We start from the raw sequence: 209,805 nt of genomic DNA on the forward strand, positions 1-209,805 counted from the left end.
CCTCCTCTCCTCTTTCATCCTCCCCTCTTTTTAGCGGTTTTTAACTTTCTCTCTCAAAGCTTTCCTCTTTCCCTCATCCCTTCTCTTAAACTTTCCTTTCCCTCCCCTTTTCTTTCTTTCTCCTCCCCTTCCTCCAGCCCCCGCTCCCGGCCCTGCCCCTTTCTCGGGTCCCCGACCCACCGCCCTCCTCCCCTTTTTTCAGCCTCTTCCTTCCTTCCTTCCATCCCTACTCCTCTCCTTCTCTACCCCCGGACTCTCTCAGGTCCTTCGAGCTCCTCTTCCCTTCTCCTTTCTCCAGTCTCTCTCCTCTTTAAGCCCCTCTGCAATCCTACTAACCCTTCCCAGCCCTGCTTCAGTCCCTCCCATTTCTCAGACCTCAGTCCCTCCTCTCCCTGAGTCCCGCCCCTCCTCCGCATAGGTCTCCCGCAGCCCCTCTCCTCGCATAGGTCTGTCCTTCCTTCAGCCACACCCCCATACTTTTTTCTTCCCTTAGTCCCGCTCCCTCTAAGCCCCGCCCCTCTCCTCCAGGGCTGGGCACGCAGTCCCCGCGGCTGCCTGCCGCTGCCCCGGGTCTCCTCCTTGTGCGGCCCCAAAGTTCCGGCCTTGGTGCTGAGAGGGAAGGTTTAGATCGACGGACGCGGTGGCAGGCGATGGGCGCGGGGTGAGTCTAGAGAAGGCGAGTGGAGAGCTAGGAGCAGGACCGCTGGGGTCCACGGTGTCTGGAGAGGCGCGCGCGGTGGGGGAAATGTGGCTTCAGGGTCCGGGCTCCCCTTATTCCGGGGGGCCTCCACTTTGCTCGGGTTCCTGTCTCGTTTTCTCCCACGTTCGAGGCTCGCTGGGGCCCCACAACTTTTGGGCCTCGGCCTGCCCCACCCCCCAGGGCCAACGGCTGCTCCCTTCCCAAATCTATTCCCTCCGCCCGTACCTCAATTTGGGGGGAAGGGAGGCCGGAGCCTCGGTTGGGTCGTGAAGGGAGGCTCCGAGGGTCGGCTCGCGACCCTTCTGGGGGGCCAGAGACTTCCCACCCCCACCCTAAGCCCCCTGCCTCGAGACTACCCTCCTCAAACTGCCTTGAGCGCATTCAAAAGGGATTCCCTTCCCCACCCTCCCCGCCCCCATCCGGAGAGAAAAGAAGTTAAGGAGCCTTGAATTCCCACCCTAACTGACCTGAAAGCCTCAAGCCTTTTACTAATTCTAAATGCAAGTAACCATTCACCCTTCTATCTGCTAGCTTTTATGAAGACTCTGCTTTGTGTCAGACACTGAAAAGACAAAAAAGTCTGTCAACTCTTTTGTTTAGCGCCTGGTTGTGTGAAGCATCCTAAGGAAGTTTATAAAAGACCTGTGCCTCCCCTCCTGGAGTTTACGTTCTATGAGCATTCTATTGAAGCTCAGTTGTGTGTTACATTGTACTGTTGGCCAAGTGACCTCATTTGACCACTTCGACCGGGTGAGGTGACTGCAAGTAAACTATCATCTCCTTTCTTCTGTTGAGAAAAAACCAATGTAAGAGAGGTTGTGTGACTTACTTGCCTTAGACCAAAATATCATTATCTTAAATGTGAATAATGGTAGATGATTAACAGTCAAATTTTGGAGGCGGATGTTAATAATCTGCATTTTAACATTTCTCCACTTAAGTCTAGATAATCAGCAAAACTTTATCAAGAAATCTCTGAGCTGTGAAAAAACTGAAATAAGGAAATTTTAATTCTGCTAAACCAGTTTGCTCCAGTATACAACTGGCTCTCTTTAGAAACATTTAAAAAGTGCTTTACATATTTCATTTAAGGCTCACAAAGGTCTTGTAAGATAGATAGGGCAGGTATTACTATTCCCTCTCTGTCTCTGTCTCTCTGACTCTCCCTGTGCCTCTCTCCTCCCAACAGATAACAAAGGTTCAGAAAAAGTAAAAGGCAGTGTTATGGTGGTGGAGTGTTTTAATCCTGTATCTGCTCCTTCCTAACAGTAGCAATTCTGGACAAGACCAAGTGTCAGTTTCCTCATCCCCACAATGATCATGTCTCCCTGGATGTAAAATTCTAAATCCTAAGTCACAGGTAGGGAGTGACAGACCTACTATTTGAACTCAACTCTTCTGACTCCATCTGTAGTTCATTCAGTCATAATACATTACCTCTCTTGCAACTTTAATACTACTATAAATGTTGTTCTTAGAGTTGCCTTGAGATTAAATGTTATACCACTTTCAATTTAGTATTGAAGATAAGAAATTTTAGATTAAGCTAAACTCTTCTTTTTTCCCTTCAGAAGTAGATAATCATACTCCTCTTGTTTTTGTTCACTTAAGCTCCTTTTGGGCAGCCTAAATTGTGTTTTGGTTTTCAGTTCTTTGTATTGATTCTAACAGGTCTTCAGCTAATATAATTTTTCTATTCAGCATTGGCCATAGATTTGCTGTATGACCTTTGACAGATCAGTTAATCTTGTTGAAACTTAGTTTTCTCTTCCGTGAAAAGAAAAGGGTTGAAATTCTAAAGTTCTTTCCAATTTTAAATCTTTCAAGTTTTTGTTTGCACCTGTATAATAGGTTAAGTACAGAACCATTTCTTTTGTCAGAGGAAACTAGAGCTAGATTCCAGTAAAGTAGAAAGAATACTGGATTTGAGATCAGAGGATCTAGATTGAAATTCCATCTCTGGCTCATGTTCAGTCTTTTCATGACGTCATTTGGAGTTTTTTTGGCAGAGACACTGCGTTGGTTGCCTTTTCCTCCTCCTGAGCCGCCTCATTTTACAGATGAGAAAACTGAGGCAAAGAAGGTTAAATGACTTTTCCAGTGTTATCCAGATAGGAAATATCTGAGACTAGACTCCTGATTCTAAGCCCAGCAATCTATTCACTGGGCCACCCAATTGCCCTTATGCCTCTTACTACGTTGGGCCATAATGTATTCTCTCTCAGCTTCAGTTTCTTCACTCTATAATATTAGGGGATTGGATTAGGTGATCTCTTAAATCCCTTTCAGCTCTAAATCTATGGTCTTATATTACTCTTCTGATGGTGGTTTCCTAGATCTCTGTAATGTCCAGGCTAGCTGTCTGGAGGTCCTTCGGACAGGCCTTGGTCTTTAGGTGGAGAAGTGACAAAGGCAGGACAGCCACCATGAGGCTGGTCAAAGATAGAATGTTTCTCTTCCACTTCTTATTAGCCCTTATATACTTTATTGTAATTACATCATTACAGCATACCAATTATGTATGAACTAGAGAACCATTACATCACCATACTAAGTACTAAATATGTATGTGAACTAGAGAACCATTATCTCATCAATTCCACTGAGTTAACGCCTTTGTTTCAAGTATACTTGTTCAGAGTTCTGGCTCTCTACAGATCTATAACGGTAACAATTTCATTTATAAAATAACCAACACATTTAAGTTTTACAAAATGCTTTAAATATACTTACTTGTTCCTCACAACAAACCTATGAGTTAGAGGATTATTATGCCCATTTTACAGATGAAGAAGTAGAGCCTAAGAGAAGGTAAGTAACTTGCTCAGTTTGACAGTTATGAGATATGTGAGGCAGGATTTGATTTTTTTCTTGACATCAAGCCCTGCACACTATTCATTGTGCTTCATAAGGATTCAAAGTTTACAAAGTGCTTGCTTGCAGTATATCTCATTTATATTGACTTTTGTCAAAATAGTCTTCATGTAGGATAAAACAATCTAGAAAAAAATAAAATCAACTCATATTGGATGAATTGAGGAAAGAAACTCTTAACATTTAAGAAGGTAGGCTTTCCTCACTCAGAAGTATACCTCTTTATTAATAGTCATAATAAAGATGGAAGAAAGAATTCATGGGATTATGGAGCAGGGTTTTGTAAAAGTAGGAGTCTGGCTTGGTATGGTAGCTAAGCATAATCTTTCTTGTCTTCTTTTCCTCAACTCCAAATTCCAGTAAAACTTTCTTTCACTAACACAATTGTCTTCCAAGTGATATTGATTGGATTGAAACAATTGATACTAATAATGTTGAATGTCCAAGATTCTTAAACTTAAACTGATGTTTTCAAAAGGGAGGTTTTAAAACTTGTGAATTTCCAATTGGTAAATTATTTGTGACTTTTTTTTTAAACAAAGAGATTTTTGTGTTCCTTGCATAGTTTTTGTGTTCCCTTTTTTACATCCCCAAAACTAATGATCCAGAGAGTATTAAGGTGGAAGTTTGCATATAATTCATCCTTCCTCACTCAGATATATAATCCTGCATCAGATAGGACTCAGTAACAACAAAAAGCATCTTAGGGAGAAAGAATGAGTGGTTGTAACTAGAAAAGAACCAGAAATAATAGTATCATGCATTAGGGTCTAGTTCTGCCTTTAATTCAGATCTAAGACCTCACCCTTCTTAATAGAAGTTTCCTCTTTAAAATAAGGAGGTTGAACTAGAAGATTTCTAAGATCTCTTCCAGCTCAAATATTTTATGATTCTGCGATATTTGGATGGGAGTGATAGATTTTTTTCTGTTGGCTTCCCTCCTACCAGGGTAAATCCTGTGTTATTGTCCAGCAGAAATTATGTCTAATTCTAAAATTGAAGATAGTTTCCTCAAAGCTGTTGTGTTGTTAATGGACATTCAGGGCTAGTTAGAAGTTGTAGTCTGGGCAGTTATTCTCCTTCTAAGAATTCCTTGGAAACCTATGAAGGAAATCTCATCTGGGGATTTCTGGCTCTAACGTTGAGTTACAGCTTTTGTTTATTAATCATCCTCCCTCCATGACACCTGATAGAAACATTTTGCTTCTATCACTACTCCACAGATATCCAAAGAATACATACATAACATGCAGAGAAGTTTATATTTATTGCTTAGGGTCAGTTATCTGCTGTCATCCAGAGGAATGATAGTAGACCCTAAATAAAGCTGGTCCCTTAGAAATTTTACAGTTATTTGTGTGATTATTAGTATCAAATATTAATACATAATAGATATTGTTGACTACTTATGTGTAAATGAATATATATTGCTGCTTGAATGCTGCCCACTAGAATACCTCCAGCCTTTCTTCCTTTCCTCTCCCTTTACTCAGCCCTCTTTATCAACTGGAGCATGACTCCAGAGTCATTCCCTTTATCTTACATTCCTACTACTGTAGATTTATTTTCTTCTCACTAATGTAGAGTTCAGCTCTTCACCCTTGCTACCTTTGCAAATTCCACCTATCACTCCTGCTCTCTAGACTCAAATAAAACAGTCTTTAATTTCTCTTCTGTGTACCTTTTAGATCCTTGAAGAGAGGGTATAGGGCTTCCAAAATGCTCATTCTTTTCTTGGTTTGCCAATAGATTGTCCCTAGATTGTCTCCTATTGTCCCACTAACCATCCCCAACTTAAGTCTAAACACCTTTTCTTAGCTAACACTCTTATATTATTTCCCCTTATTGTGATATAAGCTTTTTAAGAGTAGGCACTATCTCATTTTAATATTTGTATCTCCAGTTTAACACAGTATTTACTTGTTCCTCACAACAAACCTATGAGTTAGAGGATTATTATGCCCATTTTACAGATGAAGAAGTAGAGCCTAAGAGAAGGTAAGTAACTTGCTCAGTTTGACAGTTATGAGATATGTGAGGCAGGATTTGATTTTTTTCTTGACATCAAGCCCTGCACACTATTCATTGTGCTTCATAAGGATTCAAAGGATTCAAATACCTTTAGCAAGTTCTTCATTTCAGAGGGAAAAATCCCTGTTTAATTTATTTCTTCCTTATATGGCATGATCTTAACCATCCTGCTTGACTTTCTGAGTATATTCTCTGTTTCTTTGCCAATTTTTACACTGCCCTTTCCTATGTGAGCCCTTTAGTTATCTGCAAGCATTTCTCTACCATGCCATCTTATAGCATTGTCCAAATATACTTTAAAATATATAAAATCTAATACAAACGAAAGGTATCAGAATATGTGTATGTGTGTGTGTGTGTGAGAGTGTGTGTGTGTGTGTGTGTGTGTGTGTGTGTTTATAAATTTATCACAGACAGACAAGATGGACTTCTGTGTTTGGATCCCCAGGTTAAGAGAGTTAGTTTGGTATGGGAAGCCAAGAAGGCCAGAAAGTATGTGAAACCAATTAATGTTTTAAAGAAACAAAATTGTCTTATTGTATCAGCCTTGTCAGGTAGTGAAGAATAACCATCACCCTGCTCCAAAGACATTGGAGGGAAATTCTTATACCTGATTTAACTTTGAATATTTTTGATATCTTTTTCAGTATTGAAGAACCCAGCAAATGAATCAACTTTCAAAAACTAGATTTCGTTAGTAAATAAGAATGGGTGGCAGGGGTGTCTACCTCTCTACATATTCCTGATACTTCTTTAGAAAACAGTATGTGTTCAAAAGGGTTTTTTGTGTTGCTGTAAGAACCTAATTATGTTTTTAATTGTTCTTATTCGTGAACTTAGGGATTGTATCTTGATTGTTGGGGGCCACATGTATAACTTAAGAATTAATAAAAACAGCATAAGAGTTTGCCTTATTTTTGTTTATTCCTGAATACTTGTTAGCATATCCACATGAGATGTTTGCTGCTCTTTTTAAAATGAGAAATTCTAGCAGGTTTATGGCAAAAGAACTAAATGAACATGAAACTAGATCTCATCACATTTTCTTCTGAACCCTTTTAATGGATCTATGTATGTTTTTGCATTGTTTTCAATATATGTATACCACTTTTTGTTCTGATTTTCTTTTTACTTAACGTTTCTTATATGTGCACATTTTCATATATCAAAAGAATCTACATTGTTGACATTTAATAGCTACATAGTGTTGTGTGGCCCAATTATACTATAGTTTGCTTAGCCTCTGTTCTGGGGGTTTGCATCGTTTCCAGTTTTTTTATAAGTACAAAACTTGTGCTTGCTTTTTAACAGAAACATTACTCAAGATCAACTCATGATTTAAAATTATTTCATTGTACTTTTTTTTCCCCCTGAGGCAATTGAGGGTAAGTGACTTGACCAGGGTCAGACAGCTAAGATGTGTTAAGTAGACACTTAAGGTCAAATTTGAAATCAGGTCTCCTGACTTCAGGGCTGGTGGTCTATCCACTGCGCCACCTAGCTAACCCCTCATTGTACATTTTGTAGTGATTCTATCATTAACTTACATCAGTATTTTCCAAAGTGGAGTCTTTAGAACTGTTATGATCTACTTAATATGACTAGTAATTTTGGGAGAAAAATTGAATGTAAGTTATATTTTCTTCTTGAAAATGTTAAATGTGCAGTATTTACTACATGGAGCTCTTTTGGGAAGATATGAGAGTAAACCTAATTTCCCAATTTTCTTTACCTTAAAATTCCATGTGTCCAGATCTTCTAAACAAGGGATTAGCAATAAGCAATATTTCCCTCTCCGGTGATAGTTTGTCAACCTCACACCTAATGATCATTTATTATTTTTGGCAATATATTTCAAACCCAGGAGTGATCTATGGTCAAAATCATTTTAGAAGTGCTTCCTTGATTTTTTTTTTAAATTTTCTTTTTATCTTTCATTTATCTTCCAATTCTCAGTTTATCCTTTTCTCACAATCCTAGAATATAGGGTTTCCTTTTTTTCCCTTTTGTCTCTGGTAGAAAATAGCCTATTTTTCTAAATGCAAACAGAATACTTTTTTTTTTTTCTTGCAGCATTTTCTCATTTATAGCGGTGTGTGCAATTGCCTCTTGGAAATACAGATATTTTCATCATGCCGACGGTAGTGGTGATGGATGTGTCACTCTCTATGACTCGACCTGTCTCTATCGAGGGATCAGAAGAATATCAGCGAAAACACCTAGCAGCCCATGGTTTGACTATGTTATTTGAGCACATGGCCACCAATTATAAGCTTGAGTTTACAGCCTTGGTGGTTTTTTCTTCACTTTGGGAGTTAATGGTCCCTTTTACAAGAGATTATAACACTCTTCAGGTAAAATTAATCAGCATGCATTGATTAAGTACTTAACTATCAGACATTTTGCTAAGCACTAGTAAAGTTAGAAATAGAATATTTTCTATACCAAACATATTGAATTCACAAGCATTGAAATATTTTACGGTATATCTGCAATTGCAAGACTAATAATCCTTAATATTAAAGAATAACTATGCAGGAGGTATCTACAAATAGTGGTAGAATAGAATCTTCTGATAGATCTTAAAACTAAAAGATTGAGTTCTCTGTACCACAATTCTTCTCAATAATTTTGACAGAATCCCCAGAGAGAAAAATGTAAAAAAGTAGCCACTTCTTTCTGTATTGAACTCACAATCAAATAGTCCCTTCTTTTCAAATCCCAAGTGAGATATTCTTTTTTAGGGATTTAGAAATTCTAGGAATCATTGGCTATATTTTTTTAAAATTCCAAGTTTAATGTTCGTTATTTTGGCCTAATTATAGTTTATAATCATAAGGATGTAAACTTGAATAGGCTATTCAAAATCCCACCAAGTAAAAGGAATGAATAAAGGAAAAGTTTTAAAAATTCTTTTTATTAGTAATAGTACTCAAAATAGTATCTCATATATGTGAGTTTACACACATATATGTACACATGTGTGTATTGTAGTTTTAAGGTTCACTAAGTTCCTTATATACAATAGATCTTTACAACAATCCTATGAGGGAGGTAGTCTCCTTATCTTCATTTTATAGATGTAGAAGGTGAGATTAAGTAATTTACTCAGTGAGGCAGGATGGGAACCTGGATCTTTCTGACTTCATAATCCACTGCACTATATCTAAAAAAGTTTTAAACTTCTCACAATTTATTTTAGAGGATAATTTAATATTTGAATTAGTTGGATATTAGGAATATAGTATTTCTTATGTAAATATTAACATCTTGAACAATTCTTGCTGTTTTTATTGAACTAGTTAATGCAGTGAAGAGTAATGAGTAATTCTTTTATTCTGTCAGGAAGCACTGAGTAATATGGATGATTATGATAAAACATGCTTAGAGTCTGCATTACTTGGTGTTTGCAATATTGTTCAACAGGAATGGGGTGGCTCAATTCCTTGCCAGGTAAAAATTCCTTTTCTTTTCACTGAATTTAAAATATTAATCAATGAAACATCTGATAAAAAATAGGTTTTATAATTTATATAAACTTTGCTATATAGAGAAAAATTTGTTATATAATTTCTTTTTTATAGTCTTTGTTACATGATATCTGTAACTTTACTTAACAAGCTTATTATTGGTATCTGGATTTAAAGAAAGCACTAAGTTGTATATTTAAATGCAGCAAAGTTATGTATGTAATGGAAACTGTACTCTTTGCTATTTTAAATTTAGTACTATTTTATATAGAATAAAAAAATATGCTCCAGTGAAATTTTAATATCACTTCCTTAGGGTGAAATGTTAGTAGCATGCTTGAAATGCTAGACTGTAACACCACACAAAACATGCCTTACTAAATAGGAGTAGAAGAGAACCTCAAACCAGTTATTTACCTACACTTGGATATGGAATTGAAATGATAATTTAACCGGCTGGTTTCCCTTAAAAACTTTCCACTTTAAAATAAGATAGAAATAGCAAAGAGGTCTTCTAGAATCCAGCTTCTTATTCAACTGTGGGTCATAATCCTATCTGGGGTCTAGTAACTGAATGTGGGAATTGCAAAATTGTGATTTATTTTCAGTAAATATTTGATTTATATATCTCTTTGTGTACCTATATTCCTGGAGTCACATAAAAATTTCTCTGGAGAAAAGAGGTTGCTGATGAAAAAAATTTAAGAAGCCCTGTTTTAAGATGCCTCTGGAAGTAGATAAGTTGAAAATTAACAGTCAAAGCTATATATATAATTGTGGAAAACTAGAAATAGCCTTAATGTCCAACAATAGAATGATCAGATAAATTGTGTAACATTAATATAATGGAATACTATAATGAAATGAAGACTAACAATTGAGAAGACTACAAAAAAATCTGGAAAGACCTTTTTGAAATAATACAAAATGAAAAAAGCAGAACCAAAAGAATGAAAAACATGTAAATGAGGACTACATATATGAAGAAAAGTGAATGTTACAAAAATCATATTGATAAATGGAAACAGTTATTAAAATTTAGTTGGTTTTATTTATGCTAATATTCAATTTTTAATAAAATTTAATTTTTTAAAGTAACAGTTGATAGCCAGGAAGACAAAAAAAATTAGATTTGTTCTATTTGTATCCAAAATGGTAGGCTCACAGATCCTATGAAGTATATTGTTCAAAGGTATTATGCTGGCCTCTTAATAATACAAATACAATCTTTTGAGAGACATTAGCTATATGTTTAAATAGGTTATGTTGGAATTGTTTCAGTTATATACTATAGCTTCTTATTTTTATTCCTTTTATTGATTTTGGCTTTGCTATCAAAAGCTGATTGTCTTTAAATATAGTTGATTCAGAAATGATAGTCACATTATTGGGTTATTAATTTCCTTTTTATTAGAATATCATCAGTTTTACTTTTGATGAGGCTACTTAGTACTTGACATGTTGAGCACCTACTGATTTTCTTAGTGAAGGTTTTCATGTTTCATAGGTTTGAGGCCTCTGTATAGTTTACAAGCCTTTTTATTTCTCATTTTTTAGCCCTGAGCCATATTTTCCAACATATGCTTTACTCTCCTCTCCTATGGGGTCTTAGTAAATTCTTTCTTAAACTTCTCTACCTCTTCATCACCTGCAACAGATCTGAGTTAGTATACAAGCTGCATTTTCTTTGTGATAGTCTGAAAATGTTTGCTATAAGCATCGCAGTACCTTGCAATACCAGATGAGGAAATGTTCTATTGAATGATCTTTCCTGTTGTGTTTAGATACATGATAAAAGTAGTTGAACCGATGCTTTTATTTGTCTCTATAGTGAGAAACCGAACTTCTTTTTTCCTTAGCTGCACTTACTTTGTTTTATGTTTCCATTTATAGCAGAAATGTCAAAATCAAAATGATTCAGTTCTTCTTATAATTAGTGTGTATTTAGAGTTCCAACACTCATGTTTATAGATGGTAATTAAACCATTATTCTTATCACTCTGTGCCCCTTTTTTTAAGTTTAGTCTTGCAGAAATGGAACCTCATAGATTGAAGACCATTTTGTATTTTTTTGTGTTTCATGAATAAAGATTTCATCACTGTGTGGTCAGTTTACTGGTAATAAATAATTATTTTGGTCCTCAGAAAGTCAAGAGTATTACCAGTTTGCTCATAGTAATTCCAGTGTAGTAAAAACATGGCAGAGTTCACAGGCCCCTGACTTAGCCTTGGAGACCCCTAGAGTCACCTCCTCCACAGTAGAATAGTACTTTGTGGGGATTGCATACCAGGAACTTCATAAATAGTTGTTGAATTGTATTGAAATAATTCTAGGATTGCTTTATGAATCTTTTAGTAATTCAGACTCAAAACAATTTTGTTGTTTAGTAAGAAGATCAGTATACCAATGGCAGTTCTTATTAATAATAATGCATTTTGCATCAACTGTTACTAGACTAGTTTGGTTTAACGTGAGATGTAGGTTATCAAGATTTTAGACAGCTATAATATGTCTTTGTTATCTGAATGTAGCACACCCTTCCCATTTTGACATCATATATAATGTTTCATTATCCTATAGCATCTGGCAGAGCTGTGTAAAGGATGAAACTTAAAACATTTGGTGCTACTTGGAAGATGTAATTACCTTCTAGTAAATTGACTGTCCCCTTGACATATTGCCCTTTCAGATGTCCTCCCCTCCTTAGAAGTTGTTCTTTCTTCGAAGTAGCATATGCCATTTTGTTGTCATTACAAGTTGTTAATAAGCAAATAAGTAATCTTGTACTGATGGTCCATTGTTACCAAATATCCAGTTAGGGAAGACTGAAAGCAAGTATGCTGTATGCAAATAGAGAATACATTACAAAAGTGTGCTATAATTTCACAATACTTAGAAAATCATGAAAAAATTAATAATTTTTGCAATTCTGCCCCCTCTTCACATTTGAGTACATTAATATCTGCAGCTAAAGCTGGATGCATTTGCAAAGTTTTTGTATTAAAAGTGTAAGAAAATATTTTTATGGAGTTTATAGTTTGGATGTATTCATTTTAGGGCAGAGATTGCCAACCTTTCAGTAGAAGTATGTCAAGGGTCTGACCCTTATTCTTCTTGTATGATCTGAGTGGAAAGGTATGACTGCTTTAGAATGAAGAAGGTGAGCTGATTTTCATGCTGACAATCCCTAAATCAAGAGATAAGAGTTTAGTTTTCAAAATGTAACAAAGAAATTAAAAGGTCAGGAGGTATTGAGTTTTAAAATATTTAGAAGATTTTAATTGCTAAAGCAGCTAAGAAAAATTAAAACATTGTCAAGTCTTTTTGTTTAAGTATATATTTCTTAAATTATAAATCTTTCCCATCTTTTGTAAATAGGTTGTTCTAGTAACCGATGGATGCCTAGGCATTGGGAGAGGTTCGCTGCGCCACTCACTAGCTTCTCACACTCAACGAAGCGACAGTAATAGATTTCCTCTGCCTTTCCCTTTTCCATCTAAGTTATACATCATGTGCATGGCAAATTTGGAAGAGGTAAATTCTTCTACCTTAACACTGAATTGGAACTAGTAACTATTATTTCATGGACTCCTAAATACGCTTTAAAATTCTATATTGTTGCTATGTTACCATGAGAATATAGGCTGTTTCTCACAGGAAAAGTTTAGATGATGAATGGTTGTGATGTTCTCTTTCACAGGAAAATGTCTTTACTGCTAAATAGTATTTCAATTCTTTGCCTAAAGAAATACTGAAAGAAGTAGACTTTGAATCGTAGTTTGAGAAATGTTGTCCTCGTATATGTTTCATTAATAAACATTTCTCAGTTTTTGCATTTACTTGAAGAAGTCATTTAATATTTAAACAGTAACAAACCAGAGGTTGTTTTAAAAAATATTTTGAAATTATTGGAGGGCAAATAATGAATAAAAACCAGTTGTTCACCTGAGAGAGTGAAATAGTTATAGTTTCATTTTATGAAATTACTTTCCTATTTTCCTTCAATCAATACTGTTAGATATTTTTTTTCTTGTTTGTCATAAAATAGTTTGGTTTCCATTATCTATTTTATCATGGCTTTGACCTGAGTGAGCTAATATTTATTTGGCGCTTTCTGCATTTTTTAAGAGAAATTTTCCTGCTTTGTAGCTCCAGAGCTCAGATTCCCTAGATTGTCTTGAACAACTCATAGACTTAAACAATGGTGAAGGACAGATTTTTACCATTGATGGTCCTTTGTGCTTGAAGAATGTACAGTCTATGTTTGGGTGAGTCTATGTTTTGAATATAACAACTTTCTTATAATCTGTCATTATAATTTTGTATTTAGAACCATCTATATTGTTATTTTGAATTATTCCATTATATTTCCCCATGTCCATTTTAAAGATGTAATGATGAGTATAACTGATATTTTTTAAATACAAATGAAATGGTAAAGTCTGTGGTTATCTCTCCACAATAATTCATCACTTTCAAAGATGAATTTGCTCTTGGGCTTTTAAAAAATAAATTCCTATATTAAAAATGTCATGTTTCATTTTTACAAATCAATTGATTAGATTTGTTGTGGAATTATCTTAAAGGAATACATCTTTATATCTTTAATTAGTATTTTCAATTACTTTTCAAAATTACACTAGCATTTAATAATGAATCATCATGTTTTAGGAAACTGATAGACCTGGCATATACACCTTTCCATGCTGTTCTCAAATGTGGTCACTTAACATCTGATGTGCAAGTCTTCCCTAGACCAGAACCTTTTATTATAGATGAAGAAATTGATCCTATTCCTAAAGTAATAAATACAGGTAATTTTAAAAAATGTATTTCTGTATTATTTTTCTCTCCTCTTTTCTACTGAGCTTCTCCTCCCTTTTCTAGCCTATTTCTTTGCTCCAGGTGTGACACATAACATACAATAACATACTGATCACACACAGTGTTGTTATCAGAAATTGCTTTGGACAAGAAGTTTCAATGTCTGGCACCAGTTTGGAAATTTTTATGTCAAGAATACAGATTAATTTCATAGGGAAAAGAACATGGGTCTTGAAGTCAAAGGAGCCCTCACTTTGCCAGCCCAGTTGCTACTATTAAGAGCACACAAGTATTAAAATGTGACAGACTTCACCTTTTTTGGATCTCAATGTTCTCATTGTTAAACGAGGTTGGGCTAGAAGATTTCTAAGGGTTTTTCCAGCTTTAAGTCAAAAAAACCAGGCCTAAACTCAAGAACATCTGAGTTCAAGTCCAGTTCTAGACACTTACTACCTGTGTGTTCCTGGGCAAATAATTTAATCTCTATTTGTTTCAGTTTGCTCATCTGTAAAATTGGGAAAATAATAATACCTATTCTCCCAGGGTTGTTGTGAGAACCAAATAAGATAATATTTGTAAAGGCACAATGTGTGGCATAGATAAATGCTATATAAATGTTAACTATTTTTGTTATCGTTCTTATTCTTAGTGCCCACAATTGAAAGCCATGTTCAGAGACACTTGCCTAAATGCTGTGAAATCTTTAGGATTGGCGTCATTATTGAATCTTAGTGGTGAGCTATAGAATTTCAATATAACAATCATTGCCATAGGTAAGGTAAAGTGTTAAAAGTCACTATACAGGCTTCAGTTCTGATCCTTCCACCCCTGAGCTTTTCAGTTCATTTTTATGGATCTTGGTTTTTTTTTCTGTGACCCTGAGGGGTTTGAATGAATGAGATATCACAGAAATTGTTCTAGCTATAAAATATATTAGAAGCTGTTGTTCTGCTGCCAGTACCATGGCTAAGTGAAAATGATGTGTTGAATTATATTGTAAACTTTAATTGAAAAATATAAAATGAAAATAATAATAGTTCACATTTGACATGTAATATTTGCAAAGTGCTTTATATTCACTATTTCATTTGAACCTTACTACAATCTTATAAAGGGTGGTGCTCTTATTATCATTTTACAGATGAGGAAACTAAGGCTTATGAATGCTGAAATGTTGTACCTCTGCTTACAAAGTAAATGATTGAGATGGTATCCAAAACAAGGGCTTCTGACTCCATGTCCTGCACACTATCAGCTGTCTCATGATCTCTCAAAGGAACAATGACAAAAGTAGGAAGAGGAAATGCCATTTAGCCTTTGAATATGAAATTAGCTGAAGTGAAACCTGTGTCAAGTTGAGTTTAAGAGTTTGAGGAAATTAATTTATTTTTGGATTTTCTGGTTTGTTTTTTTCTGATAGTCTTTTCTGGTGATAGAATCCTGGCCAGAATTAGCTATAGCTATAGTTGATATTTCAAGTCCTATTTATTGGGTTGCTTTCTTCATGGTACATTACATTATAAGTTACTTGTTAGGTTGATGATGCATTTCCTCCAAGTGTCTTCATTTTTTTATTCCTTCAAAATCTCGTTGATGCATCAGAAATATGTCTTTAGTTTTTAACAGCAAGATTTTGATTTTCATTTAATTTTTCAGTAAATTCAAAGAATTATTTCAGTGTGTATACAGTGTAACTACAAAATAGTTAAAAAAAAATCTAAAACACTATTCATTCATAAAGTAAAAAGAAAAATTTTTAAACTTTAGCCATTCATAAGCCATTTTATCAACTTTTGGTTTTAACCTTAGTTTAGGATTCAAGTTATTGCTTCATTTAAGAATCCATTCTCCTCCCCTTTAAAAAACTAAATAAATAAACTGCCATCTTCCTCAAAGAAGGCTGATCAGATCTGCTTTGAAGCTGTTTGAACTCTCTTTAGGGATCTTCAATCGGGATATTCCTTGAATTTATGTCTGCAGTTATGAACTCCACTCCATATATTTTTATAGAGAATTTTATCTTCATCTGTGTAATGTTACTTGAATTCATTAGAAGAAAGATATAACTGTTTTCATTTCTTGAGAAGTTTTGTTAATTAAGAAGATACTGTAAAAAAAAAAAACAGGAATTTTTAATAACTTTTCCATCTATCTCATCACACTTGAATTCAGCTGAAAAATTATATTACTGAAATTTCCATTTTTATGTTTAAATAAAATAGGACAGATGCTTAGAACCTGCCTATCATATGAATTAAAATTATGTTGAATCTTTACTTGCAGATCTGGAAATAGTGGGTTTTATAGACATAGCTGATATTTCAAGCCCCCCAGTTTTGTCTCGGCATCTGGTTCTACCCATTGCTCTTAACAAAGGTGAGTTCTCCTTTTAACTTTGGGGCATGTATGTCATAATCCAAATGTGTTTCATATGGTCCATGAACTTAAAGAGGGGTATTTACTTAATAGGATTGTGAAGGAGAAATTGTTGCACTGGGTCTTTAAAAAAAGCAAAACTAAAAATCAGAAAAACAGTGTATCATCATTCAATCATTCTAAGATTCCTTAGGATCCAAGATATTATATGAATTGCTATGAGGCATTCAAGGGTCCTGAATCTCAAGAAGCTTTCTCTGTTTAAATGAAGATTAAAACATAATTGAAAAACTCAAGCATTCTATAACTTCCATTGTCTACCACATACATATTATGACTCCCTCTGGCTTGAATGGCTAAGTGGACTTTGGGAGTGTCTGTGATCAAAATATTCCTTATTCAGCCTATTGATGAGCTTCCCAAGTTTATCTGGGCTGGACCTCAGGCAATATATAATCACTAGCCTTTATCCAGGGTCGTTCCAGCTTGGTGCCAGATCTGCCTGAACTTGTATTCTGTTGTCATAGCCTTCAAAAACCTAGGGTCATCTGTATGGCACACTGAGACTGCAGAGTAGAATTTTTCTTTGTTGGTTCCTCTCCTTTTTAAGGATCCTTTTGAAAACTCAGTTTTACATTTTTTAGGTTTTGCATAGTGGTGTTTACTTATATTTAAATTGATTAATTTCAACATAAAAAAATCATGACTTTTCATTCTCTTTGACTTTCCATTAGGATTCTTTGTCTATTCATTTACATTCAGATTTCCTCTTAAGTACTCATAGTCATGATTAGTTTGTGTGCTTGGTTCTGCATTTTTGTTTATGTATCATTTTAGAAAGGTTTTCAATTTCTTTGCATTCCTCATATATTCCTGAATATTAATTACATTATGGTATTCCATACATTTTAATAACAATTTATGTTATCATTTTCCTCTTGTTGGTCACTTAGTTTATTCCAGTTTTTTGCAACTACATGTAACAGAAAGCTCTTTTATTGAAAAAAAATTCTTTTGGTATAATATTGTGTATTTGGTGTATTCCATAATTGGAATTAGCACATTTTTGTAACTTTTATTCATCTTGCCAAATTGCTCTCCAGAAAGATTACACAAATGTATAATTGCATGACAAAATCATTTTCCTCTAATTTTTTAAGGAATTTGTATTTGAACTTTGTCTGACCAATTTCCCTCTTTGTTTTTGCATAGAAGGTGATGAGGTAGGTACAGGCATCACTGATGATAATGAAGATGAAAATTCAGCTAATCAGATTGCTGGTAAAATACCCAACTTTTGTGTCCTGCTCCATGGCAGCCTCAAAGTAGAAGGAATGGTAGCCATTGTTCAGTTAGGGTAAGCATCTGTAGGGTCTATCTTTTTTTTTTTTTAAGGGCCTATCTAAAGGTTATTCTTGTCTTAGAAATTCTGATTCAGAAGGAGATGCTTCTCAGAATTGAAGGAAATATGGTTTATTCTAGGTATTATGTATTTATATGTTCAGTGTACATGGATATATATACACATGTATTTATACATACATGCATATGCTTATTATATATACACACATATTAGTGACAAGTTCTCATTCTAAAAGAATCTTAAGAATAGGGGAAAATATTTCTATATAGATATGTATTATATATATATATGTCTATTGATATATATACACACATTGTTAAAATATATAGCATATAGATATACATTTATAGTTTTTATATATATATATATATAGGCATATCTCTTGTTATATGTATAATGTATAGATGAGAGTTAGAAGACAATCAGAATGCTCTAACTCTAGGCCTCTTCTAGAAATAGCTCTGCATACAGGAAACATTTTTGCAGACTGAGGATTTTATATCAATGTTGTAATTGACTTTTTAGACAAAAAAAATGAATATAGACTTGTTAATTTGAGGTTTGGGGTAAACAAGTTTGAGATTGGATTGGTTAGCTTTGATGTTCCTCTGGTCTTGGCTCTTTTTCACACAGTCCTGAGTGGCATGGAATGCTATACTCTCAAGCTGACAGCAAGAAGAAATCAAATCTCATGATGTCTCTCTTTGAACCTGGTCCAGAACCTCTCCCTTGGTTGGGGAAAATGGCACAACTGGGGCCAATTTCAGGTACAACTTTTATAAGGTCCTACTTAGTCCTCTGCTTTTTTTCTCTTATTTTGAAGTTCTCTAGTTACCATATCCATTCCTTAAGGAAGACTGTGAACTCCCTCTTGTTCACTGTATTTTTGAATGTGGAATAAGCCATTCATATTTATTTTAGTAAGATATAGAAAAGCTAACTTAAAAAAAAAAAAAGTAAAAGTTCATTTTTGAACTTAACCCATTAATGAGATATTCAAAACTCCACTAATTTTGTAAAATAAAGATTCACAAAATCTCAAAATGACAAATTATTGCAAAGTAAAGAGTTACAAAATTTTTAAGTTTACAAAAAATCCTTTGGAGTATGTGAATTCAAGGGTTTTGAAGTAGAATTTCCTATCTCCAAATTTCTCTCCATTTATTTCAGTAATTTATTTAGCATATGATGTTTCCTTAACATGCTAATAGGTGTTTGGGGGATATAGAAGAAACATAATTACCATATGTACCCTTACTGAGCTTATAGTGTCATTGGATAGACAAGGTATACAGTCTTAGTCTAATATATTGTTGTCTTTCTGGCTTTGGGGAAAAGAAACCACTTGACATCCTCACCGTAAAGAGTGAATCATTAAATGGAGGTAGCCAAAGGATACACAGGTATTCAAATGGTATTAGACATGTTATGTTCCATGTCCCAGGATTAACAATGTTGGCATGCACAGCAGGTTTCTCTGAACAAAAGGGGCTTGCGTTATTTGAAGTAACAAATTCAGTGACCCTAATCCCCTTTGTTGTCTACTTCTATAGTCTTATGAGAAGAAGTGTTCATGATAACAACCATCAAGTTACTCCTTATTTCAGTGCTAATTTGTTAGCCTCTCGGCTTTACCATTGCCATATTTACCCCATTTTACAGCAGTAAATGGCATGTAAAGGAATCTAGTACAGTGAGGGGAAGTTGGCTACATACACATACATACATACACAGAGGCATTATTTAAGACAGAGAATCTGAGTTTATTATATCATCCATTATGTGGAAAATTAATTCTTAGACTTTTTGGATTGGCATAGTTTCCAATTAAATTTGCTCTCAACTTATCAGAAAAACCTGCAATCTTTAAGTCCCGTTACACAGACCACATAAAAAAAACATTAAGACAGCATAAGACAGTAAATAATCAAGTACCAAAATATATACTGTTGGCATTAAGTACTATATGAGAATGAGAGTGATATAGGTGGAATCTGATCTCCCTAGAAAAGAATGTTTATATTGGCCAGAAATTAAAATTGGGTTGCATAGTTAGCATGAGTATAAATGGAAAGCATTGAGTTGAGATTTTAGAAGGCCATGAATGGGGGGTAAAGAACTTGCCTTGTACCCCTAAGTTGTAATTAATAAAATACTTGGACCAGGAGACAGGTGTCCTTTAATAATATTTCCATTTATGCAAATAGTGGCTCTAAGAGTCTTTAGGGGCAATGTTTGAAAATGCCACAAGATGGAGATATTTCTCCATTTAAGTCTTTCTTCCTCTGCTTGTCTTTTTGTCATTTTCTTTATATCTCTTGCTCATTTCTGTAGTTATATGTTCCTTATTCTTAAGTTCTAAAAGAAAATGAGTACAGTGGATTTCTAATTCTTTCTTAAAACAAAGTGGACAATGTCTTTTTTGCTTATGTGAACCTCACTTTATTTTTCCTTTGGGTCAGTGACCTAAGATAGTAGTCTTCCATAAAAAAGATTCCTGAGCCCTGTCACAGTTAATGAAAAAAACTATTGGAATTTTTTTATAGAAAACTGACCTAATAGAAGATTGTGAGTACTTTAGTTATAATTTAAACTTAATTTTTCTAACCTTTTTTTGTTGTTGTTGTTAGATTATATATACTGATTAGAAATTTAACTTCATATTTGGAGCAATGAATTTGAACTAAGCTTGTTAGAGAGCATTATTTTTAGAAAGCTTCATTTTCTTTAAGATGCTAAAGAAAATCCTTATGGTGAAGATGATAACAAGAGTCCTTTCCCCTTGCAACCTAAAAACAAGCGCAGCTATGCCCAGAATGTGACTGTGTGGATTAAGCCAAGTGGTTTACAGGTAAATCATTCTCTTTGCTTTGTCATTGATGATTGGAGCTGTGATTCAGAAGTTCCCATATTTTGGGATGTGTGGTGATAGAGCTACTGTTCAAACATCTGTAATTTTTGCCCACTGCAGCACATTTTCTTTGTTTCTCCAAAATAAGCAAAATCAGGAGAGGCATTTGGGCTATAGGATCCAGAAGAGAATTTTTGCTCATCCTGTGACTTCTCCTTCTCTTCTTTCTTTTAAAATTTTCCCTTCTGGTCTAGTCAGCTCCCAGCCATATACCCATGAGTCTCCTTTGAAAGAAGGCGAGTGAACTCATGAAAGGGAAATATGTACAGAACTTTTGAAATTTCAGAAATGTGACTGTAATCATCAAACCAAAAAGAAAACCACAGCTATACTTATCACAGATGTACTTGGATAATTTTAGACTTTTAAAAAGTTTTATGTGTTTCTTTTTTATGAGATGTTTTTAGATTGACCTGCCTCCCAAGAGTATGTGTGAGTGCTTCATGTTCATTTATAAAGCCCCTAGAGAAAAAAGAACTATTTTAAAAAAAAAAAAAGATTTTTTAATTTAAAAAATTTTTAAATAAAAATAGAAATAAAATCAATGAGGAATCTCACACTGAAAGATCTATTAAGTTTAATTCTTTTAATTAATTTGTACATTTAGAAATATTTCTCATTCTTTTCCACTCCTCCTCTCCCTACCTGATTAATAACAAGTTTTTCCCTTCTTTAATAGACAGATGTTCAAAAGATTTTAAGAAATGCAAGAAAACTGCCTGAAAAAACACAAACATTCTATAAGGTGAGAATGATGGGATCAGGTACTTTGGGTTAGATTACGTGAACAAGGTCCTGCTGGACATGATTGGTTGATAATAAGCTATTTTAAGACAGTTGGATACCTAGTTTATCCTTCTGCCTTTAGATAGGAATTCTTGTCAATAGGATGAGATACTTCTAAATGTTTGTGAACTCATATCAGATTTGAATCTTAGAGGACTGTAACTCAAAACTTTTTATTTTCTGAATTATATTATCCAGGTTTATTTATTGTTTTTAGGTCATGCTTGAATGTATTTGAAATTGTTACTTCTATCATATCTTAAAAGATTCAAGGAGCCATAAGAGAAAAACAAAAGAATAGTAATATTGTTAATAAGGTATCATATGACTTTTATTTATTTTTTTTTAATTTTATTTTATTTAATAATAACTTTGTATTGACAGAATCCATGCCAGGATAATTTTTACACGACATTATCCCTTGCAATCACTTATGTTTCGTTTTTTCCCCTCCCTCCCTCCCTCCTCCCCCCGCCCCAAGATGGCAAGCAGTCCTATATATGTTAAATATGTTGCAGTATATCCTAGATACAATACATATTTGCAGAACCGAACAGTTCTCCCGCTGCACAGGGAGAATTGGATTCAGAAGGTAAAAATAACTCGGGAAGAAAATCAAAAATGCAAATAGTTCACATTCATTTCCCAGTATTCCTTCTTTGGGTGTAGCTGTTTCTGTCCATCATTTCTCCAAAGAAACTCAGTTAAGTCTCTTTGTCAGAGAAATCCACTTCCATCAGAATACATCCTCATACAATATCGTCGAAGTGTATAATGATCTCCTGGTTCTGCTCATCTCACTTAGCATCAGTCCATGTAGGTCTCTCCAAGCCTCTCTGTATTCATCCTGCTGGTCATTCCTTACAGAGCAATAATATTCCATAACATTCATATACCACAATTTACCCAGCCATTCTCCAATTGATGGGCATCCATTCATTTTCCAGTTTCTAGCCACTACAAACAGGGCTGCTACAAACATTTTGTCACATACAGGTCCCCTTCCCTTTTTTAGTATCTCTTTGGGGTATAAGCCCAATAGAAACACTGCTGGATCAAAGGGTATGCACAGTTTGATAACTTTTTGGGCATAATTCCAGATCGCTCTCCAGAATGGCTGGATTCGTTCACAACTCCACCAACAATGCATCAGTGTCCCCGTTTTCCCGCATCCCCTCCAACATTCATCATTATTTTTTCCTGTCATCTTAGCCAATCTGACAGGTGTGTAGTGATATCTCAGAGTTGTCTTAATTTGCATTTCTCTGATCAATAGTGATTTGGAACACTCTTTCATGTGAGTGGTAATAGTTTCAATTTCTTCATCTGAAAATTGTCTGTTCATATCCTTTGACCATTTATCAATTGGAGAATGGCTTGATTTTTTATAAATTTGAGTCAGTTCTCTATATATTTTGGAAATGAGGCCTTTATCAGAACCTTTAATTGTAAAGATGTTTTCCCAGTTTGTTACTTCCCTACTAATCTTGTTTGCATTTGTTCTGTTTGTACAAAGGCTTTTTAATTTGATATAATCAAAATTTTCTATTTTGTGATTGGTAATGGTCTCTAGTTCATCTTTGGTCACAAATTTCTTTCTCCTCCACAAGTCTGAGAGATAAACTATCCTATGTTCCTCTAATTTATTTATAATCTCGTTCTTTATTATCATATGACTTTTAAAAGTGGAGAAATATATTTCATAAATAGTAAATAAGGTTGCAATTGTTTGAATACCATCCACATGGAAGTTAAATTTTAGTTTCTTACAAAATTAATTCAGGTAGAAATATTTCTTTACGAAACTGTTGTTAATTATTTGCAGGTACAAAACAAATTTAGAAATTGGAATTCCATAATGTAGTTGGAGAGATAATTTAAACTTCTAAAACTTGGATATTTGTGGTCTTTGCTCTATTTTTGAAAATCCTAAAGAACTTTCTTTTTAAAAAAAATTTTTCAGTAGTATTTTATTTTTCCAAAAACATGTAAAAATAGTTTCCAGCATTCATTTTTGTAAAACTTTTGTGTTCTAAATTTTTTTATCCTCCCTCACCTCTCTCCTCTCCCCAAGACAGCAAGCAATCTGATATAAGTTAAATATGTGCAATCCTTTTTAACATATTTCTATATTTTTTATGTTATGCAAGAAAAATCAGACCAAAAAAGGAGGGGGGGGGGCGGAACCATAAAAGCAAAAAACAAACAAAAAGGTGAGAATACTGTGCTTCAATTCATAATTGGTTTCCATCTTCTCTTTGGACATGATGGCATTTTCTATCCCAAGTCTATTGGAATTGCCTTCAATTAGCTCAAAACTTAAAAAAAAAAAATTATTGATACCTTTTTTTATGCTAGTCATTTCCCAGCAGAGTCCTCCTTGTAACAAAGAAAAACAATTAAGCAAAACTGAGCAACACAGTAACCATTAATGATGGGTATATGCAATATTGTGCATCTGTAGCCCCCCACCTTTTCACCTGATATTTCATCATTAGTTATTGAATTTGATCCAAATTCACATGTTTAGTATTGTATTCATTTATATCATAGTCATTGTGAATTGATCCAGGTTGTTTTCTTTATATCACTCCACATAAGTCTTACACTTTTCTATGAATTCCTCATATTTGTTGTCTTATTGCCTATTTTGTTAAATTTCTGTCACTGTTTGTTCAGCCAGCCTCCTTTCCCCACTCTCATTGAAACCCCAAACTTTTTAACAGTTTTACCAGAATTACTTCACAAAACTACTTGTGAAAAATAAGTATTTGTAAATTTAAAAATAAATTTATAAATTAATAAATAAAAATTTATAAAATATTTATAATTTATAAATTATAAAACACCTAGAGATAGCGTTAGGGTCATTAGAAATAGTAAAGATCCAAAGAATGAAATTTTAATGGCCTGTGATTCCCTTGTCATTCCAGAATAAGTGAAATTCATTTAAAGAGCATCACAGAATAGCCTATTGATGCCATGTTTAAATAGATATGGTTCCCTAATTATGATCTCTTGATTTCAGAACATAATCCACGTTTTCTGCCTGAGAGTACTCTGGCTGTGCCATGCCTCTCATTAGCAAAGCTTTAATATCTTTGTGCACTCTCAGCTTTGGCTCAGAATTTCCAAATGTGTCACAGTCTGATGGATAGCATAACTGGAATTGATTTTATTTTCATCAGATATTGTATTCATATCACTATTAGGCTTTTTACACTCACCAGCATGTACACAACAAATAAAAAAAAATACTGGCAAATGCATTCTAAAACTTTTGAAAATAGATTTCTTCTGAGTACAGATGGACCTTTAAATACTAGCTGTTCTTGTTTTCTCAGGCCTCTTTTGCTGGCTTATCATCTATATAACACATGAAACCATGGTCCTCTGGTCCCTCTTCTCTCTCTGTACTCCCCTTTAGTAATCTCAGTCAGGTTAAATGTTCATTTTTGTGCAGATGATTCTCAGAGATCAGTTTATCTAGTCCTAATTTCTCCCTTGAGCAGTATCTCTATATCTCTAGTTGCCTATGAAGACATTTCAAGCTGGATATCCTAGAGACATCTTAAACTCAACATGTTAAAAAAAAAAATTACCACTTTTCTTCCCAAAGTGATAACTATTTCTTTAAAAATTAAGTGTGATTCTCCTATGCCTCTAATGCATTCCCATCTCATCTCTACCTCATGGAATTCTAGTCTTCCTTCAAGGCTCAATTCAAGAACCACTTACCTGAAGATTTTCTTGATTTCCCAAACTGCTAGAATTCTGCCTCCCAAACTACCTTGCAGCTCACTACTTTGTTATTCTCTTCATATTTATTCTGTAGGTGCACATATGTATTTATGTCTCCAGCATATAACACATAGTTGGTGTTTAATAAATATTTTTTTTCTTTTAATGAAATGACTCATTCCAAAATATTTTATTTGTGTTTTGTTTCAGGAGCTGAACCGTTTACGGAAGGCTGCCCTGGCATTTGGCTTCCTGGATCTCTTGAAAGGAGTAGCTGACATGCTAGAAAGGGAGTGCACCCTTCTCCCTGACACAGCCCACCCTGATGCTGCATTCCAATTATCCCATGCTGCCAGGCAACTCAAATTGGCCAGTACTGGTACCTCCGATTATGCAGCCTATGATCACAATATTACCCCACTTCAGACAGACTTTTCTGGAAGCAGTACTGAAAGAATGTGAAATTGGCTTGTTTGGGAAACATTTCCTTTAAAAAGAGAGAGATTTTCAAAGTGGGGAGTCAGGAGATGAAAACCTTTCTACATTAGGTTGGAATCATTAAGCTGAGTCTAAAGAATCTCCAAAAAAATTCTTAGAAGTAGTTAACTTCTTAGCTTCCATGTTGGAGAGAAGTTGAGTGTCAAAGGCCCTGGTTTCTGAAGGACAGTTTCTGCTATGCAAATTTCCTAGGCAGCTTTGGCTGGGAGTGGAGCTCCCTCTATCCATGAGCAAGTGTATGAAAACTCATCAGTAGGAGCTCTCCCTTCTCTGATCTCCAAAAAGGTGTTTACTCTCCTGCTTTAAAAGCCAACCAGCAAAAGACAAGTTTTCTTTTAACATCTGCACTTGGAATGAACAATTCAGGCAACTAAGAGATTGCCCTTGTTAGAACTTAAGCAAAATGGGGATACTGATGATACTGTATTTTAAGATGCAGTTTTAAACAATGACCAAATATCTAATACATATAAAATTGATTGGGGCTTTTTTTTTTTAAGTTTTAAGGTAAATGAACAATAAAATGCTTGATTTTACAAAATGGCTTCACTTGGAGATTAACATTTCAGATTTTATTTGTTTTCCAACCTATTAACTGATCAGTATTTAAATCAATCTGCAGGTTTTTAAGAGTTTGCTGAAATAGCACAGGTTTACAGCATGTCCCCTGAGTTCCACTTTGGGTTAAACTGCTGGAGCAAAGGATTATTACCTTCTACACTATCTTATAGGCCAAAGCTCAGTCAAAATCAAGTTCTGGCAAAAAAAAAAAAAAATCTAAGGAATAAGTATGTAATTTTTAAGATAAAACTGAATTGAGAATGAGATATGCATTCTAGTCCCAGGTATATCACAAACTAGCTAGAACCAAGCAGAAATTCCCATCCTTCTGCACCTCAGCCAATCTACAAAATCGAGAGGATTGGACTTAAGGGTTCATGACCTTGTCATGGCTCACCTCTCACAATAATACCTTTAAATGCATAAAATAAAATGTGTAGTAGGAGAAAAAAGGGAACTTTTTTGAAGTTTTCAAAACAAAAATCTTTTAAACCACAATTTAAACCAAAAAGGAACTTTTAGACTAGATGATCTCTATAGTCTTCCAGCTATTCCAAAAACTGCCATTCAGAGCCTCTGAAATTGTAGACAAGCAACATTTCCCATGTTTGGCTGTCTTTTATAGCTTCCTATGGAAGGGATATTGTGCCCAATATGAGAGGACGTGTTAGATGAAAAAGTTTCATGAAAATAAAAGAGTGAGTCCACCTGAATCTGCCACAGAAGTATTCCAAACTGAGGTAAAATCTGATAGTCCTACCTTCAAGATTTTGAATAAAGCACCACAAAAATCTAAGGTTTTGATTGTAAATGTTTTAATAGAAATCCACCATCTTTTGCCTCCTCAGAGACAATATAATAAGATCCATGACAATCACAAAGAATACAAGTTTTTTTCCTTGAGAGTGCAGGCCACTTGACTGCAAAGCTGAAATTCCTGATTTCATAAGAACTCAAGTTGAAAGAACATGTCAGGAGTCAGTATGAACAAGTTGTGTTGATGAGAAGTTGCAGGCATGCAAAACATTGTCCTACCAAAGAATAAATTAAAAGAGGGGAAAATGCCTTCCTTATGCTAATTAGGTATTTGATATCAAGCCAAGATTTCTTTTTCCTAGGCTCACAGCTCCTGTAACTAGAAAGGATAACTCATTGTGTGAGCCCCAGCAAGAACAATGGCTTATGTTCCAGGATAGAGATGAAGGATCTATTTATGCCTTGAATGCTTTACTTCAAATGTTTTTTCTAACAGACTTTATACATGGCATACTCAAAATGCAGTGGGGAGAAACCCTATTAATCTTTAAAACAAGTGATCTTTTTTCTTTCAAATTACTTCTACCCCTGCTAGGATGTTTCCTTCCAGAATCTCTTAGTGACACCAGCTAGCAGACTGCCAAATTCCCAGCTTTGTTTTCCCAATTATGTCACAATGGTAAGTGAAAAAGTCAGTTTAAACTACTAGAATGAAGGCAGCTATGGTCCTCCAAAAATGCTTTTCCCACTATTCTTTTACAAATAGACAACTGATGGACTCTGTGCACTGAGCATAGATAACCCAATATCTTATGTTTGTGCACTGCCTTAAGTTTACTTTGTTCATCCTAGTGACGTGAATTTTAAGAATTATTTAACTTCAGCAGAAGTTTGGGAAAAAGAAAAAACCAAAAGAGGGTTACTTGCAATTAAGCCACTAGAGAAAAGACAGCAAATGGTTCTAGATTTGATTTTCTGTCATTCTCTTGAACTTTTTACTGTCTATCCAATGCCTAATCAAAAGTATAGCAGAGGGTGGCCCACCAGCAAGAAGAGGTAAGACAGTTCAGTAAAGGTTCTAAGACCACAGAGTCTATCCCCAATATGGCTCAGATAAAAGTATATCAGTGGCTGGGCCTAAACTGATCAAAAGATTGACCTTGTGGTAACTCAACAAAAAAAACCTAGGATACTCATGCTTTTTTTGGTCTCAGAGCCCCATCTCTATAGCTTTAGTTACCTGTAAGAGAGAGCACCGTCTTGCTTTTCCTTACAAGCCATTGTTGAAAGTGAGAAATCTCAACTAAGAAAATGTACAGCCCAAGGTTCTGCCTTGAAGTACTCAGTAGTTGGCTGGCTGATAGAAGCAGAGATTGGGGCAAATCCTCCTGCTATCACTAACTACACAGTATAGGCAGGAATTATGTACTGTTCTAAGGATGGTGAAAGTTAGGAGTCAAGGTTAGTTGGCTGAACATGAGGGTTACCGGTCATGCATGTTCTGTAGTGAAGTGGTATAATACGTAGAGGAATGTTACCTGGGGCTGTGGAATCACTGAGAATTAAAATTATTAAACTTTAGAAAAAGCCTTTGTATTGGCATAATGATAAAACCATTAAGAACTGCAGATTATGATTAATCTGGTAAGCCATTTGTTGCTCAGTTTAGTTGGTTTTTCTCTTTTTGGGTCCATAGCGCCGCCTTCGTTGTTTATAAAGGTGACGGAAATTTACAAACAGTCCTAAAATGTAAGTAAGCAAAAATTAGAACTCAGAACATCGTTATTAATGTAATTATAACCAGAGTAATTCTGGAAGGTAAAACTAAAGTATAACTCTTGGCTTCTAGCACAATGCTTCCCATATCTGTCCCTGAGAAAGGCTTGTTGAATGAAAGCCATTACTCTACACAAATGGTTTTCAAAGAATGAGTAAAAAATGGGGTTATTTTTCACACACACACACAAAAATTATGTTACTATGTAGTAGGTCTATTGTTATTTTTAATGAATTAGTAAATATTCTTCAAATTGTAATTACTAATTAAAATATCAATACAGCCAAGAACTCTTTAGGATTCTCAATAATGTTTTAAGAATGTAAAAGTGTTGTGGGACCAAAACATTTGAGAACCATTGTTTTAGGCCACTTTTGTGAGGAAAAGAGAATCGTGAGAGTGTCTATATAAAAGGGAAAGACAGAAAAGAAACTGCATTTTGGGTAAATATATAAATTTGCTTGTTGGACTTGTCTCTTACCCACAGAAGACCTGAGAGGCTCACCAAGAGAAAAAGGTATGAACACCCCTGGTAACATCTTTGCTGGCTACCCAGGACACTTTTGCTTCTTGGTTATTTTTTGGACAATGAGTAACACAACACATATGCTAATTTTGTATTAGTGGAATACTGCTGCAATTACTCCAGGTAAAGAGAATATCCTGAACAAGATTATTTAAGAAGCAGTGATCCTTGAAATAGATGTGAAACACAAAATGGGACCCCAGGAAGTGGGCAATTCTGAGCAAATTAGGGAGCGCGAATTTCAGCTCAGATAAGAATTTTTTCCAGCTAGATGGCTTTCTGCAAGTTTTTTTCCCCCTTCTAATCACTGTAGCACTCAGAAAAAAAAAAGTTTATGAAGACAGGCCTGGTAAATGAACGCAGTTCTGATGATGGTTCATCTGCAAAGCCAATACTTACCTAAAAATATTATTATAAGATAGATTTGGAGAAAGAATGAAAATTTGACTGTGATGTTCAGCGGATATGGCAACGTAAAACTGAACTTCCCCGTCTCACTGAATAATGGAATAGACTGGATGACTGAGACAGCTGAAAACAAAAGGTAACTCTTGTCAGAGGCAAAACTAATCTGATGACATAAACATCTATTTTACCCTGAAAATTCTGATTTTACATTTGTTCAAAATATCCTTTCAAGAGATTTACCTTTCTTCCTTTTTCTAAATCTCAAGTTATTAATACACATTTCAGTGGCCTACAAAATAATTTTCTATAGCTGAGCCACCCCTAATGAGTAATAGATGTCCTACGTCTGGAACTAATGGGACTCATCACCTGTGATATAAAGATTTCCAACTTCTACTTTCTACATCTGGTGCTAGGCAAAGAGCCTTCCTAAGAGAAAGTGAAGTGTTTTTATAAAATGATATCACTCTGCAACCAGACACAAATAGACTTCATACATTTCAATATACTTTTGCATTCATTTCATTTAATTTTTTCAACAGATAAACAAAGATTATGCCGAACTGAAGATGAAAAAACTGAGCCTAGGAGCTTAAAAGTCTCCAAGCTAGTTCAAGGCAGACAGGTTTTCTGACAACTAAGAACAGTGCCATATCAATGCTGCCAACTCTGTGGGTAAGCCACTAAACAAAATCAAGTCAGCAAAAGAATAACTACAGTCATTTATAAATGAGCCAGTTTCCCCAGATTATATTTTCAGTTTACTTTGAGGCTTTTTGGCCCTAACAACTTATACTGCCATCATGCAGTTATTTCTGATTGATCACAAAAACAAAATGCCCAATTATAATTTCCATTAATTTTCATTTTTTTCTCCAACAGCTTCCATACCTGATAGTGCCTTCATACTAGCCAATCACCATGTCCAAATGGAACGTAATTTTACCTGAGGATCTAGTTTTAATTCTGAGAAAATTAATTAGCTATATGATGTTGAGCACATCATTTTCATCTCAACTTTTTCACATCTCAAAAATGAATTGTACTTAACTGGGCTCATGTATAATTAGTAAAGAAAACCCAAAATTCCTAAAAAAAAAAAAAAAATACCTTCTGCCAAACATCCCAGAGGATAGCAAGGAATCCAGATGGAGTATCGGATCCATGTGAGTAATTTCCAATCTATGTCAATGCAGGCAAGCATGTAGAATGGATATCTGTTGCAAACAAGAAACTATATATTTTTCAAAAGGCTACTTTATAAAGTCTCAAGAGGCTCACTGTCCCTTTAAAAAGAATAGTCATGCAATCCCAAAAGATTAATGATCAAGCATATTATCTGCCTTTAGAGAAAGATCTGATACTTTTTAAATACAGATTGAAGCATGCTATTTTTCACCCTTATTTTTTCTTTTATTCAAGTCTTCTACAAAATGACTAATCCAGAAATATTTTATGTAATTGCACATGTATAAGCTATATGTGATTGGATACCATTTTAGGGAAAGGGAAGGGGAGAGAGGATGGAATTTGGAACTCAAAACTTGAAATAAAAAAAAATTTTTTTAACATATAGTCATGTCCAAAGACTCAGTTTCAATTGATAAATGATGGACAGAAGCAGCTACACCCAAAGAAAGAACACTGGGAAATGAATGAACTGTTTACATTTTTGTTTTTCTTCCCGGGTTATTTTTACCTTCTGAATCCAATTCTCCCTGTGCAACAAGAGAACTGCTCGGTTCTGCAAATATATATTGTATCTAGGATATACTGCAACATATCTAACATATATAGGACTGCTTGCCATCTAGGGGAGGAGGTGGAAGGAGGGAGGGGAAAAATCGGAACAGAAGCGAGTGCAAGGGATAATGTTGTAAAAAAATTACCCTGGCATGGATTCTGTCAATATAAAGTTATTATAAAATAAAAGAAAATATTAAAAAAAAAAAGAAAATATTTTTTAAAAAAATTTTTAAAAATAAATAAATAAATAAATAATATATAAATAAAGTATAGTCATGTCTCAATCATACACACCCATGGATGATTATCTATGGCATGATTTTTACCCCAGTTAAGATCATTTTCCAACATGTTTTTGGGCCACCTCTCCCAAATTTCAAGAGATAAAAAAATTTATTTCTCACTAGTCCAAACTTTAAAAAAAAGAGTAAATCTGCTTTCTCTTACCCCAACTTGATACTGAGGATGTTATCTCTATTAATCACTGAATCTTAAGAACTAGAAGGGTCCTTAGAAATTCACTTTAACTTCTCATCATATAAAGAACCTCTTCAACATCTAGATGGGAATTCTAATCTCATAAATATGTATAATGATTGGAGGGAGGAAGCACAATTCTACATCATTCATAAGTCAGCCCATTTTATTTTTGGATAGGTCTTTTTGGAAGGTCTTCAAGATTAAACCAAGTTCAAACTACTTTAGTTCTTCTACAGCTTTACTGATTAAATCTGATCTTCCTTACTCCTCCCATTCCACTAACAAGTGGATGTTTCACTTTTTCTAGGCTAATTAATCATACTTGAGTTTAACCATTTATGACTCCTTTTGAGTCCCCTTTCATATCCTGTACTTATTTTTTAGTATCCCTCTTAAAATCTGAATACAATAGTCTATACTATATTTATGTTTGGCTGAAAGAGTAGCACTAATATTACCTCCCTTGTTTCAGATGCTATATTGTTACCACTAGCCTTAAGTTTCCTCTGTTGGCTACATCTCACAATGGACTTAAAATTTGATTTGTATTTGTCCACTAGTCCTTTGAAACATAAACTATTATACTATCAAGTCTCCTATATGCGATGATTTTGAGAGAATTTTTGAACCTAAGTACAATATATAGTTTTATTATTATATTACTAAGTTTTACCTCGTCTGGTCCCATCATTCCATTCTTAAATCTTAATTCTGATTTTGTCAACATATTTGCTATATCACCCAGCTTTATATTATCTCTATATGTTTTTAACTTTGCTTTCTCTGACTAATCAAGTAGTGGGTAAAAATATCCAAAAGGCAAGTGATGAGGACAGAGGCTTGTAGAATAACAGTACATACTTTTATGATTTTTCTCTCCATTCACATGGGTCATTATGAATAATTTTATCAAATGCCCTGTTGAAATTCAAACATCCTATATATAACTCTAGCATTTCTTCAATCTAACAGTCTAGTCTAGTACTAACATGTAGTGTGAAACTAGCCTCTCGTGGGCATGGCAAATAAAAGCCAATAATGCATTGTTTGTGTTGTAATTCAGTGAAAAGGAAAAAAGGGAGGTGATGGCAAGGGAGAAAAGGAGAAAGGGAATTTAAGAGAAAAAGTGTATAGGCTAGAAAGAATGTGACTGACCCGCGTAAGAGATTTCACCTAGCCTTGGTTAAGTATAAATCCAACATAGCTCACTGCCACCTACAAACAGAACACACTGATATGGAATCATCACCTCTGACATTTCTGACCATTACCCAAAGAAGACTACAATTACCATCAGCTTCTCTTAAGATACCCTTCCTGGCTATCCCCACAGTAATTCAGCTTCTTGACTCCAGATCCTATCAATCTAATTGGAATTCAAGTGCACTTTTTTGGGAGACATTTATTTTCTTTTTTAGGCTTTCATCCTATTTTTATGGATGCCTTTAATTTTTATTACCCCATTCCTTTCCTTACACAGAATTCACCATTCCCATCTCTGTCAAGGTTTCCTTAGAACAACAGGAATAAAAGAGAAAGGAAATGAGTTCAGGAGAATCAATCATCATCATCATTATCATATATATAGTACTTATAATATATATAATACTTACTGTCTGCTAGACACTGTACTTAGTGCTTTACTGTTATCTCATTGCTCTAGTCTGGCAAGATTCCGCATCCATAGTTTCCCATCCTCTTGCAATAAATAGAGGGAGATGCATTTTCAACCACAAAGTTGTTTTCTCCCCATATGGGTATTTATACCCCAAAACAGATTGTATTAAATCTGCCACTGTTTTCACAAGGTATAAGCATGCAAGTGGTGGGGCCACCTGAGATCACTGGCCTAAGCAAAATGAGAATGGAGTGGGAAGCAGGGAAAAAAGTCATGTGTTAATCATTCATTCGTGCATTCAACAGATACTGGTTATGTATTGATAGGCTTCATCTCTTAGAAGCTTCACAAAGAACAGCAGGGTGAAGGATGGGTTTGTGGACAGAATTTTAAAAAGAAGTTTGTTCCTTTCTGCATTTAGAATCCAACATACCTGAATATCTCTATTGTACTCCACAGATAAAATATAAAGAAAACCACAGCTTTGCTTTGCATTTCTTCCAAGCTGCCGATGATGACAAATAAAATGATATTTCTGCCAAAGAACTGTCAAAGAAAAATCAAGTTAAAAAAACAAACACCTGAACAAGCAGAATTCCTCCTTTTCCCCACCTCCATCAAGACCACATAATGGTAGTTTCTATAGCAACAATATAACTCCAGTGGTTAAAAGCATCTGAATGAACTTGAGATTATGAATCTGACTTGTAACTCCCACACCAGAAGTTCAAGTATCTAACTAAGGTAACCTATTGTGATAGAAAGACAACCTTGTTTCTAAACCCACCACCAAAAGAGATTCTCCTGCTGGTTGCACTACTACTTATGTATCACCATCCCCAATTAAATTAAGATACTGACTTCTCCCCTTTCTCAAAAATGATCGTGTAGAAAGTACCTGTCTAGCTTTATCCAATCTGCCCTTCGGTCACAGTACCAACTTTTCATGGTACATCTGGCCCCATTGTCCCCGAGTATGAACAACTTCCTTCAATATCACTATAAAAGTTTTGCCTTAAAAAAATACTGTCCTTCAAAAATGAAGCATCACATCCTATTTATAGTGTTATGGAATACACCAATAATGATTCAGACTTTAAGGCTTACAATGTACTTTCCTCACAAATAAGTTGCCTAATACAAATAAATATAATTCCCCTTTCTGTGGAAAAGACAGTGGGTATGGTTCTAATCCAGTGTTATCTAAAACACAGACTTGACCACCATTTGACCTTGGGGCTAAATAGACAGTACATATAAGAAGTGCAAAAGGATGCAGAACAAGCACAACCTTGTCCATAGCTGCCCCTGCAGAAATGGTATTTATAGTCTTTGCATTCAGGTAGCCAGGAAAAAAAGCAAAATTAATGGCCAGAGGTTGCACATCTCTTGAAGTGTGTGTGTGTGTGTGTGTGTGTGTGTGTGTGTGTGTGTGTGTGCATATAAGTATGGCAAAAGGAACTGCAAATCTTGAGGGTAGTTGAATTCCAAAAGAAAAAGAAAATATTTTTGTTAAGGTGGAATTAAAATGGGGAAACTTCAAACATCTGCTCATCATGTTCATCTAGGGATAGAAAAACAATGAATGTTATTATTTCTAATGAAGTATTTTTGTACATGCTTTTTGCCTTAAGGAGAAATAACTGAAAAAATGGCCTAGTTTTTGGCTCCATAAACAGAATGTCCAGAAAGTCTCTGTAATTTTAAGCTATTGGTTAAAACCTAAAACTGCACTAAATCTTTTGGCATACGCTGTACTAACCCTCCCTTGAAGCCAGAAGTAACCTGACTTCTCAGACACCAAGTCAAGGGAACTCAAGCTCTGACAGATTATACCAGTTCAGAAAGACTGTGAGCATGGGCCTAGGGACCGGTTGTCATCCAAGGAGCTTAACTAACCCTATTCAGTTCTTTAGATGGAGAACAGATGAAATTTTTAAGTCGAGCAACTTATTAAATCATCTATTTGCTAAAGTATACAGGCATCAAATAGATATAGAATCAGACAGATTAAAAACCACAACAACTCTTCTCTAATTTACAGGAGCAAGTTGTCAGTCACAGAACACACTCACGATGGCAAAACTCTATTTTGGAAAATTCCCCAGATATGATTATCTCCATGCTTAGGTAGAACTAACTCTACCCATCTGTAAACAGAAAATTATTTGCAAACAGTGCCCTTTACAGTGAATTCCTTTTCCTACAACTCTTTATCCCACCTGTACACTACCTGGATTAAAGTAGGAATCACTGGTGACCGAGTGACTCTAAGTAAGGCATTGATGATCTCAACAACCGCCAGCATCTGGCAGAAATACATCATGTCAGCCATAGTATGAAATGTGTCGTAGAAAGAATCTGTAAGAAACAAATATCCATTAATAGAAAACTAATCTCAAAAGAATACATTCCCTCTATGGAGAGCTTAAGCAGAAGAATATAAAATTCAAGAAACTCAGATTCAAATACATTCCCAAGACATACCCTCATGGCAGCCCCCCAAAAGTTCATGCAATTTTTGTCTCCATTCTAGCACAATGTCCAATATGAGGGAAGTAACAGTCCCATAGCATCCTGCCGTAGTCAGACTACATCTAGAGTACTATATTTAGCTTTGAGAAAGACTGACTAACTATCCAGAGCAACCAGGGGAATGAAGGAATTTGAAAACATTTCCTGTGAATCAGATGAAGAAACTGGAGATTTTAAAAATATATCACATCAATCATGGAAGTAGAGCAGAGAAGACTTAGGGAGAACATGATCTTGAGCTTCATGTATTTGAAAGATTGCTATGTGGAAGAGGGATTAAGGCTTGTTTTGCTTGGGCTCACAGGGTATAATAACAAAAGAATAATAATGCACTGTTAGAGGAACTATGTTCCTGCCATTCTGAAAAACAATTTGGAATTATGCCCTAAAAGTTATTAAACTCCACACCCTCTGATCCAGCAATACCACTACACAACAGACTTAAAAAAAAAAGAAAATGATATATGAATAAAAGGTAGCAGTTTTGTTTACAATAGCAAAGAAATGAAAATTCAAGTGGTATTCATAAATTGTGATATGACTAAAGTTATGATGACATTGACATAAACTCCCCTTGATCTTTGAGGAAGAAGGGTAGGAAAGGCCCTCTGTGTCCCCTTTAATCTTTGGAGGAAGGGTAGTCCTGGGTCTCAAACCCTCCCAGCCTCTGGGAGAGGCTCTACCCTCTTGTTCATAGGGAAAACCTCCAGATAGTAATCTATTCAATTGAAGATCTTGGCCAGGGGCATAATCACCACCTTCTATTGAAAGGTCCCCAACTCTGGGCCAAAAGAATTCTATAAAAAGCTGTGCACCCAGACCTTTGCAAATAATCCTAACAGGATTTTGCCTGCTGATGAAGATATTTTCTCTTCTCAGTGTAATAAACCCATTTTTTGCCACTAACCTCACGCCTGTATTCCCTAGGGTTTGCAAATTCTTTCTCAAGGCCTGCAATCCATTGCTATTAGGGGATCTCTCAACTCTTATTTCTCATATCTCAACAATATGTACACCAATGTGATAGAACACGATTGTGCAGAAATGATAAAAACCCTGGGAAAATATATATGAACTGAAGCAATGTGAAGTGTGCAGAAGCAGAACAATCCACACAGTGATAAAGATAATCTATTATAAAAGAGATAAACTCTGTTCAAAACAATGAGTTCCAAAGACTCATGATGACACATGCCACCTACCTCCAGAAAAAAACCAACAAACTCAAGAGGGCTGGTGTAAGTATTTTTCCTTGCGTTTTTTTCTTAAATGGATAATGTGGAAATTTGTTTTGCATGACTCTATGTATTCGTAAGAGATTTTGCTTTTCTTGCCTTCTCACTGAGTGGGTGAAGAAAGAAGTAAAAGGAGATCTGATACCTCTCCTCCCCAAAAAAAGAATAAAAAAGCCTCTGTTCTTTAAAAAAAATAAATGAAATAAGAAATAAAAGTGTTTAAGCACTCTGATCATTTTAATGACAAACTTAATGAGTTCCAAAGACCTCAAGATAAATAGACTACCCATTTCCTGAGACAAAGGTGATAGTCTCAGAATGCAAACTGAGACATAAATTTTTGAACATGTCCAATAAGGTAATTTTTTTGTCTGACTATGTTTGTAACAAGGATTTTGTTTCTCAAGTGAGGGGAAGAAAGTAGGGAGGAAGGAAAGAGCATGTATTTTTATTTGAAAAATAAAATGTAATTAAAAAGAAAAATAATTAGCACGTTTCAGATTTCAGCTTAATATAAGGAATTACTTTCTAACAAATGGTGCTGCTAATACACTAGGCAGATTCAGGGGGTAGTGACTGCCACTTCAGTAAAGATCTTCAAACAGAGGATGAATGTCAAAGTCAGTTATCAAGAATGTTGTAGAAGGAATTCCTATTTAGATATAAGATGAGTTAGATGTCCTGAGGTCCCAATTCTGACATACTATGATACTTGCCACTAAAACAGACACACAAAGGAAGGCCCACACTGCCCAGTCATAAATATATTTGATTTAAACTTTATGAAACAAGAGGTAATACTTTGGGGTAGCTTAGGCCCTGGGTATCATAAATTTCAGGGGGCTTTCTCTAGCATCTAAGTCTTTTTTTTTTAATTTTATAATAACTTTTTATTGACAGAATCCATGCCAGGGTAATTTTTTTTTTACAACATTATCCCTTGCATTCGCTTCTGTTCCGATCCCCCCCCCCCCCCAAGATGGCAAGCAGTCCTATATATGTTAAATATGTGGCAGTATATCCTAGATACAATATATGTTTGCAGAACTGAACAGTTCTCTTGTTGCACAGGGAGAATTGGATTCAGAAGGTAAAAATAACCCAGGAAAAAAAACAAAAATGCAAATAGTTCATATTCATTTCCCAGTGTTCTTTCTTTGGATGTAGCTGCTTCTGACCACCATTTATCAATTGAAACTGAGTTAGGTCTCTTTGTCAAAGAAATCCACTTCCATCAGAGTACATCCTCATACAGTATTGTTGTTGAATCTCCTGGTTCTGCTCATTTCACTTAGCATCAGTTCATGTAAGTCTCTCCAAGCCTCTCTGTATTCATCCTGCTGGTCATTTCTTACAGAACATTAATATTCCATAACATTCATATACCACAATTTACCCAGCCATTCTCCAATTGATGGGCATCCTTTCAATTTCCAGTTTCTAGCCACTACAAACAGGGCTGCCACAAACATTTTAGCATATACAGGTCCCTTTCCCTTCTTTAGTATTTCTTTGGGATATAAGCGCAGAAGTAACACTGCTGGATCAAAGGGTATGCACAATTTGATAACTTTTTGGGCATAATTCCAGATTGCTCTCCAGAATGGTTGGATTTGTTCACAACTCCACCAATAATGCATTATTGTCCCAGTTTTCCCGCATCCCCTCCAATATTCATCATTATTTTTTCCTATCATCTTAGCCAATCTGATAGGTATGTAGTGGTATCTCAGAGTTGTCTTAATTTGCATTTCTCTGATCAATAATAATTTGGAACACTCTTTCATATGAGTGGTAATAGTTTCAATTTCATCATCTGAAAATTGTCTGTTCATATCCTTTGACCATTTATCAATTGGAGAATGGCTTGATTTCTTATAAATTTGAGTCAGTTCTCTATATTTTTTGGAAATGAGGCCTTTATCAGAACCTTTAACTGTGAAGATAGCATCTAAGTCTTTACTCTCTCCTAAAGCAGCTGAGAAACTTAAGGAAAATGGGTGGGAAAGAAGGAAGACAAAGCATGGAAGATCAAAATTTAAGAGCCATGAATCCAATTGAATATTTACATATATTTACTTGGGACAAACAAGGGATTCTATATGGTCTTGGCTTCTAAGCTTCTTAATGGTATCATGGGAAGATAAACTAAATGGGTCTGCAAAGTACTAAAGAACTTAACTTGGGAATTGTTCACACCATAGCAAGAAAGCTTAACTATTGCCACGATAAAGATTTATAGCATGGCATAAACTATATTAAGAGATGGATAAAGCACAGTGCTTAAAGGTTTTCAAAATGGCTGCAGCTCCACAGTAGGCCAGGGGGCTTTTAAGCCAACTAGCTGTCACTGGCCTGGTGGCACCTGGCCCTGTAATTGCAATCAATCCAAGAATCAGTCCAATATTCTAGTAAGCCTGGAGTCCAGAAGTAAAAAAGGAACACCAGTTGAAACTCTTATCAGTTTAGACATGAAAGCACCTCGTATTACATCATTACATGGGCAGTCTTTTTTTTGTTGTTGCAATCATAGTTTTCTGATGCCAGGTGACTGATATCAGCAAGTGACTGATACACATTCATACATCCATACACACACACACATATACATAAAATATATAGATATAGATGTAAATATATTTTTTCAAATCCCTAACTTTGGGGATTTGAAAATCAATCTGTTCATTGCATTCACTATGAGAAAACTAAATGATTTAATTACTCAAGACAAACTGGTAACAGAAATAGTTTCTGAAATAAAATGTAAACGATATTTTGAGGATCTGTCTTATCACAGATCTAGTAGACCTAAAATTATAACCCTGCAATGATCTTATCTGTCCCCTATAGTACAGGATATGCACCCTGAGTAACCAATATAATCCCTATGTTGCTTTCCTAACCCAGAACTATGTTAACTGGCTGAATAAGCAAAAGCGAAAGGAGCTTCAAATGCCTTCTGAAACTAAAACAAAAGAAATATGAGTTTCTCAGGAGATTTAAAGAAATTGCAGTATTCAGAAATGGATAATCACCAGTCCCCAGCCAATGAATTTGTTGATAACAGATATAAAGGCAAATTATTCCAGGAGACTGAGCTTAGAGTCAAGTGGTTCATAATGTAGAAATCTACACCAGGTCAGGATAGATTTCCATTTATACAGATTCATGGGCCACAACTTAATAGCCTGATATATATTCATATAGGGATGGGAGATCAAAAATATGGATCAGATCTTTGGAAGGATCTCCATGAAGGAAGTTATCAATTTATGTGTCCTATGTTAATACCCAACAAAAATGACTTCTCATCTATGAAGGGCATTAACAATAAGGATGACAAAATTCCTTGATCCCATAAGAGAAACAAATGTAGCAGGCTTCCTAGAACTACTAAACCTTGCATGATACCCTTAAACAGAAAGAACTTCAGGGGAAGTTGGAGAATATTCCTGGAGAAGGTAACATGAGATGCCATTTACCAAATCTGACTTTTCACTATGAAAACCAATTGTTTTATCTGTAACACAGAAAATCTTCTTGAAACCCCAGGTGTAATTGTAATTTAAGATGAAGACATAGAATATTATTAAGGCAGTCTAGGCTTGGGACCTCATGTTCATGTAAAAGGAGGGTAAAAAAACTTGGTATGCTTGTTGAAGGAATATGGTAAAATCTACAGGCCTTTTGTATGGCAATGAGGCTCACCTAAGTATGAAAAAACTGGGGAGAGGTATTATTTGTATTGTGTGTTCTATGCATAATTATAATTTATCATGTACGCAACTAAAAGACAGAGAAGGAAGAAGGCTTTTTGCTATTACAGATAAATAGCATCCCATGATAGGAGGATAAAACAGAAAAATCACAAGTTCCTATTGTGTTCTAGGAGCTTTGCTAAGCAACAGAAATAGAAAAATAAAAGGGTTTCTGACCTCTAGTATCTCACCTTCAAGTGGAAGGATACAAGATGTCATAGGTATTTATAGAATATATAAAAAAACAAATATACTAACAACCGAGGCAAATGGGAAAGGCTTCTGAAAGAAGGGATATTTGAACAAGCCTTGAAGGAAACAAAATGTTCCAAGGAGCAAAGACCAAGAGGGAGACCATTCTAAACATGGCGGCCAGCCCCATGTAGAAGATGGAAGGTAGTATATGAGGAAGGTCAAGTGGACCAGTGTGGTTAAAGTGTGAAAACCATAAGGGAATAAAGTGTAACGAGCTTAGAGCCAAGTGGTGAAAGACTTTCAACATCCTTCACAGGAATCAGTATTTTATCCTAGAAGCAATGAGGAATCATTGAAGCTATTTAATCAAGTAAATACATGGTCAGAACTTATTCCAGGAATATTAATTTGAGAGCTGTGTAGAGGATGGAATAGAGGTAAGAAAACAAATGTAGAAAAATCACTCAGGAAATACAGGCAGTAGTCTAAGTGAGAAGTTATGAATTACTACATTAGTAAGTGGTGGTGAAAGCAGAGCAAAGAGAATGGATGTGATGCAAAATACATGATTTTGCCACTGATTAAAAACAGGAGGATGGAAGGACAAATCAGTTTCAACTTGTTGAGTTTGAGGTGACCACAGAGCATCCAGATGGGGCTGGAGCCAACAGGAATACACACTGCCAAGAAGCAAGATCCAGGTCTAAATTCATATTATGTAATCCCTCTAAGCAAATTATAGCAATGCAATTCTTTTACACCTCCCTAACCAAGGAATTAATTTTCTTACTTCTTGTATTCCCTTCCCTCATATATTCTTCACTTCGGTGACATGCCTCCAGGCTGTTATAGGAACAAAAGACACTCTCTCATTTCTGGCATTTTCTCTGACTGCCCTCCATACCTGCAATGCTCTCCCTCCTCAGTTCGGCCTCCTGGCTTTCTTTAAGTCTCAGCTAAAGCCCACCTTCTACAAGAAGCTGTTTTAAGCATAGGGGAGGATCTGGGCATGCTTATAAAAATAGGCAGGGAAGGGGTCAATGGATGAGAAGAGTCTGAAAACTAAAGAAAGAAAGGAAATGATTAAAAGGCTAAGCTTCAGGAGGAAATGGCAGGATATTAAGAATAAGGATACAAGTAGAAGTTTGGGGTTAAGATGGAAAAAGGCCACTTTGTCCTCTGAGACCCCAATAAAGAGTAGAAATAATGCTGGGGCAATCTGAAGCATAGATCTGGGGAGGAAAGGGAGTTCTAGAAAGATGGTCTCAATTTTTTTCTGTAAAGTATAAGTTAAAATTCCTTTGATGAAAGGGAGTGAAAAAGCAATAGAGGAAGAAGTGGCTTGAGAAGAGGTTTGGAATACTACTGTGATAAGTATATCATAGTTTTTGTCTATGCCCAAAGTAATTAAATTTTGCTAAAGTAGTAAGTTTATGAGCTGGATGAAATATTTAGGATTGACAAGTATGTTGCACTTATAATTTAATATCTTTATGGTATTCTTTGATGTGTATAAGAAATGGAATGTTCTGGGTGAGCTAAATGAGTTTGAAATTTAATCAGTACTTAACATGCATATATCCCTTTGTAGTAGTACTGGGAAAATACAAATATTCAATTTGGCCAATGAGGAAATTCCACAAAGTCATTTCCTCTTCCCCAGACTACCCTAACTGATCTGGGCCTATTACCAGATATTCACTCAGCTGATTTTGTATTACCCTATATGTCAACAAACAGATAAAGCAAAAATTGTGATAGGACTAGTTGGATGCTATCCTTGCCTCCATAAGGTCCAAAGGTCTGAGCTTCTCAGTGAAATCATTCAGCCAAAGCTCAGTAGGAAGGTAGGAATAGTACAGGGAAAGGGAGCTGGTGCTTGAGAAAGAACTGGACATGGAACTGTTTACTTGCCTTTTCCTAAGATAAACAGCCGCACTGTCATGTTGACAAAGATCCAGGAGAATCCTAAAAACTGAACCAAATTATACATAAACAGGTATCCTCTTTTCAGGTTGGCGAAAGCTGAAAATCAAAATAGAAAATGCAGTTAGCTACAAAGAATGATTTCCATGGCAGGTAGCAGGTTTTCAGGGACTAAATGCTTGACTTTGTTCTTTCTTCCCCAAAGCCTGAAGCTCAGATAGGCAAATCCCTTCCACTGAGACCTGTGTCAGCATAGCACTCTAGTTTCTCTCTCAGAGAACAATGAACAAGCATGTTGCACTCCAGTCACCACACTCCCCTTCACATCTCTGAGAGGCAAATGGGTAGGTACAAATGAAATGTACAACATCTAGTGATCTTGCCATCTATAGAAAACCTTACTTTATCAATGGAAAAAGGGAAGATGGATATGAATATGCTCAAATCTCTCCTATAATCCACTGTTAACTTTAATACATTAAAGCTGTACAGGCCAGCTGTGTCAGAGAGAAGGTAAGACCAGGAAAGAAAATAAGACTGGGGCCAAGTGTGAGGAAAGAGGTGGGAGCAGTGCCAACAGAGAGAGTGTGGGACTTAGAAGAGAGTCAGGGCAGAAACTGAGCAGGGGCTAAATAGTTTTCAATGAGAAATCATGAGTTCTGGGTTTTGCTATTGCAAATGCATTCCCAGGCTGAAATAACCTTCAAAGATGTCCAATCAAAAGGCTTAGCTTACACTCAATCAAATTCTATAAATGATGAATCAAAAACAGGACCAGGATAGGAGGACACCAAATGCTAGGCTTCTATCACATGTGATTCATTTAAATTTCAATGTGTTCATTTTTTCTTTGTCTCTAACAATCCTTGCCTGCCTCTGCACCAATGAAGAAGCAGAAATCTAAGATCTTTCATTTCTTTTTTGGGAAGCAAGGTACTTTCAAATTCCTTCCATATTAGAAAAGTAAAAACAGAGTATTTACAAATGCTATTGAAAAGTGAGTATATTGTTTAAAATAAAATCCAAGATGGTTCTCAAAGAGTTGAAAATGACAGGAAATATAAATGGTATTCCAAAAAAAGATGTTAAATGGACCATCTAGAAATGCCTACTGAGCAGAGGGGATTAAAGTAACTGGCAATGACTCCAAATATGCACTTCCACCAGTCCTAATATTCCTTAAGCACTCTCTCAGCAAGATAACACTAAATTAGATAGACAATGGATCAAACATAGTATAGCAATATCTATCCTTTCTATATACCCTGTCTAATTTGCAATATTTCTGACCTAATATGTAACCAATCTGCAACCATACCACATCATTTAACTGCTTTGACCACCTCCTAGTATCCTAGCAGATAAAACCTCAATAGTCTCAAAATGTGAAGGATGAGAACTTTGATTTAAGAATACTTCCCATACATACTCTCTGACACACATGTAATCAATAACACTCCCCCAACACACACCCATATATATCCTCACACACAAACATTCATAATCCCTCCCATGTAGCTATCTATATAGATGTAGATATATAGATACAGATAGATACATCCACACCCACACCCACACCCAAATACCTCATTTCAAGAAGAGGGAAGTTTTGGAATCAGGGAAAATCGTCCATTTTCATAAATTCATATCCACCCACCCTACCACTGCTTTCATGTCCAATTTCTGTTCACTTCACTGATGATAACTATAGTTAACACTTGAAACGGTAACAGTAACAACAACTAACTTACAGTCATTTGGAACTCTGGACTCCATCCTGATTTTGTTTATCCGTTCTTCTTCCTAGAATTAAAAAAGAAGTTTCCCCAAAAGCAATGAGGAACACTGTTCAGACATAGACTGATGCCCCAATATTAGCTAATTGTTCTAGTTTCCCCAAAGGTCTCTCCTTTCAAGCATGGTCCTCGCATTACTGACCATTGTTAAATATCCATATCTGGGACCAAATTTCACATACCAGAAAATCTCACCCTTGCTCACTGGCCTTGCTAGTTACTCTCAGAGCACCAAGTTTCCACTTTGGGACTCTAACACGTTTTTCACTGGATAGTTGACCTTTGTTTTAGAAAGAGCCTTTATGAGTTATTTTATATATATATATGTATATATATATATACACACACACATATCTGCCTCTCAATAGCAGAATCATAACTAAGCAATTCTAGACAGATTCAAAGAATGAGTGAACAGGGGTGGAGGAGGAAGACAGAGCAAGTATTTGTGGCAATTTTTGAAGATTTGCAAACTTATCTGAAAACTTTTTAAGGAGCTAAATATTGAATATTTCTGTCCTAGCCAGCATTTCCCCCAATAATGTTAAATTAGAGAAGGTGCTGAGCAAAGACAAGCTGTATGAACTCAACCATCACCCAACTTCTTGGACTCTTATTATTATGTCCTTGCAACTAATCTCCAGATCATCACTGACCTTGGCTTTGAGTTCCATTTCTGCATCAGACTCATCCAGCCAGCGATCAAAATCAGGGGCCAAAAAGAGGGGGCGTTTTTCTTGTTTGGTAAGTCTCTCCCACCAATGATTCTCTTTCTTCTGAACTGTGATGTTCACTTGTCTTTGAGTCAGTTTATGAGTCAGCTAGGAAATACAAGAAAACAAAATTAGGTCTATCTCCCCTTTTCCTCCTCTTCTACCCTCTCCTACAAATATATCAAACCCTAGTAACTTTGTGGAAAAAACATTTCATTAGCTGCTGACAAAGATGCCAGACTCTAACAGTAAACAGGTTGTTTACTCAAAAGGAATTGCTACACCTTGATATAGTTGTCTTAGTTCCAATCTAAGTTCAGATAAGTTCAGACCTGAATCTAAATCCTGCCTTTTATCTGTGACAAAGGGCAAATCATTTAAGAGAGAGAGAGAGAGAGAGGAAGAGAGAAAGAGAGAGAGAAAGAGAGAGAGAGAGAGAAAGAAAGAAAGAAAGAGAGAGAGAGAAAGAGAAAAAAAGAAAGAAAGAAAATGGCTATCAACTTGGTACTTGAAGGTCACAGGCTTTCACAAGAAAACTAGTTATTTTCTCCAATCCCACTGTGGGTGGTCTGGATGAGAAAATGGATAATAGAAGGAAATGCTGTTATTGCCTGCCTGGACTGAGGGAAAACACCTACTAGCATAGGAAGGGCTCCCAGATCCTTTCCAGGTCACAATTATCACAGAAATAAAGAGATCAGAGTACTCCCCCACACTCTTAAGGAAAATTCCATCATTGGATAGACTGGCTCTGTCATATGTAAAATAAGTGGGGTAGGACTATAGAAATTCCATGTTTCCTCCTTATTCTAGCCTTCAGAGGCTCCTTGTGGCCTGAGTTCTACCCAATCTATAATATGTCTGTCTTTTCTGAAAGAGCTGTAAAAACCATACAAGCTATGCCCAATCATGCTGAACTCCACTAAGAAATGTTCACTAGTGATAGGGAACCCATTTATCTGGAAATGCTGGTATCAAGACCAGCATTTGATCCATCTAGGAGCAGCCCCATTTAATAGGATCTGATACAGTTTTTCTTTCCACTGGGGCTCTTCCCAACATTTTCCCAACCAGCTTCATAGTTCTTAAAGTGTGTTACAAATAACACCAGCTCCATCCTCCTCCACACAGCCTACCCAGGGGCCTCTTCTATGCCATCACCTTCATGGCTCTTCTCAGATGCTTTCACAAGAATAACTGAGCCTTTAATGGAATGGAAAGGATGAGCTCACTTCCCTGAAGCTGGGGGTGTATGTAACTCAGTCACATTTAAGGCAACTAAATTAAAGCATCTGTGGGATTTTCCCTTCCATCCCACTCCCACCCCATCCAGCATTACTGAGGAAACGTGAGGAACAGAAGCCCTTGCCTCCATTCTCTGAGTGAGTTCTGCTTTTCTCATGTCAGCTTTTCTCACTATCTCTGTGGAAGAGGTATAAAAAGGGTTCTTCTCTGTGAACAATTTCCTGAAAGCTCTCCTCTCTCTTCTAGTACTTCTGTATGCTGTCCATGTGAGTCATGTGGTCTAGAACCAGAAAATGTTAGAGCTAGAAGAGAGGTTGGAGATTATGCAGCTCGACTTCCTGTGAGAAGAAATGACATTCAGAGAGGTACCTTACCCAAGGTCATGGTGTCATGGCACAGCCAGAACCAGAATCCAGTTCGCCAGGACTCCCACCCATACCTGAAGCTTTACAGCACCTACCTCACTGCTCTTTCCACTTATATCACTCAGTCACTTTCTGCATATATAAGTGCCCTATTCTTATTGCCAGTGAAAACTATTTAATCTTGATTACACTGAAGGCAAAGATCCTATTGCAATATTGTAGGCATGGAGTGTGAAAGACCTAAACTAGGAAGGTAATCACAAGAAATTAAAGGAGAAGAAATATGTGAATAACAAAGCCAATACCAATGAGCTCCATTTCCCAGCTATTAAATCAAAGTATAACACAAGTGACTTAGGAACTGGCTCAGCAGAATGTGGTTTTTGAGGTCTTTTCATCTTCATATTCCCATTCCTAACACAGTGGCTTTAACAATGTCAGCACTTAAATATCACTAGATATAACCAACATGAACAAAAGCTCTTGGGGAAGAGAGAAGGTTCTCAATAATTTTTAAGAGTGTAAAGGCATAGGGCATTGAGGCAGCACAGTGGATAGAGCACTGATCCTGGAGTTAAGAGGATCCAAGTTCAATTAGTCACTTAATCTCAAATGCTTCTCCCCCCCCCCCCCAAAAAAAAAAGAGAGAGAGAGAATAGAGGTATCCCTAAAATTTTAAAAACTACTGGTTTACATTTGGTATTGGCTAATAAATAGATTACTTGATCAGTGGAAAAGATTAGATTCACAAGACAGAGTAGTCAACTATAGCAATCTAGTGTTTGACAAACCCAAAGATCCTAACTTTTGAGATAAGAATTCATTATTTGATAAAAACTGCTGGGATAATTGGAAATTAGTATGGCAGAAATTAGGCATGGACCCACACTTAACACCATATACCAAGATAACATCAAAATGGGTCCATGACCTAGGCATAAAGAACGAGATTATAAATAAATTAGAGGAACATAGGATAGTTTATCTCTCAGACTTGTGGAGGAGAAAGAAATTTGAGACCAAAGATGAACTAGAGACCATTACTGATCACAAAATAGAAAATTTTGATTACATCAAATTAAAAAGCCTTTGTACAAACAAAACTAATGCAAACAAGATTAGAAGGGAAGCAACAAACTGGGAAACCATCTTCACAGTTAAAGGTTCTGATAAAGGCCTCATTTCCAAAATATATAGAGAACTGACTCAAATTTATAAGAAATCAAGCCATTCTCCAATTGATAAATGGTCAAAGAATATGAACAGACAATTTTCAGATGATGAAATTGAAACTATTACCACTCATATGAAAGTGTTCCAAATCACTATTGATCAGAGAAATGCAAATTAAGACAACTCTGAGATACCACTACACACCTGTCAGATTGGCTAAGATGACAGGAAAAAATAATGATGAATGTTGGAGAGGATGCGGGAAAATTGGGACAATGATGTATTGTTGGTGGAGTTGTGAATGAATCCAACCATTCTGGAGAGCAGTTTGGAACTATGCTCAAAAAGTTATCAAGCTGTGCATACCCTTTGATCCAGCAGTGTTACTTCTGGGCTTATATCCCAAAGAAATACTAAAGAAGAGAAAGGGACCTGCATGTGCCAAAATGTTTGTGGCAGCCCTGTTTGTAGTGGCAAGAAACTAGAAATTGAATGGATGCCCATCAATTGGAGAATGGCTGGGTAAATTGTGGTATATGAATGTTATGGAATATTATTGTTCTGTAAGAAATGACCAGCAGGATGAATACAGAGAGGCTTGGAGAGACTTACATGAACTGATGCTGAGTGAAATGAGCAGAACCAGGAGATCATTATACACTTCGACAACGATAAAGTATGAGGACATATTTTGATGGAAGTGGATTTCTTTGACAAAGAGACCTAACTGAGTTTCAATTGATAAATGACAGACAAAAGCAGCTACACCCAAAGAAAGAACACTGGGAAACGAATGTGAACTATCTACATTTTTGTTTTTCTTCCCAGGTTATTTATACCTTCTGAATCCAATTCTCCCTATGCAACAAGAGAACTGTTCGGTTCTGCAAACATATATTGTATCTAGGATATACTGCAACATATCCAACATATAAAGGACTGCTTGCCATCTAGGGGAGGGGGTGGAGGGAGGGAGGGGAAAAAAATTGGAACAGAAACGAGTGCAAAGGATAATGTTGTAAAAAAAAAAAAAAAATTACCCTGGCATGGATTCTGTCAATATAAAGTAATTATTAAATAAAAATTTAAAAAAAAAACATATCTAACATATACTGCTTGCCATCTAGGGGAGGGGGTGGAGGGAGGGAGGGGAAAAATCGGAACAGAAGCAAGTGCAAGGGATAATGTTGTAAAAAAAATTACCCTGGCATGGATTCTGTCAATATAAAGTTATTATAAAATAAAATATATATATATATATATATATAAAAAGTAAATGTTGAAAAAAAAAAACTACTGGTTTAAAGCAAAGGCATCAAGGGCCTTGCATCCCTATTACATCTCCTTAATGGTACTTTGTAGGCCAAAGTGCAGGTAATCTCAAATTAGATGAAAATGAATCTGTGTTCTCTAAAATTCAGCTATTTATTTCTAGACTTTTGTTTTGGGGGATGGGGGATTATTGCTCATCCCTTAGTTTCCATCTCAAAAAGCAACAGAGCACAAGCTCTCACAGGTCTTCCTAGACGTCTAAAAGTATGAGCCTGGTAACCAATCATGTGTCTACTGGGAAATAGCTCATCTAGCCATAGTGGGGAAGGAAGATTTATTTCCAGGAACCTGACTATCAGGTGATTTCTTGGCCAGAGTAGCTCAAAGAGTATCACCTATCTCCATGGTACAGCATCTAAGACACTGGAATCTTGGATCTTCAAAATTATTAAAACACTGAAGAAGAGAATGCTAAAGAGGCAAGTAAATTCTTCCAAGTTTTCATTTTGCTTCTTTTCAATCATGAGACCAAGAATATTTTTTTAAAAGAAGAAAACCTATACCTGAGGCTTTACAGGTTCTAAGAATTCCAGATGAAATTCATATACGTTGTCTCCTTTGGCACCATGGCCATGAGCTGCAAAGGAAAAACAGAGGTCAGCATGGACATGGGCAAAGCAAGTCTATCCCTATATCAGTTCAGCAGAGATCTTTCATAGCTCTCTCTATGTATAAGCCAAACCAAAGTGAATAGACCAAATATACAAATTTGTTCATAGGAACAATCGTTAGACATGGTAATTTAGCTTAACAAGAAGTCTTTTTATTTCTATATGCACTTTGTAGTTAGATAAAATTGTCTGTGGTTAGTGCACAGTGAGGGTGGGAATGGCAGACATGAAGGAAAAACAAAAGACACCACATAGGTATATATTTAACTTTCAAATTTCTTCTTGTTCCTGATCCACAGTGGATAGCAACTGGGTTACATTTTTTTGTTATCTTGTTTATGAGGTTATAAAAGGAAAACTGACAAAACACATGGAAATTATGATTCTCAGCTCCAAAAACTCCCCTCTGGGGAGAGAGGGTGAGGGTCAAATAAAAGAAAATGGATTGAAGGAACAACTACCTCCTTTTAGAACATGGAACTGAACCAAATGGCAAAGAGAGGAAGTAAGACATAGTGAATGGGTTCTTAAACCTTTTTTGTGTCATGGCCCATTTCAGCAATCTAGAAAACCAATGATTTTCTTAGAATAATGTTTTTAAATGCACAAAATAAAATATAAAAGATTATAAAAGAAATCAATTATATTGAAACAGTTATTAAGTTTTTTTAATCTCTCTGGGACTCAGTTTCCTCATCTATAAAAGGAGAGAGTTGGACTAGCTGTTCTCTAAGGTCCTTTCTAACTAAATCCTATGATCTTAAACTGAGGAAAAATAAAATCTTATTGAATCCCACTTCTACTTCAGCCTAAGACAGAAAAATAAGTAAAAGGAAAGATGGGGAAAGAGTTTCTGAGTTAATCCATGAAAAAGACACCAAGTTATCCCTCTTTGATTCTATATTCTACTACACTCTGTTCTTCCCCTCCCACAAGTGTACAAGTCAAGGTGTCCAAAGCACAATGACTACTGGATACACTGGTTTCCGACTTTCTTGAATTTATTTTTTCCTTTTTCTTTACAAATCCGTGGTGATACTATTTCTTGACACTATAATAACCAACCTTTCAAATCCAGATTACTTAAGAAAATAAACCCCAATTTTCTGGCCAATAAACTTCATACTACATTTCTATCCCAAAGGCAAAGTTATTTGCGTAAAATTAATGGAATTTTTTTTTCCTTTTTTAATATTTGAATTATTAGAGAAATTTTAAGTCTTAATGATACCTTATTTTCTTAGACTAGTCACTTCTAGATTTCTCTTTACTTCTACTCATGGCCCATTAAGCAAAACAAGATGACTCAGTCAGTGCTACTGAGAAAAGATGCAGTTTCTGAACCTGAGGCATATTTCAGGCAGTATTATTTCATTCACTATCATTGTCCTCCCTCTAATGGTCCCCAAATCTTACATTCAAGAACATTTTTCTTGGAGAAGATCCTTACCCTGGTCTGAACCAGGTGAAGTTCAAGTACATTGACCTTTTAGAAAACCTCATAAGACCTGCCCTTATTTATAAAGAAGCTCAATGGCTGTTGAAGAAAACAAGCAGAATCAAATGAAACAAATTTTGTACTTTCCAAACTCATTCATTTTCTTGAAGTCCAATGGCATCAGAAGATAAGCAATAGTAAAGGAATAAATCAAGGCAATGAAAAGAAAATAAAACTGCCATCACATTTCACAGTGAGTAGAGGAATCTTTATATATGGATACTAACCTTTGAAATGAAGGACATTTTCAGTGATGCTGATGTCAGGATGCTGTGGAAGGAGATCAAGAACATGAACAGGAATTGGAGCTCTAATGGTAGGAAAAAAATTAAATTAAATAGGTATTTAATTTCTACCCTCAAACTTGGGGCTCTGTTTTTCCCCCTTCATGCTCTGAGTAAAAAACTTGGTAATCTATTCATACCAAGACACAAGGGTTCTGTATATTTATTTGTTGTCTACCTTCAATGACAAGTTTTCAATTCAATAAAGCTCTACTGAACAATTCCTATGTTTAAGGAACTGTTCTTGGCAGTAAGAGGAATATATACATGAATAAAGACCACTGTGTACCATAAGTTTACAATAGAGGAGATAACACACAGACACCAAAAATACTGAGAGCTCTGAAAAGGGAAAGATCACAGAGAGCAGTGAGCACTAGGAAAGTTATCACAGAAGAGACATTTGACCTGAGACTTGAAAGGGGAGCAGGATTCTAACACAGTGACAGCAAGGTTGAGGGCATTATAGGCAGGGAATACTTTTGACAAAAAATGCATAAAAAATGCATATATGGGATCTCTGGCTTTGAGGAGCCCTGACTCAAGTTTCAGATAGAAAGGCTTTTTTAATTCAATGACTAAATTACTAAAGAGGAAAGTTTTCAGTCTGGAAGAGATGAGGGGGAAAGCTCAGCTAGAATGTCTCAAATATCTACTGTCTATTTTCAAGTCCTTCTAGCAGCTGGGCCCTAAGTAGGACTGCTTACAACTAATGTCAGAAGAAGAACTCCTCCACCTCCATCCCCACCCACCCCCACCCCTACTCTACAGTCATTAGGCAAGAGGCAACATGTCTCTAAGGAGTCATCACTGCCTCCTTGATCAGTTCTTTCAAGCAGCCTCAGCAAGCTCTACTTCATCTCACATCTCTGAGAAAAATCAGATAAAGGAGGAGGAGGTATTCTGAAGGACTGGGCTGTGAAAGCTAACTGGGCAAAATGCCAGAAACCAGGAGGCATGTTGGATAGCAAAGGGAAAAGCTCTTTAAGAACAGAAACTGTCCTAAGTAAAAAAGATGAGAATTGTTAAATTTCATGTTTCATCTCTTTATGTCTGATTCTCCTCAGGACTGCTTTCTAACCAATTCAGAGAATGATGCTAAACCATTTCCCTCCTATATGGCTGTGAAATAAAACAGTATGAGTAACAAAATTCTATTCCTTTTAGGCTGGCTTCTGGTACCATTGTCTGGCAAAGCCTTGACTGCCCACCCAAAGTGTGGGCCTAGGAGCACAGCAAGGACCTTAGGCAGGCTATTTCCAAATATTAACTTGGCAGAAAGGAGCAGGTTCTGCCCTAAGCTTCAACAAGTTTTATGAATTCTCAAGTTTAATCTTTGCTGCAAGGGAAGAAGAACTTAAGTATGGGATCATTCATTTAGAGCTGGAAAAGATCTCTAAGGTTATCTCATGGAAACTTCTCCCTTCCCTGGGCGGAAGGGGGAGAACTAAGGCCCAAGGAAATAGAAAAAGTGACCTCCCAAGCCATGCAGGTAGTACAGAAGTTCATCTCCTCCAAATCCAAGTACTATCAAAGTCTATGGGCCTCATGCATTTAGAAATACTATTATCAGAAGCAAATTCTAAACTGAGCATGACATACCAAGTACCTAAGGGTAGAACCAGGGAGGTGGACAGCACTGTCTCGGAAGAATGAAGCTTAAAAGAGTCAAGGACATGCAGGTAATGAACCAGAATAGGCATAACAGGAATCATCTCTGATAAGATAGTTTATGACCTAAAACACTCATATTTCAACCTTCATATACCTAAGTGCAACTAGGAATAAGTTTAGCTCCCCTCTCTCTAACAATCCCTTTCCATAGGTCTCATTTGTGACCAGACGGACAGATCACTAGGATCTATGTGTGGGTGGAAGAGGTAAAAGGTACAGATGACACTGTTAACCTGTCACTTGGGAAATCAAACCCTCAACTTTGGGCATTCCAATCAACTTGACCTAAGCCATTTACCCATCTTCAGACTAGATTTTACCTTGACAATAACCTTCAAGTTCTACAGTGCTATAGCAAGTGTTTGGGAAATTTTTTATGTTATATAAATGGAAACAATCAATATTTTGTTTTTGGTCTGGATCTGTGAGTAAGAAACTCCAGATATGTAAATCCCTTCCACTGAGGCAAACCAGTGAATCATCTGTAATTTATATTCTTAAGAGAATTACCTGGGGCACCAAAGGGTTAAGTAGTAACTTGCCTAAAATCACAAAGCCAGGATAGATTATAGGCAGTATTTGAACCAAGATTCTTCATGACTCTAATGTCAATCCTGTATCTGCCACACCATGCTGCCTTTCAGTAACAACAATCATAATTTAAAATTATTAACTTACACTTAAAATGTTTTAAGGTTTGTAAAAACACTCTCCATTAATATTCATGAGATTAGCATTTTTACCCATTTATAGATATGGAAACTGATGATGAGTAAATGACATGCCCAGGGTCAGATAACTAATAAGCCTTAGAATCTAATCCATGTTTCTTGACTCTACATGCATCAGTTCTTCCCCTTAAGTCACATGCTATTTGTATCCTTTGATCAGGAATTTTAAAAAATATGAATAGTTCTAACTGCCAGCTCTGTGACCTTTGACAGTTACTTCACTCTTATCAGTAAATAGTGGGGATTGAATTTAGTGCCACCCTAATGCTAATACTTTCGGTTATTCCCAAATTCAACAAACTCGTCCATTCCAATGCTAGGAGTCATTCTGCCTTCCTTAAGAATCAATCAAGTTATTACTTCATCTGCTCACCCTTCTGTGTTAGGCCCATGAAGAACTATCTAGTTAATTGAATAAATAAATACAAAATAAAATACAAAGTAATTATGGGGGAACATTAATAACTTAGGGAAGTGAGGAAAGGCCTCATATAGCACCTGAGCTGAGCTCTTACAGGGAGATAAGACTTCTGAGAAATGGAAGGAAGTATATGAGAGCATTCCAGCATGGAGTACAGCTTGAAACCCTGGAGTCAACCTTTTGACTCCACCCATTTTTCACATGTAATCAGGTTCTATCTCCACAGCCTTCCCTTAACTGGAACCTGCTTTCCATTCCCATTGCTACTACCTAATCTGGGCTCTCATCTTACAAGAGCAGTGAAAGCTTCACAAATGGTTCCTTAGTCTTTGGCTTCTGTCCACCCTAGCAGTTTAATCTTTCTTATAATGCACTAATAGGAGCAGATCAAATCCTGAACATATCGTGGTAAAATTAGAACTGGATTTTAAGAAGACCTGAATTTGAATCCCAGCTTTGCTACTTCCTACGTGAGCTTAAGCCCACTGTGATTTTTCTGTATATCAGTTCCCTCATTTTATCCTGCAAAATAGGGGAATTGAACTAGATGATTTTTAAAGTCTTCAGGCCCTAGAATCTATGACCTCTAGAATGGTTTCTACTCAGAAATTATCAAAGGTTTCCTACTATTTTCTAAATAAAGCCCAAATTCCTTATATTGGCATTTAAAATTATCTTCTAACTTTAACTTATCTTTTTCAGACAAACTGGGGGGTTTACAATTTCTTGAAAAGATCCTACACTTCCCTAAACCTGCACTTATGCTTTTCTTTATGTTCTAATAAAATGACAGATTAATTAATACCTGCTAGCCAAAATCCTGTCCGTTATTCATGACTAATTTTAAATGCCACCTCTTCCAAAAAGGACCTTCTCTTAAATTCTCTTGATGCCTAATGTGACCTTTTGCTCTTCACATTTCTGATGGCACTTTATTTTGTACCTCTCTTCAATCCTTATCACTTTCTACTTTGGAATATTTATTTGCATATACCTGTTATATCCCTTGGGAAGTTGTAAACGCCTCCAGGGGAGTGATCAAGTCTTACTCATTTTCACTTACACTACAGTATTTAATATGCCCTAGTTAAACCTTTATTAAATGTATTGATTGCCAAGTTAGAGAAACAGATTTAAACATGGGAGAGAATGTTTCAGAATATAAAATCTAGTTCTGGATAGGTCAAAGAACTATTAGGTCTCCTCTATCCTGTGACCTCCTTAGGGTGAACCCTGGGCCTGGGATGAAGTGAAATTGATTTTGCAGGATAGCATGAGGATAAATGTTGTATTATAAGATAGTTAGGATAAGCCCTCCCCCACGCTCAAGTGCAACCCACCTATCCAGCTTTTCACTCCCAACAGCATGCAATCCCTAGTTCTGAATCACCAGAACAGGTCGGAAAACGAGAATTCTTCTAGTGGATTTTGAAATACATGATACCCAACTCCTAACTACCAGCGAGCCCTGCCTAGAGGAGGCTCTTCTTGAGGTGAGAGAGCAGTAACTTCCAGCATATCCTGTGGCCTACCTTTGGTCCCGCCGTACAAACCTTCCTCCAAAGTCGCTTGGTAAATTATACAACAGATCCAGTGGAAGGGCAAGATGCCTCAAGTCAAGGCTGGCACTCAGCAATGAGCTCATGAATGGAGACCATGTGCACTTGTCGGAACACTGAGCCACCGTCGCTGGCAGTGGTCTGGTCCGGACCCCAGCGGGGCTCCGCCTGTCACGTATTTCTAGGTGCACGGGTGGGGTGGACTAGAAGGAAGGTGAGGGAGGCCCGGAGCCTGCCCGCACCGCGGAGGTGCACGCGGGGACGCACGGCCATACGGACACACACGCACCCCCACTATCCCGCGAGCGTCACGCACATTTACCACAAAGACGAAAGTCCCCCACAAGTTCGGGGCCCCGGAAAGCTTAAAAAAGGGGGGCGGGCTGTCCCCACGTTGGGGCCGAGAGGTCGGGTGGGCCCTGCCGGGCCGCTTTACCTGCACGTCGCTCAGCTCCACGCGCAGATACACTTCGCGATGCCTCTGGGCCCAGTAGACATGCGGGGTTAGCACCTGGTTCTGCATGGCCGCTGCCGGGCTTCCCGGGTGCTGGGGAGGAGCGGGCGGGGTGTCTAGTCCTCCGCAGCAGCTCGAGAGCCACCCGTGCCAAAGCCGGAGGAACTGGCAGCGACGCTCGGTGTGCGCGCGCCGCCGCGCCGGGACCCAGAGCCTCGGGTCCGCCCCCTTCTCTCGGCGCTCTGCGCCTGCGCACCGGAACGGGCATGGGGGGCCATCGGGGGAGCAGCTTGTGCGCGCTCCCTGCGACGAGGAGGCGGAACGCACCCCGTAGCTTCTGTCTGTGGAAGGCATGCACTGAGAGGATGGTGTTGCGGACTTCGATGACCGCCTATCTGGAGCTGTTGCCCAGAGTGGCTGGGGGCGGATACAGGGGGTGCTTCGCCGGGAGGGGAAGGAGGGGCAGATAGCCCCTTTAGAAATCTCTTTCTGGCGTCCCTTTCACTGGTTTTTAGGAGCCGGCCGGCAAAGAGCGGGACAGATGGACTTAAAAAAATTGACTGGGCTCACTTTCAACCTGGAAGCAAGAGATGAAACTTGGACTGGCTATCAACAGGCATAATTGCTGTCACTCCTCTCAAGTCTGGGAGGCACCCAATTTCAGATTTTTATTCCTTTCACTTTCCTAGATCACTCCTTTGCACCTGTCACAGCCTACCTATCTTGTAATATACTTCTCTATCCTATACCTTCCCATTGGAGTGTAAGCTCTAAGTCTAAGTCTAAGTCTAAGTCTCAGTTTTGTGTTATTCCCAGGCCCAAATACAGTGTCATGCCTCTAGGAAACATTTTAAGAATGCTTGTTGAATTGCATTGCATTTGTTATACCTCCTATTCTTCCCCTGCAGGTCATCCCTTAAGGTTCATCTTAACCAAAATCAAAACAACAAAATTGTAGAGTGATTTACTAGACCAGAACTTTTCATAAGAATAGCCCCAGAAAGGATAGTTTTCCTTTCTGTAACTGGAAATATTATCAGACTTTTGACAATAGTTAGCCCAAATACCTATCTTGTTCCTCTGGAAAATATGTCCCCTCCTTAACTTCCCTGTCACTATCAAGGATATCACTATCCTCCTAATCATCTAGGCCTAAAACCTCAATGTCATTCCCTCCATCATACCTCCCAACTCATCCCCACCTTGATATTTCTACCAAGGATAACAATAATAGGAAGAGGAAAGTATTAGATTTGGAGTCTGTCGTCCCCACCTTGATATTTCTACCAAGGATAACAATAATAGGAAGAGGAAAGTATTAGATTTGGAGTCTGTTGTTAAAATCCCACCTATAAAAAAAAATCCTACTGTGTGACCATAACCTCAATACAGTACCTCTGTAAAGCCTTTCATATGATATATATTTAACATTTGGATTGTAGCAGGTAGTCCACTGTGGGGAGGTTGGGGATGGATAGATTTAACATTTCTCCTTGTTTCCATGGTTCCTCAAGATTCCATTCAAAGCCTCCTTTCTGCAGAAAAGTCATTCAAGTTGCATTAATTGTGTCAAATTACCTTCTATCTAACTTGTATGACTTGTGTAAACCTAGCTGGATATTGCCTCAATATCTCTTCCATTATACTGTGAACTCCTTGGGGACAACAGGAGTGAACTTTGTTTTTCTTTGTATTTTTGATGCTTCACATAATGCCTGACACACAGCAAAATTCTTAATATGTTTGCTAATCTACCAACTACCACTTCCTGTGGAATTTTGACTAATTACTTAAGCTTATTGGACCAGTTTCCTTATCCATAAAATTAAGGAGTTGGTATACCCAAAGGGTTATAAAGCTGTTCATACCCGTTGGTCCAACAATGTCATTATTAAGTTTGTATCCCAAAGAGATAATAAAAAATGGAAAAGAACCCACTTGTACAAAAAATATTTATAGCAGCTCTTTTTTCGGTGGCAAAAAAATGGAAATTGAGGGGATGCCCATCAATTTGGGAATGGCTAAACAAACTGTGGTATATGAATGTAAATGGAATATTATTGTGCTATAAGAAATGATGAGTAGGCATTTTTCAGAAAAATCTAGACTTACATGAACTGATGCTGAATGAAGTAAGCATAACTAGAACATTGTATACAGTAATAGCAACATGGTACGATGAATGACTTTGATAGACTTAGCTCTTCTCAGCAATACAATAATCTAAGACAATTCCAAATACCTCATGATGGAAAAATGCCATCCACATCCAAAGAAAGAACTATGGAATCTGAATGCCAATTGAAGCATACTATTTTCATTTTATTTTTGTTTTTTTCATTCTGATAAATTTTCTCTTTTGTCCTGATTCTTCTGTCACAACATGATGAATATGGGAATATTTTAATATGATTGTACATGCATAACCTATATCAGATTGCTTGCCATTTTATGAAGGGAGAGGAAGAGGGAGAAAGAAAAAAAATCAAAACTCAAAATCTCATTAAAACAATTATTGAACATTTATCCTTACATGTAATTGGCAAAAAATACTATTACATGGAAAAAATAAATTACATGCAAAGGCAATAAATAAATAAAATCAAAAATGGGATTACATAACCTGTGAGGGCCCTTCCAACTCTAGATTTATGATTCTGTGAAAATAACCAAAGCTGAATCAGGTAAATTAAGCTAAGCTTCTAGTAGGTGACTTTCTTCTTTGGGGAAAACAATTCAGTTTCTTTTCCTCACTAATTTCAATTCCTTCTAATATTTTTGCAAAGTGTTACCTTCCAATCCTGTACTTGTACCCATCATGTGTGCATGTTATAGTTATCAACAAGCATTTATTAACTGCTTATTATATATTACTATTCTGAGGATACAAAAACTAAAAAGAATGCATGTATTTTTATTTTAATGTATAAACATGTAAATATTCACATATCATACACATATTTATACAGTATATATAAAGGTATATGTCTATATTACATCCTTATTTGTCATATGTGTGTGTGTTTATATATTAAATATGTAAATTTTCATATATACAGTATATAGATATAGAAATCAATCAAATTGAAGGGTAGGACATTTAAAAACAAGTTAGAAGGATACCTGGTGAAAGATTTACTAGAAGACTAAAAATTTAAATATACGCCTTTTATTGCTGATATCAGTAGTGTATCTGATGATTCTGCTGATGTTGTTTGGGTGCTAGTCAGATCAGAGGACAAGGCTGAAAATAGTAATGTACTATTTGTTATATGGAAGATTGTATCTGAAAATGTAAACTGCGTAGTACAAATAAATCCCACACATTGAAAAACACACACACTGTACTGTGTTAAATATCTTCCTCTACCAAAAAACATGATTACATTAGATTGGCTTGTACTGTCATTCACAGTCTTTTTTTAATCTTAGGAGTATATTTACAGAACAAGGTAAAAAAACATGATCTTCTAGATGATAAATGATTAAATTAATATTCTAAGATCATAGTGTACCTTCCAGCACAGCCACCTGTGCAGCAAACAACCCAACAAAATCTGAAGTTTCTTGTGGTCAAGGACAGTATTTGCATCAGAAATGGTTAGAATGTTAAAAATACTGAATGAATGGCTTGATGAATGAAGAAAGGAAAAGTCAGGGACCCAGGAATATTGTATATGAGACAAAATTAGACAGTCCAATTTGGAAGTATTAAACAGAATCTACAAGTAAGATTAAGGGTTTCATAAAGCTAATAGTCACATCAAGATGTAAATCAAAAGTACTATTTTTGTGTCTTGCCTTTCCGGATAATTTCAAATCATTCTTACCCACAATGGTTTTTTCTCTTAATACCTTGGGGTCTCACCCCAGCCTTTTCCTCCTCATTTCTGCTTTGGTTTCCTTTGTTTCTTTTTAGTTTTAGCTAAAGTCTAACATTCTGCAAGAAGTCTTTCTCAAGCCTTCTTAATGGTAGTGCCCTTCCTCTGAGAATACTACCTTTCACTTACTTGCTCCATATTTTGTTTGTATAAGATTGTTTGCATATTATTATATTGCATGAATATAAGGTGTAAAACTGGAGGCCCATCTGTATAGAGATGATAGCTGAACTTATAGGAGCTAATGAGATTACAAAAAGAAAGAAATTAAGTGGAAAGAGCCCCAATGTACGCTCCAAAATGAGTGAGAATATTGGGAGTACATAATGACTTTATAAGGATGAACTTTATAAGGATCTGTCAGATAAAAATTGGAAGACAGCTTAGAAGTACCCACAGAAAAGAGAATTCACAGAATAAAGAGAATGGTTAATGGTATCAAATACCATCAAAAGATCAAGGACTTAAAAAAAAAAAAAAAGATTTAGCAATAAAGGGATCATTGGTAACCTTATAGATAGCAGTTTCAGTCCAGTAATGGGAATGTAAATCAGATTGTAAGGTGCTGAATAGTAGCAGAAGAGAAAGTGGAGACAAAGAGCATAGACAGTTTTATGTGAAGAGTGTGGCTAGGAAAAGGAGAAATACAAGATGATAATGGAAGGGATAGCAGAAGTGAGTTAAGGTTTCTAAGAATGAAAGCTGAACCTATTTGAGGAGGGCTGACTTTTTTCTATCTTGTTATTATACTTTTTACAAAGCTGTAATCTGTATCTATCATTCCAAGTTTTTTTTTTTATTGCATTACTTTGTAATAAGTTTTGATATTGTCCATAAACATACTGTCTCAATGGCAACAATACACTGTTTCATTTTCCTACCAGTCAGTTGTCATTTTCCAACTATTGGTTGTTTTTAACTCCCTCATAGTGTCACTCTTTTTCTAGTTAGGAATTAATTTTCATTAACATAGCCAGACTTTTATAGTTTCCTGTGTGACAAAGACATAGATAATGTAAAGGACCTTCCAGAGGCAAAGGGTTTAATATAAATACTATAAAATGTTGATACCCACAAAGGGTATCAAGTCAGACTAGAACAGTGAAATGAGAGCTATGTTAGGACTCATGAGATCAAATCCTGATTCCTGGCTCTACCATTATTTAACTGTGTGACCCAAGGGAAAATCACTTAATATTCCTGGCCATCAAGTTTCTAATCTGTCAAATGGGGATAATAACCCCCTATATATCATTATTAGCAATCTGCACACTATACATGACAATATTTTATATTTATGTATGAATTCAAGGTTTACAAATCATTTTATATAATAGCATATTGTCTTTCCCCAACTTTCACTTTCTCCTAATCTTTATTTTCTTTTCAGGTTTTTCCTCTGACCTCACTTTTTAATAAAATGACTTCCTAGAGACAGTGACTTTTATTTTGTCGTAGTATTCCCATGGTTGTAGGCACTTTTAAAATGCTTGGACTATTTCCTTCAAAAAAAAAAAAAAAGAATAAGAAGAAAGGAAGGAAAATGAATGATGGTTGATTGCCTGATTTCTCCTCAGATTCTGTCCTGCCCTTCTGGTATCCTCTTCATACGGGGGTGGGGGGTGGGGGGGGGAAATCTCCCCCCAACCTAACAGCTGCTGAGCAGCGCAAAGGGGTTCTCTCCTCCCGCCGCCCGAGGGCGCTGTCGCTCTGGGCCGCACCGGGCCGGGGCCACGGGTGCCCTTCTTGGCCCGGCAGCCGCGGCAGTGTCTGCGGCGAGGCCGGCGGCGGGCGGGTCCGCGAGGAACCGGAAGTGCGGGAGCCGCCACCGCCGGGAGCCGCGTTCGCCAGTGTCGCTCTCCCGTCTGCCGGCAGCTGAGGAGCCGCTGGGCGTCGAGACAGTCGCCGCAGCCGGGACTGAAGTCTAGGGAGGGCGGGGCGCGGCATGAAGCGGCGGCGGCCCCGTCTGTAGGGCACGTCGGGACCGGCCGGCCGGGCGGGGCTGAGGGGAAGGTGCAGTATCCGCCCCCACCCTCCAACTCCCGCGGGCTCGGGACGGGGCGCCGCGGCCGGGGGCCTAGAGCCCTCTACGCCTCCTCCCGAGCCCCTTCCCTGTCCCCGGCCCCTGCCCTTCCACGCTCCCTCACCCAGGTCAGCTCCCTGCCTTCCTTCCCTCGCACCAGCCTCTCCCTCCGTCCGCCCCTTGATAACCTCTTACTCCGGAACGCTAACAGTCGCTCCCCCATTAACGTCCAGTCCCCTCCCCCAACCTCTCTTCGGTCACTCCTCTTCCCCAGCTTGCCCCTTCCTGTCCCACCTCCTACCCAATGAGAGCGCTGCATCTGTCCGCCTAGGCTGCTCCATCCGAAGGCTCTTGGGGCCAATGGGGGAGGGGAGAACACCCCCTCATTTTCTCCCGCTCCTCGATTTCCTGGGCTGGTTTCCTGGTCAGATCCCTGCCGCGTCCACCTATTCCTTTCCACCTCCTCCCGTAGGCCTCTGTCTTGCATCCTCAGGGGAGTTCGAGATGGGGCTTGCTGTTGGTTGCCCCTTTAAAGATATCAGTTTGATGGCCCATTTCCTAACAACTGAAGGAATTGAGACAACAAAGACTTTGTTTTCTATAAACTGTATGTCACCTTTGTGTTAGAGCTGTCATGACATTTTTAAGATCTTTGCCGGCCCCAGGATTACTTATTAACCTTGCATCTTTTTCTACCTCCCTTGTAGCTTCCTAGTTAGCCTCAGGTATCCTGGCATTGAATGCATGTTAAATGCATGGACACATTTAAAATAATAGTTCTTACGTTTACTTCTCTCACCACCCCCAGAGTTTCAACACCAATCTTGATAAATGACTTTTCATAACAAGTAACTTTAAATGTATGTAGTTTAGAAATCAGGAAAGAAGCAGAGGAGTTCTTAACCTGGTAGCATATTCCCTGCTCTCTATTAAACTCAACCCCTAAAACATGTCACATTTCCCATGTCTAGCAATACTTAAAGCTTTCTGGTGCTTCTTTCTTTAATCATAGCCCACAAAACAGGGCCGCCTTATTGATTAGCTTGATAAACCTAATCCCTTTTTAATTAATTGAATCATTTATCCAAAAAAAGGAAAGGGAGACAAAGAGAAATAAGATGATCTTGTGGCAGTCTTTTTCAATAGAAGATAAGTAATATGTAACAGAATCATGATGCTGTCTTATTTTTGTACATTTTTTCAAGAGTTCATGAATATCAATAAAAGTACTTTAAAATTGTAATATACACATATAAGGCACTTACATTACCTTTGTATAAATAGAATGCCATTTAACTAGATTGTGAAATAGACATTTTATTTATTAAGAAAAGGAACAACTGCAGACTCTTACTGCATCCTGATGGATAACAATTCTAGGAATAACACTAGGAGAGGAGAAGAGTGATTTACATAAGGAATCTTCATACTGCTGGATTGTAAAACAAATATCATTACCATATTTACATACTTTAAACTACTTGTATTCAGTGACCAGCACTCATAGGTGAAGGGAGAAAACATCCTGGTGAGCAGAGAGTAATAAGATTAAGAGGGATCTGTATGCAGAGACATCTCTTGGAAAAAAAAACTTTTTGAATGTGAAAATAAGAAGAGATAAAATTAGGTCCTTAAATGGTAAAGTAGGTGATTAGTGGCAGTATGAATAGCTCCACAAACTTTAGTGTTGACTTTAACATTTTAAAAACTGTTGCTAACTTAAGGCAATCTAGGAAATAATGGAAATATGTTAGAGAATTTATTTTAAAAATAAGATAATAGAGCTCGACAATTTCATTTGGGCAGAAGAAATATTAATAAGTCAGAAAATGGGAGCAAAGCTGATAACATTAGAAATGGTCAGACAGCCATGAGAATTAACTAGCTGTGTAGTTGTGGACAAGTCAATTAACATCAAAGCCTTAGTTTTCTCTGTGAAATATACTACTTACCTCACAGAGATATGAGGAAAGTGCTTTGTAAATCTTAATAAATGTGATATAATAGAGGCTGCATGGTTAGAGAACTGATTGAGAAACCAGGAAAATTCAGGTTCCAGTTTTACCTCTGACATACTTGACAGTGTGACCTTGGTCAAGCACTCTCAGTCCTCTAGGCAATTCTTTTAAGTTTAGGGAATGGCCTGATCTGTAATAGCTGAAGGAGTTTGCTCATCCAGAAGTTCCTACCTCTGGAATTACCACTCTGGGACCTATGCCTTTTATAGAGCTGGCACAGTACAAATACATTTACTTTTTTGTATCTTATTCCTATATTTTCATATCATTGCTTAGAGAATGAACTTCCATGTTGTTAGGTTTGATTTTAGGCTTTAGCTAAAACTAAGAAGCACGATTTTAAGGGATAAATTGTTGCTTGTATTCTATTCCACTTAGAACTGAACTGAAGTTGTTAACAATTCATAGAAAGTAGGCCACCCCCATTAGATGGGTAAGCCACTATTATAATACACTGCTGTGTATTCCTATGTATTCAGTAAGTATTAATTGAATTAAATGACATGAATTCCCTGCTGAGTTGCTTTGGATTTTAATTTGGATCTAGAAGTGAGTACTTAGTTGCTGTACTATTTTTGAGTACATGTTGTATAACTTAAAACAGAGTTTCTAATCGGTTTCTCTTGGCATTCATTGAAGTATCATTATATTATTTCTTTGTAGCATGTGGGAAGACACAGTGTCCTAGTAGCAAGAGATTTTTAGACCCAATTTAGGTGCTATGCAGGTCTGGCCTTATGGGTAGAAATACACTGCACTTTATAAACCACTTTTTGTGGCAATTCTTCACCATAAGTTTATGATAATTTGCAAAACTGATCATTCCACATTTAAATCTTTTATTAATTGCACTCTGGTGGTAGAGTATAACTATGTGATATGTATTCATTTACATTTATGGATTCAAAACCCCCAAATCCAAATACCTATCAACCAAGTGACAATAGCTTTGTATGTAGAGTTGTTTATATAGTTTCTTTTTATGGCAACTATTATCAGTGAGTACTAATTGTTCATGATAAATTCTTTTTTCTGTAAATTTTTCTGCTATTAACTTTACAATTTTAATTTAGGATTAAATATTGGAATTGATAACATTAGTTCTGGATTTGTGAAAGAAGTAAAGAACTTTGCAGTTTACTATAAATAAGTTAGTGTGCTATAGTGTGAAGTTCATTTTCAAATAGGAAAAAGTGCCTTTCAGATTTTTATAATGTTTGTCGAAAAATATTAAGTACCTTGTTTTACATGTGATTGTTTGAAAGAAGTGTATTTCCTTCTAACTTGATGATGAGTATAACTTGTGCAGTTTATGTTGGCCTTAGAAAAGTTCCCATAAAATACATTTAAAAACTCTAGTTGCTTTATTCCCTTCTTTCTTTTACTCCAGCCTAAATGCTAGATGAGAGCAGAATTCTACAAGTAAATTGTGAACTAGCCAGTTGAACTTTTTGTCACCAGGGTTTCATCTGAAAATATGAAAAAAAAATTGAAATAATGTTATCTAATGTATATGTTTTGTGGCAAATTACCAGTATTAAATGGATGGTAGCAAAGTGCTTGAGAACCTGGGATAAAAAGCTCCATGTAAGTAACAGTTTTTTCTTCTGTTTCAGTTGGTGGTGGTAATTTGACTCAATTCTAGCAATCTTCATTTGCCAAATGTATCTTCCCCTCCCCCCCTTTTAATGCTAAAGCACTTAATAGACTGCACATTCAGCTTCACCACTGATTTGATGCCAGCTCTGGGAAGAAGACTAGCAGCCAGTGGGCATGTGGCCCACTTTCTTTCACTGTGGGAGATGAGTTAGAATTTTGGCAAAGCATGTCAGGGAAACCTTTACAGAAAGTTCCCAAGGGGATATCTAATGAATGTATAGAACAGACTTCACTTCGATTTTTAAAATAAATAATAAATCCAACTTTTAAAATGAACAAAGAGGAGGGGAAGCTATTGATCTTATTATTCATTTCGGCTATCATGAAAGTTGCATCTTCTTTTTTTGACTTATTTTTCATTCCTGTTAGATTCTCATTTTGACCAATACAACAAAACAGAAGCCTTAAACTGCTACTTGTGGCTTACTTTTCCAGGAAAATGCAACATGGCAGCAGCAATGGAAACTGAACAGCTGGGTGTTGAAATCTTTGAAACTGCAGAGTGTGAGGAAAATGTCGAATCACAAGAACAGTCTAAATTGGAGCCATTTTATGTTGAGAGATATTCCTGGAGTCAGCTTAAGAAACTGCTTGCAGATACCAGGAAATACCATGGCTACATGATGGCTAAGGCACCACATGATTTTATGTTTGTAAAGAAGAATGATCCAGATGGCCCTCATTCGGACAGGGTCTATTACCTTGGTGAGTTCAGTTACAGGTTTTCTAATTCAGATTTCAATTACAAGTTTTCTAATTCAGACACAGAGAATTTTATGTCATATTTGTACTTAATAGTTTCTTGAAAAAGAAAAAAAAACTTTTTTTAGATGAGAATTGTAATGTTAGTGGATCCTTTCTCCTTTTCTTATTTTTTATGGATTTGAAACTTTAAAATTACAAATAGACAAGGACGATCATTTCATATAAGAACTTTCATGTAGTTTTAAAATAAATGCAGTAACAAGAAATTACTTTTTTCTAATGCCAAGTGATTATATATTTCACTGGAGGTGAACTTTACATTGTTTTCATTACTTACCTTTAGTTACTAATTTTTCTTTTTCTAGCCTGACTCTATTCTTGGTCTTTTCTTCCTAAGTCCACAAGAAGAAGACACTAAGTGTAAGATCTACCCAGTTTAAACATTCTATTTTCATCTATTTCTCCAAAAAAAAAAGCTATACAATAATCCTTTCATTAATATCTTATTAAGAGATTTATTATCATATGTATATTTACATAAGGCCCCCATACAAAAACAATAACAAAAAAGAAATATTTGAAATGCACTCAGGTTTATCCTTTGGATATATAATTTTGATTTTATAACTCTTCTTTTAAAGTCATATCAGAAGTCAAGAACACCTAGGTTCAGATCCTGTCTCTAATATAACTTAGTTTTTCAACTCTGGAAGAGTCACTTAACTTCTGTTCCCCAGACTACTTTCTGTAAACTGTAAGTTTTAGAATAATTATCAATCTGTATTAGTAAATAAGAAGAAATTCCTCTATTCAAGCTCCCAAAACGATGAAATCACAGTAGAAAAAATAAATCATTTCTGGCCATACAAGTAACATGCTATAAAGCCAGATCCTTTTATCTATTCTGATACTCATTCCACTTACTTATTGTAAGCCGATACTTATTGCAGCCCAAGTCTTTTTTCTTGAAATTAGTATCTGGCTCCATAGTCAGAATTGGCCCTTCTTTGCAGTCTTTGTTCACTAAAAAAGAAGAAGAGTTCGGTCAAACAAATTTTCTGAAATTTTGGTGGATTGGATCAAAAGGCATCATGGAAAATTGAATTTTGAGCAAGTTTAGGATTAATTATGATAGGCTAGGTAAAATATATATTCTTATTTTATAAAAATATATATTTGTTTTCAAACAAATAATCTGTGGGATGCAAAAAGAAAAGACAATATAAAATGATTCCAAAAAGTGTCCTCATTTGGGAAAAAAAGTGAAGGATTAGCAGTTTTCAAAAACAGGAAAGAATATCAGAGTGTCTTGAATTTCCTGACTTCAAAGCATATTATAATGATTCTTATAAAAATATCTGATGCAGTGGAGAGAGAGAAATATATCACTGAAATACAATAGAGATTCCAAACATTGAACCAAATATATACAAAAATTAGTATTTGACAAGTCCAGGGAAATACAAACTGAGGTAATTACTATTTAATATATATATTCAGAAAACGCTTTAGTTAAGAAATAGAGTTAAACAAATTTCTTTTTTCCCCAAATTTGTTTGTGAATTTAACAAGCATCAAAGAAAGTCATTTCTAGATTCAAAGAAGAACTTTAAAAAAATTTGTATATGGGAGCAGCTAAGTGACCCAATGGATAGAGTATAGACCCTGAAGTCAGAAGGACCTGAATTCAAATCCATCCCTAGACACTTAACAAGCTGTATAACTCCGAACAAGTCACTTAGCCCCTTTTGCCTTGCCAAAAAAAAAAAAAAAAATTTATATACGAAATTAATGATTCTCAATTATGTGTAGCATGTATTAAATTTAACAAAGTAGTACATTGCCATATTTCCTCTCAATCTACAGGACCTTTCTACTTGTGTTTATATATATTTTTAAGGGTTTCATAAGCATTTTTCTTCTCTATTTTTTGCATCTCTCACATCTTCCTAATTACCTTCAGTAGCCATTCACTTCCCTTATCTCCCACAATGCATGCCCTCTCTTGTAATATTTTAATATAATTAAGCAAACCAGATTCAAACATTGGTCATGTTTGAAAATACCTCTCATTCTGTACCTACTGTCCATCACCTCTCTGCCAAGAGACGAGAAACATGATACTTCATTTATGTCTTTTGAAGTCATATGTGATCTTTGCCTTGGTCAGAGTTCTGAAGATTTTTTTGAAGTTATTTACATGTATTGGTGAAAATATTTTTATAAGTGATAAAAACTTGACATCTAAGTATTCTAGGGAACTACTAAAAATATCCAGACCAGCTCCCAAAATAAAAATGATCATATGGTAAAGGCAATTTATAAAAAAGGAAACTCAAATTGTTAATTATCACTTGAAAGAGTGTCCAATCTTAACTACTAATCAAAGAACTTTAAATTAAAACACCTTTGAAGTACCAATTCATTTCAAATTAGAAGGGGAATAAGCATTTATTAAGCACTTCTATGTGCCATCTTCTTTTGTTGACATTTTTTAGGTACTCCTATAAAAAGTGCTAGCAACGAATTGTGTGTGTTTTATAGACAACGGCCATTTTTAATGATTGTTTCCTTAGATAAAATAAACTTTATTATTGCCTTTTTAAAAATAGTTTCTCCATTTGCAGGAAGAAGACTGTTTAATAATGAGAAATTACTTTTTTTCTTACAGCCATGTCTGGTGAGAACAGAGAAAATACACTATTTTACTCCGAAATTCCCAAAACCATCAACAAAGCAGCAGTTTTAATGCTGTCTTGGAAGCCACTTTTAGATCTTTTTCAGGTAGGAATTTTAAAGTCTCTTTGATATATATTTATGTCTCTTTGCATACATGAATAAATTGTCTCTGATGTATATAATGTTTATATCTCTTCACTTATGTGAATATATTTGCAAACATGAATTTTAAAGTTTCTTTGATATAGTATGTTTATATCTCTTCATATATGTGAATAAATTATTTTAGATCAAGGGTTCTTAACTTAGATTCCATGAATCTTTTTTTTATACTTTAATATCTCAATGTTACTATAAGTGATTTCCTTTATAATCTTATATATTTTATTTAAAAATTTATTCATAATTTAAAAACATTATTCCAAGAAGGGTTCCATAGGTTTCACTTAACTACCAAGGGTGTCCATCACATACAAAAAATGTGAAGAACCCCTGATTTAAATATTGAAATTATATTCTTTGTCTGTAACAGATTTTAAGGGTTTTTAAGTTTTTATAGTTTCATGTGGTTGGTCTTTTTTATTCCTAACAAAATGTGATTATATAAAAAACTTTATTTAAAAAGCATTTTATATTATGAAGTGACTTTTCTTCTTAGTGCCTCATTTTCTTTCTAAAAATTTCAGTCTTACAGTACTCAATAATGTACTATGTAGATTACCTCAAGATTTTTAAACTTCTTCCTTTGTAGAGATGCATTTTTTTCCACCTTAACTACATTGTATTTCTTCCCCATCAGTTGGTATTCTTATTAATATTAGTGCTACTTTTGCATCTAACTAACATTGTTTGCCTTTAAACTTATGCAAAATTGAAAGCATTGTTTGTCTTAGGTGGAGCAGGGGCAAAGAGACAGTGTGTTGTAGTAGATAGCTGCTTCATAGTCATTAATTAAAGTCCTGATTCTAACAGATACTAGCCGTGGGACTCTGGGCAAGCAGCTTAATATCTCAATGCTCCCAACAACTTTGCAATAATACAAATATAGAAGTTGATGTTCTGTATTAGTGAAGAAAATTTGCTCCTTGGGAGTTCCCCATACTAATAAAATTACAGGTCTAGACACACCTTTTCCCCCAGTTATTTTTATACATGCATACATAATTGAAAATGCCTGAAGAATAATAATCTTTGTGTGTGTTTGTTTTTAAGCATGAAACCATATCTTTTAAGTTTTCATTGCTTCTTCTCTCTATCTATAAAGTAAGTTGTATGAATAGCAGGAAAAGCAAAAACAATACAAGGAAAGAAGTTACCTATCATATGTCAGGCTCTTGATATTGAGAATTAATTAAAATATGATAATGTTTTGAAAAACTCATTTAAAATGGATTAATTAAGCTCTCTTCTTATATTCTTAACTTCTATTATTATTCCTAATTTTTTTATTTTTTATTTATTTCAAAAGATATGCATAGTTTTCAACAGTCACCCTTGCAAAACCTTGTATTACAATTTTTTCTCCTTTCCTTTCCCCTATCCTCTCCCTTAGATAGCAAGTAATCCAATATATGTTAAACATGCAATTCTTCTATGCATATTTCCACAATTATCATGCTGCACAAGAAAAATCAGATCAAAAAGGAAAAAAAATTATAAACACCCCAGTGCCCAGTACAATGCCTATTCTACATATAGTAGGTGCTAAATACACAACTGCTAAATTTATTTGTTTGAAGATAAATAGACTTAGTTTATTTTTATGTCATGTTTAACATCTTGGCTTATTCTTTCAAATATGTGAGTACATGTTTTTAAAAAATAAATAGAAGATCTGGACTGAAATAGATCATTCTCTCATACAGTAATTAACAAATTAAGTCTAGGTATAATTTTATTACATAAGTAATTATTATTGTTTTTTAAGATTTTTGGTTATAAATATAGGCATATAAATATTAACTGTTCAGCAAAGATTTGTAAAGTACCTATTATGTGTAGACCACTTGCCAAGTTCTAGAAATATAAAGAAGATAAAAGATACAGTTCCTGAATTCAAGGAATTGACAATTAAATATCAAGAAAAATCAAGAGATTTGCAGTTCAAACAAATGATCACATGCTCACTACTCTCTTCCTCGATTGGGGGAAAAAAATTGCAACAACAGCAGCAGATAAGATTTAAGAATAAGGACATAAAGGGCCTTTTTTAATGAATGTTTTTAGCCTCTTCTTCCTAAGGACAATATCAGGTTGAAGTTTTTTGGGTTTTTTTTTTTTTTTTTAATATTACACATGTGGTAATTAATAACAATTTACTGGGAAAATGTTTATATTTTAAAATTATCATTAATGTGTTAATGATTTTTTTTTACCTTGCTTTATGCATGTACTTGTGAGGCACATTAAGTGCCAAAATATTTCTACGTATAGACAAAAACCTTATATATCTTCATCATTATTAGCAAATTTATTGAGTGACTAGTTTGTACAAGATATTGCACTAAACTCTGGAGGAGATATAGAAATAAAATTTAATCTCTAACTTAAGGAAGCTATATTGGAACAGAGATATATGTACATATATATAAAATTGCATAGTAGTATGATTAATACTAAATTATGTAGACAACAAATACTACAGGAATTACATGTAAGAAAGATAACACTCTGAAGTAGGAGGATTAAAGAACTTTTAATGGAAAAGGCCAAACTTGAACTGACCTTCAGTGATCAATAGGACTTGGCTAGAGAGGAAGGAGAGCATTTCTGGTGGGGACAGTGTGTGAAGGCCAAGACCTGGATATAGAAAGGAATAGGTTGTATGCAAAGATAATAAGATTAATCAATATAGTAGAATATTTCTTTTAAGGGAAGTCTAGGTAATAAGGTTTGGAATAGTAAATTGTGGAAGAGCCTGAATGCCAGCCTAAGGAATTTGGACTTTTATCTTTGCTCTCTTACACACATATAACAGCCAAATGAGGAAATATCCTTTACTGAATAACATTATAATAGAGATCTTGGTAAAAGATGATTTCAAGGTACTCAAGCTATGTAGGAGCATTCAGATTTGTTCTTGGAAACTTGGAAGTGCTAAACTTATTTATTTTTGAAATCCATATTGTATCGATAAATATCAAGAAGAAAATTTGAAAATAGGTAATACTCCTATTTTTTTTTTCATTAGGCAACCCTGGACTATGGAATGTATTCTCGAGAAGAAGAATTATTAAGAGAAAGAAAACGCATTGGAACCATTGGAATTGCTTCTTATGATTATCACCCGGAAAGTGGAACATTTTTATTCCAAGCTGGCAGTGGAATTTACCATGTAAAAGATGGAGGTCCACATGGATTTACTGTAAGTTTAAATGTGCTGATTATTAAAGGTTTGGATTTTGTGGTGGTATTGGTTTGTTTGCCTTTTTTAGCACTGAAGTATTTAAGAAAGTAATTTTATCAATTTTATTATTTTTCTGAAATGCAATGAAAAGTTAATTTTTTAAAAATCTTCTTTTGCCTTACAATAACAAATTCAGATACTTCAGGTGTCAATGAATATAAACAAGAGGAAGAATATTGGTATTTTATTTTACAAGCTTATGAATTTACATAAGAAATCTCTCCTGGGGAAAAAATACAGATATTCCATTTTTAAAAATTTGTTATCTATAATATACAATATGCTTATTCTAGGGACTCAGGGAAATATAAAAATAAATAAGACATAAAAAAGATATAGTCTACTGGAAAGATTAAAAATGTACACAAAAATAGAAAACAAATGAGAATATGAATGCATATAATAGCTAGAAAGCTTTGAGAACAGTTCCATTTATTAAGTATCTAGAACAGGAAGGATGCCATGGGTAGGTGCTAATGATACAAAGTAAGTAAAATAATCCCTACCTTTTGCGAGGAACATATCATATATGTAGATAAGTAATGCAAGTTAATTTGAAAAGGGAAGAATAGTAACACCTGAGGAATAAAGATAGGAAGTAATTTGTTCATGTTGCTATGTTGATCCTGCTAAATTTTAAATATTTTTCATCACTGAATAACTTAAATGTATATTTTCTTTTGTTCAAAAGTATCTACCTTTAAGATGTAAAATTTAAATCTTTAAAAATAAAAATTATATCCATACTATGGAAAAAATGTGTCAAAATAAATAAAAAAGGAAGCACTTAAAAATCTGATTACTTATTTAAACATCAATAGTCAGTTTTTCTTGAATAAAATTTTACCCTTTTTTGGCCTCCTTCTCTTTCTATATAATCTCCCCTGGCAATTTCTTCCCTCCTTAGTTTTAACAATTATCTATAAACATTCCAAAATTTTTATCTCCAGTCCTGACCTCCCTTCTAAGCTTTAGACCGATCTGCCCATTGTCTTTGTCCCTATATCTCCAGCACAGTGACTGGTACATAGTAGGCTCTTAACAAATGCTTGTTGATTATCTAGAAAACATTATTCATTCCTTAGGGAACCATGAGAGGTTTTTGAGAGCTGAAGTGCTCATCAGACTTGTATACCAGAAAGACTGGTACGGTAATAATATGTAGGATGGATTAGAGGGGAAAGAGACTTGAAATGTGGAGACTGTTTAGTAGGCCATTACAGTAATCCAGGTGTGGAAAAAAAAGGGGGAGGTGGTTTGAATGTAAAGGAGATTACAGGGGTTGAATTATAGGGCTTGGCTGCTGATTTGAAATGAAGGGAAAGGGAAGTATCAAAAGATAAATTTAATGAAAAATACTAACCACTTCTAGAGAAAGAATGATAGAGTCTGAATGCAGAATGAAAAATACTTTTTTATATGTAGTTGCTTTTCTTGTTTTGTTTTGTTTTTGGTCTGTGTCTTCTTTCACAACATGGCTAATATGAATATATATTTTGTATGACTACACATATATAATCAATACCAAATTGCTTGCCTTTTCAAGGAGAAAGGAAAGAAGGGAGGAGAAAGAGAATTTGAATTCAAAATTTTAAAAAGCACATGTTAGAAATTATTTTTACATGTAATTGGGGAAAATAATTAATTTTTAAAAAGATAAATGTAAAATTGTAAAGCATGAAGGACTAAAAGAATGGTGGTGCCATTGATAGAATGTTTTAAAAGCATGTTCGACTCCTATGTTGCTACTATAATACTCCAGCCTTACTTCTCATATTGTTTCTCTAGTACTGTTTAATTTAAATTCTTGCTGTCTTAGATGCAAACTGTGTATTCATACTACCTTCCTTCTGAACTCTCACTCTGTTTTCATTAGTCTTATTCTTCTCCAAGTCCATTTCAATCTGTTTTGTCCAATTCCTAACCTGTATTCTGTATTCCCCTGATCTTTAGCTACCTCTCCAAATTGCTCTTTTTTGCTTGATTCAAAACCTTGATTTCTATTTCATCCCCCATCATAATCCTCAAGGATTTCATTTTTCTTGTTGATCTGTAACATCCTGACCACATAAATAAATCCTCTTATCTTTTTCCCCTTTGTCCCATCCTACCCCATTTCGAAGCTTTTCTTATTTACCCCATTTCAGCCACCTTTTCGTGGGCATTCCTCAAACTTTATAGTTACATGGAAATGCACCATAGGGTTATTCTGAGAAAGTTACTTTGCACTCTTAAAAATGCTACACATATATGAGTTTTCTCAAAATTCTACTATTCACAATCTCTTATCCTTTTATGTCAATCTTTTTTATGAATACTAAATTCTTTTTTTTCCTCTATTACAAATTTATGGTATATAATCTTAGCTAGGCCTTCACTGATATTCAGTAATCCAGTGTGTTTATTAATTTTCTATCTTATATTTCCTGGCCTTTTCTTTTCTTTCTAGCTCTCTATCTATAAACTCTTTCCTCCTTGTAAAGTTAATGTGGATGATTTAGCTTCTTCATTGAGAAGACTGAGGCTATCTAAAGGGAGTACCCTCAACTCTTCTTCCTTACCTAAATTCATCAACGTATCATCTTTATCATCTAATATATCCTTTCTTCTGATTACCTAGCTTATCCCCTTAATCCCATCTCTTCCCACTTCTTCCTGGAACTTGCTCCAGTCACCATTGTCTTTCCAATGACTCCTTCCCAAATATCTACAGTTGTGTTCAGATCTGTCCAGCCAAAAAACAAAAGGATAAAAAAAATTTTTTCTTGATTCTTTTAAACTATTTAGATACAAATGTTGATAGGGTATTGGACTTAAGAGTCAGGAAGACCCCAGTTCACATCTGGCTTCAGACTCTTGTTAGCCGCATAACTTCAGGCAAGTTGCTCAACCTCCATCTTCCTCAGTTTCCTCAACTATAAAACGGGGATAATAACAGCACATAATTTCTCAGGGTTTTTATGACAACAAAATGAGATAATATTTGTAAAGTGTTTTGCAAACCTGGGTATTATTGTATTGCACTAATGATCTCATTTCTCCCCTATAATTGTTAAGTTTTTAGAAAAAATAATTGCCTCTCTTTGATACCTTTTAACTACCTTTTCTTTTCTCAACTCTTTATTATCTGGCTACTTTTCCTTCCCACTGTATTCGAACTGACCTCTTAAATGGCATTTTGCCAAGTCTACCTGTTTTCAGACTAATAGTGGACAATGGAATTTGTCACGTAAAAGACAAAATTCACTCTTCATCCTCCTTGGCAACTCTGTGGCATTTGAGACTATATCTTGATTCTTTGTCCTGTCTTAACTTCAGAGATGCCACGTTCTCTTGGTTCTCCTTTTACCTCTCTCAATTCCTTCATTGGCTTATCTTCTCCAGCCCCTAATGTGAGTGTCCTATCCCCAAGATTTTATCTATATACATTCTCTTCTCCTTATATACATTTTATCTTGCCAGTGTCACTTACTCCTATTACTTAACACATATATTTATATTTTTAACTTTGAGCTCCAGACATAAATTTGCAACTGCTTATGGGACTTCTCTAACTATCCCACTAACTTTTTAAATTCATCATATCCAAAATTGAGTTTTCATCTTTTTTCTAAAATGTATTCTTTTATTTGACTTCACTATTTTCCGTTCTGTGACTCCAGAATTCATTCAGTCTGCTAATAGGTTTTTCCACCTCCATTATTTTTCTCCTGCAATTATTCTTTCATGATGCTTCTAGACAAATTATTTACTTTTGTGTATATCTAATCATGCCCCTTCTCTACTCAGAAATTTTAAATGGCTCCTGACTATAAAGCGGAGAATATTCAAGTTCTTTTACCTGGCATTTAAAGCATTTCACAGTTTGGTTCTACTTTAGCTTTCCAGCCTTATTTCATATCACTATCCTTTAACTAAACTGAAGTAGTCTCAGTCTCCTGAACATGCTCTTTGTTTTCCACCTCTACTTCTTTACTCACACTGTTCCTTAAGACTATCTCCTTATTTTTAACTGTTGAATTCTTGTTTACTATGTAAAACCTAACTCATATGGCAAACCTTCCAAGAAGCCTTCACTTATATTCCAGTTGAGTAATAACCCATGATTCATGTAGCACTTGTTTAATTTTTTTAGCCTGATATACTTATCGTGTATTATGTTGTATTATAGTTATATCTATAGATTTTATATCTCCTTTTCAGACTATTCGCTTCATAAGGGCAGAGGCTTATTTAAACTTAATGTAACGTCTCTTTTCTATCAATTTCTTAAACTTAAAATAACGTTCTGTACATGCTTAAAAAGGACTTGAGTTAAGTTTTAGAGGTTGAATAGAGGAGTACATTTTGGGATTCTGTTTCATATTTAATAGATAAATCTAAAGTGATTTTTAAAAATATTAGTTTGGTTAAAATTAGAAGCACTTATCTTTCAAGCTTGTTGAAATCTTTATTATTATTCCTATCAAGTTATTATATTGGTATGATCATTTTATTTAGTGATAGTATTAGTTTTCTCTATGTAATTATATGGTTAATTTATTTTAATTAATTTTCAGTAATTCTGGTTTTGTTGTATATTCATGAATAAATATTTTTTGGTTAAATTTACTTTTTATTGTTAAATAAAAATTAATCAATGACAGTCAAGTTTACTTCCTGTGTTGCTTTATAGTTTACTTCATGTATCATTTTACTTTACAATAACAGGATTTATAAGTATAGTATTGATCTAAGAGGTTTTTCCTGTTTGGTAAAATGAAAACTAAGAATTCTGTCACCACTGCTAGCTATCTAGCTCAAAAACCAATTTTTTTCCTTGCAAATTCAAGAATTAAAATAGAAGAATACAATAGGAGACTATTTATCTGAGTTATCCCACTTAACAATTTACATAGAGATATCCTTCATCTGATAGTCAGGGTAGAACCAAATGAAATGTCTATATATTGGCCTGCCTCTTGCCCACAAAGATTTAAGAATATCTTATGTTTGCTTTTCTAGCAACAACCCTTAAGACCCAATTTAGTGGAGACCAGTTGCCCCAACATAAGGATGGATCCAAAACTGTGCCCTGCTGATCCAAACTGGATTGCTTTCATCCATAGCAATGACATCTGGATAGCGAACATTGTAACTAGGGAAGAAAGGAGGCTCACCTATGTGCACAATGGTAATGCGCATCTAGTAGACTGCATTGTTGGGAAGTATTTTAAAATCCAGTTTGTTCTTATATTTTGAAGTGGGAATGTCCTTAAGTATGAAGGAAAACTGGGTGGTACCATTGTGTAATAATGTTCATTGTCACCTTTTCAGGCTTTCAGTAACAACTCTGATAAGATTAGGCATTTATTCTGGCAAAGAACTGTCAAAATTGCTATAATACAAATTTCATTAAAATAATCATTAAAGTGAAATATTATTAAGGTAACATTCATTTTTTATGTTTCTTTTGCCTGACCTTTAGAAATAAATTTTTAAAAAACTATACATTTCCAGATTCTGATCATTTCTATCTCATTTTGAAGAACTGTTTTTGTATAGAACATTTAAAAGCGTTTATAGAAGGAAAATACACCTTTTGTTTTCAAAACATTATGGAAGTACTATATTAACATAAAATTGTTGCATATTAAGAACTTTTAGAATATAATTTATTATATGAAATCTTCTCTGGAGTAGTTTTAATATAAGTGAAAGAAGATGAAAGTAATATTTCTCTTTTTGTAATTATAAAATTTTGAACAACATTCAACAAAAACATTGAATTCTTAAAAAATGATAGTCAATCCAAGTTTTATAATTTTTTAGTAAAATCCAATTTTTATATTTTGTTTTTTAAAACTGTAGATTAGCTTTAAGGAAATAATATAAGAAATTACTAACTTGCTTCCTAATTCTCTTCTGATTTCTTTTTTTTCCTATTTTTATTATTTTGTTGCTGCTATTATTATTTGTATATAGTTGTAATGAGTTAATGTATTATTCTGATTCTTCACTCTACATAATTTCATATTAATCTTTCCATATTTTTATTCTCCTTTGTCATTTTTATGGTCCAATAATATTTCATTGAATATATGAACTATTTCTAGTTTTTGTCACAACTCTTTTTGGACAGAGAAGACTTTCCCCCCCTTTTTACTAATATCTTTAAGGTTAAGTGCTAGTAGTAGTGAAATCAATGGATCAAAAGATATGCTTGTTTTTGTAATTATTTTGAATATTGCCATATTGTTTTAGAAAAAGATTACACTATTCATAAATCCTTCAGCAGTGTAATAGTGTTTTTATTTTTTCACATCCCTGCAAATCTTGAAGTTTATCATTTCAGACATTTTTGCCAATTTAATACTTATTAGATTATATAACTCAAGGGATTTAATTTATATTTTACTAAGTTTAACAGTTTTTCAAGAAATTGTTGATAATTTATTGAATTGGATTTGTGTATTCTTCCATTAAGAACTATCCATATTTTTGACCGTTTATCCGTTAAGAAATGGGCCATATTTGTATAAATTTTTGTGTTTGTCAAAGATTTTAAATGGCAAATTTTTACCAGATATATTTTCTGCAGATAGTTTTTCTTCATTCTATTTATTTTGTTTTTATTTTGGATGTATTAGTTTTGTTGTGCATTTTTTATACAATCAGATCTATCCATTTATCTCACATTTCATTCCCTTTTCTTCAGTAGATAAGAATTTTTTCCTCTCCCTAATTGCCAAAAATATGTAATTCCATTTTCTTCTTTTTTGATTTTAAATATTTACATTTGAATAATTTCTCATTTCCCTTCTCCTCCAAAGAGATTACTCAGGGCCAAGCTACAAAAGGAAAATAAAATAATTTTATGTATATATTTTTTATTTTCTTGGCTTTTGATTTTTTTTGAATGATAAAAAGGATTTTATTTTTTGAAATAACAAAATAAAAATAGCTTTTTATTTTTAAATATACATGCAAAGATAGTTTTCAAAATTCACCCTTGCAAAACTTTGTGTTCCCAAATTTTCTCTCTCCCTTCAAACTGTCCCTCTTCCCTAGACAGCAAGTAATTCAATATAGGCTAAATATATACAATTCTTCTAAACATATTTTCACATTTATTATGCTGCACAAGAAAAATCAGATCAAAAGGGAAAACCATGAGAAAGAAAAAAAAAAAACACACAAGCAAACAACAACAACAATAAGGTGAAAATACTATGCTGTGATCCATATTTGGTCTCCATAGAACTCTCTCTGGATGGGGATGGCACTTTCCATCAAAAATCTATTGGGGAGCAGTTAGGTGGCACGTGGATCTCTATCCACCAGCCTTGAAGTTAGGAGGACCTGAGTTCAAATCTGGTCTCAAATACTTAATACTTTGGAGCTCTGTGACCCTGGGCAAGTCACTTAACCCCAATTGCCTCAGCAAAAACAAAAACCAAGTCTATTGGAATTTTGGCTTTTGATTCTTAACTGAGTTTTAATGAGTGTTTTCTTTGATGGGGAGGGAATGTGGTCTAGATCTGTGATTTCACTAGTATAGGGAATTCCTGGTGTGAAAACTCCCTGCACCAATGCAGACTCACAACTTTGTCTGCAATTTACTGTTTTAAGAGAGTTGCCTAGCTCCTGACAGGGTTAAGTGACTTGCTGAGAATCACTGCATCCGATGTGTCTTAGAAGCACAATTTGAATCCAAGTCTTCCTAACTGCCTAGCAAGCAGTCTATTCATTGGATAATAATACTGTCTTTCTGCTTTGCATAAGAGATTCTAATGAATAACATTGTAACAAATAAGCCAAAAGTCTGACATTATACCATGGAATCAGACTTGGCAAATATTTCTTCAAATGGCAAGACCTCTCTGATCAAAGTAGGAGGCTTTTTATTTAAACAGTTAACTTTAAGAATAGAGACACCATTCAACTAAGTCAAGAAACATGGATTCTAATCCCAATTCTGTCATTTTCTGTGTGACCTTAGATACTAAACTTTTTATTGTTTCCTCATCTATCAAACGAGAATAATGTCTTCCTCACCTACTTCATAGGAATATTGTGATGATCAGAGGCGATAAAATAATTGAAAACTTTTTAAAAAGAAAAATCTTAAAATCCTACACAAGTATAAGGTATTATTATGTTTCTTCAGTTTTTAAATTGTTCATTCTTCATTATGGACATAGGTCTTTAGTTATGATTTAGATATAGTAATATATTTTTGAAGTATTATTGAGTATTAATAAGTAATTATGTTATTATCATTTGTCATGATATTTTACTTTGAGAATGTATTTTATCCCCCTAAGTTCATCAAAACTTGTCTTCTAGCCAGCATATATTTATGAGGTCTTTGTTAAGTGCCTAGTCGAGATCCCAGAGAAATAGAGGTCAGCATTCCTGTCCTTCATAGCTTGTTATCTTATTGGGAGAAAAGACTAAGACAGATAAAACATTTTCCAGAACAACATATGACTCTAGGGAGAAAACAAGTTGGCCTAGCAAAAAATTCAATGAATTAGAAATCAGAAAAACTAGGTTACAATCCACATAAGACCAATAATATTTTTGTGTGACCATGGACAAGTCACTTTACCTCACTCTAACCTCCGTTTGTTTGTTTGCAAATTAGAATTAAAATATATCCTGCCTATCATACAGTGTTATTGTTATATGAATAAAGTTTTTATTTATCAGACGTAAAGTCACTTTGAAAAGTTTAAAATGCTGTATATATATATATATATATATATATATATATATACAAGTATTTATCACATAATCAAGTGCTGCCTTGTATGGGTCAGGCTCTTAATTGCTATAAGAGTCTTTAAAAGATGGAGGTCAGTATAAACTGAAGTTGTGGGAAAGATTTATGTAAAGGAGGTAGGACTTGATAATTTAGATAAGATAAGAGAGGTGAAGGTATTCCAGACAGAAGGGGCCACTTGAGTAAAAATATGGAAGGTGGGACTAAATATACAGTGAGGAATATTGTTTGTCCAAGACAATATTGAGAAAAAGTAGAAAAGTTTGGAGGCCAACACCATAAATCTATGTGGAATGAATGACTAATCCAGATTTGATATAAGGTCTTGGATAGAGTATTAATAAGAGAAATGGGATAAATTTGTTTTTGAGAGTGAATTGATAGGTCTTGGTTTTGAATAGCAAGAGATGAAGACAGTGGTTGAATGATTACCAATCCATGCAAAAAGAGTGAAAAGAAGAATGAGACAGGAATAAATATGGCTAAAAAGGGTATTTGGTATTTGGATTCTCTTTTCCTCTTCTTCAGGATAAATGAAGTAATAGGATAACTTCAGGGTGTGCTCAGTAAATATTGATGAGGCTGATGATGATATGGTAATGAATTTAAGTGGTCTAATGGGGAGCTTCAGACTAATTCATTTACACATTAAAGCCATTGGTTTGTCTGGGGTAAACATTCTGATTTTGACCTTTCTAGTGATTCCAAGAAAAAAATGATTTACCATTAAAAATTTCTTGCCTTTGTTTACAGTATCATTTGTAGGCTATTAGATACTTAGTGACAGTTCTAACAATCAGATTTTACTCAGTCTCTATGTAAAACATTTATTGAACATCTACAACATAAAGAACCCTGACCAAAGTGTTGTGGAAAGATACAAAGGAATTATAAGGTATATTCTTTTCTCTTAGACAATTTATTGTCCACTTCAAGAGGCAGAAATAAAAATGAAATCAATAAGCATTTATTAAGGCCTGTGTGTCAGGCACTGTGTACAAAGACAAAAATATGAATTAAATTTTCCCTCTCTTTGAGCTAACATTCTGTTGGAGTTGAAGGCAGGGAGAAGAGAGAAAAATCACATACATATACGGGTATATACAGAGTAAATATATACAGAATAAATAAAGGTAATTAAACATAAGATATTGAGGGATGTTACAAACAGCATAGAATGTTGATAAACAGATCCTGTTCAAAGATAATATTTGAGCTGTGTCTTAAAAGCCATTAGATAATTCTGTGAGATAAGGGTATAAAGGTGAGTAGGGAATGTGTTCTAGACATGGGAATAATTAGTACAAGAATGGGAGATAGAATGTAATATTGGAAGAGCAGAAATAAGTATAGTTTGGCTCAATAACAGTATGAGAAAAGAGAAATAGTGTATATAATGATATAATAACAAACTATATATGCACAGTGACTGTGGGAGCTCATGCAAGTCATTTAACCCCCTCTGAGCCTCAATTTTCTCATTGTCAAATGATATGCTTCAAAGGACAGTGAAGTGACCTTAAAGGGCCTTTAAAAACTTTTAAATGCTTTATAAATCTCAGTTGATGGTCGCAATTATTATTTCTATATATACAAGTTGATCATGCATGTCATCTGTGTTCTTATATAAACCTTAGTTTTTAAAAATGTAAAATAAAATAGTCATACTGCTTTCTGGCTTCAGAAATTCAAAGCTACTTCTGATGACAGTACTTTTTATGTTTATTCAGAGCTTGCTAACATGGAAGAAGACCCAAGATCTGCTGGGGTTGCTACCTTTGTCCTTCAAGAAGAATTTGATAGATATTCTGGCTATTGGTGGTGTCCAGAGGCTGAACCAAGTAAGTGTATTAAATCTAGCCCATTTACCAGATAACAGAAAAGTAATTTTAAGACTCATCTAGCACAGTGCTATTCAGTACTATGCCCAAATTCTAAATCCTAAATAGTGATAGTAAAGATTTCAGAGTGAAAAAAAATCAGAATTAGCCTTCCCTATGCAAAATATTATTTAGATGAAATAGAACAAATTCTACTGCACTAAACCTTAAGTCTTTATTTTTCAATCATTGAATTAGGACAATTTCATGTCATGAGAAAATTTTTATCATATTTCATTGTCCCTCATGACACCTTGCTAGATTTCATGTAGAAAACAGTAATAGCCATAATAGAAAAAGGATGATGTGTATCTATACATGTATACATATACATGCAAATATGTAGAAATAAATTTGAGATAAAGGATTTGGATGAACAAATGATTGGATTGATCTGAGTTAAATGAGAGTGAAGAAAGGCCTTCTGTCTTCTATGTCCTTGGGAAGTCATAAGAATATAGCTCACTTTAAAAAGGTTGGAGAATGCTATTGTAATGGACTGTGCTTTTTCTTTTGTACTATTTATAAAATATTGCTTGAGATAAGTAGGCCATTAGCTGGGATTTGGCATTCTTTTTTTGAAGTAAAGATTATTCATAGACTCTCAGAGTTTGAAGGGATCTTAGAGGTCATCTAGCCCAATCTAATCAGTAATCTTCTCTACACCATTCCTAAGAAGAGATCACCCAGCCTATGCTTGAAGATTTCCATTGAAGAAGAACCTGCTGCTTCTTCCCTCCACATCCATTATGCTTTGAAATAGCTCAGATTGTAAGAAAGTTTTTCCTTCCATTGAGCTAAAATTTGTTTCCTTGCAACTCTTATCTGTTGTTCCTAATCCTTTCCTGTCAGACTGGTTAGCACTTCTCTAATCTCTCTTCTACATGGCAGTCTTTTTGAAATTTAAAGACCATTTTCATGACTATCTTAGTTTCTTCTAGATCCAAACACTGCCAATTCCTTCAGTTGATTCCTACATAGCATGATCACTATTCATCATTTCATGCTGATCATCTTCTGAATATATCTCATAAATATCCTTCCTCAAATCTTGCACTCAGAACTGAATACAGTACTTGAGAAATTCTTTGATTTACCCATAGTACAGTGGGAGTATTGCCTATCTCATTCTAAACACTGTACCCTTATCATCATCATCATCATCATCATTGTTGTGAAATCACAGATTACTTTAATATATTTTTTTTGGTTGACATGCTACTGTTGACTTATATTAAACTGACAGTCCATTTGTAATTACATTTGTTATGAGATTTGATATTCATGAAAAAATTTTAACATGAAAAATTTTTAATAAAAAATTTAAGTTTTAAAATTTTAAATGTATTTCAACAGTGAAAAGAAAAATCCAACCCTAAATACATCAGAAATGTTTATTCTTTGTTTACCTTGAAAACATTCATAATGAAATTATTTAATTTTTTTCAGAACAAACTCATACTACTATTGCAAAAATCATTACATTTATCATATTGATAGCATATCAGTAGATAACTTCATAAATAAAAATATTTTTATTAGTTGGTGTAAAAATAATAACTAGGAGAATTTTTTGGTTTTTTAAATTATTCTGAATGTGAAATAATAAATTGCTTTTAAGCTCCTAATGGAGGAAAAATTCTTCGAATTCTATATGAAGAAAATGATGAATCAGAAGTGGAAATTATTCATGTTACATCCCCCATGTTAGAGACCAGAAGGACAGATTCCTTCAGATATCCCAAAACAGGTAAGGCCTCTTGCTGGCATTTATTTTCATACAATTTCCCCTCCTATATCAGCCTCTCTAATTATCTAAACCTTCAGTGCTTATCTTTTGTTACCAGATCTTTAGTAAAGATAAATTCAGTTTACATTAGTAAATTTAGTACATGTTGAACTCATAAATAATATTCAATTCTCTTTCATTATTTTAGTCTATAATACTTGTTTTCATACTGATTGCTTTATTTCATATATAATACTGTATTAGCTAGTAGCAGCAGTTAAGAAGTGGAATTCTTGCTTATATTGTCTAGAAAATCTTTCATAGATGCTTACCAACTACATGACTCTGGACAAGTCACTTCTGTTTGTCTGTTTCCTTATCTGTAAAATGGGAATAATAACAGCATCTACTTCCCAAGGTAGCTGTTGAGGCTAAAATGAATTAATATTTGTAAAGCACTTTGTAAAGCTTAAGTGCTATGTAAATGCCAGCTATTATTATCATCATCTCATTAAATTAGTACATTTGATCTGTTGTTTCACTTTTATGTTGTTTCAAGGTTTAAATTATAAAAATGGGTACACATTTGTTAACCCTTTTTTTTTTGCAGCCATCAGAGTACTAATATATGATGATGTCATGACGTTTTGCCCCAGAAAAGGCCTGATGTATATAATAGTGCCATTTTTTTTTTCAGTATTCATTGATAGCATTGACTGAATTCACTAAAATGTACAGTGCATTGAACTGATACAGATGTCTAGTTTGGGAAATATTGGTTATGTATGAATTTGGATGCAACTCATTATTAATGTCTTTTTGAAAAGGCACAGCAAATCCAAAAGTCACTTTTAAGATGTCAGAAGTAACGATTGATGCTGAAGGAAGGGTAAGTATTAAATTATAAATTTCTTTTCTAAATTCATTTGACATTTGATTGAATCCTATTATTTTGGAAATTACATATGGAGACAAGTCTACTATGAAATAATATAATGTTTATTTAAGAGGGGAAAATAGCAGAATATATGCATGAAGGCCATTGGCTTTGGGATTCTAATGAGGGACTAAAACTCTTTCTTTTGTATAGTTTCTTTTTTTTTTTTTTTTTTTTTTTTTTTTTTTTTTTTTTTTATAATAAATTTTATTTTATTTAATAATAACTTCGCATTGACAGAATCCATGCCAGGATAATTTCTACACGACATTATCCCTTGCAATCACTTATGTTTCGTTTTTTCCCCTCCCTCCCTCCTCCCCCCCCCCCCCAGGATGGCAAGCAGTCCTATATATGCTAAACATGTTGCAGTATATCCTAGATACAATACATATTTGCAGAACCAAACAGTTCTCTTGTTGCACAGGGAGAATTGGATTCAGAAGGTAAAAATAACTCGGGAAGAAAATCAAAATTGCAAATAGTTCACATTCATTTCCCAGTATTCCTTCTTTGGGTGTAGCTGTTTCTGTCCATCATTTCTCCAATGAAACTCAGTTAAGTCTCTTTGTCAGAGAAATCCACTTCCATCAGAATACATCCTCATACAATATCGTTGTCGAAGTGTATAATGATCTCCTGGTTCTGCTCATCTTTTGTATAGTTTCAAAAAGACTAAATACTTATACTGTTCTAGAAATAATCATTACATCATGTTTCTTGTTCTAAAAATAGCTAGCTACTAGTTTGTCTTTCTATAATTTCTGTTCTTAGACAACAGAACATGGGTGGGACTATTGATGTTAATGCTTTCTCAGCAGTTTGACATTTGACAAAGATACATATATATATATATATGTGTGTGTGTGTGTGTGTGTGTATATCTGTATATATATCTTTGTCAAAACTAAGCAGTTTTTCTTGAATAGTTTCTAAAAATATAATCTTTTAGGTATAATTATTGTGATCCCTTAGAACCTTCAGACTATGTAATGTACTAAATTAATGTACTATGTTAATGTATAAACCTAATAAACAAATCTGTGGATTTTTTGAAGAACAGGTCATTGTTTCAAACTGATTTAATTTCCTACTTTTCAAACTATAGGCAGTTTTCATTTTGAACAATGTGGAGATATATAGAGAGAAATCATCCTCACCTGCCATTACTGCTCTATCTAAGTTTTGTTTTCCCCATAGATTAATATAAAATATAGCACATTATTTGCTGGATATTAGCTGGAGATTGTCCCTCTGCAGTTGGCAAAGCTATATTTTAATATCTTAAGGATCTGTAATTTCACTGATATGTTGACCAATACACCCCTCCATAACTTAGTAAATAGAATTTCTAGGGCTGAAAATTTCTTCACCTACTAAGTTGGTGATGATCTACTCTAAAATGAGCTGGAGATATGTAGGGCGCTACTTGCCCAGAACTTGAAACCTTTCCATTTCAGCAGGATTTATCAGAGCTTGTGCTGTACTAACATAGGCTTTGAGAACCCACAACATGTTACTTTCACTACATGAAGAGGAATTGAAAGAAAACTGTAATAGAAGATGATTTAACACAGCAAATAGTAAAGATCCCATATACTTTATTGGTATACTTATGATATCAGGAAAAAATGAATAAGACCTTTCATTGGGTTGGCTTGGATTCAGTTCATTATTAATGTCTTTCTGAAAAAGCACAGCAAATCCAAAAGTCATTTTTAAGATGTCTTTGTTGAAAAGATTTGGCAATTGTCAATGCTGTAAAATTACCCATGCATATAACTTGTAAATAAAAAGCTATAATTTAAAAAAAAAAGATGTCTTTGTTGAACTTGCAATATGGACAGGATATAGACAAAAAGCCACTTGAGGGATGTAATCTGCATACTTGGAAGGAAAATTCAAATCCATAAGATCACAAGCCATTTGAATATAATCACAAATTTCCCTTGTATTTTTCATGACCTTTGGGTGAGATGTTTATGTTTGAAAGTTATATTTTAGTGTAAAATACATCAGTACAATTTAATGAAAAAATAATTCACATATGCAGATGTTTGGTATAGACATGGAAAAAACATTTTAGACCAGGGCTTGGTAACCTGGAATCCTTGAACTTTTTAAATAGTGTGTATGTATCTTTTACCATTAACCCTCAAGCTTAGTTGTTGTATTTGTAAAATATAGCATGTTGTTTTCTAGTTATTAACTATCAATCGTAATATATCAAAATAATTGATTTCTTTTGTAATTACATGTATTTTTTGCATTTAAAAACATTATTCTGACAAGGGGTCCACAAGCTATGCTAGAATGACAAAAAGATCCACAACATCAAAAAAAAAAAAAAAGATTAAGAACTTTTGTTTTAGTTTAGTTTTTTTTCCTCTGGCTTGATCTTTTGGTAGGCATAAAAGGCATTTTTGTGAGTTACTAACAGATTAGTAGTAGGTCTCTTTACTGGTACCCTGCACATTTCTACTTCCCTTTCCTCCTTAGTTACTTAAGAATGAAATATATCATAGAAGATGATCAAAATAATTCTTCATGTTTATAAAGCACTGTCTTCATAATAACCCAATGAGGTAAATAGTATAAATACTATTATCCTCATTTTACAGATGAGGAAACCGAGGTACAGAGAGATCAGGTGACTTGCTAGTCATTCAACAAAATAAGTGTTGGAAACTGGACTCAATCCAGGACTACTGACTGAATCCAGTGCTCTTTCTATAACACTGCTAATTAGTTGATGTTTCTTTAGTTGATGATTCAGTTCTCTGTAACTTAATTGCTATTGATTTTAACAGATTGCAGATGTGGTGGATAAGGAACTAGTCCAACCCTTTGAAGTTCTGTTTGAAGGAGTTGAGTATATTGCCCGAGCTGGATGGACTCCAGAGGGAAAATAGTGCGTATGTTAAATTATCTAATCTTTACATCAGGTTTAGGATCAATAATTTTAGAAATATCTATAGTTGTAGATTTGTTATTCACTGTGAATATGCTTTTGTATTTGGAAAGATATAAATATTTATGAAATATTAATGTTGTAATACAAAAAGTTGAGTTGACTTATTGATCAGGAAACAGAATAAAAATATACTTCATTTTAATTCTATTCTAACCTTAAACACTGTTTACTTGGATTAAATTTACTAAATGAAGCTTTTTTTTCTCAAGATTATTTTTAGACATTTCACTTTTAATAAATTATTTATAGGTATATATATGTATATATTCATATTTTAAAATTAATATAAAAGCAAACTTTACATCTAAATTATGATAAATAGGCACTACATGCAGACTGAAGAGTGAAAAATAATTTGCAAGGTTACTTGTGATTTGGGGAATTTAGGAAAAACACTTTTAGAATATTATTAATCTTCTTAATTTAAAAAAAGATACATCTTCATTTTTGATAAGCATATTAAATCAACTAGTTCTGTAATTCTCTTTTCACTTTGCCACTGAAAAACATTTTCTCAATTTCTGGCAATTGGTTTGTGAATTAATACTATATTCTTAAAACTATGAAATTATTTTCTAATCAGTTTTTCTTTTTTTGCATAAATAGTGCTTGGTCCATCCTACTAGATCGTTCCCAGACCCGACTACAGATAGTATTAATATCCCCTGCATTATTTATCCCAGTAGAAGATGATGCAATGGAACGACAGAAACTAATAGATTCAGTGCCTGATTATGTGACACCACTCATTATTTATGAAGAAACAACAGACATCTGGATAAATGTAAGATTTATTTCTAGAGTATTTGGTTAAATATTTGTTATATGGCAATGAACATGATTTTCATATAGTGAACTATCATAGTGGATTTGAAGGAAAAAAATGAAAATGAATTATTTCCCTGATTTTCAATATTTCAGAAGCTCTTTTGTTTTCTCTTACTTGATTGCCTCAAGGAAAGTTTGTCATGAGTCACCACAAGTAAAACTTTCAGTTTTCTTTAATTTAAGAAATTTCTTCCCTTTTTAGAAAGTAAGAGTTTCTCATTTAAAATAAACTTTCACTTTTAGTAGCTATAGATTAAAACACTAAATCATACTGTATTATTCTTTGGTATAATAAGAATATTAAGAGAAGGATTCTAGAATTAAACAGTTTTGTAGATAGAAAGCTGATGCCATTGAAATGGCATCTCCTTGGTTGATTATTTACAATTGTTCCTGGAAACATCAGGTATTAGTATACAATTACAGGTTCTCCAGCAGAATCAACTATGCTAAAATGACCTTAAGAGAATATTCTCTAAAGCTCTATATTGTGTTTTTTCAAGATGAGAGTACTATAGTAAGCACAGTAGCTGCATAAATTTAGGAGGTTGTTTTTTTTTTTAATTTTTAAATTATCCCAGAAATAGTTTAAACAAAAGATTTATCCACTTTATATACATATGTATTTTTAAAATAAATTTAAAGGGGAATTTTAAAATGATGAATTTTAAAAGAATTTTAGATTGTCTTCTGAATTTATTAGTTTTTAACATTTACTTTTATAAATTATCATTTTTTGATTTTCATTTTTTCTCCTTTTATCTTCTAATCCCTCCCCAAGAAAGCAATCTGATAAAAGCTTTATGTATGTGTGTGTGTGTGTGTGTGTGTATATAATATATATATATGCATATCTATATGTACATATGCATATATATACACACACACAATCATATTAAACATTTCCACATTAGTTATATTATGAAAGAAAAATCAGAGCAAAAGAGAAAAACCACAAGACAAAGATTATAAAAATAATATGCTTCAATTTGCATTTAGACTTAAGCATTCTTTCTTTAAATATAGATAGCATTTTACATCATGAATCTTTAAAAAATCATTTTAAAAGGGAATTTAAAAATGAAATTATATTGATTCTATATTTGCTGTAGTTTCTCTCAGTCTCTTGGTGTCTCAATTTCTTCATCTGTAAAATGTGGATATTGAACTAGATAACCCCAAGATCCTTTTTAATTTTGTATCTGTGTTGCTATGATTCTCTGTGATCCAAATAATTGTAGTGATATCATGAACTTTTATCATATTCATGTATTTTGTTTCATCTGAGATGAAAATTCCTTCTATCCTCAGCAAATACCTTCTAAAGAAAATTAAAGTTTTTTCTCACTATTTCTCAAATAAGTGTGCATAAAAATTATATATTACCTCTGTTAATATGTTAGAGTAGTATAGGGGTGGTAGAACCAAATAAAGTTTGTGTTTTTCCCCCATCTAGAAATATAAATTGATCTCAAAGTAAGTAAGAAATATGTCAAGTTAAGATGAAATTTGAAAGTCATAGTCAAAGGCCATAGTTGTAATTAGAATATGCACACACACACACACACACACACACACACACACACACACATATATATATATATATATATATACATACACACATATATATATGTATGTATGTATTTTAGGGCTAGTAATTTTTTATACTTGGAAGTATATTAATAGTTATTTTGTTTTATTTAGTATTTTGAATTATTTTGTATGTAGAAAGACATTTTAAGTGTTTTATGTAGTAAATTCAACTTTTTATTTCACAGATCCATGATATCTTTTATGTTTTTCCCCAAAGTCATGAAGATGAAATAGAGTTTATTTTTGCCTCAGAATGCAAAACAGGTTTCCGACATCTGTATAAAATTACATCCATTTTAAAGGAGAGCAAATATAAACGATCTAATGGAGGACTACCTGCGCCAAGTAAGGAATCTGATTTTTGAGAGGATACAATGTGTTTTTACAAGATATATAGTGATCTCAATACTTGCCATGTTCAATTTGTTTTATTCAGAATTTTAAGTATATTCTCCCTTCTCCCCTTTGGTGATAAATTATATAGAAATCTCACAAATGGGAAGCAACATGATGTAGTGGAGTCAGGAGACTGAGTTTATTGTGATTCTACATGACTTACTGTAATTTTGGGCTAATCGTTTAACTTTCTTGGGCCTCAGTTTTTACCTATTTAAAATAGTAATAATAGTATCTTCTCTGAGTGCCTAATATATTATCATGAGACTTAAATAAGATGTTGATCAAAGCACTTTGGGGAAAAGTACAAAGTACTATGTGTATTATGGTATATTATTATAAACAACAAAGCAGCATTTAGAAACTGTGCAAGTCTTCCATACTTGATTCATTATTGTAGAGTTGATATAATTATGAAATATTTATTATGATGCCCACAATAAAAATAATGAACCACTAGATGTAATTTGTCTTACTGTTAAATGAAAGATAATGTCCAAGAAATATTAAGACTAATAAAACAAGAAATAGAAAACTGTGAATAGGCCATTAAGAGTTATGAAAGAATTATATCTATCTTCTTCCTAACTTCCTTTTCCTCTTCCCCCTGAAAATAAAATTTATCCTGAATCACTAGAAACTTTTTCAGACTTTTAAAGCAGAAGTCATTCCAAACAGCTATATAAATTGTTCCCAATGATAGAATATGACTCTGATACCCAAATTGGACAAATAAAAAAATAGCCATTCTAATAATAATAATAACTAAAACAACCATTTTGTTGAAGTCTATAAAGAATTTTAAGATCTTTAATGTACTTCATAACAGCTATGTGAAGTAGATAATGGGAAAAAAGTCCCATTTTTTATTTGCTTTTTGGTTTGAATTTGTGATTTCATCAGTACAAGAAATTTATGGTAAGAAAATTTCCTCCTCACCAATGCAGATCGGCAGCTATTCTGCAACTTGTAGCCTTGGAGAGTTACATAGAATTACCTGAGCATTAGAGATTGTGACTTGCCTAAGGTCACCTTTTTCATTAGGTATCAAGAAAACAACACTTTAATCCAACTCATCCTGACTCTGTTTCTCTCTTTTATATCACACTAATTTATTGCCCACTTTATAGATGAATATATTCAAATCTGAAAATTTAAGTGTTTTGTCAGCTAAATGTGGTTTGAATTTCATGCAGTCTTCTATCTCTTAAGAACAGTATTCTTTCTACTGCATTATTTATTCTATCTTCATGACGAATTTTACTTAGGAATATTTTCTTTACTTAAAAACAATAGCAACTAGAATTAAATATGTGATTCGATTAGTTTGGGTCTCTCCATGGATGCAAATCACAACCATTCTTTGTCTTATTGAACAGTATTCTGAGTTGTTATGGTTGAATTATTATTTATACTTTTTCCCAAACTTTTGATGAGGCTCTCCAAACTTAGTTGGTCTTATTCTTAAGACATGCTTTCTTTTGTCAAGTCTATAGTCAAAAGTTTTTCCAGGTTTATAGGACCTACCAAAGTTTATTCTTTCCTGGTAATAACTTTTAGAACACCAGGACATCCTCACATAACACTTAATCTTAGAGGGCCTTCCATTCATGGTCACTGTGGTGCTACCTTCCTCATGAAGCTTTTCATGACCATTTTTCCTTTGCATCTCCTTGTCCTCCCTTCAGTAGATTTTTCCTTCCAACTTCTCTGTTTCCCTTGTACCAAGTTACTCTTGGCATACATGTTCTTCCCCCATAGTATTGTAAATTTCTTAAGGGTCAGGTCTGTCTTTTTCTGTTTGTTATATTTTATATATTTTTTGTATATGTCTATTATATATGCATGTGTATGTACAAAAACATGTAGATGTCTGTATATATACACACACATAAATACATAGAGATATATCTATGTTGTCTCCCCACAATAGAATCTGGGTTCTTTTATGCTAGTTGTAATTCTTTTTGTATCCCTACAACTAGTATAGGGCTTTATATTTAGTCAGTACTTAATTAGTGTTTGTTGAATTGAATATTTTGTATTATAGATGTGCACATTTTATCTGCCCTTCTAGATTGAAATTCCATAAAAACAGGATTCTTGTTTTATTTTTCTCTATATTTTCCCATTGAACCTAGCACAGTGCCTTCTGCATAGAAATTTTCAATAGATATTGTTTGAGAGGAATTTTAGACTCATATAACATATTAGAAAAAATAATAACCTAATCTTAAACATGTGTATATGGAAAATTAAAATTATATAATTATTCCTCCAAACATCAAAAGGACTGTCAGAAAATTTTATCTTTGCCTGAGACTATGTATGCAATGAAATAGTCATCAATAAGAATGTACTTCATTAAGTACAGATTATTAATGCATCCATACTTTCTTACCTTTTTCATGTCTTGATTATATCTGTTTTTTTAAAGGTAAACCTGAAGGCTTTCTTAATATAAAAGGTTTGAAACTAGAATTAACATTGTTACATACTTCATGGAAAAAGAATAAAAGTTAGGCCTGTTGTAGGGGAATGCACCAGCAGTCTCTGTTGCTGGGTAGGCAATATAGATCTCTTAAGTTTGGGAATTCTAAGCTTCAATAAGGCTAGATTTGTCAATTGGGTGTCTATATTAAGTCTATCACCTATATGGGGAGCCACTTAAGAGTAGAGACCATCTGGCCTAAGGAGGGGCAAACTGATGGGGGTCAGCAAGATGGAGCAGGTGAAAGTTTTCATAGTGATCAATACTGGGATCTGCACTTTCAGTCACAGCAAGTTATATGGAGCTCTAAAAGATAAATATTTATATTTTTTCCTAGAGGCAATAAAAAATTACTGAAGTTAGTTAAATAGGGTAATCACACGGTCAGATCTGCACTTAAGGAAAATTACTTTAACAGCAGGGTGTAGGAAGGATTGGATTGCATACAGGCTAAGTCAGGGAAATGAATTGGGAGATTATTGCAATAATAATTTAGTCAAGAGATGATGAAGACTTAAACTAAAATGGTAGCTGTGGGAATGGAGAGAAAGAGTGACAATTATATTTCATTGTTGTGAATTGCAAAAGCCCCAAGATTTGGCAATTTGACTGCAGGTGTGGGGTGAGGGAGAATGAGGAGTCAAAGATAAGGCTGGGAACTTGGGAAATTAGGACAGTGACACCTTCAACAGAAGCAGAAAAGTTTAGGAGAGAGAAGAGTTAGGAGGAAAATAATTCTGTTTTGGATAGGTTGAGTTTAAGATATTCATTTTGAAATACTTAATAGATATTTAGTGATATGAAACTGAAGCACAAGGGGCAAGTATAGACAACTTTTTCAAGAAGTTTGACCGAGAAAGGGAGGCTCTAGCATGAAGGAGAATAGGGAAAAGCTTCTTAAAGAAGGTAGGATTTTAGCTGGAACTTAAAGATTGCTAGAGATAGAGATAAGAAGCCAGGAAGTTCCAGGCCTGAGAGACAGCTAGTGAAAATGCACACTCAGGAGATGAAGAATCATGTCATTTGTTTTGTTGTTTGTTTGTTTTTTCAATTTATCCAAGAGATAAATTTTGTACATAGTATATATATACATATATAGATATAGATATAGATAGATATATTGTGTACATAGCATATATATATATATATATATATATATATATATATATATATATATAGTCTCCCCATTAGACTGGCAGTTCCTTGAAAGGAATGACTGTTTTTTGCCTTTCTTAATATCCCCAGCACTCAGCATAGTACCCAACACATAGTAGATACTTAATAACTGCTTGTTGATTTACTGAACAGCCATTTCAGAGCCTGAAAATGAAATGTCAATTTTGGAATGTTAGTAGACCAATTCATCTAGAAATATAGTGTTTTTGAAGGGTAGTAATGTGTAAAATAATTATGGAAAAGTAGATTTAAATATTTTAAGTAAAGATAACATAAAAGGTAGCAAAAGATAAAGCACACATCTTTTGCTGTTCATCAGTAAACTACAAAAGTGTAGAGGGCACTCTACTCTAGGCAAAGCCAATGACTATGTTAATTTGCTTTTCTTAACTGTGTTGAGAGAATATACTTAATAAGAGGTTTGTTTGGGTTTGTTTGTGGGAAAGTGTCTCTTGTATTAAAATTGTGTCAATAAATATATAAAGGAGTAGGTCACATCCACATTGTTTCATATTTTTGAATAACCAGGTTAGTTGTTTATATTTTTTTTAAAGAGAGAATTGGTAAGTCACTGAAGATTTTTGAGCAAAGAAGTGACATTATTAGATAGACCTTTTTTAGAATTGAATTTCTTAACCTGTAGTCTGTAAACTTGGGTTATAAAAATATTTTGATAAATGGCATTTCAGTACTTTCAATCCCATATTTTGTTTCATTTAAAAACATAATTTTGGGGAAAAAACAGTTCATAGGCTTTACCAGTTTGCCAAAGAAAACAGCTTTGGGAGATATTATTTTGGCAACTGTGGACAGTATAGTAAAGGAGGAAAAACTAGAGTCAGGGAAACCAGTTATGAGGCTATTAAAATAGTTAAGGTGAGAGATGGTAAAGACCTGAACTAGGACAGTGATTGTATAGTTAGAGAGAATAGGAATGATTCAAAAGATTTTGTAGAAATAGAACTGATAATATACTTGAAAGAATTAAGGATATTTGAATGAGGATGGACTTAAGGGGAATATTATGAATTTGTCTAATGTGAGTTGCTTATAGTTAATTACTAAAGAAATATCCAGCAATCTACGTAAATTATAGTTCATACAGAGATTAGGATTGGTATGTTGAATTAGTGGTCTTTTGCAAGGAAATAATAATTGAAAACATAGAAGCTGCTGAGATCACTATATTGAGCTGAAAATCTCAAAAGTGAGTTTTCCATACAAAGATTGGTTAGACAGGTCAGAATAAAACTAGGCTAAATAGATCAGCATCTTAGATTCTAGAGGGAGAAGAGAATGTTTAGGAAAAGGGACTTGTTGATAGCATCAAAACCAAAATGCCAGAAAAGGGGGAGGAGGAGTATGAAGATTGAAAAAAATCTATGTTTAGTAATTAAGAGATCATTGATAACCTTTGAAAGAGCAATTTCATAGAGTGATAGTCATAAGTAAGCAGAATTGCAAGGAAGGAAGGATTGAGAATTTGGAAAGAAGTAAAGAGTGATATAGGACTAGAGGATCAAATAAAGGATTTTTTTTTAATAGGGAGGGGGAAGGGAATACGCTTTTCTATAATACCTACAATATACTAGGCATTGTATTAAAGGTTTTTACATATCTTTCACCTGACATGTAGTTATAAGAAAAATAATGGAGTTTAAAATTATGGAAGTGCAATAGTTTGGTGTGATGATGATGGTGCTAAAGATGTGACCATTCTTGAGAAAGATTAAGAAATGAAGGTCTGAGAATTGGTTTTTAAAAATGTCTATTTTTAGGACCAGTAGTTAATGTTTATAGACTTTGAAAACTGTGATTCTTAGTTATCCATTTCCTTCTAGTTTTTTTTTCTGTTATTGCAGAAATGAAAGGCAGTTCATATAGAACTGAAGACCATTTTGTATTTTTTTCTTATTTTAAGGGTTACTATGGCTAAAGAATTTATTTAATGTCCAGCATATTGGCAATTGTACAGCCTCTCTGTACTTAGATTAGTCCTCAGACTCAAACAGCTAAGATCTTGTTGCTAGGACTATACTCAAGTCTTCCCAGCATAGTAGAAACTGCTGAAGCTTACCACTGGCATCTCACTAGAGATCTCAGGATTACCTCCACACAAGAGTGAGGCAAGGAAGGTATTATTGTGAAGATATAAATTCCAAGAAATAATTAATATCATTAATTAAATCTATACACACAAATATTATGGAAAGGGAGGAAGGCAATTAGTTCAAAGAGAATCATGTTATAAGTAGATCATTTAAATAGTTTTTATTAATGGTCAGGGTTTGATACATCATAGCTAAATTTGGTTGTAATTTATTAGTAATGTTCATTCTTTTTAAAAGAGTTTTTTAAGTGTTCAGATTCACATTCTCTCCCTTCTACTCCCTTCCCCTCCACCTCAGTTGAGAAAGTATGAAAAATAAAATCCCCGTTACATATATGTATTGTCAAAACAAATTCCCACGTCAGCTATGAACAAACAACAAAAAGTCACAGCACATACTTTCATTTCATCATCTCTCACTTTGGAGATTGGTACATGTTTCATCTTAAGTCCTCCAGAGTTACAATTGGTAAGAGAACATCTTTATAATATTACTGTTATAGAAGCTGTTCCCTTGATTCTACTTATTTTACACTGCATAAGTTCATTTAAATCTTCCCATGTTTCTCTGAAGTCATCCCCTTCATCATTTCTTATAGCATAATAGTAATCAATCATATAATATACCATTCTCCAGCTTATGGATACTCCTTTAGTTTCTAGTTGTTTGTGACCAGAAAGAGCCATGATGTCTAATTTTGTATATATGGACCCTTGTCTTCTTTCTTTGTTATCTTCAAGAGTGATACTGTTAAGTCAAAGAGTGTGCACAGTTTAGTAATTTGGGGAGTAGAGTTTCAAATTGCTTTCCAGACCAGTTTGTAGTTCCACCAATAGTGTAACAATAGTGTATCAATCACTTTTCTTTTTTTGTAAACTTTGACAATCTAGAGTATTAAGATGGAACCTCAGAGTTGTTCTAATTTGTATTTTTCTATTTTCATAATTATATAGATTTCTTTGTATCACATTCATTTTTATCATATTCATTTTGTTATATTTTCATGGGCAATTTTCAGAGGAAGAGACAAACTATTATTATTGCTTGAATCTCTTCCTTATACTATTAATCTTTTCCTCTGAAAATTACCTATTCATATCCATTACTATTTATCAACTGGAGAATGAGTCTTATTCTTAAAATTTTGAATCAATTCCCTATATATCTAAAAAATTAGACCATCATCAAAAAATGTATTCAAGATTTATTCCTCCTTTACCTGCTTCTCTTTTATTTTCACTGGATCAAATTTCTTGTGCAACATCTTTTTAATTTTATGGAATCAAAATTATCCATTTTACCTTCTTTGATTTTCTGTATCTCTTGTTTCTTTATGAACTCTTTCCAAATCTATATTTCTGATAGGTCATTTTAACTTATTCCTACTTAACTGAATCTCCATATTTAAAGATGAAGGGCCAAAAAGTTTTTAGGGACATTTAGCTTGATGATTGTATGCATTTCACATTTTGGTAGAATACAGCTATGAAATGTGAAAGGCTCATCTGCTAGGGAAATGTGGGCACATCTCCATAAAGACCATATTGTGCAGCCCTGAACTCAGGAGGATCTTAATTCAAATCTGGTCTCAGATATTTAACACTGCATAGCTGTGTGACCTTGGGCAAGTCACTTAATCCCAGTTGCCTCAGGGGAGGAGGGGAGATCATACATCTAGCTGGCATATTTCAGGATCTACACTCAGGAAGACTGTGTTTAAATCTAACCTCAGACACTTACTAGTTATATGACCATGGGCAAGTCATAAATTTTGTTTACTTATATTATTTGTAAAGTGCACGATTCCTGGCACATAGTAGGCATTTATATTGATGCTAACTTGTTGTTGTTATTATTTTTGGTTTAAGATGTCATCTTTTATGTCTAAATCACATACACATTTAGAACTTGTCTTGGATTATAGTGTAAATCTTGGTCTATGCCTCATTTCTGCCAGATTGCTTTCAAGTTTTCTCACCAGTTTTTGTAGAATAGGAATTCTTGCCTCAATAACTGGGAATCTTTGTGTTTATCAAACGCTAGGCTACTGTGCTAGTTTGTTAATGTATATTGTGTACCCAATATGTTCCCCTCATCAACCCCTCTATTTCTTAACCAGCATCTAATTATTTTGATAATTATAGTTTTATAGTATAGTTTGACATCTAGTATTACTGGCTTTTTCTTTTCTACTTTTTTTTTCACTAATTCCCTTGACTTTCTTGTTCTTTTTCTTTTCTAGATGAATTTTTGTTATTATTTTTCTAATTCAATATAAAATAATCCTTTGGTGATTTAATTAGTATAGCTGAATAGGTAAATTTCTTTAGATAGATTCTGTCATTTTTATTTTATTGCCTTAGCCTACCCACAAGCACTCAATGTTCACTTCAAAAAAAAAGCATAGTTTAGGGCAATTTTATGAGGAGTATATTTCTAGAATAATACTAAATTTTCAGATTAACCATGTATTTATTTTTAGGTGATTTCAAATGCCCCATCAAGGAAGAAGTAGCAATTACAAGTGGTGAATGGGAAGTGCTAGGCCGACATGGATCAAATGTAAGTTCTTTTGGTTTGGTCAACATCTATTATATCATGCTATAAAATGAATATACAAATTAAAATTATTCTTGGTCTTACATAAAATGTAATGTAGAACTTGGATTGATGGGGAAGAGAAACAGAAATTTGCCTTTTATTTATCTGAGTCTTTAAAGTAATTTAATAAGTATTAACATTTCATTATCTCTCCTTTATAGTTGGTTGAATTTTACTTTGTCACACTTCTAATTACAATGTTGTAATACTGTTTGAATATTTTGGAACAGGAATTACCAAAGGATAACTGCTTCATAGGATCCTGAAGAGCTATCCCATTATTAATACTTAGCATATATAGTTGACTTGATGTATGCTGCTAACATTTAGAGCAGGACTGAATGTGACTGCCACAAATTTATATGGGACTTATTAGAGAATTATGTGTACTAGCTGCCTTTTAGTCTTCCAAAGTGAATTATAGAGGTAGAATGAAGAATAGGAGCAAGATTTGTTTGTATGGATAAAGAATCATAAATAGTAGGATAGGGAATATTCTACACTTTAATTCCCAATTAAAGTCTAATGTTCTCTGCTGTGTTCACAATACATTTTTTTTTTTTTTTTTTTTTGCTGAGGCAGTAGGGGTTAAATGACTTGCCCAGAGTCACACAGCTAGGACGTGTTAAGTGTCTGAGACCAGATTTGAACTCATGTACTCCTGACGTCAGGGCTGATGCTCTATCCACTGTACCACTTAGCTGCCCCCACAATGCATTTTTAAAAAATCTGTTCAGAGACTTGGTGCCCTTGCTTTACCTTGCATCACTTGAAAAATTTTTTACATGGAATTCTAGAACTTGCAAGGAAAACAACAAATAGTAAAATATATTTGGTTGTTTTGTGATTAAAAAAAAAAAGAGTAATCAGACTCTTGGTCTATCAAAGAAATTCCCAAAATTATTCATGCATGTCTGAGGATTAGCCCAGGATTGTCAATAATGCCACCTGGATAATTAGTGCATCATTCTATCACTTAGCATTCTACATTCCATTTTTCTATTATCTCCTTTTATACTACTATAATTTTTTCTCCTTTTTGTCTCTGAATATATGTGTCTGAGACCTAAAATTATCATAGCATTACCTTAACTGGTGGCACACAAGATCCAGCTTCTTGTTCCCATCCAAAGTTTCTATTGCATAGGATCATAAATCTAGAGCTAAAAAGATTCTCAGGGAACATTTAACCTGAACCCTTATTTTACAGATGAAGAAACTGAGCCATAAGGAGATTAAATAACTACACCAGATAGTAAATGTCAGAGGCAGGATCTGGAAACAGTTCTCTGACTCCAAAGTTCAATTCACCATGCTGTCATTGAGAGAATCGGTGGTTAAACTTTGAGATTTTTTGTATTTAAATCACAAATTTGGACTTCTGGAAGGAAGAATAATAATAATTCACATTTACATAGACTTTTACAATTTTTATAAGACATTTTATTCACAACAATCATAGGAGCTACTTAGTGGAAGTGTTATTCCTGTTTTACAGAAAAGAAAGTGAGACTTAGAAATGTTAAATGGTGATCTTATGATTCATAAATGACAGAGACTAAGACTTGCATCCAGTTCATGATACTCCAAAGAGATATCTTTCCATTCTGTCATGCTGCTCTTTCTGCATGTGGGCAGGGAATTGATTAATCATGTTCAATTTTGGACAGTTTGGCTCTCAGCTGCTATTTGAAAAGTGTCTTTATAAAGAACAATAAGCCCTAACATTTTACAGGGATTACCATAAACCTAGGAAGTTTCTTGTGTCTGAGCCCTGCCCTAACCCACTATCTTCTTCCATGTATATATACCCATGTTATCTGGGACAGCTTATTTATTTTTAACAGCATTCATCAAAAATTCTTTAATAGTAGAAAACACTTAACTTTTAAAAATGAGACATTTTTAAAAATCAAATTTTAAAGATATGATTAGGCTATCTGAAAACATTGTTTTGAATTTTATCAAATAATCTATAAATTGTTATTTTTAGGAAATTTGTTAAGAATGTCTAGTTTCTGCTACTGTGAGATTTTGAACAAAGAAAATCTTTTCATTGTACTTTCTTATTTACAAGTTACATTCTGATTATAACTGTGACTGAATTCAAATGCTCCAAGAGAATTTGAAATAATGTATTTTAATATATGGATGTAATAACAGAGAAAGGTTCTGTGTAGTAGTTAGAAAGAAGAGGGCCTTGTAGTTTGATGACTTGGGTTCAACTCTTATCTATGATACTTCCTAGCAGAGTGGCCTTCAACAAGTCATAGCCTTTCCATCCCCCAGGAACTCTCAAAGGTTATAAATTATAGATGAGGTACCAGTCTACTTTGCTATAGAATATTTCCATTAAAGTAGAAATCACAGATCTGAACCCCCAAAAAGCATAATTGGTAGAATAGTCCTAACTAGCTGGAAAATACAGTAAGTGATAAAAACTTTTTAGGATATTGAGGAAAAAGCCATCTGTAAGCCCAACTTTTTGTCAATACCTGAAAACATCAGTACCCACCAATAAAGTATGAAAAACAACTGAAGTAGGAACAAACTTTCAACAAAGTAATTGCTACTGGAAAAAAAAGATAGAGGACTATAATGTCCTATTCCTCCAATCCGTCTTCATTTAGTCCTTAACACACCATCCTGTACTACCTCCCACTCTCTGTTTTTTGTCATTACACCAAGGACTTTCCATAGTGAGCCACATTTAAAAAAAAAAAAAAAAGGTTTAATGGGATTAAACAAGATCTTTTGCTATTTTGCTACTTCTCAGATTTTCCCCTCATCATTTATTCACCTGGATTTTACCACTCAGTCTGCTAAAGTTCACAAGGTCACCAATCCCCAGTGGTCTGGATAAGAGAGCAGTGCCAGAGGAATAGAAGAGAGGGGGCTTCTGATAAAAAGACTAAATGGGACATTAGGTAAAGTCCAAGCTTCCCTGGCAGCACTTAAAATAAAAAAGATACGATCTAATCTAAAAACAACAAAGAAAAGCAGTTTCTACAAAGAAATCCCCAAACAAAAAATAAAGCAAAACTTCCAAGAGACTGAGAAATGCACAAAGAAAAACTCTTGGTAATATAAATTAACATGGTACTTTAGAATAATGTTCCTATTTGTATGGCAGTTAAGTGTCACTCTGACTAGAACACTCTGCACTGTAGTTAGTAGATCTCAGTTCAAATTTGACCTGATAAATTTACTAACTGAAACTGTGCAAGTCTCTTAACCCTGTCACTATTGCAGTTTCCTCAGCTGTATAATGGGGGGATATTAACCTCATAAGTTTATTATAAAGATCAAATGAGATAATATAAAACATTTTATAAATCTTAAAAGTCTACATAAACACCAGCTATTATTATCGTTATTGACAGAGTTGAGCATAATTTCACAAGGAAAATAAGGACTTTTTACAAAATTGATAACTTCCAGTCACTTTAATTTAGAAAATTAGAATTGGATAGAGTCTTTGAAATGCAAACTTAGGGTATAAAAAAAATTTTTAAGAAAAGCAAACTTGTTATTATATACTTCAACAACAATACTATGTGATGATCAATTCTGATGGATGTGGCTCTCTTCAACAATGAGATAAACCAAATCAGTTCCAATAGAGCAGTAATGAACTGAACCAACTACACCCAGGGAAAGAACTCTGGGAGATGACTAAGAACCATTACATAGAATTCCCAGTCCCTCTATTTTTGTCCCCCTGCATTTTTGATTTCCTTCACAGGCTAACTGCACACTATTTCAAAGTCTGACTCTTTTTATACAGCAAAATAACTGTTTGGACATGTATACATATATTGTATTTAACTTATACTTTAACATATTTAACATGTAGTGGTCTACCTGCCATCTGGGGGAAGAGGTGGGGGGAAAAAGGGAAAAAGTTGGAACAAAAAGTTTTGCAACTGTCAGTGCTGAAAAAGAAAGGTAAACTTGTATGAACTGTTCAGAGGGGTTAAGTGACTTTCTGAAAGAGAAAGGAAGAACTGTTGTTCCTTTAGAGCCTAAGGACTATTGAGGGAACAAAGACAAGTTATGGATATTCAAAAAGGAATAGAAATAATCTAGAAAAGAAGAAAGGAGGAGCAAAGGACTTATTATTTCTTGTAGATGAAATGGTATAGAAAAAGATCTTTCAAAGGGAGAAATAGGAGCAATGGGAGGAGTTAGGATTTCATGAACTTCACTTTTCTATGGATGTAGAAAAGGAAGATTTAAAAAAAAAATTTAGTGGTTGAAGTATAAAAAATAAGCAGGTAGCATAGGGATTGGACATTAAGAAGTGGAAAGAACTTCTAAAGCCATCTACTCCAATCCTCTCATTTTAAAGATGAAGAAATTCAGACCTATATAGGTTTAGAGTTTTGTTCAAGGCCACAGAGACAGTCACTATCAGAGGCAGAATTTGAACTGACACTCTCTGAATACAGAACCAGTGCTCTTTCCATTCAGGTAGAGTGGGGAGGGAAGTTTCAAGCAATATAAATAGCTATATACAGCTGATGGACAAATGGTAGAGAGAAGAATGGCAGAACCTAGCAATTTGTGTATTGCCTAGAATGGAAGGGAAAAGAGAAGATTGGGATTGAATAGTTCCAAGTATATAAACTAGTGTGGATTTTTGTCTTTTATTTCAAAAAAAGAAAAACTTGTAATGGTGACTGATAGTGGAAATAATCAACTTGTAACTATGTTGTGACTATAATTATAACCATGACTGTGAATGGAATTAATCTTCCAATAAACATTAAGAGGGTGACTGAATAGAGTTATTATATACTGAAAAACTCCGCTTAAAACATGTATGTGAACTTAAAATGAAGGATTTTAAATTTATTTTTCTTTAACTTGAAGTCATAAAAAGCAAGGGTAGCATTCATGATCATAGAGAAGACAACAGTAAATCCATTTTTATGAGAGGCAGGTAGGAAAACTATATCATGCCTTAAGCATATCATAAACATAGGAATAGCATTAAATTAAATGTGGGAATAAGTAATAGACCTGTGATTTCATTAGTAGAGGGAGTTCCTGGGTAAGGAAACCCCTATTAATTTGAATTGGTACCCTTTCTATAATTTATAATCTTAGAGATTTATCTGAGCACTGACATTTAGTACCGACTTCACCAGGATTATTTATTGGTGGTAGTTGTATATGTTGAAAGTAGGACTTGATCTCAATTCTACCTGGCCTATTTGTTTAGCTGTTATGCTATATTGCTTTTCAAATGAAATATAGATGTATTAACTTCTGTAGCATCTAAATAAAGAAAAAGTTAAACCACATTATGAAATGGACTTCAAAATATCTCTTTCAGACTTACATAAAATTTTCAGAAAGCTAAATGGGAAAGAAATTAAGATTATGAGTAGAATATTAGAAAATTGGGAATATTTTGGCAGTTCTTCAATAAAAATTTTAAGGTATATATGTGTTTGTCATCATAATTAGTACCTTTACAAAAACTGATATAAATATGCAAAGTCAAAAATATTAAAGACATCCTTTGTAAATAATTATATAATAAAAATTGTAGTCATTGAAGAAAATATGAACAAAGGTTACAGACTTAATTTGGATACTATTTAATGTTAACTTAAAGAAAAGTAAATCAGATACCAAATTATAGAAACAAATAACTGTGGTAAAGAAAATGGTGACTATGGGAACATGTTACCAACAAGATGGAAGATTAGGCATTTTCTCTTATCCTCACAACCTCCCATCTCTCCAAAATTAGAATAATGCCCAACACATAAAGCAATTTCAGCTATCTCCATGATCTGGAACACCAGGAAACCAAATGAAGTGACAGTTCAATGAACTAATAATAGAGAAGGCTAATGTGTTCACACAGCATACTCCCTGCTCACTATTCTCTGGAAATGGAACTGTACAAGCTGACCCACGAGCTTGCAGCAGAAAACTCAGCTCTAATCTTCTCACTGCTCTCCCTTCTCTATTACTACAGAAAGCCAAAGGCAGAAAATTGGTTGGGCTAGCAGCATTTTGTGCCACTATAGAACTCAACAAAAGAATTGAGAAACAGAGAGAAAGGGGGCAGGACGTGTATATGCAGCTGTATGACACTCTACTAACCCTAAGAGAAAGAGCCTAAACATCCAAATGGAGCTAGTCCTGTTCCCCCAGAAATTATTTGGGCAGAGATTAAGTCTGGTAAACCATGAATTTCTCAACATAAGAGAAAATTAAGAATGCTTTCCTAACTCCTAGTAGAACCATAATCATAAGGAGAGTCAGAAAGTGAGTGATAGGGTATTTAAAGAGAAGAAAAGGATTGAAATTACCAAATATCTCAGCAGGAGAAACACTTAAAGACCTTGAACATAAGCAGATAAACCATCTGGGAAAATATAAAATAACAGAAGGGAATGTGGCCTTCAGATCAGATAAAAGAAGTCAGCCTTACATGAACTAATGCAAAGTGAAGTGTGCAGAACCAGGAGAGCATTGTAAATAGTAGCAATAATATTGTACAATGATCAAGTATAAATGACTTAGCAATTCTCAGCAATATGGTGATCTTAAAAAAAAAAAAATCCAAAGGACTTAACATGAAAAATGCTATCCATCTCCTGACAGAGAGCTGATAAGAGTCTAAATACAGATCAAATCATACTATTTTTTACTTTTTTTGTCTTTGTTTTGTCTGTGTTTCATAACATGACCAATATGGAAGTTTGTTTTGCATGGTTACACATATAAAACTTAAATCAAATTGCATACCTTCTTGGGAAAGGAGGAGGGAAGAGAATAAAGGAGAGAATTTGGAATACAAAATTTTAAAAAATAAATGTTAAAAATAGTTTTACCTACAGTTTTGAAAAATAATTTTTTTAAATCCAGATATTTATGAATAAATGTCAAAAAACAAAGGAAAATGAGTCAATAGCTTGAAGAGGCAGAAAACCCTGTGGCTTCCTAAGAGATCGTAGAACTACAGCAGGATGTTCCAGTACAATTTATTTCCAGTATAATTTAAAAGAAAAATAAGAATTGTGAAAGCAGAATTTATAGCCTATGCAGCAAAAATAATTGACAAAACAGAATATTTGAATCCACAGTGATGTATTACTATAGGGAATATGAGTATGTGGAAGTTAAGGAAAATCTGTAAAAAGAGAAGCAAAAGGCAGAAATGTTAAAAAGAAATCATCTCCATGCAAGCAAACCATTGATCTCAAAAACAGGATGTATAGAGAGGATTTAAACACTATTTTTATCCTAGAAAATCATAATTAAAAAAACCTGAAATCTCCACCATGGGACAATATTCTTTCTCTAACCTGCAGGAATTGGTATTTCTAAGAGTGAAGCACAATAGAAAAAAGGGTGGGTCAAGAAGGCTAAAGCTTTAGAAGGAATCCAAAGAATGTACCTTAGAAGTTTTAATTCTTTGAGAAATAGTGACTAAAGAAAGATAAATAAATAAACATGAATCAAATAATAAAAATGTAGATTATATAGAAAGAAAATATAAATAATGAAGAAACTGAGTAAAATTTTTGGAAAAATGCACAGAAAATGGAATTTTGGAAACTAACAATTTGAAGGAAAAGATAACAAAAGGGATTTTTTTTTACTTGAATGTTTACTAACAAGAAAAAAGAGGGGAGAAATTAATGAGATGAAAGCAAGAAAGAAAAAAAATAATAAGCAAGACTCAAACTAAAGAAAGGGATAACTGGGGCAAGGCAAGAGGCAGAGAAATGAGGGTGAGAGTTTGGAGGATGAGCGAAGAGAGACAGTAGGAATGAAGTTACTTTAAAATATAGTTAGCTAATATTATTGAAGAGACATAGTACTGTATTAACAGAGGAAGAAAGGAAAAAAATCTTAATTTGAAGGGAAAATGTATTATTCCAAATGGAAGAAAATATAAAACTTTAAATGTGAATGGCTAAACAATCCAATAAGATGAAAAAGCGTTGGAAAATAATTTGTTACTGTTTACTTCAAGAAACACATTTTTAAAAAATTATAATAGTTTTTTTATTTTTCAGAATAATATTCTGAAACTCAGCTGTGCAAATTCAGGTGTTCCAAATTTTTCTCCCTTCTTCCCCACTTTCTCCCTCCCCTAGGCAACAAGCAATAGGTTAAGCATGTACAATTCATGAAACACATTTTTAAAACAAAAGAATATAGAATAAAAATGAGATGCTGGGGGGGAAAATTTCCATCAGAGGAATTAAAAAAAAAAAAGCAGCGGTTATAATTATACTATCAGCTATGTAATTATGCAAAACCATTTTTTTAAAGAGAGAGATAAACAAGAAAATTATATTAGTTGAAAGGAAACATCGACAATAAACAGGTATCAGTATTAAATTAAAATGCTCTAAATGCCTTAGCATCTAAGTTCATGAAAGAAAAAAATTTTGAATACAAGAGAATAGGAACTAATATAGTAGTAACAGGTTTTAATATCTTTTATCTTTTTATATATCTTTTATATATTTTAATATAAAACTTTATCAGTTTTACTTAGTTTTACTTTTTTTATTAGTCTATCAAGAAAACCAAACGGAAAATATAGAACTGAACAAAATATTGGAGAAAACAGAGCTGAAAGACTTATGCTGTCTTCTAAATAGACCTGCTAAAATACACACACACACACACACACACACACACATGTAATTTTTCAGCACAAGATGTATGTCTACGTATGTATGCACTATGTAAAAAAAAATTGTAAATATATCCTTTGTAGATCATAAAGTAATATAAATAAGTCATCCGTTCCTTTGGCACAAACAAAAAAACACTTTATAGTAAAATACTGAATAATTAATGGGTCAAAGAACAAATCATAGAAACAATAAATATATGAAAGAAAATTATAATTATGAAACAACAAACCAAAATTTCTGGAATGTAGCTAAAAGTCTTTGGGAGAAATCATATTACTAATATTGACAAAAAGAAAAAACATGGATTATTGAACTGAATATACATTTTCAAAAATTAGGGAGATCACGCATAAACACCAAATAGATGATATTAAAGTTTAGAAAAGAAATAAACATGACCCCCCCAAACCCCTCCAAGAATAGAAATTATAAATAAAACTCAAAATTAAATGACTGATTGATAAAGACTAATTGATAAATCTTTAGTCAATCTGATAAAAGAGACAAGAAAATCAAGTCAACAACATTACAGATGAGCAAGGTGAAGTCATAACAAAACTAGAAGAAATAAAAGAAAAATCATAATGATTATACAAAGTTATATGCAAACAAATCTGAAAACACAAAAGAAATAAAGGGATATCTTCAAAAATATAAAATACTCAAAGCAATAGAACATCAAATAGAGATATTAAATAACCTCATCCCAGAAAAGGAAATGGATCTAGTTGTAAAGGAATTACTAAAGGGAATCCTGCTAGATTTACAGGTGAATTCTATTAAATTTTTAAATAACACTATCAATACTACACAAATTATTCCCAACAAAGGAGGAAAAAAAACACCTGACTAGATTTCTTTTACAAGAGAAATATAGGCCCACCTAATAACAAACCTTGAAAGAATACCATTATCATTCATCAATATTAATTTTAAAATTCTAAATAAAATCCTTTCAAACAGACCAAGAAAGATTTTATTCCAGGGGATGCAAAGTTGTTTCAACACTGGAAAAATATTCAGTTCAATCTTAAACACATAATTACCTCAATAGATTCAGAAAAGGTTTTAGATAAAATGCAATACACATTTATGCCAAAAAATCCAATAAAATACATCATGGAGAGCTCTTTTTTCTTCATCTTATTTAAAGCCAAAAGTAGATGTCATGTAACAGAATATAATGTAATTGAAATACACTAACATTTCCCAAAAAATCCAGCAGCAAAACAAGAATGTATACTGTCCCCAATGGAGATAATACCTTTGACTTTGAATATATGAGCTTTAAGGACAGCAGTGTCCCTTAAGACTACTGTTTCTACTTCCAACTCAGGTGGAAGCCATCATCCTGGGAAGCAGCCCTCATGGAGATGTGATCTAAAAAGTTATAGGTGTTGGAGCTATAAGTACCAAAGATTCAGAAAAGAAAGCTCTTGCCAACAAAAGTTTTAGCACTGCAAAATGGCTCAACTTCAGAAAATAATAGAATTTTTTTAGTGGAAATTAACATTAAAAAAACATCATTATCTACTTACAGCTATATCCTAAGGACTTTTCTATTTTACTTGTATCTAAAGCTTTCCAAATGTGTTGTCTTTCCACTAGAATGTGGAAGTAAAGTATAAAAATATATAAAATCATAATGAACGTTGACTTGACTTTTTGGATTTGGCAGATCCAAGTTGATGAAGTACAGAAGCTGGTGTATTTTGAAGGCACCAAAGATTCCCCGTTAGAACATCACTTGTATGTGGTCAGCTATGACAATCCTGGAGAGGTGACAAGATTGACAGATCGTGGCTACTCTCATTCCTGCTGTATTAGCCAGGTATTAACTCCTGTCTGAATGGTTCATAAAGACCCTGTCCATATTTTGAAGTAAGTAAAATTAGATTGTATAGCAATTTAACTCTCTTAGGCACATATTAAACTTAACATTAACTTCTTCCTGAAGGTATATATATTATATGATCATAAAAAGTTAAACCATTACACTGTCCCCTGCCATAATATAGTATTGTTCAAACAGAATTTGTCTAATTCAGATTTTAAAGTCTCTTTTTACAATACCATGGAGTGGAAAAAAACACAAGAAAATGATTGTCTCTTCTCCCTTTCTCCAGCATTGTGATTTATTTATAAGTAAATACAGTAATCAGAAGAATCCACACTGTGTGTCCCTTTACAAGCTCTCAGGTCCTGAAGATGACCCAGCCCGGAGAACAAAGGAATTTTGGGCCACTATTTTAGATTCAGCAGGTACTCAGTTTGTTTAAATTTAACATTAAATAAGAACAATGAATTGACCTGTATTATATATCTATACACGAGCTGATCTTTTTGTCATTGTCACCACTTAGTTTATTTTCTGATCTGCTAGGCTTTTAATTAGTTCCACTTCCCTTAGAGTATCGGTTAAGTAGTGAGGTTATAAGGACTGTCACCTACATTTAGCAAAAGTGGATCTGGGAAGCCTCTGAAAATAACAGAAAAGCTATGATATACCCTTTGATTTGAGATCTGTGTTTTCTTTTACAGTATGACTTTTATGGACATGTGTTTGTATGAGCCTTCTCACTGGAAGAAAGAAGGGAAAGAATCTAGAACTCATAAAGTTTTAGAAACAAATGTTAAAAAATTATTTTACATGTAACTGGAGAAAAATAAAATATTAGGAAGAAGAAAAGTTATGAGAGATGTAAGGAAGCTTCCTGTGCTTACACACAACAATATTATTTCCTAGATGAGCAAAAGGAAGAGAAAAATGTGTGCTGATCTAAATACTACTTGCTCTTCCAATAAAACTTTCCAGCCAGAGAGGTTGCTTCCTTGGATAAAAGATGTAACAAGTGGCTATCCTCATTGCCTGTGGAACTTCTTATGACTGCTAGATCATAGTGCCTGAAAACTAGGTGTACATTTAAATGACTTAGTGTCCTAAATAAAATAACAGTCTTTAGCACCTTTTGAACATGTACTATTTCGGAATTCTTTTTCTTTGTTTATATTTATTTAGAAGTTTTGATGCAACTCTTGAGTTACTGGTGTACTTAGTCTACATAGAGCAATCGGTACAATACAATTTAATTTCTACTCAGATTGTAATACAAAGGAAACTTAATTTTGCCTCTTTAGGTGGAAATGAAGACTAGATATATGTAACCTTAGTGAACTAAGTACAATTTTTAAATAAGCCACTTAGTCAACCAATGGTATAAATAACAAAACTGGGACTGACTTGACCATCAAAGTAAACCACACAGAACTTGACACAGTGTATTGTCCATTTCTCATCCAGTTCACAATTGTGTGTGTGTAGTTCTTGTCCAAAAGGAAGATAGGATTGCTGTGCTCCTATATAAATGCCTTTTGAAATCAAAATTGTGTTTTATTTGTCCAAGGTCCTCTTCCTGATTACACACCCCCAGAAATCTTCTCATTTGAAAGTACTACAGGATTCACCTTATATGGAATGATGTACAAACCTCATGATCTACAGCCTGGGAAGAAATATCCCACTGTGCTGTTCATCTATGGTGGTCCTCAGGTAGGTGTGTCACATTCAATAGCTATACTCAGATTATGTAAGCTAGGATTTTATCTATATGTCTAATGTCTTGAATCCTCATAGGTTTGAATGTATTAATATATTAATATATGAATATATTGACGTTTAAGAAATTTGATTTTGTCAATATATTCTTGATTAACTAAGCCAGGGGTGGGGAACCTTTTTTCTGCCAAGCATATTTGGATATTCATAACATCATTCATGGGCCAAACAAAATTAACAACTTAAAGAAGTCAAGCAGTGAAAGTCAGTTGTCACCTACAGTTGCCTTAGCAAAGTTAAACCAAATGATTTTTGCACCCTGAACTAGACCTTAGACTTGAGTACATTACCAAAATTGCAGAAGGCCAATTTATAAACCAGTTCATCAGTTTATTATTTACCATGAAAACTATGACTAGCAAATGGACGAAAATTTTGTGTTAGCCAGCAAGCATGATCTCATCTCACTAGAGAAATTTGTTTATAAAATTGATTAAAATTATCAGTTGTATTTTCTTAAATGAATATAGGATCAGAGCAAAGAAGTTTGGATGCTGTTAAAAGATATTTCAGGGACAGGTAAATGGTACAGTAGACAGACCACCAGCCCTGGAATCAAGAGATGTGCTAGATGTGCTAGATGAACAATGACAAATGGTTACTCGTATGTTCTAGATTTTATGTTGAGTGGTATTGTTTGAAGGTTATTTTAACACCCATATTTCACAGCATTAAAGTAAAGGAGAAAACAGCAGTATGTAGCAATAATATCTGGCTCATAGGTATTAAATTTCCTTAAGTTTGTAATTTCTTCTGCATACTTTATTTGTCCCAATTCCTTTCCTTCGATAAAAAATATTTGCCACAAAAAATTTCACAGGAACAAAGGATAGGAATGTAATTATTGTATGAATTTGTGATTTCATCATGGGAATTTTCCTCTCCTTGGGTACAAATCAGAATCTAACAATACCCTTTCATTCTGCCCTTGCCCATGTCCTTCCATAAATCGTCCACAGAGAATCTGGTAGATTCTGTCAGACTGTCAGAAACAGGTTTTCTAATATTTCATAAATGTATATATAATATTTGTGCCATCCAACATTTTAATCCCTCAGTCTTGTATAATAAAACCAACTTGCTAATTCCTTTATTTTGCCCTTCTGAAGAGAACCTATAAGTTATTTTGCCATTAAGCTAGCTTACAGTGAGAATGGGTATAAATATAGTTCATTTCCTCCTATGGTATAGCAACTTGTTGGTGATTGTATATTTAATTCATATTAAGAGTAACAGCAGTTAAATATGTATAGATGGTCCAAAGTCTGTGCAATTTTTAGCATTTTATTCCCCTCCCCCGATTTTTATAATCCCCCAGTTATCTTCACTGTAGAAGTAGAGTGCACAGGTTTAAGTGTTATTTTATATTTTTAACTATTTCGTGAGTCACCAAAGTGTAAAAAAAAAAAAAAAAAAAAGACATCTTTTCGTGCTGGTGATGAACTTGTCCTTCTTTAGCGAAGTTGGTCTTTAGACAGCAGTCTGTCACTGGCAGTATACTCAGAACTTTCCTAGCCTGGTAGAATTTGTCTCTTTCAGGGCCTCTGCTCCATGATGAAACATCAGACTAGGCCTTTTGTGGAAATACTGTATCCAAATTGGGGGGAGGGCTATTGACTATTATTTAAAGGTTTTACAATATTAACCTTATTTAGTTTCAGGAAAAAATTATATTTTTCTTTACTCATTTAGGTATACATTCTGTGATTTCCATTTGATGGTTAATCATATATTGCTTCAACAGAATTTCTTATATCTTACTGAATTATCTATTCCTTTTATAATTTTTTAACTTTTCCTTGTTTCCCCAAAGCAGTTGCTAAGCTCCTCAAGGGCAAAAACTATTTCTGATGTTTCTTTGTGTCATATATAGTAGATAGTTGAATGTTTTACATGTAAGAAGCTTTCAATAAATGTTTATTGATTATTTCTAGTGCCATTTCTTAATTACTTCCTGGGTCCTCTCTGAGGTTATATTTATTTGAGTCACCTTCCCTCTATTTGATATTTATCCAAAGTTTGTTTCTAATGACTTCTTTAATACTCTTCATTCCTTGAGCCTCCAGAATTTTTTGTCCAGGCAATATAGCATTCATATCACTACATGCTACTACTACTTTAGGGAAGTACTAACACATATTTTATTCCTTAGTCTTTTGTCACTTTGAAGTATGAAACAGAAAAGCAAGTAAATTATTTTCCTGGAATTGAATGAATGAAACAGGCATTTATTAAGGGCTTACTTTGTCCTAAGCATAGAGTATATACTGCCCTCCAAGAGCTTATATTTTTGTAGAAGACAACACCTATAAGAAGAGAGATGGCCACAGAGAGAGTTGTTTTGGATGGAGAAGTTCAGAGAGAATGATGATTAGGGCCATAGAGCAAATGATCTAGTACCCTTTCCAGCATTATTATCATTGTTTGCAGAGCTAAAATTTGAGATATTGAGAAAAGAAGGCTATGTATGTGGAGCATAGCATGGAGAGAGTCAGAAAGTGATATGTTAGAACTTAAGACCAAGACAAGAAATGGTGACTATTTCCAATTCAGAGCCTGTAGATGGAAATTTGAATTTCAGTAGAAAGCGTAAGCGGTAGCTGCATATATCTTGGCCTGGTCACATGTCAATTCACAATTGCTCATAAGTATGTGAAGTAATTCACATTGTTACTGTATCAGCATTCACTTGAATTTTTTTCTCTGAGTACTATATAATCTTAAAAAAAAAAAAAAGAAAGAAAGAAAGTTTATGTTTCATTAATGCTTTTTGTTTTCTGTCATAGCCATTTCAAACCATAACACCCTCCCCCAAAATACTCTTTTATAACAGCAGAGGCAATTCAGCAAATCTAACCAATGTAGTAACTGTTTTTGATATAATATACTACTATACCATTTTCCTTTAAGAAGGGAAATGCATTTTAGCATCTATTCTCTAGAAGGAATATTTACTATTACAGCAATTCAGAGTTTATTTGTTTTTTTGTGGGGGGTTTTTTTGTTATTAAGTATTGTGTTTATTGTTCTTGTTTCTACTTACTGAATTATATACAGATTTTCCATGTTTCTGTGAATTTATCATATTAGTTGTCTCTAATGACATAATAAGCTATTATTACATTCATATGCAATAATGTAATAATGTAAAGAGCAACTAGATGGTACAGTAGAGAAGGCTGAGCCTGGAGTCAGGAAGACCTGAGTTCAAATCTGGCTTTAAACATTATCTGTGTGACCCTGGGCAAGTCACTTAACCTTATTTGCCTTAGTTTCTTCATCTATAAAATGAGCGGGAGTAGGAAATGACAAACCACTCAAACATTTTTGCCAAGAAAACCTCAAATGGGGTCATAAAGAGTTAGACATGACCGAAAATGACTAAACAGCAACACGTTCATGTACAACAATTTGTTCAGCATTTCTCAATTGGTATTCATCTACTTTGTTCCCATTTTTTGCATCACACAAAGTGTTTTCTGAATATTATGTATACACACACAGAGACTTTTCTTTTTGGGATATATGTTTAGGAGTGGAATTGCTGGGGCAAAAGATATGAACAGGTTAGTGACTTTTGTATATTCCAAGTAGTTTTTCAGAATAGTTAGACCACTTTATAGCTCTGTTAATAGCGTGTTGTTGTTCCTGTTTTTACCTATTTCAGCACTGATTATTTCTATATTTTATCATCTCTGCTGAGGATGGATGTGAGGTAAAACCACAGAGTTGCTTTAATTTGAATTTCTATAGTTTCTTTTTTTTTCCTGGCAATTGGGATTAAGTGACTTGCCTAGGGTCACACAGCTAAGAAGTGTTAAGTGTCTGAGGTTAGATTTGAACTCAGGTCCTCCTGACTTCAGGACTGGTACTCTATCCACTGCACCACCTAGCTGCCCCTGAATTTCTATTATTAAAGATTTGGAGAATTTTTTCATATGGTTGTTGATAGTTTGAGATTTTTCCTTTGACAACTCTTTGTTCATATCCTTTAACTATTTACCTATTCGAGAATGGTCATCGGTCATATATTTGTGTTAATTCCTTATCTATCATGGATATGAGAATTTTTCAAGAGATATTTGATTTAGAGATTACCCCACACACACTTAACAGTTCTTCTCCTTACTTTAATCACATGGTAAAATAATGACAATTGTTTAACAATTTAATCATTTGAGCAGCATAGCTGCTTCATTCTTTTACATATAAATTATTTTGTAGAATTTGACTGATGTTTATTTCTTCCTTAGGTGCAGCTGGTGAATAATCGGTTTAAAGGAGTCAAGTATTTCCGCTTGAATACCTTGGCATCTTTGGGTTATGTAGTTGTGGTAATAGACAACAGGGGATCTTGTCATCGAGGGCTTAAATTTGAAGGTGCCTTCAAATATAAAATGGTGTGTGTACACAAGAATATTTACCTATTAAACATCTTGATGCTTTCCATGACATTGTTCAGTAAAAAACCCTGAGAGTGAAAGAGAGTATAGGAAGCAAAACATATTAATTTATCTCTTCTTGTTTGAAACCTCAGAAATATGAGACAGACCTTCTTAGCCTAGTTTGTAGAAGTATACTTGACTTCTGATTTTCTGAGTTTGAAACTAAAAGTAATATTGCCAATTTGTGGATTTCTACATACTACCAAAAAGAATGTTTGGGCTTTGTTCTGTCCACTGCAAAGAGGGAGGGAGACCAGATAATCAATGTCTCCTTGTGACAAGCTTTTTTCTCTCTACAGGAAGCTTAAAATGCTACCTTTTAGAGATGCTCCCATGTTATACCTGCTGCATTTGGAAAACAAGAAACTGATGTTCCTTTTGCACAGTAAGACAGTTACCATATTTGCCAGTGTATTTAACATGCTGAGTAGGACATGGTGACTTTTTCCTAAGTTCCAATCTTTGACCTTATGTTGTACTCTCATGTAAGACTATTTTTCTGACTTTGAAAAATAAATTTTATGTCCTGGCAAACCATAATTTCTGAAAATATTATGTTTAATGATAAAGATAGAGACTCAGGAAACAGCAAGGCAAGGCCTCAATTATGACTTCCTCTTCTTACTTTCAAAATAATAGAGGTATCAGCCTAGAGAAGTCTAAGGGATAACTTATTTCCTGTCTTGGGGTATATGAAGGCTTGTCACAAGGAAGACTGACCAGTTGATCTCCCTCTTCACAGAGGAAGAAGAAAAGAAAATAGCTGTGACAAAGAAGGTACTATACAAGTATACCAAAATATACCAAAAAAGTACTTTTCAATTATTGGGACTGTTAATTACTAACAGAGTCTACTTAAAGTGAATTATCACATATGACAGAGTTTTTCAGATTGATATCATTGCCTTCCTTTTAATTGATTATAGGATTTAAGAGTTAGAATAGACGGTAGAGGTCATGTAATCTGATACCCTTATTTTACAGTTCAAAAGACTAATACAATTTTTTTGAAAAGAGAGGTAGATATTATATTTTTAAAGCTGATAGTTTTTTGATATATTTATTTAAAATTTAAATACAAAATAGAAAAAAAATTGTCATGTACACAGAAGGACATGAGAAAATTCAAAATACATAATAATGAAACTGATAGATTTTAATAAACAGTTTTATAATACTTCTAGTTAAGCACTAACAATAAAATGTACTACTTTTCTTTTTAGGGTCAAATAGAAATTGAAGACCAGGTGGAAGGACTTCAATACCTAGCATCTCAATATGATTTTATTGATTTAGATCGTGTGGGCATCCATGGCTGGTCCTATGGAGGATACCTCTCTTTGATGGCATTAATGCAGAGGTCAGATATCTTCAGGGTATGTGAAATCTTGTAGATTTATTTTTGAGACACAGATCATAATATCTTTATGGATTTTAGAGATAGAACATAGGACAGAATTCTTCTAAATGAAGCATCTTTTTTTTTGTTTGTTTTAGAGACTCAGAAAAGCTATAAAATATCAAAGTTATATATGTGTTAATTTTCCATAAGGCATATAGACATGTAAGATTTGTCAGCTTTTAACAACCAATTATTATTAGAAAATGTTAACCACAAAGGCTTAAAAAAAGTTAGTGACAACCAAGTTTTAAAAGTAGCATGATCTATAGAAATCAGATGTCATGCATAAAGTAACAGCAATAGAATATTTTTATGTAGCCATCAAAATAAATTCAAAAGGCTAGCATAATTTTAATTTGTGGACAGGTTCAATAGGATATTTAAATATAAAAATTTATGTGCCATCCATAAAATTAAATGATTTGATACTTAAAGATAGCCTTTTGTTGTTTTAAACCAGCAGAACAAAGAGGGACTTTAAAAAAAAAAAAAAAATCCTAGCAAGAAACTAGGGAACTGAAAGCAGTCTAAGCAAGATCACACAACTGTCAAGTATTAAAGCAAGGATTTGAATTCATATTCTCTGATTCCAAATTTTCCTTTACTTGGTAATGCTGCACTCCATGCCACAATGATGTAACCAAGCTATCATCAGCATATATACTCTTTTCTAGGAGTGGAGATGGATTTGCAACAAACTATCCACAATTTTTTCTTGTTCAGTCACGCTTTTGACTAAAGAATATGCATTTTTAAAATTATTGATCTAAGAGAAGAATGTAGTGTGTGCTTGAAAAATAATGAAACTAGTCATCCATGTCTTTTACACCGACTGGCTAAACTAACTAGAACTAAGCTCCATTATATATGACATAAGAATAGTTTTAGCCTATACATATGCAGTTGCAAGTATTTACCTCTAGTCCTTTCCTATTTAATTGTAATTGTTGGTTTGCATAGGTTGCGATTGCTGGAGCTCCAGTTACTCTGTGGATTTTCTATGATACGGGATATACAGAACGTTATATGGGTCACCCTGACCAAAATGAACAGGGATATTACTTAGGATCTGTGGCCATGCAAGCGGAGAAGTTCCCTTCTGAGTAAGTGTAGTCTTTTAATCATTAAGCAAAATTTGAAAATTAAAATTTTTTTAGGGATAGTTTTTAATAATTTGATGGAACTATTAGTCCTGTAGCAGAAGAGAGAAGGGGGAAAATAAAATAAAAATTGCACAGCAAAGAACAAAAGAAAGCCTAGAAAGAAATGCAGAAAAGCTGAGTGGCTTTGAAAATAATGTGTAGTATTTACATAGATTTTCTTGACATGGAAATTTTTTTTATATTGAATTCTCATGTTCTTCTGTATACATAAAAGTGTTATTTTTTTTCTTTACTTGGTTTGTATTTAAGTTTAAAATGAATTTAAAACTAAAAAAAAACTTTTTAAGAAAATGCTAGTCCTAAATGGTCATTATTAACAAAGTGATTTTACAGAATCCTAAGGTAGTAGCTTTTACTTATTTGAATAATCATTTGCGTAATTATGATTCTGTTCATGCAATTTCTCTTCTTCCACCTATAGTTATAGAAATTAAAGACAATTCTATTATAATAGAACCAAAAAATGTAAAAAAGATTCTTATACAATATTGTATAACTGCCTTATTCCTAGAAAAAAGTATGATTGATAGTATACCAGTTTTTCTAAAGGAAATTGACAAACCCACCCTCTATTTCATTATTGATTTTTTTCCCCCTAAAATGAGGAAACAATATTGTGATTTTGAAGTTAAATTTTTGGTATTTAATCATGATACATGAGGAAATTGTCAATAATTAAACAGAATTGTAGATTAAATTATGTGGTTCCCATAAGTATTCTAGCATATTACCTAATACTCTGTTTTCTCTTTTCCAGACCTAATCGTTTATTGCTATTACATGGGTTCTTGGATGAAAATGTTCACTTTGCACACACCAGTATATTACTGAGTTTTTTAGTAAGGGCTGGGAAGCCATATGATTTACAGGTAAGTTCCCATGCACTATCAAAATTAAGATATCATATCATATTATATCGTATCATATGACTATCAGTTTTTCTGGTTAAGAATTCTGTGCTACATTTTGCTTTTATGAACTCAAAATTTTTAAAGATGACATGATGTGAAAAGTAAATGGTATTTCCTAACAAAAAAATTAGGTTTTTAGGTCTGGCCTCCTACTAGTTATGAGAACCAAATGGATAGACATGGTTAAATGCCTCCAGATTTAACAAAAATTAAAACTTGGTTAAGGTTGTACTGAGAAATTTTACTTTCTAATTCCACAGTCAGTGTTTTCATACTGAATTTCATTCTTTGTAAACAGGAAAATGGCAGTAGGAAATTAATTCACTGTTCTTTTCCTTTTTTCTCTTATTAAGTTGAAAATATGATGTTTGATTTCATGGTTGGAAGAGCAGCATCTCTTGATGTCATAATCTTTTAGTTCTTCCTTACTTCACCATTAGCATTGATTCATGTAATCAGAAGGTATCTCTTCTCAAATAAGCTAACTTTCACTATTTAAAATTCACTTCTGAATAATGAAGGAAATTTCCTTCTTACATATCCTCATTATACTATTTACACATATTTACATGTGCCCCGAGCAAGATATGCTTTTTTACTCCATTTGCTGAATTATCATGGGCATTTGTGTTTGAAGGAATACTCTGAATTATATGATTACAGATAAGTAGGTGGTTTTTTTTCTCTTAACTAAATGATAAAGGAAATTGGAAGAAGAGGAGATATATCAGAAAATTGGCTGAGATGAAAAGCCTTTTTATGGACCTCTAATAATTGTGTCTATATATTTGCATGTTTGTAACCTCTCTGTAAGGCTACTCTTCTTGCATATTGTTAATCTTGTTAGACATCTGTTGGAGAGATTTTGAAAGAGATTTGTAGTTATTAACTACTTGTATTTTGTATTTTATGATATTAATTTTTATTTTTAGATCTATCCTCAGGAGAGACACAGCATAAGAGTCCCTGAATCTGGAGAACATTATGAACTGCATCTTTTGCACTATCTTCAAGAAAATCTTGGTTCACGAATTGCTGCTCTAAAAGTGATATAATTGTGACTTTTGTGGAACTCTGGTACATGGCTGCTTAACCAAATGAGGAGGTTTAATCTGTAGAAAATATAGAAAACTGATCATCACATTTTGGTGCCTGCTATTTAACATCCACTTCTGAAAGTAAATTTGGTGCCATACCGGAATCTACAGTACATGAATCTACAGTACATGAATAGCAACCTCATTCCTTAACACACACAAAGAACTGAACAATGTAAATTTCCATGGACACAGCAATACCATGAGAATTACTGAGAGAAGCTAAAACATTTGCAGCACATATCAACATCATCATATTTCCACCTTTTAAAAGCATTGTAAGCCTCATGGATTTAATTGGTGTATTTTTACATTATATTTGAGTTTGTTACATTATGGTAATACTAGGTGATTGGTTCACTACAATTCCTGAATCTCTGGCTAATTACAAATTTGGTAGCACTTAAGTGTAATTGAATAGCTTATGCTTCATTGCTTGGGGTGTGTCCAGCATGTTAAGAACTAATCACTATTAAAGCTATGACTTAACCAATTGTTAATGATTTTAAGGAATAATTCTAGTGGCCTCCTAAAGACACTCATTTTGGTTTAAAGTTCTTCCCAGTTTTTCATTGAGTTTCAGCTGTGTCTAGTAAAAAAAACAACAACTAATTTTTCTTTGATGATATGACAAGATGGGTTTTACCTGATTTACTTTCACATAAAGGAGAGTAACTGTATTTGTAGCATGATTTTAACTAATCTTATGGCATTAATAATTACATGCAGATTAATTTTAAATTGAATGACTATAACTTAAATATTTGCAGAATGTTTTTTTCCTTTAGGAAAAGAAAAGTATATATTTACTTTACTTCTTCAAAAAAATTGTTGATACCCAATTTTTCATAAACCATTTCCTTACATCAAAGACAGAGATGGGAGGTGAGGAAAACGTGGAAGGGAAACATAGGGAAGTGAGAGTGGGAATATGGATCTTTTTTAAAGTCCAAAATGTAAGTGCCACTTGACTGGAAAAATTCATGAAAAAAATTAGGAAATGAGATTTTTAATTCTTAGAATATTAACTAAGAAAACCAAAGTAAAATAAAATAATCAGCCCTAAGTCAGCATAATCCTAAACTGACTATATTCAGGAGAATTCTTTATAAATTTTTTAGAAACCAACATTTATAGTCCCTCCTTTTTAAGTAGTTCTAGTGAGCACAAAAAGCTTTTTGGAAATGGCAAGCTTAAATTTAATTTAATTTAATTTAAAATATCCAACAGATTTCTTTATCATAAGTTTATCCCCTTATTCATGCATTATTCTCTTCATTGTTTAAAAATTGTATATAATTATCTATTTTAAGTTTCCCTAAAATAAACTCTGATAATGAAATTATTCTGGTTTACCCCTAACATTTGAATGTTCAAGGATTTTCATATGCTTTCAGGTATTGATTGGGTTCCACTGGAGTGTTGGGATAGAAGGGCAGAATTTTCTTGTTGCTAGGAGACCTGGGTAAGAGCTTAGCAAGAAGGAATGCTTAACTTTAAAAAAATCTACTCAGCTCTTCTAATCATGAGCACTATGATTTTCTTGGAAAGAAGTTGCTGTATTTAGGAGCAAGAGTCCCTAGAGAGAATGTGGAAATTTTTATTGTTTATCACATACTGACTGTAGATTTTGTCTACAGAGTACATACTTATGGAAAAAAAAAAAGATATCTCTATGGCAAGTTTTCACTTTATGACAAGAAGGGGATAAGACATGAAGGAAGCCAGAAGTGACAGTGTACCAATATTGGTTATTCATTTGGGAATTCTTTCCATATTTTGACTCTAATCTATATATACACATGTCTATCTCTCTATCATCTCCCTGTGTGTATTTACCATATATATACACACATAGATATGTGTAACATATCTATGTATGTATGTATATATACACATATGCATATATAAAAATATAAACTTACATGTTTGATGTTCTCCCATACATAGATTTGTTTATATTCTTTTCTTTCTATGATTTGGATAATTTAATGTTCCCTGCAGACCAAGAAAATATTTCTCCCTGTGACTTGAGTTTTACTTGATGAGGGAGATGCATGCTTCTGTATCAATAGTCCAAGGATCTGTGATCATTGCACACAGTGTGCAGAGCAGAATGGGTATCCCACAGTACCATAAGCCATTGGACAAGTATTCATTTAAAATCTCTTACTTTGTAAGACTGTCTTTTTACAGTGATATCTCTTGCTTTGGTGAAAGACAAAAATTAAATACTCAAATGCTCCTGCATACTGTTCTAGTGAAACACATTTCATATTTAGTTTTCCCTTTTACCCATTCCAATAAATAAAGAAATTGGAAGTTCTCATTATACCTCCTAGGCACTATTTGCCTTCCTTACCAGTGAAGAAATGCTTTCACATTGGCAGCTGTACTGTGAACATGACTGAATTTTTTTTCAGAAAGGATACTTGATTGGATTTGCTGTTCCTAAAAGAAATGGAGACTCATGCTTACATAGTTAGCAAGCAATGGAAACCTCAACCAAGATTCTCTGGTAACATTAAGTATGAGGAAAGCAATCCATCAAGTGAAAGTTTATAACAAGGAGCGCGTTTGGTGAGAACCAAAAAAGCACTGGGGTTAAAATAAGGCAACCTGGGTTATTCATTGTCTTGATAAATTTCCATGGCCATTATTGAGTAGTTTCTTGAAATAACTCTGAAGACTCTGATAAATAAAATTTATACAATATTGACTTAGAAGAAATAGTAAAGTGTAAGCAGAAATCCTTTCCTTATAATTAAGTATTGACCACTTTTTCTTACTACAAGAGGTATGGGTGAAGAGCAGCTAGCAGCTCTATATTATTTGTGAAAACAAGAGTAAAGGCTGTTCAAGAGGCCAGCTTCCTCCTCTCTTCCAAAGCCTTAGTTTGAAAAGTTTTCCTACAGATGAAAAAAGGGAATGAATCTTGGCCTACCACCACACACAGCATCCTGACCTTTTAAAGAATAATATTTGTTACATGTTGTCAGTGTTCAGATTTTTCTTTTTGTTTTTAGATTTTATTCTGTTTACTAGCTGTCTTTATGTAATCACTTTTTTTCATGTTTGGGATTAGTCTCCTAATAAAACCCTCAAGTTCCAAGAAATATATAGAAAAGGCAAACTTAATAAACACACACAAATATGTGTAATATATACATGTATATATTACATACATATGTATATATAGCCTTATTTCACCTATTTGAGCACTTTGTTCTTTAATAAAAAAGTACCCTAGGGGCAGCTAGCTGGTGCAGTGAATAGAGCATCAGACCTGAAATCAGGAGAACCTGGGCTCAAATTTGGTCTCAGACATTTCCTAGCTGTGTGACCCTGGGCAAGTCACTTAAACCCAGTTGGAGGGGAGGGAGGAGGTATCTAAATGTGGAGAAGGAAATAGCAAATTACTTCATTGTCTTTGCCAATAAAACTCCAAATGAGGTCATGAAGAATTGGACACAACTGAAAAACTGAACAAAAAAAAAATTTCCCAACTCTAAATTCAGAGCTAAGGATGCTTATTAATGAAATCATATTAATTAGCATGTGAAGTTGCTAAATATGATTAAAGTCATTATGCCAGTACAAAATATGTTTTCCTTGGGAATAGGAACATTAGAGAATTGATAATTCAGAAGATTGGCTGCTAATAGCATAATACCACAAGATTGGTTACTTATATCTAGAAGCCCATCTACCTAACCTATGAACTTGGAAAACAGACAAGGCCAGGACTAGTCCTGAGGAAAATCTAAATGAAAGTTCTTCTATTATGACAAAGGGAGAATATCAGTGTCATAACAAAGACATCAGAAGAACCCTCTTCCACCTCAACTCCCAGCTCAGAATATTGGGATAATTTAGTACAAATTTTGCCTTCCCAGTTTCATTTTGGTTCCCTGAGTGTCAGTACATGTGTGTACTATTTCCAAAGTGATAAGTTCTACAGATCTTTAGAATAAAGAAACAGTAGTGTTTTGCTTGATTTTTTTTCTCTTGTAGTTGTTCAGCACAATTAGAATTCAGGTGTTTAATTTTAGAACATAAAGTGCCTGCTGTTTTAAGCATTGACTTGTATTAACAGAATTGCATGTCTTACTCCAGTAAGTTTATGGGTTTCCCCATTTCTAGATACATGGCTTTTAATCATGTAAAGTGAAAACGTTAGTTTTGTTGTGTTTTATTACAGATCCTTTTGTTGGAATAAAGATGCTGCTAAAATAAATTGAATTAAATGTTTCTCCCCCACCCCATTTTAAACAATTTTCTGATTTAATAGTTTGTATTTAAGGATGAAATTAAATCTCTAGTTTCAGCCTTCAAAAGTAACATTGTGAGATTAGAAGAGAGAGAAAGAGATCACTTTGTGACAAACACAGGTTTTTAAATATTAAAATTAGTCAAATCTCTTACGTTAATTAAAGTGTTGAAGCCTAGAGGGAGATGTACAGTGTTGCTTTCAAGCTACAAATTGTTGCTTTCAAATTTCAAATTGTTCTTGCTAACCACCAGCTGGTGCTACTGAACAAAGAAAAATCATTGGGTACAAACTGTGTTTGTAAAAAGCATCTTGATACAGTGGAAAGAGCCCTGGTTTTGGATCCAGAGAACCTGGTTGAATTCCTAGTTCTGCCACTTAATGCCTTTATGACTTTGAGCAAGACACTTAGTCTCTCTAGGCCTTAGTTTCTTCGTCAGTAAAATGAAAAGACTGGATTATAATTTCCATTCCTGTGATTTCACTTATCATCTCTAATTGGTTGAGTCACAAACTCTATATCCAGCTATTCAGTTTCAAGGATTATCTATGTTTCAGAATATTTCAGGCATCCATATTCAGTGTCAATATGTTCCAAGTTTAACTCATCTTCAAAAAACCTGTTTCCCTTTCCTAATTTTTGTTTATGTTAAAAGCAGTCATCCATCAAGTGACCCAGCATCATTTAACTTGAGCACCTTTGATTTGCCTTTCAAACTGTCATCTGCCAAATTTTGTTAATTCTACCTCCACAATATCACTTAACTATCTAATTTTCTGTTGCTGATATGTTTACCCTACTTAAAGTTGTCATTTCTTCTTTTCTGGACTATTTCATTATCCTTTTAACCAACTTTTATGCTTCTAGTCTTCATTCTCCAGTCAATCTACTGCCCACATAATATTTATCATGTACCACAATGTTGGCCTCAAAACTTACAAGGGCCTCCAATTGTCTACTAAATTAAAAATAGTCTTACTTCTGGCTTTCAACAGCTTCCACAACCTAGATCATACATACCTTTTATGTTTTACCTTGTATTTTTCTATGCTCTGCTTTTCAGGCAATCAGAACTACTGTTTATTCTCCATACTTTTCTTCATGTCTTTTATAACTTTGCTTTTTCTTGTGCTTTAAGTAGACTCTTGTTTTTCATCTGTTGAAATCCTTTTCTTCATGATCCATTTCCTTCCAGATCAAATCTTGCACATCAACATAAAAATGATTCTTTCCTCAAATAACTAGATCTTTTGCACTTCTTGCACTTTTCAGTTACATTGTATTGGAGTAATTCTTGTCTTGCCTCCATTTTCCATTAAATAGTGAACTCCTTGGGAGCTCATCTCTCTTTGTATCCACAGTGCCTTGCTTAAGTCATGCTTAGTCACAATCATGCTTAATATTTGTTGAATTAAGAATCAATTCCCATGTCTTAGATTCTACCTTTGGTGGAACTAGAGAATCAAAATAGAATAATCATAAAAGGGAAGCTCATCAACCTTGTTCTAGAAGGGTTAAATCCTATTGAACTATCACTTCAGTTTGGTGTTACAGAGAAGTTATGCCCACATTTCCAAGACAATTCATCTTACTCAAAACTCTGATTGATGGGAATTTGCTAATGTCTTTCTATTAGAATGCCTTGGCTTTCCTCTGAGACTATGCTCACACAATTTGATACAATAGACAGATAAAATGCTAATACAGCTGAGATGTGTTTTGATAATAATTTGAGGAGAGACAATGTAGAATATAGAGTTGATCTCAAAGCTGGAAAGACCAGGGATCAAGTCCTACCTCTGACATAACTAAATGATCCTAGGCAAGTCACTTAATCTCTTGATGTTCCAGACAATTCTCCTACCACAATGATGTCAAATTTTGAGAGAAACAGGCCACTAAATTGTACATAAGGATCCCTGAAGCCATATATTAATTTAGAAAAGCACATGTAATATTTGTGTTCTGTTGTCTTTATATTAAACATTTCCATAGATGTAAAGGGCTGAAATTCTTAAAAGGTGTGCTTGAATTAGATAACCGAGCACTTAAGGCTAATTACTTATTCCACGATGACTCTATTAACATATGTTTGGGAGAATTGCCCTTCTCATCATTGGTGCTTACTCAGTGTTTGGTGTATACAGGCAAGGATTAGAGGGTGGGGTGAAACAAGCCAGACTGCTTGGCTGCAGGATGAGGAGGAGAGAGGTTGGTGACTTTGGACTCGAGAATCCAGAGCCTTGTGGCAGTTTTGTCTCCATCTCTCCCCCTAAAGACCAAGGACTTTAATTTTTCCTGACTCTGGCTTTCCTGAGGCCTCCAGGGAGCTAGCCCAGACTTTACACTTTGGCACCCAATGTGAGGCGTGATCTCCTTTTCAGTGTTTTCACCTCCTTTCCTAAGAAGTCAGGGAGGGCGTGATCACCTCTTTTTTGGGGTTCTCACCTCCTGAGAAGTCAGGGATGGCGTAACTACCTGTGTTCTAAAACAAAAGTGGGACATAGTTGCCTCTTAATCTGGTTTGAAATTTATTCAGGAATATTGAGAAGTGTTTGACAGACATTTCTGCTCCCCAACTCTGTTGCAGAAAAAACACTGACCTGTATTAGCAAAGGGAATTTTCTCACTTGGTACTTCACTATGTTAGGGAATTTAGAGATCCAATACCTGTTTGTTTCCCAGAAATAATCCTCCTTAATTTGAAAATATAGTCTGCTTTCAAGTAATCTTTGAATACATCAAAGGATTTCAAAGTTGGAAGGGATCTCAGAGTCCAACCCATACCTGAGCGAGAATTCCATCCACAAAATACCAGAAATGTGTTGAATCAGCCTTTGGTTTGCTTGAAGATTTCCAGTGAGGAGGAACCTACTACCTCCTAAGGCAGTCTATTCCACTTCTGGATAGCTCTCTCTCTCTCTCTCTCTCTCTCTCTATATATATATATATATATATATATATATATATATATATATATATATATATATATATATATATAACCATAAATAAAATATTTAATTTTTTAAAAGCTTTTTATTTACAAAACATATGCATGGGTAATTTTTCAACACTGACCCTTGCAAAACCTTCTATTCCACATTTTTCCCTTCTTCCCCCATCCTCTCCCCTAGATGGCAGGTAGTCCAATACATGTTAAATATATTAAAAATATCTGTTAAATCCAATATATGTATAAATATTTATAGTTATCTTGCTGCACAAGAAAAATGGATCAAGAAGGGAAAAAACCTGAGAAAGAAAACAAAATGCAAGCAAACAACCATAGAAGAGTGAAAATGCTATATTGAAGTCCACACTCAGTTCCCACAGTCCTCTCTCTGCGTGTAGATGGCTCTCTTCATCACTGAACAATTGGAACTGGTTTGAATCATCTCATTGTTGAACAGAATCACATCCATCACAATTGATCATATCATCTTCTTGTTGCCGTATATAATGATCTGATTCTGCTCATTTCACTTAGCACCAGTTCATGTAAGTCTCACCAGGCCGCTCTGAAATTATCCTGCTGATTGTTTCTTACAGAACAATAATATTCTATAACATTCATATACCACAATTTATTCAGCCATTCTCCAAATTATGGGCATCCATTTTGTTTCCAGTTTCTAGCCACTACAAAAAGGGCTGCCACAAACATTTTTGCACATATAGGTCCCTTTCCCCCCTTTAAGGTCTCTTTGGAATATAAGCCCAGTAGAAACACTCCTGGTTCAAAGGGTATGCACAGTTTGATAATTTTTTGAGCATGGTTCCAAATTGGATAGCTCTAATTTTTAAGAGAGACTTTTTTGTTTCTGACACAAAATTTGAACTTGTCTCTTTGTAACTTCTATCCAGTATTCTGAGTTCTTCCCTCTAGAATCATACAGTATGATCACAATCCCTCTTTCAAGTGACATATCTTCAAATACTAAAAGGAATGTATCATATTTCTCCTGAGTTGTCTATTCCCTAGGCTACATCTCCCCAGTTCCTTCAACTGATCATCATACTTACTTTCATCTGGATGCCCTCCAGCTTGTCAATGCCCTTTGTAAAACATGGTACTTAGAGCTGAGTGTATTACAGTTAAAGGTGCACTACCTGGTACCTTCACTCAGTTGCAATTACCTTTTTCCTGGAAGTCCAAGGTCACAACTTATTGGCAGCTATATTACACTCAATTTTCAGTTTTAAATTCATTTAAACCCATAGATCATTTTCAAAGTGAGTACTATTTTATAATTTTTCCCCCTTCCTGCTTTGAGAAACTGAATTAATAGGCATTTATTTCTTTTCACTACTACCCCTCTCCTTGAAAAAGAAAAAGTTCTTATATTAAATATGCACAGGCAAACAAAACAAATTCCTTTACTGGCTTTGTGTGTGTGTGTGTGTGTGTGTGTGTGTGTGTGTGTGTATTTCTTTGTGTATATTGAATTCATCACCTCTCTGTTAGGAAGTGGTTGCATTTTTCTTGTTGATCCTTTGGAATCATGATTGATTCTATTGATCAGAATTCTTGAGTCTTTGAGAAATATTTAGTTCACTAAGCTTATATCCCAAAGAGATACTAAAGAAGGGAAAGGGACCTATATGTGCCAAAATGTTTGTGGCAGCCCTTTTTGTGGTGGTTAGAAATTGGAAAATGAATGGATGCCCATCAATTGGAGAATGGTTGGGTAAATTGTGGTATATGAATGTTATGGAATATTATTGTTCTGTAAGAAATGACCAGCAGGATGATTTCAGAAAGGCCTGGAGAGACTTATATGAACTGATGTTGAGTGAAATGAGCAGATCATTATACACTTCAACAACAATACTGTATGACGATGCATTTTGATGGAAGTGGATATCTTCAACAAAGAGATCTAATTCAGTTCCAATTGATCAATGATGGACAGAATCAGCTACACCCAGAGAAGGAATACTGGGAATGGGTGTGAACTGTTTGCATTTTTGTTTTTCTTCTCAGGTTATTTTTACCTTCTGAATCCAATTTTTCCTGTGCAACAAGAGAACTGTTTGGTTCTGCACACATATATTATATCTAGGATATACTGTGACATATTTAATATATATAAGACTGCTTGCCATCTAGGGGAGGGGGTAGAGAGAGGGAAGGGAAAAGTTGGAACAGAAGTGAGTGCAAGGGACAATGTTGTAAAAAATTGTTTACAATATCAATAAAGTTGATCAATAAAAAGTTATTTTAAAAAAGAAAAATAGTTTTTACAATTTTATCATACTCAAAATTGTTCTCCTGAATTTGACCTGCATTAGTTCATAAAGTTTTCACAAATCTCTGAAACTGTCCTTTTTATCATTTCATCATTGTATTCATATACTATAATGTGTTCAGCTATTCTTCAATTAATGGGTACCCTCTTAGTTTTCAAAAGTTTGCTGCTACCAAAAAAAAAAAAAAAAAAAAAAAAGCTTCTATAAATGTTTTTGTACAGGGAATCCTTTTTTTTTTTTTTATTTCTTTAATTTTTTTTGGAGTAGACCTGGTAGTGGTATCACTAGATCAAAGGATATGCACAGTTTGGTAACTTTGGGGACATATTTCTGTATTGTTTTCCAGAATGGCTGTACCAGTTCATAGCTCTACCAAGAGTACATCAATTGCTTTTTTTTTTTTTTTTTTTTTTTTTTAGCCAATCTAAAAGTGTAAGTGAACCTTCAGAATTACTTTAATGTTCACTTCTCTATCATTGATTAGGAGAATTTTCTCATGTGACTCAAAATGGCTTGGATTTACTACCTTGATAATTGCTTTATCATATTCCCTTAACCATTTGTCATTTAGAGAAATCTGAATCAGTTCTTTATGTATCTTTGAAATGTAACCCCTATCAGTGAGACCTGCTATAGAGATTTTTTTCCTTCTTACTTATTTTCCCCTTCTAATCTTAATTGCATTGAATTTATATAAAACATTTTTAATTTTATGTAATCTAAATTGTCCATTTTATCTTCTGTGATACTCTCTGACTCTTGTTTGATCATGATTTCTTTTCCTATCCATAAATCTGAAAGATAATTTCTTCTTTGTTCTTCTAATTTCTTTATGATGTCATATCCATTTGAAGCTTGTGTTGGTATATGTTATAAAATGTTGGTTTCTACCTACTTTTCCCCAGATTGCTTCCCAGTTTTACCAGGAGTTTTTGTTGAAGAGTGAATAATCAGTAGATCTTGTTTGTTTTGTTTTTTTTTACAAAAATCGGTGTTATATAGGGTATTCCAAAAGTCTTAGTGCAGTTCTGAGCTAATAAAACTTAATATTTAATATTGTGCCCTAAGCTTTTCTTGCATCTATTGATATCATATTACTTTTATTTTTGTTACTAATGTAGCTGATTAAATGTAAGGTGTTCCTAATATTGAACCAACCTTGCATTCCTAGTAAAAATTCAACTTGATGATTCTATATAATCTTTATGATCTCTCTGTTATTTAAAATGTTTATGTCAATATTCATTAAGAATGTTGGTCTATAGTTTTCTTTATTTGGACTCTCTGATTTACATAATAAGACCACATTTATATTATAAAAAGAATTTGACAAGGTCACTTCATTTCCTATATTTACAAACTATATTTATATATATATATACACACACAAACTATATATATAGGACTAATTGTTCTTTGAATGTTTGATAAAATTTTACTATAAATATATCTCATCCTAGGTTTTTTTTTCTTTAGAAGTTCAATTAACTTGTTTAACTTCTTCTCTCCCCTCCCCCAAGATTGAATTGTTTAAATTCTCCCTTTCTTGTTTTTTAATATAAGAATTTTATGTTTTTGCAAAGTTTGTCACTTTGCAAAGTTGTCCATTTTTTTGCAGATAGTTGGGCAAATACTTTTTAAAAAATAATTTCTTTTAAATTTTTTTATTAACTTTTTTTTCAGTTGCATTAAAAACGCTTTTAAAAGTTTCAAAAACTTTGAGTCCAGACTCGCTCCTTTATCCTCACCCCATCCCCTAGTAAGAAACCACATGTGAAATTATACAAAACATTTCCATAGAAGTCTGTTATTCCATATCGAGTTAATTTTTAAGCATTTCAGTGATCCTTTGTTTATAATTTCTATTTCATTGTGGTCAGTAAAGGATGTTTTTAATATCTCTTCTTTTATGCATTCATTCTTATTACATAGTCAGTTTTTGTAAAGATGCCATGCACAGCTGAGAAATATGTGCATTCCTTTCTATTCTTATTCGATAACTGCCAAAGAATGTATCTAACTTCTCAGAAAATCTGTTCAGGTTTTAACTTTCTTCTTGCTTAGTTAGATTTTTTCTTAATTTCCTTCTAATTTATTTTTAGTTAGATTTGTCTAGTTGTGAAAGGAGTATATTTCTCCCTGTAATTCATATAACATTTTACTTTATGCATTACATGCTATGCCATTTTAGGAGGGGGGACAGTATATGCATTTATAGATACAGGTATAGGTACCTATACATATGTGAATGTGTACATAGTATTGAAATTAATTCATTGTTTATGGTATTTTTCACCAAAATATAGTTTCCCTGTTTTTTAGTCATATCTATTTTTGTTGTTTCCTTGTCTGAAATCATGATCATTATTCTGCTTTTTGGATGGTGGTGTTTTGTTTTGTTTTTTAAGTTAAATTGGAGCATAATTGATTTTTCTCCAGCTCTTTATTTAAATTTTAGCAGAATCTTTGTTTCAAATATATTTCTTGTAAATAACATATTGTTGAATTCTGCTTTATTATCTTCTTCCATTCCATGGGTGAATTCATCCCATACACATTCAGTTATGATCATTAATTGTGTGTTTTCTTCTATCCTAATCTTTTCTATTTTTCCTTCTCTTTATTCTTTACATAGAAGAAGAGGGTCATGGGTGAGGGGCATAATAAGCAGAACAATACTTTATGCTTAACATAACTAGCCTTTGCTCTTCTTTCATTTTTATCTTTCCTTCACCTAGACCCCAATCAGAAGTTCTTACACTTTCTTTTTTTTCCCTTTTTAAACTCTTATTCACGATGTCTCCCTGTTGGAATGCTTACAAAGTGTTAAGTCATTAGAATTGATAGAGACGATAATTATCTAATTTAGCACGGATCCTACAAGGAGATGTTATGGGCCAGAACTTGAAAGAAGGTATAAGTGGAATTGATGGAAGCAATGCTTGTGTGCTTGGGTTTGCACCTTTAAGAGTTTACACATTAGAGCTCACACATTGGAGTTCACAAGTATGAGAGATTCATAAAGTTAATGTTGTAACTTTGTGAATTCACACCTCCCATAATCCCACTCTCAGAGGAGGAGTCAACCTTTTACACCGAGCATAAAAAGAGCTTCAGTCAATCAGTCAGTTCAGAAGAAGCCAGGAGTCGGAGTTGAGCTAGAGCCAGAAGTCACTTCGGAAGATTGACAGAGTGAGAGTTCAGTTTGGGAGATTGAGAAGCTAATCTGCAGTCGGGCAGAAACCAGGATTCAGAGAGAGGCTGAAGCTAGCAGCAAGAGCTCTCGGAACCTAAGAAAGCTAACTGGGCTATTTTGGAAGAAACAATAAAGAACTACTTTAACACCTGGCTGCATTTGGAGTGAGTATTGATCTGAACCAAAACTAAGGCTGCCCTGAGAAAACCTCCCCAAGAAACCTGCTCCCAGAAAACCATTATATATTATAAAAAAGAAGAGAACACCACATCTCCTCTCCAAGATTTAAGTTTGTGTGTCTTATTACTAAACCTTAGTATTAATAAAAAGTAATAATAACCATTTTCCTCTCTCCCTACTGTCTCCTTGTTGAGTTAAATATATTTCTACAGCAAAGTCTGTGTGGGTTGGTGGTATGTATTCCACCTAGCCCCAGGTCACTGAACCTGCTTCTGCCCCTGGCTCCACAGCCATCATTGGGGTAGGGGGGGCAGCCCCTGTGGAAATGGAGGCGCTCATCCTCAGTAAGCACCCACCACTCATTACTTACACAGAGTAATGAATCACCTTGCTCAATCATTAAAGCACCCTGTGTCAAGCAGGGCAAACCATTGCGGCCCCTTGTGTCCCAACCTTTCTCACCCTCTAATGGAAGTATCCCCATCCTGTGAGCCCAAACCCTGGCCCCGACCCTGCTGCCAGCTTAGTCTCTGTACCCGTTATCCAAAGAAGCAACTAGATGGAGAGGCAGCCTGGTAGCTGTGTGCTGTACAGTCACAGAGGCAAAGACCTGGAAAGGAGAATTCTTCCTGCCAGTTTTTGGCATTGCAGAGACTGATAGAATGGAAATCACGTTGAAGAAGATGTATGACTTTGAAAGCTTTATTAAATAAACTCTTTACCTCAGAACCTAAGGACTAGGGGCCTTTCCTTTGGATGTACAGCAGAGACCTCTCCTCATTTTAGAGTGGGAACTTCTTGAGAGCAATATTGTCACAGTGCTTCATATACAGTCATCACCCAGGGACTCATGCATGTATGCATTTTCTAGATAGCAAAGAACTTGAGTTCTAATCCTGCTTCTAGCATGAACCTGTGTGATCCTGGACAGACACTTAACTTTTCTGGCTTCAATTACCTCTTATACAAAATGAAGAGCTTAGACTAGGTGATTTCTGGGGTAGTCTACAGCTCTAGTCTCTTGTGATTCTAGACTGTATCAGAGAAATAAGTTTTCTCCAGAATTCCCTCCAATCTTATACCTTTTCAAATCAGCTCAAATATTATTATCTCCTCCATGAAGTCTTCCCTGACTGCTCCAGCCTTTTGCATTCCTTTTCTTTTATTTATTTATTTATTTATTTATTTTAAATTTTTATTTAATAATTACTTTATATTGACAGAATCCATGTCAGGGTAATTTTTTTTACAACATTATCCCTTGCACTCATTTCTGTTCCGATTTTTCCCCTCCCTCCCTCCACCCCCTCCCCTAGATGGCAAGCAGTCCTATATATGTTGGATATGTTGCAGTATATCCTAGATACAATATATGTTTGCAGAACCGAACAGTTCTCTTGTTGCACAGGGAGAATTGGATTCAGAAGGTATAAATAACCTGAGAAGAAAAACAAAAATGCAAATAGTTCGCATCCGTTTTGCATTCCTTTTCAACAAAAACAAACCTCAACTCTGTTTTTCACAATTCAATTTAGTATTTTTATATATTTAGTATTTTTAGTATTAGTATATATATTTAGTATATTTAGTATTTTCTCTCCAACCATATTTTAAACTTCTTAGGGACTGAACTTTGTCCTTCTTTTGACAATGCCTGGCTGTTAATAGGAACTGTTTTATCATTGGAAATAAGATTAAAGATGCATTACTATCTGCTTTACCTCTATACCCTACCCTACACCATGGGGCCTTTCCTCTGGACTTACAGTAAAAAATCTCTCCTCATTTTAGAATGTGAGCTTCTTGAGTGCAGAAATAAATGACTCCTAAATACTTATCTAAAATTAAATTGGGCCTTAGGAGGGAAGAATGAATTATTTAATACCACCATCCCCTTTCCAGTTCTAACTCATCCTCCTCCAGGGCCTTTGAAGGCTCATGGTTGGGGAAGGGAGGGGTGCTCCTTGGGAGGTATTTACCCTCATCTCCAGTCTGACTGAAGGGAGCTGACATCAGAGTGACTCAGATGACAGATGTATGTATCAGATCACCTATCTGTCACAGAGAAAACTGAATTTCACTAAACATTAAGCAGTTAGGACCTTATCCTTGACATAATCAAGGATGAGATTTAGTTGTTCTCCAGCTTCATTTGAAGCATCGAATTAGTCAAAGCAATGGCGATATCCAGAGACTAATATTTCTCTTAATTCCCGGAGCAGTGACTTCAAAAAGATTCTCTGGGAGTTAGCTACCAGAGAGAGGGGAGCCGTACACCAACTTTTTTTTTTTAATAGTTTAATTTATGCCTTTTGGTCCTGGATATATCCCCACCCCATTGATTCATGTGATCCTTCCCTTGAACCAAAAAAAAAAAAAAAAAATAGTTAAAGCCAGCTGATAGTAACTGAATTTGACATAGTATACAACTTTCCACATCAATAATTCCTTGACTTTCCTTATTTTCTCTAGAGATGACTGGTGGTTCTAGAGTGCTAGAGTTAGAATTAGGAAGAATGAATTCTAATAGAAAATTCAGACACCACTTTGTATGAGCTTGGGCAAATCATTTGATCTCTGTTTACCTCAGTTTACTCAACTGTTTAATTAAAAAAAAAACCTGTAATGTTAGCACCTAATTTACAGGCTTATAAGGATCAAGTGAGATATTCTTAAATTACCTGACATAGCACCTGGTACATAGTAAGTGTGATATAAATACTTATTCCCTTCCTTTCCCTTCCTTCTCTCTGGGATTGATATTGGTCATTATAATTACATGGCCTTCAGCTTCATTTTAATTTAGGGATGGTGGTATATATAATATTCAGTTTTGTATACTGCTTTTCAGATTCTGCTTTACTTCACTCTATTGTCATAAAAGTGTTACAAAAAACTCTGAATTCCTTATATTCCTAATTTCTTATTGCACTGTATTATTCTAGTGCATGCATATGTAATCATTTGTTTAGCCATTCTCCACCTGAGACAGTTTCCAAGGGAAAAGGAAGAAATAGGTACTTAAATAATACAAATTCAAGAGTTTGAGGATGTTGCCCTCATTCATATCCTCCCTCCCTCCCACTATACTTAAACTTCTTGTTTATCTTATTATTGAAAATCTAAGCTTTATTCTTTTGACCTTACCACCCACATTCTTGCCAATTAAAATACCACACTACCAATTAAAAATCTCTGAAAATAGCTGCACAAACGCCCTAAAGCTTGGAACATTGCATCATCAACCCTGTAAATAGAGTCCTTCTTTGAAAGAATTAAAAGCCAAGTGATAGACTGGGGAAATGAGTGAACAACAGAAAAAGATTCTGACTATAGGAAGTTACCATGGTGACAAAGAAGATCAAAATACACATTCAGAAGATAAAACAATCAAAACTCCCATATCCAAAGCCTCCAAGAAAAATAAAAATTGGTGTCAAGCCATGGAAGAACTCAAAAGGGATTTTGAAAATCAAGTAGAGAGGTAGAAGGAAAACTGGGAAGAGAAATGAGAGTGATGCAGAAGGAAATACAAAAAGCTAATGAGAATAATTCCTTAAAAAGCAAAATTAATTACATGAGAAAGGAGGTACAAAAGCTCACTCAGGAAATAATTCCTTGAAAATTAGAATTGAGCAAATGGAGCTAATGACTTTATGAGAAATCAAAATACAATAAAACAAATCTAAAAGAATGAAAAAATAGGGGGAGAAAAGAAATAAATATCTGGAAAAATAGATCCAGGAGAGGTAATTTTAAAATTGGTCTACCTAATAACCATTATCATAAAAAGAGCCTGGGCATCATCTTTCAAGAAATTATTTAAACTATCTTGATATTCTAGAAACATAAAGTAAAATAGAAATTGAAAGAATCTATTTATCTCATAAAAGAGATCCCAAAATGAAAACTCCCAGGAATATTATAGTCAAATTTCAGCACTCCTAGGTCAAGCAAAAAATATTGCAAGCACCCAGAAAGAAACAAGTATAATGAAACCACAGTCAGAATAGCACAACATTTAGCAGCTTCTACATTAAAGGAGGCTTGGAATATAATATTCCAGAAAGCAATGAAGCTAGGATTACAACTAAGAATAACACTTATCCAGAGTATAATCCTTCAAGAGAAAAGGTAGACATTCAATTAAATAGAGAATTTTCAAGCATTCGTGATGAAAAGATCAAGCTGAATAAATTTGATTTTCAAATACAGAACTCAGGAGAAGCACAAGGAAGTAATCAGGAAAAGGAAATCATAATGAACTTAACAAGTTTTTTTGTGTTTACATTACTACATGAGAAGATGATACTAGTAACTTATAAGAACTTTCCCATTACTGTGGTTAGAAGTATTTATAGACAGATGGCACTATGGGCTGAATAGGAAGGGATAACATCTAAAAACATAAGAACCAAGAGGTGAGAGAGGGATATACTGGGAAAAAGGAAAAGGGAGGGTAAAATGGTGTAAATTGCCATAAAAGAGACAAGAGAAAGCTTTTACAATGGAGGGGAAAGGGGAGAGTGAGTGAACCTTACTCTCATCAGAATTGGCTCAAAGAGAAAAAAAGTGTGCACACTCAAAATGGGTATAAAAATCTATCTTACATACAGAAAAATAGGAGGGCAAGGAGATACAAGAAGAGGAGAAGTGTAGAAAAGGGAGAAGGCATATTGGAGGAGGAGCTAGTCAGAAGCAAAATGCTTTTGAGGAAGGACAGGGTGAAAGGAAAATGAGGCTAGAATAGACAGGGGAAATAGTTAGCAACAGTAATTATGACAACAATTTTGAATCAAATTTCTCTGATAAAGGCCTCATTTCTCAAATGTATAGGGTACTGAGTCAAATTTATTTTTAAAAAATAAGCCATTTCTCAATTGAGAAATTGATGAAATTCTCAATTGATGAAACAATCAAAAGATAATATCTATGCCCAAAGGGTTATGATATCATACATACCACTACTACTCATGAATCCCAAAAGAGATTTTTTTAAAAGGAAAAGATTATATATATATATATATATAATTTGTAGCAGCTCTCTTCTCAGGTCAAAGAATTGGAAATTGAAGGGATACCCATCAATTGGGAAATGGCTGAATAAATTGTGGTATGTGATTATGAAGGAATATTATTGCATAAGAAATTATGAGCAGGATGCTATCAGATAAACCTGGAAAGTCCACCATGAGTTCAAGCAAAATGAAATGTACTATGAACATAATAATAGTGAAATTGTGGGATGATCAGTTGTAAATAGCTTAGTTACTCTCAGCAATACAGTGATCCAAGACTACTCTGAAGGATTTATGATGAAAAATGTTATTCCCAGAGAAAAATCTGATTGTGTCTGAATACACTAAAGCATACTTTTTTAAAACTTTTTTTTGGGGGAAGGTCTATATTTTCTTTTGCAACTTGACTTTAAGGAAATGTTTTACATAGCTTCACATGGGTCCCTCTCAATGAGGGAGGAAGGGAGAGAATCTGGAATTCAAAAATTTAAAAACAAATGTAAGAAATTATTTTCCATATAACAGGAAAATAAAAATATTTTTTAAAATAGCATATTGATCTTTGAGCACAGTTCAGTTATGATATATCCTAGGCATCTATGCTTGTATCTTATTCCTCTGATAGATAACTCACAATTCTTCAGAAATATTCTGAACAAAATATGTACTTAAAAACAATCAATAGCATTTTATTTTTCCAATTTTATGTAAAAATAAATTTTAACATTTTCATAATATTTTGAGGTATAATTTTTTTCTTTCTTCCTCCCTTACCACCCTCCTCCTCCACAGTAAGCAATTTGATACAGGTTATACATGTATAATCATTTTAAACATTTCCATATTAGTCATTTTGTGAAAGAAAAATCAGAACAAAAGGGTAGAACCACAAGAAAAAACAAACAAACCAAAAAATGAAAAGAGTATGCTTCAATCTGCATTCAGAATCTATAGATGCAAATGGCATTTCCATCCCAAGTCTATTGGAAATATCTTTGATCAATGTATTGCTGAGAAAAGCCAAGTTTATCATAGTTGATCATCACATAGTCTTGTTCTTACTACAAGAGTAGTTTTCTCTTGGTTCTACTTCCTTTATTCAGCATCAGTTCATGTAAGTCTTTCCAGGTTTTTCTGGAATGATGCTGTTCATGATTTCTTATATAACAATAATATTCCATTACATTCATATAACATAACTTATTCAGCCGATCACCATTTGATGGGTATCCACTCATTTTCCAATTCCTTGCCATCATAAAAATAGCTGCTACACATATTTTTGCACGTGTGAGTTCTTTTTCTTTTTTTATGATTTCTTACAGACTCAGTAGTGACACTGTTGGACCAGAGTATGTATGAATTTATAACCTTTTAAGCATAGTTCCAAATTGCTCTTCAGAATGGCTGGGTCAGTTCACAACTCCTCCAACAATGCATCCATTTTCCCATATCCCCTCCAACATTCATCATTATCATTTTGTGCCATCTTAGCAATCTAAAAAGTATGAGGTGGTATCTCAGAATTGCATTAATTTACATTTCTCTAATCAATAGTGATTTAGAGTTGTTTTTCCTATGTTTTTAGATGGCCTTAACACAATATGTGCTTTGTTGAAGGAATAAATTGTAAGATGATCGGTGATTTTGAAGATACAATTTTATCTTGTAACTTCGGGATAAAATTCATCAGTTCCAAAAACGCCTCTTTAATAGATAATAATTCTGGTGTCAGTGACTAGAGGAATACTAGAAGTTGAAATTAATTTACTCATTCCAACCGAATTAGGTTCCAATAAGTAGGAAGTTCCCAATAAGTAGGAAGCAAAGAAGTAAAAAGATTCCACAAGAAACTCTTTGCTGTTTTAATTGTATCTAACTGTAGGTCTTCTAAAAAAGCTAAAATATCTCTGAGGCAATGGACTGGTTCAAAAAAAGAGCTTTGGAAAAGAAACCACCCCACAATGGCAATTTAACTAAAAAGTAGCAGGTCATAGTAGCAGTTCAGTGGCAGAAGCAATACAGAAGATACTCTTGGGCAAAAAGCAAGCAACAGTTTTCAGAGACAAATTTTTGAACCCTAATACTGTAAATTATTCCTTCTCCTGCCCCTATAATAATTTGTGAGAGAGCATGGCCCTATCGATGGCCTTATATGGATCTGCAATAGTAATATTTTTTTGTTTTTTTTTTGTTTAATATTTTTGCTTTGAATTAATATGCCTTGTATTTTGGTAAAAGGAGAAAAAGAGATGGGTGCTTGTGAACTGCACTTTTGTTTTTTAAACCTAGGTTTGGTCTTCAGGGAAGAAAACTAAGGGGGACAGGGGACCTGTATTACAGGATATAAAACAAGATATAAAAAAGAAGCAAAGTTTTGGAAAGCTGGGGAAAAAGTTTTACATCCAATGTGTCTGATAAAGGCCTTACCTTTAAAATATATAAAGAATTGACTCAAATTTATAAGAATAAAAGCCATTTACTGTTATAATATGGGAGCCACCTGTCAGTGGCTACTGGAGGTCTAACTCAGACCTGTAGAATGGATCTCTTCATGTGAGAGGATGATGATGATGAGACAAGGAGACTGAGAGGCAGTTGCGTTCTCTGATCTCTCCACTGAGAGGCAGTTGCATTTCTGACCTCTCTCTCTTCCCTCTTGTCTCCAATTTATTTCATTCCCAATATACAAGGAACATCTGCGTCAGCAAAGGCTGCTTTCCAACTCCTTCAAGTGTCATGATTCACAGCTGTAGAGGCTCTCAAAGAATTGACCTGCCTCTTCACTTAGGCATGGTCCTTAACAATTCCCTGTTTTTTGTTTTATGAGACTGATTATTTTTCTCCCACAGCATGATCAGTAAGTTTCTGCATTACCTGTTATCCGAGTCCACATGCTAGAGAGTGCAAGCATCAGTACAGCAGGTGTTGAAGCTTATGAGATGTCATGGAGGCAAACTTTCAAATAGAGAAGACTAGTCAGAACAGGCATTTTCATAAGTCTCTCATCAGTCTCCTGGCTCGGCCCTTTGATGTGTTGGCCGATTTAATTACTCTGAATAAAAAAGTTTTACTGGATCTCTTCTCCCTATCCTTCCCCAAGGATTACCAAAGGAATTCTGGGAGTATCCTACTCACAAACAGCTTTCAGGCACTGCTACTTCTTTGTTTCTTGTGATTCTTGTGCTCCACATTGGGTGCTATATGTTGTGACACTGGAGCCACCTGCCAGTGGCTACTGGAGGTCTAATCCAGACCTGTAGAATAGATCACTTCATGTGAGAGGGATGATGTCTTCACTTAGGCATAGTCCTTAACAATTCCCCAATTGATAAATGTTCAAAGGAAATGAATAATTTTCAGATGAAAAAATTAAAGCCTGTTAAGGGACAGGTCAATTTTCCGAGAGCCTCCACACTGTGAATCATAACATCTGAGGGAATTGCAGGGCAGCCTTTGCTGACACATGTGTTGTGGACTGGGAATGAGACAAATTGGAAGCAGAGGGAAGAGGAGGAAGGTCAGAGAACAGCAACTGCCTCTCAGTCTCCTTGTGTCATCCTCTCACAAGAGGAGATCCATTCTGGGTTGGACCTCCAGCAGCCACTGTCAGGTGGCTCCCGTGTATTCCAACAAAAGCCATTTCTAGTCATATGAAAAAATGCTCTAAATCACTATTGATTAGAGAAATGCAAATTAAGACAACTTTGCCCCCTTTCAGATTGGCTAAGATGATAGGAAAAGATAATGATAAATGCTGGAGGAGATGTGGGAAAACAGACACTAATACATTCATTATTGGTTGAATTTTGAGCTAACCATTCTAGAGACCAATTTGAAATTATACTCAGAGGGCTATCAAACTGTGCAGTGGGCTAAGCCTGGAAAGACTTAAATGAACTAATAAGTGAAATGAGTAAAACCAAGAGAACATTGTACACAGCAACAAGATTATGTGATGATCAACTGTGATAGACCTGGCCCTTTTCAACAATAAGGTGATTCAAGGCATTTCCAATAGACTTGTGATGGAAAGAGCTATCTGCATCCAGAAAGAGAACTATGGAGACTAAATGTGGATCAAAGTGTATTTTCACCTTTTTTTCTTGGTTTGGTTTTCTTGTTGTTGCTTTTTTTCCTTTCTCATTTTTTCTCTTTTGATCGGATTTTTTTTAAAAACAACATGATGAATATGGAAATATGTTTAGAAAAATTGCACATGTTTAACCTATACTGGATTGCTTGCTGTCTAGGGGAGGGGGAAGGAAGACAGGGAGAAAAATTTGGAACACATGATTTTTCGAGGGTGAAATTTGAAAACTATCTTTGCATCTATTTGGAAAAATAAAAAGCTATTATATATAATATGTAATATGTGATATATTAACAAAATATATAAAAGATTATATATATATATATATATATATGTATATGTATGTGTGTGTATGTAAGAAATAAAGTCGTGGTGATAAGGGTAAAAGACCTAATTTTGGGAGCCTGCCAGAAAGATCAGTAAATTATCACAATGGAGGGCATTGGATACCTAGAAAGGTACACAGCTTTTAAAGACTTTCATGCCATTAAAGGCAAATTATGGTTCAGGATAAACACTGTTGTCCAGCTAACATTAGCATTTCAAGCTCTAGTCAATCTGTCTAGCCTGAGTCAAAATGTCCTATTTAGATGAGTGGCCACCAAGACAAAAATAGTCTACCTTCTTTTTCCAAGACTTGAATGGGGAACTATGGAACCTTGGGAGACTGGAATATTTTTGAACACAGTCAAAACATAAAATTGTTGGGGGTGGAGATGAAAGTTGAGGTGGAAGGCGATTGGTCTTTGGTGGTAGAAGTTAAACACAAACCAAAATATATCTCGGACTAAGGAAAAGAAAGTATCCTTGGGGAATTAAGTGTGTATATTCTATTTTCTGATAGACTACAGACCATAGGTTCAGAGATTATTTCACTTTGGTTTTTGTATTCCCATTGCATAGGACATAATGAGTGGGAGTTTCATCAATATGCTGAAGCAGACATTCAAGATGAATTCATTTTTATTCATCTTTGTTTCATAAATTAAAAGTTAATAAGTCAATATTAATATTGAGAGGGCCCTTAGAAGTCAATCCTTTGATGTTATAGGGAAAGGAAACTCAGAAGTAGGGAATAGTATCAGAGTCAGAATAATAAGATCACTGGTTGATAGCTAGAAGAGAACTAGAAGGGACCTTAAAAGTCATCAAGTCCAACCCCTTACATTCACAGAGAAGGCAACTAAGACAGAGGCAACTTAAGTGACTTGCTCAAGATCACACAGGGAGTCAACATCAGAGGCAGACTTTGAACTCTAGAACTCTCATGGCTAAATTAGCTTTCTTTCTACCCTATACCTTCTAACTAGCTTTTTTTTTTTTTTTAAAGCAAGGCAATTGTTTTCAATTTCAAACAAGCAGTGATATATGAATGTAATGGAATACTATTGCACAATAAGAAATGAACAGGCAGATTTCAGAAAAAAACTGGAAAGACAAATGAACTGATGCCGAGTCAAGTGAGCAGAACCAGGAAAACACTGTATACAGTAACAACATTGTGAGATGATCAATTATGATTGTATCAGCTCTTCTCAGCAACACAATGATGTAGTTATGATTCATAACTCTGAATATAGATCAAAGCAATTTTTTTCATATATTTTATTCTTGTGTTTTTTCCCCTTTTGATTTGTTTCTTCTTTCACAACAGTAATTAATATGGCAATGTGTTTTACATAAACACATCTAAAACTATATCAAACTGCCTTCCATCTTTGGAAGAGGGGAAGGAACAGAGGAATGGAGAAAAATTTGGAACTCAAAATCTTGTAAAAATGAATGCTAAAAATTTTCTTGATATGTAACTGGGGAAAAATAAAATACTATTTGAAAATTTTTAAAAAGGACAACTTAAAAATAACTTACATCCTCATCAGGGTAATAAAATTATCATATATATGTAACCATTAAAGAACAAAACAAGAAAGTGCCCGGAATTGCTGGTTGGTGTGAGGCTTGATAATGAATGCTTTGGAAGTTCAGAAAATGAAAGGAGGAAAGAAATCAATGCCAGATAGGATGTTCAAACAAAGCTTCGGGGAGGAGTTGACAAAAGTCAAGCCTTGAAGGATAGGAAAGAGGTGGATTGATTCTAGAGAACAGTAGCTGACTGCACAATCTAAATTTCTTCTTATTACCTCTATGCCAATCACTGAGTTCATCATATGAGGGATCTGAGGTAATCCCTTGATTCACCCCAACCCTCATAAAAGACTACTGGAGAAACACCCTGTATTTATATATACTTATGTGTATATGTGTTGTTTTTTCTAATAGAATGTAAGCTCCCTGAGGGAAGGTAAGTTTCATTTTTGTCTGTATCCCCAGAATTTAGCCCAGTATTTGAGACATAAATATGTGTTTAATAAATGTTTAGAGAATCCTTTTTGGGTATTGGTTGGATTAGCTAGCTGCTGAGGATTATTTCAACTCTCAATTCTTTGATGAATTGAAGTGGGCCTTGGGTAGACCTTGTGAGCCAAACGAAGTGACCTCTGTGCCTCAGTTTCCCCACTTGCTTAAAAAAGTGTCCTCTGCCTTTGGAGTTCAAACAATAGCTTCTGAGACACCTGATTCCAGTGCGAGGACCCTCTCTTCCAGGAACCGGGGCTCCCTTTCCTGGGGAGAAAGCTGGGCCTCAAGCTAATCCAGGGAGGTTAGTCCTAAAGGCGGAGACATCGAGATAGAGAGACATACGCGAGAATGGGATTTTGTGTATTCATCTATGTATAGTTTGGTTTTGGGCTGGGGCTAGTATCTGGGAGGTGGGTGTTATTAAGTGGCGGGGTGGGGCCTTTTGGGGGGGCATTGCTGGCCAGGGTGGAGTGGGGGTGGCGGGGGGCGGAGGAGAGGTTGTTGCTGGCACAGGCTCAGGCGTGTCTGGCGGACAGCTCAAGTGGGACTTGGGGCCGGCTGAGCCTTGCAAGGAGCCCCAGCTCGGGTTCTCGCCAAGATGGCGATAGAGGGGAGGGAGAGGCAAAGGCAGCGGCCCCGGCCCCGGCCCCGACTCCGGCCCCCGAGGCCGCGCCCCCGGAGCTGCGGCTCCCTGGGCCAGTGACACCGTGCGCCCGTACCCCGGCAGGCAGCGGCCGCGGCGCCCGGGGCTCCCTCCCATGGCGCAGGGAGACGCCAGGCGCAGCCTTTGGGTGCTCTCGCTGACCTTCTGCGCACTGTCCGTCCACGGTAAGGGGCCCGAGGGCCACCAGGATGAGGAGGGGGAAGGGGACTGCGTGTGCCCGTGTATAAGTGTGTGTATATGTGTGTGTGAGTGTGAGTGTGTGCGCGCGCGCGTTCGCGCCCGCGCTCCTGTGCCCCAGTGTGTGCCTGTGTCCCCAGGGTGTACGCGGGTCTGTGCTTTGAGGTGCGTGGCTGTGTTCGGTGTGTGTGTGCTAGTATTGTTTATGCGCGTATCTGTGGTACAAGGTTGGATGGGGTGGGGTGCAGTGAGGTTGTCAGGTTTAGGGGAGATCATGCGGTTTCTGGGGTGTGGAGAGTTCTGTGACTTTGGGGCGTCCGTGGCGGGAGGCGTGTGTGGATTTGCAGGGCGGGTTGGGGGTATTCAGATTCAGATTCAGAAGTATGGAGAGATTTGGAGGCGGCGGCTGTGGAGGGACTGTGGGGCTACTGGGTTATGGGGTACGGCGAAAATGACGCACATCTTATCCCAGTGCAGGCGATCGCTTAAAGGTTTGGAGGGAGGTAGAGTCCAGACATCAAAATTATTGCTCCGAGGCAAGCAGTTGGGGCTGGGGGGGAAGAGGGGAAGAGGAGGAGGTCGAGGAGGGGGTCGAGGAAGAGAGGGAGTAATGAAACAGCATCCTGATTTCGGGAAGGGAAGGTTGTGAGGGGTGGGTGTGGGTGGGTGTGAGATATGGGGGGGGGGGGAGAAAGAGAGAGAGAGAGAGAGAGAGAGAGAGAGAGAGAGAAGAGAGAGAGAGAGAGAGAGAGAGGAGAGAGAGAGACACCCAAAGCAGGATTTTACATACACACACTTCCATCTCCACCCCACTCCCCGAGGGAGCTGGGACCTAAGTGTGTCAAACCAGTTCGAGAGAGGAAGTTTTCGGGACGACAAGGGTTCCAGATGGGGCAGCTGACCTAGAGCTCATTTCTGTTATCCCTATCCGGGTTCAGCCGTGACAATGCAATCTTGTGCTTAGTTACTGTTCTTTAGTTTGGGAGTTGGGGGTGTCTGGGCTTAGCTGCCTGAGGAGGGAGGGAGATGAGCGGGCTGGCTTTGTTTGCTCCTTACTTGAGGGGGGTGGGGAGCTGGGAGCGATGTGGAAGAAGGCCTAGAGTGGGAGGGGGGGAAGAGAGAAGGGGATCTCTCCAGCTGCTTTGGCTTTCCAGCTGGATTCAGAGTCCCCTAGCCACAGACCATGTGGTGTTGTTGGGAAATGAGGTAGGAGAGAGAGAAATAGGGGCTTGCTAGAGCTTGAAAACCTCTGAGACCTAGAAATCTTTTGCAAAATTCACACATATCCCTCCAATCCTTCCCTCCACATACCCTGGCTCCAGTGTAGCTTTGACCATTATATAAGGTTCAGAGAAGAACAGCAGATCCCTATCTTTGAACTTTTTAGAATTCCTAATCTTACTGATGGAGTATATTGAAGAGGGGGGAGGGGGAGAGAGAGAGAGAGAGGAGAGAGAGAGAGGAGAGAGAGAGAGAGAGAGAGAGAGAGAGAGAGAGAGAGAGAGAGAGAGAGAGAGAGAGAGAAGAGAGAGAGATAAGAGAGAGAGAGAGAGAGAGAGAGAGAGAGAGAGAGAGAGAAGAGAGAGAGAGATAAGAGAGAGAGAGATAAGAGAGAGAGAGAGAGAGAGAGATGAGAGAGAGAGAGAGAGAGAGAGAGAGAGAGAGAGAGAGAGAGAGAGAGAGAGAGAGAGAGAGAGAGAGAGAGAGAGAGAGAGAGAGAGAGAGAGAGAGAGAGAGAGAGAGAGAGAGAGAGAGAGAGGCAGGCTTTGGGGCAGACTGATAGAAATAAAGGTTGATAGGGACACTGATTCCCTAATCCCAACCTGCCTTCTCTTTCCAGATGTAGGTACACACCTTGTCCTGTTTTACCTTTCCATACCCTTACCTGGGTCATTAAGATCCAATGGAGATTATTCTTAGAATCATAGGAATATAAACTGAGGGTTGAAAGGGACTTCAGAGGACATCTGGTCCACCTCTTCATTCTGCAGATGATAAAATTGAATTCCTCAAAATTTAGTGAATTTGCTCAAGATCATGCCAAAAAAAAAAAAAAGAAAGAAAGATTTCTAACATTGAGAATTCAGGAACTTGCACTTCCAAATTCAGCATCCTTTCCCCCAAACTCCCTTCTTCGTGTCATTTTCCTGTTCAGAACCTTTCAATGGCTTTCCATTACTCACAACATAAAGTTCAAAGTTCTTTCAATCTTACTTCCAGTACTTACTAGTTCATTGACCATGGATCAGCCATCTATCTAGGCTTGTTTCCTAATCTGAGTGATAGCAGTACCTTCCTCGAAAGACTATTGACAGAATCAAATGGGATGATGCATGTAAAATACTTTGCAAACTTTAAAGCACTATAAAAATAAATACAGCCGCTACCACTGCTACTACTCAGCCTGATATTCAAGACTTCCTACAAATCTGCCTTCCTCTCCAGATTTCTCTCCTCCTGCTGCCTCTACACAAATTCAGTTAAATTCAGCAAACATTCATTAGGTGTGAACTAAACTGTGTGTAAGACATTGTGTTAAAGGTCAGGACTAACACAAGCTATGTTCACTTCTTTTTTCCGGGTTTTTTTTTTTTTTCTCTCTCTCATGGTTTTTCCCTTTTGTTCTGATGTTTCTCTTCCAACATGATTCATAAAGCAATGTGTATTAAAATTAATTAATTTGTTAATAAAAAATAAAAGCCAGGGTTACAAAGACAAAAAAAATTTTGGAAAATTCCTGCCCTCAAAGTTTACACTTTGCTGAGAGAATATATCATATCCACAGGGCTAACAAGTATGATGTATCATAATCCCTGATATGTCCTATTTCTGCTTGTGTGTGCCTTATAATATACTCCATCTAGATTACCTGTTATTCATCTTGTCACAAGTTCCCATCACATCATCATTAATCTAAGTCTTGCTGGTTGTTATCCCCTGCTTTTGCTTAGAACTCTCCCACCTTTCTGAAATTTTTCTCAAAATCACATTCTCCTGGAAGCCTTGGGATCTTTCAACTGTTAGTGATCTTCCCTTCTTGGAAGTATATTTCCAAGTATCTGAATTGGACCTCTGGTGTACATCTCATGTATTATTTTGTAGTGCTATTTTGTATTTGTATTATGTCTTCCTATTCCTGGAATTCTTAATCTGGGGTCCATGAACTTGTTATTTTGAATATTTTGATAACTGTATATATTTGATACATAGTTATGCAATATATATATATGATAATTGTATGACAGGTTTCCTTTGAATTCCTACATATTTTGTATTGTATATTTAAAAACATGATTCTGAACAGGGTTCTATAGGAGTAACCAGATTGCCAAAGGAAACTATCATACAAGTAAGGATGAGTCTCTGTGTAAATGCTAAGGGACAGTGTTTTTATATGTCTTCTAAGAACTATCATGACTCTTCTAAATACAGTAGGTGCTTAATGTTTCTGCTTCTTGGGATTTTATTCTGTATCAAGGATTTGGTTGGATTGAATGGAACAGTTTTTGGAGAATCTTGGTTAGGGCCATGATTCATGGGTTGAGATTGCTGTTGGGATGAGTATGAGAATAAGTTAGAGGAGAAGTTGGGTTAAGTGCTTCTTGATCTTTTAATTATGATTGCCCGGGGCATCTTTTAATGAGCAGCCTTTGTTTTCATATATAGTTTTTTTGAATTTATTTTTATTCCAAATTTAGACACCAAATTGAAATAGGCATTTCCTTTTACATAGTAGAATAACAAGCAGAAAAAGAAGGTTATATAATTTCATGTATATTATGTATGGTATCATTTCTTGCCCCCTTTCTCCTGAAACTACTGGCTGTGAAGAGCTGGGCATTAATAGCGTGGAAACAATTCTTAGAGAATTCATATCTGGGTTATCATATGAATCAATGAGTACATTGATTTTGCCCGCAGGTGCCAATCTTTCCTCAGCTAGGGATATACCCTTCCCCATTTCATCATTGTCGGTGTTTGTCTAGAAATAGACAAGAGGGGAATGTACTGCTGGAGCATGTTGGGGGGGGGGAGGTGGGGAGAGACATAGGCATGGAACATTGCACTGGAATGACTTCAAACAGTGTACTTTGCCCTCTGTCCTGATGCCCTCTTAGTCACTTGAAACTCAAACAAAAATCCCCAAAACACCCTTAGCTAGCATAACTTGGGGGTTTAGAGAAGATAAAGAGGGTGGGTCAGCAGATAGGACATGAACAGGATGCCTTGAGTCATTATCATGATTCCTACAGCCCAGTATCTTGGATCTGTCTACTTCTCATCTCCAAATCTTTGAACAGGTCAGCCCATTTACTTAGATTGTAGTCTTTCCTTTTCTTGGCTTTCTTCAAAACATAGCTCAGGAGCCACCTTCTAGATGATGCCTTTCCTGATCCTACTGCTTGTTAATATTCTCTTTTTCTTGAAAGAATCTGATATTACTTTGTATATGCTTACTAATGAATAGATTGTATCTTCTCCCTCCCTCTGCCATCTTTCCATGTTAATTCCTTAAGGGTAGGGCAGCATCTTACATATATTAAACCCTTTATAAATGTTTGGGGACATCACTCAAATATCTGTAGCTTTTCTCAATAACAGATTAGACATTCAGGTACATCTGAAATAACTCCCTTGAAAATTGGCAAAATATTTTCCCTGCAAGAATCCTATGAAATGTAGATTGTAAAAGCATCTCATTTTACAGAAGGGAAAACTGATTCTCAGAGAAATATTGTGACAGTTCTACCTTCATATAAAACAATTAGAAGCTGCTATACAAACTCTTGCCTCGGAGTCCAGGTTGTTTTCTGTCATACCAAATAGCCTCTCCAAGAATTTAGTTAAATAATTCTTGAACCTGTTTATGCTTTTAATCTGAACCATTCATCTCTTGGTAATCAATGTCTATTTCATCCATATATTTATTAAATATAATAATATATTATAATAAGAAGAACTTAAGTTCTTCTGATTTATCTAAAACTTAGCTCTTTCACCCTTCAAAGAGGCTCTTTTATCCAATGATTCTAGGACTTGGTGAATGTACCTTTCACAAAAGGGAATATCACTGAGCAGTTATTGCCATTTGAGAAAACCCAGTTTTTGTAGAATGCCTTTCATGCCTTTGATAATTTGAATTGCCCCTCTATGGACCTCTTCCAGTTTTTTAAATTTGTATTTGAGATGGGGGGAGCCAGATCTGCACATGATATTCCAGATGTGGAGCAGATGGCTCTGCCAGGAGGAAAGCCTGGGGTAAGGGGTAAGGAGGTTCTCAAGAATTGGTTTGAGGCCCATGTGTTTTGGGGATGAGATCAGACTGAGACCCCAATCTGCCACAGTCAGAGAATGGTTGGGGGAGGACATCTTTCTGAGAAAGAGAAAGGAGAAGGGGAAGATGGATAGATGTCAGAGAGCACTTCAATTCCATATATTCAAACTGTTAGGAGACAATTAGTCTTCTGTTCCTTCTATAAAGGATTTGGACCTAACTTTCTAAGGATTCATTGAAGATAAAGGAATAGATCTAGTCTCTAGAGGAACACTGGGCCTTGAGATGAGATTTGTAAAACATTTAGCACAATGCCTGGTACATAGAAGTTATTTTGCTTATTCACTTCTTCCTCTGAGGTCCAATAGGATTCAGTAGTTAGGAGAGCATAGATTTATTTTTATTTTTATTATTAGTTTTCAACATTTACTTTTATAAGTTTTTAATTGCTATTTTTCTTACAATTGATATGGGTTTTACACCTGCAATCATATTAAAAATATTTAGTATTTTTACTAAAAAAAAAAATTTTAAAATATTAGTCATGCGAAAGAAGAATCAAAATAAAAGGGGAAAATCATCAGAATACAAAAACAAAAACAAAATGAAAATCATAATGCTTCGATCAGCATTCCATAGTTCTTTCTCTGAATGTGGGATTTTCCATCCCAAGTCTATTGGAAATATCTTTGATCAATGTATTGCTGAGAAGAGACAGTTCTATTGTAGCTGATTATCTCATAATCTTGTTCTTACTGTGTACAATGTTCTCCTGGTACTGCTCACTGTACTCAGCATCAATTCATGTAAATGTTTACAGACTTCTAAAATTAGCCTGCTTTTATCATAAAACAATGATATTCCGTTATATTCATATACTACAACTCATTCATCCATTCCCCAGTTGATGGATATCCCCTCAAATGACAATTCTTTGCCACTACAAAAAGGACTGCTACAAATATTTTTGCACATATGGGTCCTTTTCCCTCTTTTCTGACATCTTTAGGATACAGATCCAGTAGAGACACAGCTGGATCAAAGGATATGCACAATTTGATAGCCCTTTGGGCCTGGTTCCAAATTGAAGAGCATAGACTGAGAACTAGAAAGAACCTCAAAGATCATGTAATCCAGTCACCCCATTCTACAGATGGGAAGAAACTGAAGTTCAGATAGTGAAAGATCTTCTCAAGGTCTAATGAGCAAAATGTAGTAAGGTCTCCTGACTTCAGATCTAGCAGTTTGGGCATTATATCACATCACCTCTAGGATCAGGTGAGTCCATCTCTGTAGACATTGACAAACTGGGATATTCAGATGTGGGTAACCAAGATCGTAAAAAGCTTGGAAACATTTTGTAAGAAACAATTGAAGGAACTAGATCTAGAAGAAGGAAAGGTGGGGATAGAAAGTTAAATGTCTTCAAGTATTTGAAGGGAGATCAGTTGAATTACATGAATATTTCAGCTTTGTGGACTGAATCCCTCTTGATTTAAAAAAAAATTACATTGTTATCTTTTCTTTTTATGTCAACTTAATTTTCAAATACTTCCCTCCTGCTCCACTGCTCAGAGAGCCATCCTTCATAACAAAGAACAAAAAGGGGGTGGGGGGGGAGAAATCTCAGCATAACTAAGCAGCCACATCAACTAAATCTGACAGGCTTGATGTTTCACACTCATCATCCCCCATCTCTGGGTAGAATGGAGGGAGATATCTTTTCTTTTCTTCTGGGCCACGTTCAACAAGCACTTTTAAAGTGCCTGCTGTGTATCAGGACAGAGGTAATACAGTAGAATGGATAGAGTAGTGGAGTTAGAATCAGGAATTTGGGTTCAAATTTCTCTGGAATTTACTTGACCTGTGATCACTTTTTCTGAACTTCAGACAATCCTCTGAGGCTATGAGTTATTGTTGGATACCATTTTTTTGGGTGGAGTGAATTCCCATCTGGACGGAGAAAGCCGCAAGTCATTTGGAAGGAGTAGATTTAGTCTGGCTAGTTTGGGAGGGTTGAACTATGGATCTGATAATATAGAAAGAGCACTGACTGTAGTCAGAAGATTTATTAGGTTCAAATGTCCCTACTCTGGGCAAGTCATTTATTTAATCTCCCCAGGACTCAGATTCCATATTTGGGAAAGGAGAGGAGAGAGTTAACTCTAAATTTGGCAGGCAGATTTCAATTTTGTTGGGGAAGTACTTTCCAAAAATTAGAACTACTTAACAATTGAATTGATCACTTAATGAATCAACTCAATGTTCAGAAAGACTGCAAGACCAGTTAGTGGGACCGGTTCTGCACTGGATGGGAAACCGGATTAGATTATATCTGAGGTTTCTTCCAACTCTATGAATCTCTATGTTGCTCTCTCAGCCTTTCTCCGTATAAATCTTCCTGTCTGCCTGTCTATTTGTCTCTCTCTGTTTTTGTCTACCACTCTGTCTCTTGGTATTTGCTCCTCCATCTCTCCCGGTTTTGTGTCTCTGTGTCTGTCTCTGTCTGTGCCTGCCTCTCTGCATATCTCTTTAACATTTCTGGAAATTGGAGATATCTTGGTTATTTCTCTCTCTTTCCACTCTGTTCTTGCTTAGTCTACTGTTCCAGTCTCTGGAGTGTTGGAGTGAGGGGAGAGGGAAGAAGAGGAGGGAGAGTCCCCCTATATCCTAAGAAGTAGTTCCTTTCTCCCCTTCCAGCTGTTGAAGGGGGAGGGGAAGAGAGAAAAGTATATCATGCAGTGTGTGTGAGGGGGATTATGGGGGTGTCTCTAAGAGACAATGGTTTTGTTTCCCCTCTTCCCCCACCCAGCTCCCTTCAGAAGGGCTAAGGAAAAGGAGAATGACTACATGGGGAATTTTCCAGGAACAGCAATCTGCAGAAAATAAGTTTAAAATCTGGTTGGGCCCCTAGATGGAGGAGCTTCAGAGGGGAGAAACTCGTTAGACTGCAAATGTCAAGGCATTAATTTTTATGGCATTTTTTAAGCTTAACTAATTAGGTATCTTGAAATGCTGGAAAGACCCTTCCCCCCTCTGCCCAACAACTCCCCCTTCTTGATATTTCATTGAAAAATGCAGCTTGGAGGATCCTCCTCGGGAAAGGGAAAGACTGGAGCCCCACTAATCCTGTTGAGCTGCAGCAGAGCTGGCTCTGTGCTTTGGGCTATTAATCTCCTTTCCATCCAAGTTCCATTTAACCACATAAAATCTCATCTCTCCTGTAAGTGGGCAAAATATTCTGTTAGAAAAGGAAGATCAAGAGTTAGCCTGAAGGCTTTCAAGCAGAGAAACTCAGTATCTCTGCCAGAGATCTCACTCTGCAAATTGAAAGATGATTAGGGGGTGAGGAGGATGGGAAGTTGGGGAATAAATGAGCTTAAACTGTATCAATCAATTAATAAATCAGTCAGCAAATTTTTATTGAATACCTACTATGTGCTGAGCTCCCTATTCCAAACCGAGAGGTATGATAAAGGGGCCTGATCTTGGGACCTGACAGTATAAGATTTTGGATCTTATCAATCATCTTGGTTTACAGATAATGAAACTGAGGCATAGATAAGAGATCCGACCAGGTCATCTAGTTTTAGGATAAGGCACCAACACTAAAAATGATAAATATGTTTGAGTTAAGCAAACAAAGACTTAGTTGGAGCTTGTAGTAGCAGGAGGGATAAAGGTTAGATATGAGAAAAAACTTCTGAGAAGTCCTGGGAGCATCCCTCCCATCCCACCACTCTCCTCCCACCAATCTATAGTCTATAATTTGGTTTCCATGTTTTTTGCAGCAGGGGTGATATTCAGCGAGGTGGGGAAGCTTTGACATCTGCTGTGCCATGAATATTCAGAAACTGAATTAGATCCCTGATCAGCAGGAGCTCGTAGAGTTCCCCTTGCCGTGGCAAAAACACAGACTGCTGATATATCCAGCAGCTGCTCTTACTCCAACTGCTCCCATTGTTTGTCCATCTTGGCAGGGGATTTTCCAATCCAGGGACAGGCTCTGGGGAGGGGAGAAGAGGGAGTAGGGGGAGGGTTGTAGGATGCTTGGATTGTATAGTGTGTGGTTTTTCTCCCTTGAAATCCAAACCAACTGCACAGCTTCTAGAGTAGACAGGAAGCCCAGCCCAGCCAAGCCAAACCCTCTATCCCCAATCTCTCCCTCTTCCCTTGCCCCAGGCCACATAAACACACACACACACACACACACACACACACACACACACACACACACACAGAGTTAGACACTCTTTGTTTTAGCTTTCTGTAAAAGGATTTCCAAATACCCTTCTAAGGCAAGTTACCTTCAAAGAGTTAAAAAGCACCCAAAATTCAAGGAGGGGAAGGGGCTGAAACTCTACTGTTCTTAATAATGGGTCTTACAGTCTCTTTTATTTTTCATCTTCTTATATCATGTAGTAGACCTTCCTCAAGAAGATTATATTCTGCTGAGAGCTGCAACATGTACACAGAAAAGTAAATACAAGATAATATATGAGAAGAAAAAACACTAAGAACTGGGGTTATGGGGGGAAAGGGTCTGGGATCAGGTATTTTTTATAAGAAGCTTCCCCAGATCCCCATTAATGCTTGTGCTTTCCTCTGTTAGTTACCTCCAATTATCTGTGTATATCTTGTTTGTATAAGTTGTCTTCATGTGCCCCCATTAACCTTTGAGCTAGTTCACAGAGAACAGGGCCTGTTTTTCGTCTATCTCTAGCACTTAGCAGAGGTTGCTGGCACAAGGTAAGCACTAAATAAATGCTTGTTATGACTATCTGACTGAGTGGTACCTAGGTTGTTCTTGAAGGAAACTAAGGAAACCAAGAGGCAGAAGTGAGGAGGAAGTGCAGTTTATGTTGGGGGGATTGGAGGGTGGATAAGAGTGGTCTAAGTGAAAAGCCAGAGGGAGAGCCCAGAACAGCATGGTAGAAGAATTAATAGGCCATTTAGGATAAAAAGTAGAGTTGGAGAAAGGCAAGAGAATAAGTTTTTATATAAGCATTTAGTGTGTGCCAGGTACTGTCCTAAGTACTTTAACAAATATTATCTTATTACCCTGTGAGGTACTTGCTATTATTATCCCTATTTTACAGTTGGGGAAACCAAGGCAGTCAGAGATGAAGGAATTTGCTCAGAGTAACACAGTTTACGTGTTTAAGACTATATTTGAACTCAGGTCTTTCTGGCTACAGAGCCAGTGTTCTATCCACTACACCATCAAAATGAAATAAAATAAAATAAATCTGATGAAGATGAATTATAGCCAGATGATAGAGGGCTTTAAACATCAGGCTGGAGAGTTTGTATTTTTATTCTACAGGCAATAGGTAACCACAGAAGGGTTTTGAACAGGGAGGTGATATGGATAGATCTGTTGCTTAGGAAGGTTATTTTGGTAACTGTGGAAGCCACAACAGGTTCCAAAGGATTGAAAATGAGTGTCATATAGAGGGCAATTGAGAGGCACATGGTAAGCATGAGCAGGTTGCCAAAAATAACAAGAGAAGAACTTAGAAAATTACAGGAACAACGGACGCCATGAGGAAAATATGATAGAAAAAGAAGATGGGTTGGTCAACTAATAAGGATATGAGAAGATAGGTGAACAGCACACATTAGCATCCTCTTAATGTCAGAAGACCTTGGGGAAGGTTCCCAACACACACTAGATGAATCTTGCACACTTATAGGAAGCCATGGACAAGAATTATGCAAGCATTGTTGGACTGTGAGCTGCATCCTTGGAGATGGCATCCCAATTGGAGAGAAAACCAATTCCCTTTAATATCTGAGTACATTAGGGCTAGAATTAGTGTTGACTACTTAGGTTATCTTGAAATCCTAGAAAGACCCTCTCTTTTTCTCAGGAAGGGAAATTTTCCTTCCTGAGATTTCATTAAAAAAAAAATACAACATTCTACTAATTGAGAAATGATTAAACAAATAGCAACATATGAATGTGATTGAATTTTACTCTGCTATAAGAAGTGATAAAAATGATGAATACAAAGAAACATAAAAAGACTAGCACAAATGAATGTGGAATGAAATAAGCAGACTAGAATAGCAACATATCTCAATGGCTAACACAGTGTAAATGGAAAGAACAAAATCATCATAAAGAGGAAAAATGAATGTTTCAAAATTACAGAAAATAAGCACATCCTCAAAGAAGAGATATGAGAAGAGACATCTAGTATATTGTCCGAGTTTTAAAACTATATTGATTAGTTTTGCTGATTTTTCCTCTTCTTCCATTTTAATGATTTTTCCTTTAAAAAATTCTATGTTATATGAAATAATTTCCTGGAATGGAAGAAGGAGGAGAGATATGGAGGAAATTTAAGCAATGTAAAAACTAAAGACATTGATGAAATGTATTCTTCTTAAAAAAAATTTGCAAAATGAGGGTCATTTTATTAATGTGGGCAAGTCCCAGAAAGGAACTTCCACAACCACAGCAGCTCAGAGTATACCCGAGTTCAAATCCACCCTCAGACAATTATTATCTGTGTAACTTTCCAGGGATCCTCAAACTATGGCCCGAGGGCCAGATGCGGCAGCTGAGGACATTTATCCCCCTCACCCAGGGCTGTGAAGTTTCTTTATTTAAAGGCCCACAAAACAAAGGTTTTGTTTTTACTATAGTCTGGCCCTTCAACAGTTTGAGGGACAGTGAACTGGCCCCCTATTTAAAAAGTTTGAGAACCCCTGCGACAAATCACTTAACCTCTGTCTCTCATTTTTCATTGTAAGGCAGTTATCTGCCTCCCAGGGTTGTGAGAATCAAATGGGATCTTTACAAATCTTAAAGTGCTATGTAAATGTTAGCTATTATTATTATTATTATTCTATAACTTACAATCTTAGAACAAGAGTTTTTAACTTGGGATCTGTAAATCTGTTAACTTTTTTAAATAACTTAGAAAACTACATATCAATATAATTGTTGTGGCTCAGTCATTTCCAACTGTGAACCCATTTGGAGTTTTCTTGGTAAAGATACTGGAATATTTTGCCATGTCCTTTTCCAGCTTATTTTACACATGAGGAAACTGAGGCCAATAGGATGAAATGACTTGTGGGGGGTCACACAGCTAGGAAGTGTCTGAGACTGGATTTTAATTCAGGAAGATGAATTTTCCTGACTCCAGGCTGTGCACTATGGCACCATCTACCTGCCCCGTCAATATAATTGGTTTCCTTTTCATTTCTGTGTATATTATTTTATGCATTTAAAAACTTTATTCTGAGAAAGGGCCTATGGGCCCTTCATCAGACTAGTTAAGGGGTTCATGGCACCAAAAAGGTTAAGAGCCCTGGCAGAAAGTTACCTGAGTCTTTACTAGAGTCACAAAACCAAAAGCCTGAGCCCAAGTCTTGACTCTGAATCCACCTTTCTATGCACTATGCTTTGATTCCTCTCAGATAACTATTATTCATAAAATGATGTAGTGAATGTATTGGAGAGGAACAAAATTAAGTGCTGAAGTCCATGAGTAAAAGGCTGCTGGCTGCTGTTAAAATAACAAACACAGACCAATTTTTTTTCTTTTTTTTGCCTTGACCCTGATTTTGGATGCCCTTTTCCCCAGGTGATCTAAGGGGAAATTTTCTGACAATAAATGCTAACTACAAGTGGTTTGGAGTACTTTTAGAGTAGTTATGTGCCCTTTCACAAGAGGTCTTCAAGCTCAGATAAGACAACTGGTATAGAGGAGTTGATCTAGATAATATCTGACTCTAGATTCAGTAATTCGTGGATTTTGTTTTCTTGGATTCCCTTTTCTAGCATTTCTGTGTGAAAGGGAGAGTCCCTGAGTCTCCCTCCCATTGTAGATTCTGACTTGACCCTGAATGTGTGAAATACTGGGGAGGGAAGCCAGTGCATGCTTGTAGAACTGATAGAGGGATTGGAGACTTTGGGAAATGGGACTCATATTCCCATTATACATATTGAAAAGTCACTCTTCTTACCCCTGCAGGAGAGCAGCTGTTGTCACAGGAGACGTCCTTGGAGTTGGGCTGTGGCGTGGGACCACTGTATGTGACCCTGGGGCCTGAGCAGGCAGTAGTGCTGAATTGTAACCCTGCACCTGCCCCTTCTGGGCCTCCAGCCCGAGTGACCTGGCACAAGGATGGGAGCCCAGTACAAGAGAAAAAACATCTGCATCTGCTGCCTAATGGTTCCCTGTGGGTGTCCCAGGCAGCCCCCCAGGAGAGTGGCGATGGAGGAGCCCCTGAAGTTCTAGGAGACAATGAGGGCAATTATTCGTGCTTGGCCCACAGTCCCCTTGGAGTGGTGGCTAGCCAAGTGGCTGTGATTAGGTTCTCCAGTAAGTGTCTGTGTCTGACTAGTTTGGGACTGAGCAGAGGTGGGGTCTGGGGGACCAGGAATGTGTATTCCTTATTAGTGATAGGATGGGGACAAGATATGAACTGAACTTAAAGAAAAGACCAGATAACTTGTCCTTTCCCAAAAATTTTATCCCTTCTATTCCAAGAATTCTGTGACTTGCTTTTCCTTCCCATTCTTTTGTTTCTGTCTCTTTCTTTCCTTTTCCTCCCTCCCCTTCTTTCCTTCTCTCCACCAAAAAAAGCACTGTCACAGTTTTCTCTCCATCCGGAACCTCAGACTGTGGAAGTGAATGGGACAGCCCGATTTGAGTGCCGAATTGAAGGGCTGCCAGCCCCGGTCATCACCTGGGAGAAGGACCACAAGACATTGCCATCTGAGCCCAGGTGAGTGTCCCCTGGAAGGGGACAGGGCTAGGGGGAAGCTGGGAAGCAGGTAGCATTGGGTTTTTAAAATTTCCAGTGAGAGACTGGATTTTCTTTCCTGGTCTAGAAATCATAACAAGTAGTTAATATCCCTGTTGTTGTTATTAGACCTTGAGAGAGCAGATGTTGGATTTTTGTTACTTCAGAGGAGAGGTACTTATTATAGAATGAGGGCATGCCTTCTGACAAGGGCAAAATGACCTATGTCCTAAGGAGAACCTTTTGGAAAGCATCTTGTTGACTTTCCTACTAGGCTAGTGGGGAGGTGATGGCATGATAAGATTTCTCATCACTCTTCTTTTTGCTCTGACCTTGTAGAGACAAGCTCACCTTATCATCTTCCCACCTTTGTTCAACATCAGTGCACATCATGTGACTATAAAATCAAAGTTTGGGTTTCTTAGCCTCTGAACAACAACTCTACAAATAAACTCTCTGGGAGAGAAGGAGCCCTATTTATTCCTCTAAGTCATATTAATTCAACCATGATCCCTTCCTTGGGCTAAATTATAAAATAATTTTTATTTTTTATTTATTTATTTATATTTATAAATATTTATATATATTCAGTGCCAGTGGAAAGGTACTAAGAGAAGACTCTTCAGTCTATTCTGTCTAGGTAATATGCATTTTAATTGGGACTTTCTGAGAAGAAAGTGGCCCCTCTCTCCCATATTTCTTAACCCATTAATGACTTCAATATGGAAAGTTAAGGGGGAGATTTCTTTTTTTAGGGCTATCAAAAGGTACTAGGTTTCCCCTGATTAAGAGGTCATCAACCAAATGCTAGATGACCACTTGTCAGAGAGAGTTTTTGTACAAAACCAAATGGCTTTTGGGGTCCCCTTCCAATCCTGAGATTCTGTGAATTTAAAGCCAAGTGCAAAATGGGACAAGTCTGGGGCAACCAGTGGAAGGAGGGATATCACTGATGACAGTGACTTATTTTGCTTCTTCCTGCTCATCTCACAATTCATTTCTTCCTCTAGACTCATCACTCTTCCCAATGGTGTCCTGCAGATTGTAGATGTGCAGGAGAGTGATGCAGGAGCTTACCACTGTGTAGCCACCAATGCTGCCTACCAGCGCTATAGCCACGATGCTGCCCTCATTGTCCATAAAGGTGAGGGAGTTGATGTTTGGAGCTATGTTGCCATGATGTGGGACTATAATAAAGTCACAGATCATAAAGCAGAGTTCTGAACTTGGGGTCCACAGAACCTCAAGTGGTCTTTGGATGGATTTCAGAGGATCTGTGAAATTGAATAGAGAAAAAAAATCCAAATCACCTCACTGAAATTATTCATTTTCTCTGAATATTTTAAGAAGGGATCCGGGCTGCACTAGAAGGCCAAAGGGGTCCACGCCACAAAAAAGGTTAAGGGTCCCTATTTTAGTGATAGAAAGAGCTCATAAATGGCATATAGTAGGTACTTAATAGTTAACTGGACTGAATCAAATCTAGCTTCTTACCTTCACAGAGGTAAACCATTTTACAGATGAGGAATCCAAAGCCAACACTGACAGATAGTGATTGAGCTAGAACTATAATTAGCTTCCTTCTTCCTCTATTATAACACTACCCCTTTGTGACTTCTTGGGATATAGGGAGCATCTGGGACAAGAAGTGATGAAGCACTGAAGGAAAGCAATTTTCTGACCTCTCTTCTTCCCTACCCATATGTAACATTCTCCTATTCACTTGCCTTCTCCCTCCCACCCCACCCCACTTCAGTTCATGTGCTCAGAGAGCTGATAACATGAGATTTAGGGGATTATACTCTGGGATATCTTCAGAAAATATAGGGGTTCTCTCCCCCATTGATTTCCAGTGGGAATATATCTCTGCTTAAATCATCAAAATCTCAATTTCCTCATCCTATCTTCTCTTTCTTCTCTTCTCCATCTTTCCCTCATCCCTTGCCAATCCACTCCCCAGCTTCCAGGTTATTTGAGGAGAGGGGAGTGGATTACAAATGGCCATTTTTTCTGCAAAAGGCCATTTGGATATTTATAACATCATTGGCAGGCCATACAAAATTGTCAACTTATAGAACTCAAGCAGTGGGAGGTTGTTGTACCTGGCGTTTAGCTCATCATCATCTGCATTTGCCTTAGCAAATGATTTCATCTCTTTTATATGGCCAGTGGGCTGGATGTTGCCCACCCCTGCCCTACCCCTTCCAACTTCATCAATTCCTAGGATCCAAGCTAAGGGGTCTGTATCTCATCCAAGTAGAAATCACCTGCTAGGAAAGGGTGCCTCTGTATATGCAGTCTGGTCCTTTGGCTTTTTTGGAATCTCTAGAGCTGTCTCTATTTCCATCTGGTGGACAAAGCAAGACTAACATACTGTTTTTTGGGGAGCTGACGCCCAAGACGTGATAGAATAACTCAGGGTCTTTGATGTTCGTCACTTTTCTTCTCTCCTACCCTGAATGCAAAAGGAGAAACATCAGGGAAGATGTTATGGGAAACTAGCCAACTAATTTCTCTAAATATTGAGTTGGGGATAGAAATATTTCACTTTCAACTCTTTACCAAAGCAGACTTGAAGAGTCAGGAAGCCTGAGTTCTGGTCCCAGATTTCCCATTAATTGTGTGATTTCAAGTAAATGATATTTCTTTACCTTAATTTCTCTACTTGTCAAATGGTTAGAAGGAAGATAGAGTTGGGAGGAGAGAACCTGTATCTTCTCTACTTCAAAAGACTGTTTGCAAGGATCAAATAAGATAAAAATGGAGGTGGAAATACACTTTTAAAAAATTTTAAGTATAATGATACTTGTCTCTTCCATATTCCAGGTTCCCTGTTTTCCCCTAGTGTTGGGGATGTAACAATTGTAGCTGCACCAGAGAACACCACTGTAGTTGCTGGTCAGAGCGTGGTGATGGAGTGCATGGCTTCAGCTGACCCTACTCCCTTCGTGTCCTGGATCCGACAGGGTGAGGGAGAGGAACTGTTGAAGAGGGAGGGACAGGGAGGGAACATTTTGGGAGAGAAAAACATGGAAGCTCAGGGTCTTCCTCTAGAACCTAAGGAATTATCGAAGAATGACTGATCAGAGTCAAGATGGTGGGGTAGGGTGAGCTACGTAGAGCAAGGACTGAGCTGACATTGTTGGCAACTCCGCTTTCAAAAATTTCTATTTAGGGAAGAAGTGGATATTATTATGAGGAAGCTACAGTAGGGATTCTACCCCAATAAGTCCAATGTGGTGGAAGAATGCTGAGTCCCAAGTTGGAGGACTAGAGTTCAAAAGACAACTCTGCCTCTTGAAAACTTTCAATCCCTTCTCTAGACCTCTGTTTGTTTTTCATTTATAAAATAAGTAAAAATGTAAAATAACTAATCTTAAAAGATATTCTACAACCATAAATGTTACATTCCTTTTTTTAATGAGGCAGTTGGGGTCAGATGACTTGCCTAAGGTCACACAGCTAGGAAATATTAAGTGTCTGTGGCTGGATTTGAACTCAAGTCCTTCTGACTATAGGACTAGTGCTTTATTTACTGCACCCTCTAGCTGCCCTTCAATTTTTTATACTAAGACTTCCCATATATTCCCACTCTATAGAGTGCTTTAATCTTTAAAAAAAAAAAAGTTAATCTTATCAATGTCTTTTGTCTACATATCACAATTGCTTTTATCAGTCCATGGTTGTTGAGCGTCTATCATGTATAAAGTGATGTATTAGTTACCAAGAGTGATGCAAAAATAGGAAAGAAGATGGGGAGAGAAGACGTATATAAATATTTATAGATACATTTATTTACATAAATATATCATTTGTAGATATATAGATAAGAATGGTACCTCAAAGAACAAAATGATGCTTAATGAATGCCAGATAATGGAACACAGAGAGTAAATACTTCCATCTTATTTCATCCTCATTATATCCATCTGTGTGGTAGGGAGAGCAGGTAGGAAGATGGTGATGAACATTACCAGTGGAATAACTAAAAGAAAAAAAGCACTGATTAGCAGTCAGAAGATTCAGTTCAGTTCAATCTAGCAACCATTTATTAAGTACCTACTGTGTGCAAAGATTAGATGCAGAAGACATAAACATAAAAAAATATACTCTCAAAAAATTAAAAATCCAATAAATTTTCATATACTAACTACTAGTCATATTATTTGTGGAAAATCACTTAAGTTCTCTAATTCAGTTTCCTCAAGTATAAAAATAGGGATAATATGGGGAATCATAATAATATTTTAATATCTGAAATCCATGTCTTCTGGCTTCAACCCTGTGATTCCCCTCTCCCCCATTGTTTTATTAACTTCCTCTCTTTCATAGATACTGAAAATCAACACCTGAATAACTTCAAGATTGTATCATTTCTATTGTGGATTGATTGTGTCCAACTGTTATTCTTGTTTTTATCTCGTTAAGTTCCATTTCTGCTTCCTAATTTGGCATGTTAATTACTGAATTATTAAAGTCTATATATAATAGAATACATACATTCCACATATGGAATTTTATATAGAAATGCAGGAAAATATGGTCAATTTTTGCATCTATATGTTGTCCCTTCACTTTCCTTCCTAAACACTCTTGAGATGATCTAACTTGTGGATCTCATGCTAAGCTTTTTGCAGGCTTATTTTTTCCTCCAATTCTTTTCACTATTTATAAGATGTTGCCTCTTGCAACCTTCAGTTGCCCATAGTGTTTTGTTAATGAGCTTGTTTCCTAAATTGGCATTGTCTTTGATTGTCCAGTTGCTAAAGTGGTCTCTGGGATTTTGAGATTTTAGATTGCTTATGTGGTGATAATTAAATCTAGTCTCTTTATTTTTATCTTGGTCTCATTATTCACAAATGACTTCTTTCAGTAGTTTGAGTTGAAGATAATATAATTATACCCAGAGTCTTTGTGGTAATTTATATCCTTATCTTTTCTTCTATTTTTGAGGTTGATTTTGACCTTTCTTCTAATTCTTTATTCTAATTCTAACTGCACATTCATGAGTGCACAGTACATGATTCTCATATCAAATAAGCACTCATTTCTTATCAAGATTTAGTTAACTTCATTTTTTGGAGATGTTTTCCACTACTCATCGTATTAAATGCCTTCTGACTCGTCTTAAATCAATTAATTAGTCAACAAATATTTATTTAAATTTTGAGGATTTTTAAAAAATATTAATTTTCTACTATCTAACAGGCACTGTGATAGGTACAGAGGCTATAAACTAAACAGTCCCTATCCTTAAGGAGCTTATATTCTATAGGAGAGACAAGGTATTAATACATTACTGTATTTCAAAAGAAAAGAAGGAAAAGGGTCCCCATGTGGGGGAGCCCATGATGAAGACCTGCAGCCAGATAGGAAAGGATGAGACAGCTGCTCTGTCCCCTCATTAAATGGAGGATCTGAAAACAGCTCTCATAATGACTACCTTTCCACCTTCACAGTAAGAAGGAAAGAGGTTTCTGAGCTGATTCTGGGTGGGGGACTGGGAAAGTATGAGTTTCCTGTAAGCTTGCAAGAAAATGAATGCCTAGAGACAATGATAAAGTCAGGAGATCAGTCAGGTGGGGAAAGATGAGATAGCTGCAGTGGGCCCCCAAATGCAGGAGTAATTAAAACATCACATCCATATATAAAACTATATCACACTCTCCTACCAAGGCTTGTAGTTTCCATAAAGAAGAGTGAATAGATACTTACGGAAACTTAGTAAGGGAGACACATGAGTGAAGGAAACACATATCTTTCGAACAACTTACAATTCTTGACTGAAGGCCTGAACGTTTTTGGTATGCTTAAGGATAACTAGTTAGCATAGTGTTGATCCTGGAGTCAAGAAGACCTGAGTACAAAATCAATTTCAGATACTAACTGTATGATCCTGGGCAAGCTACTTCATCTCTTCTCGCCTCAGTTTTCTCAACTATAAAAGGGACAGGGAGAAGAATAATAGTGTTATCATAGAGTCATGACAAGGCTCAAGTGAGATAGCTTTATTTATTTATTTTTCATTTTTTAAATTGAAGCTTTTTATATTCAAGACACATACATAGATAATTTTTCAACAATGACTCTTGCAAAACCTTGTGTTCCAAATTTCCCTCTCTTTCCCCTACCCCTCCTCTAGATAGCAATCCAATGTATGTTAAACATGTTAAAAATATGTTAAATCCTCTCTCTCTCTCTCTCTATATATATATACATACATCTATATGTTATATATATATACACATACAATTATTGTGCTGCACAAGAAAAATCAGATCAAAAAGGGGGGAAATGAGAAAAAACAAAATGCAAGCAGACAATAAAAAGAGTGAAAACACTATGATGTGATCCACACTCAGCTCCCACAATCCTTTCTCTGGGTACAGATAGTTCTTTTCATCACAAAACTGGCCTGAATCATCTCCTTGTTGAAAAGAGCCGGAGTCCATCAGAACTGATCTTCAGTTCAGTTCAGTTGCCGTATACGATGAGAGATTGTTTTAAAAAACACTCAGCACAGTGTCTGTCTGACCTACAGTAGGTGCTGTATAAATGCCTCTTCTTCTTCCCGTCAGGAGAAATCTTTACTACCCAAAGCTGCTTCTCCACTTGCTGCCCGCCCCCTCCCCTTCTGGCCCTCACTGCTCTCCTGTTGGACAAATCTGTTCCTCTGATGAGAAGATGACAGAAGACAAGCTCTTTTAGCTCAGAGGCCCATTTAAAAGGTGCTAATAAAATTTGAAACAATAGTATATTCTAAAAGGATACTGTTGCAGCCTGTCCCCTCAGGCTTGGCCAGGGAGTTACAATGTTCCTTTCCCTCTCTGCTTTTCTCTCTCAGACCACACGGGGGCAGTAGAGAGCAATTAGACACCTGTGAGAGGTTTCTCTCCGGGCCAGATTCTGTGGCACTGAAAGCTTCGCTAGCATCTCTTTCCTCCTCCTGCCATCTTCATGCTCGGGGCCCCATGAGTTCTAACTCCTGAGTGATACATGGGTAGAGCACCAGGCCTGGATTCAGGAAGATCTGAATCCAAATCTAGCCTCTGATAGTTTCTAGTCCTGGATGAGTCCCTCAAACTCTATTTCGTCTGTAAAATGACAGCATCAAACTATCGGGGTGGTGCTATGGATGAAATGAACACATGGTTGGTGATAAATAAAATGCTCACTCCCTTCCTCTGTCCTTTCCCCTCTCCTGCAGGGGTCTGCATTGGGTCTCCTACCAGTAGTTAATGGTTTATCTCTCTCTTAAAAGGCAAAACTTGAGACATTCAACTTTCCACCAGCGGCAAACCAAGCAGTCCTTTTCTGTTTTTTCCAGCCTCTAGTTATTTGATTTCATGGCGGTCTTTTTGCTTTCTTTTGTCAAGAAGACTATAAGACAAGATAACCCATCGTCCCCTTGAAACAATGCCCTTGGACATGTGATATACTCTCTTGTCTCCTTCATTGTTCTCTTCAAGAAATACCTGGGAGCCATCCTCCCATCTAGCTACAACTTTTTGACTTTGCTGAATATTCTAGTATTGATTCTTCCCATTTGTACCACCCTGAGCAACAATTTAATTCCAGCAGACAATTCATCCAGCATTTATCAAATCCCTGTGACAAAGGAAGCATTGTGCTTCCCTATATCCCTGTATCCTTAGGGATACAGACATATCCTATAATATCCTTTCCTTTGAATTGGTGTAGAAAAATATGTAAAAAAAAAGTATAAAAAATGCAAAGTATAGAATAGACTCTTGAATCTAGAAAAACAGAAAATAAATAAATATTTCTAGATTTTCTTAAAAACTGTCATTCTCGGTACCTTTGATCACTTTTCTATGGACTTCAATATGGAAGGAAAGGGAAGCCGTATTAGGACCATTAAAAAAATAGCAGACTCTGTTGATAATCTTTTCTACGTGTATCTAGGCAGGAATTCAGACAGTAGGGATGGTTTTTCATTCAGACATACTTGGCATTGAAGTGTGATGACTCTGGAGTCAGAAAATTGGCTTCAACTCCCACTGTACTTCTGTCATTTATTATCTGTGTGACCTTAGACAAATCACCACCTTTCTCCACTTCATTTGTCAAGTGGAGTTTGGATTACATGGTCTCTGAGGTCTCTTTCATCTCTACAGCTATGAGCTCATGAACCTTCCAGAGTTTATGCTCTGAAAGCCCAAGGTCAACTTCCACCATGATGGGATAGCAGTGATTTTTGTTCCATAAATACATGTACAGAATGTTATCAGAAAGAACACCTGACTTAGATTTAGAAGACTTGTGTTGAGATCTAAGTCTAATATTTTTTAACTGATACTTTAATTGATGGTAAGCAAGTCACTTAAACTCCTTATTTTCTCATTTCTAAAATGGGAACGATTATTGTCATATTACCTACTTCATAGGGTTACCATGTGAGGAAAATGGAAAGATCTCATTCGACATATGAAGAAAGAGATCAAGTGGTTTGTCCAAGGTGATGGAGCTGGTTAATGTCAGAGACAGGTCTAGCATGTAGGTCCTGCTAGTTCCCTATCTTTTCATTTGACCAGTTTGATTCTCTAGACACATATTTGTAACTTTGTGATAATCGCCTTGCTTTCTGGGATCCTAAGAAAGATTTGCTTGATATTTCACTGGGGATTTTCAGTGGCTCACAAATGTCTTTAAACACTATGAAATGAGAGTAGTGCCTGAGGACAGAAAGAATTTAGAATGCTTTCGATCTATTTCACACATATACATTTTAAAAATTAATTTATATGGAAATATGTTTTGCATGGCTTTACATGTATAATTGCTATATTTCTTGTCTTCTCAATAGGTGGCAGAGGAGGTATGAAGAAATAGAATTTAAAACTCAAAACTTTTAAAATAAATATTAAAAATAAATCTAAAAATTAATAATTGTATCAGAATCTTTTATTTTTATGTTACCTTTGTTTCTGAATATATTCTAGTGCATATATATTTTTTAAGTTCCTAGTTCTCTTAGCTATGGTTGTACCAGAATAACCATTAGTACTTGGCTTAAGGTAGATATAGAAGAATGTATCTCTAGCTATTTGTCTGCATTCTGTTTTTGAGAAAGTGAAACTAGAACATGTGTCCACTTGACCAGATCATCTGAGAGAAACAAGTTTTGCAAAAGGGTTGGGGGAAGAATTCCCACCCTCAATTTGTTCCCAGTGGACATTTCTCTTCTCCTCTCTACCTCCAGATGGAAAGCCAATTTCTACAGATGTCATCGTCCTTGGACGCACCAATCTTTTGATTACACACACACAGCCCCACCACTCTGGTATCTATGTCTGTCGAGCCAACAAACCCCGTACCCGACATTTTGTTACAGCTGCTGCTGAACTCCGGGTGCTGGGTGAGAGCAGGAGTCCAGGAAGGCTGGGATGGTCCTATAATTGAAACAAGTAAAGAAAAGGGGATTTGAGGAATAGGTGGCCTGGTATTGTACTGTGTGAAGTGGGTAAGGAGGAAGTAATATGAATTGAACTGGTGTATAGAGGAATCTGAAGCAGATATAAGCAAGATGGGTTTAGGGAAGGTTTATGTAGAAAAAATAAAGATAGGGAGGAGAGAATTTGAAACTAAAATGGAAGTAAATTTATTAAAAAAAAAAACAGTAGATTGGAGTTGGTGGTGGTGGTGGTGGGAATGCAAATCTGGAACAGAAACGAAGAGAATCAGGAGCAATGACGGAGGGAAAGGGGATAGAGGAAGTCAGATGACTTAGGAAGGAGAAGTCTCTTAGGTAAGGTAAGGAGAAACTAGAAAGTGAGTTCTCAGGAATATTTTATTGTTATTAGAACCTAAGATGAAAGAAGGAAATTAATTACTCCAGAAAAGGACTGAATGGTGGGAGGATGTATGATATGATGGAAGGCTACTAGAAAGTATCCTGGGAAAATTAAGGAAAATTGGATAGGTTAAGATTAGGATGGAGAAAGAAGATGTGAGTAATAGGGAAAGGTAAAATATAGCTTGAAGGAGGTGGATTAGAGGAAGACTTCTTGAACATCTACTCATGATCCCTTTTTGCACGAGAAATTTTTACTTGACCCAGATATATAGCTATATAAAATAGGTATACAAATCAAACATTTACTGATGATAAATCATAATTTCATAACTCCCATATTCAGTTACAAGACATGGGGTCGCAAACCACAGTTTAAGTAGCTAGGAGTTAGAATAAGGCTGGGGAATGAATGAGGTGGAGGGGTAGGAGGGAAAAGGGGGTAGCATTAGACCAAATCAGGATAAGGTGAGCTTCTGAAAGGAAGTTGGGGCCTGGATAAGGTGAATGATTTGAAAGGAGACCATCAATATTTGTCTTTCCCAGCATCTCCCATCATCTCCCAGGCCCCAGAGACAATCTCCCGTACGAGGGCAAGCACAGCACGTTTTGTGTGCCAGGCAGAGGGTGAACCAGCACCAACTCTACATTGGCTACGGAATGGGGAACCACTGTTGTCCAATGGAAGGGTCAAGATCCAAGCTGGAGGAAGCAGCTTGGTCATCACACAGATTGGCCTGGAGGATGCTGGCTACTACCAGTGTGTGGCCAAGAACAGACTGGGTACAGCATGTGCCACGGCTCGCTTGACTGTCATTGTCCGAGAAGGGCTTCCCAGTGCCCCCACCAAAGTGGCTGCTACCCCACTGACCAGCACCTCAGTTCTAGTATCCTGGGAGCGACCAGAGCTGCACAGTGAACAGATCATTGGCTTTTCTCTTCACTATCAGAAAGCACTGGGTATGTCTCTCTAGTACTTTTCATCTAGGCCATGATAAGGAAAAATGGAAGAATTTAGATTAAAAATAGAAAGAGCTGCCTGATGAGAAGTGGGAGGATAGGGAAAGAATTGGTTAGATCTAAGGATCTCTGGAGGTTCCTAAGAAGGAATTATACCCCAAGGTGTTTGTCTTCTTCCTTCTGGAGAAAATAATGAAAGGTAGTGGGGTTTGAGTGGCAATGGAAGAGATTGGGGTTATAGATTGGGAAGGATTACTTGGTGCTTCAGGGGATAAGAGAGACTGGAGCAAGGGATACTGGGGGTTCTGTGTAGGATAAGGAAGGGGTAGTCCACTTTGGAGATAAGAAGCTGCATTGTATGGTTTTTTAAAGGCTTTAAGAATTGGATGTGGGGGGAATTCTCTGGTTCTTACCTGAAAAGTAGTTGGTTTTAGAAACAGATTTTGTTTTGTTACAGAGGACTTTTGTGGTATTCTTAAATACCCTACAAAGTACACCTTTAAAGCTCCAAGGGTGTCCCTCATCCCAACTAGGGCAGTAAAAGGAATTTCAGTTAGACTTCAAGAAAACAGTATAAACACTCGGACAAGCAGCAGCTAAGAAAGGTCATGCATTTTCAATTCCAGACTATTAAAAGCAATATTTCATTTTCCCTTCATCCCATTTATCTGCAATGTTATAATTATAGTTTTGGTTTTTTTTTTAATTGCAGAGGACTAATATAGGTAAAATCTCTTCCAATTCTATTCAGTCTCCCAGAGAAGTGTTCAGGTCTGAGGTTGAATTTATGTCAAGTTGCCTTTTGGGGATTTATCATATCCTTTCCCCTCTTCCCTTACCTTCCCCCTTGATCCTTAATCTTCAGGCACAGACAATGTGGAGTACCAGTTTGCTGTCAACAATGACACAACAGAGATGCAGGTCCGAGACTTGGACCCGGACACTGACTATGAGTTCTACGTGGTGGCCTATTCCCAGCTGGGAGCTAGCCGCACCTCAGCTCCCGCCCTTGTTCATACCCTGGATGATGGTATACCACTGAGCCACTGCTCTTTGGGGGGTTAAATGGGAAGATGGGACCTGGCAGAGGGGATGAGTCCAAGAGATGCCCTTAATCTCAATAACTGATCATAACACTTCCTAAAATTTGTTTAAACTTTTCCCTTGATAACTTCCCTTGACTGTGCTTCTCTATCCATTGTCTTATTTTTTCTTCTCAACAGTTTATATGCAATGAGTGGGTAAAATGGGTGTGACTAGTTCTTTATGATAGATGAAGAAACTGAAATCTAAAAGCTGAAGTGACTTGTTCCATATCAAACACAGTTTATGAGAGGCAGAGTTGCCATTGGAGTGCCATTCTCCTGATTCTCAATCCAGGGCTCTTTCCCACTACACCATCTCTCTTCTGGCCTCCAGATTCTTTCCAAGAAGTTTTCAATTAGTTCTGAAGCCAGGCCAAAAATGGGCTCTCCATCAGGTGCTTCCTAAATACTATTCAAGTTTTTTAGTAAGAGAGGGGAGCCTGGTTACTTCTACAATTGGAGAAATCCCCTCCACACTTTGGTGGTCTACATTTCAGTCTTTGACTACTGTCCTACTGCTATCTCAAGTGTGACTGAACCACATTAAAAGGTGATGGAGAAATATTTAATAAAACAAAAACACAATATGTGCTTTTCTATATCTATATGCCACCATCAGGTTCCTTACTTATGGGTTAATGGTCCCATTTCTGTTGGAGCTTGACACTACTGGTTCAGAATGTAATGGTCCCATATGCATCCCAAATAAAATGAAAATGTAGCTGAGAAATATTTAACAAAATAACAAAAAAGAAAATTTAACAAAATACAAATACAACTTAATAAAATATTTTTTTAATTTAACGAAATAAATAAAAACAAAAAAGAGACGGTTTTTTATCAAGTTAATATGCAGCCCCCAAGGATCTTCATGGTTTAAAAGACTTCTAACTCTAATTGAATTTGCCTCTGTTGGTTCAGAAGCCTTAAACATCATGTCCTCCAGCTTTCTTGATTTTCCCTAGTATGGCTTTTCTACTTCTCTCATAGGTTCTAGTCTGACTCTTTCACTCACACACTGTTGCTTTATTTCCCTGGATCCTTATTTCCTCATCAGTCTGATGAGCCTCACACTAACACTTGGTTCTCAGTCCCCAGTGCTGCACCCCAGCTTTCTTTGTCAAGCACTACTCCTGGGGACATTCGAGTGAGCTGGCTACCTTTGCCACCCTCCCTGAGCAATGGGAAAGTTGTGAAATATAAGATTGACTACTGCACACTAAGAGAAGGTGAGCATAATATAGGGTCCATTCAGGCATCTAGCTCTATACTGGCCTGGTAGAAGAAGAGGATCAATACTGGATGAGTGGGTGGTTGGTCCACAGAGTAGCATAGAATGTGGGATACCCTGCACGATAGAATGGAGAGGTTACTAAGAGTCACCTGTAGCAGAAGAAATTGAGAAAAGAATGATATGGGAGTCATGAAGGAGAGGGAGGAAGGGAAGAGTAGGCTGGGAGAAGATAGAGAAAGAAGAGAAAGTGAATAAGTTAAAATAAGGCTGAGAAGATATTCTCTGTAGGTTCATTGAATGGAGAAAATGAATGAATAAAAAACCCTTACCATGTACCAAGCACTGTTTTAAGTATAGGAATATTAGATAAGGTCAGGTAACAAGAGGAATGGGATTTAGGGCCTCCTTTAAGTCAGAAAATTCTGTATTCTGAGTTTGGGGTGGTTTTACAGAGAGAGCAGGATGAAGACAGGAACTTGGGGCTTCCCACCTTCCTATCTTTTCCCCTACTATGTCCCTGGCTCTGAAGTAGTAAGCAGTCCCAGGTAATGTTATGGGGGTGGAGAGGTGTTTTCTATCCTAGGTTGCTAGGTATAGAGGAAGATAATTTTGTTGAGAACCCTCATCTTAGAAGGGAAAGGCAGTGTGGAGTAGTGACTCCTCTCTAGAATGAATTTTTTTTAGTTGAAGTCAAATAAACTTGGGTATATGTTCTTGAACTTGCATCCAAGTGTTCAAGTGCCTAGGGTCTTGGTATCCAGGGCCGAGTAACTTGGGGAACAAGTGAGGGTCTATTGTCAGAGTCTCAAAGCTGTTGTTAACTTGTATCCTTTTTCTGCCTTTAACAGATCAAGTTATTTCCACTGAGGTCTCTGGGAATGAGACACAGCTCATGTTATACTCATTACAACCCAACAAGGTGTACAGGGTGCGCATTGCCGCAGGCACTAGTGCAGGATATGGAGCCCCCTCCCAATGGACACAGCACCGAACGCCCAATACAGAGAACCAGACTCACAGTATGGAGAGCAGAGGGGTGTGCTGGGGGAGAGGGGGTATAAAGGGAGGGAAATTTTATGTATGGGCATGAGACCATAGAGAAGTATGTGTGTAGATGTATCTGCATGGGTACATATTGCCAGGTGAGTAGTTTTTCATGTATTGTGAGAACATATATATTTGTGCATGTGAGGAGGTATGTGTTTATGTTAGAGTATATTTTCATATGTTGTATGATATGTATCCTTATCAAAGTGTATAGTATACCCAAAAAAAGTCATCCCTCTAATAGGAACTTGGGGGCCAGAGCAGATGAGCAATCTGTAGAATTTGACTATATTCTTAGTCTTGTCTCTAGAATGGATTTGGAGGTGAGCACTATGTTTAACTGGGTGGCCCCCAAAAAACCAGGAAGGGGAGATTCATGTAAATGGTCATTTGAATACGCATCTGAGACTCATTAAATGCTTTTGTCTTACCCTGACCTTTGTTTCTTCTTCCCTGTCCTCCAAACGCTCAATTGCTTCTCCTTTATTATCTTACCATTTCTGTATCCATTTTCCTCCTTCATTTAATTCTTCCCCCTCTTCATCTCTTCACTGCACCCAGTCCCCTTTGCTCCCACAGATTTGAAGGTCAAGGCAAGGATGGAATCCTTAGTAGTGACATGGCAGCCACCTCCTCACCCTATCCAGATCTCAGGCTACAAACTGTACTGGAGGGAGGTGGGAGCTGAGGAGACAAGTGAAGAGAGGTCTTCTGGTGGTGGGAGTCGTGCAGACCAGGTCTGGGACGTGGGGCCTGTCAGACTCAAGAAAAAAGTGAAGCAATATGAATTAACTCAGCTAGGTGAGAAAGGAATGGGCAGGGAGGTTGGGTTGCCCCTGGACTTTTGAGGGGAGGGAAACTTACACATCCCTCCCTTTGTGCCCTGTCCCCAAATATTCAACTTGAGGGATCCATGAATCTAGGGAGTGAAATTCAAAGCTTTCTCAGGTCAGTGATACCTGAAGTCGGGTCAGAATCTCCAATTAGTAATGAGTGGGTGGGGAGAAGTCTGATTTTGGGGTCTCTGATCATCAAAGTCTTGAGATCAAGTTGGGTCAGTAAACCTAAGGATCAGGAGTCAAGATCTGTGGGTCATGACTATGTGGGTCAGGAGTCAGGATCTCTAGTCAGTGATCCCCTGTGACTTCTCCAGCACCTGGACGATTATATGAGGTGAAGCTTGTTGCATTCAACAAACATGAAGATGGCTACGCAGCTGTGTGGAAGGGCAAGACAGAAAGGGCACCTGCAGCAGGTAAGAGCCTGGCTGTATATTAGAGGTCAGTCTCCCTCCTATTTTCACCACTTTAACACTGTAGTCATCAAGCTAGTATAATAGACTAACATGTGAGTTAGAGCAGAATGGGAACTGAGACCCAAATCCCTGTATTCCCAACCTAGTGTGTTACTCTTAAAAATCTAGAGTGACTAGTAGAAATCATATCATAGCCCACCCTCTGGGACTAAACCCTTCATTCTTCTCTGCTCTCTTCTTCCTTTCCAATAGACCCACCAGTCCAGAAGAGCCCCCCTTTACCCCCAGCCCATGTACATGCAGAATCTAACAGCTCCACATCCATCTGGCTGCGTTGGAAGAAGCCAGACTTCACCACAGTCAAAATTGTCAACTACACAGTTCGCTTCAGTCCTTGGGGGCTCAGAAATGCCTCCCTGGTCACTTACTATACCAGGTAAGGAAATGCATATGGGGAAGGGGACCAGAGCATGATGGGAAGGAAGACATAGGCTGAGGAGTTCAAGAATCTGTCACTACTCCCTCACTTTACCAGAGTGAGGATGGTCAAGGAATAGAAAAATTGAAAAAAAAAAAAAGGGCGTGATATCGGGATTAAAAACCCCCAGAGGGGCTACTGTACTTAATACCAGAGCATATGTCACAGAATAAACAATGTCTTCAGCCTCCCACTCTATTGAGGAGGACATGATATCTGCCTTTTGAGAACTCCTTCTTCATAAAAGAAGGAATGGGTTATATGTCACCCACAGATAGTGATGACAAAATTATGTAGAGAGAGGAAAGGTCAGTCAATACAATAGTACAATAGTACATTGTGTGAGTGTAAAATGGGCTGAGGATACTTGGAGGAGATAGCATAGAATTGAAATTTCAAGTTAGAAAATGGGTGCAAATGGGTAGCTAGCATCCCTACTCTCTGGATATGACTTGTAAGACACCTTTGTACCAAAGCTGAGTGTTTCTAAAAGTCTCTGCATATCTGTCCTACCTTAAAGAGGAGAATGGGGAACTGGTGGGACAGGACCTGGGGGACCTTAGGGAGGGGAGGGCTGGGATCAGACTCAGTGTTCAGTTGAGTTCTTGTCCTGACAGTTCCGGCGAAGACATCCTCATTGGTGGACTGAAGCCATTCACCAAATATGAGTTTGCAGTGCAGTCCCACGGGGTGGGCGTAGATGGCCCGTTTGGGTCTGTGGTGGAACGGTCTACTCTGCCTGACAGTGAGTGGTTCTGTAACTGCTTCCTTCATTCCCTTCTCTCTCTCTCTCTCTCTCTCTCTCTCTCTCTCTCTCTCTCTCCCCTTCTCCCCAAATTCCTAGTCTCCTTTCAGGACCTGAGTCAGCCACCTTGAGATTCTTTCTCTCTGATGATGATGTTATGGTATTATGAAAAAAGGCACCTGCCTTAGTGAAGGAGGCAGGATTTTGAAGGAGACAATAAAGGATTTGGACTTTAACACCTGGCTGCACTTGTGGTGATTACTGAACTGAAACGAAGGCTGCTGCCAGAGACCCCAAGAAAACTGAACAAAGAACACTACATTTTGGCGCCCAATGTGGGGCGCCAAAATGTAATGTTCTCTTATCATAGGTGTGAATCTCGTAGAACTATATTAAGTACTAAGTATATGTACTGAACTAGAGCACCATGCTAAACTAGATAACCATTGTATCTATCAATTTCACTGACTTAGCACCTTGTAGGAATCCTTTGTTTCAAGTTCAGAGTTCTGGCCCATAACACTAACTTAGAGTCAGGAGTCCTAATCTTGGTTTGCCCACTTTCTAGCTTATCTAATTCGTCTTTGGAAAATCACTTACTCTCCCAAACCCTCACTTTTATCACCTGTAAAATGGGAATGATAATCTTTGTCTGCCTCGCAAGGCTGTTGGGATGATCAAATAGGAGAAGGAAACAGACAGATTTTTGTAAATTATTTCTGTAGTCACAGTTGACTGAAAGGTGAAAAGCTACAGGTGCCCACAGCAGTAAAAGGTGAATTGATTTGTCTAGCAAGTACATATCAATGGCATGACTTGAACCCGGGTCCTCCTGGCTTATGAAGCCAGCTCTCTACTACACCAATTTGCCTGCTTCTCTTACAAAGGTAAGATGGGCCTCAGTTCTGCTGGATACTGCATCCTGAAGTTAGTTTGTTTATCTAGATAGAAAATGTGATTTCATATACTGTTGTATGATTTGGTTACCCTTAAAACATCAATAAATTTGAATCTCAGAGTAATGTACAGATTATCTCTATTATACATATATCCTTAGGGTAAGTTTCCATAACTGCAGATGGACTTTATAGAAGCTCTCTGCTTTCCAAAGTATTTTGACAGATGTGACCTTTATCAAAACCTGGTGAGACTATTATCATCCTTGTTTTACATCTGGGGAAACTGAGACCCAGTGAAGTGAATCTAAAGATTGCTCAGTATGTTAGGGATAAGACCAGGACTAGAAAGAACTCAAGTTGCCTGACTCCAAATCTTTGCTATTTCCAGTATAATGCACCATATATCCCTATACCTTTATCTCTGGTCCCATACTCTGAAGGGACCTTAATGATGCCTTTGTTGCCCCATTTCCTCCTCCAATCTATTAGGTTCTCAGCATCCCTTTTGACTTCCTTTAATGCCATTACTCCTTTCGATGTTTAAGCCTCAGTGAGTGTGCCCCTGACTTTTTCCCCCCTTCTGACCTTACCCAGGACCTTCAACTCCTCCTTCTGATCTTCGCCTAAGCCCTCTCACCCCATCTACAGTTCGACTCCGCTGGTGTCCACCAGTGGAGCCCAATGGGGTGATTGTGGAGTACCTGATCCTTTACAGCTCCAATCACTCGAAGCCTGACCACCTGTGGACTCTGCTCACCACAGATGGTGAGTGTGCACTGCTCAGGCCATCCAGCCTTCAATGTCTCCTCAGGCAGCTGCAAGCTGTCCCATCTCTTCTGTCTTCCTCTATGACACACCTAGTTGTGATTCATCTTTAGAGAGGAATTCTCCAGCTCATTCCAGAACTTAGGAAATTCTTTCAAGTGCTTAACCAAAGTTTGTCTTTTTGGGTTGTTAATATAATTAGGAGCAAGATGCTGGTGGGGGGCTGGTTTAAACACCTCCCAATGAATCAGGGGCAGAGAAGCTGTCTGTCCTCCTTAGTTGGGAGGTTGGCTGGTGGGGGTATGACAGGGGTGAGGAAAAGTAGTAGAGCTTTGTAGGAGGCTTCTTTCTACAACCATTCACTATCAGCTAATGTTGCTCTTTCTGCTTTTCATACTCTTCCCTAGGAAACATCTTTAGTGCTGAAGTTCATGGGTTGGAAAGTGACACTAGATATTTCTTCAAGATGGGAGCACGCACAGAGGTGGGACCAGGGCCATTCTCTGGTCTACAAGATGTTCTCACTCTGCAGGAGAAACTTTCAGGTATGAGTTGGTGGAAGAGAGAACACATATTGGAGGATATCAGGAGGAGAAACCTGGGACAAATACCATTCAGGAGCTAGTACTGAAATCACAAAAGACTTGAAACAAAAGACCTCCTCTTCTCCCCCAATCCCAATGGTCATTTCACCTAGTATCCTGTGTTGAGACAAGACTAATACTAAGTCATTTTAGACATTCTGTGTTGATGAATAGGTTAGATGGGTTGAAAGATCTATTTCAGTCTAAAGAATTTTTAATTCAGGAGATCTGTTTGGTAGGAAAGTTAATTTTAATTGATGGGGGGGCTGGGGACTAAGTTTGAGAGTCTGGATAGGTGGGAAGATAGGTTTTATTAGGAAGCTATGTGCGGGGTGGGGAGCTTCATTAAGAGACCAGTTTGGTTTGGTGGGAGAGGAAAAGGCCACTGTTTTACTAAGAGGTTGATTTGGTATATTTTCCAGAAATTGCATCTTCTAGATGTTAGTACATGCCCAAAGTCCCATGGCAAACAAAAACTAGCTTAAAGACTCTTACAATCTAAACTGCTTAGCATATTGCCAAAAATAAGGGTTGCCCTTGTTAATATGTTAAGGATGTGTTCTGATTCTTCCATGAGAGGTATAAGTATTTTCTTGAGATCTTAAATACTGTCTGTGTAGCACAGACTTTGATTGTCCTCAGTCTCTCTCTTATGTCTTCCAGATGTCCTGGATGTTCATTCGGTCACTGGTATCATAGTGGGTGTCTGCCTGGGCCTCCTCTGCCTCCTTGCCTGCATGTGTGCCGGCCTCCGCAACAACTCCCACAGGTAAGAAGGTGACACAGGGAATCAGGAGGCCAAGCAGAGGTTTCTCAGCCTTTCTTCTCCTGCATAACCATAACAGGGTCAGTCAGTCAACAAGCACATATTAAGTACTTCCTTTGTGCCACAATAAGCCCTGGGTATAAAAAACTGAAAACAAAACAAAATTTCCTGCCCTCAATGGGCTTGTATTCTTTTTTTTTTCCAAAGTTTATCCATAGCCCCTTTATTTTTTTTATTTTTTTTTAATAACTTTTTTTGTTGATAGAACCCATGCCAGGGTAATTTTTTATAGCATTATCCCTTGCATTCACTTCTGTTCTGATTTTTCCCCTCCCTCCCTCAACCCCCTCCCCCAGATGGCAAGCAGTTCTTTACATGTTGAATAGGTTACAGTATATCCTGGATACAATATATGTTTGCAGAACCGAACAGTTTTCTTGTTGCACAGGGAGAATTGAATTCAGAAGGTATAAATAATCCGGGAAGAAAAACAAAAATGCAAGCAGTTTATATTCATTTCCCAGTGTTCTTTCTTTGGCTGTAGCTGCTTCTGAATGGGCTTGTATTCTAATGGGGGAAATGGAAATAGCTTCCACAAAAGGTTTAGATAACTCCTGGGTGAGAGTTTAGGGATAGATACCTTTATACATAAGAATTCCCTTATAAAAGGAATAGCATGTTTGGAGATATCCCTGACTTTTGAGATGATATCAAGGAGTGAAACCATTGCCTCCCTCGGCCCTTGGACACACCTTGGAACTGGGCTGGAGGATTCATTAATGATGATTGTAAAATGGAAGGTGAGGTTTGGAAGCATCCACTATTTCTTTTCAGGATCTGCCTGAGAATCTCTTTAGTTATACTCCCCATCCATCTTCACTGTAACTGGTTCCTTCTGGGTTCCTTACCCTATATGCTGATCTCACTCTCCATAGGATATAACTGACAAAGGCTGATAAAAGAAACTTTCCCACTCCCCCACTCCCCCGCCCCACTCCCATCTCTATTCCTCTCTATCATCTTGGATCAGCATTTCAGCATTTTGGGAAGATATCAGAAAGAAAGAATGAAAAAGCTAGTGGAAATAATAAAAGTTGATAATATTATATGTTTACAATTTGTGTCATTTCCTTAGATACAAAGTTGTCTAGTAAAATATAGCCCTGGTTAGCTCTTCCCTTTTTACCATACTAGTCAATGAGATATTTGCCCCTAGATAGTGAGGATGGGCAGAAAGAGGAATCAGTTCTTCCTTCTGTTCAGCTTTTGGGCTTAATCTGAAATCAGGGGAATGGGGGTCAAGTTAAAAGCATCTTCACTTTAATAAATTTATTATTTATTTTTTAAATTTACAATTCCAAATTCTGCTCCCTCCCCTACTCCAGTTTTCCACATACTCACTGAGAAGGGAGCAATGTACTATCAGTTATACATGTGAAATTACACAAAGCATATTTCCACCTTAGTAAGGCATTTTCTTTATCCAAGACAAATTCTACCACTTCTTTCCCTACCATCCCTCGCCTCACCCCAGCCTGGGGCTTTTCGAATAGGTGGGGAAAGGACAATAGCTCCCAGGTGGAGATGCTGGGTTGGGTAGGATTGTAGATTTAGGTCTGGACAGGGCCTGAGAGATCACTGAGTTCATTTTGCAGATGAAGAACCTCACGCTGTTAAGTGACATGCCCAGGGCCACCCAGGTAATGTTTGAGACAGAATTAAAACCCTGATCCTCCCGATCCGATCCGCATTCATTCCTCCACTACTCTACAATGGCAAATTCCGTTCTTTGTCTTTGATCTCTCCGGTTGTTAGGACAATAATTTCCTGCTTCAGGTGTGACTTCGAATAAATAATCTTCCAATTAAGTAATTGTTGTTTCTTATCGGAAATGAGATAAAGCAGATGGGAGTCTGTTTGGTCTTCCCCAAGATTCTTGCCCCCGCCCAAACGCGCTCTGACCCCTTTGCCTTTTTCTCTCGCTTCCCTGCACAGGGAGTCGCTCCCCGGGTTGGCCTCTCCCACCGCTGAGAACCCTCGGCTTTACTCCCGCGCCCAGCTGGGCCCGCCCGGCCCCCCTGCTGCCCACGAGCTTGAGTCCCTGGTGTGCCCTCACCCTCGGCTCCAGGACGGGTCCTTCTCGCCTTTCCCGGACCTCGACGAGGGAGCTGAGGTGCACAGCCTCATGGGCGGCGGCGCTGAAGGTCGCGGCCACACCAAGAGAAAGGTGACATCTGGGACCCGTGGCTGTCGTCTCGCCACAGCTGGCAGCTTCCCGCGCTGCTCCCGCGCGTCAGTTCTGCCTTAGGGCGCCAGGGGGTGGCAGAGTACAGCGTGTGCCAAGTGATAGCATCTGTTTCCTCTGGGCCAGATGTCAGAGGGGGCAGGGAGAGCAGATGGACCCCCATCCCTCTGGCAAATTCGGACAGTTTGGTTCTCACGGAGGGGGAGGGCTCCATATAGTCACCGGGGATAACCTTAGTGAGCAAGAGCCACATTCAGAAAGCTAGGATGGCCTCCAAGGTCAATCCCCCTCTCCCAGCAGACTCGACTTCTCCTTCTATCCACCCACTTCATTCCCCTGCAGACAGTGAGCGCTCTCAAATGGGATCGATAGTAAACGGCATAAACAAAGTGGGGATACAATGCTCTAGATCCTGATCATTAGTGGGAGCCTCCCCCCTTCCTCTGCACTCAGTGACTCACTTACCAGGGCCCATCTCCACTTCTCCCAGTGCCTTCCCCACCCACCCCACACCCCCGACACACACACAGACATTGGCCCTGTCCTCAGGTCTCCCCTCGCAGGGCCATTCCTGACATCTTTTCCATCAGGAAAGAGCCAGTCAGCTCCATCTCCTAGGTTTTTATCTTGTCTAGCTTGGGACCTGTGCAAAAAGCCATTTTTTACCTGTAGATCTCACCTTTAAGGCTCCCCCACACCACTGCTTCCTTTCACTCCACCCCTACCCATAGCAGAATCTAACTTTGGCTTTGATCGCTGACCAATCTTTTGCTCTTTTTTCTCCAGGTCACATGGGCTCACTCTGGAGGGCTGAGCTGGTCAGGAACCTGGGCGGGATGCGGGGCCCCTCAGACGTGTCCTAACCCTGCTCTGACCCAAGCCCTGCTTCCCCCGGCTGGAGCAGGGCAGACTCTGATCCTGCAGGCCCTGATGTACGACGCCATGATGGTGAGCGTATACGTGGAGAGGGTTTGGGCCGGCGTTTGATTGGTGGGAACAATCTCATCATGGGTCTTGTCCATTAACTTTTATTTGGGATAAAAAGGTATCGCATTAGTTTGGGTTGTTACCATCTAGAAGTACATGGGGTTCATGAATTACCTAGAGATTCCGAGAAATTTCCTCTAGAAATGAACACGTTGGTGGAGAAGGGTAGATGGATGGATGGGCAGTGGTTCTGAAAGATTGGAAACCTCTCTGTACTTCTTTCTCCCAACCTAGGTTGACCCGTGTCTTATAAAGGACCCTCCAATCTACCTCAAAACCACATAGGAATGTTTCAATCCTCACAGTCTCAGACCTGCCATTGTGGTTCTGGAGCTTCTCTGACTTATGGGGATTGGGACAAGGGAAGTTCATCTCCGAGCCTAACTTGCTGAATGCATATCAGAGTAATGCTCATTTGCACAGCATACATATTCAGGTTATAATGAGAAGGCAGAGTGGAGTAATGGAGTCAGGGCAACCTGAATTTGAATCTGTGTTCTGCTTTAGCACCTACGTAACCTTGACCAAATAACAATCTAATTTTTTCTAGGCTTCAGTTTTCTTATCTGTAAAATGAAAAAATTGTCGTAGATGATCCTTAAGTCCCTTAGAAGCTATGATCCTAGAAAGGCAATGTGCTCTCCTCCTAATTCTGTGAGATAAGTTATCATTCTTATTTTGCAGATGAGGAAACTGAGTCTCAAAGAACTCATTTGGCTTTGGGTTACAGAGTTAGTATTGGATCTGTGATCATAGGCCTAATGTTCTTTCCATTATACATGCAATGACTTTTCAATATTCCTTAGGCTCTGAGGATTACTCTGGTGCTGGTCCCCCTTGTGATGGTCATTCGTAGCCCTCCCCCAAATCTGGGCTATGACACCCTTTACTATTCCTGCACTCCTGGATGTGGTAGTCCCACGGCATTCTCAGTATTTTGTGTTCTTTGTCCTTACTAGAATGATGGAAGAAAGAAACCACTTTCATCCTGCAGAAACCAAGTGGAGGCTGATGTCATCGTCCACTCTGACTTCTCCGCATCTGAAGGGCACCATGATCCTGAGCTCAGTGGCCCGGAGCCTCGGGACCCCACCCCCCCTGGTTCTCCAGCCTCCCCCTCCCATGTCAGTGAGCAGGGGCCGGAAACACACTGGTCAAGCAGAGACCTGGGAGGAGGTGAGCTAGAAGCCACTGGGCCGGACAGGCAGACTCACCAGCCAGAGGCGGCTAGTGTCCAAGATCTTTGTAATGGCTTTCCCCAGCATGGAGATGCCCTGGAGAAAACTGCTCCTGAGTACCCTCACACCTGTAGGAGTGAGCAGCTGAAAAAGGGATCCCCAACCCTTTCTGGACACCCCGATGGCCTTCAGGGCAGCTCTTCCGGCCTCCACTCATCCACCGCCCCCCAGAGCCAATGGCCCTGATTGGCGAAGCTTGGCGCCCATTTGACCTGGACCATGTGAAACAACATTTGCATTTGTGCATCTGTATGTGTACCTCCTCACTAAGCCATGTGGAGACCTCCCTGGGCCTCGGGAGGAGCCAGTAGGTGCCCTGGAAGAGCCAGATCTCCCTTGCCAGGAGTCTGCTCGTCCCAAAGTGCCTCCCTTCTCTCCGGGGTCAGCCTTCCCGCCCCTCGCGAACTAGGCTCCTGCAGCCCCCGCGGGGGTGCACACCTTGCGTTAGTGGTTGGGAGGAAGGGCGGGTGTTTGCTGGAGAATCGTGGGCATTTCCGTGGCTGTGCTCGGAGCTTATGAGAATGAGAGTTGTGGGTTAGTAGACGATTTCTTTCTAGGACAGCCTCCGGGAACACCTCCCGTCGCTGCAGCCCGCCAACCTTTCCATGACTCCACGTTTTTTATTACACACTCTGAGAGTGTCTCTAACATCCTGTCTTAGCAAGACAGTGACGCCCCTCGGCTGCCTCCCTCCCGGGCTGGGGCAGCAGCCCCAAGCAGGTCCGGCGCCTAACATTCTGGGTGCGTCCCCTTTCTGCCACCTGCTTCATGCTGTGTGTGCAAGGGACTCCGAGTCCTCTCTAAAACTGTTTGATTTTATTTTGAGCAAAGCCTGGTTTTATAGCCACTTGCTAGTCTCCCTTGCCATATCCTGTCTCTCTCCCTTCCCTAGAACTCTTTCCCTCCTCTCTCCTTCCCCTTTCCCTTTTTCTGTCCCATGCACCTATTTATCCTCATCATTTTGTCTATGTCCCTCTGTCCTATCTGTTTCCTATTTCTCCTCCTCTTATCTCTTTCCCTATCGCCTTTCCCTCATCCCAGCTCTCAGTCTCCCTCAGACTTCTCTTGTCCTCTTTCTTTCTCTCTTCTCTGCCTCTGTCCTCATTTCTCCACCCTCTTGCTTGTCTCTTTTGTTCCCTGTAAAAGCCTTCCATCTCGCCTTTGTTGTTGCTTTCTCTTTCTTGCCCTGTTTTTCTCTATCCCTGAACTGTCTCTCTGAATTTCTTTTTCCTATTTTCCCACCCTCCCACATTTTCTCTTTTCACGCTCTTTTCCCCATCTTCCCATTCTATGATTCTCTTCTCCCTTTTTCCTCTCTCTCTTTGCCTTTTGCTTTTCACCTCCCTTTTCCCCTCCCCTTTCTCTCTATCATCTCTCACTTCCTTCTTCCCTTCTTTTCTCTCTCTCTCACCTCTTCCTTCACTTCCCTTTTTTCTCTCTCTCATCTCTAAGTTCTCTTCTTCCCCCTCCCCTCTCTCTCTATCATCTCTCACTTCCTTCTTCCTTTCTCTTTTCTCTCATCTCTCACCTCCACCTCCTTTTCCCCTCTTTCATCTCTCTCTCAATCCTCTTCTAGTCTACTCTTTTCATCTTTTCCCTGTCCTCATCACCACCTCCCCTTTTCACTTCTCTTGTGGTTGGTTTTACATTTCTCTCCTCACAACAGGACTACCTCACATCTGTTTCAGAGGCTGAAGTGATTCCCCTGCCCTATCCATCTGTAACTGGTTCTTGTACCACCTTTCTCTAAAAATGCAACTATGCCCACTGCAATGACTTTAAAAAAGCACAGGCCACCTGCCTACCGGGTGTCTGTGTGGGAGGCTCACACCTCTCTGTGAAGCATCAATATCCCTCTTCCATTCTGGCCTTGGACCCAGTTAATCTAAAAGATTTCGGGGGGGGTGTTTTAAATTTGGAGAAGTAGTGTCATAATCTCAAGTGAATGTTCACGTGGCCACATTCACCTGGATAATTAATTTTATCTCTGATTTAACTTGCCAGTAGAGCAAATTATGAGAAAATATTGGAAGAGAGAAAAAGTTCCTTTCCAAAGCAATAACTGAAGAGGGTGCATGTTCCAGCACCCAAGATCAAGGAAGTCCAGAGTGCTACCACAGGTTTGGGACTAACCCTGACCAATTCCCTTACAGAAAGGACTCCACTTTTGAAACTTTACTTGGTCCTAATTCCAGGCACCAGATAGATCAGTTTAAGTAGCGGTACTCTCATAGAGTGCTGAACTTCCTCAACCTTCTTTTTAAAGCTCTGCCTTCACATTCAGGAGCCCTGAATGGACATGTACCTATCCCTATCTCCCCCAGATCTGAGAAAGACTGGTATGGGGGAGGAAAGAAGGGGAAAGGCCAGTACAAGAGCATCCCATGTCTCGTTCCTTTGGTTTAAACTCATTTCTGAAATCATTATAGGACCTTCGAAGGAGTATCTGAGGTCCTTTCCATCTCTGAATCCTGCACGCCTAGCACAGTGTTTGGCAAACACTAGGTTCTCAATAAATGCTCACTGATCGTTCCTTCTCATGTATGCCAGCTCTCATTCCCTAGGTGGGGACAAATACTTTCTTTTCTCTTTGGCCCTTTTTCCAGGGAATTGTGTTTGCAGTTGGATTGAGGAGAAGGTTATTCCACTTTGTTACTTCATACAGAACAGAGAGTCATGGGTTAACTCTGGCTTCTGCATCACATTAAGAAAAAATCTTTTTTTCTTTTTTCCCCCCTTAAATCATGAAATATATCCCAGAGTTCCTGTAGCTTCATCAGACTATTGGTGTGGAAACAGAAAGCATCTGTGTGTTTATTATGTGTTTGTTTCACTCAAGATTGATACCCTTAACCTGTAGACCTGCTCCCCTTCCAATCCTCCCCATCACCACCAGCAAACCACTAAAGATCACGGAGGTTGGCACTGGAGGCTGCTGAACCCAGACCCTTCATTTCTCCCACCGTTCTGTAGCCTTTGGGGTTATGGTTTGACTGCACAGCTGTGCATATTGGCTTGTTGCTCAGAAGGTCAGAATCCTTGCTTTATTTTGTTTTTATGTTTTTGCCCTGATGTTTATGGCGGCAGCTCAGGCCTGGCTGTACGCTTCTAGTATGGCACTCTGTGTCCTCATTTTTCATGTCCTTGTTTAACAGGCAGTGAAATTCTGGTTTAAATTAAGTAGCTGCAAATGAGACAATTTATAACCCATTAGGTTGGGATGGAAAATTGTTTCTCAAAAGCAAATAAGTAATAAATCTGGTCTCTGCCTATAACTCATACTTGATAAGAAAGTGGGCCCGATCCTCTCCAGCATCCCAGATGCTATTTTGCTCTGCAAGTAATCTTGGAGGTGCTGGCTTTGTCTCTTAAAAGTAGTAACTGGGAAAGAGATTGTTGTTACATTACAGGGTAGAGTCTCCACTCTTTTATCACTTTTCACTGATGCTGCTTTTTAAAAAATTGATTTTGCTTTAAGATTTCCTTCCTATGATGCATGACAAGTGTAATCAGCACCTGCCCTACTATTTATCTGTATTACTCATGCTGTATTATTTAATTATTCCTTTTGTTCCTTAGCAGCTTCTCGCCTCTCCTCACAGATATTCTTTAGCGTTAAGATGCCAAGATGGCAGTGACCATGTATCCCTTCATATGAATTAATAAACTATTTTCCAAAAAATGTTGTGTTCACCTCAGGAGCCCAGTTCAGTTCTATTCAACTGTTCTAAGCATTGGGAGCATAAAGATGGAGAAAGCAAACATTCCTGTCTTGAAGGAGTTCACACTCTGGGGGAGGGAGTACATAAATGGGCAACTTTTTCACAGAAAAGTAAAAAAAAAAAAAAAAAAGTATCTGAATTTTGTAATTTCAGGGTAGGGCAGGAGTCCTGCACCAATACCTAGAAGAATCGGAAAAGTTCCTAAAAGGAAGTGATACTTGAACTGTTCCTTGAACCCGGAAGCAGAATAAAAGAGGTAGACTTTTAGACTGAGCAGTAATAATTAAGATTAATAGTAGCTAGCTGCCTGGAAAGAGAGGATGGAACTAGATTGTATAAGAGTTTGAAAGTCCTAACAGAGAATTTTATATTTTGTCCCAGGGGATTGGGCACTGGCCCTGGAGTCAGGAGGACCTGAGTCCAAATCCAGCTTCAGACTTAACACTTGCTAGCTAGGGTTATCTCTTAACCCTAATTGCCTCCAGCAAAAAGAAGAAAAAAGAGGAGGAGGAGGAAAAGGAGAAGGAGGAGGAGGTAGCCGTGGAGGAGAAAAGACATGGTCAGATCTGCACTTTAGGAATAACAATTTGATATATATGTAGGGGATACATTGAAGAAGAGAGACACCAAAGGGAGAACAATTAGGAGGCTATTTCAATGCAAGCAAAAGATTAAAGGAACTTGAAGTAGGGCAGTGGCCACTTAGGTGGAGTGAATCACTTACAATAGTACTTACCGGAGTAAAAAACAGCTTTTCTTCCCAAGGAACATAAGAAAGGGGAGGCGGGGCGTGTATTTAATAGTATTTTATTTTTTCCAAGTGCATGTAAAGATAGTTTTCAACATTGATTTTTGTAAGATTTTGAGTTCTAAATTTTTCTCTCTCCTCTTTACTCTCTCCTCCCCAAATTAGCAAGCAGTCTGATATAGGTTATACATATGCAATCATGTTAAACATAAGAAATGGTTGTATGTAGTCCTAGATCATGTAATCAAAATGGACCATAGAAGTCATGAAGATCAGCCCCCTCCTCCTATAGATGAGAAAACTGAGACCCAGAATGTCAGTCAATCAAAATGTATTTATTAAGTATTACTCTGCCTGGTATTGGGTATGCAAAAACAGTAGTGAACATCAAATTAGTGTCAGAGAAAAAGTATTTGAAATCAGATTTCATGATTTCAAATCTAGTGTTCTTTCTATTGTTCTACAGGGAATCAAATTGTCTCTTACTTTACAAGTCCAGAACTTTTTTTTATTTGTTTAATATTTTTCACCAGTTATATTCAAAACAATTTTTTCTACATTTGTTTTTAAAATTTTTGAGTTTTAGGTACTCTTCCTTATCCCCACCCACAATTAAGAAAACGCATGTAGTATGCAAAACATTTCCATAAAAGTCAAGTTGTGGAGGGAAAAAAACAAACAGATCTTTCATCCTAATGAAAATAAAAACTCTGAAGAAAAATTAAGTTAAATAAAGAGAAAGAGAGAGAGAGAGAGAGAGAGAGAGAGAGAGAGAGAGAGAGAGAGAGAGAGAGAGAACTTCAGTCTGTATTCAGATCCAATCAGTTTCTTCTCTTGGTGTGGATAGGATTTTTCAGAGTAGTCATGGATGACTGTATTACTGAAAATAGCAAAGTCACTTACAGCTGGTCATCTCAGAACATTGTTATTACTTTGTATGCCGTTCATTTCATGGAGGACTTTCCAGGTGTTTTTTTTTCCTAATAACATCCTGCTCATTTTTTCCCACAGAACAATAATATTCCATCAGAAATACAGATCCACAGTTTATTAAGCAATTCCCCCAATTGACAGGTATCCCTTCAATTTCCAATTTTTTTTTGCCCTGAGAAAAGAGATGCTATGATTATTTTTTGTACATATAGGTCATTTCCTCCCCCTCCCCCCAATTTCTTTTGATATTCATACCTAGTAGTGATATTGTTAGGTCAAAAGCTATGCATGAATTTATAGCCCTTTGGGCACATATCATATGTTTTAATTATTTATCAATTGGGGCATAAGCCCAGAACTTTCTCCAAAGAAATCTTCAAGATGATCTGGACATCATCACTTTGTTATCTTTAGTCCTCCATCTACACAGCACTGAAGAAGGCGCTTGGGAATGTAAAGCCTATAATGCACCTATTTCTATGATGTCAGACTTCCATCACTGTAACAAAAACCTTTATGAAATGTATATATATATATCTACTCCGAAACATATTTATGTGATTACTGCATTCTAGAGGTTATGAATCTAGGTTCATATAGTTAGAGTACCAGTCCCAACACATATGCTTACATGCACAAAACTCTAGAACATTTATTTAGCATCTCCTAAATGCAGGAGTAGGGGCAGCAAGCTGGCATAAAATGCTGGATCTGGAGTCAGGAAGACCTGAGTTCAAATTCAACTTTAAACATGGCTTTGTGACCCTGGTCAAGTGATTTAACCCTGTTTGCCTCAGTTTCCCCATCTGGAAAATGAGTTGGAGAAGGAAATACCACTCCTGTATCTTTGCCAAGAAAATCCCAAAAGGGGTCACACAGAATAAGATACAACTGAACAACAAGCCTTGGGCAGACCAATTCAAAAATGAAACAGTCCCTGCTTTCAAGAATTTATGTTCTAGAAAGGTGATAATGCTGAAACATGTACACTAGTCAGAAAATACAAAATCTATACAAAAATAATTCCAGAAGAAAAGAATGAAAATAATCGTCAGGGGGAGATCAGAAAGAGTTTGTGCATGGTGCTATCTAAACTGTGTTTTAAAGGCAGCTACAGAGTCTAGGTGAGTGCAAGTGAGAGGTAAGTAGGGAGTGCATTCCAGACAAGAGTGAATATATGCAAAATCTTGGAAGTGGGAGCTGAGAAAAGGGACATTTAGTAAGTCATTTTGACTTGAATGGATAGTGTATGAAGAGAATTTAATTTCCCTGATAAAGAAGACCGCCTTTGGGGGAGGGAACTCAATACACAGTAAGTGTTTAATAAACTTCTTGACTTGACTTGAAAGATGATGGAAGCAAATTGTGATTTAAAATGTCATGATACCCCAACATCACCTCTCTGAAGATTTCATATGCTATCTTAGAGTTCACAAGGATATTTGAAGATTTTTAAGTAGGTGGTTGATATGAATTATGTTTTTAGAATATCAATTTGGCACTTATGTTGATAAAGAATTGGAGGTGGGAGAAGAATTAGGAGACGATAGTCTAATTAGAAGTGAAGAAAGACTGAATTAAGAGACTGTGGTTGGAGAGACTCAATGCTAGATATTATGGAAATAGAAACTAGACTTGGCAACTGATTGGTTAAGGGAGAAGGCTTGAAGATGACCCCAAAATTTTTAACCTGGGTAACCAGAACAGTTGTGATACTGTCAACAGAAATTTGGGATGGATGTAGGGGAAAATATAACTTCAGTTTGGTACATATGTAGCTTGAGATATCTATAGAACATTGAGATAGAGAAATTGAAAAGGCTGTTGATAATATGGGATGGAAATTCAGGAGAGCAATAAAGAGTAGATACATAATTTGGAAATAATCTACAAAGAAAAAAAAGGAAAAAAAAGAAGAAAAAAAATAATAATCTACAAAGAAAAAATACTTGAATCCCTGGGAGTTGCTGAGTTCACCAACCCATGAGAATTTATAAGCAAGAGAGAATGCAGAGGTCACAGGACAGGCACTTCCATCTACATTCAGTTGATGGAAGGACAGCAATAGTCCAGCAAAAGAGACTAAGAATGAATGGTCAGATGGGCAGAAAGGAAAGCAAGAAAGAAGAGTACCATCAAAATCCAATGGGAAGAAAGAATAACTCAGGGAGAGAGGGGGCAAAAGTTTCAGCAAAGTCAAAAAGGATAAAGATTGAAGACCATTCAATTTAACCATTATGAAATTATGGATAGCATTGAAGAAGAGAAGTTTCAGTCAAGTAGAGAAATAGGAAGCCAGATTTCAAGGAATGGATAGAAAAATGAATAGGAGGGAATCAAAACAATAAATGGAGATACTCATCTTTATCAATTTGGCAACTAAAAGGAGAAAACATGTAACAATAGTTTGAGAAGAGTGGAAGGAAATCTTTTTCAGGATAAAAAGGACATGGGCGTATTTGTAGGTATTTGTAGGAGGAAGAAGCTTATGAATAAGGAGAGACTGAGAATAGAGAGAGGGAACAGAGCATCTGATGGGGACAGGAGGGAATGGGACTAATAGGACAAGTGAAGGACATCCTGATATTGATAAGGTGATCACTGAAGAGGAGGAGGAGAGAAGGGAGGGATGAAGAAGATCAGTTTTGAGGTATTAAAGGGAAAATAAATGGCCTTTTTTCTTAATAATGTAGGAAGTAAAATCTTTTGCTGAGTGAATGGGGGGTATGTATAGGAAATCTGAGAAATGAGGATGTTTAGAAGAGATGCTAAGAAGAAGATAAGAGTCAATATGAGAAGAATCAGAGAATTGCCCTTCCCATGGGCTAGGTGAAATTAGATAACAAAACTTTATAGGAAATAGAATCTAGATGTTTGAGTGACTCTCTCCATGTGCATTCAGGAATGCATCCATGGGAATACAAGAAAACACTCAGTAGCATGCTGGAGATCTGAATATAGCCCCTGACTCTCTATCATCTCTGACTCTATGCACATGCTATATGCTTCCTCAGCAGTGTTAGATCCCTCATGCCCATGGGAGTAGGAAAAACAGAGACTGGTCAGTCTTAATTCTAAGCCCAGATCTGGTTGGTCAGATCTTCAAGTAATGGAGAAGGGAAAGGGAAGGAAGACTGGAAGGATATTATAGAGGAAGAGAGTGAGCACATTTGAATATAATAGATTACAAAACTTTGCATATCATTCAAACTATGGATTTTTATAAATTCAGAGGGTTTAACATTTTGTAACCATGGCTTTGGAAACTAGCAGCAGCAATTTATGAAGCCATCACTGCCTCTCCTGGGTCCTGGAGAAGTAGGGAGGGCTTGAAATAGGAAGATTATTGAACTCCTATAGGGAAATTAATCCCTTCAGCCAGAGAAGTTTCTTCCCTTTTTCCCTTTATCCAACAGTTAACCTCTCAGTGAGTCTCTTCAACAATAATAAAAGTCCACATCTAAATAACACTTTAGGATTTATAAAACATTTTATAAACATTTCATTGATCCTCTGAAGAACCCTGTGAGGTAGGTGTTATGATTCTTTCCATTTTAAAGATCATGAAACCGAAACTCCACATATTTAAACAAACTTGCCCTGGATCACACAGCTAGTAGATACTTGGAGGGGGGTAATCATCATCATAATAACAAACTTTAACATTTACATATATATTATCTCCTTTGATCCTGACAACAACTCTGTGACATTGATGCTATTATTATTCTCATTTTCTGATTATTGTTGGGTCATTTTTGTTTGAGTTTGACTCTTTGTGATCCCATTTGGGATTTTCTTGGCAGAGATATTGGAATGGTTTGCCATTCTCTTCTCCATTTTATAAATGAGGAAACTGAGGTAAATAGGGTGAAGTGACTTGCCTAGATTCACATGGCTACTATTTAGTCTGGAGCAGGATTTGAACTCATGATGACGGTCTTCTTTACACATACACACACACACACACACACACACACACACACATTATAGCTTTTTATTGATAGAACATGTGCATGGGTAATTTTTACAACTTCATCCCTTGTACTCACTGCTGTTCTGATTTTCCCCTTCCTTCCCTCTACCCCGTCCCCTAGATGTCAGACAGTCTCATACATGTTAAACATGTTAAAGTGTATCTTAGATACAATATATGTTTGCAGAACCATACAGTTCTCTTGTTGCACAAGAAGAATTGGATTCAGAAGGTAAAAATAACCCGGGAAGAAAAACAAAAATGCAAGTAGTCCACATTAATTTCCCAGTGTTCTTTCTTTGGGTGTAGCTGCTTCTGTCCATCCTTGATCAATTGGAACTGAGTTAGATCTTCTCTTTGTCGAAGAAATCCACTTCCATCAGAATTGATCATCATATAGTCTTGTTGTTACCATGTATAATGATCTCCTGGCCCTCCTAGTTTCACTCAGCATCAGTTTGTGTAGGTCTCTCCAGGCCTTTCTGAAATCCTCCTGCTGGTCGTTTCTTATCAAACAATAATATTTCATTACATTCATATACTACAATTTACTCAGTCATTCTCTAATTGATGAGCGTGCACTCAGTCTCCAGTTTCTGGCCACTACAAAGAGAGCTACCACAAACATTTTTGCACATGTGGGTCCCTTTCCCTTCTTTAAGATCTCTTTGGGATACAGGCCCAGTAGAGACACTGCTGGATCAAAGGATATGCATAGTTTGATAACTTTGGGGGCATAATTCCAGATTTCTCTCCAAATGGCTGGATCCATTCACAATTCATCAACAATGCATCAGTGTTCCAGTTTTCCCACCTCCCCTCCAACATTCGGATGACAGTTTTCTTGATCCCAAGTCACCATCCACGTAGCACCTCCCTACCCCTTTCAAATAAAGAAATTGAGGCCCAGAGAGTATAAATGGCTTGCCCAGGATTTGAACTCTAGTCTTACTGGATTTCAATAGTTCCACTGATGCCATGTTCTCTTTATGATCAACATAGGATAGTAACTAGGTTGCTGTCCTTTCACCGGACCTTTAGGAACTGAGAAATGAGTGTTTTACACAGGGAAGTGGACTTCCCTTATACTCTTAATACCTTCTTTCCCCCCCCCCCCAACCCAATCAATTTGTGGAAGATCTTAGAATTCCCAATGTTGTGGAGATCTCATTTCCATTGAATTCATGTAGTTTTAACCTCATATTCTCTCAGAGGCAATTTGATTATGTTGTAATCACTGGCACCCAAGTCTCTTAGTACTAGAACCAAGATTTAGAAAAGAAAGATTGAAAAAAACCTTTTAGATTGTCTTGTTCAGTCAGTCCTTTTCACAGATTCAGGAACTTGAAGCCCAGAGAAAAGAATAAACATTCCCTAAATAACCTAGCAAGAGCTCGAGCTAGAACCAGACTTGATGCTCTTTCTATCTTGCCATGTGGCCTCCCAGTCAAGTAGATGAAAATAGGATTGAACAATTTGTGAATGACAAAGAGAAAAAGGACCAGTCTGTTTTCATCCCTTCCCCCCCAAACACATAAATCCTAATATCCCAGACTAAATGTAAGATTCTCTCCTCTCTTCAGTGAAAAGATTGCTTGATTCCAGACAAAGATTGAAGGCATAGTCACAAACAGCTTTTAGTGGAAGTGTTGCAGTGGATAAAATATAAACAATACAAATGTTTGGCATTTAAAGCCTGTCACAATCTGGCTTCAACCTGTCTTTCCAAATTCTCCTCATGTTCTGCCTTACAGCCAAACTGGGCTGTTCCCCATCTATTCCCAGAATGCACTCTTACTACCTTTGGCTCTTTGAATTCCTAACTTCCATTAAGACTTAGCTCAATCGGCACCTCATATGTGGGATCATTCCTGATTCACCTCTCTAGTAGTGTCTCTGCCTCTGCAAATTATTTTATATTTACTTAAAATATATTTTTATTGCCTTACCTATACACATGGACCTCATTTCCCCCATATTTAAAATGAACACATTGGATTCGATCACTACTCTAAGCCCCTCTTGAAGAATGGAAGCTTTTTGAAGGCAGAAATATTTGGTTTTTGTCTTTAATCTGTGATGCCTGGCATGGTATCTTCTGCATGATAAATATTCAATAAATGGTAAGTGAATCAATATGTGAATGAATGAGCACTGAATTTTTAAGTCAGAGGACGGGAGTTTCAATTATGGCTTTACCACTAAATAAGAAAGCATATAACCCTGGACATGTCCCTATCACTCTCCACTTCAGTTCTCACATTTGTAAAAGAAGAGGATTGGACTAGATGTTCTCTGAAAGTTCTCAACATTTGATGAGTCTATGACCAAGTCACTAAGAGTTATAGTATTCAGGATTCATGAGCATGATAAGTTAACCTGAACAATGTTCACGTTATTTGTGTGGCATAGATGTTCCTGTGGATAAAAGTATCCTCACCTGGGTCCTATATTTTATTATTAGCAATATGTTACCTGTTGTCTTTGAAAGTTTTCCAATTACAAAACATGGGAATAGTCTTTCCTAAATTTCTGTCACTGTAAGATTTTCATTGTGTTTAAACGTTTCATTTTTACTATTAAAAAAATACCACTTTCTAGTTATGTGACCCTGGGCAAGTCACTTAACCCTAATCGCCTCAGCAAAAAGAAAAAAAAAAAAACACTTCAAAAATAGTCTGGAGGAATAGCCTCATTTTGATAAAGGGGAGTGAATATGGTGGTCTATCCCTGTGATTTCATCATCATAGGGAGCTCCTGGTATAAACTCTCCCTCCTCCAAACAGATTGCCAATTCATCCATAATTTGTAATCTCAGAAAGCTTTCTGAGTCACAATGAGGTTAAATGACTTGATCAGTATCACACAGTATTGTGTCAGAAGTAGGACTTTGAAATCTCTTCTCCCTAACTCTAAGCAGGCCCTCTATCCACTATTCACTAAATAACTAACTGCTTTTCATCCTAATTTTACAGATGAGAAAACTGACCTAGAGAGATAAAGTGATTTTCATTAGCTCCCTATCCAAATAATAGTTGATCTGGAATTATTGATTATCCCAGGGTGACAAGGTAACCCAAGAAATCTCACACTTGAATGACCTAATCAATTTTTGGAGGACTAGGAATCCCAAGAGATCACTAAAAACTTTGTGCTGTTTTATTCAAGGATTCCTTCACAGCGTCTGTGTGCTGTGTGTATGTATATGTGTCTGTCTCTTTTTGTTTCTCTCTGTCTCTGTCTCTCTCTCCCCCATTTCTCTCCCTCTAATCTCTCCCTACCTCCTTCCTTCCCTTTCTCTTTCTCCACACAGATATACTTCTTTTCTACATATATACTCTTATCTTTTGTCTTTCTTTTCTTTTCTTTTTTTCTCTTCCTTCCTTCCTTCCTTTTTTTTTTTCTTTTTAATCCATCTATCATCTAGCAGACCCTTGGGTGACTCAGTGTATAGAGAGCTTCAGGCCTGGAGTCAGGAAAATCTGAGTTCTAATTCCGTCCCAGACAATTACTAGCTGTGTAATCCTGGGCAAGTCACTTAACCCTGTTGCCTTAATCCACTGCAGAAGGAAATGTTAAACCATTCCAGTATCTTTGCCTCGAAAATTTGGACGCACGGTCAGGAAAAATCGGACACGACTAATAACAACAAAATCCGTTCTCTATCTCCTCTACACACGTATACCTAAGCCTAGAGACTGGTTCTCCTTCTTCCATTGAGTAGTAAACCACAAGGGGATTGGGCAATTTCAAATCAGGGCATCCCGGAATCTTTGCTCTCTTCTTCCAACCTCTCTGTGCACACACACACACACACACACACACACACACACACACACACACTTCTCCCCTCTCCGTTATTTTGGAAGTCAAGCCTGAGAGTGCTCCCCTGTCGCCCGGTCTTTCTAGGTAACTCCGTCTCCAAAACCTTCCCGCAGAGGGAGGGAGAGGTCGAGAGCTCCCTGCCTCTCCGGGACTGCCGGAGCTTAGGGAGTTCTAGGGCCCCGCCGGCCTCAGTTCAAAGAGTGGAAGGAGGGCGGGAGGGGGGGAGGCAGGGAAGCCGCCGGGGATGTCCGGCCGAATAAAGCGCTGGTTGGGTCTTTTGTTCCCCAGACTGGGCCTCTGGAGAGAGGGAGGTGGGGGGGAGGGGGGAGGGGACAGGGTGGCTAGAGGGGAAAGGGGGAGGGAATAGGGGAGGCAGTGGGAGGAGAGAGCGGGCCAGCGGCGGGTGGGGAGCGTGTGCTCTGAGCGCTCGGAGCGAGATGCTGACAGATCGCTCCTCTATGTGCAAGATGGCGCAAGCGCCGAGTACCCCGCAGCCCCAACGCTCCTAGGCAGCGGCATGCGGCCCCAGCCTCCAGCTGCCCGGGCTCGGCCGCGGCCCGGGCCCCGATCTCGGCCCCGGCGCTGTCCCCGAGCGGCGTTGTGAGGACACTAACGGGTCCGGAAGGGGAGCGGAGCGGAGAAGAGCAAAGCACCCCATGGCTTCGCCGCGCCCCGCGCTCCTGCGCCCCCGCTTCTGGCTGCTGCTGCTTCGGCTGCTGCTGCTTCGGCTGCTGCTGCTGCAGCTTGTTCTCGGAAGCGGTGAGTGTCGGGGCAGGGGCCGGGCAAGGGCAGGGGCAAGGGGAGGCGGGGCCGAACGGACCGCGGACCCGGGACCGAAACTAGATGGGGAGGAGTCCGAGGCGAGAAGCAGCCCGAAGTGAAGAGATGGAGAGGGGATGGGACCTCGGGAGGGGATAGAGCCCAGAGCGAAGGGAAATGAAGCTGGGATGGACTCCGAGAAGTGATGGAGCTCGAAGCGAAGGGAAATGGAGCTGGGATAGTCTCCGGGAAGTGATAGAGCCCGAAGCGAAAGGGGCTGGAGCGGGATGGCCCCTGGGAGAGAAAATGGAGCTCGAAGTGAAGGGAGATGAAGCAAAGATGGGCCACGGGAAGAATTGGAGTCCAGAGAGTAGAGAGATGGAGCGGGAATGAAATCTGGAGTGAAGGGAGATAGATAGAGCCCGGGAGGGGGTGGAGGCCGGAGCGACAGGAGATGGAGGGAGGATGAATCCCAGGAGAGAACAGACCCCGGGTGAAAGGAGATGGAGCGGAGATGCAGTAGATTCTGAGAGCGGATGGAGCCCCGAGTAAAGGGAGATACAGGTGAAGGAGGCAGAGTCTAAGAGGTAGACTAACCCAGATAGAAGGGCGAAAGAGAGGGAGCAATCCCAGAGAACTCCGATCCTGAAGTGAGCAAAAACAGCTAGCCCAGAAGGGAGAGTGAGAGAAAACTCAGCCGGGAATTAGAGGGCTTAAAGCAGTATTGAAATGGGAAAACTGAAGGAAGTTAGAAAGGAACGGATCCCTAAGTAAGGGGATACGGTATTAGAACTAAGCAACTAGTGTGAGACAGCTGAGAGGGATTTGAGAAGAGAAGATTCCGCGCGAGGTGTTAAGGGATGTGTCAGAAGAGGAGTCTCAGTGTAGGACTCAGCCTGGAATCGAGATGCGGAATTTGTTCGAAGAGAAATAAACCCAAAATCTGGTGTTCGAGGGTCTCAGGAAGAGGTGTTTCCGGTGAAAGAAACATTCTACCAGGAGTACGGGCAAGCACTTTTCCACCCATTCAAAAGAGCGCCGAAGTTCACACCACAGAAAAACCGCTCTTACATCCAGGATGCCTCCACACAAGCACGCTGGGACTGGGCCGGGCTTGCCTGCACTTGGCAGCGCGGGGTTATGTCAATATTCTCCCTTTGGCTGACCAGAATGGACCAGTTCTCTGTCCCATCCTTCCAGCTTCATCGGCCTTCCCCAGTCCTAGTGTTTGAACCCTCCACCCCCCTTTTCTCCTGGGCTCCTATTCTCTCTTAACAGTATACAACCCTCCCTCTCCTAAAATCACTGAAGAAACTTCCTCTCCACAGAGGTGTTGTTGGACAGAGGCTAGGGAAGGTTAAATAGGGATTGAAAATAGGCGGCTGTGTCCCGTTTTAAGGAATTTTTCGATGCACAATTACTGAAGGAATTGAATGTCGTTTACTCAGTTATCGAAAGTAACTCAGGCGCTTAGATGGTTGCCACACTCTAGGGAAGCAAAATCCCCTTTACTCCTCTGGGGCTGTGTTTTACCCAGATGCTGATTAGCCTGCTCTCTAAGCCGCAAGCTTCCTCCCCCGTTGCCCCCCGGGTCAGCAGTCAGCTATCAGTCTCAGTCAGACAGTGCCAGAGGGAGGGAACTGGTCTCGGTGAGGTCACAAAGGGAGTGAGCTGGAGGTGGGTTTGGCTCTGAGTCTCAGGCTCCTTTTGTATGGCTTCTTGGGGGTCAGAGGAGCAACCTTACTCTCTTACCCTCACAAGTAAAGTTTAACAGTTTGTAGTGCTGAGTCCCATTAATTGGGTAATAAGCCAAGCAGGCTTCCAATGTGAAGGCACTGGAGAAATTGGTTTCAGTGGTCTAGGATGAAAACAAGCTTTGCCTCTCACACCTCATCTCCTCCTACACCTCCTTTCTCCCTTCTTCCCTTCTCCCTCCCCACTTCCTCCTTCCTTCTCCACTGGAGGGGACTGAAGCCTTCTAGTTCAACCTCCTGATTTTGTACTTAAGAAAACTGAGTTTCCAAAGGATAGATTCTCCATGATACAGAGAAAGGCATCATTTTAATTCAAACTCACATACTCTGAACATAATACATGCAGCCTCTTGGCAGGAGAGAGCAGTTTCAAAGGACTTTTACCCTTTTAAAAAAATGGATTTGGGCTGACCTAGGGTAGGAGGGAGAAAAAGGAGACTATCATTTCTGTTTCCCTGCTGCTGACATTAGCACAGCACATATTAATTGGGGGGACCAAGGAATCAAGGTCACAAAGTTATGCTGAAATCAAACCTAGGTATATGATCTCTCCTGGTATTGGAGTGGGTCCCTGTATCCTTTATCCTTGGATGCCCGAAAGGGAAAGAATACCCAAGATCCCAGGTGACCCAAAGGATAGAAGCCTGGATTTGGGCTCAGAAAGACCTGAGTTCAAATTTCCCCCTTAGGCAGGTACTGTTGACATGGTTAAATCATTTAACTTCTGACTGCTTAAATTTCCTCATCTGTGAAATGGGAGATAATAACAGCACCTACTTGCTGAAGTCATAGGGATAAAGGGATAGTTGTAAAGTACTTTGCAAATCTTAAAGCTTGATATAAATGCTAACTAGTATTATTGGGGGGTCCTTTAGCAGTAATTATGACTGAACAAAATTAATAAAACTTATCTCTCAAAATCTCTAGACACCTAACTTGTCATGATTCTATGACAGTAATAATAATAATACTAGTAATCGTAATAAAAGGAGCAGCATGGAATAAAAGAATTGAGAGCTGGTTTCTGAATCAGAAAAATCCAGAGTTCAAGCTTGGATTTTGACACTTACTGACTCTATGACTCCAGGCAAGTCATTTAATCTTTCAATGCCCCCAAGCAATCTCTGAGATGATAAATTGAAGAGAAGGTGAAGATTTGCTTTGGTAGAAGCTGGGCATTTTCTTCCTACCCTAGTGAAATCCCATTTCTAATGAAAAAGGAGAACAGAAAAAAAGCTAAGCAAAAATTCTAAGCAGTTTTCCTCCACTTTTCCCTGAGATCTGTCCTTTTTTTTTTTTTTTAGCCTTGAGCATTAACTGATTTCAGGTCTAGGCTCAGATCTGTTCTGAGTTTAGATGATTTTCTGGGTGAAGGAAGAAAAGAAATAATTATTAAGCCTTAACTTTGTGTTATTACCACTTTAAACTATTCATAGTATTGCCACCCATTTGTTACCTCAGTGATACATGCAACTTTACATAATAGATAAACTTAGGTGTTAGGTATTATGCCATTTGATAGATGAGGAAACTGAGACATAGAGCAGGTAAGTTTATTCATTTGGCAAGTATTTATTAAATGCCTACTGTGTACATTGGAGATGTAAAGTTTCTCCCTCCTGCAGTTGCTGAAAGGGAGCTGTCACAGAAAGACAGGTTTTGTATAAGGTTCGAGATTAGAGAAAATTTTTAAATTCCCTAAAGATACTTGTGTCATCTTCCTGAGAGATTTCTCGAAACGAGAAAGACCCCAAACTATCCAAATGAGTTGCAGGAACTCCAAGGCAACATGATGAACAAGATCAATTAATCAACTAGCATTTGTCAAGCACTTACTATGTTCTAGGCACTATGCTGCTCAAAAAGACATGTAGGCCTTTTGGGGGTCACATACCATATCAGTTTTGAGGCATGAATTTCTGATGGTTATACATGAGGGGCTAAATGAGGAGACTGAAACTGGGATTACCTAAACCATCTGCTTTCTGAGGAGGATTTGCATGCATTTATATGACCCTATAAAGTAACTCCACGAACTCCTGACACAGAGATTTGTTTCCTCTCTTCCTGGTGTTGGTCCAGACCTAGGTCGCTCCACGGAGCTGGCATTCACTGTGGAACCAAGTGATGAGATTGTTGTACCTGAGCAGTCAGTGGTACTGGGCTGCCGAGCAGAAGGTACACCACCCGTTCGGGTCACCTGGAGGAAGAACGGAGTGGAACTTCCAGAGAGTAGCCATGCCCTTGTGCTGGCTAATGGCTCACTCCTCCTCCCCAACTTCCGACCAGAGCAGGGAACTGGTCCTTCTGACGAAGGAGACTATGACTGTGTGGCCCAAAATCGATTTGGGTTGGTGGTTAGCCGAAAAGCCCGAATCCAGGCTGCAAGTAAGTGAAGACTCTCTCTCTCTCTCTCTCTCTCTCTCTCTCTCTCTCTCTCTCTCTCTCTCTCTCTGTCTCTCTCTCTCTCTCTCTCTGTCTCTCTCTCTCTCTGTCTCTCTCTCTCTCTCTGTCTCTCTCTCTCTCTCTCTCTCTCTCTGTCTCTCTCTCTCTCTCTCTCTCTGTCTCTCTCTCTCTCTGTCTCTTTCTCTCTCTCTGTCTTTGTCTCTCTCTCTCTCTCTCTCTCTCTCTCTCCTCTCTCTCTCTCTTTCTGTCTCTCTCTCTCTCTGTCTCTGTCTCTCTCTCTGTCTCTGTCTCTCTCTCTCTCTCTATCTCTCTGTCTCTGTCTGCCCCCGTCTCATTCTATTTGTCTTTGATTCTCTCTTTCTTTATCTTTGTCCTGTGTATTTCCCTCTCCCCTCCCCTCACCCCTTGACCTTTGGAGGCAAGCTAGTGACCTTGAATTCTCTGGAATCATCAGGTCTTTGGCAATCCATTCATTCTAATAGAGCACAACAGAGAAGGAACAAAAACTCTGAAAGCTGAAAGATGCATCTGACCTCACCTTGTTCAGCTCACACAGTGACATTAATAATGGGCTCCTAAACAAGGATGGAGACAAGAGTCAGGAGAAGGAGCGGAGACAGGAGTAATACTATCTTCTTTAATCCTTTTTTTCCTTACCTAATCATATAATTATTCATAAAGTTCATAGTTATATAGCTAAATGTCAGAAGAAGAGGTTGAATCCAGGACTTTACAGGGGAATCTTGATTGAAATCCTGGATTCAGCCTCCTCCACTGACATTTAACTGTTTAACTATGGACTTAATCTCTGAGTAAACCTCAGAATTTTTATACACACACACACATACATTTAGACACATACATTTATGTATATAATTTAATAGTCATATAATATGTAGAAAATATAGAGAGAGTCTTATAGTCACATATACATATGTATAGACTAGATATATGTGTGTATAGTCTTTAACACTATATTTTGGAGGTAGTATGATAGAATTAGTAGAAAGTTTGCAGAAGATCTGGATTCAAATCTCATCTTTAATGCTAATTACCTCTGTGACCTTGGATAAATTACTTTATTTTCCTGGGTCTCAGTTTCATCATCTGTAAAATGGGGAGGTTGGACTAAATGCCCCCACGAGGTCCCTTCCAGTTCTAGATCTACAATTCCATGAGTTGCATGCAAATTGCTGACCTGCTTTAGTGGAGGTAAGTTTCTATACCTGGAATTCTCTTCACTGATGACATCACAGTTCCCACAACTGTCTTCTCCCCCAACCTCAGTTTCTTTTTGACTCATACCCATCTCCATTTGAAGTAAGACTGAAAAAGTACTGGTGGGAGAGAACTGAGTGAGCCCCTGTGCCCTACAAATCTCAGAAGAGGCTATGTCAGTAAAATAAGTTTCAGGACATCAATGCCTTCCATCATTAAGACCTTATCAGAGTCACTGAGTCTTGCCTTGGGTGGAGAGGGAGGTGGGGGAATAGAATCATGGCTTTCCAGTTTCTGAAGACATATTAGGCCACAGAAGATGACTGTATTGAAGGTAATGCAAAAGGAAGTGAGCTTTTGGTGTCAGAAAAAAAGAATTAGATTTTTTTGGCTATGAGTGCATCTAGTCTAAGCCTCTCATTTTACTGATGAAAACGTGATATATTGGAGTGGGGATGCTCAGAAACAAAGAAAATAAAGGGAACTTTAAGAAAGGATAAACTCTTCTTCTTTATTTGGTTCCCTAGTGTCTGAAATAGAGAGAAGGGGCGGAATTATTTTTGGAATCTAACTACCCTTCCTCCAAACAAGTCCAAGATTTTATGATATAAATCCCAGGTGTTTATATATAGATAACCACATACATACTTTTCTATAAATGGTAATACCTTCAAGATGTTTAGTTTTCTCAAACGCATAACAGTGTGAGAAATTGAGCTGTGCTATAGGGTTGGAGGGGGTAGCTGGCCCCAATTTTGACTTGGTTAACCCTTTCTGGTCCAGGATATAGCTCTGAGATTATCTTGAGATTGCTACAGCACAGAGTCTTTTCGTGTCCACCTTCTTCCACACAAGACATAGATTCACTTGGTAGCAGGAAAGATCATGGGGGTGCATCCCAATAGTCATGTAGCTAAATCTTTCTTTCTGTTATACTTTTTTGAAAAACAGTTCTCCAGCAATTTTCCTCTAGAAACCTCAAAAGCCAGTTAGCTTCCAAGGCTTCCTCATTCCATTAATTGTTCTACTTCACAATAATGATGTAGGTATATTTCTCACCTGGATGTCTTTCTGAAAAGGTTCCATAAACTCCCTCTTCCACAATCCACTGCTCCATGGACTACCAAAACCTGTTTCAGTAAAAGACCAGGCCAATAATTATTCTGTGCATATATTAAAATATGTCTCAACTATTCAGCGCTCTTTCTCTCTCTCTCTCTCTCTCTCTCTCTCTCTCTCTCTCTCTCTCTCTCTCTCTCTCTCTCTCTTTCTCTCTCTCTCGGGTTTGAACAGGTAGAGAATATTCTTCTTTCTGTTACTCCCTTGGATATCCCTCTGGGATCAGGCTTCTATTTTGGAATAGTGACCTGTCATGATGGGCTAAAATCACAGAGGATTCATTTTAGTCCAAAGTACAAGACATTCATTTGTTTATTTATTGTTATTCTGAGGCTGCTTTTTAAGGTTTGTTAATGCCTTTTGTTTTTATATCACATTTATTTTCAAAAAAAATTCTTGCTTTTCCAGGAAAAGGAATAGAGGTGGGTTAGGTATGGAATGTAAGATACAGGGAACAGCACATAAGCCACTTTAGGGAATGCCATAGGAGAGTGATGTGAAATTAGTCTGGAAAGATAGGTTAGAATTCAATTGTGAAAAGCTTTAAATACAGGCTGAAGAATCTGTCTATATTTTAGCCTAGTGGTATTATGAGTCTTTGAAGCACCTTGAGCAAAGAAATGGTGTAGTCAGAACTGTGCTTTAGAAATATCAGTGTGAACTTGGCTAATATGGGAAAGGGGTTTAAATGATTACATATATATGTATATATATATGTACATATATACATATATATAATCTATATCAAATTGCTTATCATCTTAGGGAGGGAGGGAGAAAATTTAGAACTCAAAATTTTATAAAGAATGAATATTAAAAATTGTCTTTATGTGTAATTGGAAGAAATATCATAAAAATAAAATCAATAAACCTTTTTTCCTACTTTAGCCATTACCTAGATGGCCATTCTAAAGATTATTACTAAAGTTGTTTTCCCCCCTACCTTCAACAAAGCAAGAAGCACATTGACCACATTTGACAATATATCAGACTCCATTTGTTCAAGATTCAGTGAGCTGAGGGCTCTTGGAATTTAAGGTCCTGCTATATTCCCACTGCCATAATCCTGTTTTAATTCCAAAGTTAGATGGTTCTCTGGGTTTGCGATACTGTGTCAGTATTGATGGATATTGATATATTTAAATGTAATCTTGACTTGCCATGAGCATTAATCACTAATTTAAGTAAAGAAAGTTTCAAGCACAGAATCTTCTCTAATTCCCTTCCCTTCCCCCTCCCCTCTGGCAATCCTATTCCCTAGTAGGGAAGGGGTATCAGATGGTGGATAATGAAACTAAGCCACAAAGAAGTGAAATGATTCCTCTCATATCTCACAGCTTGTTAGTGTCAGAATTGGATCTGGAACTTAGATCTTCTCAATCTCCTCACCACTGGATGGGTGCCAAAGGTTGGGTTTCTACACTGCTCTATCAACCCCCCCATCCATACTCCTACCCTTTACTCTTTGGTGGATTCTTCGTCCATTTTATACCCTGGATCCTCACATCTGGGTTTCCCTCTTTTGCTTCCTGGCATACGTATTCTGGCCCCTTTGGCATTCTGATAAAACTTATTTGGACCCCTTGGAGAATAATATTATTAAAAAAACATTCATGGGAGACAAATTATATTAAAATATAATTATCAGTATACTACAAAAAAACAAGTTCTGGATTCTATAGTAAGAGTCCTCATTGCCATTTAGTGATCTCATCAGCCCCCATGGGTTCAATTATGATTCCCAGATCTTTATGGGTAGCCCTAGTCTCTCCTGAGTTCTAGTTGTCATTACCAAATGTCTTTCTGACTCAGTCTAAATGACCCAAACATCCCGACACATTCCAAGGAGACGTCATTATCTTTAACCCCAATATATCTCTCTTCCAAACTTCCCTATTTTCCTCAAGGGCACCGCTTTCCTCCTAGTCACCCAGGCTCTTAACCCTGGTGTCATTCTTAATTCTACATCAGCATATTCATTCCACTGATTCAACTTCCATGTATCTGCTAAAGTGTTGTTTCTTTTCTAAAGCACAGATTCAGGGGATGCTGGAGTCATCTCTGGAGCCGATTGTTAAATTTCATCAAGGGTATTTACACCTTAGAAGACTGAAAATGGTTCACATCAGAGATCTGATGAAATAAACTCCGGTGGCTCTCTGTTACCTCCAGGATCAGATAGAAAGTCTTCTGCCATTTAAATCTCTTCACAACCCAGCTCTTTCTGGAGTCTCTAGCCTTTCTATACTTTATCCCCTGCCTTGGCAGCCAAATTCCAACCATCTTGACTGACTTGATGTTCTTTGTGCATTACAGCCCATTTTCCCTTTCTGTTTGCACAAGCTGTGCCCCTTGCCTGCTGGAAATGTCTCAGCCCCTTCCTTTCACCTCTTACTTTCCCTGACTTTCTTTGGGATTCATTTCAAACCCTTCTGCCAGAGGCTTTTCCTGAGCTACCCAAAGCTGATGACTTCTCATTTTAGATTGCTTTCCATATACTGTCTGTCTAGACCTGCAGCCCACCTCCTACTCCAGAGACAGAGATCTATCTATCTATTCTATGTACCTGGTATATAACTTCCTCCATTGCGATGTGAATTCCTCGAGGATAGAGACAGTTTTTGCTTTTCCCTGAATCCTCAGTATTTAGCAAGTGCTGATATGGAACACACTTAGTATATACTTATTGACTGACTGATCCTGTTCGGACAAAAATACCCATTTAGGGTCAGCTTGACTCAGAGGGTTCAACAGGACACTTTGCCATACAATCTATATGAAATCATTTGTTCAGTCAGCTAGTAAGCCTGATTCTGCATGATCCTGTGTTACGTACTATCCCTGGGGTTTTCATGGCAAGAATGATTTTGCCATTTCTGTTTCCATGGGGTTAACACAGAGTTAGTGACTTGCCCAGGATCATATGGCTAGTAAGTGTCTGAGACTGGATTTGAACACGGTTTTCCTAACTCCAGACTGCAGTTCTATCTATTGAACCACCTAGCTGCCTTCTTGGTTCATAACATTACAGATTTGGAGCTAGAAAATCTTCTAGTTAAATCTCCTGATTTTATAGATGAGGAAACTGCAAAATTTGAACCTGTCTTCCTTATTTCATAACTGATATTCTAATCACACTATAGCACACTTTCAGTGCCACACATGCTTCCCAGGATGGTAATATCAGGGCCATGCCAGACTTAGCTAATGAATCTTTCTTTTTCTCGGGGCTTTGTTTTTGTTTTGTTTTGTTTTTTAAGTCACCTATAACTGACCCAAAGAAAAGCTTCCTAACTCTGCCACTACCATTTGGAGCGATTTACTCCCTTTTTGAAACTTAATTTCCTTATCTATAAAGTAAGAGACATCAACTAAATGATTTCTTAGGCTTCTGTCCAGTTCTGAGATGGGATTATGAGAATTCCAAGGGAGAGAGCTGTTCTTGTGAGAGGGAAGTCTGGGAGGAAGGTATGTAAGTGAGAAAGGAGGGGGAGACAGGGAAGAGGCTTTGAGGGAATCAGGAAAGGCTTCCTGGGAATGGATGGCCTTCCCAAAGTTCTGGGGAGCCAAGTTGTTTAGAATGCTGTCAGAAGTTACTACTGTGAGTCATGGAAAGATGTAGTCATTCCTGATCACAGAAAATGACCGTTTTTGGTGCTGGGCAATGAGAAGGTTGATTAGGCACTTAAGAGGAAAAGATCCTCAGGTTGTGATGGATGGGGTGAACTGACCCCAGATTATGAAATAGCCAAGAAAACTACACATTTGGGAAAGGGTTTTCTTTTCTTCAAGCACATTGGAGCAGAGTATTCATTTTTTTTAGCTTACCACGCTGAGGGCAGAAGTCATCTCTGAGAAAGAAGCTCCCACCTAT

The 209,805-nt window shown here is 36.6% G+C and overlaps 5 protein-coding genes across 10 annotated transcripts in view; 4 read left to right on the forward strand and 1 right to left on the reverse strand.

Moving 5' to 3' along the window:
- The first annotated feature begins 523 nt into the window (after positions 1 to 523).
- Positions 524 to 26,116, forward strand: INTS14 (integrator complex subunit 14). Of its 3 annotated transcripts, none has more exons than XM_051980846.1 (12): positions 524 to 661; positions 7,679 to 7,959; positions 8,951 to 9,058; positions 12,455 to 12,610; positions 13,226 to 13,344; positions 13,748 to 13,890; positions 16,184 to 16,276; positions 17,492 to 17,633; positions 18,273 to 18,406; positions 20,372 to 20,490; positions 21,230 to 21,295; positions 25,288 to 26,116. In XM_051980846.1, exons 2-12 carry the CDS (start codon positions 7,738 to 7,740, stop codon positions 25,537 to 25,539), a joined length of 1,554 nt encoding a protein of 517 aa, XP_051836806.1. In that variant the 5' UTR covers positions 524 to 661; positions 7,679 to 7,737; the 3' UTR covers positions 25,540 to 26,116. The 3 variants fall into 3 exon arrangements, with proteins under 3 accessions (XP_051836806.1, XP_051836804.1, XP_051836805.1); XM_051980844.1 differs by having other exon boundaries at positions 525 to 661; positions 17,489 to 17,633; XM_051980845.1 differs by lacking the exon at positions 524 to 661 and adding an exon at positions 6,037 to 6,368 and having other exon boundaries at positions 17,489 to 17,633.
- An 818-nt stretch (positions 26,117 to 26,934) lies between these two features.
- HACD3 (3-hydroxyacyl-CoA dehydratase 3) lies at positions 26,935 to 57,420 on the reverse strand. Its single transcript, XM_051980864.1, has 11 exons — positions 56,935 to 57,420; positions 52,057 to 52,099; positions 50,224 to 50,297; positions 45,549 to 45,713; positions 44,848 to 44,899; positions 43,085 to 43,195; positions 35,681 to 35,808; positions 33,881 to 33,993; positions 30,714 to 30,820; positions 29,595 to 29,726; positions 26,935 to 28,634 (listed from the first exon to the last, which is right to left on the reverse strand). The coding sequence occupies exons 1-11, from the start codon at positions 57,304 to 57,306 to the stop codon at positions 28,558 to 28,560; spliced, it is 1,374 nt and encodes a 457-aa protein (XP_051836824.1). The 5' UTR covers positions 57,307 to 57,420; the 3' UTR covers positions 26,935 to 28,557.
- A 5,338-nt stretch (positions 57,421 to 62,758) lies between these two features.
- On the forward strand, positions 62,759 to 126,358 carry DPP8 (dipeptidyl peptidase 8). Of its 4 annotated transcripts, none has more exons than XM_051980840.1 (20): positions 62,759 to 62,846; positions 66,969 to 67,238; positions 69,910 to 70,022; positions 73,108 to 73,281; positions 78,328 to 78,496; positions 83,821 to 83,931; positions 85,592 to 85,720; positions 86,527 to 86,588; positions 89,447 to 89,547; positions 90,217 to 90,394; positions 92,217 to 92,376; positions 100,688 to 100,767; positions 111,166 to 111,318; positions 111,614 to 111,749; positions 112,892 to 113,037; positions 117,357 to 117,503; positions 118,772 to 118,924; positions 119,911 to 120,053; positions 120,871 to 120,982; positions 121,957 to 126,358. In XM_051980840.1, the coding sequence occupies exons 2-20, from the start codon at positions 66,980 to 66,982 to the stop codon at positions 122,077 to 122,079; spliced, it is 2,649 nt and encodes an 882-aa protein (XP_051836800.1). In that variant the 5' UTR covers positions 62,759 to 62,846; positions 66,969 to 66,979; the 3' UTR covers positions 122,080 to 126,358. The 4 variants fall into 4 exon arrangements, 3 of the variants coding, with proteins under 3 accessions (XP_051836800.1, XP_051836799.1, XP_051836798.1); XM_051980839.1 differs by lacking the exon at positions 62,759 to 62,846 and adding an exon at positions 62,900 to 62,984; XM_051980838.1 differs by lacking the exon at positions 62,759 to 62,846 and adding an exon at positions 66,368 to 66,461.
- Positions 126,359 to 146,986: 20,628 nt separating this feature from the next.
- On the forward strand, positions 146,987 to 189,277 carry IGDCC4 (immunoglobulin superfamily DCC subclass member 4). The gene is made up of 20 exons (XM_051980836.1): positions 146,987 to 147,315; positions 160,595 to 160,945; positions 161,210 to 161,351; positions 162,380 to 162,513; positions 164,196 to 164,336; positions 170,593 to 170,748; positions 171,730 to 172,143; positions 173,009 to 173,173; positions 174,320 to 174,457; positions 175,311 to 175,481; positions 176,071 to 176,310; positions 176,663 to 176,764; positions 177,017 to 177,200; positions 177,860 to 177,987; positions 179,481 to 179,651; positions 180,059 to 180,196; positions 180,899 to 181,004; positions 182,997 to 183,228; positions 184,033 to 184,194; positions 185,193 to 189,277. Exons 1-20 carry the CDS (start codon positions 147,246 to 147,248, stop codon positions 185,655 to 185,657), a joined length of 3,810 nt encoding a protein of 1,269 aa, XP_051836796.1. The 5' UTR covers positions 146,987 to 147,245; the 3' UTR covers positions 185,658 to 189,277.
- A 9,769-nt stretch (positions 189,278 to 199,046) lies between these two features.
- IGDCC3 (immunoglobulin superfamily DCC subclass member 3) overlaps positions 199,047 to 209,805 on the forward strand; it is a 68,938-nt gene continuing 58,179 nt past the window's right edge. Inside the window, exons 1-2 of the mRNA XM_051980842.1 lie at positions 199,047 to 199,434; positions 203,271 to 203,576. Coding sequence (XP_051836802.1) covers positions 199,332 to 199,434; positions 203,271 to 203,576 — 409 coding nt within the window. The 5' untranslated portion in view covers positions 199,047 to 199,331. The remainder of the gene's footprint in view (positions 199,435 to 203,270; positions 203,577 to 209,805) is intronic.

The sequence above is a fragment of the Antechinus flavipes genome, chromosome 2, assembly GCF_016432865.1.
Source record: "Antechinus flavipes isolate AdamAnt ecotype Samford, QLD, Australia chromosome 2, AdamAnt_v2, whole genome shotgun sequence".
NCBI classification, from domain to species: domain Eukaryota; kingdom Metazoa; phylum Chordata; class Mammalia; order Dasyuromorphia; family Dasyuridae; genus Antechinus; species Antechinus flavipes.

Coding starts and splice junctions, on each gene's coding strand:
- HACD3 (XM_051980864.1), bottom strand. CDS start 57,306: ATGCCTTCCACAGACAGAAGCTACGGGGTGCGTTCCGCCTCCTCGTCG. Junction 33,994..35,680: donor TGATTCCTACTTTAATCCAG/GTAGTGTACAGG, acceptor TTTCTTTGACAG/TTCTTTGGCAGAAATATCAT. Junction 30,821..33,880: donor AGTACAATAGAGATATTCAG/GTATGTTGGATT, acceptor TGTTTGCAACAG/ATATCCATTCTACATGCTTG.
- DPP8 (XM_051980840.1), top strand. CDS start 66,980: ATGGCAGCAGCAATGGAAACTGAACAGCTGGGTGTTGAAATCTTTGAA. Junction 67,239..69,909: donor GGACAGGGTCTATTACCTTG/GTGAGTTCAGTT, acceptor TTTTTCTTACAG/CCATGTCTGGTGAGAACAGA. Junction 100,768..111,165: donor TAGGCCGACATGGATCAAAT/GTAAGTTCTTTT, acceptor TGGATTTGGCAG/ATCCAAGTTGATGAAGTACA.
- INTS14 (XM_051980844.1), top strand. CDS start 7,738: ATGCCGACGGTAGTGGTGATGGATGTGTCACTCTCTATGACTCGACCT. Junction 12,611..13,225: donor GCATGGCAAATTTGGAAGAG/GTAAATTCTTCT, acceptor CCTGCTTTGTAG/CTCCAGAGCTCAGATTCCCT. Junction 18,407..20,371: donor ACAACTGGGGCCAATTTCAG/GTACAACTTTTA, acceptor ATTTTCTTTAAG/ATGCTAAAGAAAATCCTTAT.
- IGDCC4 (XM_051980836.1), top strand. CDS start 147,246: ATGGCGCAGGGAGACGCCAGGCGCAGCCTTTGGGTGCTCTCGCTGACC. Junction 170,749..171,729: donor TGCTGAACTCCGGGTGCTGG/GTGAGAGCAGGA, acceptor TGTCTTTCCCAG/CATCTCCCATCATCTCCCAG. Junction 172,144..173,008: donor TCACTATCAGAAAGCACTGG/GTATGTCTCTCT, acceptor CTTAATCTTCAG/GCACAGACAATGTGGAGTAC.